Source organism: Gymnodraco acuticeps, unplaced genomic scaffold (genome assembly GCF_902827175.1).
Source record: "Gymnodraco acuticeps unplaced genomic scaffold, fGymAcu1.1, whole genome shotgun sequence".
NCBI classification, from domain to species: Eukaryota; Metazoa; Chordata; class Actinopteri; order Perciformes; family Bathydraconidae; genus Gymnodraco; species Gymnodraco acuticeps.
Genome location: NW_022990238.1, coordinates 6,446,156 through 6,727,110, shown reverse-complemented (window position 1 = coordinate 6,727,110; position 280,955 = coordinate 6,446,156). Strand labels below are relative to the sequence as shown.

Here is a 280,955-nt window from a genome sequence, read left to right as displayed (position 1 = left end):
GACTGATCCTGTTGGACTTTGTCTAATGCACGGCCGTGGGATGGACGCAGCGTGCCACTAAATGAACTCCACATGCAACAGCAGGAAATAACCTGGACCTCAAAATGGCTTCCTCAGTCCAGCCCATACTGACTCGTCTGCTCTGATTTCTCAAGCAGTCAGGACCCCTAATGTTATCACCCATTAAAGACAGGACACGAACCTTTGATCAAGACTGCTCCTTTGCAGGGGATTATTTCACAACTGTATCTCAGTGTTATCGTGTATGAGTGGATTTCATGGCAGCAGGGAGCTAAATGGACGACAGGCATTGCCAAGCATTTTTAAAGGTAAGCTAAGCTCGTTCAGTTAGAAGGTGGAGGTGACATACAGTACAGTATACAGTGGTGGGATACATTTTTCTAAAGAAAAAGGACAATTCAATGAAAAAATATAGAACCTTATAGATCTCTTTTAAAAAAAATTATTATGATAAGTGTTTTTTATTTTGGGTTTTTATCTAGTTTGATTATTTTCTGTTTTTCAAAGTGATATCTTTATTGTAATATTGTTATTGTTATTATAATTAGCTAATTAAACTGGTTATAATTATGAGAGATGTTCTGTTAGCAGAGGTCACTTTGAAAATTAAAAAAACCTGGCATATACAATGGCAGTTGAAGTCTGTGAAATTTGGTGGCTATTTTTTTCCCCTTTTGTTAAAATCAACTTTAATGTACTTTCACTGTTTGTATCCCTTTGGCACAGCTTGAGATGAGACGTAGCGAATGTGAAATGATCAGCACTGGTCCCTTTTTCTTTATTTTTGCACAGGGGGACAGGAAAGGCCCTGCTCTGGTTTACAGGCTCACTCACACTTGTCTGTGCTTTCCTGAATGTCATCGCCATCACAGTGTTCAGAGTGCGATTGCGCTGTGTAAACACCTCGTTGCCATGACTACACACTCAGACAAATGCGCCAATGGCGTCAGCATCAGCGCCTCATAAGGCACCCCATTGCCCCTTGTCAGTCATGTTCTTTTTAGGTGCAGTATCTCGAAGAGTAGGGCAGTGTTCCTTCAATGGTAGCAAATCAACCTGAGCATTGTACCCCATGTCCTCATATAAAACACCCCCTCCCTCCCACCCTCCAACCTCCCCAAGCCTCAGCATCCTGCCATCAGGTTTCCCTGGCAACTGTTGCTGCTGCGACAGCCCTTATCACAGTGTCTTGATTTTGGTTTTGAATGCTAAACAGACGGGATCAGACAGTATATAATTAATCCATGTGTGCACGTTCATCCATCTCAAAGATCTTTTCCTTGTTTCCTCTAAATGTATTTGATTTGTTTACACCAGCAGCTATATTTCTTACTCCACTGACTTTTTGTCAGTGAATTGCACGATTTACATGCCACTATACCCTATGCATTTAATTTGCATAGGCCCCACACCATTGCTAAACACATTTATGCACCCTACACTTGTGATTAACACTCATACCCTGCATCAGTCATTAACATATTCCTTTTCCAGCACAAGGGATCCATATTCCCCTCACAAGTGATTTACATATTCATCTGCCTCTGTGTGTGCAAATAATGAAGAAATTATCATGTGGGCATACTGGTGTGTGTGTCAGTTTTATGTACATCAGTGGCTGAAAGCAAGGACTGTTAAAAAAACGATTTACTCATCATTCCTCAGTTGTGTGGCCTGAATATCGCCTGTAGTAGCTCATTACTTTAGAAAGCATTGTGTAGCCCCTATAGCTCCTGTGAAGTGGCACAAACCAGAGGCCATGTTATTGAGGCTCGATGGTAGAGAGAGCAGCGGTTGAGACACACAGTCACAGTGCTGCAGTGTCTGAGTCACAGAGCACTGAACACACTCCCAACACTCTAATGGAAATGCTGTGTTTACGGTGTAGGAAGGGACCCGCTCGTTCACCCATTCAGAGAATAGGTGAAAAACACTGGAATATAAGTTTGTATGTGTGTGTATGCTTGTGAATGTGTATGTTTGTGTACCTTTGTATTAATAAATGCCTGTTGTATAAGGCAAGGAAATCAGGCCATTTGAAGCAGTACGCTGTTTATGGCAAAAGGTGTTACACCAATGTCGATGCAATATTGCTTAGTTTGTGTGTGTGTGTGTGTGTGTGTGTGTGTGTGTGTGTGTGTGTGTGTGTGTGTGTGTGTGTGTGTGTGTGTGTGTGTGTGTGTGGTGTGTGTGTGTGTGTGTGTGTGTGTGTGTGTGTGTGTGTGTGTGTGTGTGTGTGTGTGTGTGTGTGTGTGTGTGTGTGTGTGTGTGTGTGTGTGTGTGTGTGTGCGTGCACTGTGTGTGCACTGTGTGTGCACTGTGTGTGCACTGTGTGTGCACTGTGTGTGCTCTGTGTGTGCACTGTGTGTGCTCTGTGTGTGCACTGTGTGTGCATGTTCAGGTGTGTTTATGCTAGCCAGGTTGTGTAAGGAGGGAAAGAGGGAGGAGGTATGGTCAGACCTCCATTTTAAATCCCCAGTTTAAACCAGATCTGTCTGTCTCCTTCTGCTTCAGGCTACTTTTATGATCCTCTCACTGACACTTAAAGTAAAAACTGGATTTTATTTCCTTTGCTTAAGCAGCTCCCCATTTTCTCTCTCTATATATCTCTCTTTTTTCTCTCTGTGCATATTGGGATAAATCCAACGGATAAAAGGTCGGTTCAATCAGGCCAACCAACGTCTTATTTAAAGAGAACGCCCCCAGCCTCTTTTAGGTCTTTGTCAATCTGCCACAATACATTGAGGTTCAAGGTTCGCGTCTAGTGGTAGCTTCTATTTACTGTACCTACTAAGCTAGCTTATCAAGGTGAGCATTCCCATTTTGATTATTACCATTTGTTTTGTATTGTTTAGCCCCGGCTCAGCGATATTCAAGAGCAACACCTGTTGGTGAAGCTTAAGTGATTTTTAATGTGCATTTTCAGTGGCTGTATTTATTGTTAATTGCCTTGACAGTGATGTTACTTTTAGTCATAATCATAACGATGCACATGAAAGGATTGGCTGCTGCTCTCCTATGGTGTTCTTTATGGAGTTTTTTGTGAGCATGGATATGAAGGCCATTCAGGTTCAGTGTCTCATTGTGGCCACACTTGCACCATTCCCTGAGGGCTGTGTCTCACACATGTTAACCTCAGTGCTACAAGCTCTGTGTGAGCTTGACACTGCTTAATTTATTTTCTTTAAAAATAGCAGTGAAGCGACAGCAGAGCTTGATGCATTATTGATACATATGGTGTCAATGATGCATGTGCTTAGGCTCCAGTGCTAATTTTCTCTCTCCGCTGCAAAGGCCAAGAGCATCAAACCGATGTAATTTATATGCATCGTTATTGCTATTATTTTTCACACAGCCATCAAGATAGAGCGTGAGAGCGAAGCCAAACGTAGCAGCTTGTCTCCTCACATGATGGCCGTGATTCTGTTAAGTGCAGCAGTCTTTTGTGTGCCACTGTGTCACCAAGGCCCCCCCACCCAGAAGAAACAGTGCTGTCTCACTATTCTCTGTGTCTCTGTTGTGGGATGTTTGGAAGAGACGGGCTGGTTTTTACCATCATGCTGGTCTTAGGTCGATTTGATGGCACCAGTTTTTAGATACCTTGGTCATTCTATAATAATATAAATCATTTTTCCACTGCAATGTTGCATGGTGAGGCTTGAGATGAGAAATGTTTCTGTGTCATCACTGTAAAAACCCTGCCCGGAAGACACTTGTCAAACAGTACCACACAAACAAGCATGTTCACAACAACAACCCTCTCCCCCACACACACACACACACACACACACACACACACACACACACACACACACACACACACACACACACCACACACACACCACACACACACACACACACACACACACACACACACACACACACAACACACACACACACACACACACACACACACACACACACACAATTCCCAACACTGACTGACTGAGTGATTTATAGATTGAGGTTCTTAAACAAGTTGCAGCTCAGTGCAGTGGAGGTTAACACAAACCTCTCAACCGCTGCCATTGTGCTTCAGTTCACACATGTGGGCTTTATGTAGTGTGTAGGTGTCCTTAATTTGAGAATGGCCAGACAGTTAGCACATGGCTTCTCTCCTTGTTGCCTTGGTAACTGTGTCGCTGGTCACAAGATGTCCGTTTTGCCCGTCTTGCAAGCTTTGAGCTATGTGGAGTCTGAGGGGCCTTGTCAGTGTGTGTGGGCTGTGACGTGAGAATGATGAGTGGTGTCTCATCCCAGATGACTATCTCCTCTGTGTCACTCAGCTGTGGGTCAGCGGGCCTGGAAGCTGCTGCTCAGAAGAAAACTGAGGAAAATCCACAGAGTCATTGAAATAGTAAAATGGGACACGCTCACAGCCCATGTAATTGTAAAGTACCGATTAATGGGAATAGTAAAGATGGAGCACTGCTCAACACAGAGCTTCTCGTGAATGCTTTATAGAGGATATCAGTGTAGTCATGTAAAAACCTTGTAACTTTTATTCTGAACATCAGGGGAGAGATTACATTTTTATATTTGCACTCAGAAATCTCTACTGCCCTTTGTGCTGGTGAAACCTTTTTTTGGTAAACTGAACAAAAAGGCACAACACCTTTTAAGAAGGCTGTTTTCCTATGGTTGTGAAAAACTGGCATTTTGAGCAATGCGAGGTTTTCACCCGACAGCGACCATATTGTGCTTTCAAACACAGATCTGTGTTTTGAGAACAATTTGGGATGTTGCGGCTCCTGTTGAGATTTGGAAACATTCTTCTGGAGCAACTTCATGCCCTGAAGCACTATGGAAAACTCCCCTTCACTTCTGTGATGTGCATAGACTCTGGGACTTGTATAGAAATGTCCTGAACCATCTGTAACTATTAAAGGATATGCTGACCCAGCATCTGTGCTCCTCTCAGAGGACAGGCTCACAGTTAAGTTTCCATGAACATACCCACAAAAGCCCAGGCTCTCAGATTGACTGTTTATGGGCACCTTGGCTCGGCATCATAATCACACTCTGCTGTGTCTGATGTTTGTTTGAAGCTGGGCGGGGGCCATAGAGTACATTTCAGTGCTTTGAAGTGTAAATTCAGGTCTGGTTGGAGGGCATCGATGAGATAGAGAAAGCCATATGGATATAAGCAGGGGCGTCACCTGGACCTGAAAACATTCGGGGCTTAGCCCACAGTGGCGGCGGCCGCGGCGCTACAGTGGAATTTTCTACTGCAACACTCCCCACACGCACACACAGTACATCCGCGACTGTTATAATGAAGGCTCGATAATCAACTCACGGCATATAGGCAGGGGTAAAGTGCTATTTGTTATGAGTGGGGGCGGACCTCACCTCCTCTTGGGGGGTCCGGGGGATGCTCTCCCGGGAAGATTTTTTTTAAATATTGAAGTTAAAAGCATCAATCTGGTGCACTTTGAGAGCAAAATTAAGAGATCTATGGCTACATCTCTCAACATCCATATGAAATACAACTGTAAACAGATGTTCTTTTTCTTTATGGATATTTTACAAATCACTCCCCTTTTAAACTCTATTCTTGTTTTACTGCCATATAGACTATAATGATCATATGAAGGTGTGCCGCGGAAATAATCTTTTGAATAATTTGTGACCAAACCGTTTGAGACCCACTGAGATAACGGCGCATTCACACCAGCCTTTTATAGTCCGGTTGAATCGAACCCTGGTGCGTTTAGCCGCTTGGTGCGGTTCATTTGGGTCGGTGTGAACACAGTCCGAGACCCAGTGGCGGCGCCAGAGATTTTCTCTAGGGGGTGCTGTGGGGTAGCTTGACGTTTCATAGAGGGTGCTCACACATTTAGGGTTTCCCATGAATGCACCAGCGCTACAGTTGAATTTTCTACTGCAACACTCCCCACGCACACACACACAGTGCACCCGCGACTGTTACAATGAAGGCTCGATAATCAGCTCACGGCATATAGGCAGGGGTAAAGTGCTATTTTTACAAGTGGGGAGCGGACCTCACCTCCTCTAGGAGGGTCCTCACCTCCTCTAGGGGGGTCCGGGGGTTAGCTCCCCCGGGAAGATTTTTTGTTACATATTTAAGTTAAAAGCATCAATCTGGTGCACTTTGAGAGCAACATTAAGAGATCTATGGATACATCTCAACACCCATACGAAACAGAACTGTCAACAGATTTTCTATTTCTTTATAGATATTTTACAAATCACTCCCCTTTTAAAACAAACCGTTTGAGACCCACTCAGATAACTAGACTAAAGTTAACTATCTAAACACTGAGAGAGTCCTTTACTTCACCTGAGTTGAGGTTACCTGAGACTCTCCGTCTGACAGGAGAGAGTTCTCCCTCCACCTTGTTGTTGAAAAAGCTCCTTATATCCATTAGCTTGGCTAGCTAGCACCAGATGCTAACCACAACGATCTCCGGTAGATACCCACTGGTGCGCGAGGCGAGCTCTCTCGCTCGCTCGCGCACGCACGCACACAAAATGGCTCGTGCCACACACACACACACACACACACACACACACACACACACACACACACACACACACACACACACACACACACAGAGCAGGGCTTGAAGGAAACACAGAGACCCAGAAGTAAGCTACTTGTACTCACGAGGCCTATTATGTGCAGAATCCCTCTCGCTTTCAGTTGGTTTTGATTGAGTGTCCACACGTGGTCGTTTAAGGACTAAAAAACGATCAATTTTTCACTTTGCTGTTAGCAAATCATTTGGCGCTCTAGCTAACAGGAAGTCAATCAAGTGTCACAAAGTAATTTAGCCTATGGGTAGGTCAAAAATCGAATGGGTGCTGACCATTGGCCTAATCATATCACCTGTGTTGGCTTTATGTTTTTGGTCAAAAATGTGTTTGTTTCACATATGCATTGATGTAATCAATAATATTTCTAATTTAATAAAAAATAATAATAATAATTTTCGAAAAAAAAACAAAAAACACATATTTCTTGGGGGTGCTTAGGGGGTGCTTTGGCAATCCTGGGGGGTGCTTCAGCACCCCCTAGCTCCCCCCTGGCGCCGCCCCTGCCGAGACCTCTGAAGTGAACTAAACAACCGGACTCTGGTCCGCTAAAATAGGTGGTCTCGGAACGCTTGCTTGCGAACTCTGGAGCGGTTCATTGCTGGTGTGAACGCAGTCCGCACCAAAACATAGGAAGCGTAGTATTTACGTGTCACAAGAACGCGGATGTCTTCAAAAATCTTTAGCGAAAGAGTCTTTCAAGACATCCGCGGTTGTTAATTTAAAGAGTGAAGCAGAATTAAGTGTTGAACATTGTCGTGTAAAGTAAAAATGCTCCGTCAACTAGGCCTACATAAAAGTAAGAACACCTGTCGTCGGTGAAACGCCCCTCCCTACTGCAGAACGTCTCTCATTATGTTATAATGTTTTTGAACGGACGTTGTCTGATTATATAATCATATGCGCGGGCCGCTAGTGTCTGTTGATCTCCAGATTAACAGCAGCATGAGAATAACCTGCCGAAAGCGCCGATGCTCCATGGGGGGGGGGGGCTCCGGTAGAAATGACCGGGATTTGCGTTGTTACCCCCTTAATGTCTCACCAATTGTTGAACAGCATTTCCGTGCACATGACTTGTGTTTAAAGTATATAGGCCTAGTCCGTTTGAGTTTTGCCCGTGTGAACGCAAACCGAACCTTCTGAAAAATGAAACAATGTAACAAACTGTCGTCTGGTGCGCACCAGAGAAGCGGACTATTAAGTGTGAATGCAAGAAAAAAAGTGAACTATCTAAACACTCAGAGAGTCCTTTAGCTCACCTGAGTCTCTCAGTCTGAGAGGAGAGGACCCTCCTCCAACTTGTTGTGGAACAAACAGCTCCTTATGTCCGTTAGTGCAGCTAGCTAACCAGATGCTAACAACACGGTCCCTGCGGGTCTCTCGCTCTTCTCTCGCTCCCCTCTCTCTCTCTCTCTCTCTCTCTCTCCATCTCTCTTCCTCTCTCTCTCTCTCTCTCTCTCTCTCTCTCTCTCTCTCTCTCTCACTAATTGCGCTATTGCCACACACACACACAGAGCCGAGCTTGAATGACACAAGCACACGTTTATTTCCATGCAACTCTCTGATTGGTCTGGTGTCATGCCTCTGTTGCATTCACTGAACACGGGAAATTACAGTCCTACCGTCCTCTCTTGTGTCATGATGAAGTTCACGTAAAGCACGGTCAATGTATTATATTATTGAGGGAGAATTGTCCGGGGCTACAGAAAAAACATTCGGGGCTTAATAGAGCTGTCTAACCCTTATCTGTTTGGTGAGGTGGCAGAGGCCCAAGAGGACATGAGGTCGAACCCGAACCGGACATCAACAGGGTCAGGAGATATCTGGGCTCAGAGAGGTGCAGCCAGAGCAGAGACCGGCCCTGACCTAGATAAGCCTCCCCAGCTGGGCTCTGAACCAGACCTGCAACTTTATTAAAAATACCAGGAAAAATGTGTAAACAGTCATCAATATGAAATAAACTTTTACTGGACATATTGATTTTTCCTTACCCTTTTTTGTCTCCAACCCCACTTGTCAGCCAGTGAGGCATGCTGCTTTCCTCATTGGTGCTGACTTATTTATCTGTGCTGGCCCTTAGTTCCCTAATTTCATGTCTGTTCATGTCTGCTCCCAGTCTATGTGACCCCGACCTTACAAGTTATATTTTATCCCCTAATGTTTATGAACAGCTAGAAGCGATATACATCAGGCATGACAGCGGCCTTGCTTGTGCTCAAGCTGCAGTCTATCTGTGCGTCCCGTCATGGCTGGGCCACATTCTGGGTTGGTAGAGCTTACCACGCAACAGCTTCAGTCGCCTCAGGCCTCCCCACCCTCTGAGTCCGAGGGAAATACAGTAACAAGGGAGGACAGGGCAGACAAAAATAGAGAAAGAGAAAGGAGAGCTAGATTGAGTAGAGACAAGGATGACAGGAGGAATGAAAGATGACACATCCTGTCACTCCATATCTATGTAGGTTTTAGTCTACATTTGTGAGTTTGTTTGCATGTGTGCGCATGAATTTAATATGTCACATACTTGCAGAGGCCCCAGCACTCACAATGAGTGGTATAAGTATGCATATTTATGCATACGTCCGAGTGGGTTGCATGCTTACTTGTGTGCACTTGAGTGCGCACGGTATTCGTGTTTGTGTATCTGTGTGCGGCAGAGATAAAGACATGAAGGAGGAAGGGCCGACGTGGTGCTTATATGTCACACAGCGCTGGAGGGGAAATGACTCCTCTCTGTCCCCGACCCAGGGGAGGCAGAGGAGGAGCACAGCTGACTTTTCCTGCATCCCTGCCTTTTTCTCACTCTCTCTTCTTCAGAAATGTAGCTAAAGCCTCAGTCTCGGCCTCTCCCTCCCTCTCACACACACACACACTCGTATGCTCGCTCACTCAAAAGAGCATGTGTTGCAATATTCCCCTTTCCTCCTCTTGTGCTTCTCATCCCCTTAACCCTCCTGTTCCCCTCCTCCGCTCTTCTCTATCTACCTCATGCTTCCTGTTTCACCCCTCCCACCTTCTTCTACCATTTGTCACCCCCTGCAGCTATAGTTGTTAACTTGTGAATCTGTATTAACCCCTTGATCCACACAAACGCTCTCCCACACACCCGTTAGCCCCCTGCACAACTCCGATCCCCTCTCAGGAAAATGGAAAACAAACCCAACAACAAACCAAGGCGTCTGATATTTCCTTCCCTCTGTTCAATTAAACATGACATCCATCTGCTGTTTGTTTCGCTTTTCGCTTTTCTTCTGCAATATTGACTATGGTTGTTCTTGTGATTGTTTCTTAAGACTGTGTTTTAACCTGTTATAACCACACATGTACGTATTAACATCGGAGGGACAAGGTGTGTGTGGGTGTGTGTGTGTGTGTGTGTGTGTGTGGTGTGTGTGTGTGTGGTGTGTGTGTTGTGTGTGTGTGTGTGTGTGTGTGTGTGTGTGTGTGTGTGTGTGTGTGTGTGTGTGTGTGTGTGGTTGTGTGTGTGTGTGTGTGTGTGTGTGTGTGTGTGTGTGTGTGTGTGTGTGTGTGTGTGGTGTGTGTGTGTGTGGGTGTGGGTGTAGGGCAGATTTGTTCTGCTTCAAGGTTCTGTGCCAAATCTTTTTCAGGACATTCAATCTCTGTCCATGTGCCATACTGAGAAATGTATGAAATAAAAATAACGTTTTTTCACAAAATTCAAATTGAGATTGGGGTGCTTATTTTTGACTGTACAGGTCCATCAAACCAAAAAAGCATGCCAAATTACTGGAGAACAGCAGAAAACCATTTTGCCTGCATGTGTGTTTGAATGAAAATATGGGAATTATGAATATGTGTGTTCTTCCACGTTGTTGCTATTATTTTCCCAGAGAGCTACTCTTTCTTCAGTCAGCATCAGTTTTCCTCAATATGCCGCAGCAGTGTTGCAGAGTGTGTGTGAGTGTTTTCGAAGGCATTGTGTCAGTGTGTTAAAGCTGATTTGACACTGAGGCTGTGGAGCGGCTGGCTGCAGGGTGTGTATCGTGACCCAGGCGGCTGACCTACGCCTGCGCCCCACGTGTACGTGTGTGTGTGTGTTGTTTGTGGGATGTTGTGTTGTTTGTGGGATGTTGTTAAGCCTTCGGTGAACACTTAGCTTGTGCTGGCTGAGGGTTTGCGAAGAGGTCAGCTTCTGAATGATACTGACTGACTCAGGGTTACAATTATTGGTTTAAAGTGTGTATGTGTGTCTATAGCATTACTATACTTGTGGGGACCTAAATCTGTTTACACAGTCACGTGTGGGGACTCGCCTCCCTTATGGGGACAAATTGGAGGTCTCCATAAGGGGAATCATTAATTTTAGGGTGAAAACTTGGTTAGGTTTAGGATTAGGGTTAGGGTAAGGGTTAGGGTTAGGCATGTGTTGGTTATGGTTAAGGTTAGGATAAGTCTCCAGGAAATGCATGTAAGTCAATGTAATGTCCCCTGAAGTGATGTATACATGGTGTGTGTGTGTGTGTGTGTGTGTGTGTGTGTGTGTGTGTGTGTGTGTGTGGTGTGTGTGTGTGTGTGTGTGTGTGTGTGTGTGTGTGTGGTGTGTGTGTGTGTGTGTGTGTGTGTGGTGTGTGTGTGTGTGTGTGTGTGTGTGTGTGTGTGTGTGTGTGTGTGTGTGTGTGTGTGTGTGTGTGTGTGTGTGTGTGTGGTGTGTGTGTGTGTGTGTGTGTGTGTGTGTGTGTGTGTGTGTGTGTGTGTGTGTGTGTGTGTGTGTGTGTGTGTGTGTGTGTGTCGGTTTAAGGGATAGGGGTTGTCGGGATGGGTAAACAGTGATTCTCCTGTAACGTTTGAGGAATAAATAGTTTTGTTCAACTATTTCAACAACACAGCTCTGGCAGTTGACTGCCTGTCAATCTGCAACAAAGTGTAAGATGTTATTTCAGTGAAGTGCCTTTCCAAACCTATCCCAGAACTTTCTGCTAACCTGCTGACAGCTGAGCACAGCTAATGACAGAAAGATGAAAACTCGAGAGGGATGAGTTATTGTTATTACAATGTGACTTCAATATTATTTAACAACTCTTTTTATTGGGTTCTTTTATTTGGGGTTAAGTAAATTGTCAGAATAAGTGAGAAATGAATTTAACTTCTGTTAGACAGCTATCATACTGAATACATATTTACTGTGAATGTATGCAAACATTTATGGCATATAGCTGTCTAACAGAAGTTAAATCCATTTCTCCCTTATTCTGACAATTTACTTAAACCCAAATAAAAGAACCCAATGAAAATAGTTGTTAAATAATAGTGAAGTCACGTTGTAATAACAATAACTCATCCCTCTTGAGTTTTCTTTTTCAGCTTTGCCAAAAGCCACTGTGTCAACTGTCCTTCTTGGGATGCCGTACGGAGTTGTCCAATATGGTGGACCATCTCGCACATGCGCACTGCAGATCGGGTAGTGACATGTCCCGCACCGTCGGCCGTGACCGCCGTGACACGCCTTATTTTGCCTTTCATGGCCGACGCACGGCCGATTCAACATGTTGAATCTGCCGTGCGTCGGCCACAGGCAGTCGGACAAAGAAATCACTCTGATTGGTTGTTCAGCTAGCGAATCAGTGCATGAGAAGCGAAACGGTTGCTTGAGAATGTCTTCCACAAGCAGCACTCCAATGGCTGATAGCTCCAGTACCGCACGAAACATGTTTTCGATGGAAGAGAGTGAAAATGGAACGCACACGCTATTTGTTGTTTGTGTCACTACCAGATCTGCAGCTCTGCAGTGCGCATGTGCGAGATGGTCCGCCATATTGGACAACTCCGGACGGCAACCCAAGTAGGACAATATTGACACAGTGGCTTTTGGCAAAGCTCAAAAATAAAACGAGAGAGAGATGAGTTATTGTTATTACAACGTGACTTCATAATTATTTAACAACTCTATATATTGGGTTCTTTTATTTGGGGTTAAGTACATTGCCAGAATAAGTGAGAAATGGATTTAACTTCTGTTAGACAACATGGATGTTTAATAAGAACGAGGGACTACTGTAAACTCATCTAGAGACTCTGCACCGTGCTCTGATGCTGTTGCTTTATGCTTTATGAACGTGGACAACAGAGAAACATATTCTTCATGACCAAAGTTGGAATTGAAATAAAAAAGGAAAGTGAAAGTTATGCTCGTCACCCTCTCCCTCCGGTCCACATTAATACCCGGGTAGTGACAGTTTGGTTGCATTCCAATAGTCCATTTAGCTTAGGAACCTTCCTAACCAAGTGAAATGACCCGGAAGTACGTCACTGGCAGCCATGATAAGTGCCGTTCCAATTCTCCAAATGAAAGGAAAGGAGGTTTCAAACTTCCTTTATAACCTCCTTTAGCTTAGGAACCACTGGACCTCCCTAACCGAAAGGAGAGGAGAAAATGCTGCCCCACAATGCATTGCAGCCGCAGCATTTGCCATCACAACAGTCGGCCGTTCACGGAAACAACCGATTATGACCGAGAAATGATATCATGAAAGTTACGGTGCTTATTAAGCATTTTAAAACGTATGTGGTAAGTTGCCAAAGTGCTTTTTTCTGAACGTTCATCAGTATTATAATCAAAAAGAGAAATATGAACGTTAGTTTTTACTGAAATGATCAAATAAAGTCAACATCTCAGTCTTTACTGAGCTGTGTGGGGTTTGTTCAACTTTTAAAAGACGTTTGAATGGTGATATACACAGTGATAGATGTTAAGGACTAACGTTTATAATAAATACATTTGTATTGATTTTAAGATATTTTCATACAATCATACGTATTGGGATCATTTGTATTAATGTGGACCGGAGGGAGAGGGTGACGAGCATAAGTTTCACTTTCCTTTTTTATTTCAATTCCAACTTTGGTCATGAAGAATATGTTTCTCTGTTGTCCACGTTCATAAAGCATAAAGCAACAGCATCAGAGCACGGTGCAGAGTCTGATGAGTAGTCCCTCGTTCTTATTATACATCCATGTTTGTAGTCCGCTGTATATAAAACTGTAGTTTCCATAGTTTCCCCACAGCAGCAGACGCACATTCATGACGTCCGCTGGCGCATCATAAACACGTCGGATAGTGAAAGTGCATTCGGATTCTCTAAAGTACCGCGGTCTCGTCTCCTAAGTCCTTTTGAATTCTCCTATCCACTATCCCTTAACCCTGTGACGTTTCACTCAGAGGTCAAGGAATAGGAGATAGGGTTAGAATTTAGGAGCTGATTTTTGGATTATCGGAACGCAACCTTTGTTTTAGATCACACAGTCTGTTCTTCTTCTCTGTCTTCCTGTTGTTACCTCTTTTAAATGACGAATACACACTACCGCCGCCTGCTGGTAAGGAGAATCATTGCCACTCACGCATGCGCAGTTCGTACGTGCTCGGCTGAAGTCTTTGCGGTGTGTTCCAGTGCGACACATGGCCAAGACGCAGGGGAACACGGCGACGCAACAGTCGGCGTCGGCGAGTTCTCTGGTGACTGCTTGGTGTGTCAGGGCCTTAAGGCCTGAGTGACTTGACTTGGACTATCCTTGACACCTGAAAGTTAAAGTTATATAGTACTGGAAAATAAAAACTGATCTGGTCTAACATTACATTTGTGTTACTTTGCCAGTGCCTGTTAAGCCCTGAGCCTGTTTTTCAGGTCTCAGGCTCGAAAATGACATTCCCAGAACAAATGACCATATCTTCCCTTCTAAACGGGTTAAATTAATAATCTTTTTTCTCAAAGCAAGGTTACATCTGTGAGTTGGATGTAGAAGTGTCAGAATCAATATAGATGTTTTTATTTTAAAGTAAATTCAGATTGAACACAGTAAAAAAAATGTAAATTATAGTGTCCGTCCAAAAGAAAAATAATTACTTATAGTGAAAAACACCCTTGAATGATGGGATGGTAGACTAAAAGCTTTAGGAATCCAAACTACAACATATTATAAGTACCCTGTATCAAGATTGATGCAAAACAAGTGAAATTTGACCTTTTTAGAGACGTTTAGCAAAAGAAAAACACTTCTGGGGTCATTTGGGTGGATTTTTCATATCTCTGGCCCCCCTTTGTCGATTTTGATGATTGACATCTCTTTTTAACCGATAGAGCCAATGGAATCGATGGGAGGTTCCACATACACACACACATGTTACCAAATAAGGAGTGAGAGTGACGCATAGCCAAAACCGGAAGCTGCGATAAATCTGGTGGCTATTATTAGCAGCTAACTTTTACTCTCCGATTTTTACATACAAATCGAATTATGGATTATAAATAATTGTTTCAAAGTGACAGACACATTCAATTAACCTATGGATTAACCCTCAACCGCGTTTTATCTCGTTGTGATGCCATTGAACACGACTTTTGATCAGAATAACAGCTAAGGTGAGACGATTTCCCGTTTTTGCTCCGTAATGCTACGTGTTTTGATGTCTGTGTTTGAGTTCTGATCGCTCAGTGATGATACTCTACCTATATAATCTGTGGAGTCTCAGCTTTAATCGGATATCTTGTATGTGCAGTTACGATAAGTAATAAGGGTATCTTTATCTTGAGTTCTGTGCCAAAGTCGCTCAGGGGTCATTTAGATGCTTCTTATGAGACTTGTGTTTTGTTTTGGTAAAAATTGTTTGTATCGTCAGTTAGCTGATATTGTTCCCGTTAATCTGGTATAACGCATTAATAGGTTTTTAAATATTAAGATGCCCTGAGACACAGTGTCGTGAAAAGAAGAAAAAAAAAACCCGCCGAAGGGGTCTTTGGGGCTTAACAGGTCAAGTCACAAAACTCTAAAACTCACACAAAAAAAAAATTCAAGGCATCACGTTCCATCGTTATAGTTCATGTAGGAGTTGCCCTAAATACATAAATTGTATTACCTGCAACAATTTTAAACATGCATACAATTGTTGAAGTCCACTGCATACAATCTCTTGGTTCCCTTCTTTTGCTCACAGCTTTTACATGTAAACCAGGAAGGATTTCCAAAACTGGTAATGTAGCGATTTAGCTTTTCTTTGTTTTCCCTCCAAAAACTCAGTAAATTCTGTAATCAGATTATTGTAATCTAGTTACACATTATGTATTACTCCTCCAGCCTTTGTGTGGGTGTGCGCATGAGAAGCAGCAGCAAATGAAATGCAAACAAGCACTGTACTGTTTTGCATGATGTCTGCGCAAAATCCATCTTAAAACATACAGGTTTGAATTGCATGAGCGTCATGATATTTGCATTACCATATTTTAAGTGTGACATGTTCTCTGCATCGGTGCATGAGCTTCAGTGTATGGTGGAAGGTTGTCAGTGAATGGAAAAAACAAAGGCTCTGTCTTTCGTAGTTGTGTGTTAGAACTTCAAAATGCTGATGCGACACCACCTCCGTTCGCATACTTGCGATACAGGGTGCAGTTTACGGTTGCGCTGAATAGATTATGTAAAACCACTTAACAATTCAAATGTTCACCTCACCAACACTACTATTCACATGACTCAAGGGTAGAGCAGCCAGTACATACTTTGGATAAGACATGCAAATCCAGGGCAATTTATATGTGACAAAACAGTGAGGCTAACGTATGCAACACAATCACAAGGCTTTCTTTCTCCCTCAGCTCTAGTTAGTTTAAAATAGTTGTGATATGAGGTGGGGGCGGCAGGGGAAAATTAGCTGGTGGAAGGATAACGATGGGGATTTAAAGATTAGAAAGAAGAGGAGAGGGGGAGGGGAGTCCTAATGACGATCGGCAAACAAGTTCCCGTTTTCTGCCTCATGAAAAGGCCAATTCTTTCAGTTGGCTGAAATCTAAATGATTTCTCCCCCTACTTCTCCCCTTCTGGGGCCTGTCGCATGTCACTCTCCTCCTCGCTGCCATTTGTCTGTGGTTTTCTGCTCTGATGATCATGCTGCATTGGCGTTGTGGTTACCATGGTAGGTGAGTTTCGTCTGGAGGTCAAGGCTGGCGTTAGTCCTGCATGTGAAGGTCAGAGCCAGAAAAAGGTGCCTCTGTCTTCTTTAATTCAGTCTTGTGTGATGAACGGTTCATGTCACCCTTCAACAGCCTCCACCATCTCACCACTCTCCCGTTCTGCAGTGATACAGTTGTAAAGTGTAACCTTGGAGACAGGGGCTAATCATCCATCCCATAGCTACCCTTTCAATCCTTCTCCCTCCACCTCGCTGTCTCTCTACACCTCTCCTCCTCGCTCTCGCCTCCCACCTCCTCTCCACCTTTTCCCTCCTCATTGCAACAGGCTATTTAGGTTTTTCATTGGGTTCACTGTATTTTCTCAATGATCTGCCTTCCTCGTTACCTCTCCTCCCTCCTTCTTCTCCCTTATCCTCCCCTCTCTTTGTTTGTCCTGTGAAAGGACGTTTGTTTTCCTGTGGGGGTAGAGGGGAATCGACATCGAGAGATGAGTTATTGATTAGAAAGCAGGTTGCAGGGGAGAGGTAATGCAACTCAGAGAGAGAAGACAGGATGACCTATGACACATCCTGCATACTGTATCAAGGCAGCATACAGTGTAACATATGTGCAATGTAAAGTGTATACGCTGTTACATGTGCACATGAGTAAAGGTGACACAAAATGTTGTGTTGTAATTTTTGCAATCCATTACTTTTAACAGATTAGGGAATACATGGGTGGGAAAATCCATCAAAAACAGATTTAGCTTCTCTTAAAATGTTCATGAATCCTTCATTTTGATTAGCGTATTTATGGAGTGGCGATCAGTTGGAGGACACCAACATGACTTTGTAGGTGATTGGATCACCCTTTAAATTAGCCCAAAGATGATTGACATATATTGAGATCTCCAATGTAACCCTTTCAAGATGACGTGATGTAACATCACCTATTGGCTCATTCTTGAGTTATTCTTTTTTAAACAGTACAGGTTCTGCAATGTGGAAAATATGAAAGCTTGTCAGGAAATGTTGGCAACTTTCCTTCGAAATCACTTTCTGAGTGGCTTGTGTTGAATAACAGGAAGCACAGTTGGTTAATCCTGCTTTACTTTAGATCTGCCTAGTTTAAGAAGCGTGTTCATGTGCTCAGGAGTTGAGATGCAGTGACTTGGCGCTCTGTCATTCAGTGCTGCTGGTTGTTGTCATCACATAAATCACTTTCCATTATTTGCTGGGACTTCTTAGCTGCCATAAATCGATTTTCAGTGGATATTTTCCGGACTCAAATCTTTTTGCTGAAGATAGCATTGCAAGGCGCTGCATGTTGGTCAAGCTTAAAACAAGGCCGTTTATTTCAACACACAGGGGATATCTTGTTCCACCTGACTGTGACACATTTTAAATGCATCGTTGAGCGCACCTTAGTATAATGAAAAACCTAAACACTTTGGGCCACATGTGTCTTACAGCTGTGTACAGCAGTGTATGACTCCAGCAGTGTGTAGTTAGTCTGAGCAGAGGATGTCATCCTCAGAAGGTCAACAAAAACAGCAAACAGCACAAGATGTAATTTCTAAAAATAATTTATCCAGGGACACTATTTCATGCACAGCTATCCATGAAAACATACCCCTTTTCTTTCCCTGAGAGCAAGCATATTGTTCTGTCAGACACAGGTGGAGGCATCAACGTAACACTACTACCAGCCAATGTATGTGAGCGTGTGTGCAGTAAAAACGGCTATTAAAGGAGGTGTCTGCAGCATGTTGACTTGTGATATGACGCTATCACAGGCTCCCGTCTGGACCCAGCGAAGGGCTCACATCCAAGCATCCGTTTCCATAGAGCTCCTCAAATCTTGACACCCGAGAGGACTCTGACAAAAGAGATGAGGGCGTTTCAGCCTGCCGGATTGCAGCCTGCTATCTCAGATAATTATTTCTGATATTCAGCATTCCAGACTTGAGAAGAACAACCGGGAAACAATCTGTACAAACAAACAGAATGCGATTATGAATGCATTACCATCCAGCAGACAGGTAATCAACACGCAATGTCTTGTCGCGCAGCCCTGCAGAATCCTGAGTCCTCTCAGGTTTCGAACACATTGCTGATGATTGAAATGCAAACAGAAGCTGCTTGTTTGGAACAGAGTCAGCTCACCTCTCCCCTCCCAATCTTGCCCGCAACTTGCTTTTACCCTTAGCTTTTGTACATAGCACCTTTCCCCAAGGTTAATTGACTGGCTTGATGGTGCACACAGAGATGTGATTGTGCACTTGTAGTACATTTTAAGATCGGGGTACTATGCGGCGTGCAACCTTCACTTGTGCACATGGTCACTGCTGCCACCACTCCCTTGCATCCATATGCTGCAGCGCTAAACGATTCAAGTAGTTGTGGTAATGACTTGAGGCTAGGGGGCAATGGTTGAGGTGAATCTCTCTCTCCCCCCCCCCCCCCCCCCCCCCCCCTCTCTCTCTCTCTCTCTCTCGTAGTCTCATCAGAGTCTTCAATCCATCGATTAGCTTTAGAAGACTACTGATAGGCAGCAGCCACTGCGGTCCTTCAGGGTGTGTGTGTGTGTGTGTGTGTGTGTGTGTGTGTGTGTGTGTGTGTGTGTGAGTGTGTGTGTGTGTGTGTGTGTGTGTGTGTGTGTGTGTGTGTGTGTGTGTGTGTGTGTGTGTGTGTGTGTGGTGTGTGTGTGTGTGTGTGTGTGTGTGTGTGTGTGTGTGTGTGTGGTGTGTGAGAGTGTGTTGGCTGCGAGTGTGAACAACAGATACAGACAGCAGACACGGGGGAAGAGCCTGCAGCCGTGCACCTCTATGCGAGGGAGGGTACGAGCCTTATTTACTCCACTACCTGGTTTATTGAGTCAGCCCCCTCAGTCAGGCTCTGATGCAGCTGCCTGCCTCCGTCGCCACTTCCTGCTAAGTCACCAGGCTTTAGCAGTGTTCGTGCCAACCTGCAGTTAAGTGCAACCCCAAAAGTACTTTATTGTGCGCATGCAAGCATCGTTGGCCATGCAGGGGCACGCCACCCTGCGCCCGCAGCCCACACTCTGGACCGGTGGCGACAGCATCGGTGCCTAATGAGACGACATTATTTATAGTCCGCCATGACAGCGGCGGCCTCACCATTAGACTGATAATGAGTCACTGGGATATTGATGGATGCTTGTCTATATTGGTATTCACCAAGGAACCGGTGCCACTTCTCCGGGTTGCCGTGGATACCAACGTTGCCTGCTAAATGACCCAATAATAATAATGATAACAATGACAGCACTATGTGGAGATTGAGTTTTAAAACCACAGGGAAAAGGACGCCGGCTGGAGCCAAGAGTAATGAGGATGGAAAGAAAGCGATACAAATGAAAAGAGGGAAATAAAAGCTGGAGGGAGTAATGGGGGTGTGGGGGGGAGTTGTGTCAGGAGTTTGGGTTCTATGTTGGGGGGGTGAACAGAGAGGGAGGGAAACACAATCGATGATCAGTGAAGTAGCATTAGCATTGTTCACACATCCCCAGCCTCGTCCCCCCCTGCACCTAACCAGCCCCAGCTCCTTACCCCCCCCCCCCCTTCCTCTTGCGGCCTCTCTTCCTTTCTTGCTGCAGCGTTGCCATGGCGACCTAGAAATGTGGGAATACCTATGTCCTTCAGAGAGAGAGAGAGAGAGAGAGAGAGCAAGAGGGATAGAGAGATGTAATGAGACCAAAGGGTTCGAGGAAGGGAGTAAGGAAGGAAGGAAGTGTGCTGGGTGACAGAAGATACATGGGAGCTCAGGGCCAGGGTGGTGGGGGGGGGGCAAACATCATTCACCGACTGAGCGCACTGAAAGTGTTTTGAGCGAGGTGCCCCAAACACACACACACACACACACACACACACACACACACACACACACACACACACACACACACACACACACACATGCTCTCTGACACTCGTATTCCCGCTCATTCTATCTAACACACACAGACGTGATTGTGATCGCACACACGTTAATCAGTGGCCAGCCACACACACATGTCTTTACCTGGTCTCTGTGTTGTGAAGCCATGGTCACTATGACAACCCATTTAGACAGAAATAGTCTCAGTGCCTTTTGCCTTACATTGTGTGGCATGCTTCCCATCACCCTGTTTACCCTAAATGTCCCACCCCCCCCCCCCTCCTACCTCCGATGTGTCCTCCTTCCATGTAAGTGACTGGTGCAAGTGAGGTGTCCTCCCCCTTCCCTCCCCCTTAACTCTGTTGCTGCTGTTGTTGTCCCCTTCGCCCGCATCGCTCTCACCTTCCTTCCAACCTGCTGCAAAGATCCTCCTCAAATTCATTTTATTGGCAGCTAGCATTTCCATGGAAACATCTCGAAACCATGGCAACTATTTCAACGGAGCCAAACGCTTTCAAAACTGCATCACTCATCCCCTCACTCTACCTCTTTTCTCCCTCTCTGCCTCATGCTATCTTTACCTTCTCCTTTTCTCCTCTTCAGTGTGGACAGTATTGTTGTCGCAGTCAACCTGCACAAGTGTGTGTGTGTGTGTGTGTGTGTGTGTGTGTGTGTGTGTGTGTGTGTGTGTGTGTGTGTGTGTGTGGTGTGTGTGTGTGTGTGTGTGTGTGTGTGTGTGTGTGTGTGTGTGTGTGTGTGTGTGTGTGTGTGTGTGTGTGTGTGTGTGTGTGTGTGTGTGTGTGTGTGTGTGTGTGTGTGATAGTGCATAGTCAACTTTGTATGCTACCCAGCGTGCCATTACTGCATGTGTGCGCACTTCGTCGTCCACATGCACGGATTTGATCTTTGATTGGTTTTGGCAGCGTGGCGTCGTTAGCTGATTTTAACACACCGATGTGAGCGTGTCCTTGCATGTTGCATCCTCTCCTTCTGCACATTCTGCAGGAACCAAACATGATTATGCCTAATGCCTAAGCCTCCTTTCCTCTTCTTCTACTTACCTTGAGCTTGTCCTTTCAAGTGTTTCAGCAGCATGTCTGTCTGTCAAACTTCTGACTCCTCCCCCGGGATGCAGCCTGATGATGTGAACCGGAGTACTGAACTGACTGGCTGCCTGGGAGTCAAGTCGCAGTAGTGTATGGCAAGCCATTTGAGTATTTATTCCATATCCTTGATATCAGACGGCAGCTACATACACTAGTTGGCTCTTTGATTTCACTTGTTAGATTATGGTCAAACTAGTTTGGCACTCTGCTTTACTAGTTAAATAAAACATTAGTCACTCTTTTACAGCAACTATAGTGGCATGCTACTAGTTGACATTAGTGATGAATATATCCATCACTAATGTCCCTCTGTTATCACAGTGCTATTCTAATCCAAGCACCTTTCATATTGCAGATTAATAAAATAAAAATAAAGAGGATCTATATTCCTGTCTGCAGTCCTAAGGCAACTTTCTAATTTGATAAACAGTCATATGATCATATTTACAAAAATACTTTTGTTTTATATTTTTGTAAAAATGGTCATATGACTGTATTTTAAAACATAGTGTATTTAAGCTCTTAAAGAAACTATTTAGGCTGGGTGGCGCTCTATAGCTCAGGGCCAATAGGAGACCTCGATGCATTCTTTCCCCTCCTCCTCATTAGCATGCTGTGCGACTAGTGTGACTAGTGCGCATTTGGGCCTACTAGTGAACATTTTAAACCTCACTAGTTCACTAGTGGAATTTAAATGTATCTCACTTGTTAATCTAGTAAAGGGCAAAGGGTGCAGTGCAGAAAAATGTATGCCACTAGTTAACTACTGTCAGGGCCGTCCCTCCCTACAGGAAGTTCACACAGACTGCGTGGGGCCTCACCTCGCGGAGGGGGCCTCATCTTGCGGAGGGAGCCTCAACTGAGCCGCAATTGCGGCGCACCTATGCGTTTATGCGGCACAATTAGTGTGGCACGGCACGGTGTTGCCGCTGCGAGGCTCCACTAGCATCATCATTACAAATTCATTTAGGTTGCTTGGTTACTTTGAAGACTGCGTGAACCGTTTTTTGTTCTTCTTTTTGCATGGGCCCCTGGCCAGCTCTGGGCCCCGGTGTGTTGCAACGGCTGCACCGTCGATAGTTACGCCACTGATGTTGGTACTTTGGTGCTACGAGTGCTGCTCCTGGCGTAACTAGTAAGGCTTACTGTATGTGGTAACTAGTCGGACAAAAGTGCCACTAGTTGCTGAAAAAGAGTGACTAGTATAATGTTTTATTTAACTAGTAAAGCAGAGCGCCAAACTAGTTTGATTATCTAACAAGTGCAATCAAAGAGCCAACTAGTGTAGGCAGTTGCCGTCTGATATCAAGGGTATGGAATACATACTCAAATGGCTTGCCATAGCAGTGCTCTCATGACTTGGCTTGGCACACAACTTCAGCTAGACTCCACAAACATCCAGCCAGAAAGAGACTCCAGCAAAAATACAATCTGGTTTGATTTTAAAGCTGCAGTAGTCCAGGTTAGTGCCTAAATCAAGTGAGACACTATATATGTTTGTATATGTTTGTACTGTGTGTTAAAATGGAACACAGAAAACGAGTGAGACAATACAAAATATACATTTATGTGGGAAGTTGAAATGCACCAAAAGCTACTGTACCTCTCGTTTCGATATGCATGTTAAAAAACGCCAAATTATTTTTAAACATGCACCAATTAGTGTGAGAGCCTGACTATGTTTTGAGGGGATGCTCACTTTCAGAACATAAAGCAGATAAATGTTGGTTGAAATTGCTTTCACTACTGACTGGCTAGTCAAACATGGAGTATTTACTGCCTCATTTACCAACTCTGATATATCTCCTAAGATGAGACGGGTAGGATGGCCAAGACCATTGAGCTTTCTTTAGCTTGAGGTTAAGTGCGTGTGATAATGCACTGGATCTTTTCCAACAGTAAATATTTGACCAAAAGAAGCAAGCTTGACTGAAGTCAATGATTTAAGAGAGCTGGATCTGACTTGTCATCTAAACATTTCAAAAGTTGTTTATATTTATTTTTTGCGTTACATATCAGAGTTGTTTCTTTAACTCGGGGGACATTGAATGTGACAATGCTGAGAGATGTTCGGAAAACACATACACAGAAATGCAACAAAAAGGCTTTCTGTGTCTCTGCTTGTGTGCCAAAACGGGAAGGGAAAAAAGTGCCACAACTGTAGAAATGAATCTGTCCTATTTTAGATCTGTCTGTAATAATTGATATCTTTCCACAGCTCTAATGGGACAACATGCTTTGATATTATCTGAAATATTAAATTATAGGGCTGTGGTCCTACAAGCAGAGCGAAACTAATAACATCACTCTCAACATGAGACTAGACGGATAAAGTCATTTACTTCCTCAATTATAATAAAGGAGGACGTTTACAACCCTTTAATGTTGAACTGCCCTTATTGTCTGAAACATATAAAGCATTACCTACTATTCTGCTTGAATCATGACAATCTTAAAGTTTTGTTCAGGTTGTCTTCTTTCTTCTTTCTCACCTCCCTCTTTTTTCTCTGCTTGCATTTTTTCCAACCCCCGGTTCCTTAAAATAAAACATTTCCATTTTTTTCCGTTAGCAAGTAAAGTGAAATTAGTGTAATTGTTTTAATGAAAATACCTCAAGGCCTTTTTCTCTCCATCCTGTGATAGCAGATGAATCCCCCCCACCTAAAGCACAAGACTGTCCCCAAAACCAGAGAGATAGTAGAAAAACAGAAACCACAGGAACAGCAGAAAAATACAACTAATAGTACAATACCAAAAACAATAACCTAAAATAATAATACTTTTACTAAACATAATGCAGATGAAAGCACAGCCGTATACAGAATTATATTCCCCAAAGACCCGCTCAGGATTTGCTCAGTGGGTGAAAAAAAACAATTATAGTGGCATGAAATGTATAAAAGGTATATTCAGTTATCTAAGTCCTTTGAAGATGGTTGAGGACGAGTAAGCAAATCTAATTCAACAGCAAAGGTTTTCTGTTTCATGAGAAAAAACCCTTCTAAAACGCAGACATTAGCTCGTAGTGTGTGTTTATTTTGCTCTGGGGAGTCTTGTGTGAGTGTGTGTTTGTACGGGGGAGTGGGATCATAACGTATAGACCGATCTATGCTACACCGAGAAGCCTCACTTCTACAGTTGCAGCATTCCTGGGAAATAATGATGAGGAGCAAACAGAGGTGAGAGCATTATGATCAAACACATGCAGAGAAAACAAAATGAACACGTTTTGGGGGGGTTGACAAAATAACCGAGGCCCCCTAACAACATGATAATCAAGCAGCTAATAAGGTGTACAACCACCCTCCATGCCTTCTGTGAGAGTAGTTCTCACTGAGAAGCGTTCATGTGGTTTCTCGGTCTGCGTGCCTTCGGTCAGATGTTGGAGCTTACTTCAAGGGAGGAGGGAAGGAGAAATCTTGTGATAAAAAATTAAATGATGTTTCTGGTGGAGACAATGCTGCAGTTTTTCTTCAAAACGTGTTGTTTTCCTAACAAAAATGTCCAAGGCTGTCGTCATTTATTTTTCTAGAAGAAAAATATGAATTTTTGTTCTGTTTGGCCTCCAACAGGGAATCAGGACTTCTAGGTTTTTACTAGACAAAGTACCATGAACTCTTTCTCACCTTTTGTAGTGAAATTGGTGCACAGTGGTTCTCAACCTTTTTTACCTGATGAACCTCCACTGACCCGTCAAACGATCATGTTGCCTACCGCTCTAACGACACCACCAATAATGTTCCAAATGTGTTCATTAAAATGAATTTCAACATTGGATGTCATTAATACAGTTATATTATTAAGTTAGTAAAGGGCCCCACAAAACATAAACTCAAAATGATGATGAAAAAAAAGATTGTACTGTTAATGTTGCTGTAAATAGGATTTATAGTGCCGTTACATTGCTGCCAACTGTCCTGTTTATAAAAATGTTGACGGAGTAAAACAAATGTTTTAAATCTTAACCCTACAAAATAACGCTTGATGAAGAATATTTCAATATTATATATCAATGCTCTAGAGTTATTGAAAATGTCTGGATTATTAATTTAGCCTAATCTTAATCGGAAACTGTGCAGAAATAACAAGTTTAAGTGAATCAGTACTTAGCCAAAACAAAGGTGGGCGTTATGGATGGAGCTTTAAACTATGCTGTACAGCCCTAGAAATGTCTCATATTGATGAGTTAGATTTTCTGTTCACAAATTAGGAGGGGCACTCTGTTTACTATTTGTCACTGTCCATTGAATGCAAGTGCTCAATTACTGTTGCATATTGTGAAGGGCCTAAAGTAATATCAAGGTGACTTCGGTCTATTTAATTGTTTTTCAGTGACTTCAGTATTTTCACCCTTCATCCGATACTTAAAGCCAACCATTACAACTGTTCAGCAATTACTTTTAGAGATTTGTTTTGACTTTGTGCCCTTTCATATAGTAGTTTGCACATCTCAAATACATCAAAGATCCAATGTTAAAGCTGACTAAAAAATATATTGTTTTTTTTACGATATCTATACATTTCCCAAAAAGATTAGCCAATACTTCACAGTCTCTCCACATAACGTAGTCGTATCCTTGTTTGGATTCACTGATGAAAAGCTTCTGTCTTCGTCTAGCCTTTGCTAACTGCAGTCTTACCCACATTTTCACAAATCAAAGACTCAATCATATATGATCACAGATTTGATCAACGTATGTGATCATATATTGTGACAGTTTGGTTCAGAGTATATTTACAAAGTCTCAGTACGCATTTACCTCATGTAGCTGTGTGTATGGATGCAGTAGTGTCTTGTCGAGTGTGGAGACATCATGATGGAGCAGTGTTTGTACCCGAGGCTGCTTCTGCCATTTGAAATGGCCTCATAGTCCTTGTCTATTACATGACCATGCAGATCAATCATTAGACATAATGCCAGTGCATAGTTGCTATTACAGATCCACCATCATGTCTCACAGATGACAACCCATTCTGGGCTGAAGGCATTCTTTGGCTTTCTCAAATGTTAGGAGAAAGGGAAGTGACAGGCAAACCAACATCTTTTTCTTAGATTTTATTTTTAACATTCTGTAAGCTATCTTTCTTTTCTGTTTTTCAGATTTGTGAAGCTCAGTGCATCATTTCACTGAAACTTTGCTGTCCTTCAAGAATTAAAAATGTAATTATTTGTAGGTGTAATTTTACCCTGTAGCAGCCATCATTTGAAGTATCGACCTTGACCACTCTATCAGTGCAGTTTGTCAGTGCTTTGCATATGTTTTTATGATTTGCCAGACTGTTTCCTTTCACACTATGCAGATGGATTTACATACACAATATGTGGCTCATTTTTGTGTGCCAACACATTTAACACCTACACACATATGTGCGCAGCACCCACACACGTTAATTATGAGACGCTTCAGTTGGCTATTTTTATTCCCTAAACCCGCATTCCCACAGATATGTAGCAACCTTAAACTACAAATGGTTAAACTCACTTTAGTTTCTAAATCCAGCTCTAACTCTCAGAGTCTTCTCCACCCTTTTCATATGAATCTGTTCTGAACAACATTTCAGTGGAGATTACAATGAGAGCAATCAATATACTGGAAAAGACATGGCTTTGAGAGCAGTATATTAAGACTGGGAAGCAGAGAGGAATGAAAAGCTGTATCTCAAATCTATGGTTGAGATTTTGGTAGTTGGTAACATGTTTTGAATTATTAACTGTCTTTTTTAACATGCATGATCCAGTTTGGGGTCCTCAGCATTGCACCTCTACATTTCCCAAATTGGGATCAATAAAGTACTATCTTATCTTGTCTTATCTTAACCGAAAAACTGCAGATTCCATCTTTATCTGACACAGACTGCATAACAGTATCTTTGGCTGAATTTTGGAATTCATTTTTGTTTAAGCAAGCGGACTATTAAAGGGCCCATGTCATGCTTTTCCGGTTATTACCCGTCCCCTTGTGTGTTATGAAGGTTTTTATGCATGTAAACGGTCTGCAGAGTCAAAAACTCTCAAAGTACACCGTGTAGCGAGTAAAACTCTAACACAGTCTATGCTGCCCCAAAACGCCTCGTTGGAGATTTCTAATTTTCCATTGTTTACTTCCTGGGTACTTTGACGTGTGAATACCCAGAGGCCGCACCCTCTGCCAGTATTTCACGAAACAAAGCTTCCCAAACCTTTCAGCGATTCATGCCGGATATGTACAGCGTAGGGCACTGAAGAACTATGCTGTTCCTACTTTGTTTGGACCAGCGGGAGATTCGGGTACACAACCTGTAAGTATTCATTGTTGTTTGTGTATTTATGATGTTTAAAACAAACAAGGTATCTACCACGACTGTTTAAATGGGTAAACGTTTTTCGAGCCGCTAAGTTGGGATCGCGGAGAAATGCTCTCCGCAGACCCATTCTCACAGCGTTATAAACCTTTTTCTTACTCAATATCAAGCCACACTTATTGTTTTTACTTCGGCTGTGAGTGTTTGTGTGTGCTCAGGATGAGTTTCGCTTGTTCTCGCTGTATTGCCGACCCGGAAGCCTGTCCGCTCCTCGCAGCACATAGCAGCAACGAGCCTCTCAACTTCCTGACCAATCAGAGCACACTGGGCTCACGGGGGGGGGGGGGGGGGGGGGCAGGAGCTCCAACAAGCCGTTTAGGACAGAGAGTGAATACCGGTGAATACACATACTTTACAGAGATGCTGTATGAGAAACCAATGTGAGTTTGGAAAATTGCACAATATAAATCTATTCTAGTAGACCTCAACAATGGAATTATGATCAGTAGAAATGGCCATGACATGGGCCCTTTAACTTTGTCCCTCATCACTTACATACAAATTACTCTAGTAGATATTTCTATCCATCTAAAATCATGGGACATCATAAGCTTTGAGAACCTCCACTATTAGTACAGGAGTCAACTGTGTTCACGTCTCTGACCTGAATGCCTCACTGTGGAAGGTTTCCTGGACATTATGAATGGAGACTTTAGAAGAATATACAGGACACACTAAAGGGATTATGTGTCCCATCTGGCCTGAGAATGCCTAGGGAACACAAGGGACTGGAGGACGTGGCTGGGGAGAAGGACTTAATAGTTTAGCCTGATTCCCCCATGACCTGGACTATGCTAACTAGCAGGATAAATGATGATTCTGTTTGTTGTTCTATACAAAAAGGTATATGCCCCAAGATGATGTACATTAACTATTAAAACACAGTCCATAAATTAATGAATAACCGCTTTTATTTTAGAACTCAAACTGTGAATTTGACACATCAAAACATCGATCATTTGTCCCTGTGACCCTAACCAGCCAACATGTCCTCACTTTGGAGCATTTTACTTTATATAGACAGGAGCTCAACATCAAAGAGTTTCCCTCAGTGTAGATAAGGCTGTGTGTTTCTGTCAGCCACATGCAGTCATGAAGTTGTCATTATTGTGAAATGTGGGGCAGCTCTTCCTTTTTACGCCCCCTACTCACTCCACGATAGTTTACAGTATGTGCTCATTACATGTCGTGAGCGCAGGGAGGGGTTGGGCTCTTTAATCAATGAACACGATGACACAGGGTATAAGTCACACTGTTATTCAATAGAGCATACCATGGAAGAAAAAGAAATGGTCCATGTATGGATATGTGTGTGACACGTACAGTAAGGTGGTTAAGATGTTGCTTAGAAGGAGAGGATTGGACATTGTGTGCGGACCGGAGGAAACAGGTGTATGGTCCTATGGATATGAGTGTGTTCTCCCTCTGTTTCATTCAGTTCTTTTACTGTAAGTACATGGATGAGTCTCACTGCAAAGCTATTTCCCTCCAGTGCCTTTTCTCACTCTCACCTTCTCTCTTCCTCTCTCTCTCTCTCTTCCTCTCCAAGTCTGTGATTTCATGTATAATTACTTGCATAATTATAGTTTCCTCCATCCTACTGTTTCAGAAGGTGTGTTTATGTCTCTGGTATCACTCGTCTTTCTTTTCTTTCAGCTCACACACACAAATCTGCACGCACAGACATAACAGTGCTTGCATCCCACCGATCTGCCTCCCTCTCAGCCTGTGGTAAGACTTGTCTTGTCACTCTCTTTCATCTGAGGCAGGCCCGTTCTAATATTGGAAAGACAGCAAAGCAGATACAGTGTGCAGGAAGAAGCCGACAGTTCACTCCTGGGCTGCCATGCTTCCTCATTAATAATGTATTCAGACATCACAAAGTTAAAGAGCCTTAAGGTGTGTCACAGGGAACGAGAGGAAAACAAAATGCGCTATTTCTGCTTACTACTTGAAGCTTTCTGTGTGTGGCACACACAGCATTGTAAAACTGCATCTTCTCATGTTTTGAAACTTTAGTAAGGCTCACGGATGATGCCAGTAGATACAATTAGTTTGATTGCTTAGCAACTGAATATCACTTTTGCAGGATGGAACAGAGGGTAAAGCTCAGGTGCAGTATCGAGGTTTCACGCTGTTTTTCTGAAGAATCTATTTTTCCAAGACTTCCATGTAAAGTAGCATGTGGTGTAGCTTTCTTGTGTCAATCAGCACAGTAACACACCACACTGTGTCTCAGGTTAACTGACAATACGATTATATCAACACCACACATAATACACACACACACGCTTGCAGAGTCATTTACTGCTCGACAGGGTTCAACATTTTAGCTTTGTGCTGCACTGCAGGTCTACTGTGCAACCAATCCTTGGCCTACTTTCAGGTGTCTGGAGGATTGTCCCTGCTCCATCTGGGCATACATGCCCTCTTACCATTTCATCTTTAACAAAATGCTTCATCGTAAAAGCAGAGGTGGGAAGTAACTAAGTACATTTACTCAAATACTGTACCTAAGTACAATTTTGAGATACTTTACTTGAGTATTTCCATTTTATGCTACTTTGTACTTCTACTCCAATACAATTATAAATATTGTACCACTACATTTATTTTGTACCTTTAGTTACTTTACATATTTGGATTTATGATGTGAAATATAATCAACACTTAAATCAGACTTTAGTTACACCTGGAGTAACTTCACAAGCTACCCTGCAGTATACAAAGTCATTAAACTAGCTGAACATTTACCAGCTTTGAGAACACTTTAATGCATCAATAATAATCATACTCAAAACACATGTTATATTATTCTGAAATTGACAAATTTGCATAATAAGTACTTTTGGTTTGGTACTTAAAGTATATGTTAATTATAATACTTTTGTACTTTACTAACATTTTGATTGCAGGACTTTTAACAGAGTATTCCTACACTCTGGTACTTTTACAATAACTCAAGTACAAGATCTGAGTACTTCTCCCACTCATGCGTAAAAGAGGTAATGCAAGTTATTGCACTCAAAAGTCGAGAAGTTTTAAAGTTAGTGCAAAGAGTCAGGGGACGTCAGGGGGACATGTTGAAGAGTCAGGTTTGGAGCTTCAGTCAGAGATGCATGGGTAATGTAATAGTTTTAAATTACCTGCCACTCACACTTCACACCATGGATCCTAGTGATGGTCAGTTGGGGTCTTTGTCACTGTGCTCTTACCCCCTCTGCTGGAGATACAGGAGACCAAGACGTGATGCAGTCAGTGGTGGGACAGGCCTGAGGATAAGAGTACTCTCACGACTCCAGAATAGTGAGACTTTAGCAGTCAAACTTTTGGATTTGTTAAAACTGCTTTTTGTCTCCAAGTTGATCTTTTGTCAAGGCTTCCACTGTCAGACGGTGGAGTTAGGGGTGTGTAACGGAGGGCGGGGTCCCTTGGGGGCGGCGGTGGTCTACAGCACATCGGCGAGGCTTTAATTTGGTGTGCGAGGCGAGCCGCGGCAGACTCTCCCAGCAGAGACGGTGCTGTGTTTGTTTTGCGGGTGTGTAAATTAGCAGTAATTCGTTTGCTCAGTAATGACGTGGGAGAGATAATTAGGGCAGTGTTGATGGGTGCATTAATTAGTCTCTAGTGTGTGATGCTAATGAGACCCTGATTCGAAGTGTGTGTTTGTGTTTGCATGTGCATGAGTGTAAGTCATGTATCTGTAAAGGCCTACCACTATAGGTCATGCCATGAGGAATGTTGTATAGCATGTGGGACTGGGTGAAAACAAGGTGTGTGTGTCTCTGAGTCAACATGTGTGCCCTCTGAGTGTGTGTGCATGAAGGACACAGCAGGTCTATATCTGTGTATGAGAACCCCTTTAATCCTGCTGGCTCCATGAAGTCGGCAATGCCTGGTTGAATAGTGATCCCTCCACTCAACCATCACAGGGCCGACGGACCCCCGCTCACACATCACACACCGAGCAACACAGCAACACACTCGGTCACACTGCAGAGGTTTCAGCCTTACAATCATAAATGTATCCCAACCTATAAAAACGTCCCGGACACAAAACAGACACACACAGGGAGCCGTAATGGATGAAAGTCTGTTTAATAAGTGTGTTCAGTGACAGGTGAAGGATCCATCTGTGTGTGGTCACAGAGGGGCAGTGCTACTACAGTACATGGTGGCTTCTCTCAGTCAGTCAGAGTGTGACAGGGTGGCAGCTTGCTGTAAAAATTAACGGCATATTACTGATGTGGCATTCGTCATAGCTGCGGTGATAAGGGGGAAGGAGGGGGGGTGCAGCAGGATTGGCTTTAGAGCCTCGCCAGTGATCTATTCTAATCATATTTATTCATGACTATCCTGTTATACATAATCCATTACTATTCCTGTTCGACTGTATCCTCCACTGTTTCGTGCTGTCGCTCAGTTCTTCGTCTCCGTTCCTTTCTCTTGTGCAACTGGGGAGGAAAAGAGACATTTAAATCAGCATGAGAGGCCAGTGGATCATCCTGTTTAAAGACATTACGGCACTCAGAGTCATCTGGTGGTTGACACATACAATAAGGTGATTTATTTTTGGCACATGTGGCTAGATATTAACTGAATTTTCACAAGAAGAGATCAGTCGAAGTTTAAAGGAGATTTGTCAAGCTGAGCGTTATTGAAGACTGTCAGAGAGACTGCTCCGACACAGGTCGATCTCTCACTCACTACTTTGAATGTATGGTTTTATGGGAAGTGAAGTTCAGCATACCTCGAACCTCCAGCTTGCACTCCACCTCGTCTTCACCGAGATCATTGACGGCCCTGCAGGAGTATTTGCCCCCGTCAAACAAGCCTGGCCTTCGGATATTAAGAGTCAGCACGCCCTGGTAGTTCTGCATCAGGAACTTGGGGTCTTCACCGATGATCATATTGTTCTTCAGCCAGATGATCTTTGGCTGTTTTGGAGCAGGAGGCAAAGTAGATGGGATAGAGGAGAGGAGATGTGGAAGGAGCGTATAAACAGAGCAAGGCATGTTGAGAGGGGAGGAGAGCAGAGGGAGGAGAGAGAGAGGTGGAATTAGGTCAACATTTCGGCTTGACAAATCTTTGTCGATTCCGAGGGCAAAAGAAGATATGTGTTCAAAGATCTTCCTGCTCCACCTCTTGTTCTAGCTTCAGACATAAAAATACACTCCTGCTGCAAAGGCATCAAAATCCCGTCTGGCTGTTCTACTCTCGCTGTTTGACACTCAAAACTTGTACGCTCTCTCTAAAAACACAAAGCATAACATCTGTGGCATACACTTGCAGGTAAAGTGCACTGTTATGTAAGATTTGCCAGATACAGTGGGGACATTGCCTATTGCTCATGTTCTATGCTAAATAACAACAAATGGATTGGTTACATGATAATATTTACAAGGAAACATTCTTGTGACATTAATCACAGTAATGTTCCAGATCAAGATAGATTTTTAAAAATATTTAATTTTCTACTTTTATAGCTATATAGAGCATTAATGTTGTTGGCAGCTCAAGTTTGTTGCAAATACAACGTCGTTCAGAGCGAATTGGAAAAGGAGAGAATCAATAAGGACACAGAAATTACAGGATAGGATGTAAGAGTTGAAATAGTTTAACAACATTTATATTAAAAAGAAAGATCAACTAGAGATGAACACGGAGAAGATGTGTAGTTTATAAATGCTGTCGAAGCAGTTTTCCGAACTGATTAATAAAGAATAACAAAATATCATTTTACTGACACTTTTAATGTTAAAATGTAAATACCTTAGGGAAGCCACGGACAGCACAGCTGATGGCTGCGCTGTAACCTGCAACCACAATTCTGTTGACCAGGGGCGCTGTAAACTTGGGGGAATGGCTCACATCCTTATCTTTGAAGGGTGGACGGTTATAGTCCAAACCTGGAAAGGTTGAGAAGTGTTGAATTACTTAATTTATTACCTTAAAAACACACACATTGAGTTGAATAATGTGCTTTATTTACCAAACATTTCCAGTTGTGTTGCCTCGCCAAGACAAAAGACTGTTTTATATTGTATTGTATGACATGCGGTTGAATTAGCAAATTGTTTCAATTTACAAAATGTTTTCATTATGATGTCAGATGGGTACTATAATCAACAATCCCTACAATTTTATAGGCCAGACTAAAGCTTGGAACACAGAAGCCATTGGCTGGTTGGCTGCCAAATGTTCTCTTAAGAGTATCCAAAGGCAACAACACGACAACAGTAGCAGCATTTGGCTGGTGGCAGGTGTTCATTTCCCAGCCTAGTTGTTTTCATAATCTGCAGCCAGTATAAAATGTAATTTAACACTGTCAAATATTCTTTGTGTTTAAGATAATCAGTGTGAATACATTTCCCTTTAAATAATAATAAAGTAATTCAATTAATAATCTTGTTGATTTTAATTTGAATAAATGTCTGTTAAATCACTTTCTATTGCCGAATGAGGTTACACAATGAGGATGAGCTAGAATTACACAATGGATGTCTGTGGGAACATTCTCTGGAAAAACTAAAGCAGCGCTGTACTGTATTGAGATCGAAACACAAACACAAAGGTGTTGTCATAGAGAACGAAACCAAGATGTTCAAGACTGTAACTTTAATCACAGCCAATAGTTCTAAATTCATTACACAACTAATATGAATCGTGTAATATGAATCGCAAATCGAAATATTTTCTTCTCTTCATATTCTGACCTACATACAATAATGCTGACTTTATGGTTTTACTGAACACAGTGTAGCCTACAGCTAAGCATGCATTAGATGTGTATTAGAATCAAAAGCAATAGTATCATGTTAAAGAGTGCCATGCTCTGCGGGGATTACTGCACCTGTTTTGGCGATAGTGGCAGTGTTCTTGCTGATGCCAGAAATGTCGCTGAGGCCACAGATGTTTTCGCTGAACACTCGAAAGGTATACTCGTTCCCCATGACCAGGTCAGACACAGTGCAGCTGGGTCTGCGGTTGTGCTCCAAGACTGTGAACCAATCCTGATGTGAGAGACAGAGTGGAGAAGCAGGGGTTCAAAGAGGCTTATGGCGCATTTCCACTGCAGCGGGTAGCCCCGTTTAAGCGTCCTTAATCGTCCTCAAGCGGCCAGGCCAGTTTTTGGTGTCTTTTCCATATAGCGTAGCACCGACTAGCGGGTACTTTTCCCCTCTTTTTCCGGCCTCATAAAATCGTGGTTCTATCTAGAGATGGGCGAGTCCTGATTCATCCGGATCATTAACCCGGATCCTTTGAGTCCTACACCTGGTGTGACGTACAAATTAAAACTATAAATTGCGTCACTCGCTACTCTCCTTATAACATGTAAAATAACATTACAACGTAGCCCAGTCCTTCTGCCTACCCTTTAGCAAGTAGGATAGCTTCCAGAAGTTATCGTTTGGCTCGTAAAAGGATCCGGATTTGCCATCTCTAGTTCTATCAGGCCAGGGCTGAACTAGTGACGTCAACACTCTCGACTGCTGATTGGTCAGAGAGAATCGTCACAAGATCGCGCGCGAGATCATCCCTTGCGTCGCATATATATCTAGAAGCAAGCTTGCAGCATTTTTATACACAGCATTTTTGTAAACGGAGGAGCTACAAAAATGGCAACGTCAAAGAAAAGCACACCGTGGTCGATCGAGGAGGTGACGACGTTCCTACATCTCATTGGGGATGATAAAATCCAGCGGGAGCTCGACGGAACAACTCGAAATGTGAACCAAAAAAAAGCCGATCGCCCCGCCTAGTACACTGCGTTGCTACCCCAGGTCCTAAACTGCAATGGAAATGCGCCACGGCCTTGGACGGCCAGCGAGGCAGCCCGAGGCCTGAGCGAGGACGCTTACGGCCCGTACACACAGCAGCTTTTGGCGATTTGTCCACCGCTTCCAGCGCGTCTCCGCCCATTGACTTTGAATGGAGATGACGTCACTTTCCCTCGCTTGTCGCCGAACTGCATTGTGGGGGGGCGAGGCGAAGATTTCCAGGATTTCCAGGATGTTCAGGATTCCAAAGTTGAACAATGTTCAACTTTTGAGGCTGAGCTGGAAGCGACAGCCAATCAGATCCGTTTATGCAAATCTGACAGTTCAAGCGCTAGCCAATCAAACCGCGTGCAAGCTGGGAGAACCAGACCCGCAGTTCATTTCTATATTCCACAAAAATGGAGGAGAACTCACGGCCCGTCCACACAGCAGCTTTTGGCGATTTGTCCACCGCTTCCAGCGCGTCTCCGCCCATTGACTTTGAATGGGGATGACGTCACTTTCCCTCGCTTATCGCCGAATTGCATTGTGGGGGGGCGAGGCGAAGATTTCCAGGATTTCCAGGATGTTCAGGATTCCAAAGTTGAACAATGTTCAACTTTTGAGGCTGAGCTGGAAGCGACAGCCAATCAGATCCGTTTATGCAAATCTGACAGTTCAAGCGCTAGCCAATCAAACCGCGTGCAAGCTGGGAGAACCAGACCCGCAGTTCATTTCTATATTCCACAAAAATGGAGGAGAACTTAGTTATTGCGGTAGCAAATCACCCGGTTCTTTATGACCAGTCCCTATTTACTTACCGGGATACAAACCGGAGGAACCAGGCATGGGGGGAGGTGGCAGAGGCAGTGGGTGAAACTGGTAGGTTTTCGCTTGTTTGGGGATTTTATATCCAGTTTACTTCGTTGCTAGTTTACTTCGTTGCTAGCAAGCATAGACAGTATCATTAGCCAGCATGGAATGTAGCATAAAATAGCACCATAAACATTAATCTCATAAATGTTCAAAATGTTAAAAAAATAAATGTTCATCATAGCCCTTCCTATTTGACAATAGTGTAGAACAGTGTTTCTCAAACTTTTTCATACCAAGGACCACTTAACCAATAAAAAAACACTCGCGGACCACCTAACTCCACAAATATCCAAAAACACATCGTTTTTTACAAATCGTCTGAAAATTGTACAAACAAGTGGCAACATGTGTGATGAAGGTGCTTATCTTGGCTATATCATGCAATCGAAAGTGAAACTTAAGCTCGTTCCATTACAGAGATATTGCCGCGAGAGTGCGAAAAACTTAAATACATTTATTTATTTCAAATGTGAAATTTTACCAATATACTCACGGACCACTAGGGGGCGCTCACGGACCACCAGTGGTCCGCGGACCACACTTTGAGAAGCACTGGGAAGAACCGGGTTTTTTTGCTTTGTATGTCGGGGGCGGGATATTCATGTGATATTCATGTGATTGGTTGTTGGTCGCGAAATCCCCAAGCTGTCAGACACGCCCAGCTCCAGGATTTTCAAGATTTGGTCAAAGCTGCTGTGTGGACACACCGTTAGGGACGCTTAAACGGGGCTACCCCGCTGCAGTGGAAATGTGCCATTATAGCCGAGGATGAGAGCTATATAAGCTGTAGAATCTTCTATCCCCAGCATCCATGTTCTTGTGGTCCAACTCTGTCAATTGGTACAACACAATGACCATGACAGTACATTGAGGCTTTGCAGTCATGTGACAAATCTCCAAGCAGCCATGCCTCAATCTGATCAAGAGGGTCCACTGGACGCTTATGGATGTTGGCACTTCCCCATTCTGTGCCACGATCAGCCTGCCACACAGCCTTCCATGCATTTTTATTGCAATCAGGTCTGAAATCCACACAAGCTCAGACTTTTTGTGACATTTATTATAACTGTTTTGTATCACACTGTATGGTGGTGACTTGTCTCTTTTATGGCATACTACACTATACTTTGTGACATGCTATACCTGATAGTGTGCTAATTTAGGTAAGCCAAAAATAATGGCAAAAAAAACCCTTACTTCTGACTTTGTACTTGCAATGTAGGCTTTAGTTGTTCTTTTGATAATGCAAAATAGATTAGATTAACAAATCGTGCTGAGCTGATAATCATGACACCAAGCCATGAGAAAGTATTTGAGGAGGCATTTTGAATTTGACACCAAAGATGGAAAATCCCTCGATAATTGTAAAGCTGATGATCTAATTATAACGTTATCTTGTAAATATCAATTTAAGTTCTACATAAGGTTATACAAATGCATCAAAAGCATGTAATCAAATTCAAATGTAGTTCAAACTAGATTTTTGCAATTTTTCTGCAAGTTAGTAATATATCTCTATCTGTATACTCCTTTACACTTCTGTCCCACCATGCGTACCTTAGTCTTCATGTCAGCCTTCTGAACACTGTAGCCGATAATCTCGCAGTTGCCGTCGTCTTTGGGTGGCTTCCACTCCAGCGCAGCATTGAAACCCCAGACATCTGTGACATGCACATCAATAGGAGGGCCTGGCTTTTCTGGTGGGATTGTAAAATAGACAGATAACGTTGGAGGATTTTGTTTTACAGCTGTTTGAAATAACAAACTCTCTTCCCCGCTTGGCAAGACATGTAGGCATGATGTAAAGAGAGAGGGGGTAGTTTAATAAACTGGAGCATGAAAGTCCCTCAGAAAGTCCCTCAGAGAGATAGAAATCAACAAACGCAGCGGTAGAGGTTCGGCAAAAAGCGAGAGATCAGCAAAGCAAATGACTCAAGGAAAGGTGGAGATGCATACATTACTGGAAAAAACTGTTTTGGCAAAGACCTGGTCAATTAAAGAACCTTATGTGCAGAAGAATGCAGTGTTTCTAATTGAGTCTTCTATGTTGCTTGCACTTGCACAGAAGCTGCAGAGAACAGCAATACTGTACGACATACAGGGGTGGACTGGCCATCGGGACGTTCGGGACGAATCCCGATGGGCCGGTATTGAAGTGGGCCGGTCGGACGATGTGGGCCGGCCGGTAACCGGCAGGGCTCGACATTAAATGGCCCACTGGCCCGGAAGCACTATTAAGACACCCCGGGCCAGCATAACGTACTTTCCACTTGCCCGCTCGGGCCACTAAAAATATTGCTTTAAAAAAATTGTCCTGTGGTATTGGTATTTTGACTAGCAATTTAGTTAAATTGTTTCGTTTATCAACGCTACAACATAGCGTTCCGTGAGTCGGTTGTCGTTGTTGGGTGAAAAAGAAAACAGCTGTTTGCTGCGGAGCGCAGCGCGAGCAGGCTCCTGTGAGCGGGAGCGCGCTCCTTCACTACAGACTATCGCGCCACCTAACCATTCGCCAAAATGTTTTTAATACCAGCGGTAACCGGCCAAGCGTCGGGCAAAAAACAATCTTCAAATAAAAGAAAGTCACCGGAGGAGTTAAAGGAGAGTGAAAGTTTCAGCTTGATCGATGGAGTTGGTTTCTAGTGGTGCAGTGACGCATCCTAAAACCCTTTTATAATCTATCGATTAGATTTATGATTAGAAAATTATAAAAGTAGGAGACATGTGGAGATTATCCGGCTGAACAAAACGTGCATTTATCAAACAGGTTTGTTTTCCACAGACCTTATTTCCAGGCATGAATTAGGCTACTATTGCAACAAATGTGTTAATTTTCTTCATTATTAGTAGATTTTTTTTTTGGACGAATGCTCCGGGCCAGTGGTTACAATGGTGGGGCCAGTGATAATACAAGTCCACCGGCCCAGAGGGCCAGTGGCATTTTACCCTTCATGTCTACCTCTGCGGTAAATCACTAGCACCCCCCCCCCCGTCGACAATTTACTAGCGGTATTTACTAGCGGTACCGCGGTGGGCCGGCAGGTACCGAAGTGGGCCGGTCGAGAGTCCCGGGCTGATTTGTAGTCCCAGTCCGCCCCTGACGACATAGTAATGTATGTGTCATTAATCTTGCTCTGCGTGTCCTCCTCTGTGGAGTACAGTACAAACAGTGAGCAGCGCTACTTTATTCGCCCGTTAATTCTCTGTGTACTCTCTCCTGCTGAAACAGTGCAGTGACAGTTCATCTGAGGGGGGGCTGATCAGAGGAGCTGCAGCCTCTCATTAGCTCAACCTTCTCAGCAGAGGAAGTGACAGAGTAGCCCTCAAAATCCACGCATAATCCCAGTCTACACGCAAATAATCCCAGCCAAGGCCCAAAAAATATTCCATCCAACACCCTGACCCGGGGAGACTATAAAATGAGGAATGAGCTGGCGGCCACAGTGGCAGTGCAGGAGCCGAGATTATACGAGAGGGGAATCAGCGCTTTGATGATTTGCTACTTTGAGTCACAGATCCCTGGGAGTATGAAATTAGGAATTACCATCACATTTATAAAAAGTCTTGAAATGTCACAGATTTAGGCTCAAGCCATCATCCTCTTCCGAACAGGTTATTAGCCGTTTAACTTCTGAAGTACGAAGCACGCTGTTCTGATCCTAATGAGAGAACATGCAGTTGGTGTTGGTGCCATGACGGGACTGACCTACAACCTGGATGTCTATGTCACCGCTGTCCGACATGTTCTCAACCTGAACGGACAGTGTGTACTTTCCAGAGTGGTTTCTCTCAGCGGAGCGGATAAAGAGGATAGAATCCACGTCACTGGTACGAGTCCCCACTGTTTTGTCCTCCAGGAGAATACCATCTCTAAACCAGGTCACGACAGGGCGAGGTTTACCCTGCAGTCAGAGTAATGGAAGGAAATCGGGAATTAAGAACTGTAGGGGAAAAAACTGAGAAAAAAAGAAAACAATCTGTGAAATAACATGAATTAGGGGCAATATGTTTGCAACTGTGAGCTGGTTTTGGATTATCAAGTTACATGCAAGAAGAGCATATATGACAATTACCAGAGTGTTGAAATGTGTGCCTTTTTGAGGAATTCCAACCGATTTCTTGGCATATCATATCATTTAATTTAGTTCTAGGTAAATATGTCTCAACTTGAGTTGCAGCCTAGCTGTTGTAAAAGATCCTTCCAATTCTTGGATGAGATGACAGAGCTGAGGGGGATCTATTGTCCCAGGAGACCATCATGTAGCCACGTCCTCTGTCTCAGAACAGGCTTTTCATCTGCTTCTTCAAAAGAAAGCAGAGCCATGGCTCCCTTTTACTTGTCTCTTTTTATTTGTAACATTGCCTTCTCCTCTGCTACTTATGGCTTTAACAATATCATCATTGTAGGATGCTGGCAAATAGCATACACCCTTTGTGACATTTGAGCTCCTGCTCTCCCTGTTGCTACATGGTTTACAGATCTGATTTGCATTTTACAAGAAAGAAAACTGCCCTTTGCAGCTACAGTATGTGAACATCCTTGGCACATATTTGGTTGCCTCACAGATCCAAAAACATTCCACCAAACCCATTTGAACATGTTCTACTGTCATGGGTAACCATATGATGAAACAGGCTGTCCGATGTTTTAAACATGAAATATCTTGTGTCTAGTCTAGTTGAGTTTTACTTTAATTAACAATTTCAAGGTTGACTTGAAACCCCTCCTTCAGTCACCACCCCTTTCTCTCCACCAGGCTTATGCATGAGTCGGTTTTAAATGCTTCAGAGTTTAAGGTGAAATGTGAAACAGTCATTCAGTAAAAGGTCAGTGTGGAAGCAACCCAGTGATCTTTAACCACTTTGTTGTTCACTCTTGGCGTAACTTGTGCTCTGCTATTGCAAATCTAGTGTATCTGCTCTTAACTAAAACGATGAAAGCCAGACTCAGACTTACCTGGAAGGGGATGACTATGTTCACCTTATCACCCACGAGCTTGATCAGTTTGGTCCTCAGATGGCGAGGCAGACGGATCTTTGGTTGTTCTGGGTGGGGGACACACGAAAGAAGGAGAAAGAAAAGACAAGTAGAATTTGAGTTGGTGGTTCGGGGATTATACATATGTAAAATAAACAGCACGTACAGATTTTACGTTTTTATTAGATATGAAAAAACACAGTTGCATTAACCCTTCTTGGATGTGGCATGTGGTTAAGAAAATTATCAATTATGTTTACATTCAATTACATCACCTAAGAGACAATGATAAGCTTGTTTTTCACAATGTAGTGCTTTTGCTGGACATAGTTACTGAATGATACCAATGCTGGGTTAGTGCTTTATAATATGTGGATTTATTAGATATTTTACAACGTCTTCCAATCAGAGCAATGTCGTACATTATAAATATGATTTTTCTGGTTAATTTCTGTAATAAGAACTTTCTCTAACCCATGATCTCTCGGATAGTGACGGACTGGGAGAGGGTTGCGGGGGGGCTGCGTCCAGCGACGTTGACAGCCACCACTCTGAACAGCATCTTCTCCCCTACTGGGAGACCTTTCACCCTGTACTGGTTCTTCCCCACTGGCTCCTCATTAGCCTGCACCCACTGATCACCTGAGGAAGGAGTCAGAGCAGGAGAAGAAAAGGAGCCAACAAGAAACAGATGAGAAAACTAGAAACAGTCCAAAGAGCTCAGGATATTTTCAGAATCAGGAATCAGGTGCTACTAATTGACCATTTTCTCCCCCTTAGTTTGTTCACAGGTACTGATGTTGGGAAGAGTAAAGTGAGAGATCAAATGGTTTGAAAGAACGACTTCTGGACTGAACTGGATTGATTTAGAAAGATGTATTAAGGTGTTGCATCATCCTTGAGCATGTCATCATTGTTAGCTATCTAACCACAAACAGACTGTTCTGATACGCATACTAAAGTACTGCATACTACATACTGAAACTGTATGTACTGCATGCTGCCTTTTAAGTTACCAGCAGATTATATAAATTAACTCAAGCAATACATCTTCTCTGCATCACATGACTTTATTGATCATGACATTAATGGTCCGAGCTACCGCTAAATGAAAATTGATTATAACAAATGTAAATCAACATAATTTTTTCGTCGCAATTCAATATTTTCCACTTTAATTTGGGGCAAATTAAAATGTATTCATATTTTAATGTCACTCTCCATCATTCGTAATAATAGTATCCAACACTTTATTATCTAAACCACCTGCACCGCAGTGCACCATTGGACAGTCTGAAATAACGCATTGCATTTTATCATTATTAATCAATTGAGACATTTACAATACAATTATTAGTAACAACCTATAAATGATCTTCAATGCTTTGGAATAAAGTGGTGTATATATTTACTTCCTTCTATGCAGTATTCAATGATGTATCCGTCGATGCCACCTGCTCCGATTCTCTCTGGAGGACGCCACTTGAGCGCACAGGTAGTGTCTGTCACATCGTCCACCATGAGACGAGTGGGCTCGCTGGTGGGGGCTGAGAGAGACAGGAGCTAATTAATACGTTAATACCCAGTGTCAATGGGATGGGAGGTAGGTTAAGCTGCCTCAAAATGAGCATTGTGTGAAAGGCCTCTGTTAATTAACCACTCTTCAATGATAAATGGCAACGCACCAATGGGCATGAAGGGCTTTGAGTTTGCACTTGGCTGAGAGATGCCAATGCCGTTGACTGCAAACACTCTCATCTCATAAAGAACGCCTTCAATCATCTTCTTAGCCTCATATGTGGTGGACTCATAAACATCAAAGTTGATCCTGGTCCATCTGGTTGAGGCAACCTTTTTCTTCTCCATCAGGTACCCTGGAGATACAACATACGCTGAAGCTATTACAAATCTGTGTTTTTTTGTAAAAGGGTTCAAAAGCATTGCACAGTGATAAACAGAAAAGGATTCTGAACTGCTGTTTTCTCCAGGGAGGGAGACATCAGATGTGAACATTAGCCGCAGCGTGCTTCAGGGTTACCTTTAATGGGAACTCCACCGTCAAATGCAGGAGGGTCCCATGTGATCATGCCAAAGTCCTCGCCAACTGATGTGCATGTGACATTCTCAGGAGGGTTGGGCACATCTGGAGAGGCAGGTTACAGTTGGAAATGAAAAAAAGGGAAAGATGAATCCCAGAGGAAAGAAGGAGAGAAGGCAGTCTGACAGGACAGGGTTTTCTTTCAGGCAGTACAGTTATTACTGTAATCAAACAGTCTTTAACCCTCCTAGCTTTGCTAAGTAACTTTAAAGTGTATTATTCTTTTCACTATGGTCTTCATTTGTGAAGCCAAGATGATGGTTAAATGATTACATGGTAAATCATGAATATGTTGACCACATCCAAGGCACTGTTTTTCAAAGCTAACTGAAATGTGTTGAGTTCAATGTCCTTTAGAAATATTCCTAGATCTAACTCTCTTTTAATCAAAAAAAAGTCTGCCATTATTAGTATGAAACGTATGCTTAAGACAGACAGTTTACTAACCTTTCGACATTTAATTTTTTCATTGAAAGGAAAATAAATGCAATTAAATAACAGCTGCCTCAGAAGTCGATACAAAATGCAGGTATTCGGTACACATTGTGCAAATTGTCATAAACTCACAATTACATCAAAAATGTATATGATATAGTATATTAAAAGATTGCACCAACAGTGAAATGCTTCTTATCTCAATATTTTCTGACAAATACAAAATTCAGTTCAAGAGCTAGCCCAGAGGAACCAGGAAAAAAAGGAAAGGAACAAAAAAAGACGAAAATGAGAGGTGAAAAAGGCTAAAGTGAGAAAAACCCACTGACCCACGATCTTGACAAAGAGTTCGACCTTGTCCTCTCCAGCAGGGTTAGTCACGGTGATGGAGTAGCAGCCCTCATCTTCTTTCTCCGCCCCCTCAATCACAAAGCTGCTCAGGGTTTTCTCCGTCTCCACGCGGACCCTTCCCTCGCCCTCAGACACCAACTACAGAGGAGAGCACAGAGAGAGAGAGACAGAACAAAGCAGATAGTTGAGGAGAGTGGTGTCACATGACGAAGGCACAGCTGCCACAGGTGACAGGTGATTCAACCTCCCCACTGTAGTTCATGTTTCATTCTTCATTCCGTGCTGTTCAACGACTAATGGCTGGACACTGATTGATGCACAAAGGTCCAGAGTATGAGGTGTGTTTGTGTGTGTGTGTGTATGGGCTGAATGCTGGGATTTATCTCTATTCTTCCTCACTTCTTCTCCTTTCATCCAGCACACAGTGGGCAGCGGCTCTCCTGTGATCTCAACGTCAAAGCGGAGTTTGTTTCCAGCCACCACCATGATGGTGTTCTTGTCGCCGCTGCTACTGGTGTTCATGTGAATTTTTGGAGGATCTTTCATTGGGAAAGTGGAGAGAGAAGTTATTCAGATAATAAGCATAACATGTTTTGAGGAAAGAAAATGATACGGTTACTTAAAGCTGTCACTCTGTGCCGTTGGTTAGCATGTTACATTTCAACGTTTTTATCTAACAATCTTGTTTTGGTTTGACCTTCAAGCATGCAAATTCTAAAAGATGCAACACATCAATGCTGCGTTTCATAATCAGACCACTCAATTTTGAAGAGGATGAAGTTCAAAGAGCAACTTAACAGCAGCTGAAAATATGGTTTGAAATTGGTCTTTAAAACATAATAAAGTATGCGGTTAAAAAAAAAAAACACTCCAATTACCACAACAAAAATGAAGACTGTGGGCCCAATAGGCACATTGGCTAGACATTACAATGTTGCCGCAAGAACTATACTTTCATACATTCAACTGGAAAACTACTGGTCTGTGGTTAACCCAGTGCTTGTGAGCAGGCAGGAACTTCTCCTCCAGGTTTACTCTCTACTTGAGAGTAGAGAGTAAAAACAAGTAACTCAAAGTTGGCACTCATCCTGCTTATATTCAACTGAAGATGCATTTTAAATTAATAATAATAATATATAAGTATATAATAATAAATATATAATAATATATTAATAAAAATATCAGAACCCTCACCCGATCAAGCATATCATATACTTTCATGAAAGATATATAAGTATGACTTTTTTTAAATGTATTTCAGGAAAATAAAATAAAAACCTTACCTTGTCTGGGAACATAGTCAATTTTTATTTCTGAGGGGAAATAAACAGATCAGTATTAATAAAAGATGGTTATCTCATCAAATGCTTCATATTTTGGTCGAGGTGTCATTTCCCACCCAGGAAGTTGAGTTTGGCAGAGAGAGTCAGTGCATAGCCATCAGGGACAAATGTATAATCCCCAGCGTCCGAGGGCTTCACTTCATCAATCGTCAGCTTGTGGGTCCTGGGGACATGTAACCAGATGTTACCAAGGAGACAACACTCGTTGTGACCCACAATTATGCACAAGACAGTTGCCCTAGCAACATACTCCATGAGGCAATTTCACAGAGTGAGAAACATACCGAATGGCTTTCACCTTGTGTGACCGCTGATGCCTTGGCATATCTCCTGCCATAGGCAGCTCTGATGGAGGGATTACTGAGAGAAACCCCAGAGATATGTGTGTGTGTGTGTGTGTGGGTGGGTGTGTGGAACTTTACAGATTGAAGCCTATCCTAAAATGGGTCAAATAACTTAGAATTGTGTGTGTGTGTGTGTGTGTGTGTGTGTGTGTGTGTGTGTGTGTGTGTGTGTGTGTGTGTGTGTGTGTGTGTGTGTGTGTGTGTGTGTGTGTGATAGTTCAGAACGAGTGATCTTAACAAAAAAAAAGCTTTTTTGCCATTCAGACACCAACATCAGTCGGATATCATACCTTCCAATGTGCGTCATTTTGATGCGATCAGTGGGCTGAACTTCGACACCGTCCATGAACCATTTCCCTGTCACCTTTTCGTCAGACACTTCACACTTGAACACAGCCTGTTCAGCAGCTTTCACCGTCAGGTCAGCTATGTTCTGCAGAACCTGGAGCTCCTTTTCTGAAGCAAAGACAACAACACAGATCAGTGCAAATATCTAATGTCATGAATTTACCAATGTCTTACAAGGACACGTTGCTGGAAAACAGAACATTAATGAGGCGGTCTATTTAGCTATTTAGGTTGCAACAATATTTAAATTGATCACCTGGTGCACTTTTGCTTTGACTTGAATGTCCAATTGGGAGGAGCGAAATTTTTACAGTATAATCAATTTAAGAGAATCGTCATGCTTAGCGACTGAGACAGACTGGGTCTCTGAGTCCGCATGATGGGTTTGACGGGACCCAAGCATCACTGTTGGATGTGTAAAAGAAAATAAGCATGACGAATAATGTGATACACTGATACAGGAGATTAAAATTGTAATTTTGACATGAGTAATGACTAATTTACTGCTTTCCATGCTTGTCAGGATGGAAACATCAAGATGTGCTGATGTGTACATTTTCTTTAAGTTCCTAATTGAGCAACGGAGTCTGAAATACTTGTTGACACATTTTATATGCCAGTTAATCAACAGTTAATTACTGCTTCTGCTGCTGTCGAATTTAAGTAGGGCTTGGTGATATGTAGAAAATCTAACATCACAACTCTTTGGACCAAATACTTCAACGATGTAGTGATGATTGTTGTGAGGTGGACCATTGGTGCTTTCACAAGATATTTACACAGGTCATGTGCACAAAATGACTTATTGAGTAAAGACAAATATAAAACAGCTACAAAAGTCTGATACATTCATAAAAAGTGTTACTTAACTGTAATGAAGCCTTTTAAAACAATTGTGCCAATTGTGCTATTGACATAATATTGTGTTGTATTATGTATTGCCAATCCCTTGATTGAGCTGTACTGTAGATGTGTAACAGTTTTAGGCAATGGTACCTTCAACCTCCAGTTCAGCTTTCGACTCTCCACCGTTGGTGAACACGTAATACATTCCAATATCCTCTTTAGTTGCTTCATTTATGACCAAAGTGTGCTTCTTCCCATCCTTTTTGAACCTGTACTTTGAACCTGCAGTTTCTCTGTTCAGCTCAACTCCATCTTTCATCCTGAGGAGGGGAAAAAACACACACGCATGCTTCAGTGAAATTCAACTGAGAGAAGGGAGGATGTGCTGATTGACATGTCTGCAACCTTTTATATACGGCAAGTGCCCTCAGGGATCACAAGGCTTTGCACCTTTTACAGATGGTGCAGTAAGTAAGTAAGATATTTCATAAGATAAACTGTACTTTCGGGTTTGCGGAGCTGCATTCACAGCAATTGCAGAATGAGTTCTGAAGTATTACAACAAATATATATATATACATTTCACAAGTAAAAAAGTTTCCATTATATCTTATTAGGATTGGAGGACCTATTGTAATCCCTTGAATTATAATGAATAGATATTTTGAAGGCCTTAAAGGCTATCAAAACTTGATTTTCTTTCGCAAACTAGTCACGACAGGTGAAAAATGTGATATTTTGGGGCATCTGCAAAAAGCTCTATAGAGCCCCCTACAAAGCTGCCAAAAGGCAGCCCCTAGATCAGGTTTAACGTAGAAATTAGACATTTCTTAGGTATTTGAAGCATGGGGAGACACACAAAAAAGTATCTTGGATGCATATCGTAAACCTAACAGGCAGACAGCCATTTTGAATTTTATGTTCACTATTTTGCCAATTATTGCTTATTATTTAGATCTCTCCAAAATGATGATATGATAAGCATTAAGAGGTTGAGGAAGCTCCATATTGAAAGTTGAGTGTCTACGTGGCTGGCTTGGCTTTGGTGGCACGACGAAAAGGCTTTTAAATCTGACAGAGCAGGTGTTATGGCTGCTGGATTTGGCACCCCCCCCCCCTTGTTACTTTGGCTATGATGGTCATAATCTTACCAAAATCACACTGGTGTTAGTTATTTCCCTCTAGTTTAAGGAAACCAACACATTTACTCTGGGCCTGTCAGGTGAAAAATTAAAGGGGGGCTTCTTAATCTGCTAGAGCTGGTGTTATGGCTGCAGGATTTTTGAACACCCCTATGCAATTTTGGCAAGGATGCTCATAATCTCACCAAAATGGTGTTAGTTAGTCCCATATTATTATTATTAAGGCACGATGTCTGACAGAGTGACACGGGCCAAATTATGAATATGCTGCACAGTCTGACATAAAGCAGGACATTTGTTCACCCATAACCGGAGATGGTGCTAGATTTGCAACAAATAATGGTCAGTGCGTCACCCTCAATACAAAACATAATGTTTATCTTTGGGGCCTGTCTCTATCGGTCATGGCAGTTTACTGCTGCGTTGACAGGGATCCTGGAAATACCTCGACATGCATGAATGTGCGAGGGCCCGATCATCGCGGTTTTCAGATTTATTTAACTGCTTTTCTGAACAGGGGTCAGGAATAATGCATTTCCTAATTTATTGTTATTCGGCTCACCATTTGACGTTGGCCCCTTCCTCGGACACTTCCACCTCAAACTCCACCTTCTCACCCTCAATAGTGTGAACGTCATCCAGCAGCTTGGTGATGGTGATAGGGGGCTCTAAAGACAAACAAAGCTTTGTGTCAAATGTTAAAACAACAGGGTGAGACTGAATGATTAACAAGCTGTAAATAAACCACCAGAGTAAAACTGTCCAGGACCAGAGCAAAGGATGAAAGAACTGCGGTGGATAGAGCTGCAATGTATCGGTACTTGAGTACAGTGTATTTCTTCAACAGGGCATGAACAAACAACACATATGGTAATTGATGGAACCCAGCTAAATCTAAGTGCATGCACAGTCTTGATTTCAACTAAAGGACAGGCCTATAAAGTCAAAATCAAGCACAAACCAGTTACATTACATAAATGGCATCAACATCACTGTTTATTGTTAATCAGAGGGGTTGAATCAATCATGTTGTGTTATGGTTGTACATACTTCTACTGAAATGAAAACTCTGAGGAACCTGTACTCAAAAACTAAAAAAGTAGATATTAAAGTGTTATTGAGGAGTTTGGTGTGATATAAATGAAATGCAATTCATTGAATAGCCTGATCAATCAGAAGTTCATTGGTCGGTTTAATTATTTCATCAGAAGAAACATTTGTTTTCATTCTGTGATATTGATTTCAACTATTTTTTTTTTAAATGCCATTTTCTTAATGTCTTTCATTTTTTGTAAAGCACTTTCAATTGCCTTGTGTTGAAAAGTGCTATATAAATAAACTTGCCTTGCCTTGCCTTGCCTATGTAAATCTAGTATCTAAAGCTTTCATTTTACGTGATATTATTTCTGAACAAAACATTCCTTGAAAGTAGCTTTCATTCTTGTATTTATGTACTTTTGCTTTCTCTGTGGAAGGGAGGTTGGTGGCATTATTAGTGTTCTCTACAAGCAGAGAAGACTAACACAGAGGTAATGTGCATGCCCTTGTTTTAGCAGAATATACTCTTGAAATCCTTATCAATGCCATCTAACACATCTGTTTTGTAGATGTGGAAGATACCTCAAGTCTCCTGAGGTGAGAGTCACATTGTGTAACCACATGGTGTGATGCTTGATGTTCTGCTAGCCTCAACTATTTGTCATCGTCAGCATCCAGTCCCCCTCTGGACGTCTCAATTCTCTTCAACCTCAGCTGGAGAGACCAGAATCTCTCTGAACTGTGGGAACTGTAGCAGCTCCACAGACACATTGTTTCTGCGGGCCTCACACAAGTTTGATGAAAGGAGCCTGATGTCTTCAGTTTAGGTTTGGTTTCTCTGCGTAAAAAACGTAGAGAAATACTTTTTTCCCCCCAGGAATACATAGGGGAGGCATCACCAGACGCTTCACAATTGTCCTTCTAACAAATGTGTCCAAATATTGTAAGGGGGAAACTCTCTGCACTTTGTCTGAACTCACTTCAGGAGTTAGAATAAAGACCCACTTAAGAACTACTTAAGCAAAAGCAAAGCTCTACTTAAGGTGACAAAATCGCTACACAGTTAGTATAAAACACTACTGCTTACATTAATTAACATCTTGGTGCTACTAGAGCTTTCGATGTGTTACATTTGATGCCATTCGCTTCATAGCCAAATTCTCTGCCAAAGTACTCTATGTATTTTGACTGCAACTTTTGACTAGTTGTCATCTGCTAAACTTCTCACTGGCTTTAACAATATCAAGAGATATCAACAACAAACGTTAAGGATGTAGATGTTTGCAAACAGAAACATGAATGATATTTTTAAAGACAGTGTTTGTGTCCATAACAATCTGAGCACACACACACACACAGACACACACACTGGAGCTGCATGGGCGCAGTGTCTGTGTTAAAGCTTACCCTCTCGTACGGCCTCTGATAATGTAAAAGCAGGATGGGCGGCGGTGAGCACATAAAGTAAAGTATGGGATTAATATAGAAGCAGAGGACCCAATTACAGCTATTAAAACCTCTCATACTCACACACAGAAAGGACACAGAGACCATTGAGATAGAGACACCATAGTAAATCTGAATTTGCCATCTATAATATAACCTTATTATCATGGTGTATGTTTTTTTATATAATAACAGTTATTATTACAAATAAACACTTTTGGTATAAACGATAACTTAAAAATACCAAATATTAGGTTAAATTAATATTGTAATTAAACAGCCATCAAGGTATAACTATAATTAGTATTACTAATAATAATAATGTGTATAATAAAAAGAAATACTTATATATAGACATTTCAGCATATATATAAAATCCAAATATAATGGAAAATGAATTATTCAGTTGAACAGCAAGACTCACATGTCAGTCAAACTGATAAAAGTGATAGCACATTGATATGTACAGCACAACAACAGTGATGCATGAGAATAAACATAACATGGGAATTTCACTCGCCATGTGCCCATTACAAATGAGTGAGCAGACAACAGAGTGCAGCATGCTACTATGTGGCATAAAAGCATTGGAAATAAACAGAAGACAAATACAGACAGAAGAAGGGAACAAAGCTGTCAAGCCTCTCAGTGCTCAAATGACAGCATTTGCTAAACCGAGCAGAAAAAACTCTCTGCTGTAAAGACGGATTTCTCCAAAGACAGTGACTCATGTACCTTTGACAAAAACCTCCGTGAAGCTCTTCTCCTCCCCGACCACGCACTCGTACGCTGCGTCATCTGACAGGTTGCACTTGTTGATAGTGAGTGTCCGCTTGTTGCCCACACTCTCAAACACATACCTGGACGCACAGGGATGATGGGGGAAGATTATACGAGGAGGACAAGAGAGAGAGACAAGAAAGAAAAGGAGAATAATGAATATATACTTTGAGCAAATCTGGCCACAATCAGATGGAGAGAGGCCTGAAGACAACAAGAGTGACTCACAGCTTGAGACACAGAATCCACACATTGTTGTACAGACCTTCAGTGCACAAGTCTATGCTCCCACACACTGACACACACACACACACACACACACACACACACACACACACACACACACACACACACCACACACACACACACACACACCACACCCCACACACCACACACCACACACACACACACACACACACACGGGGGATGCTTTACAAACAAGGTGACGCCATCCATAGACTAAGGTCCTTGCCACGGTCTCTAGTGAAGTGCTCACATCATCGGACGAGTCAAGGTATAAACTACCATTCACAGTAAGTTTAATATGAACATAAATAAAACCTACTTTAGGGCTGAGCTGCAGATGTGAGGCAGTCAAACATATTGTTTATGATAAAAATAGCATTATTTTAGAATCTCTAAAATGTATGAGAATCTCTCAAATGTATGAGAGAGACGTTACCATTTTTTGAGTATTGTTCTCATAAATTCTTATCAACACCCAACTGGATGTCTTGGTTTGTCTGACATGAAAAAAGATAGAGATAATCCCGATGGATTAACTCTGTAATAAAAAAATCTAAATTGCTTAGCTATTGATGGTTACAGTGCACATCCTGAAAGGCGCTCTGGGAAGATTCGTTCAGGGCAAAAAGAGACCCCTCACATATTAATTGTCCTCATCAAAAACAGGAAGAGGACATCCTTACGTTCAATGAAAGCCACTGAGCGACTCAAAATGGCAGATGGTGGAGCCATTGAAAAAAATACCACTCGCAACAGCTGTAGCCTCTTCAATAAAACACCAAAAGAAGCCTTTGAAGGAGAAAATAATAAAGAGGAGAACCAGGGACACTGATGAGAGCTGAGCTGGCTCCAAAATATCTATGTATGTCTACTGTTTTTCATAAAGTCAGAGTTTGCGACAAGAGTCTTAAATCAAAACATATTGGGACTCATATCATTTGGTATCCAGTCAATGAGCGATGACAAGGTGTACTACTATGCTTCCTGAGCTGATACTTAGCCTTATAATCTAGAAGCTATTATGCTGATCAAACCATTTATTCTAAATTGCTCTCTTACATATACAGTATATATATATATATATATATATATATATATATATATATGTGTTTGGACAGTTTTCAATGTAACATTGCCTTGCTAACAACCATACACTACAGTGAACAGGCTAATTTAACAATAGGGGGGGGGGGGGGGGGTGTGGCGCAGTGGACTAGTGCATTGGTGTTGGGATCAGGGGGTCACAGTCGTTGTGTCCCTGGGCAAGACACTTCACCCCAAATTGCTCCTGTGGGGCTTGTCCACAGTATTGAGTATGTAAGTAACATGTAATGTAAATATGAAATGTGCAATGATGTGACTGAAAAGAGTTTAACCTTTTATAAAGTACAATCTTTTACACATGACTAATTTGAGACTAATGTTATTAACTCTGAATTACTCTGATCAAAAACACTTCAAATACTTGAAAAGAATGGGACAGGGTCTATGCTTAAACTCGTTTTCTTTACGAAAGCACAAATTACTAAAATGGCATTGAGTGGTAAACCTATTAACACTTTTTGCAAGGGCCTATCTGGTCATGTGGGTACTTGTATACTTTCTCAACATGATGTGTCAGTACAATGTCACACTCACACCGGCATATAGTGGAAAGTATACCACCTAAATAGTGATATAGCAATTTGCTCACTTGGCTGATGGTTTGATTTCCTGTCCGTTTTTGAGCCACTTGACTGGAGCGTTGGGGTCAGTTAGTTCCACTGTGAGATGGATCCTTTTGCCTTTTTCCACTGAGTAGGCTGTATCCAGCTTCTTCAGGAAAGCTGAGGATAAATGACGAGTTAGTTATTTCAACAACAACTTTAACAGCCAAATAATCCAGCAGCAAGCATAAACTAACACGCATTCAACCTGTTTTCCCTGCAATATAACTTCCCCCTCAAGGCCTTTAAACACTGCTTGCATTTACAGCCTGCTGCATTACAGCTCCTGTTTCCTGTCTGCCACCTCACTCCGTCTTATTTTGCGTCGTAGCAACTCTACTCTCTTTTTCCTCGCTCCTCACCATCACTCTTCTTGGGCTCCACCTTCTTCTTCATTTTCTTCAGCCTCGACAGCATGCCCCTCAGGTCTGTGATGCCGTACTCAAAGGCAATCTTCTCATAGTCACAGGTCTTGGCCTCCTTCAGGATATCCCACACATCCACTTCTTCTACAACAACCTCCTTGCGTTTCTTCTCCCTGAGAATTAAAACCACATTCAAGAAAAACTCATTTAAGAGACCAAAATGTAACTTTTATGTTTGTCTGTTGGTAATTAAAAGATGAACTTGCCTTTTCTTGAGCAGCGCACTGAAGTCTAGATCACCAGCATCCTCACCAGCATCTCCACTGAAATTAAAGGAAATAAATTAATGGGAATTATCTTTGTATGTTTATAAAACTGTACCAAAGCGGGTAGCGAAAAAGAGTAATAGGAAATATAGATCATCTCATTTATTCCACATTATACAAAGCTATAAATACACAAGAAATTGCAAGACAATTATAAAGCCAACAAAGACAACCTGAGCGAACCCAACAGCACACAGTGGAGTTCTAATGAATTCCTGTCTGTAGTAAAAGCTTACCCTTTTTTCATCCTGTGTTCAGATAGATGCAAAATAGGACGAGTGAGAACATAGAGTTTGATGAGGACTATAAGCAATCATCATGCCCTAAATTCAAGTGACAGACAGAAATCACAATAGACAAGCACATGTAAGCAAGAGACATAGATTAGCTAAAAGCAAAATACATACTGTTCATACTGCATATCACAGAAAGCACAATAGTGAATTAATAACTTGATGGTGCAAGTTCTGAAGCATGGTTTAATTGTTATTAGTACAGAAAGCACAGGCAAAAAGTGATGTTATATGGAAATCTGTGAAATATTCATTGATGAATGAAAGTATGCTCCTGAGATTCAACATCATGCAGAATCGTGGGTTGAGAACTTTACGGAGGGGAAAGCTATCGCTGTGTTTCACTGCATAAACCTTGTATTACGCCTCACATGAACATTTCCAAGTGATGAGAAGAATTCACTTGGTCTCGAGTCATCAGTCACCTTCTTGTGCTCAACAAGGTGACAAGTACCTGTGTGTGGCACACACCAATAAACGTCTATGGCTCAAGTGTTTGTTGTTTTCCACTGTGAACAGTTTTTATGCCGTTGTTGAGGCTCATTGAATGCCTCAGAGAGCAAGATAAATGCCAATAAATTCAAAGCCATTCCCGAGTGATGATGTTTGTCCTATGGCTGAACGGTTCATGCAAGGATAACATCCATCCATGTTGTCCTTGCCATCTCGTAAGCGGGACATTTCCTGTGACAATGCTCTCTCTCTCAGGGCACACATGATCACCAGATGGTCGAGTGAGCATGACATTGATGTTCGCCGTGAACTGCAATTGCTAGATATCAACTTGAACACTTTTGAGAGATTCTATATTGCTGTATCAGATAGTGCCCTTAAACACCTACTGTTGGAAGAAGTGAAACACACATTACATTTTTAAACAATATTTTCTGAATATTCACTAAAGTTAAGATGTAAAACATAAATGACCATGGCTGCTGTGGTATGTTAAAATGCACTCGAGTTTACATACAAATGGGGATCAGGGGATTTTCTATAATTAGCTCCCTGTTATGGTGCGATCAGTATTCCACAGAATAATTTAGTTTATAGTTTTCTTTTGATGGCTTTTCAGGTGGCCAATCAGTCAGCAGAGCGACATAAAGAAGAGAACATTGCCTGATAGGCCTAGGGCATATGATGGAGAGCTTAGGCTATTTCAGTCGAGCACACGTAAAAAAAGAAAAAGTAATAAGAAAGTAATAGGAGTGAGTGTCCAAGATACTAGTATCAAATAATCAGCCCACATGTATTAGCTTCTGCAATACATGTTAAGAGAAACACAGATGAGGATCCCATAGGAGACAGGATTCTCCATACTTACCTTTTAGAGGTTGAGTGCTCGACCTCCACACAACAAGGTGTTTAACAGACTCATCTATTATCTCTCCAGCAACATATTTTAAGCAACTTTTCACTTTTCATTTATCACACCAACTTCACCCCCCAGCACCCTCTCTCTCCTTCATATCAGCATTCTGCAAATAAGCACACTGACATCCTGTCTAAACCACATTATGATGCTGTCTTTTCCCCTGTTGTGTTTCTCATCTTACCTGTGCGTTTCTGCTCGCGCTCTAACGAGGGAAGGAAATGTTATTTTTAAACACAGTTTACAAATAAGGAGACTCAAGGTGCTAAGATGTCGGCTGATTTCCGATCACACAAGACGCATACAGTACACAGGCTGAGAAAAGCTGACATTTAGAAAAATAACTCGTTAAAAAAGCACAGCCACAGGATACACACTTCGCACCAACAGAGTCAAAGACAGAAATAGATATTGAGGGAAAAAATAAGTCCCTTTGGAGACTGTCACAGAGAAATTCTTAAGATGGTAAACCATGAGGGACTCTAGGTGAAGCAATACACCAAGGCAGCAGACGCGTTGAGACGTGACAGACAGGCAGACAGACTGACTTGTACAAAGTCGGTTACAAGTGAGGAAAAGACAGACACACAGGCAGAGACACTCGTTGAGACTGACAGATGCCCAGAGGCAGCGTTCTACAGTGCAGCATATGGGAGACAGTGTGACGGGCGACATGTTGAGAAGACCCTCGCCGACACTGAGACTCACGATCGTTTAAACGACTCCAAGATGTTGTCCTGCTGCTCCTCTTGTACAGCTGAAGGAAGACAGAAGAAAAAATACTGGTGAGAGGCTAGGGTAATTCATTACACCGCAGCTTGGAGGAGCAGAAGAATAATGGACTGATGACCTCGCTAGGCCACTAAATGATAGGACCTAATGTGTACCGCACTCACTGAGATATTGGCTGACAAAGCCTGTAACATAGTAAAAGTGGATATGCTGAATGGAAGATGACAATAATGAGATTGTCTGTCTCCAGGCTTACCCTGCACGGAGACTTCGAATGTGCAGATGTCGCACTTGTCTTTGGAGGTGACCTCGCAGCGGTAGCCACCTGCGTCTCCATCCACTACTTTGATGATGCTCATCTCGTAAGTGTAGATCTGACAATGGGAGAGGGGGATGATTTGTGGGGAACACATAGAATTAAATGAACACATGTGCGCACACAAACCCATACACACGCGAACAGATAAGCATTACATCCTCTCAGTGTCATGCTCAGACAACACAGGTTGACTAATACCGGTTTGCTCATTAATCAAATTGCTGAACCCCTGATTTGAAGATCAGCGAACAAACCCTGTGCAAAATCATTTGAAGTGTTGTGTCATCTGCATACATTGGTATCTTGTATTCATTATCCATCTACAGTTTATTTGGGCATTATGTTGAATACTAGTTGTATGTCCATTTTGGGCAGAATCTTTGCTAAATGTGTATCGGTCTCACAGAAGTGGTAAATACATTAAATAGGAAAGAAAAACATGCACACAAACACGCACACACACACACACACACAAACTAAACTAAATAGTTTGAATTGAACAGAGGTTGTGAGATAGGGAAAACAGTCGATAAAACCAGATCCATTAGATATACATTTTATATAAAAACTTCAAAAAACACAATACTTTATAAGATTTTTATGGACAACCAAAGTCAGTAAGCTTCATTATCTAGATCCCATGCATGACTCTATGAAGTCCTTTTAAAAGTCACAAACTGTATCATAACAATTGATTTACAAAGGTTATATTAACACACATACCTTGGTGTTCCTGTCGTAGACCTCTTTGAACTGCACGTGCTTTCCAGCCTTGCTGCCCAGGTCCAGCCACTTCCCCTTCAGCCATTTCATGGTGGGCTTCCTCAACAGGTTGGAGGAGTCAACTTTAGCCACAAACGTGATGTCCTTGCCTGCAACACACATGGACAGATTAGTGGCTGCCTGTCTTCCAACAGGGCTCTGGCACTCCTTTCATTTGGGATATAATTCAGGGTTTTTATGGCCGATCATCTTGCCAGACCTTTTGTTGCCGTGACACTCTGCGGCTTCTCCACAAAAATGCCGCTCACTTCGGAGAGCTGAGGATCCTCCCCTGGTACATTTTCTGTGATGGGTGATGAATAGCATAATAACAGAGGAACAATTAAAGCTGGAAATCATGATCTGGGAATCAGATAAAGACGCAGCAAACAGATTGATAATGACAACAGGACACATGTCGATCAAGCAAACAACCAAATCAGCAGTCTTTAAAAAAAATCTGGTGTCTTACAGTGAAGGGCCTGTTGGATGATCAAGTATATTTTATGTCTCAAACCACTAAATGCCAACCGCTGAGCTTAGGGAGGATATCTTCCTTTTGTAATCTTTTTTTAGCACTTAAATAGAGCAACAGTCTTTCCATGAGGCAAAACTATTAAGCAGTTAATGCCTTTGCTGTTACACTGCACCATTTGGGACCCTCTGATAAATAACAGTCAACCAAGGAGCCCCCTGGAGCAGAGTGGCCCCAGGGAATAAAGACACTGCTTGGATCACGTCTGAAGACATCACATTAGGGTTGACTCTGCGCAATCTTCTGCCACCCTGACAGAACATAAGCTGAGGCTCTACCCTCTTATCTTGGCAATAAAAAATGAGCTTCTCTTTTATCCGTTCCCTTGTTTCTTTTGCAAGTAAATTGATGTAACCTCTGTAAGGTGTTTGCTTGTCAGTTGATACGCTTTACAGAGACTCTAAAGTATTCATTTCTCTTACCATCAGGAGGCAATTCTGCATCAGAGGAGGAAAAAAAGGAAAGAGAGCGGGGAAGGCGTCAGTCTGTACAGTATCTGTGCTGTGCTGTTAAACACAAGCGTTAATTGGTCCAATTATAATCTTGACTTCAGGTGAGGAGCACTCACACTTTAAATCAACGTGCTCGCACACTCCAAAAAAACACATATTTCTTATTCTGGCTCTAATTAGCAAATCATGTTTTTTTCTTTTACAAAAAAAAAACACACAACTGTTAATGAGTTATGTCTTCAGCGATCAAGTTTAAAAGCTCTTGGATGTTAACTGTACACAATCTGCATAAAACATTGTTTCTCTGAGGTCTTGAGTCAAACATACTGTATGTGTTTAAAGAGGGTTTATGGACAAGCTGCAGGTAAAGGGAGAAAGGCACATGTACAACCAATCAAGTAGAGTGAGGAGGGGGAAGGCGGGGGAGAGAGAGCCAGAGAGAGAGAGAGAGAGATAGAGAGAGAGCGAGAGAGAGAGAGAGAGAGAGAGGAGCGGAGCAGATAGAGAGAGAGAGAGAGACGCGAGAGATGAGAGGAGAGAGGATCTCTCTCTCTCTCTTCTCTCTCTCTCTCTCTATTATCTCTATTCTCTCTCTCTCTCTCTCTCTCTCTATCACTCTCTCTGTTCTCTCTCTCCTGTTCTCTCTCTCCTGTTCTCTCTCTCCTGTTCTCTCTCTCTCTCTCTCTCCTGTTCTCTCTCTCTCTTCATGTGCTCGGTTAATTTGATCTTTTAATCAAAAGTGCCCCTGAGGACAGATCCAAGCTCAGATGGTCAGGATGATTTAAAAGGTTTCAGTCTGAATGCTAAGTGGGTAAAGCTGATCCGGGAATGTCACCCAGGGGACACTTAATAATGTTTACACTGCACTGTTACATTGGACAGTTGCTGTGTTTGGAATGAGGGCTGCATCGTGAAACTCCAGACACTGACCTGGACTTTGGGAGAATGGCCTACATCTGACTAAAACCCCTCTGCCATTCTGGATAGTGAGGATAATTTGTGTCCATTTTGCGGGATCGATACTTTATCTTAACCCTTCCTATAAACTTTCCTGGAAATAAAACGATGTAATTTGCTATTATTTTGGGGGAAATTAGAGTTAAGACTTTCAACTCAAGAAGGAATAACATACAGTATGTTTCCATTCAAGTGACAAAGTCCTAGCAGCTGTAGGAATTTAAAACAAGTCAGGTGCAAACTATTACAAAGCACACAATAGTGGTTGGGGTGGATTTGGAAGTATTTTGTTGTTTTACCAATTGAACACTTTCTATATTATACTTATAATTGATGCTGAATTACCAATCTTTTTCTAGCACGATCCTAGAGAATTACCAGGAAATGATTATAAATGTATGGGCCCGTAGAATATGAGATGATCAAATATTCTATCTCAGACTGGATATTACTAGACTAAAATAGAAACATATCTATTCATTCCGTGCATAAAATATCCTACTATACATGTAATGCATAGTAGTGTAATTTCACAGTTATTACTTATTCAGTATGTCCTCCATTTATCATCAGAGCACCACCAGACAAAAACACATGACTCAAACTCCTTCGATCGGATGTTGTACATACACCTATCACCAGTGTCATTAACAGAAGTGTCAAATCATTCAGCCGTAGTGTATTGTATTACATCCACAAATAACACACGCACAGGATATATACCCATAAGTACAGGCAGGATATATCACTTTTTATAAACCAGACCGCATCAGTTCATCTCAAACCCTCAAACATGTCTGGGATGCTTTTGTTGAAGCAGTATAACCACTTGAACATTTTATTTGTATTGCTGTCATAAACTTCTCTGCTGTCTGTTATTTGTATTTTATTTTATTGTTTTATCTGACAGTTAATGTGATGAATGTGCTGTGACTTAAAATGCTTTTAAGTTGTGGCTTTGCATTGTTTTCATCATTTATTTCCCTTTATCTATTTGCTGTGATGTCAGTTTTGTTTGTTACATAAATAAAGATATCATTGTGATTGGTATTAAACTCAGTGTCCAGAAGTGTTTGCAGCCATAACTCTGCCATAAACTATCCTGTTCATAAGCAATAATGAATCCATCTGCTGTGTAAAAACATTTCATCTTAAGCAGAAATGATGGCTGTCAGTCTAACAAACGCATTAAAAGATAGGCATGTCCAATGACACACAAGCACACAAACTGAATGCACAAGCAGGCTGGGTAATATGGTGTTTGTCTATTGTCCCTACCATCCCTAGGCTCAGTGTTCGCTGAATGGAAAGAAACAGTTGGTACATAAAGTGTGTGTGTGTGTGTGTGTGTGTGTGTGTGTGTGTGTGTGTGTGTGTGTGTGTGTGTGTGTGTGTGTGTGTGTGTGTGTGTGTGTGTGTGTGTGTGTGTGTGTGTGTGTGTGTGTGTGTGTGTGTGTGTGTGTGTGTGTGTGTGTGATGTGATATTATGTATACAATGTCTAACGTCTGTTCATCAAAGATCCATTAAAGACAATGTATGAGCCTATATTCATTGAGACAACTACAACATCTTCAGGCAGGCTGGAACTGAACACACTTACACACAATCACACACACAAACACACACACACACACACATTTGAAACATCTTAAATGTCATGCTCTGGTATACAAAAGGCAAAATGGCTGCATGTATATAGCGCTTTTATCCAAAGCCCTTCATAACTCGCACTCATCTATTAACACTGACACCGAACGTGAGCCAAGTGCTGATCTGAATATAAGGTGCAATTCAGGGTTCAGTGTCTTGCCTAATGACACTTTAACATGTAAACGTGAGCGGCTGAACTGCCAACCCTGTGTTTATATCAGTAACAGCTAATGATTGTTTGGGATATAACAGCGGTTTGGCCAGTGTTCCCCTTTAACCACAGCAAAAATTAGCAACACAGTCTCAGTAAAACACACTGCTCTACCTCGTCATTGCAACTGAACACACACACATTAAATCACTCTCAGCAAACCACTTAAAGTGTATGCAATAATTCATCTCCAATGACAGCAACTGCACATACAAACTGAAATACTCACAGAAACACGTGTACTACTTTCCACTCTATTGCAGCTCTTTTGTAACATGAATTGGCATTTTATCCAACAAGGTGAACTGAAACTCTACACAAATAGACCCTACATATAAATGTATAACACTATGTGTGACTCTCTCGGGGGACTCATTACTTATTACTGAATACATGCCACTGGCAGAGGAAATCTCCATAAACATGCATATACACTCTCCTGCAGCACGGAACATGATTCTACCTGATCTATACATACAGTGAATATATCTCACATATCATACAGCTACTTTGCTGTGGGCTACCACACCCACACACAATTATTTCACACATTAAGCTGAATGCATTACCCTCAACTATGGAGCGGACTTGAAAGGTCAGGATTTTCAGGCACACGGGGAAGTGAAATGAGACGAGCAATCTGCCAGTCTGAATCCATCTCAGACTTCTTGCTCATACATACAAATCAGTCTGATCATGTGACCCACAGCAGAATGGGAAACACATATCATGAAACAACCGCAGTGACAAACACACAACAAAATCCAAGGATCAACAAATCAGAGGTCACACAAGCTATAGGCAGTTTTTATTTTGTATTATACTACTTCTGAAAGTCAGGATTGACTGCAGGTCAAATGTAACGGGTCGTGGGCCACTGCATTCAATGCTTTCAAAAATGTAATGATTAGATAATCGGTTTATTCTGTGGTCTTATAATATATTATATTGTAAATGTAAAGTATCTGTTAATGTAAGTGTAAACAGACATGAAGCTAAGTTTAGATGAGACTGTTGATTTTTAAAGAAATGTATTACCGATGTTGCAGATCAAGTCATGTTTTAAATATACTTACACCCGATTTCTCTTTCAAGATAAAGATTTTAATTAAATGTTGTTGTTCAGTCTTAAATATGATGCATATTCTAGTTTTGGTGATTGAGCAAATCAAACATTTTATTAGGAGACATTAGTAATACATGTGTTTTTGTTTTGCTCTTTCCCTTCAGTGCGTATAGTGTATTATTAAAACAGCACTTGACTGTGAGAAAATTGCATTGGCCAGAGCCCTGGCACAGACATACACATACACACACACACACACACACACACACACACACACACACACATACATACAAACACACACACACACACACACAGACATACAGTGCTAACACACACAGTTCCCGTTAGCCGGTAATTACCGGACTACGACCGGTAAAATATGCTGAAGACCGGCAAATCTAAATCTCTCCGGTCAAAGTGTCCGTTCAAAATAATTTCCGTTTAGCGCAATACCGCATCAGTTGCGCAACTTGCGCCACTTATGTGACAGACAAGAATAGTCCATTCTAATGTCTAACATTTAATGTGGAGAGAGAGATGTCCTGTATGGGTTGATTGTGCGTTGATCTGTTGGTAATGCCTCGGGGTTCCGGTGGGCATGTAAACAAATGCATAATGCTGCGCTATACTTTGTGGCCTCACCCGGTTGCATAGCGACGCTTATTGTTTAGCTGTCTTTTAATAAGCAGGTAGTCTTATCATTAGCTAGAACTAGCTGGATCTGATCGATATGGACATAAACGCGAGTAAAGTCTAATCTGGCGGGAGAGAGAGATCAGCTGCTGCGGACGAGTCGACACGCAGCTCTGCATGATCACATGCAGCGGTGAGCGGACAAAACACACACTTCAGGTTAGAATATCACACATAGGCCTAGCTATTTTAATTAGGCTACCTCTCAAACTACCGTAGCCTAACTAGTTATAGATAAGTTTAGTTTTACTGTCGGGTCACTCATTACTGATCCGCGAGCTGCATGATACTGACGGGCTGTCAGGAGAAGGAGAGAGCGCTACGTTTATTATTCCCGTGTTATTATAAGTTACTGTACACTTTTGAATAGTTAATCTACTATGATTAGTTTGTTTAATATCGAATCATATCAATTTGTTTTAAAGCACAATAAATAACAAAGAAGATCTTTGACCAGCACTTTTCTCATTTTGTCCGGAAGATTGAAACTTTAACGGACATGTTGACCGGCGAAAAAATATTCTAACGGGAACTCTGACACATACATTGTGACTCTTACCCATGAATTAAACACCTTTTAATGAATCCTAACATCAAATTGAATTAGCATCACTGATCGCTGGTGCTCAAAATACACTTATAATGTAGTGTGTGTGTGTGTGTGGTGTGTGTGTGTGTGTGTGTGTGTGTGTGTGTGTGTGTGTGTGTGTGTGTGTGTGTGTGTGTGTGTGTGTGTGTGTGTGTGTGTGTGTGTGTGTGTGTGTGTGTGTGTGTGTGTGTGTGTGTGTGTGTGTGTGTGTGTGTGTGTGTGTGTAGCCACATGCATATCTTCCCCACACTCAGTCCCATAACCACAGAAGTTCACTGATTCTGTGTTTCTTTCATTTGCAAGTCTTACCCTCCTCCTCTAACGGGTTCTCTGTTTCAGGGGAAACACACATTGTTTTGTGGATGAGGATGATGATGAAAGTGATGATGATTGAGATACAGATCTAGATTCTATAGAGAGTTAAATCCATAGAACATATAGACAAACAAACACTTAATGTCATCTTACCCGTCGTGTCTGAAAAAAAGAAGAAGAAGAATGTATTACAAAATGAACCGCTCTTAATAAGAAGATTTTAATATTATTCATTTTTAGTGGTTATTGTAGCTTAAATGTATAATAGCTGATTACTGTATGCGTAACACAGAAATAAATTGGATTTCTGGGGCACAGTTTATGGGCTCAGAATAGATGCTATGAAGGCACTTACCAGCAGGGGCTGCTGCAGCCTTATCGCCCTCGGCTTCTGCAATTAAACAACAATTATGTAAAATAATTTGTACATCCTCATTATTTCATACAACACCAGCCGCACTATGTTTGGATAGTCACGGCTTCCAGAGCTCAGACTCGGTAAACTGTTTGAAGAGACACATCTTTTGATCTGAATCCTCAGGAGACAATAATCATGTGTACATGTCTAACTGTGGGCCCTCGATCAATGGTTTGTTTATTCACTATACTACCATCATGTTTTTATATATTTATATATATTATTTATTTATTTTATAGATTAATATTATATATATATATATATTTCATTGATATACTGTAGGCTACGAGTATGCTATATACTGCATAAGACACACAAATGCTTTCAGGTCATCAGGAGGCAAAAAGCCAATTAACACTGCAAAATAGGCCCCTTTATACGTTTTCAAAACTGCACAAAACACACGTTTAAACAAACAGGTTCATTTCAGTAAAATAAACACATGTTCCCAGGTACCCGCACAGGGAAACTACATTCAAACAACCTTGCTTTGTGCGCCTTTTCCTTGATTTCTGTAGGGTTTGCCTCTGGCAAATGAGGAAATATTGTATTTCAGCAGGGGAATAGTGCATGATTTAAATGAGGCAGAAACAGTGAGGCTCGGATAAATATAAATACGTTTTTCAGAGATCATGAGAAATAATTGGGCTTAAAAAATTCTAAAAGGGGCGGCCTCAAGACAAAAATGCTTTTGATAGGATAAGTACATCAAAGTTCCAGGATCCCAGATCTAGGTTAGTTTAGAAGCTCAAGGGTGTCTAATGAGATGGCAGATTAGGCAGGAGTTTCTGTCTGCCAGACAAACTAAAGCACAAAGCTGCACGGTAATAATTCAACTTTGGCAGCTTTCATATCTCAAGCATAGATTTCAATCATTTTGCAGGTCTGTGCACTCATTAGAGCCACTGTTTAAATGTAATAAATATGTTTTATTGCCTCACTTTTGACATTCTGTCAAAGCAGCAAAGTGTATATTAAAAGACAGAGCTGCATAAATAAGTGAAGACATCATCTTGACAGCCTCTCCAAACCACCGTCAACAAGACACAACTGCAGAACAAGTGTCCCGTGAGCCTACTTAGCAGCAGGTCTAAGATATCAAGGCCTGGCCTTGGCACCCTGTGTTCCAGGCTGGCACACTATGTCGGCACAGTGGTGGGGGCCAACATTTCTATTTTGGATAAGGTTTGTTTTTCAGGCAGCGATCTGTTAATGCTTCTCCCAGAACTTCAATCCAAGAGAGGACCGTGGCGCACCAGGCAGTACAAACGTTCTTTAGGTTGGTGCAGAGGCAGCGATCGCACCCCCCTACTGTAAATCAGAAAGTTGGTCCCTACGTTTCAGATTTCAATGTTTCTCATGGCTGTGTTCCCTGGAGCGCTTTAACCGACTTTGATCCTTGATTCCTCACATGACAGAGCACAGGAAAAGTAATAACCCTTCACAATGAGTGACAAATGGGGCGATAAATAAATGTCATAAACTCTTATTCCTCTATGAAGCTTGTTTGGATGTACATACATTTTAGTCCACAAATGGAAGTTTTGCGTCAACATTTTAGAGAGCGTTTTTGTTGCTTAGAAACTATCATTTGATTATCTTCACCCTTAAAAACAATATGTGTGACATTGTGAAAAATATTTAAACCTGTTACTGTGGCTTAATCAAAAATCCTGCACATGAATGCTAGTTCTTCCACAAAATACACCTTGAAGAGTTTCAGACATTAGACTTGCTAATTTCTGTCAATGGTAAAAAATACTTTTCTTCTTTACATTCCGACTTTAAATATATCATGATATCGTAACATCACATTGTATCTGCCTTGCCACAGTGTGCTGTTGTGATGTGCAGAGCAATAGTCAACAACAATGGGACATTTTGGAATAATAGGCAATTCGAACAATGGCATGACACCTGATTACCATCCACAGTGCCATGATGCTAGGGTCATTACAAATGACCAAAGGATAGTAAATGATGTAAAGTTAAAATGTACTCGAAAAGGACTACGTATTGAAATACATTTAATGAGTCTGGTAGGACAAATGTAAAGCATCTCAATCAGTGAAATCGTTTTTTCTGCTCCAGCTGGGTTTTTCAAAATGTATTGTTCCTTCCTTTAAACGTCTAAAAGTGACCCATTTGTCCTTCAGCTTCATGAGATGTTCTCTCTGTTTCCACTATCACAGGTCTGTCTGTCCTGCTTGCTGGGAAAAGCTTTGAGCAAACCGCTAAGTCACAACCAGGACAACTGTGCCCCTTCAACCCTCTGTGCTAATGCGGAGGGTAATGCACAGCTGATGAACACGCTGTCTGTGCGGATCCATCTCAGTCTCATTACAGTCCACGCTTCATCCTGACTGGCCTAGATAATTTCACTCTACAGCCGTCTGCCTTCCTGTCTTCCAGGTATCTGTTAAATGGATAACTTCTCCATTCCCTCTTCCTTTTCACTTAATGCAAATCCCCACTCTCAGCACTTTTTCGCCCTACTTTAATCTGATTCCACTTTCTTCTAAGGAGAGGAAAAAAATAGAAGAGCAAGATGATGAGCTATAAGGTGGAGACTCAAAGGGGGATAGAGAAGAGGAATAAGCCAGGCCAATGGGGTCAAGGATAGCGTGAAGCTTCACTTTATGAGGCTGAGGATTGGGTTCTTAACAGGAGATGAGAGCGTTTATATTTAACAAATATCATGCGAGATGCTTGTTGAATGATTACTTTATTTACTCAGTTTTCGCTGACCCTGCTACTCACTGTCATTGCTTCCTTTAAATACACACATTACTTGACACTCCCTGTATCGTAAATATAGGCCGTTTATTACCAAAAGCTTATCGCTTATATCATTTCAAACTGGAGGGCTTACAATATGACTCCAGCAATAAACTGTTTAAGATCCGGTTATAAAACCAGAGTAGAGACAGAGAAGTTCTGTTTGTGAAATAAGTGTTGGTTTTCAAAGAGCTCTGCACTAATACTGCCTGGGTTGGGGATTTGTATTTTCTCCACGGATATCAAAAGATCCATGCCTTCTTAAATCTTCATGGTGCTTAAGATGTATAAAAGACATGAAGTGTTCTATATACAGTAGACATTCCAACGGGGGTTACAAGGTTAGACATGTTTTATTCAAACTTTTTCACTTTAAACAGTGTGTTCCTGTCTGTTTGCTGAACCAGCCATGACATTTAACTGAATAACTTATAACTGATTTATCGAACCAATCTACTGTGTCAGACTGCCGTTTAATGCTGAGCAGGTACAGTGCATGTGTTTCTCTTCTGTCTGAAAACAGCTGCCTGTGGCAACGTTATATAAAAAAAACAATGAGTTGAAAGAACATACAAAACTGCATACATATGAGGGGGTTCAAGCATCATTCTTAACTTATGGAAACAAACTTGCCAGAGGTCTGCACGCTCTGAGTGACCAGTTGAAAAACAACACATCCTTCAATATTTGAAACATTTGAGATGCTATAGATATGTTTGAAAGAATGCTGTTTTCATGAAAAGTGCCTGATATCCACTAATCAGGTTTTCCAAAAATAATGTCAAATGACTAAGTTAATGTGTTTAACTGTGGGCTACATTGATAAAATAAATATATATATATATTAAAGTTTCAGCTGTTGCCTGCCACAATAAAAGCTACCATCTAAAAAATCTGTTGTTTGTGGTCTATTTGATCACACACCAGAAAACTAACAGCATCAGCAACACTTGATACTGAAAAACAAAGAAAAGATGTACATTCCTGTGCTCATCTATTACACAGTCTCTCCCTCTCTCTCCCCCTTTTGCTTGCGCTCTCTCTTCCCTTTGCTTTGAAGGGTAACCTCTGTGGAATGTGCTTCGTTAATCTCTCTTGACATTTCCCCTGTCTTCCTTTGCTACGTACGTCTCCAGCTTGTTCAGTCGGTTAAGCCAAAGGAATCGGGCCAAGCCAAACATTAGAATCTTAGAAATCTTTCTCTGTCATTGTTGAACGAAGGCAAACAGGGCACAGATTCCTCACATGCATTTCCTTGATGCTAGATACTGAGCAGCTGTGTCTTTAAGAGACCTCAAATGCTGCTGCTGAGGAAAGCAACACTTAAGTGGTTTTGTTTCTACTGGAGCATGATGTTGGAGGACTGCTGAATTCATTTAGTCACTTAAGGGTGTCTACAACCGTGAGCTATGGAAGCCGCAGACGTGTTAACTAGAGACTGGGGCCAGCATGGCGTTCTCGGTGGTAGAGCATAACGTCAATTGGTGGTAACATATTCCAAAGGCTCATACTTTGTTAATGCAGCCTGGTGCCCTTTTACACACTACCTCACTTGCACCCCCTCTTCACCTCTTCAAGTGTGTGATTTACAGGTGAAACTATAAGCTCATGTTACCATGTGTGTGCGAGTAGATGAAAACATGCAGATTTTAAGTAACAGGTTGCAGTTTTGAGTTACATGTGGGAGTCTGATCTGCTCCAGAAGCAAAAGTGTAGAGCCAAAGAACCACAGGATATTTCTCATAATTCATCCAAGTATCACTGGGTTCATTTTTCACCCACAAGACACATAAGTATATTTTTGGAATTAATATAAAGCTGTCTTTCATTTCTATTTTTACATTAAAGTAAAATGATGATGAATTACAAAAAAGGTGTAAAACAGGATTATTTTGAAAGCAGCAATACTCCCCCATTCAAGATTAGTGTTCTGTAAAATGGTTGTAAAATATCTTCAATTTCTCTGGAGTAAGCATGCAAACATTTATAAAAATAGCCCATCTGATGCCATCAAGGTTATCTTGGCTTGAGCTACCAAGAATATATTTAACGGAAAGCCTGCTATCAAGTTGCATTATGGGAAGTGTAGGGGATTTTTGGACCTAAAATAGGTCTGCATTGGTTTTTCTTTTTTTGATATCTCCAAGTGTCCAAAATTATGGAAGTGAAATAGTAAATTGCTAGAATGCCTTTTTAGACCAACCTGTCCGGCCAATGGTCTGGCAACATGATTGTAAATTGTACTGATTTGTATACTGGAATTTAATTTCAAACATGAACCTCAGATGTTATAACTCTCTCCACACTAAGATTGAGCTCAACCAATCAGATTGCTCCTGCTTTAAGAGCAGCTCTGCTTCTGGGTGATGTTTCTTAGTGAGTAAAACTCCAATCCACTCCAATTTAAACGCAGATTTGGCACAGCTATTCAACAGAGAATCCCTCAAAGCTTTAAAAGCAACTCATTTATTATTATGCCCGTGATCACACGACACGATGTTACTGTACTCAAACCCCATGACGGTGTGACTCGTATTTGCATAATATTCAAATGTAAATTGGAATGGGGAATATTGGCAGTACAGCAAAGAAAATGTTAATATTCAAACAATCTATTTGTAAGCCTCAGTGTATGGATGGGTATGAATGGTATTATTGGCATTTGGATGGCATCCATGCCGGGGGCAGAGCAAGACTGATGGAGTTTCACCATTTCAGATGAGGATGGAGACTGATGCTGTCGGCAGAATCGAGGTACACTTAAGCCTCTGCCCTCTCAATCTCTTGCCAAGTTAATTCAGCAGTCAAGATGATCTGACTTACAGCGTCACTCCTAGCAGGACAAGGTAAGGGGATACGTTCAGAGTAACGTCTAAATAGTAGCTTGACATTCAGATTAGTCATGGTTGTTGTAAAACCGTCGTCAGAGGAAACATATCAGTGATTCCAGTTACTGTCAAGGCTGTAATATAAAAAATTATAAACGACTGCCTCTGAAAGTGTCAGGGAGCTGGTTACTCTACTAAATACTGTAGGGCCTCCCTGTTTTAGATATATTGACCATGAAGGGAACGGCCTTCTTGGATGCCCTGCTTGTTTTTGGCGGCTGAGCTTCAGCGAGTCAGGCTTCAAATAAGTGTAATGTTGTAATGGAATTCTTCTCTCATAAACATAATTGAGAGCTACTTTACAATTACTTTACAAAAGTCTATGAACAACTGTATTACACTCCAATCCAAATGATGTGCTGTGTTGTGTTTCGTCAAATGTGTTAGTTATGTATTTTGTCTGTCATTTCCTGTTTTGTTACCTCTTGTCTTTCATTTCAGGCCCTGTTTTCTTCCTCCCCTTGGGTGTTTTTCCCACCATCATCAGTGTCTGCCCCGCCCCTGATTGTTTCCACCCGTTCCCACTCACCTCATGTTTAAATAGTCCTGTCTCTCCCCTGTCCTGTGTCAGTTTGTCTTGTTTGTTTCCCCGAATGGTGGTGCCAAGCCTCAGCTCAGAAAGGTTCGCTTTTCACTCATGTCAGGTTTTGTTATTTTGTTTATTTTGTTGGCTTAAGTTTTTATTAAGTCCTCTTTTTCTTATGCTAGTTTTTTCCTCCTTGTGAGCACCTTTTGTTACTTTCCACCACCTACTTTAGCTATTAGGAAGCTGCAGCTGATTCAGAACGCCGCTGCTCGAGTCCTCACTAACACTAAGAAAGTGGATCACATCACTCCTGTTCTGAAGTCTTTACACTGGCTTCCTGTGTGTCAAATAATAGATTTCAAAATACTGCTGCTGGTTTATAAAGCTTTGAATGGTTTAGGCCCAAAATACATTTCTGACCTCCTGCTAAATTATGAACCATCCAGATCTCTCAGGTCTTCAGGGACTGGTCAGCTTTCTGTCCCCAGAGTCAGAACTAAACATGGTAAAGCAGCGTTCAGTTATTATGCTCCAAATATCTGGAACAAACTCCCAGAAACCTGCAGGTCCGCTGCAACTCTGACTACTTTTAAATCCAGGCTGAAGACTTGTCTTTTTGTCGCTGCTTTTAATTTTAATTGAAACTGAGCCGTTGTGTTCATCAGTAAAGTGGAACTTCTGTGTGAACTATTCATATCTTAAACTGCACTGTAACTTTTTATTCATGCATTTTTTCTTTTAATGTTTCTTTTATTATCTTTTACTGTTTTTAAATGCCTTTGTCTGAATGTCTTTCATTTTTGTAAAGCACCTTGAATTGCATTGTGTTGAAAGGTGCTATATAAATAAACTTGCCTTGCCTTGCCTTGTCTTACTTTGTTAAGAGGGATTACCTGAACTTTGAAAATAAATATGCCTTTTTTTTATATATTCAAGACTTTGTCTCTGGGTCGTGCATTTGAGTTCATCAATTTGTGTCGAGGTCCTGACATGCTGTCTGGAAACAGTTTTGTTTTCCCCAACATAAATATTATTATTTAAATTAGATTTGAGTCTAAAATCATAATTTTTTTCATTACATGTTACAATTGAGAAAATGCAGTGTTTGTCAGTGGGATTTATAATCTTATAACACTTGTGTTTAAATGTATTGGGTTGAAGAAATAAAATGTGAAGAACCAAACTGTTTGGTTTAATTGCTAGATTATTGTTTTGATGTCTTTTTTTATAAAACTAACATATTTAGTAAAAATGGTCTGTGTTTTTATTATTCTTACTTTAGGGATGCAACTCCACATGTATTTGTCACCATGCATGTTGATATCAGAAGCAAGCACTGACCTCTGCAGTGTCCTTCTTACACATCAGAGAAAGGTCATTAATAATGATTGTCTCACTGGGCAAGTTGATCAACCTTTAAAAGGTGTTGAAATAAGTGTGTTATTTAGTCTATGCGTGCTGTAACGGTCATGCATTAAGCCTGTTGTGGCTGAGGGCTGAGGGATTAGACACGCAAGCCTGTGGAGGGAGTGTGAAGGATGGGACGTCTGTTTATAACACAGGGTTACAGTGAGTGGTGATGATAAGAAATATGGCTTGTTTGGATTCCACCAGTGATGTTTCTATCCTAGTGATGTCTCCCCTCCCCTCTCTGCCACAAGTGAGGAAGAAGATTTATGGGCGAACAAGGGAGGAGAAAGAAATGATTTGGTAATAGAATAAAAGAAAGAGGAATAAAGAGGTGCAAAACTAAAGATTATGTTTAATAGAGTAAACTTCCTTATGAGTTGAATGTTATTATGTGAATGAAGCAGTCTCAACATGAGAAAACATTTGCTAAATTAAACTCTAATTTAGGGACGCGGAATGTATGGTGTTTGGTAAACAAAGGCGGATTTAAATACTGTATTAAGCCGTCATCCACTTTAGCTTTCCATTCATTCCCTTTTGTCTTCCAGCGAGCATAAGCACAGCCTGCGTTCCAAATAGACCAAGGCTTCTCTCAAATCACAGAGGAACATTTCATAAAAAATAATACATTCTTGGTGTTGGGCTGTGTTTAGAGAGACTTTGTTAATTATATATCAGGGCTCAATTCACTTTGGTCACGCTCTCTGTAGGACCTTATAGTGCAGTCGCTTCACTCTGCATCTGTCTGTAATTCATCAAGCAGCATGTGCATACCTGTGGGAACTCGATGATAGTCTCAGTATGAAGTAATGCTACACTGAGTGGTTGCAGACGTGTAGTTTGGGGGATTGAGGGGATTGAGGGGTAGGAGGGCTGACAGGATGCTAGACTCTTTCTAGCCTGCAGCCATTAGGATGACGGGTGGTTTAACCTTCCACTGAACAACTGCTACTCTACAAAAACAAGAAGATGGACTAAGACGTCCAGTGGGCTTGGTTTCACAAACATATTTTAGATAGGTCTATTGGTTTCACAAAGACAGAGTCACTCACTTAACTTCAGACGTCTAAACTCATCTGTTGCAAACTGCCAAGTTCTTTTAGATCTTAGAGGAGGTCTTATTTGCCATGAGTTCTGTGTTTTTCCAAATGTTACAGAGCTCAGCTCCATTCGCTCCAGCAGAAAATGTTTTTCAACTGGAAGAATTCAACAGGGAATTTTGACCATCCATTGCAAGGATCTAAAGACAAACGTTATTGCTGTAAACATTTTAAATCCCTGATGTAAATTAAACAACGTAAAACCGGTCCAACACTTTAATACAGTCTTAAATCTAGTCTAAATTCTACTATATCTTTGTGAAACAGGCCAGTCAATTTTGTGGACAAATTGTTTTAAATGTAAATCCACTTTAATGTTATATTTGGTTTTGAATATTCTATATCACAATCAGTGCTGACAAGTGACACCATTATTGGCCCCACAATTGGTGGAGCCAATAATGAGAAGAAAAATAAGTTTTAAAGAACACAATTACATACTCAAAATAAACAGTAGTGATTGATGATCTGAAGTCTGACTGTTTGCCATCGCTATGAACCTGGCGACTGCTATGCCCCGTCCTCAGAGGAGGAGGAGGGCACACACTCACTAATGGAGCAGCGCCAGTAAACCTCCACTCTGGCACAAGGCAACTATCAGCATCAACACTGGTGCACAATGTCTAATTATGATGTAACTGGCTTGTTACATAGAGTCATGGGTCATGACACAAAACAGGTCAATAATCCATACGTATGTGAGAAACAAAGATCCCGCTGGGCTGTTTTTCCTTCTTTATTGGGTCAAAAGGGGCTAACCGTGTCTACTTCCATTCCCAGGGGTGTCTTTAGCTTAGCGGATCCAGAAGGCCACAGCTCCTATGCTGAAGAACTATTCTCGTTGCTGTTTATAGGGATGCGTGCTTTTTCATGATCCCACAGCTTCTTGATTCCTGGTGCCACATTAACCGTGGAGAGCAAGACGCCATGGGGGGGGGGGGGGGGGGGGAGTTATATGTGCTGTAACCAGATAGACACGGAGAGGGGCTGTAGAGTGTATGAAGTTCAACAAGAGAGGGGAAACTATCTGGGATGGGTGGAAACACAAGAACAACAGCAGGCACTAATGTGGTGTTGGGAAGATGATATGTGTGATGTCAGGATGCTGGATTGGCAACACATTGGTAAGATATAATGAAATGTAGGCATCGAATTACTGCATGATGGAGAATAAAAATGATAAGGGGTATTAAGCGCTCTGGAGTGGAAAGATTTTAGTTTATGCATTTTAATCACACATCCGCACAGATATGCGTATACAATCTGAACCTATTTGTTTTGAGTAAAAAATACTTTTGATTTCATCTAGTAGAGTATAAAATTGCACTTTAAGCAAAAAAGATCACTGCATTCCTATCGGCCCATGACGGGGAATGTGACACCATGACTAAAATCCACAAGAAAAAAGGGAGATCTGACTGTTTCCACACAATAACAGTGATATGGTGAACTTCCTAGAGATTGGCGAGGGCAGATGGATGCCAGCAAGGGAGACAGCGTAACAGAATGAGGGAGGCAATCAGGGTCAGATAGATTAGGTGTCTGAGGTGCAGAGATATGACGCGAGGTAGTTACACCTGACTTGGCAGAGGTCCCTCTAACAAATCATCCCGCTCATCTCTCCGCTTTTATCTGCTACCTTCTCCTCTCCTCCTGCCTTCATTCCCTCCTCTTCTCATGCATGCACTCGTTTCTCAGGTTTCAAGTAAACAGCTGATTTATGGTGCATTGAGGTCACTGTTGACAAAGGCAGCAGAGCATATTTTATGCCTGTGCAATTTCATGTCACATATTATCCTTTTGTATCAATGGAAGATATAAGCTTAGGTTATGCTGTTCATAGAGGTTTCGTTTTTTGTGTGACATTATATTTCATTTATTTGAAACATTTCATCACTATATGTGAACAGAAAACTCACAGGGTTCAATTGTTGTCATTCTTTAAGATAATCCCGGAAATAAATTACCTATAGCAATACATTTCTTCATTTCTAACTTAAACCTAACATCACACATCACTGTTGCTGACTTTTGCATCTTCACCATTCCTGCCTTCCTCAGCTTAATGAACCTCGAGTACCTGAGAGGATTCCCCCTCACACAACACACTTGTCCCTATAAGAGTCAATAAGATCCCTTATCGTAACCATTAGTGGCTCCTTTTCCAAATTGCTCTTCTATCTATTACTTTTTGAAGAGCAATATTTTATCAAATTGTATTTAACACTAAGCAAATATTAAACCAAACACATAACACTTTACTCTCTAAACATTGTAAATATTTGACATTACATGCTTTCATTCTTTGCATTTCTATCCCTATTTGTAAAAAAGAAAAGCGCATTTGTCCGCCTAAAAGAACGATACACAGCAAGACGGCAGCTTTAGAACTTTGTTAAAAGAGAAAGCAGCCTAAGACACTGAGGATGAATTGACGAAAAGATGAGCTTGTCACTAACTAATGAAAGCAAAAATAAATGGCATAGATTACAGAGTGATCACGCTCATGTTTAAGAGCTTTCACATGCCATTTAATTATTGTCACATAAATACTTAAATGTCCAGTCTCACTTGTCCAAATAAAGAGGTTGAAATGATGGGTTCATTGTTTCTTTCTAATTATTTTCTAACTCATCTTAACATTTCAGTGTATCCCCAGCTTCCAGCTTTCCTGTTATAATCCTACAGGTTGGACCATCTTACCTGGCTTCTGGGGCTCAGGCATGTCTCTTTCGTTTTATAGTGATTCCTCTGATAGTGTCTTCCTCCCTCCTTGTCTGTGGATCTGCCTGAATTTCCGCCTTCATCCCTTTTTATCACCTCAACACCCCCTCCCCCTCAAACACACACACACTACAACTGTCAGTGACTGTCAGTGTCCTCCCCCCAACAAGTGGAACAAGGAAGGAAGAGAGCGACAGAATGGCTGTCACTTGAAACCTTGGCAGGAACTGCAGGGCTTTGAGGAGCAGAAGGAAAACACCATGATGGGTAAAAGCGGTTCAGAGTCATAAAGAAAAGTCCAGCCCTCGAGGAAAACTGCCAGAGGATTAACTCGTTAGGCTCTGGAGCCAGGACGTTAACAAGCTGACTGATGCCAATCAGATCCACCAGACAATATGATGGAGTGATTCAGCAGCGGCGTGCACTGCTAAACAAATTTGAATTGAAAATACTGTAGTGGAGTCCACTACAATGGTAAGGTGCAGATGGAGTCAAAGGGTGGCCTGACATTTGTGGGGAGAAAATAAGCTTTTATTTATCAATTTCTTGAAGGACTAAAAGATTGAACAGACACATCAAACTACTTGAGTCAACAAAAACGTGGATTAGATGAAAATGCCGGCAATCAATTCACTGCATTGGAGCTTTCATTTCTTGTTTAAAGAATGGCCGACATCTCAGTTTAAGAAACTGTAGACGTTTAAATTAATAGTTAGTAAAGATTGAACATAATCTCGCTTAAGAAAGCATAATTTTCCCTACTCTACCCAGCGTTACAGATGACCTAAAGTTAAATGGGTCATGTAGATTCCACTTATATCACGATGCAAGTGCAGCACCTATTCTACTAATGTATGCAGAGAAAAACATTACAGCGACAGAAGGTGATAACTGTTCATTTAGTAGCTCTTTGTCTAAAAGTACAGAGCAGATGATCAATTAATGGCACATTTTATGATTCATTTGGGCAGAAAATGATTATCCCATTAAGACATGAAGCTTCAGAGTTGAATAGAAAATCAGTGAAAAGTGTTTTGCAACGTTTTTCTGTGTCAAAATCAACTATCAATAACCCTGAGGAGGATCTTGTGTTTACAAGAGTCAAAGTGAAATAAGGCCCCAACCTCAATAACTTTCACACCGTCCCTATTTGAAGAGTAAAAAAGCAGCAGCAGCCTTGTGTTTCTATAGGCTCTGACAATCCCATGTGTTCTAGCCATAGCTGTCAACAGGGTGTATTTTACTGAAAGCCCTCCACAGGGATGTGAGGAACAAGGTCAAAGACAGTCGGAGGAGGTCACCGACCTTATGAATTCCTGGAGAGGTATAAACTCCCCAACCCACAGACATGACTATATACACACATGCTAAGAATTTGTCATATATTTATCATGTGTTGTGGTACAAACTAACAGTATAAATAGTATTGTACTCATACGAGTGATAGAAGTAAGTCATTCTTTCTTAAATTCCACATGGCAATGCCAACCCAAATGGGAACTAAAAACATTGGTGTTAAATTATGCATTTAAGAAGCTTTTCACTTTCCATTCTTTCGCTTGTATACAGCAGCCCCTTTCATGAATTCTCCATTTGTTTTCTGGCTGTCCAAATTGCCCAGCCTGCTAAAACCTTGGCTATAACAATAAACAATCTTTGAGACTTTAATTTCGGAGAGAGAAGTTAAGTCAGACAGAGACACATAGATTGAAGAACTGCTATTTGAGGCAAGTGCAACTTGAGATTCAGATGTTCAAGGAGAACCAAATACCCTCGAGAAAGATTATAGAGGGCTGTTTGAATAGGACATTAAAGGTCCCTGAGGCCTACTGTATATTCCAACTTTACACTACATGAATTTTAAGCAGAATTGTTTTTATTAAGTCTTTTTGATGCGCTCACAGCTCATCAGGGGTGATGTATTCTGTGACTTAACTCTGTGAAGGTTGAAATCATATGTATATCGTGGATTTAAAGCAGATATAGGAGACTAACTATAGGTGTCCTAGATGATCCATTGATCTGCTGTAGAGGATGACACCAAAGTTATTCAACGTTTGCATTAGTAAAGCTTCACTGGAGTACAAGTTAAGCCAACTGAAGCTCGTCCTCTCCATCTTCACAGCGGCTTTCCCATGACTGTCATCCGTTTAGAGATGAAAGCAGCCAGTAAGTAGTATTTTGTATCAAAATCAAATAATTGTAAAAAAATGTACACTAAATGTATTTTACTCCCAGCAGTGACAACATGTGACTGGTATTGTTTTAGACATATTTGCATGTGAGTCTGTGTGTGTGGTGTGTGTGGTGTGTGTGTGTGTGTGTGTGTGTGTGTGTGTGTGTGTGTGTGTGTGTGTGTGTGTGTGTGTGTGTGTGTGTGTGTGTGTGTGTGTGTGTGTGTGTGTGTGTGTGTGTGTGTGTGTGTGTGTGTGTGTGTGTGTGTGTGTGTGTGTGTGTGTGTGTGTGTGTGTTTTGATATTTGCAAGGTACAGTGACTAAACTTTACAGGTGCGTAGTTGAGATCAAACTTAGTTTGAAGATAGGTGTCATCGGATGGATGGGGCCAGAATTAGGAGGATATGATGTGGGGGAGGAGCCCCCCTAACATGACGCCCCTAGCCTGATTTGGCTGGTTTGATCCCATCACAAGATGGTGTCCTATTAGTATACTGTGGTTGTTAAAAGTAAGAGAAAATATCATTATTTTGTGCAAAAACATAATACAAGCTTTCTCGTATAGGCCTGATTTGGGGCACGTCCAAATGGAAGAAGTTTGCCTTCAGGGCTTTTTGCCAGATAGGGTCTATTTTAACCCTGTGCTTTTTTTTTTTTTAAACCTAACTAATTAATTCTGGCTGAAAGCCCTGAAGCTTCTCCCAAGTTGGCTTCAAGCAAGTATATTAATGTAGCGCTTATCTAGATTAGACATTACACAATGCTTTTCAATAAAAGACAAAAGATCAATATAAAATAGAGACACATTAAGAAAGAATGTGTCTAAATAGAAACTAAATAAATTACGTTTAAAAAGGTGCGACTCCAAAGGAGCCTTGATAATAGCACAGTGCTTTCTATTTCCGATACCCTTGAACGGGTTCATTTTGGGAAAAAAAAATAAAGTTGGAGAGATTTAGCACTGTGATAAAAAACATGAAAGCATTAAAATAATCTTGTTTATTGCTGAAATGAGTTGATTCATCAGATCATCAACATTTCAGTATGTACTATAACACGTATTAACAGAGACCTCTGTCGATATACATCAGGCTGAGGAAAAAAAGAAAGTTCAGTTCAGTGATGATCCCGAAACTGTGCCTCTTATTTAAACTTTAGATCATATTTCAAAACATGTTCTTTTTCATTTTTCATAATGCTCCATTTTAAACACCACAGGCATACGGGACATGACAGTGTCTTCCTTCAAAGTGAAAGTCCTGATGGGATTTCATAAAAATATACATGCTTTCTTATTTGACTAAGAATAGTGACACCGTTGTTTAAGGCGATGACAGAGAGTTATGGCATGGCCAGTAAGGGAGGAATATATACTGTAAAGGCCTGCATAGTTTCAAAGGCAGCGCCCGGGGGAATCATATGCCTCAGTCACCATATGCTCCATCAGACAGGCTGTTTCATACAGACAGTAATATGATAACAATGATGTGCACATCAAAAACTATTATAATTACAAGAGATATCCATGCAAGTATAGTTTATATTAAATCAGAAAGACTGCTGCTTTTTGTAAATATCACAAGATGTTGTTTACTTGTTGTTTTTAATAATGTTTTCCTTTTTATTATTGTTTTTATTGTAGCGTCTCAAGAGGAGATGAGGGTTGAACTTATGTATTGGTGGACTTTTTAAGGTTTAGTTTAAGGATGATCTATAATCTGTTGTGCCAAGCAAGACCTTTGTGACAAAACATTTCTGTGCCCATGTTCTTGACCACATTGAGGAAAATCCTGCTATTGTCAATTATGTTTGATATTTTTGTCAGTGATTCTGATGTGAGTCAGATTGTCATTCTCACAAATGTTGGGACAGAAATGAGTGAAGATGGTCCTTCACCCTCCAAGCAGGCCTTTTTGAAATAAAGACTTGGCTTCTTGATACTCTAAACTTTAAAGGATTAAAACTGGATTCCAAACTTATTTTGTAGCACTTTTGAAGCATAAATGTTGAAGCTAAAAATGATGGATGCCTTTCACTTATATTCACAGAGGGTTTCTAACGAGTCAGCAGAACTCCTCAGCCAGGAATAGGCATTGAGAAATAAATCACATCAATCACATTTGAAGCTGCTGCTGCTCTTTTCTCTCTGGTTTGATACTTTTATGTTTTGGCTCCCTTCTGGAAACACCCTTAGATAAGTGGAGTTAGAGACATTATTCCCATCAATAGGCTCTTAAACAGAGTTTTGGCCTAAAGCAAATGAGTAAATAGAGCCAGGATAAGAAGCAGACCCAAATATGTAGAATAATGATTCGTAAATTCTGGTCTGGAGGTGCTACACATTGCATAAAATAAAATAACGTCTGAATGGCCATAAAAACACTGGGAATACATTGTGTTTGAATTCCTAATGCTTCATATCAGATACTGTATGTAAGAGATAAGTGTGCATTCAAAAGCCCTATGACAAACAGCAAACCAGTCAATATATTATCTCATATAGGGTATTTTTTGTCATTGTATTGTTGCTTGGGCCATCAGAGAAACGACAAGTAAAGAGGAGAGAGGCCCATGGTGATTGTATGGTCAGTATCTTAAACCTTTAGGCCACCAGGAGGTAGCTGCTAACATTACATGCTTTCCGGACACACTTGGTTACAGTAGATGCGCCTATGTTAAATGCCTCAGTCACGTTTTTGGGCAAGAGATCAAAAAGCCAATGCAATCCTCCTCTCCAGCTTTGCAGCCCGCACTAACCAAGTATATTCTCTCAGTAGTGATAACAGTTACCCACAGATAACACCCAACATTTGTACAGGGAGGTCAGATCTTATCACAAGAGGTCATTCTTGTAGCTGCAGTCCACCCCAGCTGGATGCGACACGATCTGAATATAAGACGCTGATCTTGGTCTTAAGATAAGTGAAACTGCAGTTTTCTGCTCTGTGTGACTCAGAACAGATTTACTCCTAAAAATGACTTTTAGGTAAACAAAGCTCAGCTGAGGTGGACTGACATGGAATGCTGACTTAGGAATTTAAAAACAACACTTTTCATCAGAGGAGGGCATTATTATGTATTATTCAGCTGATGAAATGATACTTTAAGAGGCATTTGAAGAGGGGTGGGGGTTAGAAGAAGGTTGAGGGTCTTTTCTGGTCTGTTAGCAGTCTCTGCTGGCCTTAGATGTGTCAGTGCATCAAACATTATATCCAGTTCACCTGCTTTGTATAATGACAAGGAGGAAAGCGGTGTGTTTGACATATTGTGTTTGGGCTAATATATTAAGCAAAACAATTGTATTGTTCCAAATATAAAAGGGTTACTGAGTTGTCCAAAAACGAAATGATCTTATTAGGTCTAATAGATTAGAACACACGTTTTTTTACATTTAAAAACTCAGCTTGACTTTAAGATACATTATTCATTCTGTTTTACTTCAGCCTACATATAGAACAACGTAAATGAAATGTTGCGAAATCTTAAGATGACAATGTAAAGCTGTGGTGATATTTAAGATAAACTAAACTGGGTTTGCTAAATTGGCCAAAAATAGCATTTTAAAACTGTATCAGATTTAGGATGACCAATTAGATTTTTTACTTAAAAGGAATGTGCCTTGATGTTGGTACCACATTACCATATTGAGTTAAATATAAATACTCGCAAAGTACTGCAACAAAGTCATTCATATTAATAGACATTAGAAAATCTTACTTTCAAAATACAAATATTTATGAGACTTTGTTGTGAAATAACCTACCGGAAGTGGAAATAATATTATAGTACGCTTGACAAAGTCTTCCGGTGACTCTGTCAAAATGGCTCTTCCGCTAACATTTAACATTGCATTGTTTTACACTCTTTTTGTTGTCTTGTTCACTGATGTTGTATTTTGTAATAACGGCAGAAGGGTAAGAGTTGAATTGCATTGATTACCCATATTATTTTACTGTGGTTAAACGGAGGCTACACCTGTTACTGTTAGCATTAGCTACGAGCCGGTGAAGGCTAACGGTATAATTTCTACTTTTATTAACAGGTTGGCGATGTCATGGACACTGAATTCGGGGGGTTCTCTGTACCTCTTGAACACTCATTTGAAGTTGGTGAGAAAGTGTTTCTATTATTTGATTATGATGTTCTATAGCACGTAATTGCAATGTTAAGCTAACCAAGCAGCCCTGTGCTGCCAATGCTAACGCCATATATGAATGGAGAAACCTTCACACCACACCTCATGCACCTGCTTAATCTATTGTGATGTATGAATGAGTTTCTTCAGTTGTTTCAAAGAAAGTGTGGATATTTTCATAACTGTGTAGGTGAAACTCGGCATGTAAATGACATTACATACAGTATATTATCTGTCATTCAGCCATGTGTTTTGTTCTGCTCTTACTGTCTGGTGTCCCTTGTCTTCCAGATGATGTAGCACAGTTTCGTGTGCGTGGTGCTCTGGTGCTGAAAGCTGGAAGGGAGCCCAGCGTCGCACTGACTCAGAACCAGCTGTCAGAGGAAGACAGGGCCAAACTGAAGGTGAGATAGGATGTGATTTAAAGGTCACCTAGTATGCAAAATCCACTTTTTCGTTTATGTTATACATACATCAACATGTGTCCCCTCTGTGTAAAGAGATTCTGAAAGTTTCAGGAAAAAAGATTCTCTCACTTTTTCTCCTGATACATTTACATAAAAACCTGTCTGAAAATGAGCTGATCAGATTTTGGCCAGTTTATGATGTCATAACGTTTTTTTTGGCTTGTGTAACCGTTAGCCAATAACCTACCAAGCCAAACACTTCAGAGACATGTTTTGTATATCTGAGACCTATAATATATTGATGAAAAACAGTATAATAGGGGATGAAGGATGTGTCCAAACCAAATCCCTGAATCCAACAAAGACGTTTTTTTTTTAATCTACAGACCAAATGGCTTCAGACATAAAACCTCTGGTCAGAGAGCTGGAGGTCATACAAACAGATTTAAGTGTGATCAGCATGGTTTGAACGTGCATCCCTAACAACTGTGTTTGTTTGTTATACTTCAGGAAGTGGCTGCAGTGGACGGTCTGTACAGGATCAGAGTGCCTCGTGTTCTCCTGCAGGCAGACAGACAGACAGAGCGGCAGCTGGAAGGTTACCTCACAGCATTTGTCAGAGCGGTATGTATTGATATTATCATGACCAGGAAATAATCTTCACAAAAACGTGCTACATCAACAGTAAGACTGTATGAGGGAACTGTAACAGTTTTAATTTATTTAGAGCCGTATCAGTGTTTGAGATTTCTCTGTGCAAGGTATGTGCCATTAATGATATTAATTAATCAATTGATTTTTAAACTAACTATAAAGGGTTTCTTGGCCTCAACAACAAACGTTCAGCCCATAACTGCAGATGGTTTTTGACTGTTTAGTAGTGTCTGTTTTGACAATTTTCTATCATTTATATTTAAGTAAAAGTGTTGTTGTGGATTTTTTATGCTATACATTTATATTCGTCTTGTAAAAATGGCACTCCCGGTTAGATACAATTATTGATATTACAAAACCAAGTTACTTGTTAAGACAAAAGTATTATAAATGACTTGAGTCCCCAGTCATGTACATTATTCATAGGGGACATTTAAAATTGTTGTCTTTTACATAAACAACAATATCATTGATCTGCTACCAGCCTTTAGATTAGATCAGAAGCATTTATTGTCATTTATACAAGTACAATGAGAAGAGTACTTTTTCCCAGAGTTGTATTCTTTTCCACACCCAGCCAATGAATATGAAAACATGAACCTTCATTTTGCTCTGATCCTCAGTGTGCCATGGTTGAGTCCCATCTGAGCGACGTCATCTCCCTCCACACTGACGTCTCCGGGTACCTCATCGGGGTCTCCATAGTGACGCTCCCTGGAGCCTGCAGAGGCACTGAGGTTGAGGATGAGGTTGACCTTGAGGTTTTCAACACCACACTCAGTGTCATGGGTCCTGTCAACGCACCGGGGTCAGTCTTATTTCATGTATTTGTTTTATTTTCATTCTCAGTTTTCTTCGTTCCAATCTCGACTGCTAGATAAAGCCCGAGTGCTTTTGTTAGAACATTCCTGGCCCTGTATCTGTAGCTTTCTGTGCATGAGAGAAATCCTCTTGGGTAGCTTTTTCAGAAGCCTTTGATTCAGCTCTATTTGCCTTGGCGTAGGAGCTTTACATCATTTCCCAATAGGTAGAACAATGCTCCCTGCGCTGCTCTGCCTTTCGATACACTTTCTGTTTTGGGGTTCGTTTGAATACTAATTGCCAACTTTCTTCCAGACCTGAGACGGCTCTGTTCCTTGAAAGAATGGAAATGGAAACTGAGAAGAAAGGGAAGAATCCACAAGAGCAGAAATCTTTCTTTGCTAAATATGTAAGTACTCCTACTGAGCTGATAAGGCCAGCAGGCAGGGCCTAAAGATTTATTATCTGCCTTCAGTAATTGGGCTCTGATGATTTTTAATGACCCATATAAAAAATGCAAATTAAGCACATTTTTTTCTCTATCAGACCCACCTTAACTTTTTCTATGCATGCAGCATGTTTTACACAGAATATGGGGACATCAGTACTGAAGTGCAATCATTTATTTCTCTTTCATTTGCCAACAATTGTTACATAAAAAACTAGCAAATGTGGTTCATCAGGGGAAGAAATCCCCAGCTCATGTTGTGTGCGTTACCATGGTTATCATGTGATGAATACAGGCTTTCCCTCTCTTGATAGAATGTGAGATCGCTTTCTGAAAGGTTCACAACCAAAGGATTGATTTAATAGTTTTCTAGTTTTATGTTTTAAATGATACTGTTTATCTATTATATGATATATCTATTATTACACAGTACTCTGGTTGCATTGCTTTGCTTTCACATCATAAACAAAGCAGACCAGAAGTTGTTTGGAACTGGTCCAAGACTCCCTCTTTTCAGGCAGTCTTTAAAAGGGGGGTTCTCATTGGAGTCAGTTTGACAGCTTTCACACCAAGCACATAGCTTGTTTACCAATTGCCAGATTAGTGATTGTGTGAAAGCATCCTGTCCTTATTGGGGTTTAAGACCTGGCTCTGTACTGCCTACAGTCTTTGTCATCCAAGATAATTCTGCCCACAAAGTTAAATTAGAACATTTGCAACATGAAAATCAGTCAGCGCTGATGTGTTTTTCTACTGACATTTTGAGCTGTCAGTTTGAGAAGACGCCATGTTTATTGAACATTCCCACAGAGAACCGGGCGTGTGTCCTGTTGCTTGGATCCTCTAAGCTGCTTTATGATCTCTGTGCTGCTGAGTGTATCTTGCTGTGTTCAGTGATAGTGTGTTGACTTGGTGCTGTGATGTGTTCCAGTGGTATTTGATTCTTGGAGGAGCTATCTTCCTCGTGGTCTCCAGTGCAGCACAGCCCCCAGCAGGGGGAGGCAGTGAGCAGAGCTGATTCCCACTGAAGTACTGTGTTCTTACTCGTGGCTCTTTCTGTCTGCCTTCCGCCTGTTGTCAACCTATCTGTTAAACTTCTGAGCAACACAACTAACTGAATCACCACCATTGTTTGTTCCCTGTTGTTCCCTCTTTTCCACTCTGAGGTTTTTTCCAGTTTCAATGTCAAATACATGTTTAAAAAAATTACTGAATAAAGTCACATTTTCAGGATTTGAAAGTACTTTGCAGGGGGAACGCTCCATGCTATAATCATTAAGAAATCCTAAAACTACATTCTCAGTGTGAATATGTTTGACATGTGTTTGGCCTTGATCCTGAGAATGAATTATTTATTCTTAACTCTATCACCCTATTTTAACTTTTCTTCTGTTCAGAAAATAACTGAACCTAATCTGGGATGCCAATCGGGGATTGATCATTTGACATTTTAAAAAAAACGTACAAATGTTATGTTACTAACATCAATGTATTTCATCTGTCCTCTCTAGTGGATGTACATCGTGCCGCTCGTTCTCTTCCTCATGATGTCTGGTGCTCAGGACCAATCAGGTGGAGGAGGCGGAGCAGCCAATGGAGGTGGCCGATGAGCTTCTTTTTTTTGTCTTTTTTGCTCAACATTTCCTGAACAATAAATCTCTTAAAAATGTTTTTATTGCTGTACATAATGCTATTTAAGAATGATAAATGTTTGTCACACGCGCAGCTTAAACTTGTACAGCATAAAGGAGATATTGTGCCCTGCAGACGACTGCATTTTAATACTAACGTGAAAATAAAGTATTTATTACTTGGCCTGTCTTTTTCTCGTCTGTCACTCGGACTAAAGAGTTTTAGAGTTTTAATGTTCAGATACAGGGCGGTTTTACTCTTTGAGGCTCAGATTTAGTTGTAACAATAGTATAGTGTATAATGTATTATTAAACATTAACTGAGATAGATACAGCAGGCAGTAGTAACAGTAATCTCTTAGTGAAGCAAAATGTTATTTACTAGATGCCTTTAAAATAATGAATATTATTCATGGTTTTAGAAAATAATGTTATGAATTAAACAAAATGAAGTTAAGTAAAGATACTTTTGTGGCTGTTATTTTGTATTATTAAATGTAATGAATCTTTCTGCTGCACACTTCCCACCCAGGGGTTAAATGAAAACATGTATTATTAAAGGGGACATAATAGGAAAAACTCGCTTTGTCAGTGCTTATTGAACATCAAAGCATAGAAACACTTTCTTGTACAAACCAAACATATTAAGTATGATCCTGAAAAGTGGCATTACATGGCCCCTTTAAATCAGCACTCATGTATTTAATTGCGTTAAAAATGTACGCTATGGCACGTTTTGAAAACGGGTTGCCGAATTCAAGAAAGTCAGTGGGTTGAACATTTATTTGAAGATGGTCAAGCCTGTGTGAATGGTTTCTCCACTGTGGGTGAGGGGGGGTAAACCACTTCTGTTTGTTTGCCACATTTGAACGGGAAATCCTCCACTCAGCTGTTTATTCCTTTTTAATGCAGCCGGGGGTCTATCAAGGATAGAGCTACTGCTCTTCCCCAATAAGTGTCAACGGTTGTGGCGGTATTCACTTAATGCTATTAATATAGACAGGCGGTACAGAAATTCCCCACAGTGGATATAGGATCTGTTTTTCAGTCCAAGAAAGTGCAAACGACTTGTAGTATAAAAATGCAGGAGCCTTAAACAGTTGTTGGCCTTTTGCTGTGGTTAGATTTAAGATGTTTTATGTTAAGCTGATATGAAAGTGGTGACTAGACCAGCCTTCTATCAATTGTGAAGTTGGAAGAATAGCTTTAATATAACAACTCACATGTTAGTTCCAGCTTGTTAGAGGCATTGTTGTGCACTTCACACTGAAAAACATACCTGTCCGTATTTAAACCTGCCAGTCTTCCAGTTTGTTTAACCAATGTAAAACAAAGAAATCTAAACCATTGTGTGCAGTTTTACCTTAACAAAAACAATACAAATTAGCATTGAGCCTCATACTTTAAGACGGCAACTGTGTTGACATTGGTGATTTAAATGCTAGCACTACAATTTGAAATCCTACAAAAGCCATGTTAAAAGCAAGGACACAGCTCAACATGTTAAGGACAGTCCAGTCTACATTTTTAGGGAAAACACTGGTCGTACTGGGATCACATCGTGGGGAGCCAAAGTGAACATCCAAGCTTCATCCTCCTGACACCTAACTGAGTATTTATATTCATCAGGAGTCAGGAAGACGGATCACGGACTCAAACCATCACAGCTGTAGAAACAGAATATCCCAGAAATCCTTGTGGAAACATTGCCCACCCTTTTCCTCATGTCAGTCAGTCAGTCTGGCTGCTTTTAGTCCCGTGTCAAACTGTGAGGAACATCCTCTTATTTTTGGAGGCTTAGCATTGAGCTTCAACACTTCAGTGCCCTCTGGCCTCGTCCAATCGGCAGCCAGGCCTTTCTCAGAATGCCACACGGAGTCACACAGCGCACTGCCCTCTCCTGTGACTGCTCTTCACATTCTTTTGCTGTGAAATAAGGTGATAACAACAGCTGAGGGAAACTGGAGAAATAGAAGGAAGTGAGCCGAACGACACAAGTAATCTATTTGTAAAGAGATCTGCTTCTGTCAGATGGGGGCAGAGGTTACAGCGAGAGAGAAGATGTGTGTTCTCATGTGATATCATCAGGGTTACACAATGATCTAAGTTCAAACTTGTTTTAAAGTTTTTGCAGTCTAGCTCCTCATTCCACTTTGAAAACTCAACAATCTCAGCTATTCTACTTTCAGCAAAAACACTAATGAGTCATGGGAGGCCTATCAGCAGGGTCTGTGATGTATGTCCATCTACCAAGAAGCTGGGGGACACTGAGACACATGATTGTGGTGATCATTAGGAATGGAATCATGTGTGTTTGCAAATACACTAAGACGACACATTCTGTGAGCACATGTTGCTTTCAACAAGTGTATCACAGACTACAGGTAAAAATCATCATACGACTAAAAATAACAAAGTCATATCCAAGTCAAATGGACCTGCTTAAAATCGTAGTAATCACATGAAACATTTAGAAAGTAAAAGACTCACACACAGTACACCCTAGTGGATGAGATTGCTATTGTTCCTTTTTTTTTTTTTAAATATTGTTTAATTTAATAAGGAAGATGTAGAGCATAACCTTTCCAGTATCGAGAAACTCCGCTTCTTGTTGTGCTTCAATACTGTCTTCAAAGACCTTGATAAATCTCTTTAAACATGTCTGTTCCAGGTCAGTTTAGAGCCAGTTTGAGTCATTCACACTTTTATTGAAGCTGTGTATTTATCCGCCTGTTTAGTAAACTCTGGATAAAGTCCCTTTCTTATTGGATGGTCCCTAAATAAGCATATTCAAACGACTGTCACATGTTGCACCTCTCTATGAAGTCTGGCTCTTTACTCCATTTGTGTGGCCGCCCACAAAAAACCTTACATAGCTAACATAACATAACCAGGACAAGCTAAAAACCAACATTTAGGTTATTGTGAAACCTCTGTTAAATCAGACTTCAAACGAGATTGTGGTTATTAACATAACTGGTAGCTTTGACCATACAGTACCAGCTGCATCAGTATTGGTATTACTCCTCTCACAAAACAGATAAGACTACTCATCTACTCTCTAATCTAAATGAACATCAATTGATGCTTTGCCCTTCACTCCAGGCACCTGTCATTGGTAAGTGCATCAATGTGTTAAGAGCACACTTCCTGTTGTGTCATAAAGGAATACATAGTGTGATATACAAACTAAAATGCAGAAGAGGCCAGTAGTGGCTGTAAATCATTTCAAATGTGATGATTTATTAATATGATGTACTAGCACTTTCAACAGTTAATTGACAAGCTATCCAATTGCTCGTGTGGTTTTAATAACATAGAGAGAGGTTAGAAGGTCAATTATGTAATGCAGAGCAATTTAGCAGGAGTACACATGATGGCAGAGAGTGGGGGGGGCAGGGTGAGGAGTAGAGGGGAGGCTTCATACATGAAACAGCCGCTTGCTTAGCAGCAGTTACCCATAGATCTCATGGCTCTGTCGCCTGGACACCACCAATGTCAGCATGACACCATGTGATCGGCGGGACAACCCCCCCCCCCTCTCTTGACATGCTATGATTTAGAAGCAGTTTATGTTGCACTAAAGTGTTGGGGGGAGAGTTGATTTTAGCCGGTCATTATCACACTGTAAATCTGGACATTTTTACTATGCGTGTCTCATTATAATTGATTTATTACTAAAAGCTCCACTCATCATAGAATACATTCCAGAAAAGTCCCTAAAACATATACAAGTTTTATTCTTATTATTTTCTCCACCATTAATCATTATGATCCTCAGATTTATCTGGTGCTCTCAATAAACTACCTGTCTGTATATAAGTTAACATTTGCTCAATATAAGTCACTACAATAAAAACATGCTTCTTATACATTTATCAGGATTAACAATCTAAAATGCCATAAAATATAACCAATCAATTATTGGGGACAATTTATACTTTCACTTTGGCTGAGAGTACTTTAGCTGGATTTAAAATAACAGACTTTTAATCGTAATTTAATATTTACAATGTTGTATCTTTTGTAACTCAAGTCAATTATATAATGTATTCCACCAATGCATTATTCACAATAAGTTGGTATCAAACAACAGTTGTGTCCTTTACTCTAGAATAAAAACACCCCACGGTGTTCAAACTGAGAGCCACTGAGCACACAAGGATAAAAAGCAGTGAGCCAGAAGTGAGAGGAGGAAGCACCTGCCTTGTCAATCAGAGAGCTAAGAAGACTTCACGAAGTCTCTGAAAGGATCCCAGCAGGCCTTCGCAGATTACAGGCTCACACTTATGATATCCCCCACACCCAATCATGTTATACATGTCACCATAGCACCACCATGTTAGCATGTAGGACATTTTTAATGGCCAAGCTAGAAGGTAATATACACTTGAATATTACATAATATCCTTGACTGTATAACATAGCAACCCTAAACACACCCAAAAGTCAGGGTACAATACTATTTAAGCCCTCTCACTGACAGCAGTAAGAAGCAGGTGTTGAAATGTGTTCATGCTTCACACGGAGAATATCAACCTGTTAAGCCCGAGAGACCCCGGTAATGGGGGCCTCCTGCAATATCTTGCAGAAAACAGTGTCTGAGGTAGGGTGACCAGACGTCCCCGTTTTCCGGGGACAGTCCCCGTTTGTATTGGCCTGTCCCCGGTTGAAACTGTCCCCGGAAATGTCCCCGTTTTTTAATATACATTAAAAACACATAGCAAGGTGAAACAAAACGTTTCGTGTCAGGAAACACTGGGCAAACAGACTGTGGTCGAGCCAGCCCCCACTTCAGAAAACACAGCCCGCACGTTGTATTGCGGTGCGCGAATATCCTATGCATGATTACGGTAGAGGCCTGTAAAAACTGCCTTCAAAATAAAAGCGTTTACTCGGCCAATAACAAATATACCTAAAAAACACACCAAAGATATTCATATATACTGGAGCTTAAAGTAAGAAATATGTACTATATAATGTGACTGATCAATAATCATTTAAAACAAACTACGTATAACTACTACATTATATATGAGTGAATGTAAAATGTAAGGATACAGTTATGAAGACATATCTGACATTTCCACTGGGTGACTAATTTCAATTGATGTTGACACCATCTCACAACACTCCTAAAATAATATTACTTTCTGAAGCACAATTTAAAATGTATGCTGTTTAAAATCTCAAATTAGATCTATTGTCCATCTATATTTGATTATTATTTAATGGAAACCGTCCATAATCAAAGAGTCATTCGAAGTCAATTAAATACTTATTTCACTTCAGGGTGATAGCAGGAGACCCCATCTAGTCAATCAGATAAAATCAGGACAATCTGATGTAGAGTTTCAAAATAAAAGACCTTTGAAGTCTCATGTATGAGCTATCATTCCTCTGTTTTTAGATAAGAATAAAACAAAAACTATCCAGTATCAAAGACTTATTTCACTCCAGGGTGATAGCAGGACACCCCATCTAATCACTCAGAGAGAATCAGGACAATCTGATGTAGAGTTTCAAAATAAAAGACCTTTGAAGTCTCATATATGAGCTATCGTCCTTCTGTTTGTATCCAACAGTTAAAATGTTCGAATTACATTGAACCAGAATTGTCCCCCTTTTTTCTTGAACAGTGAAGAAAATGTGGCATCTGGCCACCATGTTAAATTGCTTTAATAAGCATTTTGTGTCCTGTGGTTCTCTGTTTGATTCTGTTTCTAACTCTGCTTCTGTGAACACCCCAATCCGTGACTCTGAACAATGTGGTCTGGAAAACCCTTTCAGTTTTACTCCTTTTACTGTTAATGTTGTCATGAAGCCTTAACCAAGTTAGATCCTAAGAAACCGGCTGGCCCGGACAACGTAGAACCTTTCTTTTTAAAGATAGCTGCAGATTTTATTGCTCTTCCTCTCACTATTCTTGTTAACCTCTCCCTCAACACAAATGCAATTCCAAAAGTATGGAAGTCTGCTTATGTCTTGCCTTTGCTAAAAGGAGGGGAGGCAACTATTTTAAATAACTATAGGACAATCTCTAAATTGTCAGTTCTGGCGAAGGTGCTCGAACGCCTAGTGAGTGAACAAGTAAAGGAGTTTTTATGTAAAAATAATATCCTGTCTAAACATCAGTCAGGCTTCAGAAAGCAACATAGCACCATCACTGCCACAATGAAAGTGGTGAATGACATTACTAGTATTTTGGATAATAAGCAGAGTTGTGCAGCTCTATTTATTGACCTTTCCAAAGCGTTTGATACCGTCGATCATCACATCTTAAAGCAGAGGCTACTCAGTATTGGCATATCCAGCCATGCAGTGGGGTGGTTTGTGAACTACCTCTCTGAAAGGTCCCAATGTGTTCACTTTGATGGGCTGTCTTCTGAGTGGTTAAACATTGCTAATGGTGTTCCTCAAGGTTCTGTTTTAGGTCCACTTTTATTCTCCATATATATCAACAGTTTAGGTGAAAATGTGGATGAAGCTACTTTACATTTGTATGCTGATGATACCGTGATGTATTGTGCAGGTCCCTCCATTAAGGAGGCTGGTGTTAAATTACAGGCTGTTTTTAACATTATTCAGACTCAGCTCGCTGAGCTTAAGCTTCTTTTAAATGTTGATAAAACCAAGGTAATGCTATTTTCAAAAGCTAAAAACACACCAGAGCCTGTTTTAGATATTGTTACTATGCAAGGACAAGTACTTGAAGTGGTTACCTGTTATAAATACCTAGGTATCTGGCTTGATGATTGTACTTTTAAACTTCATGTCAATAACCTGCTTAAAAAGCTGAGGGTTAGACTAGGTTTCTTTTTCAGAAACAAGTCCTGTTTCTCATTTGAAGCCAGGAAAAGGCTAGTCACTGTGACCTTTTTACCTGTGCTGGACTATGGTGATTTGTTGTATATGAATGCACCTGCCTATTGCCTGAACAAGTTAGATGCCGCCTATCACAGCGCACTGAGATTTATCACAAATTGTAAAGCACTTACTCATCACTGTACCCTGTATGCCAAGGCAGGTTTGCCTTCACTTACTGTAAAGAGGCTCAGTCATTGGTACACGTTTATTTATAAAGCTTTGTTGGGTAAACTCCCGTATTATATCTGCTCTCTGATAACACAGAGAGTTGCAAGCAGCTATTGTCTGAGATCGCATGATGTAGTCTTGTTAGATGTGCCAAGAGCAAGGACTGTCTTAGGTAAGACAGCTTTTATGTGCGCAGCTCCACTTGCTTGGAACAATCTTCAGCAAGAATTTAAACTGAGCAATCTCATTCCTCTGCATGTTTTTAAAGCTAGGCTAAATTAAATGCTCGTTGATACTATGGGCACTTGTAAATGTCTATAACTATGTAAATGTACCTGTAAATATAATGTATGATGTCCTTTATTGTTTTATGTTTCATGTGGAACCTATATGCTGCAGGTCTGCCTTGAAAAAGAGATCTATGATCTCAAGGGACCAATCTGATTAAATAAAGGTTTGAAATTAAATGAAAATTGGATATGTTAATGATATATTGACGGCAAAACTCAAAATGTCCCCGGTTTTAATTTTGAAAATCTGGTCACCTTAGTCTGAGGGCATGTTCATTTAATAAACTATGAATGTTTTATATCCATGTAACGGAAAGAAACTCATCTAACTGATCATTTTAATTTATTTATTTTTAAAAACCCTACAATGCTAACGCTGAGCCTCTGAATTAGCAACGAGCGAAAAATGCTAACAGATGACTGCACCGAAATTCACTCACAAAACCTTATTATTTATCTTTGCTGCACATCTCAACCCATCGTTTCACATCGTGAGGGGACACAAAATCGATGGGTACCCTCGTTATCACTCAATTATACGAATTATCGGAGATAATGACAAGAACACACATCAAAACATATGGAGCTAGTTAGCTAAAAACGGCAAAATGGCTCACCTGTGTGGTAGTCTGGTCAAAAGTGGTCTTCAATTACATTAAAACTATAAAAACGATGCTGAAGTTAATCCATAGGTTAATCCAATGTGTCTGTGTAATTTTGAATGATTTCTGATAATCCATGAGAAATAAATCTGCTTTTCGGTTTTGAGATGTCAGACCTAGAGACAGCTTCACTCTGGAGCAAAACTGTGTACGAAGACGCCATCTTTTTTTTAACATGAGTGTGTGCGGGGAGATTTCCCTTCGATTCTATTGGCTCTAACGGTTAGAAAGAGATGTCACATGTCAAAATCGAAGAAGGGGCGCCAGAAATAAGGAAAATCCACCCAAATGGCCCCAGAAGAGGGTTTTTTTGCTAAAAATGTCAAATATAACTTGTTTTGCATCAATCTTGATACAGGGTACTTATTATATGTTGTACTTTGGATTCATAAAGCTTTTAGTCTACTAACCCGTCATCCAAGGTTAGTTTTCACTATAAGTACAAAATATATTTTTGGACGGACATAATTTACAGTTTTTTACCATGTTCAATCTGAATTTTCTTTAAAATAAAAAAAATCTATATTGATTCTGACTATTCTACATCCAACTCACAGGTTTATCATTACTTTGAGAAAAAATATTATTAATTTAACCCTTTTAGAAGGGAAGATATGGTCATTTGTTCTGGGAATGTCATTTTCGAGCCTGAGACCTGAAAAACAGGCTCAGGGCTTAACAGGTTTAAAGGAGCGGGCGTTAAGCGGGTAGTTACACTTCATTTAAAGTATTCTTCTAATAGCATTGAGACACTGTCTTGTGACAGGGAGTTATTTCCTATTAACTTAAGTCAATTCAAATGTGCCAGTAAAATAAATATTCCAAACATTGTCTGATAATGTATTGCTTTTCATTTGGTGAACTGTGGTTGCTAATAACAAAGGAACAAGACAATCACTGAAGTACTGTACTTAAGTACAATGTAACATATGTGTACTTGTATATTTGTTATAATTATCACTTACTTTATTACAGATTTGTATTTTATTACTATAATACTATTTTTGATCAATTATGGTGAATAGCTTCATATTATATCAAATCATATAAAGAAATTATATTTGCTTTTAAATTACTTTATTGTTTTAATTAGATTATTATTGGAATAAACATTTGATTTGTGCGTATTGTGTCTTTGTGTTTTCTTTTAAATAATTGTTGACTAAAATAGCAAACAATATAAAAATAAGGTACAATTAAACTACCATTTTCAAAAATAAAATGCTGCTCACAGTACATACTATTGTTGTGTGTAATCCTTTCACTCTGCCACTCTGTCCATGCTTCCAGCCACATTCCCACTACTCCAAACTCCAACATTAATCTTTACTATCCATCAGATGGCCTTAGACTTTTCTCCCCCTACACATTACATTCCCATTTGCTCTGCATCACCTCATTCTCCTCACCTGAGCTTCCTTTTCTCCCCGCCTTATTCATTCACATTCATTGTCCGTTTGTAAGTATCAATGTTGCTTTCAAGCTTCTATTACCTGCACCTGAACCTGAACTTTAACCCAGACATGCTCCTGTCTTACTAATGATTCTCTATTTTTGGACAGCACGGCCTCCTCAGAAAGTAAACATGTTTTAAATATTATCTTGTCCGGGCTGCAGTACCCCTACTCTTGCTAAGATTCGAGATGGGTAATATAAAAGTTCTAAATGTTAAAATGCTCCCTACATCCCAAACTCAAATATTCAGACAAAGAATCAAAGAAGAAAATATGTGGCTGGACTGTGAGTCGCCCAATCATGTCTTTAGGGCCTGCCTGTCCTGTACTTTGTATTCAATTAAAAGAATGTAATGACCATCTGTGTACAAAGGCTCCTGTTATTTTCAAGCTATGACCACACCAGCACTTAAGTACACTTAGCCCTACTTCTCTCCCAGAGTGCCTTTACAGCAGCTGCTGACTGATGAGAGCTGAGATTGACGACAGCTCACCAGTGAGAAGCTGGTTGCCATCTTAAATACTGACGGCCCCCATTGCGCCCCACACAGACACAAACACCTACAGCTTGTGTCAGGGTCAGTTTTAAGAGGTAGTTTTGAATTAGTGGCCATTCATGCTTGGGAGTGATGTCATCGTGTTGGTAAGGCTTCATACTAAGCACAATAAATAAAGTGCACATGTCAATTCAGGCACCAACATCTCCAAATAAGTCCGGCAGTGGCTCAGTCAGTAGGGGCTGGGACTGGGAGCTGTAGGGTCGCCGGTTCAAGTCCCCGACCAGACCTAAAATGTGGAGTGTGGACTGCTTCTTGGAGAGGTCCCAGTTCACCTCCTGCCCTGCCATGGTGCCCTCGAGCGAGGCACCGGACACCCCCCTTCCCCCCTCACTACCATTGCTCCCCGGGCGCTGTGCAATAGCTGCCCACTGCTCCTAGACTCCTGGTGCTAGGATGGGTTAAATGCAGAGAACACATTTCACTATGTGTGACCTAATTCTAAATATTCTAGATATGTGTGCATCACCTTTGTCCCCCAATGCAACATTTTCTTTAGTTTAATTATTACGTTTCTGTCATTATGTCACGTAATTGTGTTACGTGACAGGCTACATCTGGGGCGTGTGCCTCACGCACATGCTCAGTCCATGTGTGTGCAAGTGAGCATGCATACTTGGGATATACTGGGTATTTGCTTGTCTCTTTCTATCTGATCCCTGGAAAGGATCGTGAGTTTCATGTGACACGAGGACAGATGGACCATCCCTTTGGGTCACGGTTACATCCAACCAAAGTGTATGCAACCCCCCTCCACCCCCCCCACCCCTCCCTACCTCATTTGAAGTCAATAAGAGAGACCCCCCAGAGACGCACAGGCACACTATCACAAGACCTCCCCGTTTGATCCCAATCAGCGCTGTGAGCACCAAGGGAATCATGCCTGTCCCCAGGAAAGCAGGTAAGAAACCATACCTGAGTTCCTACGGGGACTTGAGGGCAAACACCATGTGCCGTTAGAGTGAAAGCAGCTCCTGTTTACGTATTTTGATTTATTTAAATGTGCCTTTGCTACTTCATCAATTAAAGTTCAGGTATAAGTAGGACTAATAGTTCTAAGCAAACGTGGAAGTTAAAATGTCTTATACCTTTAAAGAGGGTTTTTATAATTTGTCACTCAGATTTTGGACATTTTAATCTGATTTAAATGTGTGATATTTTCTGATTTATATTGCATAATACCGTGTGACGTCTAAACACACATCTCTGTTTCCAATCTTAGTAACCTTTCAGAGCTTTTTCTCTTTCTATTTTGCACTGAAAGTCATTTGCAAAAGACAAACCATTCCTTAGTTTAAGGAGAATCAGAGCTTCAGGGTTTCAAATGTTATATCAAAATCGTAATTATCTATTAAGTTCTAAATAAGTTTTCACTCTCTTTTTTCAATGCAACCCTATAAAAACCAGAGAACACAGAGATGTACTATATTGTTAATCTAGCAAAGTACTAGTTTATTCAAAATATGTCATCAAGCAGATCAAATGTATTTATTACTTGGCACAGTGTTTTATTATCAATTAAGTTTGTGTATCATATGATGTTTGATTTAAAGTTGTCAAGTTACCTCGTGCTGACCCTCCCAGTATGTCAGCATATCAAAACCTTTCCTCATCTTGGATTCGGCGTGTTTCCTTCGGACCATTACTCATGTCAACAAAGTGCACGAATGATCCTCTCCCATGGCGGTTATGGTTTCTTCTGCACTTGTGTCGTTGCTTATCAAATTCCCCTTAATGTTAAAGCCTAATCTACAATTTCAGAGATTGTATTTCTTTCCCTTCTAAAATGACACACCTGTCTCCACTCTGTCACTACTGGTAGTTCTTCGTAAAAACATCTCCAGTCTCTTTCCTGCTTTTTTGGGATATTTATAATCTATCCTGAGTGTTTCCCTATTCCATACAAGCTTCCACAACTCAGACACCCACCAACTCTCCCTTCCAGCTCTGAGCCCAAATGTTGTTAATTCCTCCTCTGGCAGTCACAGTTGTGAATTGCTGCAGTTACAGTTATTCCAGTTGAAAATGTGAAAGCCCTGGCTATATAAATCAGCCAATATGTGACATACGGGCACCCTGTCCTCTGAGCTTTGATGTATCAAAAGTTGACTTTGTTGCCATAAAAAGACCGAATTAAACATGAGTGAATTACCTATTCAAAGTGGTAATTCTGGGAAGGAGGATACACTATTTATATATGGATCCCTCTTGTTTTTGTACCAGCTCTTTAAATGGCTTCCATTATTCCAGAATCCTTCATGCATCTGTCTTTCCGTGTTATTTCCTTACCGTCTCCACCTCACATGTGCACTGGGCTTTCAGCCAGTCAGTCTTGACAGGGAAGAGGGATGAGCCTGGCACGGAGCCAACCATGCTCATCCCATTCCCTCAACCTCATCCCACTATATTTCAATCTTGCTGCCTCAGTGGGATGTTTAGAACTTGATCTACACAGATAATGTAGCTCTATCCCACTGTGATGGGAATCTGGGTGGAAAAGTCTAAAATGGAAAAACAAACAGCTCTCATCAAGATCCAATGTTGACCTTTTGTTGGGGTCTTGCTGAACTGTGCACTCCTTTAAACATGAGGACGAAACTTTGTCTTTGTTGTTGGGGTGAATCCCTACCCAAATCCACCTGTCATCTGCTTGATGTTTTAGACAACTCCAGCTCAGCTCCTTTGCTCAACCACAACAACTTCATCCAGATATTCATCCAATATTTCCAACTTGATTTATGAGGTGTCTTTTTTTATGGTCCCACTGCCCTAAAATATTTCAATGTCTCACACCTTCCTCTTGCATCCCATTCCATCTCCTTTGTGTCTCTGTAGCTGTGATGTCAAGCCATCAATCTGTTTAGCTATCTGTTTATCTCTGAGGGGCTTTCCTGTTGATCCAGCTGAGCATCCGCAGGGTTTAACCTCGACAGAGCAGCCAGAGAGCTGGCACATCTCCAATCACCCAACACACTTTGTGCCAGCCTGATATCTTACTCCAACGTTACTGAGTTGTTCGCCTAACTCCCCTTGAATACAAGTAAGAAACATCACGCAGATTTCAAGATGGCAATGTTATACGTCTGTCTTCAAATCTATTCTCAGTCATTCCTCTTAATGCTTGGACAAACCCAGCACTATTCCACTTGGCTTTGCTTTCATCGGGTTCCTTGCTCACCTGCTGTGTTCCTCTGAGGGAGATCAGGGAACGTAGGGGAGGCAAGATGAATGAAGTGATCTGTCACCAGCGTCTTTCACAACACCAATATCAAAAGAAGGCAACATGGCCAACGCTCTCCTCTCTCGCTGTCTGCTCTGTACATCTGAAGGTCAGATCGACGATACTCCAGCAGGCTTGCTGCCAAAGTCAATAAGGTCACATGGCGGACAATATCAAAACTGAAGTATGCTGTGTTATTGGACCCCAAGCCTCAGTAGGCTTAATATTTCTGCATGCCAAGTCAATTATCACATTTTCCGGTCTTAGTGGCTTCAGTCCAGTAATTGTCTTCAACACTATGTTCTCCAGCATAACAATACACTAATACTGTATATATATTTAGATTTTAAATGACTGCTTAGTATTTTTGACTTTAAAGGATCGGTGGGATCTCTTTCTTCAAAGCCAACCCTTTTAAAGGCGCCCCTCTCAGAACACATTAGGCACACTAGAGGAACAGCAGGTTCATGCAAAGCAATGCAAGCCCCTCCATCTCATCTAATGACTGCAGATTTTACACCAGACTCAATATGTCCTCCCTCAGCATAGGGTCACGCAAGCCGGAGAGGTTATGTTTCCTAAGACATGTCACGGGATAAACCATTGCACCTTAAAGTCCTCTTCGGACATAATGAGCACTATCACTGCTTTGATCAAAGACCAACCGCCATGTTTAAAAAGGGCATTCAGTGCATTTACTTTTAAGGTAATGATTCATGAACCCAATAGGTTTAACATATGCTAACATTAACTTTAAAGATCTTCTTGGTTTGGTTGGGTTCAAGTTTGTCATGAAACGATCAAATAAAATACAAAATAGAACTATAAATAGTCTATAAACAAGTTGTACTTTAAAAAGATGAAGCACAAGACAAAATAAAAATGCAAAACTTAAAATGACCCATTTCTAGTGTTAAATATTTACTAGTACTTGATTATTACTATTTTATTTTCCATTTGCCAGTATGATACAGCTATGTAATCTTGGGTTTAAATATTTCTCGCAATTGAATTAGTTGGAACTTGCTTATACAGAATGTGATATTCTCAAACTCAGCAGAACAGTGCTATTTTTGAACATTAAAGGGAACATCAATTAGAAACCCTGGAGGTCAACATGACGTATACGGTAAGAAACGATGTTCTAAGGACCATTCATGCATTTGCTACACAGCCATGAGCTGTATGGAAATTGCATCCTCATATATGGAATCAGAAATATAGATGATGTTCTGTCTAATTATGGCAAAAGCAAAGGATACACAAAATAATGTGATGTGGTGATGTCCCAGTCTGATAGGTGAGTAAGAAGGATGAGGAATTAGTTGTCCGTGTGAAATATGAGGAACAGTAATTTGAGCGTGGCTGACTTAGATGGACACAGAGGGGGACCGATGATGACCTGACTGGCCAGAATTGGATAGCAGTTTTCTCCGAATGTCAGAAGACACATTGACTGACAAACTGGAGGAGGAACAAACAGAGATTATACACCCGCCCACAGTGACAAACATGCCCTTGGCGGTTTGAAGTAACAGCATCTTACCGAATTATTCTTAGAATGAAACTCCATGTTGTCAGTGGCAATGATGTGTGTCCTCGGAGGTATGCTCTGGCCTCCAGATTCCTTATGTCGAAACCTTAAACTTCCTGAATCAGGGCTGAGGGCTCCTGCGTGTGATGAACTGTATGTTGAGAGTTAAAGCTGATTTACCGTCCGTGAATGGCAGCCTAAAAGAAGCATTGATGAAGATGAGAAGCTTTAAAGATGCTGGATGCAGTTTATCAGTTGGTGTCACACAAAAGATTGTCATGCAAGGAGAGGCCATCAAACATATTAAACAGTGCTGGACAAAGAAATCAGAACCTTCACACACGTAGAAGTATTATAGTATAAAAAACACTCCAATAAAAGTAAAAGTCCTGCCTCAAAAAAGGTATTTAGTATTTCTAGAAAATAATTAAAGTAAAAATAGGTTACTTGTTATGTAGAAGTCACATCTGTGCAAGCATTATCTAATCCACAGATGAAATTATGATGACATTTCTAACCTTTAGAAATCAAAAGGGCATTAGTCATTGAATTGCTTATATTATACAGTATAATGCCATTTTGAAATTACAGTTTTACATCATTTTATTTGAGTCCTCTATTGACTTCCATAGTAAAGCTATATGTTTTGTTTTGTGAAATCCTGATATATATATATTGTATAACTAAAGGTGTGAGATGAATGTAGTGGAGTAAGAGCACAACATACTTTCCCTCTGAAATGTAGTTAAGGACCATTCAAAGAGCACAAATGGAAGTAGAAGTACCTCAAAACTGAACACTTTAGTAAGTGGACTTAGTTACTTTCCACCACTGTATACATCTCAATGTCTTATATATTATTTTTGCAGTGAAATGACAAGCTATCTTCTTCTTTTGCAGGAAGAAAAAACAGCAATGCTCCAGAAGGTAAAGAGCTACATAGTGTCATCTTAATGTGATAATACACTTATGATCCAGTTGTATGCATTTCCTTATAATTCTCTCCTGTCTGACACCTCAGAGAAGCTGCCGCCATATGATCCAAATCTTGCTGAGCCCACAACCAGGGCTGACTTCCTCCAACGTAAGTCTTCTTAAATGTATTATAACCATTTAACATGTTGTATCTATAAGAAACATAAACCTGTCTTGCTGCTTCTTCACCTTGTGTCTCCCACTTTCTGCTTGTATTTGTTTCTCTCAGATTTTTTGCCCATCTCTCTCGATGATAAAACGGCACAGAAACTGTTGTGGATCTCAGAGGCAGGGTCCAAGGTGGCCCGTACTTCAGAAGCCGTCTGCCCGTATCCCAACAGGCCTGAGAGATATGAACACTCTCCACAGGTAGGCCTGTTAACTATATTTAAGTATGTAAAGGTCACCTATTATGCAAAATTCACTTTTTGATGTATTTTATACTTAAACATGTGTCCCCTGACTCCCCTCTGTGTAAAGAGATTCTGAAAGTTTCAGGAAAAAATATTCTCTCACTTTTCGTCCTGGTCCATTTTTATAAAAACCTGTCTGAAAATAAGCTGATCAGATTTGGGCCACTTTATGATGTCATACCGATTTTTTGGCTTGTGTAACCATTAGCCAATCACCAACCCCCGCCACCTTATCACAGTATAACAGACAGAGAATCAGCACTTTTGAAACAGGGCTGAAACAGAAGGGTTTATGGGATGCTACAATGATCTGTTTGGTATTTCCAAACAGAGACATGTTTTGTATATATCCGAGACGGCGAGACCTATAATATATTGATGAAAAACAGTATAGGAGACCTTTAAATAGAAATACTCGCGTCACCCATCTTCAAAGTGAATGATACAGTACTTAAATAAATGTAAAGTATTTACTTCAGTCTTTACTAAATATTTTAGGGGCTTGTTTGAGAATAGTCACGTTATAAATATATACTAATTAATTATTTTTGTTCTGTCAAATATCTGAAAAATGCACGTAAAATATCTCGCCAGTCTAAAAACCGAACATATTCAGTTCGCTAGCATATATAACAATTAAAAGCAACATGTTTGTAATGTGAAGGTTGATACATTCAGAAGGGACACATCTTTCTAAACTTTGGACTGTAGCCCGCCTCATTTCCTTCTGTGTGCCTCCTTCCTCATCAGGTGCTGTGTAAGGAGGGTGTGATGGGCTACAGAGCGTACTGGGAGGTGGACTACGATGGCTGGGTGGTCATTGGGGCCGTGTTTGAGAGCGCGCCCCGGAAGGTCCAGGACGGCCGTGGCCCCTGCGGCCTCGGGGAGAACAGTGTCTCCTGGGGGGCCGGCTGGTCTGGATCCTGTTACCAAGTGTGGCACAACAGCGATAACGTGGATGTCTCCCTCCCCCTGACCTCCACCATGGGCATGTACGTCGACCAGCCCGCCGGCATTATCAAGTTGCTCATCGTGGAAGGAGAGGGGGAGAACAAGGAGGTGCGGCTGATTCACAAGTTCAAGGCCAACATCACAGAGAAGATTTACCCCGCGTTCTGGGTTGGCACAAATTCATTCTGCCTTATCCGGAAAAAGGATCAGTGACACAGAAGAGGATTGAGCATGAATCGTAATGAAGGGGGGTTGGGAGGGCGACAATGTTTGGGGAACAAGTGTTGTAGTTGTAAAAGCAGCACGTTGTGACATCTCTGTAGTTTGCTTTCTCTGGTTGCATGACGAACAATTATTCATCTCATATTATATCCAAGATGGCTACTTATTTAATTTACTATTGTGTATCTTTTTCTGTATTTTATTTAACTTAGTATTTTAGTCTAGGTCTTGTATGTTTGTGTAACATGCAGGACTGTACTGAGTGCTTGTTTAACTTAGGAGTCTGCATCTTTTTTATGTGCTGAATGTAGTAATAAATTAAACTATTGTGTAATAACACTGATGTTGCATTATGTTTGTCTGATACTGCATATCAGGGATGACCATAGATCAGATATTAACCATAGACTGCATATATTTGTATTCACTTCAGTAGTGTGCTGACGCCCTCTAGTGGCCTTTAATATAATTGTACCCTCACACATAAACATACAATGAGTCTTTTTTTTCTCGGTGTTGCTCCTTTATTTGAAACTTAACGTACTTAACGGAACATTTGTTTGTTTTTGAAATGTCAAAGATGGACATTTTCCTTTCAAATCCACTCATTCAGCTCTCTCTTTCTCCCACAGTCACTTTTTCATTCACTCGGTCATTTCAACAAGATATCTGGAGCAGAAAAAATAACAACCTATAACTCAGTATTGATTTACAATCATACTATCAGTCAGTCATTCATTGGCAAAAGAAAAAGTTCAAATAGGCCAGTTATGAGGAGGAACTGGTGTCCTCCGCTCACATTTTGAAAAGACAACCTTTTTTCCATATGTGTGCCTGAAAACATCCATGGGGTCTGGGAGATCACTGGCTCTGGTCCTTCATACTAAAATCCAGTATATACTGGGCTAAATGCAGAGGGCCATGAGCTAGAGCTAGGCTGGGAGACAGTTATAGTTACAGGATGTTAACTTGGTAACCATCTCGCTCCAAACTTCATGCATAGACATAAGAGAGTGAAATAAAAGATGTTCAACTATTCCTGTAAACAGATTTTATATCATGTTTCAGAAAAGTAACTGACTCCCTCTCTTAGCCATGAATTGTTTAAAGGGATAGTTCAGATTTGTTTAAGTGGAGTTGAATTAGGAGAAACTGATAGAAGTACCAGTACTGAAGTAAATAAATATTCTCCTGTTGCACCAGTACAAATATTTCAATAAGTCTGGTGGCTTTGAAGAGTACAGTATTTTTTAAGTTATTAACTATAGTGGACACCTAATAATACATAAACAGATATCGAACAAAATTAAATGTTTTGTTTAGGTAGCTTAACTACATTTGGCTGCTGCTCCGGCCCACAGCAGTGCAATGCTCTGCTCCGCTGCTGGTACTCTTTGTTTTTGTAAACTGGTAGTAGTTGGTTGTACACTGAGCATGGATAAGCACTTTAAACCCAATTTCAAACAATCCTTTTTTAAGGAAACTGAGAAACTGAGCTTTAGAGCTTATAATATTGGAGCTATAGCTCAAAATGGTGTCTGCTAGGGCGTTAGCATGTAATACTGGAGCCGTGAATGTTGAACCAGCCTGATGCTGCTCTCCAAACTCTCTTTACTTCGCAGGTAATTTTACCACAGGACATACTTCCAAGCCTTGCACACTAAGTGCTGAACAGTTACCAATTGGCCGTGCCAGTTGGACTCCTACACACATCGTTTTAGTGTTTAATGTAGTGTTGAGGGTTGTGTAGCTGCTGGTGTTGTTGACATGTAGTGACGGGGTTGGTGGGGGTATAGTAATGAAATGTTTAAATGTTAGTGTTCATAACAACATTTTCCTCAAAGCATGTACAGTTCAAATTTGGTTAGTGAGAAATAAATGGAGGTAATAGCTTTTACATTGTTTCACATACTGCACGTCACATCTGCCAGCCAACCCAACTCCGGCCGTCATGACAACCTTTATCTCTATCCCCCTCTATCTCTTTCTCTCCACTGGCCTCACTCTCTCTTAGTGCTTGAGGGAGAAGTCCCCTGTGTTGAGACGGGGCCGAGGCAGGGCTCCAAACATTTCTGTCCCATCATTGGCTCCAGGGGCCAGCAGGGCCTTCATACTGGCAGCGATGTGCTCCAGGTCAGCACAGCCCACCTGATAGACATACACAGGGACTGAAAGTTAAACATGGCACAAGAGGCTGCACACTATCACCGGTACCCTCGTGCTACCAACATATTTAACAAACAAGAACTCCTGACAGGGGGCTCAGAGTATCAAACACTGCAAAGAACAACATTCAAAGCTAAATATTAACTTAGTTCTTGTCAAAAAAATATTATTTATGTCATTTCTTTCATCTTAGGTCAAATAAAAGTTTCAATTGATTTGCAGATTCTGTGAAATAAATATAGAACAAGCACGCAAGGGAAGTTGCCTGCCTCAATCTGTGTCTGTTTGTCAACAATCACAATGAATGATTGTGATTGTCTGACTTTAAACTAGAACCATGGAAAATATGAACGTTATGAAATTATGAACTTTAAAAAATGGTTTAATCTATTGCTTTTTAATGGAAAATACATTCATACTTCAAAAAGCACTGATTATAACAGAAATCAAGGATATTAAGTCATTATGATGACTCAACTTGATATAGCCAGGATAAATTGAGCTTATGTGGGCTATGACAGAAAGTATATATTCGAGTCCTACAGGGACCTCAGTTGGTATGGTTAGGGTAAATATTATTGATTTTCTCATTATTTAGTAAATAAAGAGAAAATCTGGACAGAATTAATAGTTTAAGCTTACTTTAGTAGGGTTGCTTTTCATTCTTTTAGAAAATAGAAAATATCTTTTAGTTTGTAAAATATTTGTCTGGCACACCACACACTTTAACAGTCACATGGACCGATGGAGCCATCATGGTCATTAGTTGACGCATCAGTATACCTTGTCCTCAGATAGCATGAAATATGTCAACTGAAATAAAAAAACATAAAAATCTAAAACCAGCTTGTTTTATTATCAATTACTTTATCATCTTATTTTTCGCTGGCTTTGAAAAACTGGCTATAAAATAAACATTCTTTCAGTGATTTGATCAATAGTCTGTGTTGTCTTTCTGTCTGCCCCTGGATTGGGGTCGAATAGTCCATTTAGCTTAGGAACCTTCCTAACGGAGTGAAATTACCCGGAAGTACCTCAGTGGCAGCCATGATAAGTGCCGTTCATATTCTCTAGATGAGAGGAGGTTTCAAACTTCCTTTATAACCTCCTTTAGCCTAGGTACCACTGGACCTTCCTTTACGAAAGGAGAGGAGAAAATTCTGCCCCACAATGCCTTGCAGCCGCAGCATTTGCCGTCACTCAACAGTCGGCCGTTCACGGAAACAACCGATTATGACAGAGAAATTATATCATGAAAGTTACGGTGCTTATTAAGCATTTTAAAACGTATGTGGCAAGTTGCCAAAGTGCTTTGTTTTGAACTTTCATCAGTATTATAATCAAAAAGAGAAATATGAACGTTAGTTTTTACTGAAATGATCAAATAAAGTCAACATTTCACAGTCTTTACTGAGCTGTGTGGGGTTTGTTCAACTTTTAAAAGATGTTTGAATGGTGATATACACAGTGATAGATGTTAAGGACTAACGTTTATAATAAATACATTTGTATTGATTTTAAGATCTTTTCATACAATCATACGTATTGGGATCATTTGTATTAATGTGGACCGGAGGGAGAGGGTGACGAGCATAAGTTTCACTTTCCTTTTTTATTTAAATTCCAACTTTGGTCATGAAGAATATGTTTCTCTGTTGTCCACGTTCATAAAGCATAAAACAACAGCATTAGAGCACGGTGCAGAATCTCTAGATGAGTTTACAGTAGTCCCTCGTTCTTATTAAACATCCATGTTGTAGTCCGCTGTATAGAAAACTGTAGTTTCCATAGTTTCCCCACAGCAGCAGACGCACATTTATGACGTCCGCTGGCGCATCATAAACACGTCGGATAGTGAAAGTGCATTTGGATTCTCTAAAGTACCGCAGTCTCTTCTCCTAAATCCTTTTGAATTCTCCTATCCACTATCCCTTAACCCCGTGACGTTTCACTCAGAGGTCAAGGAATAGAGGATAGGGTTAGAACTTAGGAGATGATTTTTTTGACTATTCGACCGCAACCCTGGTCTGCCCCTGGCTCCGCCTCTGCCCAGGTGTTCCAAATTCCACTCAGTCCTGGATATATATATATATATATATATATATAAAGAGAAGCTGGAGGAGAAGGATCTCTCGCCCTGGTGTGGCTGGCTCGGGCTCCCTCCTTCATTTTGTTCTTTTTGGCCAGTCCTCCAGACCTTCTTCCTTTCTCGTTTGGCCTTTTATGATAAAACGGCTCAATAATAATAAATGTTGCTTACTAAGTACTGGTTGTTGCGTGTATTCTTCATGTTGCGGGTCTCAGCGCGAGCTACTACAGCGGAGTAGAGGCTGTGGCCGTTAATTTCTGATGGTAACCAGCTCCAGAGTAAGTTGGCCTGAACAGTAAACAGTCAGCCAGCTTCATGCTATCTGGAACCTTGAGTTGAGCGCAAAGCCAGCTGCCTGACCCACTATTTCACCCAAACAATTTAATCTGTGCATGCAAACTAACAGATTTTTAAGATTATATGTGCTCACCCGTTCTCCACTGTTGTTTTCTCCTTGAGCTCTGCCTCCTTTGAGGCCCCACACAGGCACAGAGACGGGCAGCGAGCGGGCCATAGCCATGGCGTGGGTGTGGCGGAGCGAGTACGCAGACTGACCCATGGCCATGCCACGCGTTGGTGGAGGGGCATCCTCACTCAAAGAGCCTAGGACAGGTGGAAAAGTGGATGTGAATCTGTGGATCTACGCGCATATGTGGCTACTTTCAGTCAGCATAACAGACTCTTACCATCAGTGCTCTCCTCTTCCCCGTCGGACTCGAAGAACGGTTCGCAATCCCGAGAAAGAGAGTCCTCATCCATGGAGAAAACACCTGAAGCAAAAAGTGAGAAAACCTCAGAATGGATGCACATCAAAGCATTTAGATGGACAAATTAACTGACTCTCTCCTCACCAGCGCTTTCATGCCCATATGGTCTCCTCTCATCCATTTCCTCTTCATCTTCCTCGTCCTCACACTCTTCTTCCAAATCTTCAATCACAGACCTCTGTCTCCCCTGCTCGGCCTCCAGCTCAAACTTCTCCCGTTCCCTCTCTCCGTTGTCGTTCTGCACACCCGCCTGCCCGGTCGCAGCTCCTGAGTTGTAGATTGACGGATAGCTCTGCGAATAAAGTCTGTTGTTTGGACTGACTCCGCCCACCCCTCCATCTCCCTGGAAGCTCTGGAAGAACACAACAATCCATCATGTTATGGATACAAACATTTTCAATGAGCTTAACAGGGCAGAAAACTGTCACAATAATTACTCTATCAACTTTTCGTACAATCAGTTTTGCTGACCTTTATATGCCCGTTGTGTTTACATGCGTTAGTTTACATAAGAATGTCACCAATACTTAAAGGGGACCTAATCTATCATGCAAATTGCACTTTTTGATGTCTTTTATACATAAATATGTGTCCCCGGTGTGTCAGGGAACTCACGCAGTGTCAGAAAATAAAACCCTCTCTCTTTTCCTCCGGACCCATATCTCTAAAAACGGGGCTACAACGGAGCTGATCCAGATTTGCTTCCGATATGACGTAATATCGGAAATATGGACTCACGGCACTATCAGAAACGTTGCTATCAGAAACAATGCCCGACTGTTTTGGACGTAATATGGTCAGTGTTTACATTACATGTATACACTCAGAGCTAACCTGTACTGGAGAGCATGTGTGTGAAGAAGCAGGAAATAAAAAGGAACTCACCTTGTGGTATAACCGGCAAGAGAGAAAGCCTTTGAGCTCCATACTGTTTCAGAAATAATCCTTGATAATCCATGATATGGCGTTTCATCACGGCAGTATTTAGTTTAGACCAGGGGTACTCAAATACAAATCTTAAAGGTCCAAAATAAATGTTTCAATAAGACAAAGGTCCGTTTATCACGGTCATTCAAACTTTTAAACTATTACAACAAGATTCTTAACACGAGGTTGCAAAAACAAAAATAATCTGTATGCAGCAGTTTTCGTTGTTATTGTGTCTGTGCTTGACCCCTCAGAGTCGCAGTGTAAGAGCTGCACAGTTATGAATAAAGGCAGCTGCACCCTCTTTCATTCAGCATTCCCATTATTGCTTTATAAATGTATTGCCCCCTTGTGTGTCCACTGAGGTTCGTCAGGCCCAACACATCTTCAACAAACTCCCCCTTTGCCTCATCATACAAACTCACAAACACCAGCAACTGAGCATTGTCAGTGGTGTCAGTGGACTCACCCACAGCTAAGGAAATGCACTGTGCATTTTTTATTCCATCACAAAGCTGATGAATCAAATCACCAGCCAGTATTTATGTTCTTCTGGTTGCTGTGGAATCTGAGAGGGGGATTTGCTTGATTTTACCTGTTATTTCCTCTTTTTGTTTGCCTTCAACATGGTCTCCATCACTTCAGTCATGCATTCTTTTATACTTCAGTTATTATCCAGTGGAAAGTCCTTACCTACTGGCCTAGTTCAATCAAAGTGGTTACTTTTTTTTGGCTGGGCAGTGTAGTTTTACACACCGTCTTATTTGACTTTCTCAGGACTTAAAACAGTTTTTTGGGGGCAGACCCCCTCAAAGAAAAAAATATATTTACACACGTAAGGTCATCATCTTAATAGTTGTGTATGCTCATCCGTGAGCAGAGCATCAAGTTGACATGTCTATTACAGCTGAATGCGGCGATTACCATTTTGTTCAGCAAAACGCCTCACAAACGTATTAAGATCAACAGCTTTAGTGCGTTTTGATTCAATGCTGAGTACAGCCAAACTGACAGTCTCTTCTCTGTCATTGTAGACCGCAAATACCTCATTCCTTCAGTGCTTGGGTCCGAATGCTTCTCGTTTTGCGCCGTCCAGTTCAAAATGAAATCGCCGCCAATCGTATGTCCACGCTCGCGCCAGGACCGGGGGAGGGGTTACATGACGTGCATCTTGTGCTGCATTCACTTGCACTCGGACATTAGAGACTTTCTCTCATAAATGTCCGATGAGCCACAACTTTTCTTTCAAAACAAAGCTGCCAACTGGGGTGGCAGCTGGGGTGTCAGTTACCACCCCGGTAGGTGAAACTAGGCTACTAGCTACAGTACAGATGGAACTAGATGAGCTGTTAACTCTCGCTCTGAATTTATTTATTTTAAATTCTCGCTCTGACTTAGACAGGTTGAAAGAGACACACACATTTTTCCCACCCGCATTCCGCGAAGACCCGCCCTACTGTGCCTCTGATTCGCAGATTGTTTGGGGGGGGAAAACGCTGACTGGATGCTGAATGTGATTGGACCAAAGCGTTGACAGACACAGGTGGAACACAGTGGAACAGTCAGACATGCAGAGCGCTGTTTGCAGTGGACATAGCGGATAATTTTGACTCGTTGCGAATGCGTTGTGGCGATGTCTCACATATAATACAGAGAGATAATACATATGAAAAGTATAATTTGCTCAGAGTCCGGAGACAGTGGTGGTTCGGTCCGGATCCGGACCAGAGTCCGTAGTTTGAGGATGCCTGGTTTAGACAGTAGCTGCCGGGTCCCGCATGAGCTCAGCCCCCTCCTTTTTTATTTTGTATAAAAAAATGTTTTTTAATGCTTTATACCCTTGCTTTATATTAGCACTTTTGAAACAGGAAGTGAAATAGAGGGATATGAGGCATGGCTAGAATGGGTGATCTGTTTGGTATTTTGAGCAAAACACTTCATAGACATGTTTTTAATATTTGTATTGTTACGACCCTGGGTCGTTAGGTCATTTGTGTGTATATTTTCCCCTCCTTCTGTGTGTGTGTGTGTGTGTGTGTGTGTGTGTGTGTGTGTGTGTGTGTGTGTGTGTGTGTGAGCAAGCAGGTGGTGCCCGTTAGCTGATTAGCTACCCTCGTCAGGCTGTCCACCTGAGGCGACGGGAGCATTTTTAAGCTGCAGCCGTGCAGTTCCTCGCAGCTCTCTCTGACTCAACTTCTCCTACTCCCAATGCTGTGCGTGTTAAGATCTTTTGTCCTGTTGTGCTGTGTTCGCACTTTGAGAGTATCTTGTCCTTCTATGCTTGCTGTGAGCTATTTTACTTTACCTGTCTTTGTAAGTGCAAACCCCTTTTTCTTTCTTTTGGACAGTTCGTTTTCTCCTGTTTTTAAGTTAGAGTAGGTAAGAAGTCTGTATATTTATTTGTTCTCTATTAGGTAAGATTTTGTGTTAAAGTTCAGTTCGTTTTTGTGGTTTTGTTACTCCTGTTTATTTTGTATCAGACTTTCAACATGTTTTTTTGTTGTATATATTTTTGTTGGATTTGGTAAATTAAATTTACCAAACGACATTCTCTGTCTCGGCGTCCTTTGTCTTGAGTGGGAAAAGTGGGGAGAGAGCAAACTTTGTGCTGCGCCTAGGTTCGCCTGGGCGTAACAGCATATATCTAAGACCTATGCTATTGCCTAAAAATAGCATGATAGGTGCACTTTAAGCAAACACTATGCAAGAATAAACAGCATGGTCTCCCAATTTATAAAAAAAACATTGACAGATAGCACAGAAATTGCTTATTTTTGTAATCAGAGATCGAGAGGTCATTTTATTTATTGTCATGGTTGTGTATATTGATGTGTGGATATGTTTCTCTCTGGGACAAAATATAGTCCAAGTAGCTATCGTGAACTCACCCCTCTGTGTCCGAGGTCAGAGGTCAGGTCAACAACCAGTTTGGTTCCTCTCTCTCCCCCCACTTGGCGTGTGTGCTTTTGGGCTGTTAGCATCGTGGTGGAGTGCAGCACACCGATGTCATCCATGTAGCGCCGAGCCGACTCCGCAAGAAACCCTTGACCCCATACATTGTAGGAGAAATCACACTCCTTAGGAAAGGCACTGCTGCTCTCCCGTTTCCTCATCCCATCTTCACCTTCACCCAATGACCGGAACTTCTTACACGCTGTAAGTATGGCCAGGTCACAGCCAGACTTTTGGCAATATGTTTCTGCAGCAGAAAGAAGTGCCAGCCAGCTTTCTTTGTGGTTGTCTGGGATCTCAGGCTCAGATGACTGGGTAATGGAGGCCATAATGGTGCAAAGTAGTGTTACAACTTTCTAATATAGCCAGACCTGATGAGAAAACTAATGCTGATGAATGAAGAGTTTGAGGTTTAGCTTGGATAAGGTTGGACGTAATACAGTATTAACAGGTAACTTTGGTAGCTGCGGTGTATTTGACTTTGCATGAAAAATGTCCTAACTTGTGTTTTTTCTGTCCTGCTGGTGTTAGTTTTCAGCAAATGTAAGGATAAGAAATTATCTATCAGGTAGAGAGGCACTGGGTGTCTTTAAGATATGATCAATTGGCCAGTGTCACTAAACACTTGAGAGCCAGGGGAGAGAAGAGATGTTGCCAAGTTGCTGGTGATACCTGTAAAAAAAAAAAAAAAGACACAAAACAAGGTTAGCTGTAAAATGTTGATAAATATAACTCATTGTAAAAGTGAGATTATTCCTCCTACTAAAGATGTATGAGTTGATAGACATTGCCCATTTGAATATGTGCAGATAAGCATATAAAAACAATCTGCTTAACCTAAGCTGTCCTCGGATTGTCGCAGCTCTCAACCCCTCCGTGAACTGCTTCCAATAAATCTAAGCTAACTAATGCTACTGTAGCTACTGTAACGTTAGCAACTGTAGCTCTTAAATGACCAGGCTCTATTGATCACCAATATTGCCATTTGTGCAATCGTCTCTGTCTGTTTTAGGATTGCATGCTTCGGACTTGGTATGCACAGTAAGTGTCGCTGCTGCAGCTGTTGTTGTGGATCTTGTTGTTTAGTGTTGTGTGCATCCTCCTCATGATGGACCCACACTTCACCTCAATTTTTTCAGGCTTCAGCAGGAGCCGAGACGATCAAGTATAAATTACAGGAAACATTTAAGAGGTTCACCTACCTGTTCAGTTTCTTTCTACAACGTTGCCAGATGTTTATCAATCCTAAACTTTACTTGTTTTTTGTCAAACGTATTCTACATTCTCCAACGGTTTCTCTCCCCTTGCTAGGCTCTACAGCAGCAGCAAGCTAGCAATAATTAACAACGGCTTTTCCGGCTAAGAATTACAAAATAAAAGCCGTGAAATGACATCTGTGATACTTCACTTACTGTTTCAAAAACTGTTTACACCTCAGTGTATATGTATTATTTATCGGTTTACATACACGTTCCCAATTGCAATACTATCAACCACTCATATATATACTCATATTATATTAGCCTACATGTATTAATGTGTGTATTTGAGCTTGCACTATATATTATTATAACGGGGTATAACATTTTAAAAAAATTATATATTTTAAATATATATATATATTTTTTAATTGTATACCCCGTTTATCTAGTCCCTTTTTGTTTGTTTTGAATGCGGGAAACGATATCTCGAGATTTCTGGATGTAGAACACATGTAGTAATTTTGACAAAGCTGACTTTGACTTTGACTTGATGTCTTAGATTCTTATTTTGCCTTTACAGGCATGCTTTTCTTTTGTTTGTTGGCTATACATGTTTAACAAGCATTGTTTTAGCAAAGTCTCTGTATTTGGTAAACATATGATGATAAAGAATTTGAGTATATAAAACATTAGGTAATAGGCCGGGAGTATCACAATATAAAAGTAATATTATTTTATTACGTCCCGTTACTTTTGTATACACTGTTGTGTTTCCATTTTTGACAAGAAAAAGACAGTTTCCTATGTTATTATATAATGATTGTAACATAATACCTGGAAAAACAAAGTCTACCAAAACAAAGTCTACCAAATATTACTATCCATTGATTTCTTTCCACAATCATCACGTAGTGGACGTACTTGATCATACAATTAATGTGATTAAATGGTTTTAATTTGAAGGAGAATGCCGTCTGCTCTCATCCGGGTTAGTTAGATGCGAATAACTTGATGCCTGGTGCAGTTTTGACATCACCTGTTTACTGAGTCTCCGCTTCCAATCGGAGGCACGTTGAATACGTGACAGAGCTTTGAGTGCGTGCTCGTACTCGCCTTGTTCTCGTGCACGTGTACCTCCACCTCGCTCAAACCCACCTACCAGCTGCTCACAAGTTCAGTCACATGAGTATGGTATTCATTACCATGTAATTAACAGGAGTAATTATAACTCTGGTTATAAGAGTTCATGGTCCATGTAATCGATTAATAAGCTCTACATTTAGCATTGTGGAATTTGCCTCAAGTGGCTAACAGTCTGTAAAGGATAGGACACCCCCTGTCCTCAAAACATATGTCTTATAGACCCTCGCTTTGGATAAGGAAAACCCTTATATTGGGATAATGGGAAAAACCTTATGAAGGGCAAGTGAGTAGGGATCCCTTTCCTAGGGCCAGCAGAAATGCAACGACAAATCTAAATCTAAAATATAATAAACTACAGTTTAAACAATCAGGATGACATAGTCTCCATGCCATAAAAACCTGGATGACAGCAAATCTACTCAAACTCAACAGTAAGAAGACTGAGCTCATGGTTGTGGCCCCCAAAGCACTGCTCCGGAAGGTTGGGGATCTCCTCCTCCACATTGACGGCTGTTCCATCTCCCCGTCTCCCGAAGTCCGTAACCTGGGTGTCATCCTTGACTCCACTCTCATTTCAGTCACACATCAAATCCGTCACTAAGTCTGCCTTCTATCACCTCAGGAACATCTCCCGTCTACGACCATCACTCTCTGATTCCGTGGCCGAGACCCTCATTCATGCATTCGTCTCCTCCCGGTTGGATTACTGCAACGGAGTCCTGTTCGGGGTTCCCAGTAAAGCCCTGGACAGGCTCCAGTATGTGCAGAACTCGGCTGCCAGGGTGCTCACTCACACCAAGCCCTGGCAGCACATCACCCCCACCCTGATCCACCTCCACTGGCTCCCAGTCAAGCACCGTATCACCTATAAACTCCTTCTTCTGATTTACAAATCCCTCCATGCCCTCGCCCCCCAATACCTGTCTGACCTTCTCCGCTACCACACTCCATCCCGGAAGCTAAGATCATCTGGACAGGATCTCCTCTCCACCCCCCGCACCAGGTTGCGGACTTTTGGTGACAGAGCCTTCAGTGTGGCATCCCCCACCCTCTGGAACTCTCTCCCCCCCGAAATCCGCAGCGCCCCAACCCTGGACATTTTCAAAAAAGCCCTCAAAACGCACCTTTTTACCAAGGCTTTCGCCACTGTATAGTTAGTTTAATAGGTTTATTTTTCCGCTACTTCCCCCCCCCCACCCCCATAACCTGTCTGCCTTTTCCCCCCTACTACCCCCCCCCCCCCCTACACGACTTGTAAAGCGACCTTGGGTTTCCTGAAAGGCGCTATAAAAATATTATATATTATTATTATTATTATTATTATAGTTATAGACAGGGCTGCACATAACTGGTGCGCAGGTGCGCATGCGCACCTCCGCCAAAAAAAGAGCACCGGGTCATTTGAAACAAAGCGCATTTGCGTACCAACATTGAGAAGGAGAGAGAGAAGAGAAAAGAGAAAATAGAGGAGAGATGAGAGAGAGAGAGAAGAGAGAGAGAGAAAAAAAGATATTTGCGAGTTGCATATGAACCATGATATGAACTCAGGGCCGGCCCGTAGCACTGGCTAGATGTTCGCCTAAGGCGCCAGATCTGGGGAGGCGCTGCGCTGGCAGTTCTGGGAGGGAAAAAAACATTTTGACCGTTGGGGCTCATCCTAATTTTCGGCCTTGATGTAACAATATTCACAATTAAGTAAATGTAACACCCTTTTCACCCCGGTTCCACCTTTCATTTTGCCCTGTACGATGGGCGCTGTAAGTGATGAAAATGGGGGATGTTGGCTTATCTGGCGCCCGCAGCTTACAGACAAAATGCGAGTGAGCGAGGGAGAGAGGGAGGGTGCACCGGTACCGGCGCTGTTGTTATTAGAATCTGGTGCTAGCTGCTCTAACGGAGATAAGAAGAAGATGTTTCTACAATAATGTGGAGGGAGAGTCCTCTCCAGTCAGACTGAGAGGCTGATAAGTTAACTACAGCTCAGTGAGGTAAAGGACTCTTAGTCTAAATTCAAACGGTTTGGTCACAATTTATGTAAACACATATTTCCAAGGCACTCTTTTGTAATTATTGGGATAAACAGGTTTTAAATCATTCCAATGTATACTATAGGACAGTAACCAAAAATATCCTTTAAAACGAGATACAAAAAAAAATGCATAAATAAATAAATGTTATGGTAAAATAAGATATGAATGAACAACACAAATAAAATAAGTTACATTAATTTGTTATTGGCTATGGTAGGCTATTGGTTATGTTCACATACTTATTTGATTACATCCACTTGTCTAAGATGACAACAGAGACTTTCGACCCAAAACCAGCTGTTGACTTGTGGATGCAAGCAGCTAATCGCAGACTCAACCAGAGAGAAAGTAGTAGGCCTACATCATCAGCTACCATGTCTGACAGAGAAGAAGACAGTGAGGAGAACAGTCAGGAGGGTAGTGATGACAGCTTGTAGGATTACTGGTCGTGCTAATGTTGTCTTGTGCTCACCTCTGCATGTGTGTTCTGTGTTCACCTCTGCATGTGTGTTCAGTGCCGTGTGTCTGGCAAATAAAGTCAAGACCCCCTCAAAAGTTACGGTTTATTTCATTTTAAGGATGAGCACCAAGCAACATCTCCAGGTGCTCCTTTGAGAACCAGGGCAAAAAAGTTATGTGCACCCCTGGTTATAGATGCGTTTATATTGATCTGTTTATTGTAATTTGCCAAAACAGCAAAACAACAAGGCAAATGCCTAGTCCGTAGGCCTATGTGTGTAAAAAATAGAGTAAAATTAGCTAAATGTTTACCATTTGCAACATCAAGTAATTAACACATTAATGTCTCAACAATTATTATACAATAACCTAAAAACAATTATTATACAATAGCCTTAATACTATTCTGAAATACTATGACATTACTTTTGTACATGAGTATGAGTACGGGTTTGAATGCAGTAATTTAAACTGCAAAATATATTCTTTATAAAAATGTAAATGGTTCAGCAAAACTACAAAGAACAAGTATCACTATTTGACATAAAATGACTTGCAATGTCTTTTATTATACTATTATTATAATAAAAAAGGACACAAACAAAAGCAGTAGTCCATTTTCAGCTCATGTGATGACGTCTCTTTAAGGGGCCGGGCTTCTCGCTAGTAGGAAGTGTGACGTAACATTTATTTTGGAAAACGAAGTCGAGGCAGAGGTGAAGGAAAATGGAGCAAAACATTGAGGATTACAAGGTATTTCTACAATATTTCACATACTATTATAATTTGTGAATGCTGACAATTTTCCCTCAACTCGACTGTGTAATGTTGGGTGAAACTACTCGAGCTGGCCGTCATTGTTAGCTTATTGTTTATACATCAAGCTAGCTGTGTGTTTTCACTAACGCTCGATGAAGTCAATCCGCACACTGTCAGCTACGTTTTATCATCTGAATGGATATAAAATGTCGGACTCTGTTTTGTAGCTAGCCTACAGCCGTATCTATAGTTATACAGACGGGAAAAATATAAAAATACAGTATATTCTGTATCACTATAACGTCTTCCTATGTGTTTGTCTCGTCTTCACCTACTGACCTGACAGACCTGTAATCACGTGACAGACAAGTACTATGTGCTATGATTTCATTAACCTGCCTGCCACAGGTTAGATATTTGATGTGGTACATAATGTTCAGTTCAAGCCGTAGCCTAGCGTAAAAAAAATTGTTATTGATATGGCTGCATTTATATTTATGTGGGCTTTTTCTTTCTTCTCAGCTTATATTTGAAAAAGAGGGAGTATACCTCCACACAAATGCCAAGAGAAGTAACCAGGACACCACCATCCCAGGGTTCATCCGTATTGTGGAGAGGGTAAGCAACATGTGTAAAGATACAAAGACCGAAATTGAAAAAAAAAGCAGTGGGGATTGTCAACAACACATTTTTTTTTAGGCCGGTGTTCCAGCTTTAGAGTGGAGCCCCCTTGAAGATGAGGGTCGCAGTGCCCCTGCTGTACTCTACACCAAAAAGGTCAGTAATCATCTGTTTGATATACATACAAATGACATGAGTTTTTTTTTTTAACCCACTTCTTATTGAATAGGATGGAGACGGAGTGGAGGAAGATGCAAACTATGACCCTGGTTATGAGCCAGACTGGGCAGTCATCAGCACAGTGAAGAAAGATCGGGAACACGTCCCAGTCAGAGACTCAGGTGCAGTTATCACTTCTGTCACTTCAGGCAAACAGTTACTTCAAAGAAGAAGAAACTAACGGTGCCTATTTTGTCTGCAGGTCAATGGTCATTCTCTCTGCCTCTGTCAGAGTTATACTCTCTGCGGAGGGCTCGGTTCTCCTTGGGGAGAAACTTCTTGGTGTTGACTAGTAGAGGGGGCCACCCACTTCCTCCCCTGCACTTCCACAGAGGAGGAACCAGGGAGCTGTTTAGAGCCATGAACCGTTACATCATCCTCGACCAGTAGGTACCATCTTTGACCTCTAGCAGCAGTTACTGACCTGTAAACAAATTAGAAATAATCTCATAACACTTCTGAATACAGTAGATTTACAGTTTATGACAGAGCTGTGTTGACAAATCACACGAGTATGAAAAACATCACATGGTCTCTGTTGTTATCATCAGGTCACCGGTGGACGGGAGGCTCTTCCTTGCCTACCCTCATGACCCCGGCGCTCTCTCTCAGTCCTTCGATAAGCTGCAGCTTTTCGACGATGGCTCTGATCTTGTTTCGGTATTTTGTTTTAATTTTCCTTGATCCTAAAACCTATATTATTGGCTTGTTGATCAATCCCAATGACTCACTGATCATAGTCCTAATCTTTAAGATAAGATAAGCCTTTATTGATCCCCAGAGGGGGAATTCAAGTGTTACACCAGCTCAAAGACAGAAATAAGTCAAGATAAATTGAGAAGTAGAAATATTAAATAAAAGAGGTATACGCAATTTCTATTATAGTTGAACTGATAACAGAAGTATACTAGAAGGAACTATAGAAGTGCATGTAATGCCTACATGATTAGGTAAGCACAAATGTATAGGGACAACGTTGAGTGACATAATGAAGCATGACCAGTGACATAGCACATGACTCAGTGGGAGTAGACAAACGTTATCCAGCGTGTTACAGTTCAAAGTCAAACACATTTGTGTGCTTGTTTGTGATTCTGTTCTCTCTCCAATTGAACAGAGATTCATTCAGGACCCATATGCCACTACATTTGGTGGATTCTCCAAAGTCACAAATTTCTTCAAGGTGGCACTACGACCTCCAGGGCCAGCCACCCATTCCCGCGCTGCCCATGATCCCAGTTTCCTCCCCCAGTCCGACGAAGAGCCCGGCTTTGAGCTCATCAACTGTGTAAGAGAAGGAACCAAAAAGAACAATTTGGATGACACATTCAGGTCTAATAATATGTAAAGATGACAGTGACATGAGAATCTATATCGGTTGTTTATTTTGGTGTCTTTCCTTCCATTAGGGGGTGGAGCTCGGTCCCAGACCAGACGTTACCAGGGGACGACCGCTGGACAAATGGGAGGAGTTTCTGGACCCAGAGGGGCGAGTGAAGAACCCAGAGAGGATCAAAGAGATAGTATTCAGAGGGGTGAGACAGGAAATACAGTTGACTTGTTATAACCCTCTATCAGATGTGCATGTTTCATACCATGTTGTCCATTGCAGGGTGTCACACCGACCCTGAGGAAGGAGGTATGGAAGTTTCTCCTGGGCTTTTATCCATGGAACAGCACTCGCAAGGAAAGAGAAGACATTCTTCGGGTCAAAACGTTAGTGTTGTTATTACTGCATATCCGCTCCTAAATCTATTAGACAGTTAAAAAGTATAGTTTGACATTTTGGGAAATACACTATGTTTCTTCCTGGCTGAGAGTTAGTTGAGAGGACCAACACAACTCTCATGTCTATTAGGGCTGCTCGATTAATCGTATTTGAATCGCAATTACGATTATGGCTTGCAACGATTACGAAAACAACGTAATCGAAATAAAACGATTATTTTTGTATTATTATAATTTTTTATTTATTGGATTTTCAGTTGAATTATACTTAAAGTTCAGGGTAATCAACTGTTAAAAACATACTGTCCAAATCTTTTTTCTCCAATAAATGGATGTTTTCAAAGTAAATGGATAATCGTTTTTAATAACCGTGATATCAATTATTGACCCAAATAATCGAGATTATGATTTTTGCTATGATCGAGCAGCCCTAATGTCTATATAGTACATTCAAAGATAACGCCAGCAGCCAGTTAGCGTTACATATTTTTTAAGACAAGACGCATAGACTCAAGGAAGGGGCTGTGCATGACCAAGAAATAAAACCTCCTGCAAAACCATAACATTTCAGATGTTGTTCTGATTAAACCACCAACATTTAACGTGTTTACCTGTGAACTTTAGAGTTGTTATTTAATGGAATTTAATCAGGCTTTTCACCCTGTTTGCTGTCTTTGTGTTAAACAAATCGAACTGGTTGCTGTCTTTGTCTTCCTAACTTTAAAGATGTGAGAGTGGTATCAGGCTTTTCGGCTAACTCAAAATAAACTGTATTTCCTTAAAATGTCCATGAACTACAATTTAAATGTAGTCAGCCTCTAAAACGTCTTTCTGTGTCTACAGGGACGAGTACTTCAGAATGAAGGTGCAGTGGAAGTCAGTCAGTGAAGAGCAGGAGATGAGGAACTCCCTCCTCAAAGGATACAGAAGCCTGATAGGTCAGCCCTGCAATCTGTGATAAAACAGAAGATCTGTTCATAGAATCAGCTGCCTGTTCAATAGGCATTGAAATTCAACTGCTTTGGTTCTGTTGTGACAGAGCGAGACGTCAGCAGGACGGACAGAAACAATACGTTCTTCTCTGGGAACGACAACCCAGGACTGACCCTGCTGAACGATGTGCTGATGACCTACTGCATGTTCAACTTCGATCTTGGTATGTATTTCTAAACTGTTGGCAAGCAGAAGTGCACATACTGAACACATATGTACCAATACAAATGTAAAGTACATACTAAATGTAAACAATGTAATATTAATCATTTGAGTTGTTTATACAAGGGCATTGCATTTCTGAAGTCAATAGTTTGGTCATAGTATGTGCTTACCGGTCCTTAATATTTATTAATTAAGGCCAATGAGAATACTTTTTTAACAATAAATGTAGGCAACAGGACACAAAGACAGGTCACAGAGGGACTAGCATTAGACACAGATTATTATTATATTTAACAGGTTCACATATGAAGAACTGTGTAGGAGGTACGGTGTTTTGAACATTTAAAGTAAAGACTCTTCAGGACTAAGGCAGCTCTTCCAACAAAGCATACCAAACACACACAGTATGTCTCATTAAGGCAGATATATCAACGTCTCCCTTCTGTTTCCATGTCTCCAGGTTATGTCCAGGGGATGAGTGACCTCCTTTCTCCTCTGCTGTTCGTCACACAGAACGAGGTGGAGTCCTTCTGGTGTCTCACAGGCTTCATGGAGCTGGTGGTAAGAAGAAATACTTCTCTGTCTCTGTGGGCTTTGGAATATCAGTCAAAAACACGTTTAGATGTGGTTGTTCCTCTCCCTACATTATCATTCTGGCTTTGCTCAGTCCTGTGTGGTCACTGCAAATCTGTTTTGAATGAAAGCACAAAGCAGACCCTTTCAAAAATGGCTGCAGTTTTATTGCAAGTTTGAAGATGAGGAATGTGTTGAAAGCTATGGATTTGAGGCTTTCTCTGTTTCCTCCGCAGCACCAGAACTTTGAAGAGTCCCAGGAGGCCATGAAGAAGCAGCTCCTCCAGCTCAGTATCCTGCTGAAGGCTCTGGACCCCGAGCTGTGTGACTTCCTGGGTTAGTCAGATTATACTCATGCAGGCAGACTGGATTGTTGTTCAACTCTTGAGTAATTAGGTTAAAGCAATGAAAAGTAGTATACAAACCAGAACAAAGTACACATGGGTGCGCATATGTTGATATACATAAAAGGCATACAAATGTATTCTAAAAGAAAGGAAATTCACAAATTGGATGAAGACAATATAACGTATTAACAAGGGGCTCATTCTTCTTTTTGGGTGCCTTTCTGTGCCATCAGACTCTCAGGACAGCGGCTCTCTTTGCTTCTGTTTCCGCTGGCTGCTCATCTGGTTTAAGAGAGAGTTTTCCTTCGAGGACATCCTCACCATGTGGGAGGTGAGTGCACCACATAGGCATGGAATATTTGATGATGCTATAACAGCTAGAGTCAGCCAGGTTCAATGTACTCCTTTGAAGCTTCATGGTGTTATATCAGTGTGTCTTTAAATGTCTTGTTTTTTCAGTCCAATGCCCAGATGTTCAGTTTTATTTTGTATTACATTTTGTAACTTGTTTTAAAAATGTCTGATTAAGCGTTTATCAAAATAGTTACCGATGACTATTTTAAGTCAATAGACTAATCTATTAGTAAACTAAACGTTGCATCTCATTTGCAAATAGTGTTTGTGTAACATCCTTTTCCCTGCCACAGGTCGTCTGGTCTCGTCTGCCATGTGACAACTTTCACCTGCTGATCGCCTGTTCCATCCTGCAGTCACAGAGAGGAGAGCTGATTGGCTCAGACCATGACTTTAACACTATTCTGAAGGTGTGTGTGGTGTGTAGTGTGTGACAGCCAATGAGTTACTTTGTCTATAACTATACACTCATCTGTACAACTCCCCGTTGTGAATGCTCCTCAGCACATTAATGAGTTGACGATGCAGTTGGACCTGCAGACTGTTCTGCGAGGAGCGGAGGCCATCTACCTGCAGCTGACTCAGTGCAAGGTAAGAGGCTTCAAATCAAATCAAGTTTTATTTATATATCACATTTAAAAGCGATTTTTGTTCGAGCCAAAGTGCTGTACATGTGATAAAAACACTTTACTACAATCACAATAAAAGACAATCATTTACAACAGAAATATAAAAAACAAAAACACAGGGAAATGTCAGGTGTCATGCTCCGCTCTGACTAGAAGGCCAGAGAGAAGAAGTGTGTCTTTAGTGAGGATTTAAAAACCCCTAGTGTCTGGGCCGACCTCACATGGAGGGTCAGAGTGTTCCAGAGCCTGGGGCCAGCTGCTGCGAAGGCTCGGTGCCCTCGGGTTTTGAGCCTGGTCTTGGGCACTATCAGCAACAGCTGATCAGCCGACCTTAAAGCTCTGGCTGGGGTGTGGCGTAGCTTCATGGGCCAATCAGATTCAGCCAGGAGTCAATAGAGTGTCTCAGTGTTTATAATGAAGAAATAAGGATCTACAGTATACCACTGTTTCCTTACCGATACCTATTTCCCCCATTAAACAACTGAACAATTAATAATATATGTGTATGGGTGCACCTTGCTTAACCTATAGAAACCTAAAAACTCAAATGTAACAAATGATATACTTCCTTAAAGGTGACGTACTCATGGCAGTTATGTAATACTGCACTTCAAACATTTAGAATAAAATCTAAAGGGAAACTGTGCATACATTTACATTTGAGAATTAAGAATAACCAAGGAATTATACCTCCAGTGTACCATATTGGAAATGACTCAACCCTCTATATAGCCTATACCTAAATGACTGATGTTGTCTAACAGGTCAGGTTAAGAGATTGCATCAGATTATGCTTTTTTTCCATTTGTCCTAAACAGTGATTGAGTACAGGATCTGCACATACCTAACAAACAGCTACATCGAAATCTAGGATCTTTTATATATAAGTTGAGTCACCTCTACACAAGTGATCCTAACCTCATGTCCTCCTCCTCCTCCTCCTCCTCCTCCTCCTCCTCCTCCTCCTCCTCCTCCTCCTCCTCCTCCTCCTCCTCCTCCTCCTCCTCCTCCTCCTCCTCCTCCTCCTCCTCCTCCTCCTCCTCCTCCTCTTCCCTGTGCAGGAGCTCCCCCTGAAGGTGCAGCAGGTCATGGGTCTGTACGTCCCCTCCAGCTCTGAGGAGGACAGCCCAGACTCCCAGGCCAGCGAGACCCTGCGCCTCCTCGCAGAGTCCCAGGCAGGCGCTGCTTCCTGTGATTCGGCACCCGTTCCCACCTATCCTTAAATCTGCAGGTCAGCTGGGGGACTTATAGTCACTAAGAAATGTACGGACGATCTTTATATATGAACAAAAAAATGATGTATAGATATATGAAAACTCTATCCAATGAGAAGGAATGAAGACTGTTGTTACTGTCTGTCAGAGGCAGGGGGCGCTGTTGAAGCTTTTTTTCTTTTGTTTAAACATAGCTGTACTTGCAGTGCTCTTTTTCCATGTTTATGGTCTGCTCCTCGTCCTCCATGACAGCGTGTCATTTGTTTACATGTCCTGTGTCTTTGTTGAGTGTTGTCCTCCTTTCTACTCCCCATCCCTCTCTGAGTGATTCTCTTTTACCTTTCTGACAATGATTTAATAATCATCTCTGCTCGACCCATGTGATGCTTTCAGTGCACTTTGTCCTGCGTCCCCTCGCCACTGCTCCTTAAAGGGAGCAAGATGAAGGATTTGCTCACTGGCAGCATCTTGTTAGGACGGTATGATGCCATTCCAGCCCTATGCAAACTTTATTGCATGCCTTATAGTTTGCGCATGTGGCGTGGTGATCTTTTTAGCCTTGTAATTATCTACATATTGTCATGAAATAACATTTTCATCCGCTGATTATTTCCAAATAAATGGTTGAATCTTAATGAAGCATGTCATTGATATTTTTGCTTTTGACATCACACAGTTGGTCGCACACAACAGTACATATCACAGCATTTAAACTCAACAGTCCCCATCATTGATGTAAATGGAAACAACTAAGTAGTACAGCCTCTACCATTAGTTTAAAATCCAGTTGAATCAACACCTCTCAATCTGAACAGCTAAAAACAAAACGGAATATAAGTCGAATCAAGTTTGCTTGTTAACTGGGCCCTTAAACAAATACATGATAATCACAGAATAACCTCTAAGGCACAATACACAACAGCATAATACTCAAAAGAAAGAAGCATTCAAAAGGGAAATAGTTAAACAAAGTAAAATAACAGCGTAACACCCAACAAAAAACGACAATCCAAACACAAAACAACAAAATGCAATGCAGGAAACATTCAAAGAAACACAAGAAAATGACCATTAAATGTATTGAACAGCACCATTAACTTGTAAATTACCTAAAGTTCCATTTTAAAGCTTACATAACTGGTATATAAACAGATAAAATATTACACATACAATAATGTAAAATGTGTCTACATAAGAATATTTATAATAATTAATTAAATTGAACAATATTTCAACTTCAAATGTTCTTATACTGAGTGATAGCTACATTGAAATGAGGTTAGAACAATGTGTTATACAAATAAAAATAGAATCATGAAATGTAATTGCCCCATTACCAACTGTTTGTTTATGTGGTGTCTTAACTTGTGAACTGGTTAAACTCTGCCCCCCCCCCCCCCTCCGCTGGCCAGCAGGTGTCTGTGTGAGGGGGAAAGGAGCTCTGTTCTCCACTGTCCCGGGAAATGAGCTGGAAAATGAGGGGCGGGGAACCACACCCCTTCTCAGGACCTCTTTTGGCTCATCACTGTCTCTTTCCCCCTCTGAGCGTGTTGTTTGAATACAGCTGCAATGTATGAATTTAACAGGGTGCTTAAACAGGCTGGCGATCTGTCACCCTGTTCCTCCCGCCCCCTCCTCCCTCCCCTCCACCCCAACCTGACCTCACTTGACTGGCAGAGCCAAACTTACTCAGCCCCTCATTCAAACTCAATCTGCTTTCAGCCCCTCTCAAAGCCTGTTTTATAGGCGCAGGCCTTGTCAACAGCTTTAAACCCCATATTCTCTCTAATGCTTCAATCGACTGAGTGTTGGAGGATTAGGGTCTCTTCATGTTGTCATTATGCTGGGTGTTAAGAGCTGCTTTCTTCAGTAGATGATGTGGCTGAAGCTCTGCCCTCTAAGCTAGATTTGAGCCTTTGCTTTGTTTTGAAAAAAACTCAAGATATCATTGTATTCTCTTGAGGTATTTTTTGTGTGAGGACTTTGCAGGTTTTGTTATGAGTTGTTGTTTTAATCTGCAAATCTGGCTATTGATCCTCATAAATCCATTGTTGCCATGCTGCAAGCCAAATACAAAATTCCACTTTGGGACCTGTAAAAACTTAATTAAGCTACCTATTCCATTTTTTTTTTTACAAAAGGTTTGTATCTGCACAAATACTTCAAATCACAGTTAGAAGACTTCAATTCATAATGTTGACAGATGGTTGTTTGAATAGGTCTATGGGCTACTGGAGTTTTTGTTTCAGACATATTGCACCCTAATTGGCTTTATTTCAGAGCAGGAATCCCAGCTATGCATTAGAAGGTTTACCCATCTGGCAGTGTCCTCTGCCTGCTGTTCTGATGGTCAGTGTGCATTACAGAGAGGATCACATTCACAAAACAATATATATATAATATTACTTTTATTTAAAGATTTTTATTTAGGTTGGATTTTTTGAAAATGTCTGTCACTGATATATTGTTATTAATATATTATCTATACTATATATACTTATTTTAAAATGCTTCCGTATTTCCATTTTCTGGCCCTGTGTACTTATAGTTGACACTTGACAGCATTTCAGAGGGATATACTGCACTTTTTTAAACCTAAAATAAAATGGGCAGTTATACTGTAGATGAAAAATACCCGATGACTGACAATGTTAATAGTTCAAATCAGCTTCCCCATTTACAGCAGTAACATGTGTGCAGAGGTATGTATGATAATTCAACAATTCAATAATGAAATAATCAATTAACATAGCACTTGCAATGGGGACATTTTTGTTCAGCATCATGAAAACGTTGACTTTTGATACCTCATATTTTTATTTTTCATATGTTTTTCCTTATAATTAAAATCTGATAACCTCTTCACTTGTCTGAACAAATATAATTGTAGTTAAATCAAAGTCATTTTAGTTAAATCAAAGTAATGTAACTACATTTATTATACTATTTTATTAACTATATAATACTTTTTTTCTATGTTACGCTTAATAACGTATCTTATGAAGTGCATTTATTTTGTCACAAATAAGTTCAAAAACAATTTGCCCCTGCGTATGAAACCTGAATCTACTCGCCAGCTTTACTTTGAATAGAATGAATTATTGATGCTCAGCTGAAATCAAGTCATGGTGTCAGTGTGGTCGTCCATTTAACTCCTATTGAAACATGAGCTGCCATTGAAGCCTTAACACAGCCACCTGTAATGACTGTCAAATACAATCTGTATTCTCCACTGGTGAGTGCGACCCCATTGTGACCGTCAGAGGAAGTCCCCGGAGAGTGTGTGAAAAGTGTGTCTACCCCATGAATGTGTAAAGTGTGTGTGTGAGAGTGAGAGAGAGAGAGGAACCAGCAGAAGGCCAGGGGCTGCTGTCTGACACTGATTTGTAAAGGGAGACAATACGGCTCATTGACCTGCCCTGCTCCACTGTCTGTTGCACATACCTCGCCCAGCCCTCCCCAGTGGCTGTGCTGCGCTTTAAACACGAGCAGCAGATTGCCCCAGGCGAGGGCGAGGGGGGGGCAGCGGGCCCCAGGTTGCTTTGACAATGAGAAACCTCGGAGGGGAGAAGAGACGAAGCCAACAACTTTAATTAACACAATTATATTCTAAAAACCTTACTTTCACTGAGGATAGCAGAATTTGATATCACTTTTTAAAAATGTATCTTGAGAAAAGAGAAATTTGTTTTATCAATGCTAGCACATTTTATTTCCAACATGCCTTATTTGTTTTACCTGTTTTTATCTTGTTTTATTCCAACTTGTTTCAACTGTCAAACTTCCCTCTGAATTCCCCTCATTCCATTTCTGAATTTCTTTAACCCTGGTTCAATAATGTAAAGCCTCTATAAATAAAGTGTATCACTTTACTTATGACTATCCTTATAAGAAATTGGCCGAAAGAAAGGAGTCTTAACCCCAAAGATGGTCAATCTAATCTCATGTATGACAGAAAAATGAAACGTTGATTGAATGATCTATTCAATTAATCAATATTTCAGCCTAACTATTTCAGTAATCTTCCCCTAAGGATCAGGGAAACACACAAAGTATTAAGTACACAAATAATAACAAGTATTTAAGGTTGAGTATCTGTTAAAGACAAAAATAGGAAATAGGGTTATCAATAAATATCAATATCTTAATCTAACAGCAGCAGGATCGAGCATCCATCCAGACTTTGACACATCTCCTCTGGTGCTCACGTTGTAAACAAACACCCTCCTCCTTTTGTCATCCATTCCCATTGTCAGAGTCTGGATATGACCTTTTCTCTCCTCTCTCTGACTCTCGCCGCTTGTCGCCTCTTCTTATCCTCCCTTCTTTCTTTCAGTATCGAAGACAAGCTGTTACTCTGTCCCTGCGGGCCACTCCCTCACTTGTCTGCTCCTCTTCCCTCCCCCCTGCCTCCCTCTCTCCCCTGCTCTCATTCTTTCTCCCTTTCCCCACCTGTTGAAGCAATTGTTGCACAGACATATTGTTGTCTTTTAATTTTTTTATGTCACTCACGAGGGCTCACGCCCCTTTCCACGCTCTTTTTCCTCCCCCATGTGCCACTCCCTCTCACTCTCTCCCCGATGGGTATAAAAGTCAGAGGCGATGGTTGGGGAGGGATATTCATCGCAGCACCACAGGAAGGCAACACATCTTTAACAAGGAAAAAGGATTTCCCAGCTTGTTCACCTGTAGTAAACCAAGCTTCCTCGGGTGACAGAGGGACAATATTGCCGCTTCCTTCCTTTACCAATTGGAGTAAACAAGTTCATATTTGACCCAGCAGTCTGTAAAGATGGACAGAGGCATGTCTCTGTGGTGTGAGGAGGTGGAGAACAGCAAGAGTCAGGACCACAGCCAGACTGGAGAACAAGCCCAGGGCGGATACATGGTGGGCTCCTCTCAGCTGCGAGCCGGCTGGGACCCCACTGTGTCCGGGCATCGTGTGATCCAGAGGTTGCTTCAGGTGGAGGAGAGGTACATGCCCTCCATACTTTACATCACCCTCATCCAGCGGGAGCCAGAGCGCAGGGAGGAGCTGGCCAAATGGACCCTGGAGGTATGAAACTCTCTGAAGCTCCAGTTTCTCCTCCTCCCATGAGTTATGTGATCATGGCAACTTTGATACTGATGCCTTCTTTTTTTCTTCTCCACAGGTGTGCTGTGAGGTTGGCTGTGATGAGGCAGTGTTCCCTCTGTCTGTCTCTCTGATGGACAGGTTCCTGTCGGCCTCTTTGTCTCTGCCTGTCTCGCCATACTGCCTGGCTGCAGGCTGCATCCTCATCGCCTCCAAACTCTCAGAGTGTGAAAACGTCACTGCTGATACTCTCTGTGCCGCAGCTGAGTACAGCTTTGTGCCTTCAAACTTGCGGGTGAGTCAGTCACACAGCATCCACAGGTGGCAGGTGCATAGAAATGTGGTTGTTCAAAACCACGCAGTCAGGGCTGTGTGGGAACTCATTCAGAATATTGCTCGTCCATCTATTTTTAACAAAACCTTGGTAAGGTTTTGGGTTACCTTCCAGGTGTGGGTCCCTGATATCACCACCTGTATTCCAACCAAGTGGATTATTTCAAATGCACAAAACCAACTTTATCACATTGCATAAAGTTGTTAGTCTAAATGTTTTAGCCGCCAAACTGTATCAAACTTAAGTAAACACAGAGATGTGTTCTTGTATGATTGTGCCTTAACACATCCATCAACTTTATGACGGATGGAAAATAGCTTAAAGCTAAATCTGGCACTGTTACGCTTGATACATTTGAATGTTTTAAGTGTTCATTGCTGTGCATTGTGCCTGCCAAATAAACGATTACATACATACAAATAAATGACAAATCACAATTGACATTGATTTAGATGCAATAGGGCTAGAACTAACTTTTTTTCCCCAAATTACCGTTTTTTTTATATCACTTATATTAGCCCGATGAACCAAAGGGTTTATTCTGTAAGTGATATACAAAGATGACATTATGTCTCACAAAGTGAAACCATATCTAGTTGTATCATCAGATTATTCAGGTAAAAGGGGAAACATAGAATCTCAACCTTCCAGAGTCCAAGGTGATGTCCTCAAATATTATGTATTGTTTGACAAAACATCCAAACCCCAAATGATTTCCATGTACTTTAATATGTTAATAGAGGCAACACATCTTTCTATTTGAGAAGCTGGAATCAGAGAAATTCTGAAAATGTAAAAATGAACAAAAACCCACTATTTGTTTCCCTCAATAGATAACTGGATGGGAAAACAGTTACTAAAGATATTATGCCAAAGTATAAATATTGAATATAGTATTGATGCATTTACCCAATTTAGAATTTGGTTAAATGAATGACAAGTATTGATTGAACTTATTGAACTCTAACACATCCTTTAAGATGACAAGGTCATATTGAAGAAATATCACAATGTATCAATACAAAAACATTCCTTTTGTGTTTCGTATGCACGTATGGTGCCAATCAATAGGATATCTCTGCATGTTTTATCGTTACACAATGTTTTCTAAATGCACCTGTCTTCCCTCTATCAGGAGATGGAGCGTCTTATCCTCGCCACCCTCCGATGGGACACAGCAGCAGTGACTCCACAGGACTTCTTCCCACATTTCCTTGCCTCTGTGGAGGAACGAAGAGATGGAGACAGCGGTGACTCTGAGAAGGGGCTGCTGCTCTCCACCCTGCGGCGGCACAGTGACACGCTGGCCGCCATGTGTGCGTGTGACTCCCGCTTCCTGGGAGCACCACCGTCCCTTGTTGCTGCAGCGACACTGAACTGTGCTCTGCGGGGCTTGGGCAACAAGAGCCCGGCTCAGCTGGCTGTCATATGTGCGGCACTAGCGGAGCTTTGCCAGGCTGACCTGGTGAGTACACCTGCAGTCTGATGCTGCACATTACAGCATGGCCTTTTGATCTCATCAGAGTTTTTTCCATAATATGTTAAAGGTCCCATGTCCTGCTTTTCTGGTTATTACCAGTCCCCTTGTGTGTTATGTCGCTTTTTATGCATGTAAACGGTCTGCAGAGTCACTAACCCTCAAAGTACACCCTGTAGCGAGTAAAACTCTAACACAGAAAAGACCTGTCTATGCTGCCCCAGAACGCCTCGTTGGAGATTTCTCTTTTTCCATTGTTTTCTTCTTGGGTACAGTGACGTATTTGGGTATAGTGACGTAACGTAACGGCTCCGCAGATTGGTCCAAATTGACCAATCCGCGGAGCCGTTACGTTACGTCCGCAGAGCCGTCATGTTTGGACCAATCCGCGGACTTCCTCACACACACACACACTCGGCGGGATGTTGGGAGGCTCGCTGCTGCGAGGAGCGGACAGTGTGAGCTGGCTCACTGGTGTGGGGTCGGCGAGACAGCGAGACACCGCGGAACTCAGCCTGAGCACACACACAAACTCCCAGCCAGGCTAGGATAGGAGAATCTATTTTAGTATACCTCAACAATGGAATTATGATCAGTATAAATGGCCATGACATGGGACCTTTAAGAGAGGTCTGTTTGGGTTTTCAGTTGTTAAAAAAGCCAGGTTGCATCTTTGACAAAAATAATTGATTTTCTTTATGTCTTTTATCCAAGGCATTGCTACAGTGCTACAGTGACATGATCGAATATGGTCTCCGACAGCGGCTGAGGAGCGGGCTGCAGCAGGGCCCCATGGAGAAGGAAGAGGAGGTGGAGAACGAAAGACCCGGGACACCTACTGACCTGAGAGAGATTGATTTTTAAACACTGGATCGACTTTTACATTGAAAGTGTGAATCGGTCAAAAACCTATCAAAGTGTATCAGTCAAACTGATATATATTGAACATGACCTCGAAATGCTCTGACCTGTTTTGATATTTTAAAATTATTTGTTGAGTGACTATTAATTTATAATTTATTGTTTAACTTTATTTATTTGTGAACACTTTTGCAATTTTGTCTTTCGCATGTGCCATATTTTATTATCTATTTCTATTTGTAGGCATAGATGTTATTTTGATGCATAATATTTATATATTTTATTTATTATTAAGTGAAATTGTTGGCTCTTTTGATGTTAATTTATTTCAACCTGCCATTACTTTGTGTTTGTGTACTGAATTTAATATACATGAGATCTATTTTTCAAAGAAATTAAACGTTTAAAACGTTTGTACAACGTGTGTTTGGCATTTGTGTTTTATTTATGTTTTTGGTAAACTTCACATACTTCACATACTTCACACATCATATTTACATAACTCAACAGGGTCAGTTCTTCCGAGCTCTGAATTTGAAAATATAATATATCTACTTTCACAAGGGTCATAATTACACCCTTATAGGACAGTGACAGGAGCAAATATGTTGGGGGCTGATTAAACTGGTATATTTGACATTTCTGTGGGAAGTATTTCCGACGGTCCCTGAAAGCAGCGTGTAGGACAACCCCTTCACACCCGTGACGTCAATTGTATCCGACGCGAATACAAATCGTGCTTTGAGAATCGGATCGGATATAACATACGTGCGGTAGGTAACTATCTATTTAAAGACATCTTGTGTTAAAGCGTATTTTAATTAAGATTTCTTGTATTGATGCAGTTTATATTAGAAATAATCGTGACATTTCAGAGACAACGCAGTTACAACCCCCGATGCTCAGGGCTACTGTCGGTGATGGAAAACCAGTACCTGTTATATTACCTGTACAATTATATTGTAACGAATGAATAACATTATAAATGCTGTTAAACAAAGCATTACTTTATTCATGTCATAGGTTAAATCTCACATATGATATGGCTACATCTAGGGAAGGATACATTTGTTTGTTTAGCACTTCCCGCATCCGTGTTGTCCTAATAATCTAAGCTAGTTAGCTAACGATGACTAGCCACCACACGGATAATACACTATAATACTAATGCTACATTTAATTTGGATTATTTATTATATTCAGTAACCTTTATGGTATCTTTAGATGAATAGATGCTCCTATTTCAGCTTGTAGAAGGTGTCCTTCTCAGAAATGAACGTTACGCCAAACTCCACCTAAAACATCTGATATTATTGATCATCTTTTCAGAGAAGCCACAAACGTTATAGAAGTAAACAACTTTAGAGTTTTTTCAAATAATATGGAATCTCTTTCCGAATTCGGCATACAGTATTCATACCAGCCATGAACAAATCACACTAAAATAAGATGATGAGTTTGCAATAATGATGTTGTTACGTGTAACTAACCCAGGGTCAGGGTTACTATCCTCCCAGATGACTTCTTTTGTTTTGATTTATCTAGTAGTTAAAATATATATATCTATACTGTTTGCACCTTTAAATGAAAGTCTGAGCTAACATACAGCAGGGTTAAATTGTTCAGTAACAGAGGACCTTACAATCAGCCTCATGCAGTGCCTTTGTAAAATTGTAGCTTTTCAGTCATAGTTTGATTCATATATTTGCATGCTTAACCAATGTGCATGACTGTCTGTGTGTATGTGTGCCCTTTGTCTTTGTGCATGTTTTTAAGGACTGATATATTTGTGTTCATTAATGATTGTTGTAAAACAAATGCTCTATAAATAAGTACAAATGGACCTTGACAATATGGTAACAGTTAGTGTGGTTTATTGAAGGAGGATGAACCCAACACCTGTGTGGCTGCTGGTTCTATCCATCTGTGCTGGGGTCTGGTCAGTGCCTATAGATCGCAATGGAGACAACCAGGAAACTAAAGAGGAAGTGCCGGAAGAGAACGTGGTAACAATCTCAATAGTCTCAGTCATGTAATTAATTGAGTTTTAGTTGGTTGTGAATAATCTTTCCTTTCATACACACTCTTTCAGGACACTGGCCTGTACTACGACAGGTATCTCAGAGAAGTGATAGAGGTTTTGGAGACAGACCCTCACTTCAGGGAGAAACTGCAAACAGCGAACACAGAGGACATCAAGGTCAGTGTCCATTTCCTATTTCATTCTCACTAACGAAGCTTTAAACTGAGGATCTCAGGTTGAATCTGTTGTTCTCCCCTGGATGTCTTGTGTGCTTCTTCAGAATGGTCGTCTCAGTAAAGAGCTGGATCTGGTGGGTCACCATGTGAGGACTCGTCTGGATGAGCTGAAGCGTCAGGAGGTTTCTCGCCTCAGGATGCTGCTCAAGGCCAAACTGGACAGCACCAATACACAAAGTGAGTGGACTCATTTTCATGTAGTGAACAATAGTGTGTACATGTACCTATTTCAATAGATTGTATTCGATTTTGTGCAGATCCCTGCTAAAAAAAATGGCATGGTTTCTGTATCAGAAAAATACATTCATATGACAAATGTTCATTTGTGAAGGTAGCGTTGTCTTCTTTTATAGGTTGTGTTGTGTAGGGCTGCTCGATTATGGCAAAAATCATAATCTCGATTATTTGGGTCAATAATTGAGATCACGATTATTAAAAACGATTATCCATTTACTTTGAAAACATCAATTTATTGAAAAAGAAAATGTGTAGTATGTTTTAACAGTTGATTACCCTGAACTTTAAGTATAATTCAATTGAAAAACCAATAAATTAAAAAAAACTAATAATAATAATTTTTTTTTAAAAATCGTTTTATTTCGATTATGTTGTTTTCATAATCGTTGCAAGCCAAAATCGTAATTGCGATTAAAATACAATTAATTGAGCAGTCCTAGTGTAGTGTATAAAATGTCACATTGAACATAAAACAAGTATTTGAACTGAAAGTGTCTTCAAATCTTGCTAATAACTATACTAAATGTGATCCAAATGATGTACTCTGAAAAGCAATATTTGTATGATTTTGTGAGAAACGCAATCAGCAAATGTTTTCTTTTTTTACTTGGAAAAAAAATACCAACAATAGTAAATATACACATGAATGCAGAATAGTAAATTGTGTATTGAGAGAGGAATGTAACCGCCTTCATACAGAGGTGTGTTAAGTGTGTACAGGATATAATGGAAGTCATATGAGTCCAGCATGTGTTTGGTAATGATGAGTCTTCTCTGTGCAGGCCTGCAGATGGACCACAGCTCGCTACTCAAGCAGTTTGAACATCTGGATCCCCACAATCAAAACACCTTCGAGGCCAAAGACCTTGAGCTGCTAATCACAACGGTAAGATCCCCAGAGTCAGAAAAATCAGTCAGTTTATGTGCTGACCAGATTGAAATGGAACGTGTGGAAGTGATGAATCTCCTTACATTCCAGCAGAATCATAATTACACTAATCAGAGTTGAGTATGCTACTAATACCAGTCAGACCATGATGGACAACCTGTTACTGATTGTCTTGGAATAAAAAATTCGCTCTGGCTCTTTGTCTAGGCCACCAAGGACCTGGAGAACTACGACGCCGAGAGACACGAGGAGTTTAAACGCTACGAGATGCTGAAGGAGCACGAGAGACGGGAGTACCTGAAGGGCCTGGACCAGGAGAAGAGGGAGAAAGAGGAGAAGAGAATGCAGGAGCTCAAGGAAAAACACCACCAGCACCCCAAAGTCAATGCTCCAGTAAGCACAAATGTTGTTTTTTTTCAATTGGAAACTGTGAATGAAGCTCTCTTACATGTGTTTCCTCTTTGCTTCATTTTTCCAAACCTCAGGGTAGTGTTGCTCAGCTACGGGAAGTTTGGGAGGAGACGGACGGACTGGATCCTAAGGAGTTCAACCCTAAAACATTTTTTAAACTGCATGGTGAGTGGCGCCTCTTCTTTTCATTCCTGTCCTTTTCCATGATAAGAAAAACATTCTTATTTCTCCTCCGCCCTGTTTTAGATACAAATGAAGATGCTGTTTTAGATGAGCAGGAATTGGAGGCTCTTTTCACTAAAGAGGTAAGGCCTTAAATCTTGTCTTCAAAATCAAGGTTTTAATTGTTTTGGTTTTGCTATGAAAACCCCTTAAAACCACATGACACAATATCAAAAGTGGATAGTCATCTATTTGAAAATACAGCTGTTTTGACTTTTAAAAAGTACAAGTTCTGAACCTGACGGCGGTGATATGCACAGCAGCCCTGTAACACCTGTTCATTTCCCTCCTCCAGCTGGAGAAGGTCTACGACGCAAAGAATGAGGAAGATGATATGACAGAGATGGAGGAAGAAAGGCTGAGGATGAGGGAGCATGTCATGAAGAATGTGAGGGTTTTTGCTCTTGTTTCTAACATATGCTGTTATACACTCCACTTCCTTCCATGCTTTGCCACAACTCATATAGCTGATGTTTCTGTGTTAAAGGTGGACGCAAATCAAGATCGTCTCGTCAGCTTGGAAGAGTTCCTTAAATCCACGGAGAAGAAGGAGTTCAGTAATCCCAGGGAGTGGGAGGTAAAGAGCCCAGGGTGGCCTGTAGGTCGGGGGTGTGGGCGGGCGGTCGGAGGTTCAAATCTGTGGTTCAAATCCCAGGACAAGCTGGGGAAATGTGGGCGGTGTAGTTAAATGTGTAATGCTATTCTTTCTTTTCATCAATTTGCAGACTTCAAGCTGCTCCCATTAGTGGCTGCTGTGAATGGAATTATGTAGTTTAATGTTGCATTTAGTTAGAAAAAAGCTATTTAGCATTACATTGCTTTAACACTGTCCACTCAGGAGGGACAGTTCAGAAAAGAAGTACCCATAATATAGCTTGTCCCCTTAGTCAGAGATGCATGTGTTTAGTATCAGCTAATAGCTTTGAACAAAGACATATTGAGAATGAAGACAGGAGCAGAACCAGCCAATGAGGTTATGTGGGTGAGAATAACGAAGCTACGTCTTTACAAATCCATAATATTTCAACAGTCGTGTGAATGTCTTGCTGTCTCTGTAGACTTTGGAAACTAAACCGGCGTACACAGAGGAAGAGCTCCAGCTATTTGAGGTGGAACTCAAGGACAAAGAGGAGGAGCTGAAGAGGAAGGCAGAGAACCTGCAGCAGCAGCAGGACCTGCTGAAGGAGAGAGGCAAAGCCCTGGAGGCGCAGAGGAGGGAGTACCAGCAGGTAACTGTCCCCACACTCACAGCTTTATATCAACCCAAACTGGATTCAAAGAGTGGATCATAATTACATGGGGGTTACACTTTTTCAATAACCAATTATCAGCCTGTAATAGCACTGAAACATACAGGTGATAATTCAGTTGCAATTTCACAATTTCAGGCTGTATTAGAGATGTCCCAGAGAAAGGAACAGCAGGCAGCCGACGGGCAGCCCCCGGCGGGTCCTAATGGAGAACTTCAATTTCAACCAGAGGCCCCAAAAGTGGAAGATAAAGGTAAACAGTCTGTGATACAATGTATGTGTTATTGTTGGTGTGAATTTCTTTTTATTTAATGCATCTTTATCTTTCTCTCACAGATGTAAAAGCCCCAGCTGAACTCCAAGGCGAGGCCCCGAATCATCTGCCTGCAGAGCCTCCACAGAATCTGCCTATACACACTTAATGGACACTGACAGCCTTATTTAACACACACACACACACACACACACACACACAAACACACTCCGATTTGCACTGACACAGATATCCAGATGGGTTCTACAAACTGAATTATGTGAACTGTATGTAAATTCAGACTTGCCTTGTGAATCATGACATATCGTACTGTGTGTTCATCTCTGTGGTCTACATTAGATTTCAAGATCTAAAAAAACAATATATGTATATTCAGAAATCTTCAGTTTCTGATGACTTTTAATTAAAGCAGGGTCCTAAGTGTAATGTCAAAAATCTTCAAATAAAGTCTTATTTAAAGCCTCTAAACCAGTGTTTCTCAAACTTTTTCATACCAAGGACCACTTAACCAATAAAAAAACACTCGCGGACCACCTAACTCCACAAATATCCAAAAACACATCGTTTTTTACAAATCGCCTGAAAAATGGTACAAACAATTGGCCACATGTGTGATGAAGGTGTTTATCTGGGCTATATCATGCAATTGAAAGTGAAACTTAAGCTCGCTCCATTGCGGAGATATTCCCGTGAGAGTGCGGAAAACTTTAATTAATTATTTTATTTCAAATGTGAAATGTTGCCAATATACTCACGGACCACTAGGGGGCGCTCACGGACCACCAGTGGTCCGCGGACCACACTTTGAGAAGCACTGCGAGTCTAAACCAAACTTCTCGCAATCAAATTATTTTGGGGGCTACCGACGGGACAAACTAACTGCATACACTCCCACTCATGATGTAGTAACGACAACCAGGGATTGTATTCATGAGAACGGCATCGCTAAGTGGTCAAATAAAGAAAGCAGCACTTGTTAGATTTATATTTTAGGATTTAGACAATGTAGATATAGTACCTTATCAAAACAATCCAACACTAATTTGATGTTCTCTCTGATTTTGGAAATAAACTCTTACAATATATAATACAAAGTACAGCATTATAGTCCAATATAAAAACATAGTAGTAGGAAATGTGCAATACTAATTGAGCAATCCAGTGTGTGTGGGAGCCTCTGATCCTTGTTGTTGTCCCGCTGAGGAGACGCTCCCCTGTCCGCTGATCAGGACATTCCTATCGGCATTCTTGTAACCCTCTGACCTCTGGTGACCCCGCAGAGCCCCTCCTCTCCTGATAGCCACCCAGCTGCTGCTGTCAGTCACCGCATCTAGATAAAGACGTCTTCAGAAAGCTCAATCCTCAAGTCAGTGTTTATTATGTGCATCATAATAATCCCTGGTGTTCAGACATTATATTTATTGTGAAATGTTCTTACTTGTGGGCATAGCAGCACATACGGGGTCTGATTGAGTGTAACCCTTGCACATGTTTCCTGCAAATATCAATAGATGAAATACACTTGTTGACGTTTTAGCACAAAAACAGGTGCAAAACACATAAAGTATTGTACAGTTATTAATGAGGTGTTGTATTAAGTGGCATCCACCCAGTTAAAAGGTAAAACATTCTCGATTCAGTCCAATGCTCTTTGATTCTTTGCAATAATTCTAGTTCAGTGTGGTTTCGTTTGTGGACTGCTGTTGTTAATTGAACATTTCAGCCCTGGGGATATACAGAAATGCATACCATACCTCTTTGTCAGCAGTAGAATAATACTGAAGGTAGTTAGTTAATAGTTTTTTATAGCTGATATTGACCTATACAAATATTATACCAAGACAATATAAATATATACACCACAGAATATGCAGGATTGTGTTTCTCCTGTACAGAGCGCAGCCAGTCTGCTTTCAAACAGGATTTCCTTTGAGTCCGGACCCAGCTCCCTGTGGGAACTTTAACAGGTTTGTGTTGTGTGTGCAGAAGGCATCGTGCACAACACGAGCTCTGTCATTTCATCCAACTGTTTGTGACCAGAGGTGGTGGTGAAGCTGTCAACACACTGTCAGTGGGTCTGTGAAGACGTCATGGCAGGAGGGCATGATGCAGGGACATCTTGTAAGTATACTGCGCTCAGGGGAGCTTCATTCAAACACAGAAACACTGATACTTTACTGGAGAACTTCTGTTTTTTTTGTGACTGTGTTCATTAACTAGACTATACTTCAATAAATCATTATGCACTGCATGATTTGTTGTAAAAAAAATCTTTTTAACTATAAATGATCCTATTCCTAAAGAGGTACAGATTGATTATTGTGAAGTATTGACATGTTTGCTCTCTTAAAACTTTAACTTACAGCCAAAAACTGTTTGTAAGTTTTCAAACTCATCCAGACAAGACTGAGATGATCTGCTTTCTATCATCCCACACTTTCCTATTTCTTACTTCTGTTTTTTACTCTAAAATATGTTGTTTTCAATTTTGAATTGGATGCACTTTCACTCTGGTGGCTCTACTGTACATCACCCTCTCCAAAAAGAACATTACGTCACCTCCATCTCACCCCCTCCTCTCCGTCTCTATCTAGGGTCTTAACACCCGCCTCTTCAGTGATCTGATTGGCTGACAGACCAGTGCATGACAAGTGATGGTGACTGGTACATTTTAACTGTGTAGTAGTGGGTGATTTAATCATATGGAAACAAATTGTCAACATTTGAATTCAATGTTATTGAAAAAAAACGTAATATTTCATAAATCCCTAAATAGTTCACCTCAATACTTTTGACAACAGTCAAACTTTTAGTTGTTTTCAAATGGTTTTTTGGTTTGCAACTTTATTTAACGTTCCTCATTCTGTTCAGTTCTTCAAAAAAATATGTGAATTCATGATGGTGGTTTAAAATCTGTACCTATGGTAGTGTATTGCATGTTCCTTATTTAGCCGCCAGAGGGTGCACCTGTTTCAGTACTTGGGCAAATTTCATTTACTACACAGAGACAACTTTTTAATGAAATAATTGTCCTTCTGATAATGACAATTGCATTTGTGTCATAAGGTATACAACTGAAGTAAAGTGCAGTATGAAATGACAATAAGGACCTAAGGAGTTAACTTGATGATAGCCGGTGTGAGTTTGTTTCTTTAAGACCCAGCATCTTTACCAAGGAAGAGGGATGAGGGAAGATAAACGATGGGAGGTTGTGAAGTTACACAGAAAATTAACGAATGTGACCGGAAGCACTCTGATTTGACTTCAGAATAAAGTTTTCAGTTATTCAAGTATCAGTCATTTTTCACCTTTTAACAGAGTGATACTATATTGCACATTTGAACAAAAACATATATGGCAACAAGGAGGCAATTCAAGCCTGATATACTAATGCGGCATTACACCTGTCCTGGTTTGGTGCTCTGTTCTGTCTGTCCTGTTGACTTGTGATATATAGAAAGTCCAATCACAAACAGATATACTATGTGAAGTTGCTTGCCGTTATGAGATCAACCAGATATTGATGTTAGTGTCTATCTGAGAGTGGGCAGTTTGATTCACACCTCCTGTAGCCAACATGTCGGAGTCCTCAGGCAAGGTACTGAATCCCAAATTGTTGTTTCTAAAAGTAACAAAAGTTGTATTCGTTTTATTTAATGTAATTTGAATAGTCTTTAGATTTTAAGATGCTTGAAAAGTTAAAAATCCTTGACTAGAATACAGTAAACTGAAACTAGTTCAAAAAGGTGTGCAGCAAATAAAATGTGTTTTCCCCCATTATAATTGTAGCATTATAAAATAAAACTAGTGCTTACTCATCTAGTCATCTTTACACTGACTCACAGTGAAATAAATCATGATAAGCCATATCCAATATGCTAATTCTTATCTTAGCAAGACTCTGTGAAGTCAAACACAAGGTGGCATACACAGTAGGCTACCTGTAAGACTGTGTTAATAAGCTAGCGCAATAACCTAAATATTTATACTATTTAAAATATATGTTTAAAAAAGACTGTTTTACGTATAGAGACTCGAAGTAGGACTATAGGTATATGAGTGTTGTTCAAATATAAGACATTAACTCTTTTTTTTGTATTTTGATTGGACGAGATCTTTGCATACCTGCGTGTTTTATTCTGAAAGTCCTGACCGGATGTTGCCTGTGTTTACCTCGTGCAGCTTGACCCGAAGCAGCTCCATCGCTCCCACAGCACAGAGAGGGAGGGCGGGGATGGGGCAGGCTGTAACCGGGCTGTAACGGGGATGAGCTGCAGCCTCCGTCTCTCAGGTGCTCTGATGGAGTGAACCGGGCCACGATGCGCCTTCACTTGCTTTCTCTGTCGGGCATGGAGAGGGTAAGACACACAACCCGTTTGGTAGCGGCTGATGTCCGCCGTGATGTCGGGTGCACAGACCTAGCCGTGCGTTAGACCGTCCAGCTGTTTTTATGGGTGGGGGGGATGAGGAAGGGTGTTGTGGGGAGGGGGGGGAAGTGGGGTGTTGATAGGAAATAGACGCCTTGCAGTCGGAATAAAGCCAAAGCGGCGGAGCGTTTTCCGACATTAGGGTTAATCATATCACTAAAAGATAATCCAATTGCGTGATCTTCTGATTTGATTAGCTAATTAGTCCTTCATCATTTAAAGCATGATTGGCACCTCCTACCATGATGTGATAGCGGTGTGAGGCTATCCTGCACAGCCCTACATGCAAAAATAGGTTGTTTCCCCCCCAATTTAAGCCATTTATTTTGTTAAGACAGCAAGTCATATCCCACCCTGACACCCTGAGGATAATAAGCCTACTGATCCCCCCAGAATATTTTAACAGATGTTATCCGGAGCCGTAGAAAGAAGCCTATTTCCCCCTGGATTCAGCCCATAATTACAATTCATGATGACACCCTTTTTCTCCACATGAATATATGAAACAGCGCCGCATCTTTCTGCTACCTACAGGCCTGTGTGTTCATGACGGTTCATGCGCATTCATTTTCAATATAATGACTGTGTGGACGCTCGGCTCCATGAAGCCGAGACATGCACTGATGGATGAAATGCTCCAGACATATCGCGATGCCAGTCAGTGGTAGAGAGAGCTCTGCTGCAATAGCAATGCTTATTCTCTCTTGTAGAAACGCCTGGGAAAGGTGTGTCTGTGTGTATGTGTGTGTATGTGTGTGTGTGTTACGAGAGATCACAACCCTGTGGGAAACAGGCCTTTTTATATAATCTACTCCATAATTTTGTTCCATCAAATTTGAACATCATTCACAGACTTGTCTAAATAACGTCCTCTCCCTCTCTTCTTCTTCTCTTCCCAGGTTTGTCTCTCATCTCAGTAAACCCTGGGCCAGGGGTCAGAGGTCATTCACCAAACCTGCACTTCTCCCCTTTCCCCCAGCACTCCCACCCCAAATCTCCATCCCCAGCAGACCCTCAGCCCCTGTCACCCTTCACCAGAACTCATCATACCTCCTCTTATCCACACTTTTATCTCTCACTCTCACTGTCCGTGTCCCTCCTGCCACCCAATCAACTTGAAAGGAAAGACCACCTGATCAACACCTCACCTGTTGGCCGTTTGATGAAGAGACTGTGGTTCTCCAGAAGCTGCGCTCGAGTGTCGTAGACAGCCTCTCAGATAACGCCTCTCACACCCCAGCTTCAAGATGATGTGCGAGGTGATGCCCACCATCTCCGAGGACGGGCGCGGAGGAGGAGGAGGCTCGTCTTCCCCTGGGGGGGGCGGAGGAGGCATGGGCGGAGGTGTTGGAGGCATAGGGGGCTACGGTAACAGGGATTCCCGCGGCAGTGGTAGTGGGGTCGGCGTCAGTGATGAGGGGGGCAGCACCGGCAACCTGGAGTCTCTGATGGTGAACATGCTGACGGAGAGGGAGCGGCTGATTGACAGCCTGAGGGAGACCCAGGATAGTCTGGGGACCGCCCACCTCCGCCTGCGAGACCTGGGCCACGAGAAGGAGTCGCTCCAAAGGCAGCTGTCCATCGCCCTGCCACAGGTACCGTGACTGGGAGGAGGAGCTGCTGATACACCTGAAACAACCTCACTAGTGTTGATATCCCATAATGCTTTCTTAATACTGTGCTATAGCTGTGGAGGAAACATTTACATTTACACATCTCAGCTCAACTGCTCATAATCTGGGAGAGGGTGTTGTGATTAGTATTATAATTAAAGGAATAGTTCATCCTCAGCATTACCATTTGTAAATGAATTACTCATCACGTGTTTTGTTGAATTTGAGACAGAATAATATAAAAACTTGAGGAATTTAAGTAAATGGCGGCTGTGTTAACAACAGCAAAACTATATCAAAACATCTGTTAAGAAACTCTCAAACATCTCGTGCAAAAATAATCCAGGTCTCATTTATCTCGCTTTATGCTCACCAGTTTCTAAACCATGCAATACCACATGCAAAACCTTAGCAAGCATGAGATCATTTATACTGAATTGTTGACAATTTTAAGGATTTATCAAAAAAACATGTAGAAAAGTGTCCACACATTTAGTTTTTACCATACGTGTGAACAGGGATGAAGAGCTTAATTCAGTCAGAGCAAAAACCTCCGTTAGATCTTGTATTTAATGCAAAGCATGCTGGATATTTACGTCATTATCTCGCACACATGTTTGTTACTCACTAGGGTGTGAACAGACACTTGCATATCCTACCATAGCAGGCAGGGAATAATTTCATTACACACATGATTGAAGCGTTATCAGTCAGGGAAAAAATATAGAAGATGATAAGTGAAAATTGGAAATCTGGCCCCATATTGTTCATGTTCATGTTCATAAATCATTATACATTTGCATTGTGAAGAAGCTTTTATAAGAAAGGTTCTTTGTGTTTCATGCTTTCATTAGAGCAGGGAAAAGATTATTAGTGTTCAGCTGTTAGCTTTAATAGTTTGGGTAAAGTTTGAGATAGAAGTATATTGTATTGTATTGTATTGCTGACTGACACTGGTGTGTAGTTCAGGTGAAATGCTTCTTTAGGTCCAAGTAGTAGATAATGTAATTTGAGATACAGTTTTAGCTGTGTCTCAGGCTAGGTAAAATGTTCAAGTCTAGTGAAGTTAAGCATGTTATATCAAACACAAAACTACATAATATAGTCCAAATTGCCACACTATATGCTATATGAATGATATTGAATTTTGCAGTTAAATAAACATATGCAATATGGTAAATGGAATACATTTATAGAGCACTTTTTCAGTTTTTGCAAGCCTCCAGAGCACTTTTACATATACAAATCAGCATTCACTCATTCTCACACATTCATACAGGTCAGAGACTGCCACAGAAGGTGCCACCTGCACAGGGACACACACATTCACACAGATTCACACACTGTTGGCTGTACCAATGGGAGCAACTTAGGGTTAGGTATCTTGCTGACCATGCTAGCTAACTGCCACAGCCAGAATTAGAGTACCAGAATAAAATATTACCTTCAGGATTCAACCTTGTGAGCAGCAGTGTTGGAAATGAACTACAATCAATAACTTACTGTATACAAAAGCATCAAAACCAAAATGGGAAGGAAATAGAGAAAGTAGCATTTAAAATGTGCACTGAAAGGAAACACTTATCGTCATTGTTTTGTATCAAAATAACCCGTAGTGAAAACGTTTCCTTTCACAGTGTTGAATTATTGATGTGTTAACCTGTTAGCAGGGTTTTAATGTTGTAGCCGGTCCAGGTGGCGCTGAGTCGGATCATTTTATTTTTCCGCTGGGGAGTTCAAAGTACAAACAGAAACCATCGTATCTCCAACATCCACATCACTTTTATTTTCTCGCATTAAACCCCTTTAGATGATGCTATACGTGTAATGCTAACATCATGAAGGTAAAACATGGCTGGAATAAGACTGTGTTATTTGATGAGCTTATTACATGTTTAATTTAAGTTATAATCCAGAAAAGTAAGCAATGTCTCCCAATATAGAAATAATCATGTACCAATGCCTCAAAACTATACTTTATACTAAGCTTAAAAATGATTTACTTAATGATGCTGGAGGATCAGTCAGTTACTCTGACCACTGAATTTAGTTGTTGGTATGTGGTTTTAATGTTGCAAGGTATGTATATTGGCAAAAGCTGAGATTTAAAGGAAGTCTTTGTTCTTTGAAAAACTCAGTAGTTCTTTGAATAATCTGAACGTAATACATATTAATATATACACCATATATCTCAAAACAGGCTATTCTTTCTTCTAGATGATTCTAGTTTTGTGGTACATATTTTCAGAGCAGCAAGAACATTCTTGATTTTTCAAACAAATCTCTTTGTTGGATCTGTAACCCTGTGATTTTAAAGTAATGTTAAAGTAAAACCGGGACGATCCAAACTGGAGATGATAACTAAATGTTGCATTTGTAATGTAATTTGCCACTGTAGTACAGGAACCAATTATTACATTATCCCACATCCCAACGCCCGAGAGCTAATCATTTTCGTAATTCCACTCAACATACAAGGTCCCCATCTCTATTTTCAGGCATTGTCGGATGCCTCGGGCGACGGTAATGCCTTCCTCATTATTAGTACCTATTTTCCTCTGTGGTAGCGCCTGAAAATCAAAAAGGAAATAACAGATGTCGCAGCGGCGCACAATCTAACAGAATGAATGGACATTAAAGCGCCATATTACCTCACCAAGAGGAGATCAATATGGTGCACACATCTGCAGAAACACACACACACAGACAGGAACACATGGAGCGCTGTGATACATTCTACAGTAGATGAGTTCACCGAGTTCGTCTGTGTGTGTTAGTTGTTGCCAAGAGACAGCATGGCATAAAGGCGGAGAAAACCTGGTGATATGAAACACACAGAGACTAACGAATCAAGACCATTTGCATATTGCTGCATACTAATAAGGTGGCTTCCAGAGTCTGTTTTAGATGGTGTGTATCATGACAGGGGGAAATGGGGGAGAGCATTAAAAGAGGTGAATGTCAGCACAGAGTGATTTTAACCGACAAAAATGATCTAGAAAGAGTCCTTCTCACTCCATCTTTTACATGAATTAATCCCAGAATTATGATATCCTTTGGGCCCTGAACGTGCCATCTGTACACAGCAATTTCCTCCTTGATCCTCCCCACGGTACTTCCATTTCTTTCAAATAAGCTCCTTCCTTTCACATCGTTCTCCATCCTCCCCTATTTTAGCGAAGTGAGAAAAGGAAAGTGTACATTTTAAATGCATTTTGGCTCGAAGAAGGTGTGAGGTTAGGCGCCTGTTGGTGGATGTGTGGGTAAACTGAACACAGAGCTGTGATAACAGCAGCACCGCCGTGCATCAGTGCCCTTTAATGGCTCGTTTGCATAAGCAGATTTTTCAAAAACACACATGATTGGGCACACATGTGGTGGAGGAGCGTCGTATGCTCTGTGTCATGTGTGTATCACGCCATCACACACGAGCAGAGAGGACATTCAGTGCATGGTCGAGTGCCCATGGTTCACTATGTGTTCATATGATCACGTGTTAAGGGGGAGTTCGCGATTACAGATACAAAGAAATGATCTCTGCTGAAAGTGAGACTTGTAATTTATAATGCCACTCATCCTCGCTTTGTAGATTCTTGCCAAAGATACTATTACGTTTGAATCAAAGCCACATGACTTTATCATCAAGTAGCTAACGTCACATTATATATAATTGAATTGAATTACGCAACATCGCAATTGAATTGGACTGCTGTCAACTGTAAATATAAGAAATTAGTGCTGGCCATATTCCAGTTCCTTTCATGCTTGTTTAACCTCCAGGAGCTTGTTTTAATGACGGGCAAACTCACAGCCCGCCGTGCTTATTGTGCAATTCAACTGATTTCAGATGGAGCATGTGTAATAAACCTGGTTGTTGGATTTTATATCGAGGCTGGGTTTAAAACTCCCAGTAGCTGTTAACAATGAACACTGCGGTAGATATGGCAAAGATTATACTGTATGTGCGCTTTTTGGCTCAAACATACACGTCTGTGCATGCTTGTGTAATGCAGTGAAAGTCTGTGAAGCTGAACGTGTGAGATGCTAATGGGTTCAAGATCTGACAACTGTAGTTCATTGCACTGTGTGAGTTAAGGGAAACTATTGGCATTAAACGCTACAGTCTGCAGTCTTTTTGTTTGTTTTTATGTAAATGGGGTATGTTGATTTTGAAAGAGATTGTCCGAGGTTACAAGAGGTAAGGTAAATGCTGAGACGGTGCCATGGAGTTTAGTATCAGCATTTTACTGATCCACATTTTTTGGTTTCAGTCCTTCTCAACATTTATCAATCAAACATATACATTGATTAAGTTAGCAACAGAGGACATATAAATGTTGTACTGACTTTGCAGATTTGATACAATAAAGCCATGAGAGATAAGACATACCTTTCTGGAAGGAAGTAACAAAAGTAACCCTGTTTCTTCGTCTCAGTTCAACATTCACATCCCTCTATCTTAGACATATCTCTGATGGGCTAAGTACTGATGATATTTACCACCTAAAGATGACAGGACAAAAAAGGCCATTTCAAAAAAATTACTTCATTTACTGATTATCCCATGAACCATATTTTTGTTGGTTTCAGAAAACTGTCCTTATAATGTGAAACAATAGACATCAATAAAAAGTCAAACAAAGAAAACACAAGACCGCTAAACCTTCATTTTCCGGCTAGCTTGTTACTAATCCCTTCAGCAGTGAAACCAGCCAGCTGAACTAAATGTGTGCCCTCCCTCTGAAAGGCTTTCTGGGAGGTAAAGGGAGTCCAAGTCAAAGCAGGCAAGGGCACATGTGGGAAAGTTGGAAAGTTTATAACAAAATAAAGTTTATAACAAAATAACATACAGTTTGATACAGTGATCATGAATTCAGTGGCATGGAGTCAATAGCAGCTCTCTCTTGTGACCCTGCAGGAGTTTGCAGTGCTGACCAAAGAGCTGAACCTCTGCAGGGAGCAGCTGCTGGAGCGAGAGGAGGAGATAGCAGAGCTGAAGGCGGAGAGGAACAACACACGGGTCAGTACACTTATACGTCTGTTTAACATTATCTTCTTTATTTATTGGGTCAATTAAAGTTCTGATCTGATTCTTTTGGCATTCACTTTTACCTGTTCTTAAAAAAATCACGGTAGAAAATGGTCTCTAATCATCTGAAACTGTTTATATCAGATACGAGGTGCACTAAGGTTGTATTGTATGTGAACCCCATGTGTCTCCAGCTGCTGCTCGAACATCTGGAGTGCCTGGTGTCCCGTCACGAGCGCAGCCTGAGGATGACGGTGGTGAAGAGGCAGTCCCAATCTCCAGCCGGGGTCTCCAGTGAGGTGGAGGTCCTAAAAGCACTCAAATCCCTGTTTGAGCACCACAAAGCTCTGGATGAGAAGGTGAGGGAGAGACTACGGGTGGCTCTGGAGCGAGTGGCGTCGCTGGAGGAAGAGCTGCAGTCCTCCTCTCAAGAGGTGAGGCCACGTTCTGCGCTTTATTCACATGGTTTCTATGTCTATGTGCTTTTGTTTTTCTGTTTAGGTTTGCGCACTGTGACAGGGTTGCTCTACAAAATCTCATTGTATGTTTTTTGTATGATGACAATAAAGGCTTTCCACATTCTACTACTCTCTTTTCATGACGATGGAGTCTCTCCTGACGATTCTCCTCTGTGTTGTTTTAGGTTCTGTCTTTAAGGGAACAAATCAAGCGACGGACGCAAGGAATAGAAAATGGCAAAGAGGTAATGGGATGCATTCCTGATACAATTCCAGAAACATAATTGCGTCATAAAGAATTTGCAGTGTTAAAGTCAGCTTATGGTTTACAGAAACAACTCAAGAAGACTGCAAATTCAAGCAGAGTTCTATTAGATTTGGAGTTTCAGCATAAAAAATCCTAAACTATTATTAATTTGACATCCTTGATAGACCTGCATGCTATCAGAGAGACAAAAGACTGGTCAGAGGGAATAAGTTAGGCACGCTATTAGATTTTTTAAAGGTTTTTTAATCACTTCAATGGAATGTTTCAGTAATCCTTACTTAGTTTTTACTTTGTTCATACTTTCTAAATGTTTGTAAAGGTATGCAGTTCATTTCTCAAAGCCAGAAATGAGTGTCTTCACTAGGTTAACTGTCCCATTATTCTAAGCAACTTTATCCTGACTTCTATGATAGAAGAACCATACATTGTTCATGTTGTGATGATCCTCTCCTTAATGGAGTTAGAGTTGGGTGGGTATTGCTCCTACGTTTTTTTCTCCAATATGTCTCAAGCTTTTATTTCGAAATCCAAAACTGTAAGCAAACGATGTGTAACCCATAACCCAGGGTGACCTTTATCCCATATATCATATTACCATTTAACCATTATTTAAACTGAATATTTCTTCTTTCAGCGGCTTCCCAACGGACCGTCGACCATCTTGGATGAAGCAGACGTGGACAGGCAGCGAGAGGGCGAGATAGAGCGGCAGAGGTCAGAGCTGGGTCAACTGAAAGAGAGGCTGGCTCTCATGTGCAGACAGGTACTCCATTCAGAGACACTCTTATGGTCTAATGCTTCCACCAGTACACAAGCCATGAGATGCTAACAGTCAGAAAAAGACGTGTGCTCGCTCAGCCTTTGTCCCCTCACTCTCGTTTTCCGTCAGGTCGGGGAGATTGAGGAACAGCTGACGTCCGCCAGGAGGGAGCTGGCCCGATCGGAGGAGGCCAACCAGAAACTACAGAGGGACGTGAAAGAGGTGAGACTCGCCGAGCTGTTGATGAACAATAAACCATAATGTGTGTCTGTCGCAGCGGCACAAAGAGTTCTCATACTCACAGAAATATGTAACAGTTTGCTATGGTAACAAACCCATTTGCCTACTTGGCAGCAGCGACTGTTACTGTTACGGAGCCTCCCCTGTAGCCATGGTGACAGTGCCATTAGTAATCAGTCGAGAGGTAGTCGAGTCAGTTAACTTAACAACCTTTTCCACATCTAACTGCTTCTCGTCACTCGCTGCTCCTTTATCTCGTCACGTCTCTCTTTGACTTGTGCAACTGCGTAAGTGGTGCTTCTGAGAGCTGTCAACAACTATTAACTAGTCATTACCATTCTTCAGATAATAGCTGTTCGAGCCCAGTGAATTCCCTTTGATGATTTCAACTTGACATTTGCCCTTTCCCACTTTCTCTGTCTGGTGCTTTGTATTTCTGCATCAGAATCTTAACATACTTTTTTCCCACTTTAATTCTCGCAGGCACTCTGTCAAAGGGAAGACATGGAAGAGAGAATCACCACATTAGAACGCAGGTGGGTGTCTTCTCTCCGTGAACTTTCAGTGCCTTCCTCTGCTCACTGCTCCTTCTGTCTGACGCTTTGTTCTGGTTTGCAGGTACCTGAGCGCCCAGAGGGAGGCGACGTCTCTCCACGACACAAAAGATAAACTGGAGAATGAGTTGGCCAGCAAAGACTCTCTGTACAGACAGGTAGGGAACTACTTTTTCATCCCTGTGTGTGTTCGTGTTTCTGCTGTTGATTGATAACTTGGCCACTTTTCACTTTGGCACACATTGCGTGCTTTCAAAGGATTGTGTTCTTCCCCCGGTCGCTTTAATCATATCTGCTGCCCTGGGCAATCTCACGCTCCAAGCTTCACCCTTACTCGCCCTCATCCTGTTTGTTTCTTGCAGGGCGAGGAGAAGAACCGGCAGCTTCAGGAGCGTCTGGATGATGCCAAACAGAAGCTGCAGCAAACTCTGCAGAGAGCCGAGACGTTGCCAGAGATCGAGGCCCAGCTCGCACAGAGAGTGGCAGCACTCAACAAGGTGTGTGTCTGTCTGTGTGCGTGAGTGTGTGTCTGCAAACCAACCTGCCCTGTTGGTGCACTTATCAGACATTCAGACTTTCTTTTGTCCCCATACAATTTGAGAATAACATTATTTTCACCTGACTGCAGCGATAAGTGCATGCATGTGTGCCCGGATACAATTGCTTTAGTGTGTCTGTGGGCATGTGTCGGCATGTAGACTGATGTAGGCATGGATAGATATATATGGTGAAAAAAGAGCACAAGATGACAAATGACAGATGAATTCAAAAATATTTTCATCCAGCAGTGCCAGTAAGTCATAACCAAACGATCTCAAGATGAAAGCCAGCACAGCTATTTGATCCTTGGGCGCTAAACACGTCAAGAACCGTACTTGATGATTGTCTGATTTAATTGCTCAATGCTTACCTCCAGCCATCTTGTAAACACAATGTTCACTCATGCCAAAAGTACATTTGCTCTCTTCCAGGTAGCCAGACTTCCTGAATGGCCACACTTACTTATTGCATGTTCAGGCAAGAGGGCTTCCATGGGAGGATAGGATGAATTACCTGTTAGACACAAGCAAACACTGCTTTCTGTTACGCTGTGATCTGTACAAGCATGTAACTAATTGGTAGACTCGGTCAACAAGCTGTTTCCTTTGAGTTAATTTGTATTAATGTCGCAACACGGCTTAGGCTTTAACCCTGCTTCCTTCCTCTCCAATCATCCAGGCGGAGGAGCGTCATGGTAACTTTGAGGAGCGACTGCGACAGATGGAGGCGCAACTGGAGGAGAAGAACCAGGAGCTACAGAGGGTGAGTCATGCCTGCTTCTCCATCTTTTTTATTTTGCTCTGTTTCCATCCTCCCCCTCTTTCATGACATTCCTTTTGTCAGCCTTTACAAAGGCACACTAATTTTCTAAACCCTCTATTTGAGCACTTTCAGATATAAATCTTTGTCTTTCTCAGTCAAGCAGAATGCTTGTTATTAACTCTCCTCCCACCCTCTCTTCCCCCAACCATCCTCTCACTCATTTATTTTCTTCTCTCACCCGTCTCGCTCTCTCCCCCTCAGGCGAGGCAGAGGGAGAGGATGAACGATGAACACAACAAGCGTCTCTCCGACACAGTGGACAAGCTGCTGTCTGAGTCCAACGAGAGGCTGCAGCTCCATCTGAAGGAGAGGATGGCCGCTCTGGAAGAAAAGGTGACTGCTCAGGCTAAAGAGACAATTCACAGCATTTGATCGGCAGCAAAACATTTCTGAATCTCCCAAATCAAGACCCGTAAATATATTTCCCTTTCCCCCAAATAAACTCTTGGTGTCAGGTATGTTTACGCACATCTCTGCCCTTAAGGTAGTTACCGGTTAAAACTTGAATACATTCCAAGTTCAAAACAGTCTCAAAGTGTCATGAACACCTCATCCAGAAGTGTTGGAAAGAACATTTATTTCACTTTTTTAAGTACAAATATGAGTATTTTTTGCTTGTGGGAAACATCTGAGTTATCAGTGAGAATCTTTTTTAAATGTTTAATGTTAAAGCACCATTTGGAGCACACACTCTTTACAAAAAATGCCTTCTTCAGTGCATTATCAGCACTTTAATCATAGTTTTGGCCCATTTTACCCTATTTGTATTCAACCAAAGCGTCTTCTGAGTGGTCGGCCTCTAAGAAGGAGCATATTGACTGTAAATCTGGCAGCAGGAAAACACACTTTTGAAAGCACTGACTGGAATAGCTTTGCTGTGTAGTAGGTGTTTTGCGTTATATAGCAGCCATTCCCCAACCCTGCTGTACAGTTTCTTATTAACAATATACTGTTGTCATTTTAAAGTTATAAAGCTTCTTATTCTTCCACCTGCAGAATGCCCTGTCTGAAGAACTATCCAACATGAAGAAACTCCAGGATGATCTCTTAGCAAACAAGGTGACCGAGCCTCTAGGATTCACTCTCAGTGAAAGCTAGTAGACGTAAATTACTTTTTTCACCAACTCTGTCTCTTTTCCACCCTCAGGATCAGCTGATAGCGGAGCTGGAGCGGCTGCAGCTGGAGTTAGATCAGCTGAGAGCGAGGCCTGGGGGCTCTTATTCCAGGTTTCTAACCATTTAGGCACTGCAAGAGGGAAACTCTAACCATGATTATGAGTCTGCAGCATCGTCAGACATGCATGACTGCAGTGTTGTGTGTCTTATCTTGTAATGCATGGTAGATAAATCACTCCATGTTGGAGGCGTCTGTCAGCACTCTCTAGGACTAAAACAGTGTTGAAATGTACACTGACTGATGGCTGAGTGCCCAAACACACACATATGATCCAACACTTCAAATTAGCACTTATTAATCTGCAGGTATTGACAGTTACAGCCACTTGTAAACCAGTTATTTGCTTATGATTGCAAACACAGCTAGCAATATGCACTACTTGGCATATTGCTAGCTGGGTTTTTGTTTCTGTGTTTTTGTGTGTTTAATCGTCTTACTGACATTACCTTTACGTGTCATCTTTATCATCTTTTTCCTCCTCCTTCTCTCCAGTCGCTCCCTGCCAGGTAGCGCTCTGGAGTTGCGGTATTCCCACGGGAGTGGGTCGCTCCCAACAGGCTCCACCTCTCACCTGGATCACTTTGGTAACGCCTCCACTGGGGGGGTGGTAAGGCGAAGTCATCGGGCTCGCTGGAGCTCGGCTAGAGAGGACTCTACCAAGGTGAAAAACATTTCTAGTACCCACCAAAAAAAAAAAAAATATTGATGAGAACTCATTGATGTGTGGTTCTTTACACCTTAAAAAAATATACACTTTTCTTGCATTTGTTATGGAAGCTAGTTTAATGTGAGAGAAGTAGATGGAGAAAAAATCTAATTGTTGTCGTTTTTTGATTATTTGACCTTTTCTTTCCCTTGCAGACTTATATTATGTTTTTCTTTATCTTCTATGACATTCTGATTAAAGGGAACAATAGAAAAACACATATTAATGAAAAACTTTGTTTTTTCCATGAAAGAACTACAGTTCAACTCTCTGTGTGCAGTACCCAGAATGGGAGAGCGGGGCTCTGCTGGGGACCGGGTTTGAGCCAGGGTTAGATGTGGGCTGCTCAGACGACGAGGACGACGGGGACCCTCGCTTTGGCTCCGAGCTGATGTCCCCCAGCGGACAGACGGACGTGCAGACCCTGGCCATCATGCTGCAGGAACAGCTGGAGGCCATCAATAAGGAGATCAAGTGAGGAAGCTGGGTGGGATGTTAGAAACAGCTCACTACGTAATGCAGTCTGATACAACAGCCACACAAATACTAAATCCTCAAAAATAAACACATCAACACCTCTCTCACACTGTCGAAGAAAAACCTCAGTTGTGGAAGCACTCAGACCATTAATACCAGTACCAATACCACAATGTAACTAAGTAAAAGTGATAATTCTCAAGCAGCATTTTACTGTTGTAGTTTCTCGATGCAGAGCTGGTTCAAACTACTTTACAGGTTTTGGTTGGCATGTTTTTGTAACTTTGAAAATAGTTAAGGTAGGTGTTTCCCAATGTTTCCAGGCTTTATGGTACATTAGGCAAAAAGACTGCTGACTGCAAGCATATGGTAACATTTTTATTTCTCCACCTTAACAATACTTTAAATTAAGAGCCTTTCAGTTAAGAGTTGTGTCTAGATGTTGAACAGATTATTTGTAAAGTTAAAAGGTGAATGGTTGATTTTCCCAAATGTGAAACTATCTTCTATCTTAAGCTGTCCAGTGTTTGATTAATTCAACATAAATACAATCTGATCTCTCATTCCTTGCTCTTTTCTGCTCTCTACTTTCGATCCCAGAATGATCCAGGAGGAGAAGGAGAACACTGAGTTGCGGGCCGAAGAGATCGAGAGCCGGGTCACAGCTTTGGACAGTCCCCCCATTCCTCCATCCACCCTGGGAAGAGACAGTACAGGACGGGGCTTCATCCCCACGTCCATCACCTCCTCCACCCTGGCCTCTCCCTCCCCCCCGAGCTCTGGACACTCCACCCCTCGCCTTCCTCACTCCCCGGCCCGAGAGAATGACAGACAAGTACGGCTTCTATTCCCGTCTCGTGATAACCTTTTTCTCTCGCCTCTGTACTTCACCTCCCAGTTTATGCAAACAGCTCCTCCAGACAGTGAGTCATGAAAATAAAGCACAAGTAAATCATGCCGACAGGGTCAGGGAAGTTCAGTTATTCTCGAACACAGGCATGTTCGATTGGGCAAGTTTCAGTCAAGTAACTTGTAGGATGGTATGACGGATGGTGCCAGACACCCTGGTTCCAGCATTTCCGAAACAGGAGGATGGATTTCAAAAGATGGTGTAATAAAAACAGTTGAGAACAGAATGCCAAGAATGGTTCAAGTTATGAAGCAGAGAAAAAATCTTCCACTCATGCACTGAACAAACTGAAGCGTTTTGACAAAATGGGTAATAGTGACCAAAATCAATTGGTAGTAAAGGCCTACTTTGTTTTTATAGGGTAGAAAGCAGAGGTGGAAGAAGTACTCAGATGTTGTACTTGTGTAGAAGTACCAGAGTGTAGGAATACTCTGTTACAAGTAAAAGTCCTGCATTCAAAAGGTTACTCATGGAAAAGTGCAAAAGTATTAGCATCAAAATATACTTTAAGTACCAAAAGTAAAAGTAGTCATTATGCAGATTGGGCCGTTTCAGAATAATATATATGATATGTTTTGATTATAATTATTGATGCATTCATGTGTTCATCACTGCTGGTAAAGGTGCAGCTAGTTTTTTTAGTTTTTTTACTGCTGGGTAGTTTGCTAATTTACTCCAGATGTAACTAAAGTCGTATTTAAGTATTGATTATGTTTTATATCATTAATCCATATCTGAAGTAACTAACGATATTAAATAAATGTATTGGAGTCAAAGCACAAGATTTACCTCTGAATTGAAGGGAAGTAGAAGTACAAAGTAGCAAAAAATTGAAATACTCAAGTACCTCAAAATGTGTCCTTAAGTACAGTATTTGAGTAAATGTACTTAGTTACTTACTGGTAGAAAGCAGAAGTAAATGGACCCAAGATTATTACAGTACAACAGTGTAATGTTATGGGTTATTATTTGCTTGGCTTGTGCTCATTGAATGTGCATAAGAAGTTGAAATAGTGATCATAAAGGCATATATATTTATGGACCACGGTTGTGAAGCCTTGAGTTTAGTAATTTCTGAAAGAGTAGGTAACTACTTATTAGTAATCAAATATAACTTGAATGTTCTTAATAATTAAACTGTACTGAAGAAATAATGGCTCTACATTTGTAGTTTCGTTAAATTGCATGTTTTACATTTTGCTCTACAGAACAGCAAAGATGATGACCGGTCCCTGGCTCTTCTCGACTCTACGCCTCCTTCCACTCCCCGTGCGCTGCGACTGGACAGAATGACACTCACCCACCCAGGGGCGATGCTCGATGACCCCCGGGAGTTTCGCAGGTAAGGCAGCCGCACATTAAATACATAAAACAGAACAGTTTATTGCTCATTCTGGTGTTTCCGCCTCAGTGATTTCCTTTGTCCATCCCAGTCTCTCCGCAGATGGCAGCAGCTCCAACAGCAGCCAAGACTCTCTGCAGAAGTCCAGTAAGAAGAAAAGCATCAAGTCTTCCATCGGTCGGCTATTTGGGAAGAAGGAAAAAGGAAGGATGGGCCAACCAGGGCGGGAGGGTTCTTCTTCTCTTGGTAAACAGATGTCACCATTTTTCTTTCAACACTGGCTCAGTCATTGAAAGTATTCATATATATTCTCTTCTTTTTTGTGTTCTTTGACCTATGTCCAGCATCGACACCCTCTGAAGACTCAGCCTCTGGAGACGCAATGGGCATAAGCAAGACTGGGACTCTGGGTCCAGCAGATAAAGACCGCCGCAGCAAGAAGAAGTGTGTGAATCATTTCCCCTGTTTTGTTCATTATCAGATTCAAGTGGCAATATGCAACTTTTCAACTCTTCTGCTGCTAGCATTTCCAAATGGTACTATTTTTAACTGTGCTTTCTTTTTTCCTCAGAGCCTAGTACTCATGGCAACTTTTTATGGGAAGAAATATATTGAGAGATATTATACTTTAACTAATTTTCAAAAGTACCGAGTAATCACAGTCCAACGATCTTCTAGCAAAAGCAGAACGCAAATGCAATGACGTTTCCAATATACAAATGAGCATCTAATGACGTCTGACAACTTAGCAACTTTTGGAGATGGTTCTAGATACTTTCTTTAGAAAAACAGTTGGCAACAAAACACAGGACACATTACATTGTGGTTTCCTGCAAAGGGGGATAATAACTGCTGATAAGGACTTAAACTCTTCAGTAGCTGGGTATAGAAAAACAAAAGCGCTGTGCTCTTCTGGTTTAGATTGCGCAATGATTGACGCACTTTCTTTGTGCCTTAAGTCAAGCCTGTATTTACCAGGAGATGGCAGATGGTATCATTATTTAAATGCTTTTAAATAAATGTAATTTACTTCCACATAAAAACCATAAACCTGTCAAATGCCACTTTATTATTATTATTATTATTATCTTTGACTTTACTGGCACCAGATTGTAACTACCCCTCTTCTTATCAGGCATGAGCTACTGGAAGAGGCATGTCGCCAAGGACTTCCCTTTGCATCATGGGACGGGCCCACTGTTGTATCTTGGTTGGAGGTATTGTGCCATTAGAGAAACCTAAAAAGTGGGAGATGATTAATAAACAACAGCATCATTTAAAGGTCCCATATTATACTGTTTTTCATCAATATATTATAGGTCTCAGATATATACAAAACATGTCTCTGAAGAGTTTGGCTCCAAATACCAAACAGATCATGCACTGTAGCATCCCATAATCCCCTCTGTTTCAGCCCTGTTTCAAAAGTGCTGATTCTGTGTCTGTTACTTTAGATGAAAATAAGGAGCCACTCCCCTCTGAGAGATATTTGGTTAAAAAGAACACAATGGTGCTCTAGGAGGAGATTCAGGTGATAAGGTGGTGGGGGTTGGTGATTGGCTAATGGTTACACAAGCCAAAACATCGTTATGACATCATATAGTGGCCAAAATCTGATCAGCTCATTTTCAGACAGGTTTTTATATAAATGGATCAGGACAAAAAGTGAGCGATCTTTTTTCCTGAAACTTCCAGAATCTCTTTAAACAGAGGGGACACATGTTGATGTAGAAAAGACATGAAAAAGAGGATTTTGCATAAAAATCATGTAACATTTTCTTGCTAATAATTTCTCCTTTTTTCGATGAATCTGTCGTCTGCCTCCTTCCAGCTGTGGGTGGGGATGCCGGCCTGGTACGTCGCAGCCTGTCGCTCCAACGTGAAGAGCGGCGCCATCATGGCCAACCTGTCGGATACAGAGATCCAGCGGGAGATCGGCATCAGTAACCCGCTTCACCGCCTCAAACTGCGGCTGGCCATCCAGGAGATGGTCTCCCTCACCAGCCCCTCGGCCCCTGCCAGCACTCGTTCTGTGAGACTCACACACACACATTGAAAGTGAAATTATGACTGTAAAATGTTGTCACTTCATAAAAAAATCCCAGTCTACGCAACATCTTTACAAGATTAAAGTTAAAGAAGCCTTAAATTATAGACCGCTCAGATTTCCAAAAACCTTCTTCATGCTGAGTTTGCTAATAAAACCCAAACAGTGCATTATTAGCAATATAAGGCACATGTTGAACCAGATGGTTGTAGTTTTCTAATTGGTCGAAATGTTAAGGAGCAGAAACTAATAATAGCACTTTAATTTAGAGATATAAATATATAAAATGGCTAAGATGTTAGATGAAAAGCAGTTTTTTTCAAGGGAAATATAGGACATGAAACAATTCCTGAAGATGATAAATGTCTAAAATAATAAAGATTATAAGTGTTTCCATAGGAGAGTGACAGTAAATTGGTAGCGGTAAACAAAGCTTGGTAACAAAAGCCACATTTTCCCAAATGCTACCTTCTCACATGGCGACAAAGACAAACCAGATGTTGAAAGTTATTGTAAAACTGTTTGGCACGCACATGCATTTGTGCTTCCGCGTCTCCCTGTTACAAGGCAGATAAAAGTCACAAATAACCATAGACAATCTTCTACTGCCAAGTCTTGGTTTGCCTTGGTTTTGCTTCAATCCTTCACTTAGCTTTCTTTTTATTTACAGTAGGAATGTTAATGAGTTAAAATGTTGAAAACTGATCACTCGTACAATTCTGCTCAACAGATTTCCCTTCACATAAACGGGTTGAAGCAGAAAGCAGTCTGCTGTTGTGGTTGGCCGACTCATTGTGATGTGGCTGTTTTTATTAAGCAGCAAAAAAGTTTAATCTCACCGCTTTACCTTTCTATTGTTCACAGTCGACCAGTAACGTGTGGATGACCCACGCAGAGATGGAGACCCTGAACGCAGCCACCAAGCCTCAGGTTAGTGCTCTCTGTCTATTTAATGTTTTTTATATTATTTAGAATGATTTTAAGCATCTCGTCTGTTCTGAATCATGTTCATGAGTCTCTTCCCCTCTCTCCCTTTTCCTCTTGCTGTCTCTCTCTATATCTCGTTTTTAATTTCTGCCACTTTATATCTTTGTGGGCCCAGGACCTAGTGTTGAGCCTCTTCTCTCCCTCTGGTTGCTGTTTCAATGTGAACTGCTTCCAATTAATTACCCATTCACTAACACACTATTCCTTCCTTTTGTCCTCTTTCCCTTCTGCTGCTTCACCCTCCTCCTCTGCTTCTCCTCCATCATCTCTTTATCTCTCCACCGTGCTCTTGACCCCGGCTCCTTTTTCTCTGGCCACCTCAACATCACTCTCTCTGGCTCTCTCTGTCTGCCTCCTCTCGTCTCTCACTGCTGCAGGAGCTCAAAGAGTTCAGCTGGGATCAGGTAAGGATCAACTGACAAGTCAGAGTTACCACAATGTGATGCATGCTTGTCAGTAATCCAATCTCTCGTAAGACTAACCGAAGTGAGTCATGAGCTGCCGACCTGCATCAGATATGAAGCCGAGCGTGACTCAGCGCTGATCATCTGTGGTTGTCCCCTCCAGATCCTTGCCTATGGCGATATGAATCATGAGTGGGTGGGTAACGACTGGCTGCCCAGCCTGGGCCTGCCACAGTACCGAAGCTATTTCATGGAGTCCCTGGTGGATGCTCGCATGTTGGACCACCTGACCAAGAAGGAGCTGAGAGGACAGCTCAAAATGGTGGACAGCTTCCACAGGTAGAGCTCGGTCACTTCTCATGATTTCACTCTCAATTTCAATTCAATAGCTTTATTATCATGACCATAGTTACATACAGTATTGCTAAAGCTCTGTATAGTTGCAACATCTGTACACAAATACATACATATAAACAAACGATGACTGTCTTTCTCTGTGGCTGCGTGACGTTCCTAAAATACGTGTAGGGATAGTTCCTGTTGTTGTGGCGCTCTCACTGCTCAGGTGTGTGTCGCCAGGCCCTCTTTTCAGTTCTCTTGAAAAAAAGTCCCGGGGTCAAAGGTATCGGATTGTGTTAATGCCTTTTGAGTAGAGACGAGAGTGGATACACGCCCTCAGTTAACCTGCTCTGACCCTCTGGCTCTTCCACCTCTTCCAGGGTCAGTTTGCATTACGGCATCATGTGCCTGAAGCGTCTGAACTACGATCGCAAGGAGCTGGAGAGGAGGAGGGAGGAGAGCGTCCACCAGAACAAAGGTGAGCTCTTTTTGTCTCTGCCATTATCTCATTATTCATGGTATTGTATGTCTCTATGACCGTGTCCAACCAACTAATTCCTCTATTCAGATTGTGCTATTGCCTTGTTCAAAGCATATCTAAAGCATACTATACAAACCCATTCATTTATATTCGCTTCAATTATTTATTTGTTCATCAGTTCCTTTATTTCCAAGGTTAATTTGTGTGCCATGCAGCAACACCTTGCTCATATGGACTTAAAATACAAAATACATATTATAGTTATCAGACACGAACAGAACTTTTTAACATCCTTACACTGCCAACAACTGATTTTGTTATAAAGCTCATTTTCATTATAATCTGTTCAAAATAACTAATTAAGCTAAGATTTGGTTAGTATAGTATTAAAGACAGTGCTGTTATAGCTAGATTAAAAGTAATTGCACTAGAAGCTATACAACTTTTGGTTTTATCCTGGTTAAGTTTAATGCAATTAAAAATGTTAATGCTCTGCAAGTGATAATAAAAAGTGAAATACCAAGAATTAAATCATATACAGTATTTAGACCTGCAGTTTACAGCTTTTCATTGGAAGCGCTAGATCGTTAACAGTTTTGTCGGCCTCACTTCAACTTGCTTTACACCAGATTGTGGGTTATTTTATTCAAGTATGAATAGTGGCAGCAAGTGCCATTTGCTTCAACGCAACTCTTACAAGTATGTCGACAAACTGATTAAACCCCCAGAACCATTTACTTTCTTACATTAGCTCTAACACAGGAAATAAAGTTATACAAAAATACAAACAATATTTAAAAAATGGCAAACACAAAACACCTTTTCTTTGATTTGTGTATTCTAGCATATTGCTGGGAGGCGTTCGGACCACCCATTAGTTACTACATCCTCTGCTTTAACTTAGAATAGTTTATAAATGGCCTCGCTCTAATTAAATGTAGCTGGATAACCATTACAAATGCATAACAGTCCTCATGTTCAGTCATTAAATAAACCCAGACCACTCCCTCTCCCACTGCTGTGCCTTGGGATACACATGTTGTACATTTACAGCGAGTTAGTCTTGGCTGATTTCCTCACAGAAGAATTCCCTAAGTGAGGGAATTTGTGAGTTTTGGATTTGTCTATGATAAGTTTGAGAATAAATCAGTAAAGCAGGAACATTTCCATATTACTCTTGATCCCTCATCAGTACGGTAATTTATCCTGCTCCATTTTATACGCTTAATAACCATTTGTCGGTTTCATTTATCAAGAAGTTCAGGAAGTGAGCTGAATATTAAGAAACGACGCATGGACAAATTGTTGTTTGCAGATAGATGCTTCTTCTCCATGTCTTCACCTTCTCCTTCTCTCCTCCCAGATGTGATGGTGTGGTCCAATGAGCGTGTGATGTGCTGGGTGCAGAACATCGGTCTGAAGGAGTACGGCGACAACCTGCGTGAGAGCGGCATCCATGGGGCTCTGCTGGCTTTAGACGACACCTTCGACTTCACTGACCTGGCCCTGCTGCTGCAGATTCCCAACCAGAGCACACAGGTAATGGATTAATGAAGAGGCGTTAGTGCAGAGACCTCCTTCGTAAAATGGATCTATTTGATTTTTTATATATTTAAGAGCCAGGAAACATAGAGAGGTGCTAAGCCCGAATTAATGAATGGCAGCAAAGCACACCGCTCCTGAAAATGTGTCATCTGTAGTCCAAATGAATCTCAAAGCTCTGCATCACTTTTCTCCTGCAGGCCCGACAGCTCCTGGAGCAAGAGTACAACTCACTCCTCGCCATGGGAACCGAAAGACGACCTGATGAGGTCAGCATAATAGCAGATATAACGTAAGAAGTAAAGGATTGTCTGAGCGGCCATCTTTTTGTTCACACACTTGTCTGTTTGGCAGGATGGAGTGAAGACGTTCAGCCGCTCGCCCTCCTGGAGGAAGATGTTTAGAGAGACAGACCTTCGGGGCGTGACCTCCGACTCCGCTGAGACCCTGCCTGCTAACTTCCGTGCCTCAGCCATTTCCACGCCCTCCGTCACCCTGAGAAAGGTTCAGAGTGATGGTGAGTACGACCCCTCACCTATGGCACCTTCGCTCTCATATTCACATTTGTGTGGCTCCTATGAGCCCTTGAGGCCCGTCTCAATTTAGACTATGTGTGAAGACATGTTATTCTATACGGCTTTACTCACAGGCAGAGCATGACAGGAATCAGGGCGAACGGTCTGTTGTAGTGAGGCTCCAGGGCTCATTAGGTACAACTTTGTAAATACATTTGTTCCAATCTCGAGCCCTTGGGAGGGGGTTAATATTCAGAGAAAATGATTTCCCAGATTAAAGTCTTAGAAAATCAAGATTACAAAAGACATTTCTGGTTTTTTGTTGTTGTCGAGGAACCACATTGCTTTACTTTGCAAGGTCAGATAACGCTCATCAGACATGAAACATGTTTTTTTTCAGTCATGTTATATAAGGTGCTGCAAAGAGTCACATGCACACAGCAGTTGGTTGTTTTTGCGCTACTCTGCCATTAGTTTGTATTTTCTTTAGCAGAGGAGCAGGCAATAACAGGGAACAGATGCTTTAAAGTACAGAGGAAGACTATTATCCTCAATTCCACTTCTTAATAGGAATGCCTGTGAAAGGTCAGTGCTGTTTGAGGCATTGATGTTACAATAATGACCCCTTCTGTGTTTGTTTCCCGGTCTATAACACAGCCAGCTCTGCTGCCCGGGGTGAATCTGCCTCAGTGAGGACGTACTCCTGTTGAGGGGCTGAGGTGAGAGCACTTTACTTTTACTGCCTAGTAGTGTTTAATCCTCACGGTTTTATCTGTGTGTTGAGGCAAAACACTTGAGATTCCAAGATGTTTTCACATATGCCATGCACATTTCCTTCATTCTGATCATTTTATGTATTTGTTTGTTATAGTTGATTGGTATGAGCGTGGGATTTTAGTATTTTGTCCCACTAAGATCTTTAAGTGGTGGGTTTTGTTGGTAGGGATTTAGGCTGAGTTAAATTAAGGCCAGGGATGCAATGATGCAGGAATAATGTTGTTTCTTTCCTCAGGGCGCTGACTGGATTGGGACTAGAGGAGCCTCTCGCTCATCCAAGGAGAACGAAGCAATGAATATAACCATTTAACTTAAAAATAAAACTATCGGTCTGACCATTCTGCAATAACATAAGCAAAGGAATAAAGGGGGAAATGACATGAAGAATGTATGAATGTATTTTCCGACCAGACTTGGTAGGTTGAATGGGATCAGCTGTTTTCTCTCTCTGTCTCTCTCTTCCTGTCATTCTGTCTTTGCTCTACCTCTCTAAATGTGACTGTGGGTTAGTAATCGAGGTACAACACCGGTGTTGGTTCAGTTTGTGCCGGTTGTGCATGTTTCCCCCTCTCTTCATTCCGGTTGGAGTCTGCACACAGTCAGCAGAGTTGGCAACATCAGGGCTCATTTTCCTACCTTCAGAGGAAACCACTACTTGCTGCCATTGATCCTCTTACAGTTTGAAACAACAACTAAACATGTCGCCTTATAACTTCTGCTCAACAACCGGTGTCTTTAATGAGACCGGGGGCAGAAGTTAACCTCACCATAAAGTTTAGATTCAATTTAAAATTGTAAACTGATTGAGGGGAATCATGGGATGAACCGGTTTTAACTCTAAACAACACCGGTGTTCTCATGTCTGCTCATGGTGTCCAGTATCGGCTATGTAGGCTCTTTTGTACGATTCTATGGGCCCGTCAGGGGGGTCTGAGTGTCCCCACTTGGTTGCAGTGGTGTAGTAAAACACGTCCGAGTTCAGACTGTTCTGCTCCGACTACATCACAGGGACCCTCCTCATGCTTTGTCTATTGGCACCTTGAAAGCCGATCTCTTTTGAAGGGACCCCATTACGGAGATCAAAGGCAGGGGTGGATGGGACAGGGTGGAGCGAGGCCACAGAGGCATTGTGTTCATGATAACGATAGAAGGAAATCCATAAAGTTAGTCCTGGTACCACTTTCTGAAAAGGCGTACTTTACAAAGACTTCATAACTTTTAAAGGGGCCATCTGCACATTTTCTTTACTGGTCTGCTTCAAGGGAAGTGTAGGATTCACTCACTAGGGAGTAAAAAGTCAGGATATCTGAGCCCTCTGATGCTTTTTACCTTATTATCTTTCCGTGTGCAATACTAAAAGGGTTGGGCACCTCCTTCACGTATAATTATTAGATCACTATCACATACATCAGTACCTTGGTAAAGTATGAGGTTCTTATTAACAGTTATTACTGCAGAGTTTGGTAGATTAGTATGAGGAACTGCTTGTCAAGCAGTCACAATTATTCTGACTTAATGAGACGTTAGATCTGTGGTCTAAGATGCATCTTTAGCCACTCATAAAGGGTTATTGCATCACATATAATGTGCTATTTGGAGTTTAAAATTATAATATTTGTTAATACATTGATTGAAGAGGTAGCTAAAAAGTTAGGTTTTCGCTAGCTATGCATTATTTTATACCAGGCCTCAAAATAATTGACTATAAGAACTCTATTACCCTGACATTAATTAATGATGTTAATAAAGTATATTCTTATTAAAAAGTGGTACCAAAGAGTTACAACTATTGAGGAACGCATGACATTGGGGTCACATTTTAAACTCCTCACTTTCCCCCCCACGATGGGTTTGGGTGCTTCATGACTTGTAATCATCAGCTCAGGGTCTTGGGTATTCCTGATGATGAGAGAGGTGCAGAGAGACAAAACAGCGGCTCACAGCGAGGAGAGAACAAAACTGAAAGGGTGGACAGAAGCCGGTCATTTTACTGCACACACAAGCCATAACAGATACCAAGAGCTCTCTGGGGGGTGAGATCAGAGAGAGGCAGGGAGAGAGGGCGAGGAAGCCCGGGAAACAAAACCTTTAGCCTCTGTGTTTACGATGCATGTCAAACAAATGACAATGACCTAAAATCTTTTTTTTTGGGTGGTGAAGATGATATGAGGTGTCTTTAAAAATATATATCTGTATGATAAACCTATGGGGATTGGGAGCCTGGGGATCAATTTGTAAAATGTGTGTATTTTTTTCAGTTGTATTTATTATTTTTTACGATATCTATTTATTTTCTTTAGGTATGTATTGGATAATTGTATGTATATGTTCTGTTCCTTCTTGGCTTCATTTGAACTAGTTTTAAAAGTAAATATGAAACATTGAAAATGGTCATTCAAATATGCTACTGTATGTGTACATTTTGAGAACAAATTGTGCAATGATTTAACAGATTTCCATGATAAAAGTGATAGTAATACAAATTGAAAATATCATCTGAAAAATAAATAATAATGATGATGAAAATGGTGATGTAAAGAAAACAGAAAATAAAGCGATCCAAGTGGGTATGCTGATAATCGCAAACTTTCTCCATTTTCATCCCCCCCCACTTTTGTTTTTCTTTCTCTTCTGATCAGTCTCCTCAGTATAGCGCTTGGTATAACTACATTTACCCAGTTATTTACTCAATTATAGATACCTTTTTTGACTTTTCACATTTTCACATTTGTGAGGCAAATATTGTACTTTATACATTTATTTTTACAACATTATATTTATTTTTACTGCAGATGGAAATGAGCTAATAGCTAAATCCGACATAAATAGTTTCATCTCTTTATGAGATGTGTGTTTGTTTATGTATTGCCCTTGTTTAATAAAGACTAATCATTAGAATTTGCAGACGAAATATACATTACTTTTACGTGTAATTGAGCTAAATTATGGATTTGCTACTTTGACATGAGTAACAGCTCAGAATACTTTTACTGTCATTTGTAAAGCTGCCTGGTATTGTCGGATAACAACAGTAAAATAACTGACATTTATTACTCAATATCTTTTGATATTTTGCGCCAGAGTGCTTTGAGAATTCAAATCTGCATATCAGTTACATTGTTGGACAATAAACGGCTGAGTACAAAGATCCTTTATTACCACATTTGGCAGGCAAGCTGAACAAACCAGCAGATGTTAAAATGAGCTTGTCCTGGTGTCAGATAATTCACAAACCACATGGTTTTACATTCATGTACCACATTGAACAAGTTCCACACCGAGATGTTTCCTGCCATAAAACATTGTATAAAACCATGCTTATGTTTGCAGAGGCTGTCGTTTCTGTATCACAATCATGGTAATCCATATGGGAGCAGTAAAATGGAGCCTCAGTAGGTGGCGCTCCTCTCTCTCTACCCGGGCGGCCCAGAGGCTGGAATTATCATCAGACACTGGAGAGACTACCACTCCAAGAAGTTTTTCTATAAATACACACAGATATACATAGCTTCATATATAAAGGTATACTGGTGTCATAGTGTACACAAATATAAAGGAATATATTAATATCAAAGACATACACATGCTTACATACTAATCAAAAATAACTTAGATTATGAAAGATAAAAATCGTACAAAAACAGTACTTTTTAAAGTAAAATCTCTCTCTATATATATAGGAAACATTTCCCTAAGGTCTAGTATTGAGGTCTTCTTGTTTTTTTGAAAAGTCTTGTGAAGTTGTGGTGGAGGGAAGGAGAAATCCATCATGTTAAGGGAAATGAACCCAAAAGGATGTCTCACAGCTACTCTGCCTTGTGTCACTTTTTACTCCCCCCCCCCCACTCTCAGCCTCTCCCCTTCCTCCTCTTAATCCTGGGAACCTCCGTGACTCTGGCCAGCAGCACACAGACGCAAGACGAGTCAATGCGGATCCACCTCCATCCGATTCTGTTGTTAGCATCTTTGGTGAGCGCTCTGACGAACGACTGCTTGACTTTGCACTCACTGACCCACGCTTTTCTATCCACGCCAAAGCAGCCGTGCCTGGCTTCGCCCGTATCGACTGACACTGGTGCCACGCCGGCATTCGACCTGCCGTTGTTGCTGGACTGCTCTGCCTCGCGACAACGGGTCTCGTAGAAGTACTGTTTGAGTGGTCCAGTCTGGGTCTGGATCTCCTGCAAGACGGAGACTAAACGACCATGGGTGTCGATGGCAGTTTTCTTGTCATTAACCCAAACACTCTCTGCCTCGCACACAGATTTTTCTCCTCGCCTTCTGTCCATTGAGTGTGAGCGTTTATCCCTTTTAACAGAACGGTCAACCTCGGTAACTCTGGAAGAATCTGCCCAACTCGGAGGGGTGCTCCTGTCAATCGCCCGGTCCCCATGACCCTCGATGTGTCCGTCCACGTCCTCCTGCTCTTCTCTGTCCCTGTCCTCCTCCAGCAGGCCGGTCTCCAACATGAGCAGGAGAGGGGGGTGTTCTGGAGGCGACATGGAGGGGGAGAACAGGACTCGCGGGTGTGCGTCCAGAAACATCCCGTCTCCATCTAAGATATTGTCCATCCCCAGACCCAGCTCTGCGTCCAGGTTCAAGCCTCCTGTACTGATTGTAGGTGCATCTCTCAGCTTCTCCGAGGGAACAGTTGGTTCTGGTCCTCTTTGATCCTGTAGATTAGCAGCAGGACTGACGGCCTTATGGGTTTCTGCTGTAGTAACCAGCGACAACCGTTCTGTAGAGTCCTGAATATTGTCAGTCTTGTCCACAAACCTGGAGGAGTCCTGCCTGCTGTTGCTGCTATCAGCTTTGTAGTCCTTTGGTAGAGAGTTATCCTCGGTCCTGAGTGGTCCTCCTTCTTTGGGAACATCCCCACTGCTTTTGTGATCGCTGCCTGAGTTGCTAATCGATACGTAGGTTTCTTGATGCTCCACTTTGAACGTGGAAGTCTCTTCATCTGCGGAGGATTTCACATAATCCCTACGGTTTTGGAGGTTTTGTCTGTTGGTATGTTGGCTTAGAGCAGCAGCCATGTTGTAGTCCGCTTGTGAGACATTTTCATGGAAGTTGTAGTCCACAGGGGGAGCTGCGAGGCGAGAAGCCTGGTCATGACGGTTGTTTTTCGTTGCGGCGGCAATCCTGGACATGGGGTTATGAGGAAAGGGCAGGGCCGAGGCAATCACCATGGCAACCAGGGGAAGCCAGTGCATCACTCCCAAGACGTATCAGCTAAAAACACAGAGTTGATAGACAGGAGAGAGAGATAGAAAGAGAGAGACAATGTTATTTTATACAATACCAACTGTGGCATATACAGTCAGCTTAAGTACCTCAATTAGGATGTAAAATGGGAGATTTTACAGGCAGCCCACTGCTTTATGACCCTGGTGCTTTAACCGCTGAGGTATGGCTTTAAAATCTTGGCAGAACTTGTGGAAAAATAGGACCAAATACCGCAAGGTCGCCCTCTGCTTCATCATGTGGGAAGATGAAGTTAGCCTGAACCCTGTAATCTGACCTTCAAACTGAGACGCTGACAACATGGTATGTAAGACAGAAACTTTACAGCCAAAGGAAATGGATTTTAAAGACCTATGCGACCCGAGACAACAACCAGACAATCCCCTTTCAACTTTTGAAGACATGGGGCTTTCCTTTCTTTTTGTTGAAGCTTTTCCTAGGAACCAAGAATCTTGGAATCTCTTTAACATGGTTTACCTCAGATATTCTTCTGACGAAAACACACAAATTAGACCCAAAGCATCCCAGTACTGCTGAGGTAAACCTAAGGTATTCTACCTGTTCATACCCGGGCTGTGGGGATGATAGTTTTCCTTTGAAAAGATGATTCTCAAACATGATTTAATACATCTGCTGCATTCGATTGAAAGAGTTTACCAAAATTGATGTGCAAGCATCACTGTTGTCCTTAAGCTGCATTTTTCAAACCATGTGCAGCTTATTATCAAAAAACATTCGTAGTTGATTTGGTAAAGTAAACAATATAAACTGCAGAATGTTTTTAATAAATCCTCTTCGAGCTGAAGTCATGCAACAGTAATCAACATGTACAGTCTCAAAAACACGGTCAGAAACTCAAAACGTTTTAAACTTCCAGCTTCTCAAATGTGAACATGTGCGGCTTTTTCTTTGTCTTATAATTCAATCTCAATAGTCGCCTTGGACACTTTTCAATGTTATCTGACTTTCCATAAACCAAACAAATAATTGGTTTAAAAATTAAATAATCAGCAGATGAACTGATAATGAAAAAATAATTATAAGTTGCAGCCCTACTGTAGTTATTAACCAACAAGAATATTTATATTACGTTTTCTTTTTGTCGCTGCTTTTAATTGAACTATTCATATCTTAGATTGCACTGTAACTTTTATCCATGTACTTTTTCTTTTAATGTTTATTTTATTAGCTTTTCTTTTTAATGACTGATTTTAAATGCCATTTTCTTAATCTCTTTCATTTTTTGTAAAGCACTTTGAATTGCCTTGTGTTGAAAAGTGCTATATAAATAAACTTGCCTTGCCTTGCACCACATTATTTTAATACAAACATTTTACACAATCAAATATATTAAGAATCTAAAGCTTTGCAATTAAATAAAAAATGAATGACACTTTATCAAATGTGTGTTATTTACGTCTCACACACACACACATTAGGCTATGTTAAGTGATGACACATTGAAAAGTCAATATAATAACTGTTAACCAACAAACCTGTACAAAAGTCAAATAAAACACTCCCTATGGTGAGCCAAATGTAAACACCTTTAGGTGGTTTGTCATGCCCGACATCACCTGCATGAAACGTGAATCATAAGTCAGGTAAAGGGGACTCATTTGTACTTTAAAGTGAGGTTCACCTGTGACTAACTGAGAAAATATTTCATTCACACGTCTATGTGGCATGTACATTGCATGTTACCACACTCAGACGAGGTGAGCGTCAGTTTAGTTGTTTGTTTAAAAGCAGGGAAGAGGTCACTTGGAAAGAGTTAAAATAGGAAGAATGATCAGAATGTCAGAGATGCAGCTTTACTGGCGAGGCTCCTTCACCGTGTCCTCGGGCAGAAGAGAGAGAAGGAAAACATGTAAAGGCAACAGAAAACAATCGTGAAGGAGTGGATATCGCTACTGTTTGTTTGTTTGCTTTTGAGTGACTGAAATGAATAGATATATCTTAGACCAACAGTGAGTGTGCACGAACATGTGCGTAGGTGATCAAAGTAAAGCCTCTTTAGTGACAGGACATGCATTCAGCAGGGCCACACCCCGGACACAATGCAGCCGCCGAGGAGCAACAAGGTTTGGTCGACACATCATTCATGCAGTCTCCACGGGTGCTCAAAGTGCCTGCTTGTCATGCTGACGATAAATACCATCAAAGTGCCAGTAGCTTCCTGTTTTCTCTGGCTACTGATCCCCGCACCAGGCCTGCCAAATACTCACTTACTTTGAACAGTAAGCTGTTAACACACCCCTTAAACTTGGAAGTCATACAGCAAAGGTGAACAGAAGATATATTCAAACTTACTGTCACAGTAATTACATTTGTTGGATGCTGTATTGTCCTAGAATCTATTCAAAGTCAACTTCATTGTCAATCTTCAAAAAGATCGAAATGCTTTTTCGCACAATCCCCATGGAATAAAATAAAAATGATATACATATATATACACACCTGTACACCCATAGCTTATATGTACACACACTGTTGCTCATAAAGTTGGAATACTTTTGTTTTCATACACATTCCTCTTTTTATTCCTATTTAATTTTCACTGTGATCTCTTTGGAAATGATGATCAATAAAGTTTTGAGAAGATATACTCTTTATCTATCAAGAATAAATCCCATTGTCACAATTATTTCATGAGGAGAGGTATAACACATTGTATTCCAACTTCATTGGCAACAGTGTAAATAAATACACATAACCTGATCGATATGAGCGATATTATTTTTATTTTATGAGAAATACATTTGTAAAACGTAGGAATGTTTAGAAAACCCTGCTGTTTATGGTAGCATAATGTTGGCTGAAATGTTTATGGCATTCTTATGTCAACAATAGTCGTAATATACAAATTATTATTGATATTGTGAATGAAATATATTGGTTATATTTAGATTTTGGAAATTGTAAGGTTAGTCAAAATGTGTCTTTTCTTGGTTTTCACGCTGCATTACAGTCCAATGATGTCTGGTCTAACTGGCTAGTGACCAATTTAGTCATTATTTCCACATTACTGAGGATTATTGAAACAAAATCTGATTGCGTAACAACGTTGTGAGAGCACCAAAAGTCAACCGTACAATATGGTCACAATAGGGGATTGATCAAATATATTGTGATATTAGATTTTCTCCACACCGCTATGCCTTAGTAAATAAATACCAATTTAAACACAAACGTTGATATTGAGGCGAGCAAAAATGATCCAGGTCATGTCCATCTATCGATCGATACAATTACAGCTAACTTTAATATAAGACTCGAGGCTGGTAAAGCATACGAATGCAAAATCTGTTGAACAAGACCGATACATTTTCTGACTTATGGGATGTTTTACCCTGTGTACAATTGAGAGATATTGTTCTGTTAATGTACATAGTTTGGGGTTTATATTTGCTTGGATAATCATGATACCAAAGACAATTTTCCTGCCTCGGCTGGACAATAACGTTTTTCTAGATATACGCTGTTATGGGAAAAAATATTGCGGTCATGTTCATATAATTTTGCACGATAAATCAATAACATAATGATTGTGACAGGCCTACAGTTAATGTGTGAGTTTGTCTTCTGTTGCAGGACAGCTATATGCTTCCTAAGGGTTTTCCCTTCCACACAGAAGGCCGGCACAGTCTCTAAAGTGGTTCCTTTGTGAAACAGCAGCAGCACTTTATCACCATGCTCCATTTGCTACAATGACACGCATCATTTGCACTCCCTGCAAGGCTAGACGGGGTCCACGACGTTCTCCCGCCCTCTGGATCAGACGCAAGCACTCTGAATCCCTCCCAGACGAACACACACTCACACACAGAAATCCCAGCCTCTCTAAATCAAAAAACCTCACTTAGTAAATAAAACCCCACTCAACACTGCACACTTAATCTCCGTAGCCTGAACATCTTCCAAATGAGCACAGGAAGAATACCCTGAAACCACAGGAGCAGGAAGAAGACAAGCAGACAGAGAGCAACGACATCACCAAGCAAGGCTCCATGAATAATCAAACTAAACTATTTTCTGTGACACCTTCAGGAGCCTCAGTGGCCCCCTGAATTATTTAGCATTGATTATCACTGTGTATTAAGAAAACGGCCTGTTTCTTCTCTCCGATGTGGCTTTATGTTCATGCAGATCAGTCGGTGTCCTTCAGAAAAAACGTTTTCTTGAAAACCATGCAATACTGTAATATTCCCATAAGAATATCAGGGAGATGACCTCAGAGGACATTTTTAAGTGACAGTTTGAGATGGATCTATTCCACTTTGCTTTTTGACTAGACTTTAAACATGCAGTGTTTCCCTCCCTCTGCACCACTATTAAGTATATTTTTATATTTATGATGTTATTCTTGTTTTGACTTATTGTAAAGCATCACAATTTTGTATACACAAGGGTGTTATGATATTAATAGTGATACAACTAACAATCTTTATATTGACTGTACTGTTTGGTCTTTAAGTTTACAGACATACCAAGTAACATTTGAATATAACCACCTAGTTTTAACTCTCCAAAACATGAAAGACAAACAAGAAGATGCAGAAAAAAACAATAAAGGAAAGTGTTTTTGTAGTAGATGTGGCACCTGGCAAATTGGCCTGTCTACTGTTATGAGTGCTGTCAGTGTAAACCACAGGGGCTTAATCTATGTGACAGCATGAGTCAAGGAGGAATCAGCGGGGTTTACAGAGGGCGTCTGGCTGTGAGACCCTCACCGGGAAACAGATGCCATAAAGCAGCCCCACACCTGGCCGTGGCTACTGTGCTTTTTGCCTGTCAACAAAGTAATGCCCCCCTCATGCGTGGCTAATGTCAGACACGTCCGTCTGACAGAGTTAATGCACTCTGTGTTAGTGTTAGGACCAGGCCCCGTCCTAACCTAATCCTGCCTACTTTGAAGTCATCAGGGTGGAAGATGTCTTTGGTGGCCGGCTGATTAGAAGACAGTTTGCACATTTTCAGCAGATTCTTTCAGTCTGACTAAGCTGTCTGAAATGCACCTGAGTGTGACTGTCAGAAACGGTGACAACAGGAGTGGCTGTCGGACGTGGAAAAAACACACGCAGGTAAATGTTTCCCCTCCCTCTCTGTGTCTCTCTGTGAGGGTAGAGTAAAGTCTTGGCATCACATGTGCTCGTTTACAATGTCTTGCTGTCCCACTGTGCAAACAGCCCATTAATTCCAGGTCTGTGATTGTTTCATACCACGCTCAGCCTGCAAAGATCCAGCCTCCTCCACTCTAACCTGAGACCATATGAAACACCAATCCGCCTCATCTCTCTCCCTGTAAATCTTTCATTCTCCTTTAAAAACATGACAATAGACTGATGCACAGTTGTGAAGTACATATAATCAAGTACCGTACTACAGTACAATTTTAAGGTGCTTGTACTTGAGTTTTTCTGTTGTTTGCTACTATATACTACATTTTAGAGGGAAATAATGTACTTTTTTTCCACTACAAATATCACTTGTTGTGATTCAGATATTTGACAAACACATTATGATGTTATATTATAGAATAAGATACAACTTTAGTGATCCCATAAGGGAAATTCACAAGCTACCCAACAGATAAAGTTTATAAAGTAATAAATAAGTCCCACCTTTATAAATTGAAACAGTAAAGTGATGAACGCAGTAATTCATCAATCATTTATTCTGAATTCGGCTATTCTGTTAACTTTCATATTACAAATGTATCAAAATAAAGTACCATTAGTCAAAAGTATCCATTATACATGACTTTTCTTTACAGAGTAATTCTACGCTGCTACAGTGATGACACTTTTACTTTGGTACAAAACATGTGTCTTTATGCAGTAGTGCAATAATATAGCATGCCAAATGTCTTCATCTTCAAAGTGCTTGCTTGCCATCATAGAGTTATTGAATAAAAACTAAATATAATAGTATTATGACAAAATGATTTCCATTGAACTTGTTCCCCGAAAAAAGCACAGATTTTTTGCCTCTAATATTTTGAAGATATTAAATTAATACATCAACATCAGGTGTGTTTCTCATTATAACCTGTGTTTGATCTACCTGAAGATCGGGATGGGACATTGTATAGTTCTAACCTCTCCTGACAGACTGCCTGCCAACAAAAACAAAATGTGAAACAAGCTACAACTTAAAAGCTGCCAAGTAAAATAAAATGGGATTGGGACACTTCAAAATGCATCAGTCATGTACAAGGAATAACACGAACATAGTTCTAAGAGCATTAAAGATGAAAGACATTACATTTCATTGAAAATATTTAAAATAAATACAAATAAAAAGCCATCAAGTTATGTGTGCATGCATGGATAAATAAGTAAAAAAACATTACAAAATAAACTGTCCTAAATAAATATATTTGTAGTTACTAACATTATGTATCTAGTTGTGTTCCCAACTGACTGAACACCTTACAAATACAAATCATCAAATGAGTTATTGTGCACAGTGTGTAGTATTTAAACACGTTTAATGGAGGTCTAATGTGTAATAAAGACTTACCGTTTAGGTGAGATCCGGACCCCGCGTCCTTCCAGCTGACACCACATTGATTATAGAGTTCAGTCGCCAGTTGCTCAACTGGTTTACAATAATAAATTCAACAAACACCGTCGTATGGAAACCACATAGCTAAAGACGTACATGTCTCTCTTCTTTATTAGTCCGTGACATCGCATGTGCCCCCCAGAAATCCGACGGGAACAAGATAAGAAAAGTAAAGTTAGAAACCAGAAAAGTCTCCGGTCCTGGGAGCGCTTCCACTGCAGGGGGAAAAGACTAGTTAATGAGCCCAGAAAAGTGTCAAAAATGTAAACGTGCCACAAAGTTTAGATATTCCATGAGTTGTTATTCCTCAAGAGTAGACCAGGGAAGAGGTTTCCCTGTTCAAATATGTGAACGAAGAAGTGAAGAGGTGAATAAGTTGGCGAAATGTTTTTATGAACTGAACTCCGCCTGAAACGCGTTAAGTCGGACAAACAGTTAAACTAGCTTTAGTTAGAATTACAACTTCCGGTTTTCCCTTTCAAAGTCAAACCCACTTTTAGATGTCCGAATTGTAATGGAGCATTTGACTCGTAATCAGGCTTTTATTCCGAAGACATAAAAAAGCAACTTCCGCCGCAACTTCTTCTTGTCTGCTGCTAGCTTGACACGGATAATGACTCCGGTTTCTCCTGGGAAGCGCAAAGACAAACTGAAGTTTTTTTCCTCAGGAGGTTAGTATATTAAAAACATATCTACAACTTTACAACGAGTAATTTATGCAAAAGCAGATGTGTCTCAATCTCGCTTCTTGGAGGCATATTATTAAACAGTATAATCAAGCGTTACGTGTCCAATATTAGCCAAAAGTCAAATTGTATGCTAGCTAGATTAAATGCATACAACCAAACATTGAGTGAGTTAACTCAGACTTCACATGTGCGTGACTGTTTTTAGTTCACCGCCTTTTCTTACTTTCATCCCCGCCCCATAGTTATCAAGAAAAGCATTTGAGGAATTACCAGCAGTGTTGTGTTGGCACAGATCCACCTAAAGCGGGTTCATCATAGGTTGGCAACAGTGCAAATTATTACAAACAATCTGTAGTGAAGATGGATGGCCCAAATCGAAAAACTTCTCTTCTGTAAATGCAGGTTGCAACATAATCACATTTGGCTCAATCAGAACCAGCTATCCGACTCTGCTTTCTTATTGCTTCCTGTTTGCTTGCACCAGATCCTTCTCTTGGGTATGTGCCTTGCTCTTTGGCAGGTGAGTGTTTTGCTGACAGGATCTTTGGATGTTGATAACTTAATTTGCTGTATTAAGTATTTTATACAGCTCACAAAATATATAATAGTTACCAAAGTAAAACAATATATGGCACTATTTTAAAAAAAAAAGGCGCAAATCCTTAATCCATGCATTCATTTTAACAGGGGTAGTCTTGCTGATTTGGGGGCCACAGGCAATGCTGGACATGGGGCCCCCTCTTCCCAGCCTCGACCACCTTCACAGAACCAGCTGTTGTTTTATTTTATTGACTTCTAAAAAACTGCATCCAAGAAAAAACTATTTTTGAAACTAGGTAAAACAACACTGCTAGGTCTTCTATGAATTATGTTCATGACCTTAAAGGTGGGGTATGTAAGTTTGAGAAACCGGCTCGAGATACACTTTTTGTTATATTCCATGGAATGCTCTTAACATCCCGATAGCAATGAATATCTTAAGTGCTTTGACAAAAAATCCATTAATAAAATTCATCTGTGGAGTACTGGAGCCGTAGTACTGTAAAAAAGCACGACCAATCATTTTAGCCGGCCCGGCTAAAATAACAGGATGACCAACCTGCCTGTCAGCCTTCCATCTGTGCACAAACTTATCTCGTGCCCTCATTGGTCATGTGTGCGTTCGTGTGTGTTGGAGGGGGGGCTCTGTAAGGGAGTGGCAGATTTTTTCCGGTTGTGTATTTTCAAATTCTAGCGCACTCGAGCCGGTTTCTCCAAAATTACCTACCCCACCTTTAACATACTGCAAACTTTTTTAAACTGTGTATAATGAATTTGCCTTCAACATCAGAGTCCTATGATTATGTGGTTTCTCACTTAGATGTCAACATTGATATTTTCATTATTTATCGTGAAGATAACTGAAAACTATTCTTCCAAAAAGTGGATTTATTTATTGACGCCTCTGGCAAAGAAATATGTGATTACTCTTTGGTGTGCTTCCAATCTGGAGATCTTTAATAGTATTGCAAAACCGATATGTATTGACGTTTGTTACGTTTAAACATTTCATTAGATGGTTTTGTTCTCTTGGTACAAGAATATGCATTGGTATATGTTCCTTCTTTTTAATTGGATATATACTATCTATTTACTTTAGCTGAGTTTGCTTTGATGTTTGTTTACAGTGAACTACTTCTATTAATTGGTGTAATTAAAGTTATAAACACATTATCTGTATATGTTGGATGAATGGAGGCAGCTTTGGAACTCCTGTAAAAGTTGAAAGGATAAAAACAGGAGCCGGTGACTGGCTGCCCTCTCCACTCACAGGTCTTTGGGGGAAAGTCGGCGAAGGCCTTATGGAGACACAATGGAGGTCTATGGACGACGTGCAGGCCGACAGACAGTTCAACGGGTCCTCTGAGCAGATAAGTCGTCCCCATACAAACCAGACGAGGGTTCATTGCTATTGACCCGCGAGAACAGCGCGTCCACAGAGCCTCCCCACCTTGAATGGCCTTGTTGAAAAGGAGGGCCATAAATTGTGGGATGAGCAGGGGGGAGACTCTGCATCCCCCTCCTCCCGCATCCCCCTCTCTCACATGCTATCTCTTTCTTTCCTTTACCAAGTAGTGGTTTCCATCTCACCAAACCCTTTTCCCCCTGAATGTTTAAAAAGATGAAAGGATAAGGAAAAGAATGGAGACAAAAGAGGGGAGAGTTACATTACAACCCTGCCCCTGAGAGACTGCTCATGAAAGAGTCCGGGGATGGGAGAGATAGGGACCAGAGAGGAGACACAGAAAGAGAAGGGGGATCATGAAAAGAGGTTTTTCAAACTCAAAGCCGCTAAAACGGGTCTCTTCTGTATAGAGGCAGACTAAAGTGCAGTCTTCACTCAGGGACGGAGACATTTAACACTGTCAATACCCTCAAATAGAGGGGAGTGTTGATGTACTTGCACCCATTGACTGATTACACAAGCACACACACTATATGCATTTTTTCTTTTTCTCTTAACCATGCCCATCGTACAGCAGCACTCAGTGTAGATTTCAGAAAGTCTTCCACCAGATTATCGTTACCATTAACACACAAACACTACCTGGTGTCTCCCTCGCAAGCATTCCTCCTTCCTGGCATTTAGTGTCAGTCACTCTAAATCCTTGCAACCCTCCCACCATTCTCTCTATCTCTGACTTTGTCTGAACTTGCCCTCTATGTACTTAGATATTTCTGCCTCAGGGTGCATCAGTGAGAGTTGGAGTCTAAAAAAAAAGCAAGAGAAAGTTGTTAGCTTGATGCGGACAGGATTGGCGGTCAAACAAAGATGACGATTGAAAAGTCAGTGACGCAGAGGTTGTTTTTTTGCACTCTTGCTTCCACTCTCATAGACAAAACTAACTGCAACAATTCCACAATCAATGATGTACAGAGGTTAGTTCAATGTTCCTTCACAGTTTTTCTTTCTTATTGTCAATCAATCAATGTTTATTTATATAGCCCAATATCACAAAGGTTACATTTGTCTCAGTGATCTTCACAGTGTGTACAGAATATCAGTATGACAATACGACACCCTCTGTCCTTAGACCCTCACATCGTACAAGGAAAAACTTCCAGAGAAAACCCACAGTTTAAAGGGAAAATGGGAGAAACCTCAGGGAGAGCAACAGAGGAGGGATCCCTCTCCCAGGACGGACAGACGTGCAATAGATGCCGTATGTAAATCGAAAAGATAATACATTTACAACATAGGTAGTCCAAATGTTTGGAAATGCATGTGTCTATAATAAGAAGATGAATCCACGAGGATGTCAGCAATCTTGTGGGAGCCATCAGGGAAGTAGTATGGTGAGAGTCTGGCATGACCGCAGAGACAGGTTCAGCCACGACTCGAAGTCCAGGACTCAGATCCAGTGCTCAGGATAGAGGTTCCAGGACACACGACCACAGCAACATGATTAGCCTCGACTCAGGATCCCGGCGTATATATGGACACAAAAAAGAGATTTGGGGGAAACTGGGTTAATCGGAACATGAGAGTACACAGGTACAAACAGCCAGAAAGACGGAGTAAGGTGCCCCCCTCAACAGTCCAAGCCTATAGCAGCTAAACTAACGTGTCCACATACATGCACTCCCTTAGGATAGGTTGAGGGAAAAGGGTAGCAAGTAAGAATTAGGAAACAGAGGTGGAGAGGCACACACAGGGAAAAAGGTCCCCATTGGAACCTGAATTTGTCAGAGGTAGGAGTGGGTCAGTGACTACGTTCCACACTCCCCGGCCGGGCTAGGCGTTCTCTGCAACCTGTTACCCTCTAATAAACCTCGAGAGGTCAGAGAGGGGAAAGGTTTGGATAAAGTTTTAGGATTTAAGTGAAAGAGTAAGAACTAAAATGTATAGGTGAAGAGGCACAACGTATCTACGTCAATGCACTCTTATTAGATTATTTTATTTGATCACTATAAGCTTTATCAAAAAGGAAGGTCTTAAGCGTACTCTTAAAAACGGATAGGCTGTCTGCCGCCCGAACACAAACTGGAAGCTGATTCCACAAATGTGGAGCTTGATAAGAAAAGGCTCTGGCTCCCATTGTACTTTTAGAGACTCTAGGAACAACCAACAACCCTGCATTCTTGGAACGCAATGCCCTAATAGGACAGTAGGGTATAATGAGTTATTTAAGGTAAGATGGCGCCTGCCCATTAAGGGCTTTGTAGGCGAGAAGAAGAATTTTAAATTCTATCCTGTGTTCTATAGGGAGCCAGTGTAAGGCAGCCAGAACAGGAGTAATGTGGTCCCTCTTCCTAACTCTGGTTAGTACACGAGCTGCAGCATTTTGAATCAGCTGAAGCGACTTGACTGACTTCTTGGTACTCCCTGATAATAAAGAGTTACAATAATCCAGCCTAGAAGTAACAAATGCATGGACTAGTTTCTCTGCATCGTTTTGAGGCAAGATATGCCTAATTTTTGCAATGTTACGTAGATGGAAGTAGGCGGTCCTTGAGATTGATTTTATGTGGGCGTTAAAGGATAAATCCTGATCAAATATAACACCAAGATTCCTTACAGTCTCACTGGAGGCCAAATTAATGCCATCCATAACTAGTATATCTTTAGATAATTTGTTTCGTAGATTCTTTGGGCCGAGTACATTAACTTCAGTTTTGGTCGTGTTTAACATAAAAAAATGTAAGGTCATCCACGTTTTTAAGTCTTTGAGGCAGTCTTGAATTTTATTTAGATGATTGGTTTCATCAGGCTTGATGGATAAATATAGTTGAGTATCATCCGCATAACAGTGAAAATGTACAGAATGATTCTGTCACGTGTCTCATTATTTTTTTTCTAAACCCAGACTCACCAAAAGCCTTTAAGTCACAACATAATCCAGGAAATAACACAATTGTCTACAGCGGTTATCGTTTTTTCCTTTTGGGATTTCTCTTTTCAACAAACATGTTTCATGACCCAAACTGCTTTTCAGACTTTTATTAAAGCCCGACTATAACAAAACTGATCCTTTTCTCAACCTGCCTTTTACATGAAGAACTTGCCTTAGGCAACATCACTCACTGTGTCTCATATAGCTGGGATATTAGTTTCATTTTCTACTTATTATCTTCTGCTCATGATCCACCTTGTTGAATCTGGAAATTTCAGACCTATTCTCATTTCCAAATGTCACTTTCACTACCTCCAGCTCCTCTGAGAAATGTTTTCCCACACGCAGCGCCATCACACATCAACTTGTTGCTTCGCGTTGGACATCCTCCTTCGTTTGAAACTCAGATCTGAGCGTAATTGGAAGGTAGCTATTATGGCAATTACTGCAAATAGCTGAGCTGTCAGGGCGAGCTAAAAGTCTCTCTGTCCACAAGTGAGCCAGCGAGTCAGACGTCAGACCTCAATTACAGATGCTCGACCTCCCTATGGTACCAGTATGTCAGTTCTGCATCATCTCCTCTTCCATCTTCACACCCTTGGATTCTCTGCGTCTGATTTGTTTTTCCTTTTCAATCTTTTTCAACGCTCCTTCCATCATTCACCTTTAATGCACTCCACTCCCTCATCGTCCTCCTTCCCCCTATATTCAAACCTCTCTTTAATAGGAGTTGCACTGCCATTTGTAACACACTGAGGTATGGCTGCATATGTTTCCAATTTCAGGCGTAATGCTTCTCTCTGTGCAATCTGACCCAATTAGCCAAAGCCTCCTGGAAATGCCCCAGTCGGCAACCATGGTGGTAAAGAGGTAAAGGGTCAAAGGTGAGGTCATTCAAAGGGGGGGCCATACTTATGATTGTGTCACTTCCTGTCTGTCTGTCTGGCTTAGACATGCCCGGCTGTAGTGCTTAAGCTGCTGTCTAACGGACATATTTGGCACAGTTTTAGGATTGTAGAAAGAAAGAAACATTCATGGTCAAATTCAATTTCAAAGTTTACTAAAGGTCATAGAGGATGAGTGACACGGCTCGGAGCCAGACCACACGTAAACACACATGAACACCGAAGATACGCACACATGTTTGCTCCGACAAACAAAACACATGCGCCTTCAAGTCTCTCTGCGTAAAACTGAAATTAGTGCAAGGAATGTTCACCTTCGGGAAACGTATTGGGAGGGCGAGGGAATATGAGAGGTTCGAGCTGCGAACCCTCATTAGTGGAATGGAGGACTTATTTAGGTAATTCAGTTTAATGCTTAATGAGAAACAGGTTAGAATGGGTGCAAAATGCAGACTGGCGTTGCATTGCATTACCTGGCAGTCTGCCCCTTTCCGGGCCTGTCTGTTTAGATTTTCTGCTACGTGCGCTGTTGGTTCAGAAGCTGGGTCATTGTCAGTTTATAAAAGCAGCTTCAGACACTGCCATGCAGCCGTCGCCATGCGCACACACACTCTGCTCGTCTTGTTTACATCATCTGCCCCGCCGATCCCTCTCCTCTTACAGCACCTCGCTCTCTCCCTCCACAGATCACCTCTCAATCACTCGTCCTCGCCTCCTTATCTGTCCCCTTCAGTGTCTCGTTACAGGACTCCATCCACCTACAGCGGCTACACTTTCATTCACTTGCCACAGAGCCCCTGCAGTCTGGATGTCCCTGGATTAGACATTCAGCCTAGATAGTGAATGATCTATTTACAGTTACGTCTTCCTTCTCGGCAACGCAATCCACACCTCCCTCTGTTTTGAGTTTTTGCACTTATCCACCCCACCGACCTCCTCCGCATCCCCTCACCCCCTTCTTTCATAAGCCATGTTTTGTCCCTTTTATTTCCAGAGGAAAAACGTTACACATTGTAAACTTTAGTCACTGTACAACACCCCGCAGGATTGGATTTCAGAGGCAGACTTTGTGTTTGAACTGCTCTGGCAATTAGTAGAGGATAGACTTACAGTGCACCTACTGCACAATGGAGGCACCAGCCCAATTGTACAAGCCCCTGTTCACGTCCTGCCCCTCTCCATCTGTCACCCCTGTGGGACTGTGTGTGTGTGTTACAGTGTGTTGCTTTGCATGTGCATGGTGGTTTGAATTTTAGGTATGCGTGCATGTATGTTTGTTAGTGAGGTGCTTGTTACTAAACCCAATTACTAAATGGCAACACTTTTCTTTCAGTACACCAATCCATCAGTGTTTTAAGCTTGAACAAATAATTAAAACACAATTAAATGCATTCAAAAGTAGGTTCAGGTATCTCAAAGGAGTCATTAAGACATTAAAAATGCTGCCTTTTGTTTCCCAAAGCGGTCTAGCAGTGTGCTGTTATTGTTATATTTTCCTGACCCATATGTTTGGGAAATGCATTGTCTGTATTCTCTGTAACTCAAATTTGAATAGCCAAAGTATGAGAGTAGAGTTTTTATCATTCCAGGTGTAGCCTTATATCAAGCACTTATGCAATGTCTCACCCACACCAAGCCATGGCACCATATCACCCCCACCCTCATCCACCTACATTGGCTGCCGGTCAAGTCCCGGATTCAATACAAAACACTCATCCTCATGTACAAGTCCCTCCATTTAGACACGGGCCTGCTCTCCATCCCCCGCTCTCGCCTCCGAACTGTTGGTGACAGGGCATTCAGTGTTGCGGCCCCCCACCCTCTGGAATGCACTTCCTGCCGAGATCCGTAATGCTGCCTTCCTGGACATCTTCAAATCATCATTAAAAACACACCTGTTCACCCTGGCCTTCGGACCCTAGCCCTTTTCTGGTCCCCCGGCTTCCTTTATTTATTTATTTGGTTTGCCCGTTGATTGTCTGTTTGTTTTGTTTGTCCATCATGTACAGCGACCTTGGGTCCCTTGAAAGGCGCTATATAAATATCATTTATTATTATTATTATTATTATTAATGTCAGTAAGGGAGAGGGTTTTCAGGCTCATATCTTAACAAGGAGTGTTTTATGTCGTGTTAAGTGATTTGTATTTACATAACCAATTTGCCTCAAGGTGATTGGTGCTTCATACAACCTCCACTGTTGCTCGCTTCGGATGAGGAAAGTCCCCCTAAGAAAAAAAACGTACAGGAAGAGCACCAGAGGAAGGATCTCTTTTCCAGGGCCGACAGGTATGCATTTTATGTGTGTGTATAGAATGCCCAACACAAGTTACAGAGAGAGAGAAAAAGGAAATTGGGGAGGCTGATTCTCATTTAGGGTAAAGTCCGGATCCAAACATCTGTAATGTTGAACCAACCGAACATTAACTGGACAAACATGGACCACAAGAATGAGGCTTAGTAGATTGATTCAGACCAAACGGGGGCAAAGCCTGAAGTGATGAAAACATATAATAACCTCACTAAAAGTTAAAAAGCTGAGTTTCAAGTTGGGATTGAAAGGTCTCAGCAGTGTCAGACTGTCGGATGTCTGTAAAGTCACGTCGTTATATAACTTCGTATTTGACAGTTGAGAAGTGACGCTCATAAATCAATCCTGGCCTCCTCATAAAGCCCAATCATAGGCTGGCATTCCTGCACAGAGTACAGACAGTTAATGTGTGAATGTATTTCTGATTCTGTTTACTGATATGTCATGGTTCATGGAAAAAGCTTGATCCATGTAAGTACAGTATGTACCATGGGCCTCAATTCTGGCCTCTCTGACTGACACTGATATCTGTCAAAAGATCCCTCAGAGAGGCTACTGTGCACACTTCTCCACTCAGTGCAGTCATAGCGCCCTCCTGTGGAAGGGAGTTTGATCACGACCCCACCATCAACACCATCCAATATGTCCCAAACTCCCACCCTCCCCGGTTTATGTGATACTTTTTTACATAGGAATACATTTCTGAAATCAATTGAGACTAGTATTCGTATCTTTCTTCCTGCCCGAATATCAGTGAGCACAAACAGTATAAATAATTAAATAAACTGAGACCTGGGATGGAGAGCATGCTAGTAAATGAGGGAAAATGAAGGAAGGGAGGGAGGAGAGCAAGGGTGAGATGGGGTTGGGGGGGCTCAGAAGACCAAGCTGTTGTAATAATCTGCAAATTTCCTCAGATGACGCAAAGACTTTGACTTTGCCTACCGTCCCATCTTCATCTCCACATCCCTCCTCTCGTCTGTGTGTCTCTCCCGATGCCTCGCTCTCGTCGGATGGGAGACAGCGACACACAGCAGGTAAGGCTGTTTGCCTTCTGGTTGCCCCCCCCCCCCATATGCTCCCATTAATTTAATTTAAAGCTGAAAGATGATGATCGCCTATGACAGCACTGTCAGATTCTTTAGTCTCAGGCTCTTTTTCATTGTGATCAGTCGTTATTATTGTGTTTTTTCTGGTAGTAATTTCCGTGAGAGTTAAACTATTGTTGGTTTTGAAAAGTTAACTGTCACCTCTTAAATCAGATGTGTGAACATGTGGTGGGCAGTCATATATTAACAGTTATCTGCATTGTTTGAGCATGCTGTCTGCCTTGAGGATTTTCCAAGGCGTCTTTTGGCCAAATGAGAAGATGGATTTACTGTACGGAGGAAATGAGCTGTGTGAAATTCAGTCCTGCTGTAGAGAAAAGCAATGGTGAAATTGCAGCAACAGATCAAAAAGAAAAGAAAGGAAGTGAGAGGACGAAGGCAAACGTTTATAAATAGCAGAGCTTTGTGAGGGTGAAGAGAGCAGATGTGATAGACAGTCTGTGCTTAAGGAGTTCAAACAACAGATTAATACACTCAGATTATCGTCAGCGGGAGGGGGGCGGGGGAGTGTGTGTGCATGACATGTGTGGATAGATGCAGGGTAAAATCACACAAGCTCACAAATGTTATCTCTTACTCACAATCCATGTCCACCCCATCTTAAATACTTACATCACACACATACACATCTGTGTGTGTCTCAAATTGTGATGAATGCTGCTTTTCATTGTTTCATATCATTGGACATTAAGGTTCATGGCTGCAGTTGTATCTCTATTGCTGTGCAGAACATTAACATGAGTTAATCAACATTTCATAAACTGAAAGTAATTTGATTGCTAATTGTCATAATTTAAATGTCAAAATATTTGTTTTATTTAATATCACTGGCAAATAACTAACTTTGTGTTTTTGAATGTTGAACAGACATAAAAGAACATTTCAAGATGCCACATTGAGCTCCACAAAGTTGAAGTGTTTTTTTTGGAATCCCTCAATAATTAATATAATTAAATAACTCATTTAAATCACACCAGTCTTTGCTAAGAAGGGCCTTGGTAAACATTTGTTCACACAAAAACGGTTGACAATAACAATCCAGTTTGAATTTGAAATCTGATTATCAAACGTAACTCCATTTGTACTATTTAAACAATATTGACTGACAGATGATTTAATTAACTTAATTTGAAGAACTATAGTTTTGGCCATGACATAACCAACAGGATTGTAATAGTAAAACAAATGAGTTATTTTATCTTCTGCAAGCAGCAAATACCTAATGAGGCGTTAAAGCATGCCAAGTGAGGACACACATTTACCCTCCCAGTAACATCTGATGCACTGAGTAGAGTCCACTTCTGATTGACTCTGACCTTCACTAAGAGGGTTGATACACACAGTTGAACTGTCCTGCTGCAGTGATCTGGTAGAGCCATGCACCAGACACGTGTTTGATGGCAGTCGTGCATATGTTGAAGGCATTAGGTGCCGCTCTTCTTTGAACTGCATGGATCCCCAGATGTGTGTGTGTGATAGAGAGAATGTGTTAATTTGCATTATTGATATTTACATATAGAGTGAATTAATTTCAACATATTGCATACTACTAATACAGTTTTGTCGAGGATAACCTCACGAAATTCTTATATTGTTTCAAGCTCTATTATCATTGTAAAGCTGCATTGACCATCCTCATCTCCCTCTGCTGAGCGAGGGGAGGATCGGGTGGATGACGGGTGAGGATTATTTCTCGATCCCTTTGCAAAGCTCACACCAAACAATCAACCCTTGGAAATAATCATCTGAGACACAGTTACAAATTCACACACACACAAGCACAGATGCCTTTTTCTTCTTAAAGTACACATGTTCTATCTTTTCATTATAATACTACTATAATATAGCCTGTAACCTCTAGATGAACTCGAATCAAAAGTCGAGTTTGTATCCACTGACAGCACTTAAACGAGAATCCCACTATTAGTTTGTATGCTGTAAAAGCTTTCCTAGTTTTCTTGTAGTATCCAACAGTCTTTAATGATATAAAACATTGCATTTAGGCCTAAAACCAACAATTGAACAATTCTCCTTTTCTCATTAATTTGTTTAATTCATTGATTCATAAAATCTATAAGACGCAAACAAACGGTGAAACTGCCCATCATAGCTCCCAAGAGCCCATTTGGCGTCTTCAATTGTCTTGTTTTGTTAAACCTAGAGTCCAACATCATCGATATTCAGTAAATAAAATATATGACGTATCCATGCAGCAGAAAGTGCAAACAGAGAATGTCCATCCATCCATCTTCTCCCGCTTATCCGTGGTCGGGTCGCGGGGGTAGCAGTTCCAGCAGAGAGCCCCAAACTTTCTTTTCCCTGGCGACATCAACCAGCTCTGACTGGGGGATCCCAAGGCGCTCCCAGGCCAGCGAAGAGATATAATCCCTCCACCTGGTCCTAGGTCTACCCCTTGGTCTCTTCCCAGCTGGACGTGCCTGGAACACCTCCCTAGGGAGGCGCCCAGGTGGCATCCTAACTAGGTGCCCGAACCACCTCAACTGGCTCCTTTCGACGCGAAGGAGGAGCGGCTCAACTCCGAGTCCCTCCCTGATGACCGAACTTTATCCCTAAGGGAGACACCGGCCACCCTGCGGAGAAAACCCATCTCGGCCGCTTGTATCCGCAACAGAGAATGTTTCCCACTATTTTTGCTTGGAATATTACTGAAATTATAAATCTATTGGCAACATGATTGCATGCTTTGGTTTAAGTTAGATTCATAATCCTGATGTATTAATTCAATAATTTAAATTGCTAAAAGAAACATCCGACTTATTAATCGCTGTAACCAATATGCTAAATAAGTACATAAAGATGACATGCAGTCTGTCAAACCACATTTATAATCTCATGTTGATTTATATCACAGCTATTGAACATTACTGTAATGTCGAGCTTTAGATCAGGCAGATTGCAAGGGAGGGGGAAGGTATAGAGTTAGACCACGTGCATCTGTTTGATGTCCTGAATCGACATCAGCGATTGGCTAGTGAGCCTGTGTCAACAGCATTTAAGCAAGCACTGAGATAGTTCTTCGTGTTCTGCTCTGATGGTACGTGTTCCTTCATCTTCATCATCTTGGGCTCATTTACAGTAATTAAAGCTTGCTCTTCAGGGAGATTAACTCATTCTATCGACTGCCCATTTTCCTGGGAACCATGAAGAAGAAGAAGATAAGTAAGTACATTTCTGTACGTGGAGACTGATTGTGATGTTAATCACACACTGCATAGGTCACCATCTACATCTGATGGATTACAAGGGTGTTTACATTGAGGACCCTGATGTTTATCCAGTCTGCTCCTCTGTAAAAGTCTCTCTGGGAGATGTTCTGTCTTGCGCCTGCATCTGGCCCATGCTACGACATCACTTCCAAACCAGCTGGAGTTACTTCCTTGTTTCTTAGCTCTGAGCTGGACTCACTTTGAAGTCCTGCTACCTTCAGCTCTCATGATCAACATGTGTTTTCTAAGCTGTCTCTTAGCGACCAGGCCTCACTTCAAAGGGGAATGCCTTCTGGTCTGCAGATCACTGGCAGACCAGCTATACCTGTGTCATGTTTCTACAAAAGCCAGGATTTACTGTAAGCGCCTTGACCAAACAATCTGAACCTGCTGGCTTTGCTGTGTTTTATTAAGGATGCTAAGCTGTAATATGATGTAATCAAGCGTATCTATAGCCAGTTGTTCCTCTCCTGGCTGTTGCTCTGATACTCTAATCAGCATCTGTTTCCTGTGTACCTATAAACTGTACTTGGGTAAGCACTTTTCAGGCAAAACATTAGAAACTAAAGAGTTGAATTAAGCCCTACAAGGTTGTAAATAGTTTCAGTTTTCCTCAGTTGAACAGAGCCACCAGCCCAGCCCAGCTGGTGTCTAGAAGCCAGCTACATTTTGTCTTGAGACCTCTCTGACATATCCTGGAGCAGGAAACTAATCTGTCTGTTGGGAAAGGAAGAGAGAGTTTCAGGTCCCTGAGTATATCCTTGCAGCTAATACTCCTCAGCGCCGCCCTCCTCACAGGACACATGCTGTTGCTTCATTATTTCAGTGCCTCCATCTGACCTACCCATAAACAAAGGTTTAATATCCAGATTTCATTGCTGGAGAGGACAACAATCATCCTTATTATTTTTCTGCTTCTAACATGTGACTAGGCTTAAATTGCTTTATACATATATATTATTTGGAAGCTCAGGATTAGCATAGCCAAAAGTGTTGTCCCAAACAATGCTAACCAGCCTGTATCATAGCTTGAATTCCTCTTAATTTCACCCACCAGGTTTTGCGTGACAGATTTACAAAACCCTATCAAACCTTAAAAGGGTCTGATCCCTTTAGTGATTTAAATCTTTAAACCTTTAGTTATGATTATAAAAGAGACATTTTCCCACCTGGTGACCAAGTGACGTTACCGAACAATGTTCATACTAAGAATGACTCAAGGATTGAAAAGAGGATTTGTAAAGACTATAACATTGGAACACCCTTCCCCCTCCTCTCCTCCGTACTTCGTTCAACGGGGATTATATCTTTGCAATTGAAATTTAGCAGGACATTCTCCGCCCCCAAAATATACAATTTCAGATCATACTGGCAATCCGTCTTTGTGTCCAGAACGTCGACTGTTGCAGAGACTATAAAAGGGGACAGATATGGATAGGATGCTGAGCTGAAAGTGTGACAGCAGACAAACTAGTAGGTAACATCTTCGTGTTCCCACTTGTCTACTATCATTTTGTAGGCAACTGTATTTTTACTGCTGCATATAATACCGTTTGCTCAGATGATGAATTATAATCATGTCTGATTGCAAATGTCTCACTGAGTTATAGTGTTTGTAAATCTGACATTCATACATCTGACAAGGATTTGGCATGGCTTCGCTGCTCTCAACATGTGTTTATATACGATTAATGTTTGGACATTGTTGCGGTGGGGTCTCCGTTGAGAAGAAATGTGTATTGCACTGACAGTGAACACATTCTTAGTGGTTGAGTCTTTCTTTGGTGTTGAAGGTGATGACTTTGCCTTGGAGGACAATTTGATTGGTTCCCTAAACTAGACCTTGTCTGATAATTAACGGTTGTCAGCTGTTTATTGGAGACCCGTCCCTTTCAAATAAGCGATCTAGCTTTAGGGTTACTGTTAAAAAATGATGGATGTACTTCCAAGTGCAAGAATACTGTTGATATACAGTAATATACACTTTTCTGAATTTGGCTGCTGCCTTTCTGATGTTCATGGTGCTGAGTTGCATTTTGACAGAAATCATACTTGAATTTCTTCAATACCAGATTATCCTTTTTAGCAATGCCAGTGCTTTGGCTTTAAGTTTGGCAATGCCGGTCAGACGCACCACCACCCTGGTCCATACGGAAATACCTACACTACTACTGGTTGGGTAGCAATGACATTTTGTACAAATATTCTTGATCCCCAGATGATAAATCTTGACTTTGGCATTCCCTGTTTTTTAACAATGTATCACCATTTTTTGTTTTTTAATGAAATATATTTTATATTATTGGAAGGATTGCTGTGAAGTAGGGTGTAGATATTCAAGTTGCCTAAAGGATCAATTCTAATGATTTTACCCAGGGGTGTCCAAACTTTTTTCACAGAGGGCCACATACATAAAAATATACAAAGGGCTGGGCCGCTCACTAGAGGTATATTGCCTCATAAGTTATAAGTTAGAGAAATCAATCAAATGTAGGTAAATGATGGACCACACAGTTCTCCGTAGGGTTTCATTTATTGTGTTGGCAGCTCATCCCTTAAGACAGGAGGCTCAAATTGCTTATAATAAGAGGAAATATGAAGGGTATATTTCAAGGTTGTTATGTAAATGTGTGCATCTGGACCCGGTGACAACATTACCTATTGACGCAGCAACCACTGTAAGTAGGGCTGTGCAATTAATCGTATTTTAATCGCGATTACGATTATGGTTTGCGACGATTAGGAAAACAGCATAATTGACAAAATACGATTATTTTGCTGGGTGCGCTTTCGCCCCTCCCTAAAAGCCCACTCGGCCACGTGGGAGTGACATGTGTTGTGAGTGTTCAGCGCAAGCGAAGATGTCAGAACAAGAGCAGCAACTAGTTAAAAAGAAGGGTCGCGGGGAGATTCCCAGTCGATCGCGAGATGTGTCTAAAAATAGAACAACAATATTCTGTTTTATCGTTAATGTCCTGTAACATAATGTTCCCGTGCCAGAATAATGCACTTGAACGCATCAAAGCTTTGTGATTGGCCGGCCTCACCCCATGTGTCCGGGCGTGGCTGGTGAGCAGTGCACTAGTTCGCTGACTTTGTCCGTGTCAACAGCATGGATGGTCAACAGGAGTGACAGTCCGCACACACACAAGACCGCAATTATGGCAGAAGCAAAAAAGCCCAAAATATATAATTTTCACTCCGAGTGGGAGGATCATTATTTTTGTATCTATTCCAATTCAAAGTCCATCTGTCTGATCTGCAATGCGAGTGTGGCTTTATCGAAGAAGGGTAATTTAGGAGCGGCATTTCAAAACAGTGCACAAACGCTACGAGACGGAATTCCCTCCTAATTCTGTCCTACGCTCCAAAAGGGGAGGGGCCTGAAAGGACAGCTAAATGCACAGCAGTCCATTTTCACCAGGCCCAACAACAAGAGCAAGGCTGCTACCAGAGCATCTTATCGTGTCAGGCACGTTCTTGCGAAACACATGAAGTCTTTCGAAGACGGCGAAGTTATGAAAGAAGCTTTCCTGGAGGCTGCGACGCGCTTTTGTGGAACAGTAAAAATAACAGCAGCATTTCAACAGGTTTTTGATATAATAAAAACTCAATTTAGATACCGTTATTAATCTGCTGTAAGTTTTAGTTTGTTTGAATTTATTCATGATAATTATTGTACAAAATGGTATAAGAATGCAAACATTAAGATCTGTTCTGTTTAAATTGATTATAGTCTATCAGTTCAGAAACTAGTGTTGCTTGCATCCTATTTTAAAGGCATTTATTTTTATACTCTAATAAAATGCAACAAAAAATGGGTTTGATTCTATTAATGTTGTCTTTTTTATTGCACTGTTGCAGCAGATTACTGTGTAGCTTCAGATCTGAGTTGTCTTATTAGTAAGCCTAATTTATACTTTTGTAGCAACACTATTTTTATATAATGGCAAAGGAAGGGTTCTTCAGAGTCTTTTCTTTTTTTCCTGTGTCATATGTGGCAGCACTGCCACAAGTTCCTCTTCAGAGAGGGTCTTCAGTACAGGTGGCAATATTGTCACCTGCCTGCGCTCATCTCTGAAACCAGACCATGTAAACAGGCTGGTGTTTCTTGCAAAAAATCTTTAAGAGATGACATGAGCAGCCCTACCAGCATTTGCCATGGTGGCCTAAACATTTTTATTTGGTCTTAAATTGTAGTTCAACATTTATTTCCTGTTACTTCTGGACCATGACGGTTGGCCAGCCTTCAACGTTTAACTGAGTGGAATATGTTGAATATGTTTTACCAAAATGTTGGCTATATGTTAAGGAGTGTTCAGTAGGTTGTGACAGTGCACTGCAACATATTTGATTTCATTTATTTTGGTCTAATTTATTTTTATTTATCATATTAATATATGTTTAGTATGGTTTTGGAAGAGCGCTTCAACATATTTGTTGATCTTGTTTATTGGTAAAATATTATTTGTTTTAAAGTTCAATAAATGGTCAATGAATAATCGTCAAAATAATCGTGATATCAATTATTGACCAAATAATCGTGATTATGATTTTTGCCATAATCGCACAGCCCTAACTGTAAGTTATATTCTTGTTTAATTAGACTTCTCGGTTTCATTTATTCGACTCTGTATAATTGTTACTGTAGCTTAAACGGCTAAATCGCTTTTGAGAGATTTTAAATCTCAGATCTGCTCAGGCGAAACCTGCTTTACAGCTCTCAGCACTCAAGCCTGCATTATTAACATAGGCAGGGCCAGTCTATTGATTGCGTGAAGTAGAACCGCGTGACTCAGTCATCCTTTAGCTCAAAAAGCATTTAAATACCGCATTTAGAAACTGATGAACTCAGTGTGCATCTGGACCCGGTGACAACATTACCTATTGACGCAGCAACCACTGTAAGTTATATTCTTGTTTAATTAGACTTCTCGGTTTCATTTATTCGACTCTGTATAATTGTTACTGTAGCTTAAACGGCTAAATCGCTTTTGAGAGATTTTAAATCTCAGATCTGCTCAGGCGAAACCTGCTTTACAGCTCTCAGCACTCAAGCCTGCATTATTAACATAGGCAGGGCCAGTCTATTGATTGCGTGAAGTAGAACCGCGTGACTCAGTCATCCTTTAGCTCAAAAAGCATTTAAATACCGCATTTAGAAACTGATGAACTCAGTGTGCATCTGGACCCGGTGACAACATTACCTATTGACGCAGCAACCACTGTAAGTTATATTCTTGTTTAATTAGACTTCTCGGTTTCATTTATTCGACTCTGTATAATTGTTACTGTAGCTTAAACGGCTAAATCGCTTTTGAGAGATTTTAAATCTCAGATCTGCTCAGGCGAAACCTGCTTTACAGTTCTCAGCACTCAAGCCTGCATTATTAACATAGGCAGGGCCAGTCTATTGATTGCGTGAAGTAGAACCGCGTGACTCAGTCATCCTTTAGCTCAAAAAGCATTTAAATACCGCATTTAGAAACTGATGAACTCAGTGTGCATCTGGACCCGGTGACAACATTACCTATTGACGCAGCAACCACTGTAAGTTATATTCTTGTTTAATTAGACTTCTCGGTTTCATTTATTCGACTCTGTATAATTGTTACTGTAGCTTAAACGGCTAAATCGCTTTTGAGAGATTTTAAATCTCAGATCTGCTCAGGCGAAACCTGCTTTACAGCTCTCAGCACTCAAGCCTGCATTATTAACATAGGCAGGGCCAGTCTATTGATTGCGTGAAGTAGAACCGCGTGACTCAGTCATCCTTTAGCTCAAAAAGCATTTAAATACCGCATTTAGAAACTGATGAACTCAGTGTGCATCTGGACCCGGTGACAACATTACCTATTGACGCAGCAACCACTGTAAGTTATATTCTTGTTTAATTAGATTTCTCGGTTTCATTTATTCGACTCTGTATAATTGTTACTGTAGCTTAAACGGCTAAATCGCTTTTGAGAGATTTTAAATCTCAGATCTGCTCAGGCGAAACCTGCTTTACAGCTCTCAGCACTCAAGCCTGCCTTATTAACATAGGCAGGGCCAGTCTATTGATTGCGTGAAGTAGAACCGCGTGACTCAGTCATCCTTTAGCTCAAAAAGCATTTAAATACCGCATTTAGAAACTGATGAACTCAGTGTGCATCTGGACCCGGTGACAACATTACCTATTGACGCAGCAACCACTGTAAGTTATATTCTTGTTTAATTAGACTTCTCGGTTTCATTTATTCGACTCTGTATAATTGTTACTGTAGCTTAAACGGCTAAATCGCTTTTGAGAGATTTTAAATCTCAGATCTGCTCAGGCGAAACCTGCTTTACAGCTCTCAGCACTCAAGCCTGCATTATTAACATAGGCAGGGCCAGTCTATTGATTGCGTGAAATAGAACCGCGTGACTCAGTCATCCTTTAGCTCAAAAAGCATTTAAATACCGCATTTAGAAACTGATGAACTCAGTGTGCATCTGGACCCGGTGACAACATTACCTATTGACGCAGCAACCACTGTAAGTTATATTCTTGTTTAATTAGACTTCTCGGTTTCATTTATTCGACTCTGTATAATTGTTACTGTAGCTTAAACGGCTAAATCGCTTTTGAGAGATTTTAAATCTCAGATCTGCTCAGGCGAAACCTGCTTTACAGCTCTCAGCACTCAAGCCTGCATTATTAACATAGGCAGGGCCAGTCTATTGATTGCGTGAAGTAGAACCGCGTGACTCAGTCATCCTTTAGCTCAAAAAGCATTTAAATACCGCATTTAGAAACTGATGAACTCAGTGTGCATCTGGACCCGGTGACAACATTACCTATTGACGCAGCAACCACTGTAAGTTATAGTCTTGTTTAATTAGACTTCTCGGTTTCATTTATTCGACTCTGTATAATTGTTACTGTAGCTTAAACGGCTAAATCGCTTTTGAGAGATTTTAAATCTCAGATCTGCTCAGGCGAAACCTGCTTTACAGCTCTCAGCACTCAAGCCTGCATTATTAACATAGGCAGGGCCAGTCTATTGATTGCGTGAAGTAGAACCGCGTGACTCAGTCATCCTTTAGCTCAAAAAGCATTTAAATACCGCATTTAGAAACTGATGAACTCAGTGTGCATCTGGACCCGGTGACAACATTACCTATTGACGCAGCAACCACTGTAAGTTATATTCTTGTTTAATTAGACTTCTCGGTTTCATTTATTCGACTCTGTATAATTGTTACTGTAGCTTAAACGGCTAAATCGCTTTTGAGAGATTTTAAATCTCAGATCTGCTCAGGCGAAACCTGCTTTACAGTTCTCAGCACTCAAGCCTGCATTATTAACATAGGCAGGGCCAGTCTATTGTCGCCCATCAGCTGTAGATAGTTAACTAATTAACTTCAGCTGTGAGAACTGAGCAATCAGGCGTCCATTTCGGGTAGCTCTTTCCTGGAGCGTCAGCTTCAGCGGCAGACAGGAGTAAGACTGACAAAGACATTAGAGTCCTACAGGAGTCACGAGGGAGGCAAAGAGGAGGCAAATCCTACTTTGATTGAGCTAAGTATCGTTGGTGTTTTTAATTTTTAATTTTGTTGTTTAGCCCCTCATGCTATAATCATGTGTATTTTCTCCATTCCTGTTCATGTGTCTTCTCGCAATTATCACTGGCCCCGTGTATCTCGTAATCGATATAACCGGCCTGCTCTCGTCTATCCCACGTGCTCCACTGAGATCCAACATCTAGTTTCAGGTGGCCTGTGGAACTGCCAGTCAGCTGTTCCTAAGGCTGACTTCATCTCTGGCTACACCTCCCTGCAGTCTCTGGATTTCCTTGCTCTCACTGAGACCTGGATTACTCCATCCAACACATCCACCCCAGCAGCTCTCTCCACTGCATATTCCTTCTCCCATACACCCAGACCCACTGGCAGAGGAGGTGGCACTGGTCTCCTGCTCTCTCCCAAATGGAGCTTTTCCCTCTTCAAGCTACCTAACTTTACTCCTTCCACCTTTGAGTTCCATGCCGTCACAGTAACCCATCCTATACAGTTAACCATTGTTGTTCTCTACCGTCCACCAGGCGCCTTGGGGGACTTCTTGGAGGAATTAGATCATCTCCTCTCACACATCCCTGAAACTGGCCCTCCCGCTGTACTTCTCGGAGACTTCAACCTCCAGATGGGGAAGATAGACGAACTAACATCTCTGTTAACCGCCTTTGCTTTCTCACTCTCTCCGTCCCCACCGACTCATAAAGCTGGCAATGTCCTTGATCTCATATTCTCAAGGAACTGCGCTACTTCTAACCCCTCTGTAAACCCGCTCCACACATCCGATCACTTCTTCATTTCATTCTCTCTATCCCTTTCCAAACATAACAAACTAATCTCTTCCCATCCTACACTTGTCCGCCGTAACCTTCGCTCCCTCTCTCCCTCTACCTTTGCCTCGTCGGTGCTCTCAGCCCTCCCTTCCTCTGATTCGTTCCAACTACTGCCTCCAAACTCTGCTGCAGAAACTCTCCTCTCTACTCTCTCATCCTCTCTGGACTCGCTCTGTCCTCTGACATCTCGGCAGGCTCGTCAGTCCCCTCCGGCTCCCTGGCTAAATGATGCACTGCGTGCTAATAGAACCGTCCTTAGGGCAGCAGAGCGGAAATGGTGGAAATCCAAACACCGTGACGACCTCCTAACCTATCAGGCTCTCCTCTCCTCTTTCTCTGCTTCGATCTCTCAGGCAAAAAGCACTTTCTTTCAAGATAAGATCCAATCTTCCTATTCCAATCCTAAAAAACTATTTTCCATCTTCTCCACCCTCTTGGACCCTCCAAAAGCTCCTCCCCCCTCCTCACTTCTGTCAAGCGACTTTGTTACCCACTTTGAAAAAAAGGTTAATGATATTCGCTCTTCTTTTTCTGACTCACCTTTACTCACCGCTGGGTCACCAGACCTTCCTTCCACCAACACACTAACCTCCTTTTCCCCTCTCTCTCCAAGTGAGGTTCTTACCCTCATTACCTCTGCCCGCCCTACCACCTGTCCTCTGGACCCTATCCCTTCAAACCTCCTTCAGACTATCGCTCCTGATATTCTACCGTTTCTCACCCATTTCATCAACACTTCTCTAACTTCTGGTCACTTTCCAAACAGTCTCAAGGAGGCAAGAGTAAACCCTCTCCTAAAGAAACCCACTCTCAACCCGTCTGATGTTATAAACTACAGGCCTGTCTCTCTCCTCCCGTTCCTGTCTAAATCACTTGAACGCGCTGTCTTTAAACAACTCTCCTGTTATCTCAATCAGAACAACCTTCTGGATCCGCACCAGTCTGGTTTCAAGGCAGGTCACTCCACAGAAACTGCTCTCATTGCTGTCACGGAGGAACTGCACACTGCCAAAACTGCATCCCTCTCCTCTGTCATCATCCTGTTGGACCTGTCTGCTGCATTCGACACGGTGAATCATCAGATCCTCCTTCGCACTCTCCAAAAACTTGGAGTTTCAGGCTCTGCACTTTCCCTCCTCACCTCATACCTGAAAGACCGTACCTACAGGGTGACTTGGAGAGGGTCTGAGTCCGACCCTTGTCAATTAACTACGGGGGTCCCTCAGGGCTCTGTTCTTGGTCCCCTCCTCTTCTCCTTGTACACAAACTCGCTCGGATCAGTCATTAGCCTGCATGGTTTTTCTTACCACTGCTACGCTGACGACACCCAATTAATTCTGTCCTTTCCCCGCTCAGAGACCCAGGTCGTCGCACGCATCTCTGCTTGTCTAGCTGACATCTCTCAGTGGATGTCTGCTCACCACCTCAAGCTCAACCTTGACAAGACTGAGCTGCTCTTCCTCCCGGGAAAAGATTGTCCAACTCTTGACCTGACAATCAACATCGGCACCTCAGTTGTTTCCCCGACTCAGACTGCAAGGAATCTGGGTGTGACCCTAGATAACAACCTGTCCTTCACTGCAAACATCGCTGCTACAACCCGCTGCTGCAGATATACGCTTTACAACATCAGGAAGATACGTCCCCAGCTGACTCAGAAAGCGACTCAGGTTCTGGTCCAGGCTCTCGTCATCTCACGCCTAGACTACTGCAACTCCCTCCTGGCTGGTCTACCTGCATGTGCCATCCGACCTCTGCAGCTCATCCAGAATGCAGCGGCTCGTCTGGTTTTCAACCTTCCTAAATTCTCCCACACCACTCCGCTCCTCCGCTCCCTTCACTGGCTTCCGGTAACTGCTAGAATCCACTTCAAGACACTGGTACTTGCTTACCGTGCTGCGAATGGATCTGGCCCTTCCTACATCCAGGACATGGTTAAACCGTACACCCCAGCGCGTGCACTACGCTCTGCATCAGCCAAACGACTCGTTGCGCCCTCGCTGCGAGGGGGACCCAAGTTCCCATCGGCGAAAACACGTGGGTTTGCTATCCTGGCTCCAAGATGGTGGAATGAGCTCCCCATTGACATCAGGACGGCAGATAGCTTGCACATCTTCCGGCGCAAACTGAAAACTCATCTCTTTCGACTCCACTTCGAGCGCTAGAACGATTAACGAAGCACTTTTATACTAATAAAGGACTGGATTACCTAAAGCCAGTTGAGTAGCACTTGAAATGTTTGGCTCTATGAAACCTGATATACTTATATGATTCTGTTTTCTTCAAGGTTGTGTCTTCCTGGTCGAATGTACTTATTGTAAGTCGCTTTGGATAAAAGCGTCAGCTAAATGCAATGTAATGTAATGTAATGTAAATGTTATTGTGCTTTTTTTCTTATCAACTAATATTTGTTTGAAAATGTTTTCAACTTTAATTGACTGAATTTATTTGAAAATAACACATGAATACTGTGTTATATATTTGAACATATATATTTAAGAAGTACAATAGTAGATGTTTAATTTGTGGGCTATATTTCATTATACTTTTAGAATTGGCTGAGGACCGATTAAAAAATGGTCCGTGGGCCATATTTGGCCCCCCGGGCCATAGTTTGGACACCCCTGATTTTACCAATGGCTTGAATTTGATTTAGTTGCCCCAGCCTGACAAAACTTTCCTAGACAATGTATAGTATTTGGAACATGGCAACATAAAAGTTTGTCAGTATGTTGGTTTGTGAATTGCAAATAATGACATTGCAATATGCCTCTGCATTATTTTAGGTTTAGGGCTAATTAGAAAATTATAGCATGCTAACACACAAAAACCAAGAGGTTCTACACGGTAAATATTATACCTGCTACACATCAGTGGGAAAGCGTATTAGTAACTATAACTTAACACAGCTGCTGCTTACATTAGAATCATAATTTGTTGCAATGACTCGGCCTAAGGGCATTGCAACCAAGACAACAGACTTCCAGTAATAAGAATGTGCTCGTTCATACTTGTGGCTGGGTGGCATGTTTTGGATAAACCTACAGAAAGAAAGAAAAAACAACTGCCCTTCTTCTATTACACAGTTTCACCTGCAGCACAAACAACATCATCGTCTTTCACATCAATTCTCTTTCGCTCCATCCCGTTTACATGAGTGCTATATTCTGCTAGTGGTTGAAGTCACAGTCGTGACAGAACACAATTCATGTGAAGGAGTCTTGACTCAATCCGGACGCTGTGTCGGTTGTTGTCCATTATCACAGTACATGGGATAAACAATCAATTGATCTAGCCAACACATTGTGTTCCTGATCCTGTACCCTACACCGGTTGGGTCAGGCTGAACCAGCGATAGTCTTGTTCCTTCTTAAAGTCTGCTATTATGGATTTATCTAATAAGTAACTTTCACTTAGACCTGTCAGTCAAAAATGTTTAAACAGCCAGGGGCAACATCTCACGACTCCTAATAGGCCGATTATTTACCTGATTCATTGGCTATATATATTCCATTATCAGCAAAGTACATATTGTCTAGTATTTACATTCCTGCTGTTTCCTTTTAGAGGACTATAATATATTACATCTCTTGAGTTATTTCTTCATGTCCTGTTTACCATTGCCTTCTGTGTTTGCATTGCCTGCCGTCATGCTTATTCACTTCCCTTAGGAACCTAAACCAAATGCTGCAAGGACATATACCCAGTTGTCCCTCACCCACCTTTCAGAGCAGAATCAGCCAGCCAAAATGGCAACAATTTAAATCATCAATAACTGCAACCAATACTAAATAAGTCTTTAAACAATCCAATCGGTAAATCAGCCAGAGAAGGGTGCATTATTTAACCAACACTGAATACTTTGCAGGCCTGCATGTGTAATGATGTTGAAGCACATACCCTTCCACTGTCTCCACAGACAGGATGACGAACCAGTCGAAAGCCAACCAGTCCAACATAAACAAGAAGGAGAAAGAAGAAAGCCAGCGAGATGACAACACAGACGTTGTATATAAAGATGCAGGCCACTGCACCCGCAACACCCACAACCTGCTGCTGGGACTCACTATTCTGGGTATGCTTGGACTCAGAACCGTACTTTTCTATCAATAATTACATTATTTTGTGTTAAAATGCGGCACATCTTCACCAGCTTGTGAAAGTTGGATTGTAGTTGCTAAAGATAGTTTGAAAGTTAAGAAACAATGCCTCCCACCAGCTTTTGGTTCACATATGTTACCATCTCATATTTAATTCAATTTCAGTGCAGTTTTTTGTTGTTGAAAAAAGCAGAATATGCACTCTAGATATACAGACTCATTTTCCCAATAGGCATATTTGGCTCGTTTCTGTTTTTAGTCTGCCTCTGTAAACACTTTGGTATGTTTCTGCATAGTTGTATGCTTTGTCAAAAAAAGACCGCCGCAAAGTGGAGAAGAATGTTATTTTTGTCTGTCATTTGTCACCAAGAATTGAACCCAAATTTAAACCTGTTTACATTACATTGAAAGTTATCATTAGTCAGAGGACTCTTACATTTCGAATATTAAACAGTTTTCTTTTTGGGGGGGCGAAGAGAAGTTGAGCAGTAGATTTACTTGAAACTAAGAAAGGGTCTATCAATATGTGGTTTATAAAGACAAAGTTGTAAAAATGACTGATATTGGCTGTTTATTTGCATAATGTTTTGTATTTATTCTGAGTACACACAGTAGCGACTTTTTAAAAAAAAAACGTTGTATATTATGATGATTTTAATAGCTATGTATTTTTGGTCCAAATACATCAATCTTATCCTGCTTTCAACAACATTATATGTTTCCTCCCCTCCTATCGTCTACTCTCTTTCCCTTCTCTCCTCTCTATTTCCTGCCTTTGTTTCTTATTTCCCTTCTTTTCCTCCTCTCCCCGCCTCTATTCTCTGCCTCCCCCATATCCTCTTCTCTCCTCCCTTCTCTTCTCCGCTCCTTTCCTTTACATCCTCTCCTTTTCTCCTACTCCCCTTCTCTCCTCTACTATTTTTTCATCTCCTCAGGTGTTGTCTTGGGATCGTTGTTTGGGACGCTGTTGCGGTACATGAGTGTGAAGGACTATGCTGCCCTCACTATGATTTCCTTCCCTGGAGATATCCTCATGAGGATGCTGAAGATGCTCATCCTGCCTCTAATCATTTCCAGTCTCATCACAGGTGAGAATGGAATGTTTTTACCTTACCTTACCAATCTTTGACAATGTTAAAGGCCCTGTCACACTGTCCCGAAATTGACACCCGATGGACACACGATAAAGGAAATGTTCAAATTCGGCTGTGATCGTAGCAACATCGGGCCATTCGTGAGGGCATCTTAAGCCATCGTATGACCGCCGGTGGAGTTTCTCAGGCTCCGGCAGCAACTTCGTGAGCGGTGGCAAAATCTTTGGCATGCCAAAAAATTGCCGAAGGACCTTGCGAAGGTTCATTTTCGTGTTGAATTCGTGTGTCAATTGTGCCCTTCGTAAGGCCATCGTGAGGGCATCGTGTTATCATCGGTGCCATCGGGCATTTGCCCCGATCAGAGTGAGGGTGAATGCACCGATGATAACACGAAGATGACACGATTTGACAAGATGCCCTCACGATGCCTTACGAAGTTGCCGCTCACGAAGTTGCTGCCGGAGCCTGAGAAACTCCACCGGCGGTCATACGATGGCTTAGATGCCCTCACGAATGGCCCGATGTTGCTACGATCACAGCCGAATTTGAACATTTCCTTTATCGTGTGTCCATCGGGTGTCAATTTCGGGACAGTGTGACAGGGCCTTAAAGGATACCCAAGCAATAGACTCTGGGAACATGGGACACTGTTATCCAGGGGCGCCGTAAGGGGGTGAAAAGTTAGGACGATTCTAAGGGCCCGTGACTGACAGGGGCCCAAACTATTTTAGAACATTAATAAAAAGTAACCATTAAGTAACCAATGTGATATCTTTTCATGGGGGCCCAAAATCCCTGGCGGCGCCCCTGCTGTTATCACAACACAGCCGTGTTCTTATATATCATGATAAAGCTAAAATAAGTATCTTACACAAACAATGTTAACTAACTGGGACAATTAAGGACAATAGTGCACACGAATAACATGGTTTGTACCTGATGAGAGTAAACCCTGATGATGATCTGTCTCTTTAAGGACTGGCTGGTCTAGATGCCCGCTCCAGTGGCAGGATGGGAAGTAGGGCCATGGTGTACTACATGACCACCACTGTAATCGCTGCCATCCTTGGGGTCATCCTGGTGTTGAGTATCCACCCGGGGAACCCAAAACTAAGGCGTGGCGCCACAACCTCCTCAGTCCAGAGGAACCCGGAGGTCAGCAGTCTGGACGCCTTCCTCGACCTGCTCAGAAACCTGTTTCCTGAGAACCTCGTGCAGGCCTGCTTCCAACAGGTAGCCTCAGCTTCTGAAATGAGTCTCAAACGGTTTTCCTACTCTAGCTCTTTATTTGTGAGCGCACACATCAAAGTAAGAATGTAACAGATATAGGATAAAATGGTTAAGTTGGCAAATACTGGCACAGCACAATTGTACTTCTTGCTATTAATACTGTAATGGATTTTACTTCATTCATGATCAAACACAAATACATTGACATTTGTTTGCAATAGAGAGGTTTTCCACTTTAATTTCGAGTAATGCTAAATGTTAATGATCCATTATTATTAGGGCCGGGACTCGATTAAAAAAAGTAATCTAATTAATTAGAGGCTTTGTAATTAATTAATCGAAATTAATCGCATTTTTAATCACATATAAATATTTGACCTGAGAACAGTGAGAAGCAATTTTTTTCACATGGATTTTAGTATACCATTAAGCGCATTCACACCGCAGTACTTTTCCCACAAAGGTTCATGAGAATTTAGTTCATGAGAACTCTTTGAACCTGGGGGTGGATTAGGCAAATGAAGCCGCTGACGTCACTTCTTCTTCTTCTGCTTTGGGTTTACTGGCAGGCCGCAAACCACTTCACGGCGTATACTACCGCCCAAAGTCCCCGGCCGGAAGTCCCCGGAGTTGGGGACTGGCTTCAGTAGAAGCTGCTGGGACTCCCAGCAGCTTCTACTGAAGCCTTCCGAGTAAATCGCCAGAACGCCGACACCTCCTCATCTCCACCGCTCCCATGTTTTATTTTGTGTTGCCATAAGTTAGTCGCTCTGTGTTTCTGCGCTGGGCTAATGCTAATAATGCTAATGCGAGGATATGGCGACAATGGCGGCTTCACAAAACTTTTTGGGAGTTTTACGCGGCGTGGTTTGCAATCCGCCCAGCCAATCAGACATATAGCTCTTTTCTCACAAGAGAGTCGTACGAAAGTCCCTGAAGGTTCTCATGAACTAATTTTAGTACCGGCTCCTTTTGGTGTGAACGCGATAAAAGAGGCTAACGTCCACGCTAGCTGCTATATGTTTTGCATTGAGGTGATGCTTGATGTGCTGCGGTGATATGCGAATTCCTTTTTGCATAATTTGCACACAACCGTGCTCTTATCGACGCTTCCATCCGTCCGTTTTTTAAAACAACATTTCCCACTGTTGTTCACTGTGGTTTGTTGTTGTCTGAAGTCATGAACGTTAGTTGGTGCTCCAGTATAATCGGTACGCCTGAAACTCATCCAGTGAGAAACGTTCCGCGGTGCAAAAATAAGTGCGATTAAAATGCGTTAATTTTTGTGTAATTAATTAATCTTAATTAACGCGTTAAAGTCCCGGCCCTAATTATTATATTTAGTTTTTTCTGCAGTTGACAAAAACGATCCCACCACAACGTGTAGTAGTTGTTATGAGGCATACCTTCGTGAAAAATGGTGGGAAATTATCATAATTATATATATTATATGCAAAATTCCTATACTTGCTTTGCATTAGTTTCGATTAGAAATACCTGCTTATGTGAACCTGAAAAGGTTGGTCTATAAAAAGTATTGACTGAGCAGTCTCACAAAATAAAAAAAACAACAGAGATGTAAACAACCTGTGATTCTGCCTGTGTCAGGAGTGAATCAGAGCATGATTTGACACAATTAGTGTTGACTTATAACCAAATAGCAATTCATTTGTACATGTTACAGAAGTGTAACCTTTAAAGTGTAAAGATTACCTTTTTACATAATGTCATTACAAGTAAAGCCCCTCAAATTACCATCAGATTTAAGGCAACATTGGAGGTACTTTTCTTTTCATACAAATATATATTTTACTGTAGTTTAAAGGTGGGGTAGGTCATTTTGGAGAAACCAGCTCGAGTGCGCTACAATTTGAAAATACACAGCCGTAAAAAATCTGTCACTTCCTTACAGAGCCCCCCCCTCCAACACACGAACGCGCACATGACGAATGAGGGCACGAGATAAGTTTGTGCACAGATGGAAGGCTGACAGGCAGGTAGGCCATCCAGTCATTTTAGCCGGGCCGGCTTCCACAGATGATTGGTCGTGCTTTTTACAGTTCTACGGCTTCCACAGATGACATTTTCTTATGGATTTTTTATCAAAGCACTTAAGATATTCATTGCTATCGGGATGTTAAGAGCATTCCATGGAATATAACAAAAAGTGTATCTCGAGTCGGTTTCTCAAACTTACCTACCCCACCTTTAAATAAAAAAGCAAGATAACAAAGATATCATGTTTGGCTCACGTCGAGAATATGGCATTTTTTGGGACATTTTGTATATCTAACTGGTAATTCAATAAATGATTTCTACATTATAGAAGGACACACATAAGCATAGCTTGAAGTGCTTTAATGATGAGATTATATAAAAAACAATTGCAAAAAGTGAATTGTCGCATATGATCCATTTAGTTTTGAACACCAGCTAAAAAAAGGTTTACTGTCTGAATACCCAGTTACATTAAAGGTTTGTTGGGTAATGGTGGACAGGACAGGGCTACTGTTCATCCATGCTGATCATTTTAATACGGTAATCCAAGTCTCAATCATGATGCGACTTCTTCTGTCTAAATCTAACCCCCCCCCCCCTCCCCCCTATTCTGTGTGTGGGTCTGAATGATTACAAGTGGTTGTCTGTGTTAGACTGGGTGAGGGTCAGCCCTTCTGCTACTGCTAATCTCTTTGCATCTGTAATGCTACATCTTTATTCACCACTGTAAGGCATCTGCTGGTGGACAGGGAGCACTGCTGAGCACCAGCTTATATACTTCTTCTTCTTCTCCCTGAAGTCATTTCAGTGTTCTCCCTTTTTTCGTTCTTCCTCTCCTTTCTGTCTGCATCTCAGTTTTACTGCATCTTTTGTTTGTACTCATTGGGGATTCATTAAAGTCATAAAAGGCATAATAGCTTTTGCAGGAAGGAATCGTCTTTCCCCTTTTAACCTTCTTTTCTTTCTTTTCTTTGTTGTCTTTATTTGAGGATCTCTTGTTCCCTGTTTTGGCTTTTTCTATAAACACAAATCTGTGTGTGTGTTGTGCCGCTGCCAAACTTTAATTCACTCACAAAATATTGGTTACGAAATCAGGGTTTTGTGAAATTGAGTTTGTGTTGGTTTAATTACATTTGAAACCTCTGATCAATCTGAATGTGGTTCTGCCTCCAGGTTCAAACGGTGCTGAAGAAGGTGCCGGTTATGGTAGAAAACCAAACGGAGCCCATCATTGAGAACAGAAAGAAACTGGAGTACAAATGGGGCATGAACGTCCTCGGTGAGAGGATGGTTGAACTCCTACCAACTTCTTCTTTCAATTGTTTAATTTGACTGATGATTGCTGATTTGCATTGAGAGCTGCTACTAACATGCTGCGTTGTGTCTTCCTCAGGCTTGATCGGCTTCTTCATCACCTTTGGGATCTGCATGGGCAGGATGGGCGAGCGAGGGAGGGTCATGTGCGAATTCTTCAACATCCTCAACGAGATAATCATGACGATGGTCTCCATAATCATGTGGTCAGTATTATCTCCCCCCCTGTGTGTGTTTGTGTGCGCCCTTCTGCAAGCATGCACAACATGTGTCTCTGTTTTCGTTAATGAGGGCCAACGGCTGCGTTGCTTTGACATTCTGGAAATACCACACACAGAGGTCAGTGACAATGATGGATAACGCATACACGAAACATGTTGTTGGAACGAGAAGTGTCAGATATTTAAGTCAGAAGAAAAGAAAAAGGAAGAGAAAAAGGAGAAGGGTGTTAGTGAAGGACATGGACAGATGGACAGCCAGAAAGAAAGAGAAGTCTTCATTGGCACATGCTGTAGTCCATGGTATGCTGGGGAGTAGCAGGAGCCGGGGCCCGGAACAATGTTGTGGGCTCCCAGGGGAGACGGGGTGGAAGATCTCCAAACTGTAATGGATCCACCGTCGGCAGAGGAGCCACTTGGCAGCAGAGCTGAGGGTGGGAGGGGCGGCTGGACGAGGAAGGATGCATGTTAGAGCATGTCTTCTGAGAGCAGTGCTCGCCTTGACGCTTCACAGGACACTCAGATAGAGAGCTTAGTGGCACTCAGCGCCGGGGAGGGAGAGGGGGAGCAGGGTAGGCGGTTGGAAGAGAAACAGCAGGATGCTTGTGTTGCAGCTCTCCTAGGCCATTTACATGTGCAGCTGGACACCAAAGGAATTGTGTCCTTGTTCGTATCACTCACGTAGTATAAACAGATTACTCACAAGCCTATGGAGCTTGCCAAACACAGAGTCCAGTGTATACAAAAACACGTATCATACAAGGAACACATCCATCAAATCTATACACGGCATACTCCCCCAAACAACTGTCACTGAATGCCAGGCTCGGGGTTCAGCACGCAGCTGACCTGGGGGAGAGCAGACCACTGTCGGGATGGGACCTCTATTGACTTAAAGGGGAACTCCGCTTTATTCAAACGTCCCACTGCGCTCTGGAGTCAGGAAGGGGAACAACTGTGTCAAGTGTTTCCAACGTTAAAAGTGTTCCTTTGACAGTGAATAAAGATGCATCAAGTGTTGTCTCTACATGACCAATGGATTTACTTGGGGGGTTAAACTTCGACGGGGTTAAGCTATAAATGCATCCATGTGCCAGGCAACATGTTTGTTTTTTTTTCATATTGAGTCTTCAAAAAGTCATAAAATGGTTAAACTCGTTAAAAAAAAAAGAAAACATAAATATTTTATAAGTAAGGATGCTAAATTAGCAGTCAGCCTTACAAATAATACAACATCAATCATAACAAAACGTCAATCATTTCAGCTCTGGTGTGTTTTCTTCACTTTGTGTTTAGGTACTCTCCTGTCGGCATTGCCTCCCTAATTGCGGGGAAGATTGCGGCCATCGGAGACCTGGAGATGGTTGCCAGGCAGCTGGGCATGTACATGGTGACCGTCATCGTGGGCCTGGTGATCCACGGCGGCTTGATCCTACCTGCTATATTCTTCGCTATCACTAGAAAAAGCCCCATCACTTTCTACTCTGGAATCTTCCAGGCTTGGATCACGGCTCTGGGCACTGCCAGCAGGTAGGACATCCTGCAGCAAGCGTGCGTTTGTCTGTGAGGAAGTTCTCTGTTTGTGCATGTGTTAGCGACATATGTGTCACATATTTCTTTTACAACATCTTTTCCTTGACAGCTGCCGTACTTTTTCTGTGAATGAATGGCCTAGCCTGCAACTCGCTTTCAGCTATTTGGGTTGAATCTGAAACGGCTGAAGGCAAAACGTTGTATTTACACAGACAAACCAGGACAGATACATGTGTATAAGCACAGGTTATCATAGACAAGTCCATGTCAGACAGATTCTGTGTTGTAAATGTCTAAGCCTTCGGATTAGTCCTCACCAGCCAAACTGGCCCCGCTGTATCCTGCCTGGTTCGGCTTGGCTCGGCCTGCCTGGGAGTCTGAACGCTGCTGAACCAACTGTCATTTTGGCACATTACTGAGGCTCTAGTGAATATGGATAATCCTATCAACGTTTTCTGTAATGATATTAGGACCCGAGCCTAGCAGGGACAGGAATCAAATTCCTTTAATTCGCATGTCGCAGGACTGCAACAGTGGCTGGCACCAGCTGTTAGGAGGAGGCTGTCAGCCCACTCATATTTCCACCTTGTGTCTCTACCCTAACTTCACCCCCTCACCTCCCTCCTCACCTCTGCACTTCTGTCACCACCTGTCTACATATTTGATATCCTTAAGCAGACACTCTGCTCCTTTTCTTTGTACATCTGCACCTTTTTTTTTCTAACTTGGCATCTTGTGTGGCCTTCTTCTCTCAGTGCGGGAACGTTACCCGTCACCTTCCGCTGCCTGGAGGAAAATCTGAAGATTGACAAGCGTGTGACTCGTTTTGTGCTGCCCATCGGCGCCACCATTAACATGGACGGCACTGCGCTATATGAGGCTGTGGCAGCCATCTTTATTGCCCAGATGAATGACATCTCTCTGGATACGGGACAGATCATCACTGTCAGGTGAGACACATGTTGGATGTCCTTCACACACATGCCTTATGTTGTTTTCGTTTTGACAAGGAACTTCGTTTTATTTAAACATTCTGTTTATTTAAGTTTTCAGGACAAACATGGATCAGCGTTTCAATTTTAAGTTTCAAAGCGTAATATAAATACCTTTGTACATACTTTCCCCCATTTAGGATATGAATGTAAAAATGAAACCTCCAATGTCAAATTCTAAAGTCTCTATGGGAAACATCAAAGTAAAGCAACAAAAAGCAAAAAAAGATTTCTGGATGACCAAAGATTTTTCAGCCACAGAAATCTTTACATACATTCATGTCAACAGCAGTGCTCTGGTCAGGTAAGGTTAACAATAGGGGTGCACCGAATGGGAAATTCTTGGCCGAAACCGATACCGAAAATAGGAAAGAGTTGGCCGAAAACCGAATGCCGAAAGGCCGAAAATTATTAATAGAAATATATATATATATAATGTATACATTTTTTACCAATGTTGTTCAGCTACCTGATTATGGAAATAGACATGATTATGGCAAAACTTAACTTAAATAATAATCACTATTATGGGTCCATAAAACATTTATTCAGCACTTTTGAATGCATACAGTACATTTATATATGTCATGTATGATATATATTATATCGCAGTCTTAGTGTCGCCAACTCGTTTCTAATATGCAAAGACAACAAATGCGTCTATGATGTATTTTCGATCAGACGAGATCTCTCCCCCGTCTGTGTACGAGGGGGCGGGGCAGTTTACACACACGCAGCTGCTACATGCAGCGGAGCACACTGCGGAGATGGCGGAGAGAACGCGCTCCGAGGTGTGGTTAAACTTTACCCGTCTCGATGTGGAGAATACTTGTTACCATAAGTGCAATAAGAGTTTAGCATGTAAGCACGAGCAATTTGTCTAAACATTTAGCAAAAGTGCACCGCATGCAGACGGAGGAATGTACCGGGTTCGACCGTCTTTCTAGCAGCTCTGTAGCCCCATCCACGAGTAACGTTTCCACGTCAGGTGTTATGTATGCTAGCAGCAACACACGGAGTTAACTACATTATACAAACATGGGTTAATGATTAGAGGAAACTGAGTTATTTAGTTTGTTAAAATCTCAGCTATTCTGTTTACAGTCGGCCGAAAGCCGAAAGGGCCTTTTTAACCATTTTCGGCCGATAATTTTCGGTGGCCGAATATTCGGTGCATCCCTAGTTAACAACAGGATTTTCTTTTCTTTTCAAAACAAACATTATATGTATTACAAGTGAATGTGTATAAAGATACATAATGCATTGGCGTTATCGTACAAGTCCAGTTCGAAGTTTTTATTTATTTTGTTAAGTCGAGTCTAAAGTCATCAAATTTAGGACGTTGAGTCTGATTCGAGTCAAGTCATGTGACTCCAGTCCCCGGCTCTGGATCTTGCTGCTGGTCACTTCGTTTTTCCAGGGGTTGAGGCTCATAAATGTCCTGAACACAGTAAAGTAACATAATATGGGCAGAGGTCCAGGTAGATGCACAGACAGGCCCATATTTCTAGTGAGTAATAAGTGATGATTGAAAGGCAAGGCAAGGCAAGGCAAGGCAAGTTTATTTATATAGCACTTTTCAACACAAGGCAATTCAAAGTGCTTTACAAAAAATGAAAGAGATTAAGAAAATGGCAGTCATTAAAAAGAAAAGCTAATAAAATAAACATTAAAAGAAAAAATACATGGATACAAGTTACAGTGCTGTCAATTAAACATTAAAAGAAAAAAGTACATGGATAAAAGTTACAGTGCAGTCTAAGATATGAATAGTTCAATTAAAAGCAGCGACAAAAAGAAAAGTCTTCAGCCTGGATTTAAAAGTAGTCAGAGTTGCAGCGGACCTGCAGGTTTCTGGGAGTTTGTTCCAGATATTTGGAGCATAATAACTGAACGCTGCTTTACCATGTTTAGTTCTGACTCTGGGGACAGAAAGCTGACCAGTCCCTGAAGACCTGAGAGATCTGGATGGTTCATAATTTAGCAGGAGGTCAGAAATGTATTTTGGGCCTAAACCATTCAGTGCTTTATAAACCAGCAGCAGTATTTTGAAATCTATTCTGTGACACACAGGAAGCCAGTGTAAAGACTTCAGAACAGGAGTGATGTGATCCACTTTCTTAGTGTTAGTGAGGACTCGAGCAGCAGCGTTCTGAATTAGCTGCAGCTTCCTAATAGATTTTTTAGTGAGACCTGTGAAGACACCATTGCAGTAGTCCAGTCTACTGAAGATAAAAGCATGGACAAGTTTTTCCAAATCCTGCTGTGACATTAGTCTTTTAATCCTAGATATATTCTTTAGGTGATAGTAGGCTGATTTAGTAACAGTTTTAATGTGACTGTTGAAACTCAGGTCAGAGTCCATGACTACACCTAGATTTCTGGCTTTATCTGTTGTTTTGAACATTGCACACTGAAGCTCAGCGCTAACTTTTATACGTTCTGCCTTGGCTCCAAAAACCATTACCTCAGTTTTATCTTTGTTTAATTGGAGAAAGTTCTGACACATCCAGTCATTGATTTGTTCAATGCACTTACTCAGTGTTTGAATTGGAGCATAGTCTCCTGGTGAAATTGTTACGTAAATTTGTGTGTCATCTGCATAGCTATGGTAACTTATTTTGTTGTTCTTCATTATCTGAGCCAGTGGTAGCATGTAGATGTTAAAGAGAAGAGGCCCCAAGATGGAGCCTTGAGGAACCCCACATGTCATATTTGTCAACTCAGATGTGTATTTACCTATAGAAACAAAGTTGTTTCTGTCCTTTAAGTAGGATTCAAACCAATTCAGAACTGTTTCCGAAAGTCCCACCCAGTTCTCCAGTCGGTCTAGTAATATGCTGTGGTCAACAGTGTCAAACGCAGCACTGAGATCTAATAATACTAACACTGAAGTTCTGCCACTGTCTGTGTTTAAGTGGATGTCATTAAAGACCTTTACAAGAGCAGTCTCAGTGCTGTGGTTTGGACGAAAGCCTGACTGGAACACATCAAAACAGTCATTTAAATGCAAGAAATTACTCAACTGTTGAAAAACAACTTTTTCAATGATTTTACCTAGAAATGGGAGGTTTGATATGGGCCTGTAATTGTTCATTACTGAAGCATCTAGATTATTCTTTTTTAAGAGCGGTTTAATGACTGCAGTTTTCAGGGCCTGTGGAAAAATACCTGAGTGAAGAGATTTGTTTACTATATGAAGTAGATCTGAGGCCATGCAAGGCAAAACATCTTTGAAAAATCCTGTTGGAATAATATCAAGGCAGCAGGAGGAGGATTTCAGAAGTTGAATAATGTCCTCTAGGTTTTTATCATTAATCTGATGGAATTGTGTCATGATGTCTGAATTGATGTTAAGTGGAGATAGGGACAACACATTTACTGTTCCTGATGCAGAGGCACTGACTGCTTGTCTGATTTTCTGAATTTTGTCAGTGAAAAAGGAGGCAAAATCATTGCACGCCCTGGTGGATAGAAATTCAGAGGCTACTGACACTGGGGGGTTAGTTAGTCTGTCGACGGTAGCAAACAAGGCACGTGCGTTGTTTTTGTTTTTGGTAATGATGTCAGAGAAGAACGATTGTCGTGCGTTTTTCAATTCCAAATTATAGAGGCCAAGTCTCTCTTTATAGATTTCAAAGTGAACCTGGAGATTTGTTTTTCGCCACCTGCGTTCAGCTTTTCGACATTCTCTTTTTTCTGTTTTCACGGTCATGGCCTTTCTCCATGGAGATATTTTCTTGCCAGACACTTCCTTTACCTTAGTTGGAGCAATGGCATCTATAACATTTTTAATTTTTGAATTAAAATGATCTACTAGCTCATTTACTGAGATGTTGGCAGGGGCAAGTGTGGAAGAGAAATTCTGAGTAAACATTTCCCTAGTGTTTTCAGTTAAATATCGCTTTGTGGTTACCTCTTTTTGAACATTTTTGTGAACAGAAATAGAGCTCTCAAAGAAAACACAGGAATGGTCAGAGAGTGCAACATCAGTCACCACAACCTTAGAGATATTCAGACCCTTTGAGATAATTAAGTCCAGAGTGTGCCCCTTATTGTGCGTGGGCTCCGTCACATGCTGAGTCAGTCCATAGCTATCAAGAACACAAAACAGTTCTTTAGCCCCTCTGTCCTGGGGGTTGTCAACATGGATGTTAAAATCACCAACAATGACTAGACGGTCAAAGTCAATACACACTATAGACAGCAGTTCAGTAAAGTCATCAAAAAAGCTTGCACAGTATTTGGGTGGTCTATAGATATTTAGGAACAGAGCTCGAGAGGAGCATTTCAGCCGGAGGGCCACATATTCAAAAGAATCAAAGTTTCCATAAGATGTCTTCCTGCATTGAAGGGCATCATTGAACAGAATAGCAACTCCACCCCCTTTCTTATGCATTCTTTCCTGACTCATAAAACTGAAGTTGGGAGGGGTTGATTCGATAAGAACAGCTGCACTGTTATTTTGTTCAATCCAAGTTTCTGTTAAAAACATAAAATCGAGATTGTGCTCAGTGATAAAATCATTGATTAAAAATGTTTTTCCTGCTAAAGACCTGACATTTAATAAAGCTAGTTTAAGTTTGTTAAACACACTATCAGTCATGTTTTTTGTAACAAGCTGTGGCTGACATGGAATCACTGCTAAATTAGATACACTCACACAAACGTTTGAGCGCTTCCTGTTTCTATGATTCACCGCTCTTAATCTATTACCTATCAACACAGATATCGGCAAAGCTACTGGCAGGCAGGGCCCCGACATGTCCTTGAAAGAGTTGAGAGTGCCATACGCCCTTGAGCCTGGACCCATCACATATCAGTAAGAGTTTGTTGTGTGAAAGGGTTTATCTTTTGCGTCTAAGTAGTTTAGGACAATTTGAAGTTCTGATGGTTAATTCTGTTGATTTTAAAGGGCAACAAGATGTGTAAATCCAAGTTTCATTGCAACATTCCTGTGTAAACAAAATCCCCAACGCATTTTCATATGACTTGCACCAGTTTGAGACATTGTAATTAATCTAACAATATGCAGGGATGGAAGACAGCTTCAAACTAAAGCAGTAAGAAAGTAAGAAATTCCCATTTTTGAGGTTTCAGCAAAACATTTATGTCTGATTGGAACCAGACTTTTTGCGGTGGGGGTCTGTAAATGATGCCTAGCTCTTAGAACAACCAAATTCCAAAATGATTTTATTTTAAGGAATTTTGTTTCATCAGTGGTGGTATATTATAAATCTTCTGTCTCTAAAACGCGATGTTAATTAGCACGGTTTGTCATAAAGCATTAAGATGTAAGGCAGAGCACAAATGAAGATGCAACACACGTCGCAGTTTGGAGCCGAGTCCAAACAGGCCTGCAGTCACATCTGGGGCCAACGTGAACTCATAATTCCTCTAATTGCAAACATGCAGCATTCTTCTTCTTTTCTTTGATTAAAACATGTAAAAAGTGAGGAAACATGAAGACATTTGTTGTTGTTTTTGGTAATCACCCTCTTTCTTATTCAGATCCCGCTTTCATCCAAGCATTGCAGGAACGATGTCATCGAATTAACACATTTGAATACCGGGTTCGAGCTGTATGACCAACATAACCACAAGATTAAACCACACATTACACACTCTGCCAAATCTGAAATTGGACATTTCAGATTGAATTGTTTTCATTTTGACAAAATATGAAACAACTCACATTCTGTATGTAATGGAGAACGTTGAAAAATATCTACTATAATGAAACCTTTTACCTTTTACTAAATCTATTTTACCCTTTAATAATCCTATAGATTATAACTGCGCTGGCATGTGTCTTTTAAAACAATAATACTATAATGAATAAAAGGATTGTGCTTTTCAACCGCTTTTTCTAAGAAGAATATAAGAAGGATATCCTGTAGAATCTCCAAAGTTCTGAACATATGATTGTGGATTCTATTTAAATAAGGTTTTTTAAGCTAACACTTTTTTTCTCACATCAATTTAGTTCCATTTGTGCTTCTTTTAAGTTGTAAATGATCAACACCACAACAACTGGGCTGTGCGGTTATCAGCATAAGATAAATACACAAAACTATGAAACATGAAATGAATTTGCAACACATTATGGATTGCTAGTTTGTTGATTAATACCATAACACATAATGTCAGCAGGGTTTAGGAACTACATAACACTTTTAAATCTTGTTAGCAAAGGATTTGCAATTTGAAATTGTATTATTTTTCCTACCAAAACTGTTGACACCAATTCTTAGGCTTGTGTTTTCAGACAAAAAACATCCACATAAACAAATCATCTGTTGACACAGATGTGTTGGTGACTTTCACTGTCAGTGACTGTGTTCAGAGGACAGCCTCACTAGAGAGCACAGCACATGAATCAGCCTGAGGATTTACAGTAGTCACCTCTCAGATCCCTTCAGGGCTCTGACACATTGGGTTAATTGGAGCAATTGTGTGTATTGGCAGACATTCAACTGACGCATACAGTATTGAGTCAGCAGTGAAGGAAGTTGCTGAAAAGCAATTACAGAATTAATGATTTCCAGCACAAAGTCTGGCATTTTTTATTCAACAGCTTCACCATGGGCAGAACATTTTGTTCTGGTTTGCTTCTGTCGCAATGCCTGCTTTAGAATTTTTTTTACTACACACTAAAAAGGATGATGAGTAACCAATCATTTTCTGTCACGCAGACACAGGACAACTGCACGCATGTTGGTTTCCTGCATTCTCTGGGGTGTGCTCCAGCTCAGCATCTGAATCAAAAAATGTTGGTCAATGTTTAACGACTAAACTACCCATTTTTTTTTTTTTCTTCCTCCCCAGTATGACTGCCACCCTGGCCAGTGTGGGGGCTGCCAGTATTCCCAGTGCTGGGCTGGTTACCATGCTGCTGATCCTGACCGCTGTGGGGCTGCCGACTCAGGATATCAGTCTGCTCATCGCTGTCGACTGGCTGCTGTGAGTCAGGTGTCGGAAATGTTGGGAGTTTATAAGCGTGTGTCAATAACAGGAGAAATGACAGCTCTGCTCCAGTGCTATTTCAGGTTTAGTTAGTAGCATTTGTGAGAGACGTTAAAGGGTTTTGGCTATTCAGCTTATGGTGGCTCTCTGCTTTTCCCCCCGCTGACAATGTTACTGTTCATCTACCCAGTGACAGATTGCGTACCTCCATCAATGTGGTGGGCGATTCGATTGGCGCGGGGATCGTGGACCACTTGTCCAAGGCGGAGCTCGCCGAAATTGACGCAGCAGAAATGCTACTGCTCCATCCAGAGGAGGAGCTCGATTTCATCCCTCCTCCACCGATTCTGACAGAGATTGACCTGATCGACCCTTTCAAACCGCCCGATCTGCCCCCTCGCTCCCCTCGCCCTCCCAAACAAAACAACCACGGCCCCGCTCTGTCCCAGTCCCAGTCCATGAATTACTCACCTTCCCGTTCTGTCCGATCTCCGTCCCCGCGCTCCATCCGCTCTCCCTCTCCGCGCTCCGTCTGCTCCCACTCCCCCCGACCTTTCCGTACTCATTCACCACGCCTTCCCCGCAGGACGGAGGCAGGCTACTGCGCCCTGCCCAGCCATGACAACCAGGTGACTACCAACAAACTGCTACTGTTTTTAATGCTGCAGAGTATATGTTCATCTGTGATTCAATTATAATTAGATTATTTAAATGAGCCTTTACTGGATTTTGGCCTTAGCTGAAGAACATGCATTAAACTCACACAAATCACCACATGTCCTCATATGTACTGTATGTGAGTTATTATTATGTTACACTGTTAATAAGCAGTTCAACACTTAACATCAACACTATAGCGCAAATGATTAAACGAGAAAATCATCTGCAAATTCGGTTGATTATGAAAATAATCAATTGTTTGCAGTCAGACGTATTATTTAAGATGTTTACCTAGATCAATTATAAAATAATGGATGGATGGTTTATAAGTCAAGATAACTTGATAGCCTAATTTGTTCACTCCCATAAACAAATTAAGCTATATCAAGTTTATACTTTGTGCTTATATCTTTAAAAAGGGGTAATCTGGAAGACAGGAAGTTTAACATTTTGATTTCAGGTAGATATTTGTAGATAGTTTGTTCAAATATTAGAGTATTATTGCTTAACATTGGTAACATGATACGTTTTAGCATGGAGCACCAGAGTCAGCGATCTACCAGAGATAAAAGGAAGATGTATTATTCTGTTATCAAATCTGTCCAGACCGTGTTGTATTTCTTTAACATTTAGCACATGTACATGTATACAATTCACTTTTCACTCAGTAGAGTCTACATGATCTCATTGTGTCTCTTTGCCCTCTCAGGTTCCCACAATGCATCGGACCTACAGAGAGAGAGAGAGGGAACGGGATCGCTTGAGGCGAGAGAGTGAAACCGAAGAGGACGAGGAGAGAGAGAGGGTTTTGGGTGAAGTGAGCGACGGCGAGGAGAGCGATGACACTGCTTATGACCGGAGGCACGCCATGCCAACCAGCGACCTGCCATGATTGGATTTTTACTTCCACAAAGCCCCCCCCCATCAATTAGTTTCTGTTTTATGACTGGACAGTAGACTTCTGGCTGGTTACATTGCTACTTCTTAGATGTATTTTGAGTTCTCTGCTCTTCATTAGCAGAACTGTTGGATAAGTTATCAACAAGCTCCCTTTGAGCTTAAAACAGATAGATATTAAAATGTTGAGAAGGCCCATAAAACCAGGTCTGAGACTTTTGCTCTTTAGCAAATTAAATGGAGAGTTCTTTCCCTTTTACTTGTGTCTCCATTCCTGTCTTGATTTGTCATCTCATAACCAAACTTAAAATGCTCCTGTATGTCTGAACTTCCTTAAATGCGCTTGATAGGAGAAACAAATCTGCTCTCGACTAGAAGAGTGTCCCGGTGTTACCAGCCTTTAACGCACATCAGTGAGTTTTTACAGTAGATCATCTTTTACCATCTTTCTCTTCAACTTTTATTTTCCTGGCAGAAGTGGGAATTGTTTAAATCAAAGGAATAGTTTTACATTTTGAGAAAAACACTGTTTTACAGAGGCAAAAAAACTGATGTAAGACTTATTTTTTCCTAATCTCTGTAGCAAAACCCACCTACCAACATCTCTTAAGCTCACTATGTTTCATGCCAAATCTTGTTTGTTTAGTCCCTAAAGAAGGATACGACTGTTACAAACTGGTTTGGCGTCAATGTGTTCCATAGAAGAAATAGATTAGCGCATAATACATTTTGTGGTAGAAATGTAAAAATGTTACACTGGATTAAACAAACCAGACGTGACGTGTTAGTTGGTGAGCTTAATATATGGTAGTAGGCTGATTTTGTCACCCCTGGACAAAGCAAGGCTTTTCTCCTCTATTTTAACTGCTGGCTGTTGTTTCATATTTATCATACAGACACGAGAGAGGAAATGTCTAATTATTTCTTTAAATGACCTTGATAATACCAACTGGTTTCATCTAAAGAGATATACAACCAGCAGACATTCTTTTTATAAATCTTTATAAAAGCATTTTCTTCCTTGGTGCTCTTCTTGCACATCACCTATTACCTTGATGTTAATATTGTATTTTTATTGTTGTGGTCTGGTCTCTGAAATGACGAGTAATAGGCAAGATGCTGTTTGGATTTTGTTGTTATTTGAATTTACTAGTTTTAATCTTGTTTCATTATTCTTAATTGCTGTAAAATAACGTCATCAGTCTCTTCCTCCCCACTGAGCATCTCATTTTCATTTTAAGTTTTGCCTCCCATCATCCTTGAGTCTTAACTCAGATTCACAGGTCCAGCTTGTGTGTATATTGTAGGTAATAAAATCCTAGAGATTTATTTAAAATTACTACAATTCCTTTGTGTTTTTCTCTTCTGCTTAAGTAACTTTGTTCAATCTGCGGAGGGATTTATATTCGAAAGGGGACACACGTCAGTGTTTGGTGACTAAGACGCAGGAACAATCCTGCTGACAATATATTATTGGATGGGAAAGTTGGAACAGACACACATGCACACATTTCCCACGAAGCTGCGCTTACAGTACATGTTAATGAGACAAAGACACACAGAGATACCAACACACTTAATCCTCTCAAAGAAGAGTTAGAGATGGGCGAGGCAGAGTGAGGGATGGGAGAGGAATCGGAGGGCGGCAGATGGCCAGAAAGACGTCAATCCTTTTCATTCTTCCAAGACAGCATAAGGGCACTGTGAGTAATTGCAAACAGGACTGACGTTAGCTTCGGGTCCCCGCACGTCAGAGAGGAGAGCCAAGTTAGGTGGAGGCAGAGGTGAAGTGCTGCAGGTCAGCAGAGATCCGTAAATACGACAATGTGTGGAGGTTTGTCTGAACATTCCTGAAATTCAAATTTGAGATGATGTTCAGATGGATCAATGGAGCGCAGCACTAATCTGACCTATAGCATGAGAGAGAGCTCCAACACATGACGGGAGGAGATCGCACCATCTGAGGCAGCAGGGGTCAGCAATTTAATCACTGCAGGCAGCCATCAGCATCGACACGAGAGTGTGCATGTCCAAGTGTATGTTTGTGCCGGTTTGGGTTTATAAGGAGCCTCATCTGCTCCAACCCGAGGCCTGTTGTCTCTATTTTAGCAGAACGCAAACATATTCCTGAGAAATGTGTTATTTGTATTGCCAACAATGAACGTTTTTGACCAAAACTGTTAATGATTATGTTTCAGCGCTACTAACAATGTCCTTTATAGCTTAATCTGACAATTGTTTCCTCAATAATCATTTGACCTATTACATATATGAAAATAATGAAAAAGATCATTTCAAGCAATATTAATCAGAAAAAGTCAGTACATCCTCAGAACTGAGAAGATGACCATAAGATTTGTAGCATTTCTGCTTAGAAAATTGCCTATGGCTTAAGTGAATTATGGTATTAACATGTTTGTTTTAGAATGTAAGTGGAAAACCTACATTTTAATTACATTACGGAGCATAATGTTTTACACATGAAGGTAGAGTTTTTTTTTTAAAGTATTAAACATATGACGTCAAATACCTGATGTAATCGCATGAGTTTCATTTGCAACTAATTTGATTTTATAAGTCTATAATAACTTAATCAAATTAATCTTTGTATAACATGGAATGAAAACAACATAATGTGATAGATATGTCATAAAAAAACAATCATTTCAAGAAGAAAAATTTCACATTTGGTTACTTTGAAGTCTTTCATGTTACATGACTTAATTAAATCCAGTGGCAGCAGCAGTGACACAGATGTCCTGGTTTTAAAACACAGTCTGACATCTAGAGGCAGGATCACTCATGACACGAACCGTAGTGCAATATACATATGACCTATAGACGATCTGTACTATTCAATATCTTTTCTGTTTTACTGACAGGAACTGAGATGTAAAGCATCCAGCATGTCTTCCCTCTGATACTACTTTTACATGCCTCATCTCACGCTGATTGAACATGTGTTTACATTTGAGCACACATCATCACATTCTCCCCGAGTCACTGCACAAAGTCATGTGGAAGGAATTCAGAAATTCATGACATGGGTGAATCACATGTGGTCTTTATTAAATAAAGTGAGACATCCTATATATACATATCCTCAGCCACATCGGTCCTCAAAATATATGCAGGTCAAGCCACATTCACACTGTAAAAATCACTCACTTATAAAACATGTTATATAACCACACCGCTTTTTAAGGTAAAACTCTATACAACATGATTTAGAAAAAAACATGTATCTCCTTACATCGTTTAGTTTTTTGGCTGCAATTGCAATTCTTTAGTTAAAGGTCACAAACACACAGAATTCACAAAGAAAAGTATCAAAAACTTCCAAAATGTCTCATGGTTTATCCACATTATCATTCATCCATAAGCTTTATTGTAGAACACCATTTCGTATTGTCATGCCTTCCACCACGGTTCGCAGCAAAGTATGCCTACAAATAAATAAAGATTGAGATACAGATGGACAACATAAAGGAGGATTACTACAAATAACTGGTCTGAACTGGTCTCTTTTTTCACTCAGAGGCACAAACATCATAGATTTGATTTTATAACAAGTAGTAAGCCAGTTATATTGTGATAATGCAAGCTCTGCTCTGTATTTGGAGCTCTCTTGGGAGTCTGAGCAGCAAATATGAACTCTGATGGAACAACTAACCCCTTGCTAATTCACAGATAAATAAATACTTTTTCTAAATCAAAAATATTAAAACTTAACACATAAGGAAGAGATAGGTGTGGTGTAGCGAGTTGGCAGAAGTGTATTTAAATAACCAAGAGGTGTCAGGGGTGTTATAAAGGCTGCATTCAACATCTGCTTGAATGTGATTTGCTGTTAAAAGTCAGCTGATGAATCAATACATGATTGGAATCAGCTGAATGAAACTACCAACAGCCAATTTCTAAATGTACAGATGGAGAATTTTTGATATTATTAATGACTTTCAATAACCTGTATACATTGCATAGTATAAGACAGAGAGTTAACTGGCAATGAAGTCATTAATGTAAAGCCCAAGCTGTGAAGCCGGTGAGTACTATCGCCTCAGACCATCAGAGTATAGTGTTGCTCAGAAGTCAGAAGTGTCAGCTGACCTGATATCAGTTTTCCAACCATCTCTTGAGGCTGTATGTATTACACGGCTGTATAGAACATACAAACTGGATTCATTCCAACTACATGAACTCTGTCACCACCACCTCCATGATGATCGATTTCTTTGTTGTCAACATCAGCACAAGATTATTGCGTCACATTTCTACCATAACTCTGACCATTACAGGTCATAAGCAACTGTAACCCTTACTGCACATTAATCTATTAAAGAGTATGTGCACAGCAGCAGTTCAGGGCATTGCAGTTTACGGCATCAGACTAATGTGCGGTTAATGGATTTCCTACATGGCACACTTTTTATTGTCCACAACAGTAATAGTGACATCAATAAACAGGGATTGTATAACATATATGTTATACTGCAACATGATAATAAGTGTTGTATGTCTCTGCAACATGTTTCTCTAAATTATATTTCCTGCCTAAAACGAGCAAGAATGCAGAGAATGTCATAAAATCTTTTGTTTAGTTGATCAGTGGGTAATGTAAGAGAATATTTTAATCTGATCTGTTTATAGAGTTTCCTATAGTTTCTTAGATTCTGTGATACTGCAAACATGTGTTTGACTTATCAGTCAAAGACTCCTCTGTAAGTTGAGGTCACAGGTCAAACGCTTCTCCTATATCCGTGGGGGAGGGTTGAGGCTTGTCTGCATCTCTTTGAGACAAGTAGACTATTGTCTCCCATCTGCTATTGATTAGGTAAACGCGGGCTTCTGTTAGCCCGCCTCTCCTCATGTTGAGGCGTGTTGGGTCTATTCTGGGGCAGAGATCATGATGGTGGAGCACGGGACAGTGTGAAACTAAGTGATCTCCCCGGCCGTATTAATGTACTGTGATCAATAAAACTCTCAGTGCTTTGGCACTGACGGTTCCAGACTCCTTCATTCTACCTCAACATTGCAACAACAGAAGTTTATCTTCACAGGTAAAATAGTTATCTAAAGAGTCTTGACATTGTCTTTAAAGGTACATTTTGCCAAACAACCTCTAGGGTTTTAAGACGATTAACTCATATTTATTAAGAAAAACAGATGCCTAGTGTATATCAATCAATCATATAATCACACAGAAGCCTCAAATGTAACAAATTCAGCTTATATCAGTACAAATCCTTGTGTACATGTTTCTTTCACTCAGAAGTATACTTCTTGATACTCTCCTTTTCTGAATTTGAAGCAGTTTGAAGTGTTTTCTCGATCAAACCTGAGTGACCAGAGGTTCTTTGAGGTAGAAGTTAAACCCTCTGCGTTCACCAGCTTCCTGTCCGTCACAGAGTCCTGCCAGGAGAGTCCCATTGAGCGGGGGGCAGATAGCCCTGGTGTCCTGTCCGTACAATGGGGCATAATCTCCCTTGTGTTCTTTCTCCTCTTCCAATCCTTCCTCATCTTCTCCCTCTTCACCGTCCTCTCCCTCCCAGACGGACGTAGGGACATGGTTGTACTCTGTCGTGTCCTCACACTCATTCCCACGGTGGTAGAAATAGCTGAAGTTCGACACGATGACCGGGACTGGCAAAGATATAGTGAGCACGCCGGCGATGGCACACATGGAGCCCACCAGCTTACCGCCCACCGTCTCCGGGTACATGTCCCCATAGCCGACCGTTGTCATGGATACAACAGCCCACCAGAACGCCTCAGGGATGCTGGTGAACGATGTGTTAGGACTGTCGACCTCTGCAAAGTAGACAGCACTAGAAAAGAGTATGACTCCGATGAAGAGGAAGAAGATGAGCAGGGCGAGCTCTCTGAGGCTGGCCTTCAGCGTCTGACCCAAGATCTGGAGGCCCTTTGAGTGACGAGAGAGTTTGAAGATCCTGAAGACCCTCACCAGCCTGATGACTCTGATTAGGGCAAGGGACACGGATGGTTGCTCGGTTTTGTCCCTGGCCAGCTCCGTACCCAGGGTGACGAAATAGGGAATGATGGCGAAGAAGTCGATGGTGTTCATGACGTCCTTGAAGAAGTGCACCTTGCTCGGAGCACAGAGCAAGCGCACAACTAGTTCAAAAGAAAACCAGATGATGCAGATCGTCTCTACGATGAAGAAGGGGTCCTGGAAGGGCGTGAAGCCAGGTGGGACCAAGATGGTTTCGTTCGCTATGGTTGGGTGAGCTATGGTGGTGAATTTCTGTAAAACAAAGCATGAAGGAAAAATGGGTACCGTTGCACTTAAATATTAAAGAAGACAAAGTAGATGCCACATATATTTTAAAATCTGCCGTTTATCAGACATAATACTAGAATAAAGGGTCGAGGAAAGTCTATAATAAATATCTCTATGGAGACAAAGTTTACAAGAGAGTAAACAAGGGTAGAGGTTAGGGGAGAAGAAGCGATTATTCTGAAAGTGTGTCCTCAGCAGTTTCCTAGTATGACAGCTGTCATCAGGATCTGATCAGTGAGATCTGTGATACTGTGCTAACATTTCACTCCTCTCCATTTTCACTCCCCTGGCTTTATTTTTCCCCACTGACTTTTATATAAATCAGTTTCTCTATTAATAAACACTCACAAAACACATCAAGTTCATATGACGCTGGGTTGTGTGTCAACCTAGACATTGGCATGGCCGAGGCATCTGACACTTTCATTTAACCCGGCTGCTTGTTTTTTTCTGGGAATGAGTTAAGGGTTTAAAAATGCTGGGCCTTCATGTCTTTTAACAAGTTAGATAGAGTTACTCTAAGCTTTTGGCGGCCTGGAAGCACATTTTCTCCCCAACACTATATGTATTTATATGTTTATGTTTTTTTTTTATGTCTGTCACCCTCATGTTCTCATGTGTCCTAACTTTGCAATATAAACGTTAACCCTTACACTTCAGATGAATTTAAACATTTTTCATTTAAAAGGGTCACTTCTCACTTATTATTATTCTAATCTAGCCTACGAGGTAGATCTTTTTTTATTTGTAAAGCTATAAGATATTCACCTCTGAAATTCCTGCAAAAATACACCCAGTATCCTCTCTATAAGAATCCCCTCTCAAATCTAATGCAATCTAGCCCAAGATATCTGCAACAAAGTCCACCTTTATGTAGGTAATAATGTTTTATTATGATTGACACAACTATATGTTTATTATTGAGATTTTATTTGTAAGTGGTGTTAAACTGGACTGCACAGGTATTTCTAGTTTTGCCCACCACATTAACAAACATGAGGGGGAAAGAATAACAGAAAAACCACCACCACTAAACATATCTGTTGTTTTCAATTACATTACATTGTATAAATGTACCTAATAGAGTGTCTACGGAGTGTTAGCAATATGGAAAATTGTAAATGGACTGTATTTATGTAGCGCTTTTCTACTGCTGATTATGACGTCAATAGTGGTCTCCCTGTTGGTCAGTCCTCCACTTTGGTCCAAAATGCAATAACACAACAACTTTTTGTTGGGCTAATTTGTGAATACTTTCATGGTCCCTTGGCCCTAATGACTCTGACGATCCTCAGACTTTTCCTCTAGTTCCTCTGGCCTTTAGCTCAAAGCACCAAAGTACAAAGTACAAGTAACAGACAGCTAGCTTGGATTTTTGCAAAAACAGTCTATTTTACAAAGATCAGCAATAAAAGTCACATGCAGTTACAGAAAGTAACTGCATCTACAGAAAGTTGCTCGTAACTAAAGCGCGTTTATACTGACATACTAGGATAATTCATCCAATATGAGTTTCTCTCATTGTTTTCAGGTGGCCAGGATTTTGGCACATGGATAATTGCAATCAGATGCAAAAAAAAGTTTTGCCTTCAGCTGCAATTGTTGCTATCAGCCTCCACAATCCATTCTTTGTTAATGTCTTAGTCAGTATGTTTTTAATACGTTGGTCAACACAGATTATTTCTTATTGACCGTTATTCTGTGATGATGGTGTCAAAATTGATCTGAAGGATATTTAGGGTTAGGGATAACACTAGGTCAGTGCAGAACATATCCTGCCAATGTCTATTATTGTTTCCAACTTGAAGCTATTTCTACTACGGCGAGAAGTAATGTGAGGACACGTCCAAGTTCAGCCATTCCCTCCTGTTGCTCGCTAAAGGCCCTGTCACACTGTCCCGAAATTGACACCCGATGGACACACGAATATGGAATTGTAAATTTCGCACGATGATGGCCCCGAACCACACACGAAGGCAACATTTACATTACATTTAAGACATACAACTGCAATGAAAGTACCAAAAACAATTATGTTACAGTACTATGATACTGTACTGATATCTTCAGACTTTGTTCTTTACTTTATCCGTCGTTATATGTAGAAAATATTACGTTTTCTCCGTAATGTTGTTTCCATAACAACAACAACTTCCTGTCAACTGTCCTTCAAAATAATATATTATATCCTTTTTAGTTTCACAGAACACAAATTGGGTTATTTACATAATATATTTACATGATTTTGTTGTGCAATAAAACAACCCGATGGACACACGATAAAGGAAATGTTCAAATTCGGCTGTGATCGTAGCAACATCGGGCCATTCGTGAGGGCATCTTAAGCCATCGTATGACCGCCGGTGGAGTTTCTCAGGCTCCGGCAGCAACTTCGTGAGCGGTGGCAAAATCTTTGGCATGCCAAAAAATTGCCGAAGGACCTTGCGAAGGTTCATTTTCGTGTTGAATTCGTGTGTCAATTGTGCCCTTCGTAAGGGCATCGTGAGGGCATCGTGTTATCATCGGTGCCATCGGGCATTCGCCCCGATCAGAGTGAGGGCGAATGCCCGATGGCACCGATGATAACACGAAGATGACACGATTTGACTAGATGTCCTCACGAGTGCCTTACGAAGTTGCCGCTCACTAAGTTGCTGCCGGAGCCTGAGAAACTCCACCGGCGGTCATACGATGGCTTAAGATGCCCTCACGAATGGCCCGATGTTGCTACGATCACAGCCGAATTTGAACATTTCCTTTATCGTGTGTCCATCGGGTGTCAATTTCGGGACAGTGTGACAGGGCCTTTAGGGAAAGACGGTGGAGGATGTGAGTGAGCTTGAGGAGATTATGCAGCCCTTTGATTTAAGATGAGACCATTATCATTCATTCATTTAAAAGACATAAAACTGGTCAATAGAATAATTTAATTGATTAAGTTTTCAACACTATCTTGTGAGTGAGTGATAACGTGAGGACAGCTGTGCATGCAGGTTGTGTTTAGTTTGCGTAGCGTTCCAAAGGCGCCAAATGCTCTGATCACATGAACATATCTATCTATGTATAGCAGTGTTGCTGGTGATTGGGAACGTAAATCCAACCAGCGCCACTGTGGTGTCACTTCTGCTCCCCGGACCTCTAGAATTTGCCTCGTCTCCAGGCTACTGGAGCGTTTGCAATGCTAATTTCCTTTTGTTGCAGTCCTCAGAAAAGTTAATCTGCGACTGTGTCTTTTCCATGCTGATTTCAGTTAATGAGTCATAGGGTTTATTAATACAGACTTTAGTTTATGTGTTGATGTGCTCTAAGGGTTGTCCTTTACTCTATATATAGGCCTTTAGATCTCTTAGGGGTAACGTGAGACCAGCCCGTCTCCTTTCCTTCAGTTCACACTTAACCCTTTCCAATTTCTCTCTATCCCTCTTCTTAGTACTTTAGTATCAACTCCACCTAAATGTGCTGTTGGGTCTGGCAGTTGTCCGTGAGAGGCTGACAAGGCATATCATCGCCACAACCTAAAACCACATCGATCATGCTCTGTCTGCCAATATTCTTTCCTTACTCTTGTTTTTCTACTAGCAGTAAAACAACCTGTCTCTTCCACTTAATTCCTTCCCCTCCATCTGAGAGGATCACATTTAACGAGAAGTCCAAAATAATCCCATGTAAACATCTGCCTCGTCTTTTCTACTCTATTTGCTGCCTTTGCCGTCTCTTTCCCTGATCTTGATTCTTAGCGTTGATATTTCTAATAATCCTCCAGTTCTACTCTCCTTGTGTTGAGAGGAGATAAAGACCTTGCACTGTGAGAGCTGGTTGGTGTTTTGTATGGGACAACTGTCAGCACATGTTGTCCCTCTATGATCACCTCATCACTCCATTACAATGTTAACCTCTGTTCTCTTCGCACCCTGTCAGTAAACCTGCTTTTGCCATACATAACCCCAATCCTATCTATTTCACTCATATGTGTCAGCACCATCCTCACCTCCCTCTTTTCCTTCTCGTTCCTGAACTCAGGCAGTGTCTCCAGGCAGAAGATGAGAATAGAGATCACAATGACCATGACGCTGATGATGGCGATGATGCGAGCTCCGCTGGAGGACTCTGGATACTCAAACAGCATCCAGAGGCGACGCTGCAAGTCATTGGCGGGTAAGGGCCTCTCCTCCTCCTTGGGGAACCCTTCATCTGCTTTGTAGCGTTCGATGATATCCTCTCCGAGCTCATAGAAGCGCAGCTCCTCCAGGAACATGTCCAGTGGGACGTTGGCGGGCCTCCGCAGTCTCCCGCCTGATTGGTAAAAGTACAGGATGGCATCAAAGCAGACGCGGCTCCTGTCCAGGAAGATTTCGTTCCGCAAGGGGTCAAAGTAGCGGACGCGACGTCCAGCGTCACCAAGCATGGAGTCTGGGAACTGGGCGAGGGTGCGGAGCTGCGTCTCATAACGCATCCCTGACACGTTGATGGCTAGGCGTTCCGTCAGAGCCCAGCCGGTCCTCGACTGGCGTTTCTCCTTCTTGGCCACTCTGCTCGGCTCCTTCTCACTGATTTCCTTCTCTAGCTTGTTGTTCTTGTCTTTGGTCCATTTTTCTTCGTCACCAACCTCCTCAGCTTTCTGATTTTCATTTGTCTGCCCTCCTCCTTCTTCTCTTTCACCTCCTCCTTTGTCTTGATTATCCATCCTTTAGGCTTTTTTTCCTCTTGGTTCTGTTTCTTTTCTTACTTTTCTTGTTTCTTCACTCTGGGGAACAACACTTAAAGGTTAACTTGACAATGCAGAAACAAGAGAACAGAGAAGCATGAGTAGATCAATCAAAACTTTAGTTTAGTAATATGAAATAAACTGTGACTTAGTTGTTAAGTTGTGACATACATTACACCTCCAAGTGATAAACCCCAACAATAATGCATCATTCGTTTTTTATACAATATCTTGGAACTGATAACAAGATATTTATAGCAAAATCTCACCTCAGTTTTCTTTGTAAATTCAGCTGAGAAATGTTCTGGATATCAGAAAAGACAGTAGTTTTTGTTTTGTTATTTATATCACATAACAGTACTTGTTTTTTAGAAGTTACCTTAAATAGTGTTACAAAGCAGGGTTTGAGTTTTGTCATAAATTAATAGATTATGCATTTCATTTACCTTTTTTAATTATAAACTGTATTGTAAACAACACCATGCGGACCCTCCATGCAAAACGCTCCATACATGCAGTCAGCTTCATGCTCATCACCATGTCCAGTTCATCCAGTAGAAACCTCCTCTGGTCCGTCTGCCTGTCAGGGCTGATGATTCAAACTAATCACACCTCCAGAGAGCGACCATAACCCAGCTGCTGTACCTCCACCTCGGGGTGCCTTTAGGGCTCACCCTTTGCTCCTTCTGAGACAGTTTGTGTATCAATTCCCTCATGATGATGTCCAGACAACCCCTCCTCCTCCTCATCCGCCATGTCGTCCCTCCTTCGTGTGTCATGTTTAGGAGAGGAGGGGAGGTGGCAGAGGAGCATTGTGGCTCCTTCAGGGGCTGCTGCTTTGGCGTTAATCTGCAGCTCGGGTGAAGTTAGTTAAGCTTGTTTGTATGTCACTCGCGGTCTTCACTTGTGCTCTCTCACGCTCTGTGGGCCTGTAGGGAATGCTTTCGGGCCGAAATTCGATCCTCGACCTCTCCTACTCCAAGAGCACCCCTGCCCCCCTCAGCCTTTACTTTGCCCCCAACAACCTTTCCTGGTCGAAAATGCCAACCTGCTAACCCTCACTCTTTCTTAAACACACTGTAAATGTTTGCACACTCACGTAGCAGTGAGTATTTTGATGACGAAAAAAGAAAAATGTCGGTAATCTAAAACTTAAAGTGTTGTTGATGGTGATTTACACTCTGAATGTGCCATCATATATGTAGTATTTTTCTTTAGTTTCAATCATCTTAAACTGCTGTCAACATGTATTTTAAATTATGTTTGTCTACTGTGGCTTACGTAAAAGTGTCCACAAATTTAAAACATGTCAAATTGAAACCTGACCTGCCAGTCTAGCCTTCATTTGATATTAAATATAAATCTGGATGTGGTTATTTTAAACTCACCATGAAGACCACACTCAAGCATTTATGTGTGGCAATGTGTCTGTCTGTGTGCAGTAAAACTACAATTCCCATTACAGGAAGAGCTTTAAATGTTGCCTTTAATTGCATGAGTACCTGACTACTGCAAAAAAACTCAAACAAATTTGATACAAAGCTTCACTTCTCATTAGAGGTAGCTTTATCACTTCAGTGATACCCTTGCCTTTTCTTTATATAGTTTCATCATCAGGTTAAAATTAAAGTTGTTCCAATGCTTTTAACTTTATGCCCAAATATCTGAAAAACGGATCACGTTTTCAGCCTCAACTCAACTGTACTTTGTGTTTAGTGCTTATCAGCAAATGTTAGCATGCTAACAAGGTCAACTAAGACTTGACAAAAAACCTGAAGTTAACTAAGATAGTAAACATGTTCGTATTACTGTGAGTATGTTAGCATGCTGATGATTAGCGTTTAGCTCAACTGTAGAGCTGCTAGCATGGCAGTAGACTCTCACTGGTCTTGTTATTGTATTAGTGCACTGCATTCATTGTAGTAAGTTGCTTTACTGTATTTAAAATACTTTTCTTACCTATTTTGAAAATGGTCTATATGTTTCAGTATAGGTGTTGTTATCATCAGCATTTTAATGTGCGTTTTGTTGTTGGTCTGCTTTCGTTAGAGCGTAGTCGGGGCTCATCAGGCATGTTTCAGTGAGTTGTGTGATGTCCAATACTACCAACAGCACCTGAAGGCAGCAGAGCAGACCTCGTGATTTGTAGGAACTTTGAACCTCAACTACAAACTGAGGTTATAAACGAGAAGGGTCGAGCTGAATATTACTGCCAAAAGTCACGTGACTTTTGGCGGAATATTACTGCCAAAAGTCACGTGACTTTTGGCAGTAATATTCCGCCGTGAGAAGAAAACGTTTTGTAGTTGTAAAAACAAGTTTTGTACTTGTAAAAAAAAGTGTTGTAGTTGTAAAAAAAAGTTGTGTACTTGTAAAACCTATGCTGAATTTGTCTCTGAAACATGATTTATTAGAAAGAAAAATGTTATGTGTTTGTTTGATCGATACGTTTTTTCTTTGCAAAACTAAATGCATTAGTTTGTAGATGGTGTTTTGTATTTGCAAACCATATTGTGTTTGTTAGTGAATCATGAGGCATTTGTAAAACCTGTTTAGTTTGTTTGTGGAGTTATGGCAGGAAATTAGCTCCATACCCAGCCACCGTAGTGTCGTGTCAGGTGGGCGTGTCGTGTAGTGTCCGCGGCCGCAGCTAGACCATATTGTTATAAACGGGAATGATTTCAGAAAGGTGATGAAGTAAAGAGACACATACGTGCATCTGAGTAGAATTAGCGCAAAGAAAAACAACGAACACTTGTCTCGTTCAGTGTTAGCAGCAGCGCAACTCTGAGGCGTTTCTCCTCATCACAGCCGAAATGTCCCTCCGATACCACGACAAAGTTGTTATTGTGACTGGAGGGTCCAAAGGGATTGGCAGAGGGATTGTCAAAGTCTTTGGTAATTATTGTTTATAATGTTGATTTGTAACTGATCAGAGGTTGCGCACTGAAACATTTGCACTTATTTTTTAGTGGAGAATGGAGCCAAGGTGGTGTTTTGTGCTAGAGGAGGTGAGTCATTTTAATTTTTCGTCAATGTTTTTTCTTATAATGTTGCTTTATTTTCTCTTGGGCAAGGATTATTTGAATGATAATGTATTACTTCAAATCGGCACCAGGTGCATCTGTGGTGGAAGACTCAAATATGTAATCTTAGTAAAAGTACAAAAGTGAAAATGTCCTTCTTTCAAAATGTTCCTACTGCAATTGTATCAACACAAGCATAACAAAGTTAACATTTGTATTGTTATGAAACTCCTCCTTTCAGAGTGTGTTTATGAATAATACAAATGTAATATTGAAGGTTGTAATTTGTCAATGTGTAGCACATTTTAGTTTCACTTTATAGTCTTCCTACAGGTTGATCATTTGTAAGGCACTGCTGCAGTTAAATATAGTGGTTTATAAGAGCTCCACTTTCCACCACTGGTTATAACTAAAGTACAGGAGTTCTACTGAGTTGTTTAACTATTATCACCAGGTGCAGTAGGTGAGGCTCTGGAGGCAGAGTTAAACAAAGCAGGGCCAGGCTCATGCAAGTTTGTCACATGTGACATCTCCAAAGATGACGATATCAAGGTAATGTGTAACTTTAGTGTTATTGTTCTGGTTATACTGCACTTAGATGTACAATTCCCTTTTTGAATTGACAGTCATGATCACAAGACCTGTAAGTGCTAAGTCAGTCATGTTTTATGTTGTAATTCTTGTATTGTCTTTCACTTCCTGTTTTGTTTTGTCACGTCTCTTTTCAGCTTCATTGACTCCCTTTCCTAATGTGTTCTCCCGCGCTCATCAGCGCCAGCCCCGCACCTGATTGTTTTCACCTGTTCCCAGTTATCTCCTGTTTATATTCCCCTGTTTCCCTCTGTTTATTGTCAGTTCGTCTTGTCCTGTCCCCATGCCACAAGTCATTGTACCAGCGTCTAAGTATTATGACTCAAGCCTAATTTATGCTCCAGAAGTATTTAGTGAGTTTTGTTCCTCACCTTGTGAGCGATTTTCTTTTGTGCTTTTTGTAACCCTTATCACCTCATCAAAGAGTGTCGTCTTATTTTGTACATCCTTATGGAATAAAGTACCTTTTTTGCATTCTATACCTTTGTCTCTCGGGTCGTACATTTGAGTTCAGTTCCCTGTGCTTCCATGTTTTTAACAATGTGGGTGTTGTGTGTCCACCGGCATATTTATGTATTCTTACCAAGATGTCAAAGTTTGTATTTTTCAGTCTCCCAGTTTAAAAATAGCTTACAATCCATCTTACAACTCGTAAAACTCATATGACTCGTTTACCCAGTTCTGTGTTTAGGGTTTGGTTTGCCCTACTAAGGGTGTTTCTGTGTTTTATGAGAGACTGGTTGATTGTTCAAATAAACCCTCAAAGTGACTTTTCTTTTCACCACAGAGATTGATTGCAGTCACAGTGGAGCATTATGGACATGTTGACTGCCTGGTCAACAATGCAGGGTGGCGTAAGTCTCACATTTCCTTCTTCCCTCCAGCAGATGTCATGATGAAGATGCTTTACATGGAAAGTATTTAGTTGATCTCCTTACCTTTCACCTCTTCAGACCCCCCTCAAAAACCCACTGATGACACCACAGCAGAAGAGTTCAGGGATCTGTTGAATCTGAACCTCATCAGCTACTTCTTGGCTTCAAAAGTAATGTTTCTAGAACTTCTCAAAATCATTGGTTATAACTTTCCTCCATAAACGTGGACCTCTATGGAAGCAAAGAATGGCTGTAAGGATTATTATTATTATAATGTCAAAACGGTGACAGTAAAACGCGAAAGAGAGTAAGAAAGAAACAAATACTTTATTAATTCCTCTGGAAAATGTTACAATGGCAGCTACAGATAATACAAGGGTAATAAGAAAACAACTTTAGTAGTTCTGTAGATTAGGGTGGTCCTTAGTGCCATGTACATTTTCGAATTCATTTATTTTAAGCTCCAACCACCGGAATTCATTATGATAGTCAATAGCCTGGTGAATTGTATTCAAATTCCAACAATATTTACCCCTCCCTCATCAACCTTGAAGTTTAGCATCACGTAGGCTGGTCCTTAAAATTGAAAGTCGAAAAGTCTACACTCCAACCCCCAGAATTCATTCTATTGAATTTAATCTTTTCCTCAATCTGACAACATTTACCCCATCCCTCACCTGGGCTACCACACCAGCAGCCACGGTGCTGCAACTGAGGCTAAACTTCAAGGTCGATGAGGACCACCCTACTGTAGATGTGTAATGCTGTACAGTCGTAGCCAAGGTTGAAGTACTGCAAAATTAAATGCAATTATTTTTCTAAAGGTGTGTTGCCTTTATGGACCTGATAACTGATGCTCCTGAGGTGAAGTCCTTATAAAATGATAAATCTTAGGACCCTTCTTTGCTCCCACTGACAAAAGATGTTTTGAAGTGTTTGGAACTCTCACTCTCTTCAGTGTGTGCTGCCGTACCTACGACAGCGTCAGGGAAACATCATAAATGTCTCCAGTCTAGTGGCAACCATCGGTCAGAAAAATGCTGCACCATATGTTGCCACCAAGGTGAGTTCATCCTTAAAGCAACAGGTTTCATTATTATAATAAATAAATGTTTAAAAGAAAAATATTGTGAAATGTGAACTGTTTTCCACAAGGGGGCGATAATCTCCATGACAAAGGCGATGGCTGTGGATGAGAGTCGCTACAATGTGAGAGTGAACTGGTGAGACAAACTGCAATGTTACTCAGGTTAATTCTTTTTGGGACAAAACAGTGTGATTCTATGACCTCCTGTTTTTAAGCGGTCTCATAGTGTTGTAAATAGTATTCATCAAAACATTTTTATGTGAATCTGGATAAGGTTTCTTTACGTTTTTATGTCAAAATACAACATCATTAGTGAAAGTTGTGCAATTAAAATCCTACTTGGTAAAATTTGAAAAGCATTATCATCCAAATGTAATGTGTGACTGATATATTATTATATGGGACATTATTAGATTGTTAATATTGATGTATCAGTGTGTAATCAGCCTTTTTCTGAGCTAAATTGAATTGCTTTATTTACACGTGTACATTAGGTTAGTCCAGCTGTTCCCCAGGCCCATCCAAAGTGTCACCAGATAAATCTGATTGGTTGTGAGTTATGGAAGAAATTATTATTTAGAATTTTCTCCTATCTTTGGAGAAATAAGCCCCAACAAGTCACTTGATTTTACAATTTTAAGCTTGTAATCTGAAGATAAACAATTTCAGATAAATGCAGTCAAATAAAAGTACAAAACTTCTCTATGAAATAGCATAGAATTAAAACACTCAGACGAAGTCGAAGAACCTCAAATTTGGAATTAAGTAAACTACATTATTTCTTTAAAATATTGTGAAGATGATAAATTACAATAGTTATACTCACTGATTTTGTTAAATAAAACAGGAGTTTATATATATATTCAAAACATCCTCTTATATGTTAACATAAAGCATAGTAACTACATTTTATAAAGTATCTCCTGACTGCAGAGCTAACATCACCCTCTGTTGTCTAATAATACTGTCTGCCGTTTATTGCAGCATCTCCCCAGGTAATGTGCTGACACCTCTGTGGGAAGAATTAGCAGGACACTCACCAGACGCTGCAGCGACCATTCAAATGGGAGAAAATTGTCAGGCAAGTTCTCACACATCTTTAAAAGAGGCGGAAGTGATCTTAATGAAGTCAGAGGTGATGAAATGGCATAACACTTTTGAAAACAGAGAAAAACTTTCATTCTGAAAGGCAAAGAAAATCTGTGAACTCTGGTTATATTTAAATCTTATAATCAGGTCCAAAACGTTTTGCCTTTCAGCAGCTTTTAATAGATAAGTTGTGAGTTAAAAAAATGCATCACAATAATATTAAAGAAAAGCCCCCCCTCAGTGCTTTTCAGCTGCAGAGAAACGTTTGGTTTCTGCTGAGCGTATGCAGCAGCTAAGAAGACTTGCTGAGGGTTTCAATCATTATGAGGTAGCCGACAGTTTCTCAGACATGGTTGTGTTAATGATGCAAACTGCCACACACTGTGGTCGCCTTATTGGGTTGTAAATGTGAACTCCCTGAATCCTGCATCTAAACAGGAAGAGTTCCCGAAACAGGTTGTTATTTTGGTTATGCAAATTATAAAAAAAATTCATCCGAGTCACTGGAAGAATTTGACGGGGAACAATAAAAGGGAAGTTCTAGACTGAAGAGTTGACACAGGGAGATATGAAATACCTGGCTGATCATTATGACTTTTTTATGACAATCTGCATTGTGAACGGTTTATGGTAAACAATACTGCTATATACATATTATATCTATACTACGACATCTGTATGTCTCGATACTTGGCACTTTCCCATTCTCAAGTTATGTATTACAGTGGTAATAGAGGTGGAGGATGAAGATTTGTTATTGTCTATTATCTTTTGTAAGTTTGCAGTTTTCCCAGTTGAGGGTTGCCTGAGTTCACTCTGTGAATCTGCACTTACACAGAGAGAAAAAGATCAGGAACTTGTACATTCTTGAAAGCAATATATATGTAGTACTGAGCAAATACACAAGGCTGCTTTTAAAATAAAATAACGGTACCACTTTACAATAAGACTACCCTTATAAAGGGTTTACGAATAGTTTGTAATTCATTTATTAATTAGGTTGTGAACACTTTATAAATCATTAACAAGCTTGTATAAGACATGAGATAAACAGGGCAACTGTGACCGGTGGCTTGCCAAATAGTGAGCCCACATGCATCTGTACTGCTAAGTCTTATATTGGCTACTTAGCTTACTTCGTCTTCTTCATCATCCTTGGTGTCTGTTGTTCACTAAGTTGATTCTCGCTAAGTAGCCAATATAAGGCTTAGTCATCTTGCCAAATAGTGAGTGTGTTGATGTATGAAAACTGTGTTAGAACTGGTTCTTAATGATTAATAAAGTGTTTACACTAATTCATAACCTAATTATAAACCCTTTATGAATCCTTTATAAGGGTAGTCTGTAAAGTGGAACCAAAATAACAATAAGCAAGACGCATCAACTGTATAAACAGCTGCAGGAGCATAAAACACAGCAAGAAAGTGGAATGATGCAACCTCAAACTGCTGGAATGAGAACAAGAATGATTACTGACACGTTGTGTTTTCGTACAGCTGATGGGTCGTATGGGGACGGAGGCTGAGTGCGGACTGGCTGCCTTGTATCTGGCTGCAGATGCTACGTTCTGCACCGGGATCGACCTGTTGCTCAGCGGGGGGGCTGAGCTCGACTACGGCTACAAGAGTCAGATCCCTTCCTGACTGCTTCCTTGTGGTTGTAGTAAAGATGGTTAACAGATTTAATTGTTTAATGCAGATTTTACATAATTGTTCAAATATTTTATGTCTCTTGTGTTGCTTTTAGCCAAGTTATTTTTTAAACGTCAAAATAGAAAAAGAAGGTTGGCATACTATAGACTAACAAATCACAATTTAAACCTTTTCAATCAAACCTCTTTGTAGACTGCAGATGGCCCAGAGAAGAAATTGCAAATAAAAATGTATACTTTTGTTATTATTGAAGTGCCAAAACTATTTACATTGTAAAATACAATTAAAATATCTGAATTATACTGTTAAAACATTAATATAACCAATGCTTTTAACATTTTCAAATGATTGTGTTTGTATTTTCATTCAATCAAATAAAAAGTGAGATTTCATTTATTAGATGACCAATATGCTTGTCTGAGATCAGTCTGCTTAACGTCTTGGGGCCTTTCTAATTTAGACTCCTCCAGAAATGGATTTCAGCGCGCCATGTTGAAGGACATCTAATTTCTCTAAATGCACTTCGAGGACCGAGGATCGAGGAGGCACAGCCTAAAAGTAAATATAGAAGTCATCATGAACACAGTTCTGTCCATCAGACAGAGGTCTGATGGACAGAACTGTGTTCATGATGACTTCTATATTTACTTTTAATTCATTCACAGTGAGGTATAATGAGACAATAACAGGCTACAGATGTGGACATACACACAGGGCCGGACTGGGACAATAAGTCAGGCCGGGAATTATACACCCAGCCAGGCCACTACCAGTTTTATTTGTCAATTTTTACAGCGTTGCTGCCCATAATGATAGCCCTCTAAATCTACTACCCAAAAATAAACATATGGACATGGGTTACTATTTTAAAAAATGTGCAAATCTATTTAGGAACCTATGTGAACATATTTTAAGTGGAGGTGGACCTCAAATCCTATAGGGGGGTCCGGGGGCATGCTCCCCCGGTAAGATTTAAAAAAAAATGTTGGACTTAAATGCATCAATCTGGTGCATTTTGAGGGGGAAATAAAGAGACTACACCCATATGAAACAGAACTGTATACATTTAAATAATCATAAAAACATGGCCATAACCAATAACATACCATATCCAATATGAAAAAACATTGAAACTTGTTTATTTATTTGTTTTTGGTTCATTTATAGTTGTGAGTGTGTCTGTGCTCCTGAACCAGCCTCACCTGTCTCCCTCCTCTCCCCCTGCTCCTCTTTGAGGCAGCAGCAAAGACTAGTTTTAGCTCTCAACAAGTTTATCTTACCTTTTTTCACCTAGTTAACATTTTTTTTGTATTATTCATGCATATTTTACCAATCACTCCCCCCTCAAATGGAAATATGTGTTTACATAAATGGTGACCAAACTCTTCGAGACCCAGAGATAACTTAGACTAAGTTAACTATCTAAACACTCGGAGAGTCCTTTACCTCACCTGAGCTGTAGTTATCAGTCTCTCAGTCTGACAGGAGAGGACTCTCCTCCACCTTGTTGTTGAAAAAGCTCCTTATATCCATTAGCGCAGCTAGCTAGCACCAGATGCTAACAACAATACACGTAACCGGTGCGCACGCTTTATCGCGCCACACTAACATACACCCTCCCGAGCTTGAATGACACACAGACCAATCGAGGGCATTAGTATGATCTGTATGAAAGTGGCCATGTCGGCAGGCCACATCATGTATACAGCCAGTCACCCTCTGTGAGGCAGAGTCAGACCCACATTTGCGCAGCGTTGCGTTCACAATACATACATTAAAAAAAAAAAAAATCTCAGCCCACTTAACAGGCCAGGCCAGGCCATCGGGAAACCTCCCGGTCCTCCCGATGGCCAGTCCGGGCCTGCATACACATATATATATATATATATAGGCATATATTTATATAAATTATACAATTTCAGAATCAAACAAGTATGAGAGCACTCACAGCATAATAACGTAACACTATCAGAGACTGGATATATCCCCCCCCACCCCTCTCTGGTCGCTACAATGAGGAAATGAAATTACGGGCCAAAAGTTTTATTTACAAGTATTAAAAGTAAGCAGAGGACACCAAACCAACTGAGATCTGTCTGTCCGCCGCATCTACGCACACACACGCTACGCACCTACACACTGTACAACACGCACCTTATTATGTGAAGCACTAAATGGTTTTAGGTTAATTTGACGCAGCGATCGCATAGTTGGGTCCTCTCCACCACGGACGTGAAAAACATGAATAAAACTAAAGCAAATAAAGAGAGTAATGTAGGCCTGTTATACTGAGTGATATATATATTATACACACTGCTCTGCTTTCTGCACGGACCTCACAGCTGTTCTCACTGTAAACATCACGTTGCGATTAAAGCAGTTTCTAAAATAATATCCAGGGGATGCATGCAGAGCTGTCATTGGCTGGGATAAGTCCGGCCGTGCGTCACGACCAAGCCCCCAGGAAGTGTGCCGGAGTCTGATGAGAATATTCGTGCTGGTCAAACGGCGGTACTACACTTCCTTTAGGTTGCTGGGCCCGGAAACACTTTTTCCCATTGACTTACATTGGGAAAGAGTGGTCTGTAACTCGTTGGATATTTTTTTTTAAACTAAATAAACTACCCAGTATGAACGTTTGTATAGCCCCTATTAAAAAAATTCGTTATTAACGTTATTCTGAGAGTTATTTCCCTCGGCATTATGAACGCGCATCTCACCCACGGGACCGTGCCGCCCGGCACGTTCAAGTTACGTGTTCAGTACTACATGAGTTTCTCTTTACCCATGGATGCACAATAACAACGGACCATATCGCCTTACTGCCAGCCCACGGAGCTGTAATAATGGATATATTGCACATGTTTGCTGTAATTCATCATTTGTAAAATATTATACTACATGGGCTGTATGATGTAAATCTTGTACCGTAAATGTTGTATTAAATAAAGTTAATATTACCAACGTAGATTAACGTTCCTGTAGCTTCTTATTGCACTTGCAATTGTTTTAGTTACTTGTGGGCTACTTAAAGATCAAATGCAAAGCTTTTTGTATAATTGCCAGTACAATCTAAATCATATAGCTACAACACTATCTAAGATATTGCAGTATTAAAATCGGAGATAATATGAGTCTGGCAATGCGCAATATTAATTTTGTTCAACCCCCAACTATGGAAGCAAACAAGAGACAGAAGTATTTGAATTTTATTAGACACCGAATTTATAGCATTGAAAATAATTACTTTGAAAATCATGTATACGAATGTTTTTGCTCCGAATTTACCTATGTGAAATAAAAATGTAAAAATTCAAGTTAAAAAAATTCGAATGTTCAACTTCAGATCCCAAAAATTCAAGTGAAAAAAATTCGACGTCAAATATTTCGGTGTTTAAAATTCGATGTTAAATATTTCGGTGTATAAAATTCGACGTCAAAAATTGCGATGCAGCCTCATCCGGGCTACTCAGACAGGATAAGCAATCGAGTCCGAATGCAATCAAACCGACTTCTGGCCTATCAGAGCCAAGCGGCAAACCCCGGGACAGTGCGGTGAAGCCCAATGCTGCAAACTGTAGGCGATGGATGCAGATGGGAGCAATTCCCGTAGACCCTATGTTAAAATGTCCAACTTAACATCAGAAAATGAACATGTTTCTAGCCTGGATCCACAAAAACATATTCTGTATATAGTTAGATTCCCCCTTCATGACAACGGGACTGCTGCTCCTAGCTCCTCTGTCTCACTGTTAGCTCCGTGATGCTACAGCGGCTCAGCGCATGAGGAGAACACTACTTGAACTCGGCCGTGTTTGTTGTGTTGGCTCCTGGTGGACTATTCGTCATGCAAATATAGGATTTATCTGCGGTTGAAACAGACCGTCCATGAATGCAGTTTCTTCGGTAAGTCAACCCTGCGTACTTTATGTTATGTTACTGGTGTTTTTATTAAGCTAACGTTAATGAATGTTTAGAGTTGGGTTAGCATTTGAGCAATCGTAGCTCCATCTGTGCTAACGATGCTATGCGTAGCATCCAAGAGTGTAAAACATTAAGTGGGATGCTACTGTATACCAAAAGGCTTCTGTGCGAGGTTGCTAAAATAAGGTCATCCTTGTACGTTAGATAGTTAGTTTGCTAGTTAGGTTACTGTATGCATTGTTAAGGTTAATTTAAATTCGCTATGCTCTACTATAGCATAAAATAGACTAGCTAACGTCAACGTATTGTTGAAGAGAGGCTTAGTGTATATTAAATCAACCTCACAATGAAATGTGTGTATCTTTAAAATATGAACGTCACATTTCAAGATGGTCCAGAAATAACGCTCCCTTAGATATTATAATATGGTTTGTTGAACTGGAGTTATTTATTGCAGCTAACCGCCTATCCGACCCAAACATTGTTGTTTTTAATATTATTACCAATGCCTCTTTTAATTGTATTATCATCACACTTGAGAAACAGCCTTATCGTGGCTGTACAACGGAACATGTAACTTAATGCCTGCATTTAAGGACGATGAATAGCGTAGTCAATGCTTTAGTGACAAGGAAATTATGTTTAAATAGTAGATATGACGTTATCTGTGACTTCAGTGGAAATGAAGCTTATCCATTGCATTTGTTCAATAGGTTTGTGTCTTACCCTTAGGTGTGTGATACATATGAATATGGCATGAAAACAAATTAATTTGACTGACTCATGAAAACCTCATCCAAAGTAACAGTAAAATAAATAGGACCTACACAATAATGCTCAATCAAACTGATACAGTATAAGGACTGTGATATCCAGCAATTTCTTAAGTATAACAATAAGATTATGACCTGTTTTTAAAAGAAGATAAAAAAGTAGTTTGCATGTAAAGAAGTCTGTAAGCCACGCATGTAACTTTACATCTGTTTGTTCAAAGTGTCCTCAAGGTGATCCAGACAGGCTGGACCAGAGGAGGAGAGACAGATCTGGACTCCTAGCAGCAGAGAACTTCAGCACAGATTACAAGGTGCATATACCTTTTTCATACTTTACAAAGAATGCATAAAGTAATTACTCTAATACACTGATATACATGCCATTAAACATGACTAAATACTAGATCACCTACACATCAGTGATGTTGAGAGCACTTTCTTAGCTAAAGGTTACATTTTACCAAGCAACATCACTTTTTTGTTCAACTTTCACATTTCAATGTATTTAAGGCAAATATTATTGAACATAGTGAGAGCTGCGACCCTTTGTCTTTCAGTGAGACAACCGGACAGAGCAAGCTTCCACAGTTGCACTAAGTTTTGATAACAGTTAAATATTATTATAATAATACATTTATTTCAATGTTGATGAATTTAGAACGGTTTATTCATAAACTGATTATCTTTGTAGTACACTGTTGGATTTAAAAAACACATTCAATTAAGAAAATCATTATATTTATGAACAAACAAACACACCTCTTTCTTAAATAACACACTTGCTCTGCAATAATATGTTTCTTGATATTTCTGTTAGGAAAGGACACGCCTGAGAGACAGGACTGCTTCACCATTTTCTCTTTCTCTGAGGGTCCAGAAGAACATCCAAGAGGGAAAGGAGAAGCTGATGTGATAAAAGTCAGCTGATCAAATGCATTTGCCTCACTATATGAGCTTCACAATACTTGTGCCTTGTACCGCCGAGTTTGCAACGTCATAAATAAATGGTGCCAATCTTCAGTCAGATGTGAATGTGTAATTTAACATTTTCAGTAAGAATAATGGACAAAAGGAGTGCAAATACAATTTATTGAAATGTGAACTAAAAGTTATCAAGCATGAACCATCACCATTTTTTTTTAAAATAACAACGAAATAATATACATAAGTTACACTCAATGTTAATCTGTTAATTGACAGGCCTGTGCAGGTGGTAACAGCTATGTCCAGCATGGGCTAAATTCTGTAGGTGCAGCTGGTGCAGGTCCTCCTCCCTCAGGCCTGGTCCTCCTCGCAGGGAAAGACCCTCAGCCCTCTCTGGCCAAACCAACAGACAGGACGTTCATAAAGCTGAGGTTTCCCCCAAAGTCTCTAATCATCCATTCTGTGAATATGAGAGGGGAACAAATAGTGTAATAGATGCTTTGGAGGATAAGAAATATAAAGTTAACTGTTGAGTTGCTCAGTTTTTTAGATTGACAGGGTTTAATAACACAAACAAAAGGAGAGAAATAAAGATTGGTCTTTCAATAAATTGTGTTGATTTTGTCTTTTGAATTGTTTGTCTGAAGTCAAGTAGCTAGAACTGTTACTTATAGTTTGAATGATACAGTCTGGTTATCATGTTTGGAGGAGGCATCACAGGTAAGAGCACCATTTGTTGTGTTCCATCCACAACAAATTGATGTGTGTATTTATTTATCTACTATTTCTTGAATCATTACTGTCAGTCCAAAACAAGAGATTTTGTTTTGGTAACATTTAAAAAAAAAAAAAACATTATCTATTTTCCACTACACTATCTTGAATACTTTAGTTTTTACGTCACTACATTTATCTAACAGCTTTAACATTGTAAAGGTGTCACTTCGGACTCTGGGTAATTATGACAGCATGTCCTACTATTTTGAGACTTTGAACAAACCAGACCTTAATCTATTAATGTAGAAAATAGTCAGCACATTAAACCATTATGAAATTAATAATTAGTTAGCTCATTGTTCAAAATGAGCTCCAACTACAACAGTTAAGTCAACTCGTGCATCGGTAATAACAATAAATCAAATGATATAATAGTATAACTTGTGTCTACTTTAAATACTTTAACAACACTTTCCTAATTATACTAGCATACTTTTACTAAAGTAACATTAACATGTTTAAATGCAGGGCTTTTGTAAGAGTGTATTTCGTATAGTGTAGCATGGTCTACTTGACTTATCTAACCGAAGTGATCGTTACGTTACTTTGCAAACTGTCACCCCCCACACACACACACGGTAACGTGATTCACTTCAATTAATGATAACTACGGAGCTTGCTAACAGCAAGGCACAAGGCTACTTCACTCATTTAGCTAGCTAATGTAAGATACAAATGCTGTCGAGCAAGTAAAAATAAAGAGCACAAACTGACTACTTACCGAGCGGCGAGCCCCGCTGTTCTCCGTCATTTTTCTCCCGGGTTGTTGTGATCACATGACTGACAAAGCCGTGCTCTGATAGGCCAGAAGTCGGTTTGATTGCATTAGGGCTCGATTGCTTATCCTGTCTGAGTAGCCCGGATGATGCTGCATCGCAATTTTTGACGTCGAATTTTACACACCGAATTTTTTTACATCGAATTTTAAACACCGAAATATTTGACGTCGAATTTTTTTCACTTGAATTTTTGGGATCTGAATTTGAACATTCGAATTTTTTTAACTTGAATTTTTACATTTTTATTTCACATAGATAAATTCGGAGCAAAAAAAATTCAGATTCATGATTTTCAAAGTAATTATTTTCAATGCTATAAATTCGGTGACTAATAAAATTCAAATACTTCTGTCTCTTGTTTGCTTCCATACCCAACACCAAGTCCGACGATTTATTTTCTCCGCCGCTCCTCCGCAAGATGGCGGCGCGTGACGTCAGATGTGCCAAACATATTTCCACCTGGCTTATCAATCACAGCGGCTTCCGCCGATAGTACAACTAGTTTCGTCTATCATGTCTGATTCTGAGTAGACTATAGACTAAAAGCTTTAGGAATCCAAACTATAACATATAATAAGTACCCTGTATCAAGATTGATGCAAAACAAGTGAAATTTGACCTTTTTAGAGAGGTTTAGAAAAATAAAGTCCAGGCGGACTCACCTCACAAGGACGAGGTGGATGGGAATTTGTTCAATGCCTAACATATTTCCACCCGGCTTATCATGTCTGATTCTGAGTCGGAGGCCACCCAATATCTGGAGTATGTTGTCGACATCCAACCCTATCTCTACGAGCCTCTGATGTCTAAGAGGAAATACTATAATCACTCCTAGTTCCCTTATTACTTATCCTAGCTCCACATCCAACACATTGTTTATGATCGTAAAGACACATAATCTAACGGTGCCCACCTCTATAAGCAATAAAACTTAATAAAACTGCAATTCCGTTATCTGCGTTATCTGCTGTGCTCCGTGCGCTTTGAAATCTAATCAAACGTTGTTTACCTCAATTCTTTGTCGTTTCTCCATCGCCCGGCTCTTTCGTTCTTTCAGTGGTTTCTTGTGCTGAAATATGGAGGGGACGGCTCCGGGTTTCAGCCTCCGACATACTATTAATGCTTCTGCACCAACAGACTTGATGATAGCAGGATCAACCTCGTATGCATCACACGCGAAGTGATCAGAACACAACCTGCTCAATTTTGTCGGTTGCCAGCCAACACGATTTAACTAAATCCATTTTTTGCGGATGATTTGGTCTTTGGGAAATACATGAAAAACTCTCCCAGATCCCGCACCGTTCGTACAACAAAAAGCACAACAATAACCCATGTTAATTCAGTTTTCTTGTCAAAAAACTTGTAACCGAGACTGCCGTGTCGGGATGTTTGGTCCAGACTGTTTGGCATGTATGACGTCACGCGCGCGGAGGCTGCTGGGAAGGTCATGTCAGAAATTCAGACGGCTTTGGGTCAAGTTTTGTATCAATAAAAAGCTTTTTTTCGGGTGTATTATCTCGATTTAAAAATTTTTTTTAAATACAGGCAGTCTTAAAAAAAATGTAGCATATTTAGAAGCTTTGCATTTGATCTTTAACATGAATAATCACAGTTACTATCCTTTTACTCCATCACATTTCAAAAAGAAATAGGCTATTGTTATTTTAACTCCACCACAGAAATCCATCATCAGCTTTACTTTTTAGATAAAGTGTTAACTCACAATTGATCATAACAGGCTTCAACATATACATTTGTATATATTACCAAGTGGTTTCATGTACAACCCACACAAGTATCATGCTAAATGAAGCTCTGTTGCTTGGATATCACTAGATCCTGATGTCAGCGTAATATAAAAGTACATAACGATTGATGTGTAATTTAGCATAATTTACTAGCTAGCCGCTAGCTGCTAACTGCCTCGTTAAATCCAGTACCATGCTGTCATGAACGCGCGGTGCTGTTACGTGTACGCAAACTCACGTGCTTAATGTGAACGAGCCTTTTGGGCGGCGTGGTTAAAGTTGCGCATGCTCTATGAGTGCACATACGGGTACTTCTCAGGCATGCCGGGTAATCTGTGACGTTTCGCTCTCTCAAAAGTTGGGCCATTTTGTCATCATGCGCCATTGAGCAACTCTCATAGGAATGAATGAGGCCCCGCCTCCCACGCTGTATCCAGTTCTTATTATACATCCATGGGTCCTCCACGCAAACTCTAACCCATGCGTACGCACTAAGCACAAAAACGGGAGAGACGAGAAACTGCGACACCGTTGGCAGAAGGAAGAATGGAGAGAAATATGTGGAAATAATACCATAAATAAAATGTTACCACTCATTTATCATATATGAAGAATTCATTTTCAAACATTGATTAAAGCCAATCTTAAAATGATTAAACAAACGCCTGTTTGAGACTCCTCAGTGCACACTAAAACATAACTTGGAGAAATAAATACGGATATAATATCTAATATGTTATTTAAAACCACCTTGAATATATTGTGTTAATGTTATGAAATGTTTTCTCATAAATTATGCGGTTTTGCATTTCTATAGGTTGTACGAGCATGGTTTTATATACTACCATGTTTAATCATGTTTTATGCCGTTTGCTAAGACTTGATAAGTCGCTCATAAAACACAGGAGGTATGGAAACTAAGAACACCATATGTGGTCAATTGTACAGCTAATATAACACAACACATAGTTGTATTTCCTCTAACTGGTGGATATAGAGTTGCTGGGGGGGGGGGAGATGCACAGGCTGCAGTGGAGACACTGCGCACAGCTGATCGACAGCTGGGACACAAACCACCAAATACGAAAACATAATTCAGATCCAGTCGTCATGCATGACTCCACTCCGGAGGGATTCCCCGATCATTTCTTACAGTTTCTCATCAAGGGTGTGCTCCTGTCCCCGGTACAAACACACTGCCTGAGGAAGGCTATGTGTATTTTTTTTGTCATTAACCTTTTTTGGACCACTTATTTATTTATTTTGGTGACGATCCGACCTCCATGCTGCTACTCTGGTTCAAACTGCATCCACCAAACAATATGATTTATCTCGACCTCCCCAAAATAACCAAAATCTGACACGGTGTGAGATGTCTTTTTTAGCTGTTCTGTCGTCATTTCCTGCTATCTTCTTCATAAAGTCAGTCTGAATGAATGAATGGGCGTTTCTTTGACTATTTATAGGCAAATATGGGCGTTACGTGAAGCCCGCAAAAGCTGCACCGCATTTCGAGTCGATTGTGATTTATAAAGGGAAACCGGCGTAGGAAGTGCTGTACGCACTTTCCTCGCCGGTACGCAATGTTTGGTGAATCGGAAAATGTCTGTACCTATTTTTTGGATTTCTACTACGTAAGCAACCTTCCCACGTGAATCCTACGCACGGCGTTATAAATGAGGCCCCTGGTCACGACTCTTTTAAACATCACTGTTTGCCGGAAATGCATCCGTGGAGGACCCATCAGTGTATCCTCGATTATAGCTCCTTCAGAGAGCCTCCTCGACGCTCGGTCATCGACGTGCATGTAGAGAAATGAGGGCCCAATCCCAAACCACTCCCTCGACCCTACCCCTCCGTGATGGAGTGAACTCCGTCTGTAGCCACACTCGCAGCTCAACGAGGCTCCCTCCTGTCAGATGGAGGGAGTAAATAGAGCAGCAAGCTTTGGGACGGCCTCCCCTCTCTCCGGCAGAAACAGGAAATGCCGTAACTGTATGTAACGGTTTCAAATCAGCATCTCTTAGACAAAAAGTTTAAATGAATAACTCAAATAAAACTCCAAACATCTTTCATTGTGTTTCAAAGCTCTTTTAGTTTTAAACCTGATGTTTATAAGCTTCTTTGTTTTTGTAACAGTCTGTAAATATACACAACTTTATAATAAAATGCACACATTTACCTTTTTCTAGACTAAACACAGGTATAAAAACAGTTAAAAACATATGAGGTTGTTAACATCGCAATTTATCAGTGGATGTTTGCTGGAACTAGCCTACTTGTTAACAGCGTGTTTCCACACACAGCGTGACTCCGGTCAGGTAGAGACCGGTCTCAAGTCAGCACCGCTGCAGACTCGCTGTTTGAGGGTTTGATAGCCCACTCCCCCTCCATACTCGTTGCTTTGGAACAGCCCTCAATATGGCGGACCCTCCGCGGGAACGCGCAAACGGAGGGGTAGGGTGTAGGGGGCGGTTTGGGAATGGGCCGAGATGTCCTTCAACATGGCGCGCCGAAAACCATATCCGGGTCACTTCCAGAGGACCGAGGATTCGAGGAGGGGAAATTAGTGAAATGAGAAAGGCCCTTGGTCTCCCGGACAATGTGCTGTGAAATCATAGACTGTATATATAAATGGACGTAGTGTCCGTGACGTCACCCATAGGATTCTGCAGAGTTGCCGTGAAGCCCTTAGTAGGCGGAGTCGGCCACTAACGGCTCGACTGTGACGTCAGAGTGTAATCCCGCCTGCTCCAAATAAGGGCAAAGAGGCGGAGCCGAGGCGGGACCTGCTGCCTCCGAACTGGAAGTAAACAGAGCTAGCTCAGGCTAAGAAGCTAAGCTAACATGAAATACATGCATACCAAGTTACTGCTAACAGTGTAGTTCCCCTATATAAACGTTACATTCATAATCAAATGAGACAATCTGCAAGAGAATTAGCTATATTTTGTTATTCTTAATGCTTGTCATTCACACGTTAAGAAAAGACGGAAATCCACCGCCCGGACCTAACGGAGCCGCAGTGGGCTAGCTCCGGGACGCCGGCTGGAGCTAGCCCCCTGCGGCTCCGTTAGCTCCGGCGGCCACCACTGGGATAATTGGGTCCCCTATTAACATTTGCTCCCGTTTAGCATTATGGGCGTCATAGCCATAGACTATAAAAGTCTAACCCAAGGCTGAATCATAAACTAAAATATCTTTCACACACACATACGGGTTTTGGGCCGAGGGCGACACCGTACTTCCGGTATCCGCCATTTCACACGAGGTGCAAGCAGAATATCATAGTCTATTGCCTTAATCAATATAGTCAACTCTAAAATACCACATATATGCATTGGCATGATAATATTATTGTGACAAGTGGGGTATTCACCTGGTGTTTCCAGAAGATAGACGTAGATGCTGCCAAAATCGACCGAAGGCCACTTCAAAGCGGATTTAATCCTCAATCACAATAATAATATTCAAAGTAATACTGGGCAAGTAATGGGCAACATTTACCGTTGATTGATGCGCCATGTCAGCGGACTGGTAGCGACACGAACCGTTAGCCCCGCAGTCATCCGGTTCGACGTGACTGGCTGTGACTGTGTGACTGACCCGAGCCTCGTTGTTCTGCTAGCTCCGCCCCTTCGCTCCAACCCCTCCCCCCACATCTACAGGTGAAAATTACTTCTGCGACACATTTATCACAGTGTAGCAAAAGTATGGGCATAGATATGTCTCATAATTATTTGTGTGAACATAAAAATAATTTGTGTGTAAATATGTGATTTGGAAATGTAAAACAACATCCATAAATGCATTTAAAAGATTTGTAAACTCACAAATACATTTGCAAGTGTAAAACGGATCTGCAAATACGCTAAATATGTTCACAAATTAAAAAAAGATCTGTGAATATCTCTTTAACATTTACACCTTTCGATCAGGCATTTGTGAATCCAATTTGTATTTGTGGACCAAAAATGCGCTTGCGGATCTCAAATCTCTGTTCACGGATCTCAAATCTCTGTTCACGGATCGTCTTTTTACACACACGGAATTTTGAGACATATTTTCCGCCGGTCTCGGCTAAAATCTACTCGTGTCACTCGGTTATTTTCGGAAACCACGTGATGGCCCGCTGATGGCGACATTTCCGTATGATTTCAAAGTAAGAGCATGATGGTTTGTTTAATGCTCTGTTTTTGTATTATAATGAACAGCGGAACGTTAGATGCATTCTTCATGACCATCACCATCATCATCATGTTATAGTGATACAGTTAGTTTGTGTTATTGATTCAATATAGCATATATCGAGCACTTTCGTTGATGTTGAAGTGCAGGCACTTTTGGGTCCCGGGGGAGCAGCTCCGGGGTGCTGCACACAAACTAACTGTATCACTATAACATGATGATGATGGTGATGGTGATGAAGAATGCATCTAGCGTTCCGCTGTTCATTATAATACAAAAACAGAGCATTAAACAAACCATCATGCTCTTACTTTGAAATCATGCGGAAATGTCGCCATCAGCGGGCCATCACGTGGTTTCCGAAAATAACCGAGTGACACGAGTAGATTTTAGCCGAGACCGGCGGAAAATATGTCTCAAAATTCCGTGTGTGTAAAAAGACGATCCGCGAACAGAGATTTGAGATCCGTGAACAGAGATTTGAGATCCGCAAGCGCATTTTTGGTCCACAAATACAAATTGGATTCACAAATGCCTGATCGAAAGGTGTAAATGTTAAAGAGATATTCACAGATCTTTTTTTATTTGTGAACATATTTATCGTATTTGCAGATCCGTTTTACACTTGCAAATGTATTTGTGAGTTTGCAAATCTTTTAAATGCATTTGTGGATGTTGTTTTACATTTACAAATCACATATTTACACACAAATTATTTTTATGTTCACACAAATAATTATGAGACATATCTATGCCCATACAGATGCTACGTTCTGCACCGGGATCGACCTGTTGCTCAGCGGGGGGGCTGAGCTCGACTACGGCTACAAGAGTCAGATCCCTTCCTGACTGATCAACATGGCGCGCCGAAAACCATATCCGGGTCACTTCCGGAGGACCGAGGATTCGAGGAGGGGAAATTAGTGAAATGAGAAAGGCCCTTGCCCCTTGGTCTCCCGGACAATGTGCTGTGAAACCTGTGTGAAACAGGACGAGCTGCACCTCCCCAGCGGGCGACCAATCCGCATCGACCGGTGTGACCTCGAATAACCTCCCCCAGCCTGCTGCTGTCCGCCAATCAGATGTTACGCTTTTGTCACGCCCTCAATGACTTCATGAATGAAAACCAGTCATTATAGTTAGTGTTTTGTATGATTAACCTGATTTTATATATATTTTCCCCCTCTTACACTATTGTTTTTTCTTACAGAACAGTGCAAGTGATGTTTAATTATTTATCCAGAAAGGACAGGCACGAACAAAATAAACGAGTCACAATAAACCCTTCAAAAAGTATATTGAGTGTGTCGGTTAAAGGACTATAACGAGGGATATTTTATGTCTGGGAGGTTTCTGCTTTCAGCTTGCACCAACTCAGCCGGACGGCGTCTCGAATTTCAAAGCGGAACTCAAGTTGACTTTGAGTGGTTGTTTCCGCACGAACAAATAATCGCGCTTTTCACATCGTTACGTAGCGGAGATGGCAGCCCTGCGAACGGTGAGTTAATCGACCGTCTGTGTGCTGTTTATAATCTGTTTACATGAACATCTGGGAAAATCATTCATTTAATACAATGATAAGGTAGCTGATAATGACAGAGAAAGATAACCAGTCCTTTAAATAGTCTGCTTTGCACCGTGCGACCGTGCCCCCTCCGTGCTGGCAAAACAATACAGTATGGAAAGGTCAACACACCAAACTCCATGAGAAAAGAGTGGAAACTAGAAATGCATTGATGATGAGCAAAACATAATCTCCTCTTAAAACACAACTTAAGGTCTTCTGTAAATCTTCTTTGTGCAATATATAGAATTCGGCTGCTACAAAAGCAAGATATTGTGGAAATGTTTGTTAAAATGTTACATATCTTGCACGGTTTTGGTTGATGATGGCAGTCAAGTCAATAAGATGATTGTTAGATAACTAGTATGCCAAAAGCATGTATCCTTCTGTTGTTTAGGATCACGAGACTGTATTATAAGTAATTCATAGGCAACGACAGCATCGAGTTTTCTTTGAATGGTCATATTACTGAGTTTTACCTGAGTTTTGCATCTGATTGCAGGATATGAACATTGGTTTGTTACTGGCTCTGATATGCACAAATACGAACCAGCACTTGCTTTCATTTCACTTTAGTGGGTAACAATTGAGAAGCAACGAGATCAGTCATGAATCTGATTTATACGTGCATGTCACAAAGTAAACATGTATATACATGCATAAACCTATGATCGCAATAATGTCAGATCTTGCATCATCCATTCAGCAAGGAGCACACACGGGATCCTGCTCCCTAGTCGCTGTAATTCTTTGGAATTTCTTAAGCATCAAGTAGGCGGTTCCCTAGACCACTGCCAAGTCAAATGAGCATATGACTCAGTCAAATGATCAGCACCATATTGTGAATGTTACTGTTAATGATCACCCTTGTATACTAAATTACCAAAATCACAACTAGACTACCAGAAAGAACATCAGTTACATTATTAGTAGTGGTTTCTTTGGACCTTTTGCCACAGATACCCTCCAAACTAGTTTCACACCTTGCATTCATCACAATGCATGTACCATAGCCTACATACGTGTCTGATTCTAATTACAGCACAACACTTAGCACTGGCTGTCTCCTGCAGGCATGTAGCTGCATAATTTGAACTGCAAGCAAAACCATTGGTGCTAAATCACCCCCCCCCCCCCCCTACGATCACACAATGTCATACATGGTGACCTTGTGTATCGCCTCAGCTGATTGGATTGTGGTTACCTGAATAGATGATAGATCTATGAAGTATTGCAACATGGTGTCTGGACCTCAAACCTTTTTGCTTGTGATTACCGCTATTGTGTATAAATAGTAAAGAGTTTCTGTTGTGTTTGTTTTGCAGACATTTCATGGACGACTTCTCCAGGCCCTCCCCGTCTCCTTTGGCTCACTGCGGTTGGCCAGCTCCTTTAAGGTAATGAGAGATATGTTCTTTTCGACAAGTCGAGGCCTGTCCCATCTCCAAACTGTTTGATTGATGGTCTGTCTGGCCTGTTAATGTCCGACAGAGCACAATGTGTTCCTCATCATAAAAAGAAGGAAGTAATCTTACTAAGAAAAGATACATAACCTCTATAGTAAGTCTATGTTAACTTGCCTAAAACTTGACGTGTCTTTTCCTCTTTGTCTTTCCCTCACTGTCTGCCTGTTGTAGTAATTTATTTCAGTTTAACTTAACTTAATTAATTGTGTCTAATTGCCAAGATGAGTCAGCATCTCAACTGACTCTTTATAACAGCTAATTGTCCTTTTAAGCATGCTCTGTCAATTATTGATTTAAAAACAATCACTGTACTCGTCGCCCGCTCTGCTCTTGTTCCGTCCACTTCTTGCTTTCCTCCGGCTTGCTTCTCCGTCTGCACATCAGGCAGCAGATATTGTCATTGAACGCAATGCAGCATGTAAGCAGAAGCCCGACCCCTCCACCTTGGTGTTCGGAAAACAGTTCTCCGACCACATGTTGACCATCAACTGGTCGGAGAAGGACGGCTGGCAGGCTCCTCAGATCAAACCTTTCCAGAACCTGTCGCTGCACCCGGCCAGCTCCGCCCTGCACTACTCCATAGAAGTAAGTATACACTCAAATCTTTTGTGCAGATGTGTTATTTGTAATTGTCTTTACTTTCTCTTACAAATTAAAGGATGTTTCGTTATCAACCATGTATCCATGTAACCATGATTGTTGGGTTGGGTTTATAACTAAAGTTCACGTCTTAGAAGCTTCATTCTTAGCATTGACATTCATATTGCATATTAGCATCAAATGTTGTTTTTCTCTTTTCTCTAATGTCTATTCATTTTGTTTAACCTGATATTCCTGCACATAAAGATAAGGATGGAATAATTATCTTAGTATTATGCTATTTGTAGAATGAAGTTCCAGTGGTCGCTGAGTAGGATTGCTACCACCTCCAGAAAATCAAAAAGTCATCATTTATTAGTAAATAAACAAAGATGTAATCATTTCCAAGATTCACAAAATATGTTAAGTTTCATTCAATATTTGTTGGCGTTTAACCTTTCAGTATCAACTTTTTAACTGCGGTTAAAAAAACACCCAAAGGGGGGCATGGACCTGTATGTCTTGCAGCAACAGACATAAATAACATATAATCACATTTAATTTTGTTATCAAGGTAATGATGTCATAACAGACATTCAAAGCTCAATTCAAAAACTCAGTAGCTTTTAATGTAAACATAGATACAGCTTTAACTTCAGCCATTTAGTTGCAGGGAAACCTGAGTGGTTAGCCTAAAATCAAATGGAGTGCTACCTTAAATTGTTGCAATAATGAAATCGACAAAGACATTTCCATTGTTGCTGTTTTCAACGAGAAACCCTCTTGAGTTGGAGATCAACTTTCTGATACTAAACGTGTTGTGTGTTTCTGTCTCTGCAGCTGTTTGAAGGCATGAAGGCTTTCCGTGGAGTTGACAACCACATCCGTCTGTTCAGACCCATGCTGAACATGGAGAGGATGCACCGCAGCGCTGAGAGAAGCTGCCTTCCTGTAAGTTCTTACCCAACCTCGTCCTCAGAAACCCTCAGGGAGGATTAGTCTAAGGCGTTTAATGTAGGCCTCTGTTTGGGTGGAAACAAATACTTGATAGCTTTACTTGTTTCACCAACCGGTTTTCCCCTCGTCTTGTTGTTCAAAGTGGGGGTGTTTTTAATGTCATTTTTTACCTCTGGGTACCTGAAGAAAGAAGTTACTGCTTTGCTCCTGGCTCGGCTGTAGAGCAATGCCACGCGATGAAGCAAAATGTACAACACCAGCAATCAGGTGCACACAACAAAGCATAGTGTTTATTTAGTTATAACTTCTAAATGTTGTACACTGAATGTGCCTTAATTACTTCAGATTCTTTACAGGCTGAGGTCCTGCAGCATTTAACCCTCTGCTTTGTTATGTAGCTGCTTGACAGCACGCCCAGTTTTGGCTTGCTACCCAGAACAACACGTCGTAACTAGGGGTGTAACGGTATCCGTATTCGTCCCGTACCGTCACGGTTCGGCACATGCAGTCACACGACGAATACGCCTTTTTTTACGAGTGGGGAAAAAAGTCTGTCATTCAAGGCAGTATCCATTACACTATTTATAATCCAGGGGGCGGTATTGCGCCTAAAAGCTGTTTGCCAGCCGCCCTTAAACAACAAATGAAGAAGAAGAAGAAACACAACAACAAAACGAACTAAATACAAGGGTTGCGTTCCGATAATCCAAAAATCAGCTCCTAAGTTCTAACCCTATCTCCTATTCATTGACCTCTGAGTAAAACGTTAAGGGATAGTGGATAGAATTCAAAAGGACTTAGGAGAAGAGACTGCAGTACTTTAGAGAATCCGAATGCACTTTCACTATCAGACGTGTTTATTGTTATGGAAATAATTATCATAAGACGCCAATTTGTAACATACAGGGCAAACCTCGATGTCTGTTTACCTTCTTTAAGGACACAGGCGGCTTAGCCAATAATGTTATTGTTCCCATTCTGTGACCGGTCAATACTGGGATACAGATGGTCTGTGTTGTGGGTACACTGGGACACTTCCTTCTCTGTATTTGTGGACTCCAAGGTAAAATCTTCGAGGTCATAAGTGTCCGAGGCAAGTAGCTCTGTGTTCCCACACTGTTTAGGCTATCTCCTCAAATATGTTGTTTACTCTCTGCGAAACCAGTTAGATGGGCTGGCAAGAGAGAGGCTCTCCAGAATTGACGTGGCAACTCTACCGTGGAGTCAGAACCTCTGACTCTTGGATTTGTGATGTGAATACTCTGGTACCAACTCCAAATAAATCACAGTGGTTTGACATCAAAGCTCCGACTCTTCCCGTGTCTCCTTCCTGAGTCGGTGACTCCACTGCATGCTACACAGAAGTTTCCTCTACATTTATGATGCGCCAGCGGACGTCATGAATGTGCGTCTGCTGCTGTGGGGAAACTATGGAAACTACAGTTTTCTATAGCGGACTACAACATGGATGTATAATAAGAAGGAGGGACTACTGTAAACTCATCAGACTCTGCACCGTGCTCTGACGCTGTTGCTTTATGCTTTATGAACGTGGACAACAGAGAAACATATTCTTCATGACCAAAGTTGGAATTGAAATAAAAAAGGAAAGTGAAACTTATGCTCGTCACCCTCTCCCTCCGGTCCACATTAATACAAATGATCCCAATACGTATGATTGTATGAAAATATCTTAAAATCAATACAAATGTATTTATTATAAACGTTAGTCCTTAACATCTATCACTGTGTATATCACCATTCAAACATCTTTTAAAAGTTGAACAAACTCCACACAGCTCAGTGAAATGTTGACTTCATTTGATCATTTCAGTAAAAACTAACGTTCATATTTCTCTTTTTGATTATAATACTGATGAACGTTCAGAACAAAGCACTTTGGCAACTTACCACATACGTTTTAAAATGCTTAATAAGCACCGTAACTTTCATGATATAATTTCTCTGTCATAATCGGTTGTTTCCGTGAACGGCCGACTGTTGAGTGACGGCAAATGCTGCGGCTGCAATGCATTGTGGGGCAGCATTTTCTCCTCTCCTTTCGTCAAGGGAGGTCCAGTGGTTCCTAAGCTAAAGGAGGTTATAAAGGAAGTTTGAAACCTCCTTTCCTTTCATTTAGAGAATTGGAACGGCACTTATCATGGCTGCCAGTGACGTACTTCCGGGTCATTTCACTTGGTTAGGAAGGTTCCTAAGCTAAATGGACTATTGGAATGCAACCAAGAAGAAGAAAAGTTAGTATGGCGATGTCAGCTAACACACAGGAGCTAGAACCCACCTGCTTCTTTTAAATCAGCTGTGTGGGAACATTTTGGGTTCCCTGTGGACTACAATAACGATGAAGTGTGCGAGTGGTGGATCGGAAGAGGACGGTGTGTCGGCGTTGTTCGATAGCGGTGCGGTATGCTAATGGTAACACACGCCAAACATGCTAAATCATATCAGAAGGCATCACCCAGATTTGCCAATCACCGGAGCCCGGCAAAAGACAACAGCAGTTCAACAGCTGATCCCCGCTGTTTTTAAGAAACCAATAGATATGAAAGCCGTGAAACCAAAATAAATAACGGAAGCTTTTGGCATATGTTTTTCAACGACTTTGCGCTCTTGAAACACTTTCTTATTATTTATGATGTAATCTTTTCAAGACATTCTTTTTAGTTTTACAGCTTGATGAAACCTTTTTGTTTGACATCAGCCATTATAGATAATATGGCCATCTGAGTGTGTGTGGTACTGTTTGTGGTTTGTTTTTAACTGTTTACAGTTAATTATTCAAAATGTCAGAGTTCCTTATTTTTAAACTGAAACTTGCACTACTGTTCAAAAATAAATAACAACAAACCTGGAATTATGCATTTGGGACTATTTTTTGCTTTTTCTTGTTGTACCGAACCGTGACCCCCAAACCTAGGTACGAACCGAACCGTGACTTCTGTGAACCGTTACACCCCTAGTCGTAACGCATTAAAACTTCATCCAGAGTTCAAGACACAATGGAAACTATGCAACATGAAGAACCTCTGCCATACAGTCTGAGTACTGTCTTTACTTCGTGCTGCAAGAAAGAAAAACATTGGATATTTCTTGAAGAAAAATTATGTTTTATGTGCATTAATATACATTACAGACATGCAGTGTAAAACTACATAACCTTTTTTTAAAGCAACAGCTAACCATGTTGCTTTCAGTAAACTGTATGGAAGTCTGCTTACACAGTGGTTTAATTAATACATCCTTATCTGGAGAACAAAAGAGTCATCACTATGAAAATAAAATGAAGAATCGACATCAGCAAGAAAAAAAAACAGGTTCATTTAAAAATACTCAACTGTTTTGTTTCCCTTTGTGTCTAAAGTAATTAACATGTTAGATAGCTTCAGTATTGTACATAATATTACTAAATTAGTTTGCTGACCTATAGAGAAAGATACATTTAGTTAAAGTAGTAAAATAGAAAAGTAAAATTATATTTAAAATACAAATTTTAATAGACAACCTAAAACAGAATACTGTATGTTTATAGTTCCACTCTCAAAAGTTTCACAGCCTAACTTTAAGGTAAAACTACAAACAAACCTCTTTTACCTCATGTTTTATAACGATGCCTTCGCCGGGCACATATTTTACAGCTTTAGAGGAATTCACCTGCTTTTCAAGGCACAACAGCCCAACATTTACATAGAATAGTATTATTTGACAGTTAATGTCCTTGTGTCTTTTCCTCTGTAGTTGTTTGATAAAGGAGAACTGCTGGAGTGCATCAAGAAGCTGGTGGAGGTCGACCAGGAGTGGGTTCCCTTCTCCCAGGACGCTAGCCTCTACATCAGACCCACCTTCATTGGAATTGAGGTGAGCTTTAGCCGAGAAGCTAATTGTATTCATGACACCCGTGTAGTGTTAATTTCGTCAGCTATTTTTTTATTTAGTTTTAGTCATATTTAGTCACCTTCATCCTGTTTTTATTTAGTCAAGTTTTAGTCGACTAAAAGTCTGAGCATTTTAGTCTTATTTTAGTCGACTAAAACAGTAAACATTTTAGTCAAGATTTAGTCGACTAAAAGTCTGAGCATTTTAGTCATATTTTAGTCAAAGAAAACTAATTATTTTAGTCTACTTTTTGTCAATGAAAACTGTTGAGTCTTTTTTAGTCATCAGATTATATAGAACATTTCAGTCAAACTAGTCTAGCCAAAACCAATAATTTGTCATTTTAGTATATATAAATAAATAAGATTATATCTTGTCCTTATTTGATAAAAAACTGGTTTGTGGTGTTTTTACCTATGTTATGGCCACATTGCTTCCCTTCTGATAAAACAATACATTCGCTTTTTTTCTCCGCCTCATTGTAGCGAAAATGGGCCCAAATATCACGTTTCTTTCTCCCAAGCAGTGGTGGCTTTAGACTTTTTCGTTGTCAGTCATTTTGACGGACAGGATCGTAACATTTCTTTTCATAATCCATTATTATCCGTCGAGTGCACAATTTATCACTCACTCGCGCTGACGGGGGGTATTCGGTTAACGCGAGTGCGACCACTGCTCCCAAGCCCTGTTGTTGCCATTTTATTTTCTGTTGAATAAGGTTAGTTAGACCATGAGTTAGACACCGAGTCTTCCTGACAGTTCACAGTGTGCCGCTGCCCGGTGTAATTCAAATCTACCGCTGCGCGCAGCACAGACACACAGCTGCTGCCCTGCCGCAGCACCGGAAGTGGAACTGTTGGGAGAAAAACTGCCTATCAGAGATGTAACGTTATCTTTGATAATATTTCGTCTCCTCATTTTTCGTCAACGAAAGTAAAGAGCGATTTTGGCATAGTTTTTATTTAGTAAACTACATTTTCGTCTCGTCACTTTTCGTCAACGATATTGCATGATGATTTCGTTACAGTTATTGTTTATTGCCATCGGTGCCGTCTCGTCATCGTCTCGTTTTCGTCATGGAAAAAAAGGTTGTTGACGAACATATTTCGTCATAGTTTTAGTCAACGAAATTAACACTACACCCGTGCCGGGTCCCATCTTGTATGAAGTGATTAAACAGCTGGTGTTAATTGTGTTTGGATTATATTCTTGTATATTCTTCTTGCTGTTGTACCAACTTCTGATTACCCTTCCTCGCCCCTCCTCCAGCCCTCCCTCGGTGTGTCTCGGCCAGGAGAAGCTATGCTCTTTGTGATCGTTGGCCCAGTGGGACCTTACTTCGCCACGGGGTCTTTCAACCCTGTGTCTCTGCTGGCGGACCCTACATTTGTCAGGGCCTGGCAGGGAGGCGTTGGGGCCTATAAGATGGGAGGGTGAGTTTGTCCTCTTGTCATATTTAGACTGCCCATCAGTGACTGGTGATGTTCCCCCTGACAGGGACCTGCTGGTGCTTTATAACCCTGTCCTGACTGGGTCAACTCTTTAAAGGGCTTTACACCTTAGCTGTGTTTTCAGCCCTGGATCTGGACAACTGTTATTTTCCTTTTTGCTCATGAAGCGTTGCCACAGAGGCGGTTTAGGTGAAATCTGCGCCAAGGAAAGAGAGATGGTGGAACAAAAGAGCTTCGTTAGGACAGATCTTTTGTATCCTCATACCAGGGCATCAGTCTCAGATGCTTAGGACAAGTCAAAAGGTCTTGTAATTGATATGTGATATGACAAGTTTACCCAGTCAAACACAGGTGGATCAATGGAAAAGGGCCAACATGAATGTTAATAAAGCTGATCTTCTCCTGCTATGAAGTGTATCACGCTGCTGAGAAAGGTCTGTTGAGCTGTCTTTTTAAGTAATAGAAAAAACACCTTAAAAACATATGAACGTCACATCCACTTTCCTGATGTGAAATATTTGTAATGTTGCTCAGTGAATGTTTTCCAAAGGTGTGTTCCTCCAGCTCCTGTAATCTCCACTCTTTCCACACAGCCTTTAATCACAGGCCTGTTCCATCGCCAGTCTGCTCAGCTTCAGCGTGATTACATAACACTGAACCGCCACTCAACTCGCTAAACCTACAAAATCTGCTCTCAATTCAAATATCCAGTCGGATTAAGCTTCAGCAGTTTCTGGACTGCATAGCGGATATACAGTGGGGCAAAAAAGTATTTAGTCAGCCACCAATTGTGCAAGTTCTCCCACTTAAAAAGATGAGAGAGGCCTGTAATTTTCATCCTAGGTATACCTCAACTATGAGAGACAATATGAGAAAAAAAAAATCCAGAAAATCACATTGTCTGATTTGTAAAGAATTTATTTTCAAATTATGGTGGAAAATAAGTATTTGGTCAATAACAAAAGTTAATCTCAATACTTTGTTGTATACCCTTTGTTGGCAATGACAGAGGTCAAATGTTTTCTGTAAGTCTTCACAAGGTTTTCACACACTGTTGCTGGTATTTTTGGCCCTTTCCTCCATGCAGATCTCCTCTAGAGCAGTGATGTTTTGGGGCTGTCGCTGGGCAACACGGACTTTCAACTCCCTCCAAAGATTTTCTATGGGGTTGAGATCTGGAGACTGGCTAGGCCACTCCAGGACCTTGAAATGCTTCTTACGAAGCCACTCCTTTGTTGCCCGGGCGGTGTGTTTGGGATCATTGTCATGCTGAAAGATCCAGCCACGTTTCATCTTCAATGCCCTTGCTGATGGAAGGAGGTTGTCACTCAAAATCTCACGATACATGGCCCCATTCATTCTTTCCTTTACACGGATCAGTCGTCCTGGTCCCTTTGCAGAAAAACAGCCCCAAAGCATGATGTTTCCACCCCCATGTTTCACAGTAGGTATGGTGTTCTTTGGATGCAACTCAGCATTCTTTCTCCTCCAAACACGTCTAGTTGAGTTTTTACCAAAAATTTCTATTTTGGTTTCATCTGACCATATGACATTCTCCCAATCCTCTTCTGGATCATCTAAATCAGGGGTGCCCAACCAGTCGACCGGTCGATCGCGGGGAGATTCCCAGTCGATCGCGAGATGTGTCTAAAAATAGAACAACAATATTCTGTTTTATCGTTAATGTCCTGTAACATAATATTCCTGTGGCAGAATAATGCACTTGAACGCATCAAAGCTTTGTGATTGGCCGGCGTGACCCCATGTGTCGGGGCGTGGCTGGTGGGCAGTGCACTAGTTCGCTAACGTTGTCCGTGTCAACAGGAGTGACAGTCCGCACACACACAAGACCGCAATTATGGCAGAAGCAAAACATATATAATTTTCACTCCGAGTGGGAGGATGATTATTTTTGTATCTATTCCAATTCAAAGTCCATCTGTCTCATCTGCAATGCGAGCGTGGCTTTATCGAAGAAGGGTAATTTAGGAGCGGCATTTCAAAACAGTGCACAAACGCTACGAGACGGAATTCCCTCCTAATTCTGCCCTACGCTCCCAAAAGGGGAGGGGCCTGAAAGGACAGCTAAATGCACAGCAGTCCATTTTCACAACAAGAGCAAGGCTGCTACCATAGCATCTTATCGTGTCAGTCACGTTCTTGCCAAACACATGAAGTCTTTCAAAGACGGCGAAGTTGTGAAAGAAGCTTTCCTGGAGGCTGCCGACGCGCTTTTGGGGGACAGTAAAAATAACAGAAGAATTTCAACAGGTTTTTGATATAATAAAAACTCAAGTTAGATACCGTTATTAATCAGCTGTAAGTTGTAGTTTGTTTGAACTTATTCATTATAATTATTGGACAAAATGGTATAAGAATGCAAACTTAAATTGATTATAGTCTATCATCAATTCAGGTTAAGAAACTAGTGTTGCTTGCATCCTATTTTAAAGGCATTTCTTTTTATAATCTACTAAAATGCAACAAAAAAAGGGTTTGATTCTATTAATGTTGTCTTTTTTATTGCACTGTTGCAGCAGATTCCTGTGTAGCTTCAGATCTGAGTTGTCTTATTAGTAAGCCTAATTTATACTTTTGTAGCAACACTATTTTTATATAATGGCAAAGAAAGGGTTCAGAGTCTTTTCTTTTTTTCCTGTGTCATATGTGGCAGCACTGTTCAATGCTTCTTGAAAACATGACCCACTGTAGTGACGTGTGAATAAATTCCAACTCTGTTTCAACAACACTGTTGTGTAGCTTCAGTTAAATACTTGTATGTGTGTAGATTAGAAAGAGGTAAGATAAAGGATCTGCAGTATTTTATGAAGTATTAATCGTACAGAGGTCAGTTTTATACAAGTAGAAGTGTGTATTTACCCGATAGTAGGCTGTCAGTAATGGCTACGCCTCTCGATTTGGACTGGTAGATCTCGGCAGACTGGCAACTTTAAAAGTAGCTCTCGGTTCAAAAAAGGTTGGGCACCCCTGATCTAAATGCTCTATCAAACTTCAGACGGGCCTGGACATGTACTGACTTAAGCAGGGGGACACGTCTGGCACTGCAGGATTTGAGTCCCTGGCGGCGTAGTGTGTTACTGATGGTAGCCTTTGTTACTTTGGTCCCAGCTCTCTGCAGGTCATTGACTAGGTCCCCCCGTGTGGTTCTGGGATTTTTGCTCACCGTTCTTGTGATCATTTTGACCCCACGGGGTGAGATCTTGCGTTGAGCCCCAGATCGAGGGAGATTATCAGTGGTCTTGTATGTCTTCCATTTTCTAATAATTGCTCCCACAGTTGATTTCTTCACACCAAGCTGCTTACCTATTGCAGATGCAGTCTTCCCAGCCTGGTGCAGGTCTACAATTTTGTTTCTGGTGTCCTTTGACAGCTCTTTGGTCTTGGCCATAGTGGAGTTTGGAGTGTGACTGTTTGAGGTTGTGGACAGGTGTCTTTTATACTGATAACGAGTGCAAACAGGTGCCATTAATACAGTTAACGAGTGGAGGACAGAGGAGGCTCTTAAAGAAGAAGTTACAGGTCTGTGAGAGCCAGAAATCTTGTTTGTTTGTAGGTGACCAAATACTTATTTTACCGAGGAATTTACCAATTAATTCATTAAAAATCCTACAATGTGATTTCCTGGATTATTTCCCCCCATTCTGTCTCTCATAGTTGAAGTGTACCTAGGATGAAAATTACAGGCCTCATCTTTTTAAGTGGGAGAACTTGCACAATTGGTGGCTGACTAAATACTTGTTTGCCCCACTGTATAAGAGATATTGCTCTGTCTGTAATTATGTTATCATGTTTATTGAATCGGTGTTTGTGTGAAAGGGTTAAATGGAGACCATGTACCTAGTTTATAGCTTTACTGAGTGGTTTTGCTTTTATCAGCCATGTTTAGCATCACTGAATGTTAAATTGATTTAAAATAAGATGAAATAAAACATTCTTGACAATAGTTATAATAAAATTGCATAAACTCATGAAATGGATACCATAAAATGGAAATAAAACCCACTGAACATTAATAAATATGAAAAAAGTCCAAATCGGTACCTACATTTGCAGTTAGCTGCAATATTTGCAACAAACTGCAGATGAAGCCAATAACTCACTGGATTTTTAAGGGGAGTAAATATTGAACCAACTCGGCTGGGATACTGAAAGCTATTTATATTTTCATGCTAACATGTAAACTAGAATAACTTTACAAGGCGACAAAATGGGGTAGGGGTGGGGGGTATATTTGATCTGCTTTTTGGCAGTCTGGTTTAAATGTGCACTGTTGGATCTATAGTATGTATTTGACTGCTCAATGACATTCTGTATGATTTTCTTTGTAATGAAAACTTTCAAAAATAAAGTGTTTTTAAAAAAAATTCTGCTGTTACAAGAATAACAAGTCAAAGCAGCGCTTCAGGTTTTCTTAGGTTGTTATTCAATCTCAGTAAGAAGATGACAAATGGTTCTTTGTTATTTGTTCAAGGAAGCTAGTTAATCAAATTAATCCACAACATTTTTCCAAGTCCTCTATTGTTCACATGGATGATATATTTCCCCCCAAGGTTTGGTTTCATAACTTTTCAGAAAAACTAAAACACCTTTTGTCTCAATTTGTTTGAAACACTTAAATGTCTCGTTTTTACATCAAAAACTATTGAGGAACAGGTGAGGCGGTGAACAAACTGATATCCTTTGTAATTAAATAAGATTGTAATATTTTAATATCTAATATTTTTGAAATAAAAAAGGTATACAGCATGTCTTAATACCCAAGCAAACACCTCTGTCATTTGGACATGTCTTCCTCTCTCCCAGCTGCTCTCTTGACACGTTGTCTTTGGTTTATCTCCCCTCTCCAGTAACTACGGCCCTACCATCGCGGTGCAGAGCGAGGCGGTGAAGCGGGGGTGCCAGCAGGTGCTGTGGCTATACGGAGAGCAGGAGGAGATCACAGAGGTCGGCACCATGAACCTCTTCATCTACTGGACCAATGAAAACGGAGGTCAGACTCTCCTCTCTAGACTCTGAAATGTTTTTCCTGAGGTTTCCTGTTAATCACTGCCTTTAGTAGAGACATTCAAACACCTTGTGAATTGACCAAAGGTAAAACTGTTTGTCTGCAGAGAAAGAGTTGTTCACCCCCCCTCTGGATGGCATCATTCTCCCGGGAGTGACCAGACAGTCGCTGCTGGACCTGTCCAGAAGCTGGGTAAGCCCACCAGAGAGGAGACTGAGCTCTCACATGGACTCAGCAGCACAGATGTTTCATTTTCACATCCATATTATTTTTCTCCGTACTCCTCAAATCGTCAGAAAATGCAAACGGAGAACTATTGTGGCACAGTCTGATTTGTAAAGAGGCATTTTCAACGTGTGTTTATTAGGGGTGTAACGGTACACGTACCGAAATTATTCGGTACGGGCCCTTCGGTTCGGTACAGGTGTGTACCGACGTGTACCGAACGAATATAACGTTAAACGTAAAAAATTGAGAACGTGAACAACTTTTTGGAAGTAATCTCAGGTGCTGCGTCGCAGCATTCAGAGTAATTTGCTCACATTGGGTTCAACGCGTCATAGAGCGAGCAGGTCATTTCATTGGATGAGAGGCATACTATGAGAGCTGGTCAGAGGGATGCGTTCAAATCTATATATACAGTCTATGGTTCAAATGTAGTCAGTAATTTGAGGGACTGTCGAAAATTAATGGCGAACGCAGATAAAGTTGAGCTCGAAAATCCTCCAGCATCATTGAAATCTCCGGTTTGGGAACATTTTGGTTTCGCAGTTACGTACAAGGATGACGGACAAAGACAGGTGGACCGAACCAAAGCTGTTTGTCGGCATTGTTCAACTAAAATTGGTTACGCGGCTGGCAATACATCAAACTTGCACACTCTTGAAAAGGCATCACTCGAACGTGAATATCACCGGTACCAAAAGAAAAAAGACTGAAGTGCAAACCCAACTCCCGCTAGCATTTAAGCCTCCACCACTCGCAGAAAGATCAGACCGAGCCAAAGCTATAACAAATGCCAAATATCCTTATGTTGCCATGTTAGCAAAGCGCTACCTGGCTGTATCTGCTACCTCTGTCCCTAGAGAGGGTTTTCTCCACAGCAGGAGACATTGTTAGTGCCAGCAGATCTGCCCTTTCGGCAAGCAATGTGGACAAGTTCATTTTTCTTTAAAAAAACATGAAAATACAATGACAAGCAAGTCATAATGTCAAACTGGCTGCTTAGGTGCTAGTACAGTTCAAATACAGATTATTTCAGTTCATCGAAATGCTGCACCTTAATGTTCATTTTATTATATTTTGTATTTATTTGAGTGAATACATTATTCACAGTTTAATAATAATAAAAATATATATATATGTTTTGTTTTATGACCAAAAAACCGAGGTACGTACCGAACCGAAATGTTTGTGAACCGTTACACCCCTAGTGTTTATAGAACAGTGAGTCAGGCGTTGTGACCTCTTTGCAGTCTCCCTGAGCTGCTGCTAATGTCTCCAAATGTTGATTGATTACGTCTAAATGTTCCAGATGGATAAACTGTAGAATTTGTCCCCTTATTGCATTTTTTGGTCACTTGGTAACAGTCAATATGTGTTTGCCAACCTGGGGGTTGAGGTTAACTCTGAGGGGTGCTGGTAATCAGCTCAGAGAGAAAAATAAGTGACCATTGAGAGGGATTATTTTTGGTATGTCTGTACATTATTCTTTTTGGAAAATCCCACTCATCCGGTCTGTAATTTGTGTGTCTGACAGGGTGAGTTCAAGGTGACGGAGCGTACGATGAGCATGTCTGAGCTGCTGGGGGCTCTGGACTCTGGGAGGGTCCTGGAGGTGTTCGGGGCGGGGACGGCCTGCGTGGTGTCCCCCGTGGGCAGCCTCCTCTACAGGGAAACGGTAGGAGCTCAGCTGCTGTGCCTGCCTTCTCATGTTATCTTTCTCTATCTTCTGTTGAGAATAGCTAATTATATCCTGTAATTGGCATATAAGTAAAACTAGTCCTTGTGCAGGAAATATTCCCTGTGAGTGTTTATATATGATGTTTTTGTAATAATACAACTGTATGTTGCATTTTACTCCTGTTGATGTTAACGGTTGTGTTAATCTGAACTCATTTATATACTGCCAGGTATAATCCCCAACAAGGCATCATACTCTTTAAGATCATCATATATCTTTAATGACGCTGTCCAGTGAGTCGTTTGTTTACCTTAAAACGGTTTTTCAACGCCTTCAGCTTTTCTTACAAAATTCATCACATCTGAAGATACATGGTCTTCTCAGGACAGGAAGGGGATGAACATGTGTAATCTAAAAAGTAACTAAAGCTGTCAAACATATGCAGCGGATATATCTCTTGGATGGAGTGTTGTTTAGGTGTAATGTTGCACAGAATGGAAATACTTAAGTAAAGTTAAAGTGCCTTGAACTTGTACTTGACTGCAATACTTGATTAATCGGCGTAGTGTCACCCCATTGGCAGCTGATGATGAAGATTTAAACTCGCTGATTGTGGATTATTCTGGGTAGCAGTGTGGGCTAAAGGACTAACTGTTTCTTTCTCTCTCAGACGTACCAGGTCCCGACTATGCAGAACGGTCTGGCCAAGAGGTTCCACAAAGAGCTTACTGACATTCAGGTAAGTGCAATACAGTGTGCAACAGCTCCTTTACTGTTGCAGTTCTACTTAAATATTGGCGACTCCAAGTGGCAACAAAAGGGAACTACTCTAAATAAGATATCTGCAAATATCCATCTTCAGCTTTTCAACTTCAGCTAATATTTAAAACCTTGATGCTGAAAAAAACTGGCTGAAAGTGCAAGGTCCACATTTCTCACTGCAATTTAGGGCATATATTGCAATTCAGGAAGACATTTATTGACTTAAATCAGGGCTGCAGCACACAAATGTTCTATAAATGTGCCTTTATTTCCTTTTATTATTTATTTAGTCTATGACACAAATAACGTGTGACACTTTTTCTTCAGCCGTTTACAAAACCCAAAGATAATCAGTAAACAATTCATTTAAACGGAGAAAGGCGATAGATATTGTTTTTCAAAATGTGTCTTTGATTAATGACATAACAACTATCAAAATAGAGTAGTTTCCTTGTAGCAGTTTTCTCTAAAGAATAAAACTTTGTATGCATATTAATTATTTTGCCCTCTTTTCTCCCTTACTTTACCCAGTATGGACGCAAATCAAGTGAATGGGCCCCAGTGGTTGTTTAAATGGCCGTGCTGCACATGCCAATTATATCAACAGTCCCTTTTTCCCGTTTGGACCACCACCAGCCCCCCCACTCTCAACCCACTAATGCACTCCTGCATACCTCCCGACCGAGGAGACGGTGCCTCCCTGTCGGGCTTCGTAGACTTTTACACATCTCTTTTCTGTGTGGATTCTCATAGAAATACAGATGAATGTAACGGTTTGCTTTGGATAGCAATATTAACAATATGCAATGTTAGGACTCGACCCCACCCTATTATTGGGCATATAGGATGATGCAGTAGAAACTGCTTTCTATGAAAAACATCGGGAAAACAAATGCAGTCAATTTTTATACTGTATATTAGACTAACTCAAGGATATTCTAAATGTTAATCTATTCTGGTTGATTTGTATTCAAAATACACTCCACACATATATACTTGAACTAATTCCCTGTGGTAAAGAGCACACACATTTATTTTTATCGACATTGCACCCTGGCATTTATAAAAAAAATGTAAAAAAGGCACAAACTGACATATTTCAGATATCGAAGGTGAAATATTTGCAATATTAAAGCAGCTAAATATTTGCAGTGTAGTACAGTTTAACTCTTAGCAGCACGCAGTCTGTACGTGCTGTTTCTCATTCACAAACGTCATAAAACTTATTTCATAACAGGAAAACCTTATATTAACAATAACCTGTACTACTTACAACAACTTGTGGTGTATACTCCAAAACCTTTAACTGTTGCGTATGAGTAGAACCTGTAAACGCATCATAAGATAAGGGATAAAGTTTTGTTACGGCCGTGCACATAATGATACGAGAGTCACGCTGTTAGTTTTTATGGGGCCACGTCACTTTGACACCAGAGTTTGCACTGACCTTGTTAAATGTCAGGTTTGTATTTTAAACCTGGTTTGACTCAGCTTTTAGGAATAGTTTGTATGTGTGTTGGTTTTGTTTGTGAAGAAGACTACTGCACAAAATCTAAAGAAAGAGATTAAAAGGTCTAACGATAGGACGGCGAGCTGTAGAAGAGAAAGACTGTTACTCCGGCACTAGTTTGTGTGTAATCAAAAACAATGTAACCAATAGTGTTGTTATTTTAGAGGGTTTAAATTATATTTTTCCTTGTCTCATGTGAAATTAGGCATCCTGTCTTCCAAAGTTGGGTTTCTGCATCCTGGAGCTTGTGTCCTTCCCTCTCTAGTTTTCCTTACTTTGAATGTATTTGTATTTCTACACACATACTGTCCCTCTCTTCTGTCTAAGTGCCTGACCTTCGTCTGGTGGATCTTCAGCTGCTGTTTTTATGTTTCCAGTTTGTGCACTAGGGGATGTAGCTGGATTCCTTGTCAGTTTAGTCGTTTCTAAATGTGCTGTTACTTTTAATCGGCTGTATTGTTTTTACAATAAACCTGATCTGAGCTTAATCTCTCTTTGTACTTTGTGACATCAGTGGGTATTTATTACTATATGAAAGTTTCAATTACAAGAACACATCATTTATTTATGCCACCTGTGGATTACCATCAAACTCGAAATGGGTCGTTTTGATGAGCTATCTCAGTTTTTATCCCCGCCCCCAGATCTTTTTAATCCCTCATTTAGTTGACTCAAAGGAAACTCTATCAAACTAGTATTGTTTATTTTTATTTAGGGTGTGGCTTTTATCTGTGTTTCTTTTTCTTAAAACACTTTTTAAAAGGAAAAATCCATTCTTTACTTTTTCAGCTGAGATTAAAATCTTTTAGGACTACTGCACTAAAGTTATCTTTAGGTTAACATTTACTTTGTAAACAGTGCTATCGTTCTCACAGGGTTTCATTACCTCAGTATTATCTTCTGCTAAAGTTCTGATAAAATAATATAAATGTGTGTTATGAGGCACAACGGTTTTAAAGATTATTTTACATTCTTTTTTTTATAGATTATTTCATATTTGTTTCAATAGCATCCATGTCACGAGAACCAGTGAATCACGATACATACCAGGTATTATTAATACCCTGGGCAAAAAATACACTTTTTTTAAATTAAATTGACAATTGCCACATTCTTTAAATGTCATACAAATCTTTATATTAAATAGAAATTGAAGTTGTAATACAATGCTGCATTGATTTTGAGGTTTCTGTTAAGCTTTGCACAGAATGCGCTGTCTCCGTGTCGTGCTAACGGGCTACAATGACTGTAACTACACAAGAAATCTACTGTTTAATGCAAGAGTTTTATTTATAGCAATGTAAACAAATACAAACATGATTGTGTCTCCATTTGATTTTCCATGAGTCAAAACAAACAAAGATGGAAAGTATCACAGCAGCCTTTTTACATGTTTATGAGATTAAACCTTTAAAAGTATTCCTTGTTGATTGATCGGTTTATCAGCTAATGAAGAATCAATAACATTGTATTGTTCAATGCTATTCTTTCAAAATTACTAGAAAAAAAACAAGATAAATATTTCCGTCAAGTTCAATAAATGACAGAATCGATATCACCAATAGTGCCAGGAGTGGCAAAGCGTTTGTTCTAGAAACATGGCCGGCAGTTTTTTGAGGTCATAAATCATCCTCAGAACTTCCAGCTCAAATATACTAAATGTCATTCACAAAAAAAGAGACTCAAACAGATTAAGGGTCGTTACATCTCATCCTGAACCTGAGAGATTTTTCAAACAGACATGATAAAGCAGTATTTTCTATTTATTCCACAGCTTAGTTGATTACTCGATTATGATTGGTCAATTTGGACATTTCAGAGGTTGTTAATACTCGATAACACCCCTGGAAGTCAGAGATATCCCCAGAAGAAGACAGACAGGAAGTAAACACTAACAGGAACACTATATGGGCTGCTCTGGCATTGTTTAAAAACTTGTTGGTGGAAAGAATAAATTAAATCTATTATTATAATTATTATCGATCAGTGCTGCCCTTCATTTAAAGTTACGCTGTTCTTGTCGCAGTTCCAGTAGAGTATTTTTTTCCAAGCATAAACAATAGTAGTAGTTGAGTAATAGTAAGTTATTTAGGATGTGGCCGTGTAATAATCCTTCAGGGTGTTCTTGTCTCCATAATGACCGCCCCGCCGCACATTACCCCTCACACATTATTCTGTCTCCTTATCTGTATTTTTGGGGGGTCCCCCAAACACTGCCGAGGTGTGCTGACCCAACGGGTTGTAGACGAAGGCTACAATCTCTCCTCCGCCGTGGCAGCTTTTCTGAAAGTGGATTTGCAGCTCATCCTGCAGAGTCTCCCGATCCATGATGGTGGGGATTCCTGTCAGCAGCAGTGTTCGCGGACAAGCCGTCATCTTTGTCTGCAAGAGGGAAAGGGGAAAAATAGAAGTTTGATAGAGCAACCACATAAAGAGTAGAACGCTTATTTTTTCATAAGAAAAGCTCACCACTAAGTTTGTAATCTTTCCGTTGAGGAAGGGAGTCACCCTAACTCTTTGCATCTTCTCCTGCAGCTTCACGTCATGGTTCTCGGTTACTATCAAACCTTTGGCAACTGATTGTAAAAACATTTCATTAGTTCAGATTCAGTATTCATCAGTTCTGAAATGACATGCCTTGTGTGATAATGTGATCGAGTATCCTAAAACAGCACAAATAATGTACAAAGCACAAACTAATGTGCCTCCTAACTGTACCTCAAAGGTTTGAAATAAAAAATAATAATAATTACCTCTAAAATGAACTTCCTGTTAATAACATTGAGCTGAAACTATGTTCCACCATAACGTCAGTATTAAAGTGTAAAGAACAGAAGCTTGCTCACTGTCATTCTTCACAAAGGTGAGGGCCACGGTCCAGGAGTCAGGCAGCATCTCACACTTCTCCACCTCTCCTCCTCCGTGTTTAGTCTTGGAGAAGTGGATCTCCAGCTTGTTGAGCAGCGGCTCAATCTTCATTTTGGGCAGGCGGGAGATTAATATGTGATGAGAACTCACTTCAGAGTTGATCTGTAGGACGGACAGGTGAGCACATATTACATTACATTACATTGCATTTAGCTGACGCTTTTATCCAAAGCGACTTACAATAAGTACATTCGACCAGGAAGACACAACCTTGAAGAAAACACAAGAAATGTATACGAAAACTGATCAGAGTCAAACATTTATTAAAGGCTCTGTGTCGTACCTCCACCAGCTGGGGCAGCATCAGATGAACTGGCCGGGCCTCCACAGTGAACTTGCAGCTTGTCCCCACCTTCACCGCATGCTTCTGCATCTTCAGGATTTTACTGGCCACTGATGACAGATAAATACAGAGTTGTATCAGCACTACCAGTCCCTTATCAGAGCATTTACTGGGATAAAGGACATAATACGGTATTTAATCACGGCAGCATTTAGCTATATCTGCCGGTAGAATTATCCTGCATGAGCTCTTGTCTCGGCTCTCGTATTTATTTTTTATTTTTTTAAAGCTACGGACCAGGAATCAGCACTTCTCTAACAGGGCTGAAATACAGGGGTATGAGGCATGGCTAGAATGGGTGATCTGTTTGGTATTTTGAGCAAAACACTTCATAGACATGTTTGTTTATATATCTGAGACCTATAATATATGCCTACACATAGTATAATAGGAGACCTTTAAAGTGAGCACATTTCAAATAAGCCTACACAAAATGCTCCAAAGGTGTCATTTTCCGATTCAGACTTGCCAATATTATTTGGGTTTTAGGAATATTCTATGAACCCCATTCAGCCCCTAGTTTTGCTGGTATAGGCTTAGTTTGTCGGGGGACATCTTACTTCCTCCTTCTCTCTGTCTATACCTGTGTACTCTCATGTTCCGATTAACCCAGCTTCCCCAAATTTCTTTCTTTTTAGTGTCTATATACGCCGGGATCCGGAGTCATGGATGATCCTGTTGCTGCGGTCCTGTGTCCTGGATCGCGAGCCCTGGATCTTGAGTCGTGGCTGTGGTCCTGGATCATAGGTCCTGGATGGATATCCTCGTGGATTCATCTTCCTATTATACACACATGCATTTCCAAACATTTGGACTACCTATGTTGCAAATGTATTATCTTTCCGATTTACACACGGCATCTATTGCACGTCTGTCCGTCCTGGGAGAGGGATCCCTCCTCTGTTGCTCTCCCTGAGGTTTCTCCCATGTTTCCCTTTAAACTGTGGGTTTTCTCCTGAAGTTTTTCCTTGTACGATGTGAGGGTCTAAGGACAGAGGGTGTCATATTGCCATACTGATATTCTGTACAAACTGTGAAGGCCACTGAGACAAATGTAACATTTGTGATATTGTGCTATATAAATAAACATTGATTGATTGAACCCGTGTACATCACATCACAAATATGCTTCTGTGTGACCGGAAGCAGCTCGCTGACAGACTCACCTACTTCTTCCTCAAATGTAATGAATGCCGTCCCGCCCTCCATCGGGTAAACTATATTTGTCTCCATATCAAATTCTTGTGTGTCCTTTCCTGTCAAGCCGTTGAAGACGACCTTCCGTTCAGGCACAGCAGAGAACACCTGAAATGAAAAGGTGCAAGTTTACAGGACGTGTGGTGGACTGACTGCAGGCAGCGTGTTGAGTTCATGAACGTACGTCATTCTGCTGTTTCAGATGGTGGTTTCTGTCTTTTTCCTCCTCTAGGGCTTCCTTCACTTGCAGGATCTGCTCCGTCAGGTCACTCGCTTCCTGCTGCCCCAACTTTATCTTAGCCTGCAAAAAAGAAAGACTTCAGCTACAACACAGTACTGAGGAAAAGTGAAATATTATATTTAATTAAAAATTAGAATTTGGCAAGGCATTTTTTTATATCGTCATTCATCTATATTTACTGCGATTAGACTGATTTTGATAACGCCCTTTTTTCTTTTCATTTTTTATTCTTAACCACATTGAAATAATAATTAAAACTTCTAAATAATGCTCAAAGACAAAGCATATTTATAAACATTGGATTAAAGTTCCAGAAATAAAAAGAGTAAAGTGTTGATTCATTCAATCCTGCTGATTCTTTACATGATTCGGTACTGCTTTATAATTCTCTGTTGGTTGAAAGCTGTTGTGTACTTCTGATTTCCTGATGAGTATCACATGTTATACCTCTGACAGCTGATGGGAAAACACAGGGCCAGAATTGTAACTCTATTCAAAGTCCAACCACCAGAGTGCAGTGAAGAACAAATTAGATGTTATAATAACATGTTAAAGTTATCAGATAGCCACAGTTACATTACCTGGTCCTATTTGGACCATATAAGAAATAAAAATAATAATTAAAAAAATAATTTGTGAGTTTCAAAAGAACATTATGGAAAATGTCCCTGTGTAACCGATCTTGCTCTGCTAAAGATGTCTCTCCTTGTGTAAAATGCGTTTATTTACTTTACTATTATTAATGTATTTGTTATAATTATCTTATTTCTTTCCTTATTTTAACTTGTTTTACTTAATTTGGATTTTATTTTTTACTTTATTTTATTTCATATTCTGTTTTACCACATTATTATTTGTTATTTTAATGGAAAAGTCCAATGTCAGGATATGTCTTGATTTGTAAAAAAAAGAAAAAAAACAGTTCCAAAAAAAATAATTAAAAGAAATAATTAATGTTTGTTTGTTTAACTTCCTGTTAAGTATATTGTTGTCCACTGCAAGTTTCAAGTGTCCACATCACACTTGTCTAAGAGTCATTTGGAGCAATGATTAGCTTGTTGTACGAAAAAGTTACACATCTTTAGCTGAGATTTAAGGTGAGCGACTAGCATCAAAGCATGGATACCTTATCATTTTCCATCTGCTCTTCGTATGAGCGTTGGTCCTCTTTTATTTTCTGGTTCAATTTTACAGAGCGCTGCCTAAACTGCTCAGCCATCTCCTGCTGGTCATTCCTGCGGGCGATCAGCTCCTCCTGATCCAGGATCAGCTGCTCATGTTTTTTCTGTGGGCGCACAAGATGCTTTCACTAACCACTTTTAGGTTTCTGTTTTCTATTACATGTACAAGCAACATAAACACATAACTAACGTAGGTGGAGTCATCTGCATCCTTTTATACATATTTTAGAGTCTTCAGCACTACACAAACCCTCTGTATTTTCCTCTTTGATTTCCGCTTAATTCAGTGGCAATGTTATTTTCACTTTAATGCCTTCATTAAAGTGGCATTAAGGCATTAAAGTGTCCAATTCTTCTATTCTCATTTTTTTTTTTGCACTTTCTGAAGGCTTAATACATGCCATTAAGGAAAGCCTATGTGCAGCTGTAGTCACCTGCTAAAAATTATTTTGACTTCAATATTAGAGTTTGGGTTTCTTTGGAAATTAAAATAACCAAATAATATTCAACATAAGTTGTGTCTGACAGAGTTGAAAGAGTTAAAGCATGAATACAATATGGTATGTGTGGCTGTCAGTAGTAACCTGTCTGACCTGCCTGTGTATAGCTACCTGCGCACATTCTGCCATACACTAATTTGTGTTTGTTGGAACATTCATTATGATATGTTTGTGTTCAATAATTATCTTTTTCTGAGTGGTCTTTGTCGGTTGGATAAGTGTATGCAATTACTAGTTCAACCACAGGCTAAAGAAACATCAATTTATTTATCAGTGCACCTTGTTGTTGTTGATTAAAGCCTTGATGCTCTCCAAGGTTTCCTCGGTTGTCGGTGGGATAACCAGAGAGAAATCCTGAAACACAAAGACACACGATAGGCGCAAAGAAAATATAGAAAGAAAGTAGACCGTTTTTGAGGATAAATTACTATTGTTACAAGTGAAATAATAATTATCAGTGGTGGTAAGTACAGAGTGCCTCGAGTACTGTACCTAAGTACAATTACAAATGCTTTCCTAATTTTATTGTTTTTTATTGAAAAATTGTAAATATATATATAAAATATTTATATAATATATAAATATTTTATATATATATTTACAATTTTTCAAATGTACTGTAGTGGATTAAAAGGTACAATATATATATATTGTACTTTTTAATCCACTACAGTACATTTAAATATTTAGTTACTTAATATATCTAAAGTTCTAAAATGGACAAATCTACTTTAGGACGATTTGATGCTTATACCTTTAATTTTACTTCGAAAGCATAACTTTTACTTGTTCTACAGTTTAGTATTTATTCTTTCACTTTGGTAAAATATCTGATTACTTCTTTAAACTGAAAACAAGTGTGTAATAAAAACAACCCATAGATAAAAAGTATTTAACACGAAACATAAAGATACATTTAGAAAAGTATTCCGTGTAATATTTATTTTTAACAAGAGGAAAGAACAAGAACATGATGACTTACCTCATCGGAAGACATAGCGAAGGTGATCTGAAACATTTACAAAATATAGTTTATCTGTCAGAGAGTCGGTGTATGAAGCAACATATTAACAAATGTCTAATAAAACAATACGTGTCAAAAAGGAAAAACACAAGTTGAACCATAAACCTGACACCGAAGGCCCTACTTTTAAGATATTCAAACCGCAGTCTCAACATTTCTTAACATAGGTGAAAAAAAACTTCGAATAAGTCACTTTCAGCGAGACTTTCACATCTGAAAATGTTTTTGTTGTATTGTGTTGAACAAAGTTGGCTAAATCAAGTCATTAAAACGCTGTTGGATAAGAAATTACCTGCTGTCGACGATGTTGTGGTTTTGTGAAGAAGTAATATTGTTTCGGTTTCATTTCCCCAGCAGATAGATGTGTTGTTCTTCCATCAGGGGCGCTGCTGTGGTGTCACTCTTACTGCACCATTGTGTTACAACCACGTGGACCAGTAGGACGGTCTCTTTTAATTCGAGTATAGTGTTTTCCTATATTTTATTCAAGTATGTTATTGAGTCCAGAATTTTCATTTTGAAAAGTAATTTGTTTTGTATCAGCTTCATCTGACAACGCCACTCAAAATCAATGCAGCATTGTAAAACTACACCTGACGTGTAGACAGGCCCGGACTGGCCATCGGGAGGACCGGGAGGTTTCCCGATGGCCTGGCCTGCTAAGTGGCCTGCTGGCCTGAGGACTTTTATTTTTTTATGTAGGCCTATGTATTGTGAACGCAACGCTGCGCAAATGTGGGTCTGACTCTTTCTCACAGAGGGTTACTGGCTGTCTACATGATGTGGCCTGCCGACATGGCCACTTTCATCCAGATCATACTAATGCCCTCGATTGGTCTCTGTGTGTCATTCAAGCTCGGGAGGGTGTGTGTTATGTGCGAGTGAGAAAAAGCGCGCGCACCGGTTACGTGTATTGTTAGCATCTGGTGCTAGCTAGCTGTGCTAACGGATATAAGGAGCTTTTTCAACAACAAGGTGAAGGGAGAGTCCTCTCCTGTCAGACTGAGAGACTGATAACCTCAGCTCAGGTGAGGTAAAGGACTCTCTGAGTGTTTAGATCAGGGGTGCCCAACCAGTCGATCGCGATCGACCGGTCGATCGCGGGTAGATTCCCAGTCGATCGCGAGATGTGTCTAAAAATAGAACAACAATATTCTGTTTTATCGTTAATGTCCTATAACATAATCTTCCCGTGCCAGAATAATGCACTTGAACGCATCAAAGCTTTGTGATTGGCCGGCGTGACCCCATGTGTCGGGGCGTGGCTGGTGAGCAGTGGGCAGTGTGCACTGCACTAGTTCGCTAACGTTGTCCGTGTTAACACAGGAGTGACAGGCCGCACACACACAAGACCGCAATTATGGCAGAAGCAAAACATATAATTCTCACTCCGAGTGGGAGGATGATTATTTTGTTATCTATTCCAATTCAAAGTCCATCTGTCTCATCTGCAATGCGAGCGTGGCTTTATCGAAGAAGGGTAATTTAGGAGCGGCATTTCAAAACAGTGCACAAACGCTACGAGACGGAATTCCCTCCTAATTCTGCCCTACGCTCCAAAAGGGGAGGGGCCTGAAAGGACAGCTAAATGCACAGCAGTCCATTTTCACCAGGCCCAACAACAAGAGCAAGGCTGCTACCAGAGCATCTTATCGTGTCAGTCACGTTCTTGCGAAACACATGAAGTCTTTCAAAGACGGCGAAGTTGTGAAAGAAGCAGTCCTGGAGGCTGCCGACGTGCTTTTGGGGATAGTAAAAATAACAGTAGCATTTCAACAGGTTTTTGATATAATAAAAACTCAAGTTAGATACCGCTATTAATCTGCTGTAAGTTTTAGTTTGTTTGAATTTATTCATTATAATTATTGTACAACATGGTATAAGAATGCAAACATTAAGATCTGTTCTGTTTAAATTGATTATAGTCTATTATCAATTCAGGTTAAGAAACTAGTGTTGCTAGCATCCTATTTTAAAGGCATTAATTTTTATACTCTACTAAAATGCAACAAAAAAAAGGTTTGATTCTATTGATTTTGTCTTTTTTATTGCACTTTGGCAGCAGATTCCTGTGTAGCTTCAGATCTGAGTTGTCTTATTAGTAAGCCTAATTTATACTTTTGTAGCAACACTATTTTTATATAATGGCAAATAAAGGGTTCAGCGTCTTTTCTTTTTCTCCTGTGTCATATGTGGCAGCACTGTTCAATGTTTCTTGAAAACATGACCCACTGTAGTATGTGACGTGTGAATAAACTCCAACTCTGTATCAACAGCACTGTTGTGTAACTTCAGTTAAATACTTGTATGTGTGTAGATTAGAAAGAGGTAAGATAAAGGATCTGCAGTATTTTATGAAGTATTCATCGTACAAAGGTCAGTTTTATACAAGAAGTGTGTATTTACCTGGTAGTAGGCTGTCAGTAATGGCTACCTCTCTATTTGGACTGGTAGATCTCGGCAGACTGGCAACTTTAAAAGTAGCTCTCGGTTCAAAAAAGGTTGGGCACCCCTGGTTTAGATAGTTAACTTAGTCTAAGTTATCCCAGTGGGTCTCAAACGGTTTGGTCACCATTTATGTAAACACATATTTCCATTTGAGGGGGGAGTGATTAGTAAAATATGCATGAAGAATAAAAAATAAAAACGTTAACTAGGTGAAAAAAGGCAAGATAAACTATTAAAACTTGTTGAGAGCTAAAACTAGTCTTTGCTTCTGCCTCAAAGAGGAGCAGGGGGAGAGGGGGGAGACAGGAGCCCAGACACACAACTATAAATGAACCAAAAACAAATAAATAAACAAGTTTCAATGTTTTTCCATATTGGATATGGTATGTTATTGGTTATGGCCATGTTCTTATGATTTTATGATTATTTAAATGTATACAGTTATGTTTCATATGGGTGTAGTCTCTTTATTTCCCCAACATTGTCCAACATTTTAAAAAAATCTTACCGGGGGTGCATGCCCCCGGACCCCCCTAGAGAGGTTGAGGTACACCCCCACTTAAAATATGTTCACATAGGTTCCTAAATAGATTTGCACATT

The 280,955-nt window shown here is 40.9% G+C and overlaps 14 protein-coding genes across 26 annotated transcripts; 9 read left to right on the top strand and 5 right to left on the bottom strand.

The window, feature by feature from the left end:
* Window positions 1-31,901: 31,901 nt before the first annotated feature.
* On the bottom strand, window positions 31,902-76,099 carry mybpc2a (myosin binding protein Ca). Its single transcript, XM_034220070.1, has 29 exons — window positions 76,015-76,099; window positions 64,547-64,582; window positions 64,345-64,353; window positions 57,943-58,026; window positions 57,684-57,832; window positions 56,898-57,015; window positions 56,618-56,666; window positions 54,184-54,244; window positions 53,919-54,090; window positions 53,544-53,676; window positions 51,560-51,684; window positions 48,903-49,008; window positions 47,349-47,518; window positions 46,295-46,460; window positions 45,717-45,823; window positions 45,601-45,630; window positions 44,717-44,856; window positions 44,296-44,455; window positions 43,472-43,576; window positions 43,119-43,307; window positions 42,846-42,980; window positions 41,908-42,075; window positions 41,413-41,501; window positions 40,162-40,357; window positions 38,013-38,152; window positions 34,673-34,832; window positions 33,592-33,728; window positions 32,570-32,756; window positions 31,902-32,273 (listed from the first exon to the last, which is right to left on the bottom strand). Exons 1-29 carry the CDS (start codon window positions 76,034-76,036, stop codon window positions 32,239-32,241), a joined length of 3,378 nt encoding a protein of 1,125 aa, XP_034075961.1. The 5' UTR covers window positions 76,037-76,099; the 3' UTR covers window positions 31,902-32,238.
* A 5,889-nt stretch (window positions 76,100-81,988) lies between these two features.
* On the top strand, window positions 81,989-86,469 carry emc10 (ER membrane protein complex subunit 10). Of its 2 annotated transcripts, XM_034220069.1 has the most exons (8): window positions 81,989-82,124; window positions 82,253-82,319; window positions 82,637-82,749; window positions 83,263-83,376; window positions 84,030-84,214; window positions 84,523-84,616; window positions 85,587-85,684; window positions 86,167-86,469. In XM_034220069.1, the coding sequence occupies exons 1-7, from the start codon at window positions 82,032-82,034 to the stop codon at window positions 85,671-85,673; spliced, it is 753 nt and encodes a 250-aa protein (XP_034075960.1). In that variant the 5' UTR covers window positions 81,989-82,031; the 3' UTR covers window positions 85,674-85,684; window positions 86,167-86,469. The 2 variants fall into 2 exon arrangements, with proteins under 2 accessions (XP_034075960.1, XP_034075959.1); XM_034220068.1 differs by lacking the exon at window positions 85,587-85,684.
* A 9,447-nt stretch (window positions 86,470-95,916) lies between these two features.
* Window positions 95,917-104,089, top strand: zgc:195001 (uncharacterized protein LOC567531 homolog). Its single transcript, XM_034219992.1, has 6 exons — window positions 95,917-95,920; window positions 97,072-97,239; window positions 101,939-101,965; window positions 102,060-102,122; window positions 102,243-102,382; window positions 103,177-104,089. The coding sequence occupies exons 1-6, from the start codon at window positions 95,917-95,919 to the stop codon at window positions 103,588-103,590; spliced, it is 816 nt and encodes a 271-aa protein (XP_034075883.1). The 3' UTR covers window positions 103,591-104,089.
* Window positions 104,090-104,100: 11 nt separating this feature from the next.
* On the bottom strand, window positions 104,101-113,855 carry akt1s1 (AKT1 substrate 1 (proline-rich)). Its single transcript, XM_034220231.1, has 6 exons — window positions 113,703-113,855; window positions 112,437-113,172; window positions 108,706-108,973; window positions 108,541-108,624; window positions 108,285-108,457; window positions 104,101-105,747 (listed from the first exon to the last, which is right to left on the bottom strand). The coding sequence occupies exons 2-6, from the start codon at window positions 112,827-112,829 to the stop codon at window positions 105,610-105,612; spliced, it is 1,056 nt and encodes a 351-aa protein (XP_034076122.1). The 5' UTR covers window positions 112,830-113,172; window positions 113,703-113,855; the 3' UTR covers window positions 104,101-105,609.
* A 4,103-nt stretch (window positions 113,856-117,958) lies between these two features.
* On the top strand, window positions 117,959-125,571 carry tbc1d17 (TBC1 domain family, member 17). The gene is made up of 17 exons (XM_034219771.1): window positions 117,959-118,087; window positions 118,616-118,711; window positions 118,793-118,870; window positions 118,944-119,055; window positions 119,136-119,319; window positions 119,485-119,593; window positions 120,051-120,221; window positions 120,343-120,468; window positions 120,546-120,649; window positions 121,505-121,599; window positions 121,701-121,817; window positions 122,280-122,380; window positions 122,629-122,728; window positions 122,973-123,070; window positions 123,387-123,503; window positions 123,598-123,684; window positions 124,784-125,571. Exons 1-17 carry the CDS (start codon window positions 118,061-118,063, stop codon window positions 124,943-124,945), a joined length of 1,884 nt encoding a protein of 627 aa, XP_034075662.1. The 5' UTR covers window positions 117,959-118,060; the 3' UTR covers window positions 124,946-125,571.
* Window positions 125,572-125,829: 258 nt separating this feature from the next.
* On the top strand, window positions 125,830-133,102 carry ccndx (cyclin Dx). Its single transcript, XM_034219772.1, has 4 exons — window positions 125,830-129,992; window positions 130,090-130,305; window positions 131,480-131,809; window positions 132,536-133,102. Exons 1-4 carry the CDS (start codon window positions 129,729-129,731, stop codon window positions 132,683-132,685), a joined length of 960 nt encoding a protein of 319 aa, XP_034075663.1. The 5' UTR covers window positions 125,830-129,728; the 3' UTR covers window positions 132,686-133,102.
* A 247-nt stretch (window positions 133,103-133,349) lies between these two features.
* On the top strand, window positions 133,350-138,695 carry nucb1 (nucleobindin 1). 4 transcript variants are annotated; one of them, XM_034219770.1, is made up of 13 exons: window positions 133,350-133,455; window positions 134,565-134,688; window positions 134,775-134,882; window positions 134,986-135,118; window positions 135,961-136,064; window positions 136,275-136,460; window positions 136,553-136,643; window positions 136,725-136,783; window positions 136,996-137,088; window positions 137,188-137,277; window positions 137,759-137,929; window positions 138,089-138,203; window positions 138,287-138,695. In XM_034219770.1, exons 2-13 carry the CDS (start codon window positions 134,569-134,571, stop codon window positions 138,370-138,372), a joined length of 1,356 nt encoding a protein of 451 aa, XP_034075661.1. In that variant the 5' UTR covers window positions 133,350-133,455; window positions 134,565-134,568; the 3' UTR covers window positions 138,373-138,695. The 4 variants fall into 4 exon arrangements, with proteins under 4 accessions (XP_034075661.1, XP_034075658.1, XP_034075660.1 ...); XM_034219767.1 differs by having other exon boundaries at window positions 136,553-136,783; XM_034219769.1 differs by having other exon boundaries at window positions 133,385-133,450; window positions 136,553-136,783.
* Window positions 138,696-142,447: 3,752 nt separating this feature from the next.
* On the top strand, window positions 142,448-167,218 carry ppfia3 (PTPRF interacting protein alpha 3). 2 transcript variants are annotated; one of them, XM_034219685.1, is made up of 31 exons: window positions 142,448-142,582; window positions 143,551-144,246; window positions 149,183-149,284; window positions 149,488-149,727; window positions 149,937-149,996; window positions 150,654-150,782; window positions 150,909-151,001; window positions 151,503-151,555; window positions 151,638-151,731; window positions 151,936-152,070; window positions 152,792-152,875; window positions 153,137-153,268; window positions 153,932-153,994; window positions 154,083-154,162; window positions 154,605-154,773; window positions 155,099-155,292; window positions 155,896-156,130; window positions 157,414-157,547; window positions 157,639-157,793; window positions 157,892-157,991; window positions 158,683-158,764; window positions 159,379-159,579; window positions 160,459-160,524; window positions 160,959-160,985; window positions 161,149-161,324; window positions 161,705-161,802; window positions 163,169-163,344; window positions 163,548-163,616; window positions 163,702-163,864; window positions 164,520-164,581; window positions 164,875-167,218. In XM_034219685.1, exons 2-30 carry the CDS (start codon window positions 143,899-143,901, stop codon window positions 164,570-164,572), a joined length of 3,711 nt encoding a protein of 1,236 aa, XP_034075576.1. In that variant the 5' UTR covers window positions 142,448-142,582; window positions 143,551-143,898; the 3' UTR covers window positions 164,573-164,581; window positions 164,875-167,218. The 2 variants fall into 2 exon arrangements, with proteins under 2 accessions (XP_034075576.1, XP_034075575.1); XM_034219684.1 differs by having other exon boundaries at window positions 155,072-155,292.
* A 557-nt stretch (window positions 167,219-167,775) lies between these two features.
* Window positions 167,776-176,880, bottom strand: LOC117548405. Its single transcript, XM_034219686.1, has 2 exons — window positions 176,409-176,880; window positions 167,776-169,871 (listed from the first exon to the last, which is right to left on the bottom strand). Exon 2 carries the CDS (start codon window positions 169,850-169,852, stop codon window positions 168,488-168,490), a length of 1,365 nt encoding a protein of 454 aa, XP_034075577.1. The 5' UTR covers window positions 169,853-169,871; window positions 176,409-176,880; the 3' UTR covers window positions 167,776-168,487.
* A 7,993-nt stretch (window positions 176,881-184,873) lies between these two features.
* On the top strand, window positions 184,874-220,348 carry LOC117548400 (excitatory amino acid transporter 2-like). Of its 2 annotated transcripts, XM_034219675.1 has the most exons (12): window positions 184,874-185,209; window positions 186,149-186,268; window positions 201,859-202,014; window positions 202,975-203,127; window positions 204,110-204,366; window positions 207,535-207,640; window positions 207,755-207,881; window positions 209,190-209,423; window positions 210,182-210,376; window positions 217,247-217,381; window positions 217,575-218,013; window positions 218,754-220,348. In XM_034219675.1, exons 1-12 carry the CDS (start codon window positions 185,134-185,136, stop codon window positions 218,934-218,936), a joined length of 2,181 nt encoding a protein of 726 aa, XP_034075566.1. In that variant the 5' UTR covers window positions 184,874-185,133; the 3' UTR covers window positions 218,937-220,348. The 2 variants fall into 2 exon arrangements, with proteins under 2 accessions (XP_034075566.1, XP_034075567.1); XM_034219676.1 differs by lacking the exon at window positions 217,575-218,013 and having other exon boundaries at window positions 218,754-220,347.
* A 1,641-nt stretch (window positions 220,349-221,989) lies between these two features.
* On the bottom strand, window positions 221,990-250,764 carry LOC117548401 (potassium voltage-gated channel subfamily A member 7). 6 transcript variants are annotated; one of them, XM_034219677.1, is made up of 4 exons: window positions 230,394-232,135; window positions 230,217-230,251; window positions 229,231-229,986; window positions 221,990-225,206 (listed from the first exon to the last, which is right to left on the bottom strand). In XM_034219677.1, exons 3-4 carry the CDS (start codon window positions 229,924-229,926, stop codon window positions 224,274-224,276), a joined length of 1,629 nt encoding a protein of 542 aa, XP_034075568.1. In that variant the 5' UTR covers window positions 229,927-229,986; window positions 230,217-230,251; window positions 230,394-232,135; the 3' UTR covers window positions 221,990-224,273. The 6 variants fall into 6 exon arrangements, with proteins under 6 accessions (XP_034075568.1, XP_034075570.1, XP_034075569.1 ...); XM_034219679.1 differs by having other exon boundaries at window positions 230,485-232,135; XM_034219678.1 differs by having other exon boundaries at window positions 231,907-232,135.
* Window positions 232,517-238,675, top strand: hsd17b14 (hydroxysteroid (17-beta) dehydrogenase 14). The gene is made up of 9 exons (XM_034219683.1): window positions 232,517-232,845; window positions 232,920-232,958; window positions 233,428-233,525; window positions 234,352-234,418; window positions 234,518-234,609; window positions 235,398-235,502; window positions 235,595-235,662; window positions 236,511-236,607; window positions 238,112-238,675. The coding sequence occupies exons 1-9, from the start codon at window positions 232,764-232,766 to the stop codon at window positions 238,256-238,258; spliced, it is 795 nt and encodes a 264-aa protein (XP_034075574.1). The 5' UTR covers window positions 232,517-232,763; the 3' UTR covers window positions 238,259-238,675.
* Window positions 250,765-252,587: 1,823 nt separating the features above from the next.
* bcat2 (branched chain amino-acid transaminase 2, mitochondrial) lies at window positions 252,588-270,980 on the top strand. 2 transcript variants are annotated; one of them, XM_034220161.1, is made up of 11 exons: window positions 252,588-252,881; window positions 254,273-254,344; window positions 254,798-254,998; window positions 255,833-255,943; window positions 259,703-259,822; window positions 261,110-261,273; window positions 266,160-266,302; window positions 266,424-266,509; window positions 268,077-268,217; window positions 268,891-268,959; window positions 269,514-270,980. In XM_034220161.1, exons 1-11 carry the CDS (start codon window positions 252,864-252,866, stop codon window positions 269,553-269,555), a joined length of 1,167 nt encoding a protein of 388 aa, XP_034076052.1. In that variant the 5' UTR covers window positions 252,588-252,863; the 3' UTR covers window positions 269,556-270,980. The 2 variants fall into 2 exon arrangements, with proteins under 2 accessions (XP_034076052.1, XP_034076053.1); XM_034220162.1 differs by lacking the exon at window positions 252,588-252,881 and having other exon boundaries at window positions 254,299-254,344; window positions 254,585-254,998.
* Window positions 270,981-271,758: 778 nt separating this feature from the next.
* On the bottom strand, window positions 271,759-278,322 carry ifi35 (interferon-induced protein 35). Its single transcript, XM_034219415.1, has 10 exons — window positions 278,199-278,322; window positions 277,865-277,891; window positions 277,162-277,236; window positions 276,328-276,486; window positions 275,145-275,261; window positions 274,930-275,068; window positions 273,704-273,813; window positions 273,339-273,522; window positions 272,962-273,068; window positions 271,759-272,874 (listed from the first exon to the last, which is right to left on the bottom strand). Exons 1-10 carry the CDS (start codon window positions 278,250-278,252, stop codon window positions 272,662-272,664), a joined length of 1,185 nt encoding a protein of 394 aa, XP_034075306.1. The 5' UTR covers window positions 278,253-278,322; the 3' UTR covers window positions 271,759-272,661.
* Between the last annotated feature and the right edge of the window lie 2,633 nt (window positions 278,323-280,955).

Bases quoted from the DNA above. Each gene is read 5' to 3' on its own strand.
- mybpc2a (XM_034220070.1), bottom strand. From the start codon at position 76,036: ATGCCTGAGCCCCAGAAGCCAG. The intron at 53,677-53,918 runs GTGAGGAGCGAG...ATTTATCCTCAG, and splicing joins GGAGCCCAAGAAGAGTGATG to CTTTCCTGAAGAAGCTGGAT. The intron at 34,833-38,012 runs GTACGCATGGTG...CTCTCACATCAG, and splicing joins AGGCTGACATGAAGACTAAG to GATTGGTTCACAGTCTTGGA.
- emc10 (XM_034220068.1), top strand. From the start codon at position 82,032: ATGGCTCTTCCGCTAACATTTAACATTGCATTGTTTTACACTCTTTTT. The intron at 82,125-82,252 runs GTAAGAGTTGAA...TTTTATTAACAG, and splicing joins TTTGTAATAACGGCAGAAGG to GTTGGCGATGTCATGGACAC. The intron at 82,750-83,262 runs GTGAGATAGGAT...GTTATACTTCAG, and splicing joins AAGACAGGGCCAAACTGAAG to GAAGTGGCTGCAGTGGACGG.
- zgc:195001 (XM_034219992.1), top strand. The intron at 102,123-102,242 runs GTAAGTCTTCTT...TGTTTCTCTCAG, and splicing joins CAGGGCTGACTTCCTCCAAC to ATTTTTTGCCCATCTCTCTC. The intron at 102,383-103,176 runs GTAGGCCTGTTA...CTTCCTCATCAG, and splicing joins GATATGAACACTCTCCACAG to GTGCTGTGTAAGGAGGGTGT.
- akt1s1 (XM_034220231.1), bottom strand. From the start codon at position 112,829: ATGGCCTCCATTACCCAGTCATCTGAGCCTGAGATCCCAGACAACCAC. The intron at 108,974-112,436 runs GTGAGTTCACGA...GTGTTCTTCCAG, and splicing joins CTGACCTCGGACACAGAGGG to AGCTTCCAGGGAGATGGAGG. The intron at 108,458-108,540 runs GTAAGAGTCTGT...CACCTGTCCTAG, and splicing joins GGAAGAGGAGAGCACTGATG to GCTCTTTGAGTGAGGATGCC.
- tbc1d17 (XM_034219771.1), top strand. From the start codon at position 118,061: ATGGAGCAAAACATTGAGGATTACAAG. The intron at 118,088-118,615 runs GTATTTCTACAA...CTTTCTTCTCAG, and splicing joins AAAACATTGAGGATTACAAG to CTTATATTTGAAAAAGAGGG. The intron at 120,469-120,545 runs GTGAGACAGGAA...TGTCCATTGCAG, and splicing joins AAGAGATAGTATTCAGAGGG to GGTGTCACACCGACCCTGAG.
- ccndx (XM_034219772.1), top strand. From the start codon at position 129,729: ATGGACAGAGGCATGTCTCTGTGGTGTGAGGAGGTGGAGAACAGCAAG. The intron at 130,306-131,479 runs GTGAGTCAGTCA...TCCCTCTATCAG, and splicing joins TTGTGCCTTCAAACTTGCGG to GAGATGGAGCGTCTTATCCT. The intron at 131,810-132,535 runs GTGAGTACACCT...CTTTTATCCAAG, and splicing joins AGCTTTGCCAGGCTGACCTG to GCATTGCTACAGTGCTACAG.
- nucb1 (XM_034219767.1), top strand. From the start codon at position 134,569: ATGAACCCAACACCTGTGTGGCTGCTGGTTCTATCCATCTGTGCTGGG. The intron at 134,883-134,985 runs GTCAGTGTCCAT...GTGCTTCTTCAG, and splicing joins CGAACACAGAGGACATCAAG to AATGGTCGTCTCAGTAAAGA. The intron at 136,065-136,274 runs GTAAGATCCCCA...CTCTTTGTCTAG, and splicing joins TTGAGCTGCTAATCACAACG to GCCACCAAGGACCTGGAGAA.
- ppfia3 (XM_034219684.1), top strand. From the start codon at position 143,899: ATGATGTGCGAGGTGATGCCCACCATCTCCGAGGACGGGCGCGGAGGA. The intron at 149,728-149,936 runs GTGAGGCCACGT...GTGTTGTTTTAG, and splicing joins TGCAGTCCTCCTCTCAAGAG to GTTCTGTCTTTAAGGGAACA. The intron at 153,269-153,931 runs GTGACTGCTCAG...TTCCACCTGCAG, and splicing joins TGGCCGCTCTGGAAGAAAAG to AATGCCCTGTCTGAAGAACT.
- LOC117548405 (XM_034219686.1), bottom strand. From the start codon at position 169,852: ATGCACTGGCTTCCCCTGGTTGCCATGGTGATTGCCTCGGCCCTGCCC.
- LOC117548400 (XM_034219675.1), top strand. From the start codon at position 185,134: ATGAGGAAAGTCCCCCTAAGAAAAAAAACGTACAGGAAGAGCACCAGA. The intron at 185,210-186,148 runs GTATGCATTTTA...AAATTTCCTCAG, and splicing joins CTCTTTTCCAGGGCCGACAG to ATGACGCAAAGACTTTGACT. The intron at 210,377-217,246 runs GTGAGACACATG...CTTCCTCCCCAG, and splicing joins GGACAGATCATCACTGTCAG to TATGACTGCCACCCTGGCCA.
- LOC117548401 (XM_034219682.1), bottom strand. From the start codon at position 229,926: ATGGATAATCAAGACAAAGGAGGAGGTGAAAGAGAAGAAGGAGGAGGG. The intron at 225,207-229,230 runs GTGAGGATGGTG...TTTGTTTTACAG, and splicing joins ACGAGAAGGAAAAGAGGGAG to AAATTCACCACCATAGCTCA.
- hsd17b14 (XM_034219683.1), top strand. From the start codon at position 232,764: ATGTCCCTCCGATACCACGACAAAGTTGTTATTGTGACTGGAGGGTCC. The intron at 235,663-236,510 runs GTGAGACAAACT...CGTTTATTGCAG, and splicing joins TACAATGTGAGAGTGAACTG to CATCTCCCCAGGTAATGTGC. The intron at 236,608-238,111 runs GCAAGTTCTCAC...GTTTTCGTACAG, and splicing joins AAATGGGAGAAAATTGTCAG to CTGATGGGTCGTATGGGGAC.
- bcat2 (XM_034220161.1), top strand. The intron at 254,345-254,797 runs GTAATGAGAGAT...TCTGCACATCAG, and splicing joins GGTTGGCCAGCTCCTTTAAG to GCAGCAGATATTGTCATTGA. The intron at 266,510-268,076 runs GTAAGCCCACCA...TGTGTCTGACAG, and splicing joins TGGACCTGTCCAGAAGCTGG to GGTGAGTTCAAGGTGACGGA.
- ifi35 (XM_034219415.1), bottom strand. From the start codon at position 278,252: ATGAAACCGAAACAATATTACTTCTTCACAAAACCACAACATCGTCGA. The intron at 273,814-274,929 runs GTGAGTCTGTCA...ATCTGTCATCAG, and splicing joins TACATTTGAGGAAGAAGTAG to TGGCCAGTAAAATCCTGAAG. The intron at 273,069-273,338 runs GTGAGCAAGCTT...TTTTACAATCAG, and splicing joins CACCTTTGTGAAGAATGACA to TTGCCAAAGGTTTGATAGTA.